At 45.3% G+C, this 227409-nt stretch overlaps 26 protein-coding genes and 1 long non-coding RNA gene across 36 annotated transcripts; 8 read left to right on the plus strand and 19 right to left on the minus strand.

The window, feature by feature from the left end:
• Window positions 1-9442: 9442 nt before the first annotated feature.
• LOC127770308 (ras-related protein Rab-2-B-like) lies at window positions 9443-11903 on the plus strand. The gene is made up of 6 exons (XM_052295969.1): window positions 9443-9717; window positions 9822-9961; window positions 10382-10464; window positions 10609-10813; window positions 10895-10963; window positions 11556-11903. The coding sequence occupies exons 1-6, from the start codon at window positions 9672-9674 to the stop codon at window positions 11646-11648; spliced, it is 636 nt and encodes a 211-aa protein (XP_052151929.1). The 5' UTR covers window positions 9443-9671; the 3' UTR covers window positions 11649-11903.
• A 505-nt stretch (window positions 11904-12408) lies between these two features.
• On the minus strand, window positions 12409-15983 carry LOC127770309 (small nuclear ribonucleoprotein SmD1a). Of its 3 annotated transcripts, XR_008016928.1 has the most exons (6): window positions 15832-15983; window positions 15615-15691; window positions 14272-14463; window positions 14080-14183; window positions 13927-13987; window positions 12409-13720 (listed from the first exon to the last, which is right to left on the minus strand). XR_008016928.1 is itself a non-coding variant. In XM_052295971.1 (5 exons), the coding sequence occupies exons 1-4, from the start codon at window positions 15843-15845 to the stop codon at window positions 14122-14124; spliced, it is 345 nt and encodes a 114-aa protein (XP_052151931.1). In that variant the 5' UTR covers window positions 15846-15983; the 3' UTR covers window positions 12409-13987; window positions 14080-14121. The 3 variants fall into 3 exon arrangements, 2 of the variants coding, with proteins under 2 accessions (XP_052151931.1, XP_052151930.1); XM_052295971.1 differs by having other exon boundaries at window positions 12409-13987; XM_052295970.1 differs by having other exon boundaries at window positions 12409-14183.
• Window positions 15984-16605: 622 nt separating this feature from the next.
• Window positions 16606-19227, minus strand: LOC127770307 (protein FATTY ACID EXPORT 1, chloroplastic-like). Its single transcript, XM_052295968.1, has 6 exons — window positions 19020-19227; window positions 18080-18284; window positions 17381-17548; window positions 17201-17247; window positions 17083-17123; window positions 16606-16992 (listed from the first exon to the last, which is right to left on the minus strand). Exons 1-6 carry the CDS (start codon window positions 19137-19139, stop codon window positions 16902-16904), a joined length of 672 nt encoding a protein of 223 aa, XP_052151928.1. The 5' UTR covers window positions 19140-19227; the 3' UTR covers window positions 16606-16901.
• Window positions 19228-23371: 4144 nt separating this feature from the next.
• Window positions 23372-27076, plus strand: LOC127769521 (probable disease resistance protein At4g14610). The gene is made up of 2 exons (XM_052295109.1): window positions 23372-26496; window positions 26972-27076. The coding sequence occupies exon 1, from the start codon at window positions 23515-23517 to the stop codon at window positions 26320-26322; it is 2808 nt and encodes a 935-aa protein (XP_052151069.1). The 5' UTR covers window positions 23372-23514; the 3' UTR covers window positions 26323-26496; window positions 26972-27076.
• A 161-nt stretch (window positions 27077-27237) lies between these two features.
• On the minus strand, window positions 27238-28701 carry LOC127769522 (transcription factor MYB80). Its single transcript, XM_052295110.1, has 3 exons — window positions 28514-28701; window positions 28293-28422; window positions 27238-28193 (listed from the first exon to the last, which is right to left on the minus strand). Exons 1-3 carry the CDS (start codon window positions 28644-28646, stop codon window positions 27338-27340), a joined length of 1119 nt encoding a protein of 372 aa, XP_052151070.1. The 5' UTR covers window positions 28647-28701; the 3' UTR covers window positions 27238-27337.
• Window positions 28702-29546: 845 nt separating this feature from the next.
• Window positions 29547-39811, minus strand: LOC127772283 (probable amino acid permease 7). Of its 2 annotated transcripts, none has more exons than XM_052298307.1 (7): window positions 39448-39811; window positions 39100-39336; window positions 36629-36722; window positions 31045-31259; window positions 30708-30841; window positions 30376-30603; window positions 29547-30251 (listed from the first exon to the last, which is right to left on the minus strand). In XM_052298307.1, the coding sequence occupies exons 1-7, from the start codon at window positions 39536-39538 to the stop codon at window positions 29850-29852; spliced, it is 1401 nt and encodes a 466-aa protein (XP_052154267.1). In that variant the 5' UTR covers window positions 39539-39811; the 3' UTR covers window positions 29547-29849. The 2 variants fall into 2 exon arrangements, with proteins under 2 accessions (XP_052154267.1, XP_052154268.1); XM_052298308.1 differs by lacking the exons at window positions 36629-36722; window positions 39100-39336; window positions 39448-39811 and adding exons at window positions 31405-31498; window positions 31649-31882; window positions 31999-32232.
• Window positions 39812-52054: 12243 nt separating this feature from the next.
• LOC127770870 (uncharacterized) lies at window positions 52055-53466 on the minus strand. Its single transcript, XM_052296646.1, has 5 exons — window positions 53358-53466; window positions 52928-53244; window positions 52746-52818; window positions 52346-52651; window positions 52055-52254 (listed from the first exon to the last, which is right to left on the minus strand). The coding sequence occupies exons 1-5, from the start codon at window positions 53464-53466 to the stop codon at window positions 52055-52057; spliced, it is 1005 nt and encodes a 334-aa protein (XP_052152606.1).
• Window positions 53467-64226: 10760 nt separating this feature from the next.
• On the minus strand, window positions 64227-67225 carry LOC127769556 (uncharacterized). Of its 2 annotated transcripts, XM_052295152.1 has the most exons (3): window positions 67053-67225; window positions 65893-66147; window positions 64227-65242 (listed from the first exon to the last, which is right to left on the minus strand). In XM_052295152.1, the coding sequence occupies exons 2-3, from the start codon at window positions 66113-66115 to the stop codon at window positions 64560-64562; spliced, it is 906 nt and encodes a 301-aa protein (XP_052151112.1). In that variant the 5' UTR covers window positions 66116-66147; window positions 67053-67225; the 3' UTR covers window positions 64227-64559. The 2 variants fall into 2 exon arrangements, with proteins under 2 accessions (XP_052151112.1, XP_052151111.1); XM_052295151.1 differs by lacking the exon at window positions 67053-67225 and having other exon boundaries at window positions 65893-67003.
• Window positions 67226-73746: 6521 nt separating this feature from the next.
• LOC127770082 (uncharacterized) lies at window positions 73747-80631 on the minus strand. 3 transcript variants are annotated; one of them, XM_052295757.1, is made up of 5 exons: window positions 80514-80631; window positions 80104-80379; window positions 78850-79183; window positions 77164-78298; window positions 73747-76516 (listed from the first exon to the last, which is right to left on the minus strand). In XM_052295757.1, the coding sequence occupies exons 3-5, from the start codon at window positions 78990-78992 to the stop codon at window positions 74075-74077; spliced, it is 3720 nt and encodes a 1239-aa protein (XP_052151717.1). In that variant the 5' UTR covers window positions 78993-79183; window positions 80104-80379; window positions 80514-80631; the 3' UTR covers window positions 73747-74074. The 3 variants fall into 3 exon arrangements, with proteins under 3 accessions (XP_052151717.1, XP_052151718.1, XP_052151716.1); XM_052295758.1 differs by lacking the exon at window positions 80104-80379 and having other exon boundaries at window positions 80514-80533; XM_052295756.1 differs by lacking the exon at window positions 80514-80631 and having other exon boundaries at window positions 80104-80480.
• An 18944-nt stretch (window positions 80632-99575) lies between these two features.
• On the minus strand, window positions 99576-104872 carry LOC127772067 (probable WRKY transcription factor 20). The gene is made up of 6 exons (XM_052298048.1): window positions 104438-104872; window positions 102760-103221; window positions 102014-102175; window positions 100902-101767; window positions 100646-100807; window positions 99576-100560 (listed from the first exon to the last, which is right to left on the minus strand). The coding sequence occupies exons 2-6, from the start codon at window positions 103213-103215 to the stop codon at window positions 99888-99890; spliced, it is 2319 nt and encodes a 772-aa protein (XP_052154008.1). The 5' UTR covers window positions 103216-103221; window positions 104438-104872; the 3' UTR covers window positions 99576-99887.
• A 9481-nt stretch (window positions 104873-114353) lies between these two features.
• On the minus strand, window positions 114354-115879 carry LOC127771919 (fasciclin-like arabinogalactan protein 7). Its single transcript, XM_052297864.1, has 2 exons — window positions 115514-115879; window positions 114354-115173 (listed from the first exon to the last, which is right to left on the minus strand). Exons 1-2 carry the CDS (start codon window positions 115820-115822, stop codon window positions 114652-114654), a joined length of 831 nt encoding a protein of 276 aa, XP_052153824.1. The 5' UTR covers window positions 115823-115879; the 3' UTR covers window positions 114354-114651.
• A 219-nt stretch (window positions 115880-116098) lies between these two features.
• On the minus strand, window positions 116099-117254 carry LOC127771856 (fasciclin-like arabinogalactan protein 7). The gene has a single exon (XM_052297795.1). It carries the CDS (start codon window positions 117190-117192, stop codon window positions 116410-116412), a length of 783 nt encoding a protein of 260 aa, XP_052153755.1. The 5' UTR covers window positions 117193-117254; the 3' UTR covers window positions 116099-116409.
• A 5894-nt stretch (window positions 117255-123148) lies between these two features.
• On the plus strand, window positions 123149-127666 carry LOC127771496 (glycerophosphodiester phosphodiesterase GDPDL3-like). The gene is made up of 9 exons (XM_052297416.1): window positions 123149-123594; window positions 124172-124465; window positions 124609-124724; window positions 124817-125315; window positions 125417-125455; window positions 125534-125821; window positions 125919-126058; window positions 126332-126815; window positions 127080-127666. Exons 1-9 carry the CDS (start codon window positions 123495-123497, stop codon window positions 127340-127342), a joined length of 2223 nt encoding a protein of 740 aa, XP_052153376.1. The 5' UTR covers window positions 123149-123494; the 3' UTR covers window positions 127343-127666.
• A 1447-nt stretch (window positions 127667-129113) lies between these two features.
• On the minus strand, window positions 129114-130085 carry LOC127771583 (uncharacterized). The gene has a single exon (XM_052297510.1). The coding sequence runs from the start codon at window positions 129795-129797 to the stop codon at window positions 129468-129470; it is 330 nt and encodes a 109-aa protein (XP_052153470.1). The 5' UTR covers window positions 129798-130085; the 3' UTR covers window positions 129114-129467.
• Window positions 130086-132806: 2721 nt separating this feature from the next.
• LOC127771145 (uncharacterized) lies at window positions 132807-140402 on the plus strand. Its single transcript, XM_052296979.1, has 9 exons — window positions 132807-133226; window positions 134018-134118; window positions 134207-134576; window positions 136859-137701; window positions 138421-138472; window positions 138712-138779; window positions 138866-138969; window positions 139066-139153; window positions 139790-140402. Exons 1-9 carry the CDS (start codon window positions 133098-133100, stop codon window positions 140105-140107), a joined length of 2073 nt encoding a protein of 690 aa, XP_052152939.1. The 5' UTR covers window positions 132807-133097; the 3' UTR covers window positions 140108-140402.
• A 2848-nt stretch (window positions 140403-143250) lies between these two features.
• LOC127770254 (probably inactive leucine-rich repeat receptor-like protein kinase At5g06940) lies at window positions 143251-146499 on the plus strand. The gene is made up of 2 exons (XM_052295919.1): window positions 143251-145505; window positions 145936-146499. Exons 1-2 carry the CDS (start codon window positions 143255-143257, stop codon window positions 146304-146306), a joined length of 2622 nt encoding a protein of 873 aa, XP_052151879.1. The 5' UTR covers window positions 143251-143254; the 3' UTR covers window positions 146307-146499.
• An 82-nt stretch (window positions 146500-146581) lies between these two features.
• Window positions 146582-148496, minus strand: LOC127770255 (uncharacterized). Its single transcript, XM_052295920.1, has one exon. The coding sequence runs from the start codon at window positions 148475-148477 to the stop codon at window positions 146891-146893; it is 1587 nt and encodes a 528-aa protein (XP_052151880.1). The 5' UTR covers window positions 148478-148496; the 3' UTR covers window positions 146582-146890.
• A 167-nt stretch (window positions 148497-148663) lies between these two features.
• Window positions 148664-151604, plus strand: LOC127770256 (protein POLYCHOME-like). 2 transcript variants are annotated; one of them, XM_052295922.1, is made up of 5 exons: window positions 148664-148938; window positions 149040-149080; window positions 149177-149230; window positions 149343-149620; window positions 150711-151604. In XM_052295922.1, exons 4-5 carry the CDS (start codon window positions 149354-149356, stop codon window positions 151092-151094), a joined length of 651 nt encoding a protein of 216 aa, XP_052151882.1. In that variant the 5' UTR covers window positions 148664-148938; window positions 149040-149080; window positions 149177-149230; window positions 149343-149353; the 3' UTR covers window positions 151095-151604. The 2 variants fall into 2 exon arrangements, with proteins under 2 accessions (XP_052151882.1, XP_052151881.1); XM_052295921.1 differs by having other exon boundaries at window positions 148671-148938; window positions 149177-149257.
• Window positions 151605-153199: 1595 nt separating this feature from the next.
• Window positions 153200-156731, plus strand: LOC127771274 (FT-interacting protein 1-like). Its single transcript, XM_052297148.1, has one exon. It carries the CDS (start codon window positions 153660-153662, stop codon window positions 156228-156230), a length of 2571 nt encoding a protein of 856 aa, XP_052153108.1. The 5' UTR covers window positions 153200-153659; the 3' UTR covers window positions 156231-156731.
• A 133-nt stretch (window positions 156732-156864) lies between these two features.
• Window positions 156865-159041, minus strand: LOC127771275 (60S ribosomal protein L6-3-like). The gene is made up of 4 exons (XM_052297149.1): window positions 158752-159041; window positions 158548-158654; window positions 157319-157500; window positions 156865-157227 (listed from the first exon to the last, which is right to left on the minus strand). Exons 1-4 carry the CDS (start codon window positions 158973-158975, stop codon window positions 157072-157074), a joined length of 669 nt encoding a protein of 222 aa, XP_052153109.1. The 5' UTR covers window positions 158976-159041; the 3' UTR covers window positions 156865-157071.
• A 13420-nt stretch (window positions 159042-172461) lies between these two features.
• On the minus strand, window positions 172462-173350 carry LOC127772206 (uncharacterized). The gene is made up of 3 exons (XM_052298211.1): window positions 173168-173350; window positions 173017-173102; window positions 172462-172921 (listed from the first exon to the last, which is right to left on the minus strand). Exons 1-3 carry the CDS (start codon window positions 173295-173297, stop codon window positions 172793-172795), a joined length of 345 nt encoding a protein of 114 aa, XP_052154171.1. The 5' UTR covers window positions 173298-173350; the 3' UTR covers window positions 172462-172792.
• Window positions 173351-174073: 723 nt separating this feature from the next.
• LOC127771840 (uncharacterized) lies at window positions 174074-184338 on the minus strand. The gene is made up of 9 exons (XM_052297784.1): window positions 183968-184338; window positions 183812-183866; window positions 182527-182760; window positions 182247-182449; window positions 181693-182134; window positions 181248-181607; window positions 180989-181167; window positions 177622-180891; window positions 174074-176905 (listed from the first exon to the last, which is right to left on the minus strand). Exons 3-9 carry the CDS (start codon window positions 182726-182728, stop codon window positions 174317-174319), a joined length of 7245 nt encoding a protein of 2414 aa, XP_052153744.1. The 5' UTR covers window positions 182729-182760; window positions 183812-183866; window positions 183968-184338; the 3' UTR covers window positions 174074-174316.
• Window positions 184339-191042: 6704 nt separating this feature from the next.
• On the minus strand, window positions 191043-197305 carry LOC127771197 (putative beta-glucosidase 9). The gene is given in 13 exon segments (XM_052297043.1): window positions 191043-191396; window positions 191482-191590; window positions 191834-191936; window positions 192036-192067; window positions 192225-192442; window positions 192512-192627; window positions 193424-193748; window positions 194178-194265; window positions 194400-194477; window positions 194641-194716; window positions 194942-195000; window positions 195078-195147; window positions 197090-197305. Coding segments are annotated over 13 exon segments (1668 nt in total). The 5' UTR covers window positions 197303-197305; the 3' UTR covers window positions 191043-191215.
• Window positions 197306-200275: 2970 nt separating this feature from the next.
• Window positions 200276-207098, plus strand: LOC127771203 (uncharacterized). Of its 3 annotated transcripts, XR_008017109.1 has the most exons (5): window positions 200276-200620; window positions 203820-204067; window positions 204193-204368; window positions 204787-206015; window positions 206187-207098. It is a non-coding gene; the product is annotated as an uncharacterized LOC127771203 (long non-coding RNA). The 3 variants fall into 3 exon arrangements; XR_008017107.1 differs by lacking the exons at window positions 204787-206015; window positions 206187-207098 and having other exon boundaries at window positions 204193-204506; XR_008017108.1 differs by lacking the exons at window positions 204787-206015; window positions 206187-207098 and having other exon boundaries at window positions 203902-204067; window positions 204193-204506.
• On the minus strand, window positions 200835-205796 carry LOC127771201 (beta-glucosidase 10). The gene is made up of 12 exons (XM_052297048.1): window positions 205721-205796; window positions 205588-205646; window positions 205020-205095; window positions 204697-204774; window positions 204500-204587; window positions 203869-204136; window positions 202661-202764; window positions 202374-202591; window positions 201884-201915; window positions 201689-201791; window positions 201354-201462; window positions 200835-201265 (listed from the first exon to the last, which is right to left on the minus strand). Exons 1-12 carry the CDS (start codon window positions 205794-205796, stop codon window positions 201097-201099), a joined length of 1380 nt encoding a protein of 459 aa, XP_052153008.1. The 3' UTR covers window positions 200835-201096.
• Window positions 207099-208042: 944 nt separating the features above from the next.
• On the minus strand, window positions 208043-214297 carry LOC127771198 (beta-glucosidase 11-like). The gene is given in 13 exon segments (XM_052297045.1): window positions 208043-208492; window positions 208578-208686; window positions 208901-209003; window positions 209098-209129; window positions 209237-209454; window positions 209524-209639; window positions 211090-211414; window positions 212286-212373; window positions 212508-212585; window positions 212767-212842; window positions 213043-213101; window positions 213178-213247; window positions 214097-214297. Coding segments are annotated over 13 exon segments (1662 nt in total). The 5' UTR covers window positions 214259-214297; the 3' UTR covers window positions 208043-208266.
• Window positions 214298-218521: 4224 nt separating this feature from the next.
• LOC127771200 (beta-glucosidase 12) lies at window positions 218522-223480 on the minus strand. Its single transcript, XM_052297047.1, has 13 exons — window positions 223257-223480; window positions 222891-222960; window positions 222117-222175; window positions 221790-221865; window positions 221518-221595; window positions 221309-221396; window positions 220645-220900; window positions 219912-220027; window positions 219614-219831; window positions 219371-219402; window positions 219178-219280; window positions 218906-219014; window positions 218522-218813 (listed from the first exon to the last, which is right to left on the minus strand). Exons 1-13 carry the CDS (start codon window positions 223413-223415, stop codon window positions 218645-218647), a joined length of 1533 nt encoding a protein of 510 aa, XP_052153007.1. The 5' UTR covers window positions 223416-223480; the 3' UTR covers window positions 218522-218644.
• Between the last annotated feature and the right edge of the window lie 3929 nt (window positions 223481-227409).

Below are 227409 nucleotides of genomic sequence, written 5' to 3' on the forward strand. Positions count from 1 at the left end.
GAATCCAAGACAATATGATCAATCCATTCTCCAACTCTTCATTATTCGTCATCACATCCCATGCCTTTAATTAATCTCGGTACGTCAGAAGCTACTGGGGGTTGCTCCTGCCTGCTAGAGAGACATACTCCCTCCGTCCCATAAAAAACTAATCTAATACTGGATGTGATACATTCTAACTGCCCAGATTCATTGTATTAGAACGTGTCACATCCACTTCTAGATTCACTTTTTTTAAGGACGGAGAGATTATTACACTATTTGTTTTTAATAATTGATATCATGAACTTTTGAATACCTGTTGGTTATTCATCTTACTTAAATACTTTGTGCATATGAATAAGATTTAAATCTTGCTTAAAGTATGATAAAACAACTCATAACATAATAATAATTACGAATAATATAACGAATGTTCAAATGTTTGATCAAAAGTCAACGATATCATCTACTCCCTCATTCCAAAAGTCTAAGACCTATTCTATTCTTTGGTTTTTCCAAAAGTCTAAGTCTTATTTTTAAGTCACTATGTGCTATATAATTTTTTTTATCAAAACCCAAGAAACCATTTTAGTACTTATTGGTTGCATGCTCATTGGTTTTGTCACATGCATGATGAATATATTAATTACTCTTTGGCGTTGATGAAAAAGAAATAACTTAGACTTTTGGAGAGAGTATTAGGCCATTCCCAACCCAATAACTAGAATGATATACATAGCAGTAAATAAGCTGCCACATAGGATAAAAGATGATATGGCAAGTGAATAAATGAGGAAAGAGAAGAAAACCATGTCTTACATGAGACATGGTTTCTACACAACATCCAAGATAGGCATCATGCGAGATAAGTAGCATTAAATTTAAATATGGAATAGTGATATTTGCATTGAAATAATAGTGTCTAGTACTAGTTTCTTGATGATATTGAGTTTATAGAAACTATGTGTATGCGTAGTGCCTTGGGTTGGAACTGGCTTTAAGAGACAGAAGCAATGCTGCTACATGCACAAAAGTACACGGTACAGTACATACGTACACACTACAACTACTACAAGCTAGTGGTACACAGTACTACTCGTACGAACGCTAGCTGCTGATGACCACTCTACCTAGCTCGATCGATCAAAAGCGTTAAGCGTAGCAAGACCAAGCGCTACCACGGCAGTACATGGCGCTGCTTCCCGTACCACGCACGGATCAGCAATCAGACTAGCTAGCAACAGTAGTACTCGCAGCGTATGCATGCAATCAAGCATGCGCGGGAGAGAGATAGAGATACGCCATTGCATTGCTCGCACGATCGTGCGCGAATCATGAATGCGTGCGTCGTGATCGATCGATGCTACTACTACTTCCTATAGAACTGTAGCAGACAATGGCTATACAGACATGGGCATGCACGCACGCATGCATGGATGTGAACAGGTGGGGCGCCCACTGCCCGGCGCGGCCAGTGCCCACACACACCTGCCTCTTCGCTGCATGCATGTAGTACTACAAGCTTTGCTTTGCTAGAGTGGTCTCTGGAGGCTAGCTAGCTTTGCAATAGGCTGGTAAACCTACGAACCGAACCACCGTACGAACTGTGCGAGACCACCACGGCCCGGCTACTCCTGCAGCAACCTTGTTTTGTAGTGCTATCTAATTTTGAAGTACACCCTCCTTTAAATATACTCCCTCCGTTTTCAAAATGTTTAACATCATTAACTTTTTAGTACGTGTTTGACCATTCGTCTTATTTAAAAAAATTAAGTAATTATTTATTCTTTTTATATCATTTGATTCATTGTTAAATATACTTTCATGTACACATCTAGTTTTACATATTTCATAATTTTTTTAATAAGACAAACGGTTAAACATGTGCTAAAATCAAGAGTGTCAAACATTTTGAAATGGAGGGAGTACAAGGGAGTTTCTAGTTTATTTAGAAAAAGCTTCCTCCGTTTTAAAATATAACGATTTCTAGAGTTTAAATTTTGCATCAAAATACAATTTTTTTCTACGCTAATTCCCATAGATCCCGTCATTTTAATGATTTCACAGTCAATTAGATACTAAAAAAGACAATCTAAGCAATTTAAAATTTAAATGCTGACAAGTGAAGTGCTAAAAAGCAATCTTGTGACCTAATCTTAGTACTCTCTAAACAAACTAAAAGTCCTTATATTTCAGAACGGAGGAAGTACTGATTAGATGGTCAAATTTTGAATTTTGATTTGCTTAAATTCTCTTCCCAATTTCAAGCACTCGATGGCTGAAAAATATATGGATTTCCATGCAGATGCTTATATTGTGCTACAAATTTTGAATCCTAAAAATTCTTAGTGTATCTTAAAAATTCTTAATAAAGGGACTTGTATGTACTCTGTTTGAGTGATGGACACGACGTTTGATCACTTTTGTTATTTAAAAAAAAATATAAGTCCTTATCAAATCATAAAAAATAAATAACACTTGGTTTTTTAATTAGATGAATGGTTAAATGTTACATTTAAAAGTTAACAACATAATATGTTTAGAAATGAAGGTATATAGTCCAACTGTACTACCGAACATACGTGCGTACGGCTATAGATATATTTACTCGCCGTGCATGCATGTGGACGTGCAACCAGGGCACCGCGTAACAAATGTTTTCCAGAGGGCTTGTCCCATTAACGTCGAAGCCATTGTCTAAAATCATACTCCGGCTTATGTTAGCAGTGACGCGAGCTGAGCGCTCGCTCGCTCACGTAGGAAGAGAAGAGACGATGCATAACGCACCAAAATGTGACAGAAGACGTGCTGGGAAAACAACCAGCAGCAGGAATCACAACACGCTGATCGATCGATCTCTCTTATCCACACATGATTGATCCATCACGTACCGGTCCAACGATGTGACAAATTTTACAAGTAGCGCGGATCAAAGATCAAGTGGACAGAGTACATACATTAATTAATCCATATACACTCCCCATGTGTGAGATTGTTTATCTTGAGGCTAAATGCGTTTGCCACCAATAATGCGAGCTCGAGCGGCACAAAGCTAGGCGTATCCAGGTAGCCGACGTACGTTGAGACAAACTGAACGATCTTGCCGGCCGCCATCCATAATCACACGGGGAAAATATATATATACGGAGTATATATATGCATCGATCCAGAACTCGCCATTGGAATCTATCGTTGGTTTCGTTAATTTGCACGATATCGTGTCGATCGTTGGCTAGCTAGTTAGCTAGCATGATGATGTAGATGTACTATACTATACTAATGAAAGCAAACACATTAGGATTACGTCCGTCCAGCTAGCTAGATTAGATGACAAAAGAGTGTATCTAATTTGGTGGATCTCCTAACAACAATTAGCTTTCAAATAGAGCAATCTAAACTATACCGACACTACCGTAGAGATGATGTACGGACTTCTATTCTAGAAGGCCGTACGCGCGCGGTCTCGTGCGTACGACTCTACGAAGCGCTTCGTCCTGTCGTGCACGCATACACCTAGTATAGGAGTAGCTAGCTAAGCTAAGCTAGTGAAAATCCTGCATCGGTCGTATGATCTCATAATGAGGACAAATAAGAAGCTAGCCAGGCATTCATTATTAGGTATACGTATCCACATCATCACCACATGGGGGCGGATCCAGCACGAGGGCGGCGGGGTTTCGAGCCCCCACTACTACCGTGAAGAAGATGAGAGCCCCCACGAAAACCCCACTAAAATTTTTTACCATATGTAGATGGTAAGGGGACTATAACTCTGTTTAGTTTGCTCCGACTCGACTGCTATGCCAACTCGCTGCATTGATCGATCCTGCCGGGCTAAGCTAGCTATACAGTTTTATATGTATACCACGCGTACGTACGTACGTGCACAGTACTCCCTCCGTACACGTACTACATGCACCGTACTACCGTAGCTAGCTATACAGATAGTATTACTTTTCGACTTTTCGTACACTAGCTAGGTTATGGACCATATATACGCATATGCGTTACTCCTTTCATTTAAAAAAAATATATATATTCCATGTATACATACCAATACAATATAAAAAAAATAAAAAATATCCTTACATACCAATACAATGTAATTATTTTTCACTTTATCTACTTTCAGTTAATTTATTTCCTACTTTTTACAAACTCCGATACAATAATTACTTAAAAATAAATTTATTTTAGGATAAATAGGGAAAGGAAAAAATTGAACATATCATGAGAGAAAAAGAGTAGATTGGTGGGAGTACATAAATACTTTCCTGGTCTAAAAAATCAGCCTTTTATTTTAAATCTAGACACAAATATGTACTCCCTCTGTTTCAGGTTATAAGATGTTTTGACTTTGGTTAAAGTCAAAATGTTTAAAATTTGACTAAGTTTATAGACAAATATAATAATATCTATAATACTAAATTAGTTTCATCAAATCAATAATTGAATATATTTTCATAATAAATTTATCTTGGGTTGAAAATGTTAATACTTTTTTTAGAAACTTGGTCAAACTTAAAGCAGGTTGACTTTGATCAAAGTCAAACTTCTTATAACCTGAAACAGATGGAGTAATAAATACTGACATTTTAACTTTTTCTTATGATTTTTGAGATGCTATTTGACCATAATTTGTTAGTCATGCTAATTTTATAAAAAATCTAATAAGCTTATGAGATCATGAAAGTAGTTTTTTTTAAAACATAAATGTATATGTTCCTTTTTATATTTTGCAACTAAGTATATTTTTTATAGTCTAAGTTTAAACTTGGTCCGAACAACGTCAAACGTTTTGGATTGAGAAGAGTAAGAGAAAAGGTTATTTAATTATAGACACTTCCAATTATTCTCAATACTTTCGACGAGACGATGGCCAAGGCCGATTCTATCTTGCTATATATATATGACGTGAACATATTGTACTTATAGGTCAATTAAGTGGGTAATTAGGGTTCGTACCAAGCAGACCATTTGCATCCCTACTCTCGATCGTCTGCTCGCATCGCTACCACACGTACGTGCTATCGTTATATATACGTGAAAACTTTAGCTAGATATAACTCTTTCTTCTAGATATATAGGTCTTTTTATCCAAAGGAGCTGGTCTTTTACTCTCAGGCTGCAAACTAAAGAAGGTCAAGGACCACAGGCCAGATCAAACAATCGCATATATATAGATCAACTAAAGATGCCATCTTATATCACTCGATAATGGAATATATATATGTAGTACTCCGTCCTTTGCAACTATGCCGTCCTTTCAAACGTCCCAAAAGGAACTGCCAATATTTTGACAAAAAGCTAGCAAATCATGTGTGCATGACTGCATCTACGTCTTAGCTCGTTCAGCTGGTCCATCAGATTTCAGAGCGAGCGAGCTAGCAACAAACACACCCACCTGTAGTTTTACCCTTTTGCCACACAAAAACATGTACTGTCACAAAGCAACTAGCTAGAGCCAATCATGTCATGTGGACAGCGAGCATATACACACAAATCTACTTAATTTGCTTCTTAGGTAATGATGATGGATAATGTATCTCGCTTTCGTTGTTTTGATGCGGCAAGTCGATCGATCGGTCAGTCGACAGAGACCATTCAATTAATCTTTTCCCTGCTGATCGACAGTCAATAATTGACCCTGGTTGCACGTGCGACATGGTGTGGCCCTAACCGCCGGCTAGAAAGCGAGCTTAATTGATTAATCAATTGCTAAAATGGTTGGCTCTAGATTTGTGTTGTTCGTTATTACATGCTGTCATTATTTTTTCGGGGGTTTTTTAGTAGGCATGCATGCATGTGGGAAACATATTCCTTTGGATCCTGGTTGTACTACTCATGATTGATTGAGATGTTTTATCAGGAAATATGTTTACTTAAGCTAATTCTCTAGCTTGTGTGGTGCTTTCTCCTCATCAATGATCATCGATTGATCATGCGTTTGTATAGCTTGCTGCATGGTAGGTGATAGCCGAACAAGAACAATATTAATTTCAGGTGAGCCTCCACACTTTTCTTATAAAATGTCATACACTAGCACTGTGCTCTTACCCTATGAATTCCACAATATTGGTTGAGGAGGGTCCTAAGTGTTACCCTCTGAATTGACTGAATTTTTGTTGTCTTAGCTAATAATGATAAGCTAAGTGATATAAAGAATGAGTATATATATATGCTACCAATAGAGAATAGAGACCATCGTATTAATTAGGGATGTTCTTAATTATTATTTAGTACTCCCTCCATACTAAAATATAAGGGATTTTGGAGGGATGTGATATATCTTAGTACTATGAATATGAATCTGATAGGCTCTTTTTTCAGATTTATAGTACTAGAATATGTCACATCCCTATAAAATTTCTTATATTATGGTACCATGGGAGTAGTATTTCTTGGGCATATATTTTATCTATAGAGATTACTAGGGCTTAAAAGCATTAGACATAGCTCTATGATCAGATTAAAATGTAACATAATTATTGTCAAAATTATAGAGATGATGATAAGACAATAATTAAGTTCTAAATATATATGGTGATTTACACTAATAGTAGTTCGGTTCTATCCCAACAAATATACCTGTTAATAACTGCCACACTGCACTAGTACTATAGAGGATCATGTCGATCTATACTCTGTCCGTCTCGATTTGTTTCGTCAATATCACTACTCCAGCATTATTCAACACGTGGAATATATATACCCCGAACGACAACAAAAGGACTCTCTCTGGGAATGCAGGACCAAATTGAAGTCCTCCACTGAACAATATATGTTCTAGGCTCTCTATAGTGTTGGCCAAGATCCATAGGCCGGGGGGTGCCATCTGGTCCGTGGTCAGAAGCTTTGTGTGTGCAGGAGCATGACAAAAAGTCACTACTACTCGTGTTGCAATTAGGAAGAAGCTGCTGGTAGCTAGCTAGTCCGTGTTGATTAATCACCCGACAAGTGTCCCCCTGCAGGTCTCTCTGATCAATTACATTAGCCTCTCCGATGATCTGATCCAGTATGCATGTGGCCGGCTCGTCGCCCTGTTTAATTTGCACTGTCAGTGTACTGCACGGGGCCAGTGCCATGTTGGTGCATGCCATAGATTTTCTTTTGTTCACAGTTGATGTCTCTGGATCAAGTCGTCGATCGGCCAATAATCAATCGAGTCAAAGTAAACTATCGCCACCGTACGTCTCTATCTACCCATGCATATGCAGATCTGCAGTAGTAGCATAATGTGTCGTACTGGCTGGTGTCGGATTCGCGACGAGGTCGTACAAGACCTGCCTAAAGGAGGAGGAGGAAGATCATGCGTGCACGTACACTGTATGTAGGCCCCGCATGCAACCTGCCTCTAGCTGCTGCGGCCGCATGAGCAAGGCCGATGAATTAGATATATGTGTATCTCTCTCCTGCTGCTAGCTTTCGGTCTCACGCATTGACTAATCAGTAAAGGTCACGGGAAAGCTTTTGATCACGATCTATCGTGATATATGGTTGAGGTTGATCATTAGCGTTTTCCTAATGATGGTCACTAAATGCCTAGATGGTTTTGTTTTTTGTTAAGACGATGACCTACCTAGCTAATTAAGCTAGTGCCCCATAGAGCGGCGCCGTGAGGTAGCTTGATCGATGCGATCGTTCATGCGTGCATGGTGGCCATGTAGCAGCAGCTAGCAAACTTTGTGGCGCGGCCGTCGTCGCAGCACCAACTTTTGACCATGGCCGGCGGACACTACATTATAGTAGTGGTGTAGTACTCATCGATCATGCATCGCGCGCGCGGCATCATCGATCGTGTGGTGGTCGAACGAACCCCCACCCGCCGCGCGCGCAGTCGCGCGCGTATACCAACCTCTCCTCTCGAGCCGCGCGCGCGTGCGACGCGTACGTATAGTAGGTCTCGCCGCGCGGCTCGGCTTTACCCCCCTCCCCGTTGGGCTCGTGGTGGTCTCGCCACTGCGCTGCCGCCGCTGAGTAGGCGATCCGAGATCGAGGAGACTCGCGTGCACGCGCGGCTACGTCTATAGCAGGAGAGCTAGCTAGCAAGCACGGGCCGCGCGCCCGCGCGGCGTTGATGCGTGCTACTGTACGTTGCAGCGATGCGTCGCTGTGCGCACGGTACGCCGTACGCTGCGTTCTCTCTCTCTCTCTCTCTCCGGCAGGGGAGAGCACTGTTTTAATTTTCTGTAGGAGGCTAGCTAGGCTTGGCGGTAAGCGCGCATGCACGTACGATGTACTGTAATACGTCTGTACGGAGTACTACTGTAAGTAGTGCGGAGTGCAGAGCCACTGCCTCGATCAGCAAACGTTCACGTGTGCTAGCCAGGTAGGGTTGGTGCGGCTATACAACGTTCACTCACACGTTCGATTTGTTTGGAGTGTTTTTGCCTTCGCGCGTGTTCTGGGATTCCGGCTCAAGTAGTCTCTATGTATACGGAGAATAAAGTCTATTTTACCTCCATCGTCTCTCGCACCTGGTCGAATTGTCTCCCTCAATCACAAGCAGGTAAAACGTCTCCTCCCCCTTCACAAATCGGTGCAGATAGACTTCCCGGGTGGTTTTTTGGATGAAAAATTTTGTAGATGGTTTTGTCCTACGTGGTACTTAGGTAGTATTCTAGACTTAAAAAAGAAGAAGAATGCAACGGGTTCCATATGTCGACAAAGCATTCATCCCTCCCTCTCCTTCCACTCCGCCAAGCCAGCAACTTCGTCGAGCTCACGTCACCACGGTCACGCAGTAGTTGCCACCAGGAGCAATCAAATCGTGGTTGAGAGACGCGATTTATAATGAGGAGCAAGACTTGAGAGATGTAAAATAGACTTACTCCGTAAATGGGCGAGACAAGCACTGTGCTGGGCCATTTCCTTGGGTATTTGCTAGTACGTTCCACAAGTGAGAATTCAGCCATAATCGGCCTCTGGTGATGGGTACGGACTACGGAACGAAAGGGTGAGGATTTCGATTTCTTTTCTTGCTAAGGCAGCCCGCCTTAGAAGGAATAAGTTCACTTTGACTCCCTCATCTACATACAGCACCAATCTTATTCGTATTTCTCAACCTCAATTCCCATTATCTTGCCACCTTAAACTATTAAAATTGATGTAGTTTAATTCACTGTACAATACTGATGATATTTTTCGCTGATGTGGCTCGTTGATCCTATCCAACCGACTAAATCAACATGTGTAGCTCGTATGTGCCTTCCACCTTCCTCCCCCTCACGCTTCCAGCACTCGGGAGGGCGGCGGACGGCGGCGAGCCGGAGCCGAGGAGGAAACCGGCACCTCCTCCCACTCTATTGTAGTACATGCTTCTAATCCAGACATCCAGTTCGGCATCTGCGTCCGTGCGTGCGTGGCCGATCTCCCTCGTCTTCGGGCCGCGTCGCGCCGTGCCTGGGTGAGGGTCACGGCCGCTACCGTCGGATCGCGAGAAGAGAAAAAGAAAAAACAGCTCGAATGCACGATGTAATCCGCACGCGACCGCGACCGTGACCGTGACGACGATAAACACAAACCGCCCCCAAAATTAGCCAAACAAATCGTCCACGTAACCCTCCTCTCCTCTCCTCGCCTCGCCTCCTTCCCGACGAAGGAAATCCCACCCTCTCCCCGCCCCGCGAATCCGCCGCGGTAAACCACCCCCCGCGCCGCCGCCGCCGGTGCGGGCCGAGGCGGCGAAGATGTCGTACGCCTACCTCTTCAAATACATCATCATCGGCGACACAGGTCCGGCCCCCCTCCTCCTCCGACGAGAAATCTCGTTTCCCTCTATATGACTGTGTTGTTGTTGTGTCTGATGATCGATGGTGGCGGCGGGGGCGCGCGAGCAGGGGTGGGCAAGTCGTGCCTGCTGCTGCAGTTCACGGACAAGCGGTTCCAGCCCGTCCACGACCTCACCATCGGCGTCGAGTTCGGCGCCCGGATGATCACCGTCGACAGCAGGCCCGTCAAGCTCCAGATTTGGGACACGGTTGGTTATACCCCCCGCCTCGAACTCTCTCTGCTGCTGCTACTCGTGTAGATCGATTGGATGATGTTTCTAGCGTAGCCATCTGTTACCAAGCTGTTCAATTGAGGCGGAGAGTGCTTGGATTGGTTAGGTAAACTTGGATTACTTGTGGCTTTTGGTTTGAGATTGAAAATGCCATTCTAGTTTATGGCTTTATGCGGGCTTCGCCGTTGGTAATGTACTACCGATAACCTGAAATTCAGTTTTTAATCACATCACTTTCTGTACAGATTAGCTCTGGATGAGAGAGCCAAAACGTGAGGCTTGAAGTTACATTGTCTATCTGTTATTTTGAGTTTTCCTTGATACCTATAAGATGGCATGTTCAATTGTCAAGTTAAACATTCATCTTATGCTTTTGTGGCTCTGACAACATTTCAGGCAGGCCAGGAGTCATTCAGATCGATAACTAGATCGTACTACAGAGGGGCTGCCGGTGCTCTTTTGGTTTATGACATTACAAGGTTTTTACCCAATCTGTCAAAGTTGCTTGGTTTATTTCTCAAAAAGGAAAAAAAAAGGGGCTTTGGTTTGATTTAAGTGCATGATTTCCCTTTAAACTTTGCTAACCTGAGTGATCACATATGTTTACGTTATACTGACTTCAGGAGGGAGACATTCAATCATCTTGCGAGCTGGCTGGAAGATGCAAGGCAACATGCGAATGCTAACATGACAATAATGCTTGTTGGAAATAAATCTGATCTATCTCATAGGCGTGCTGTGAGCTATGAGGAAGGCGAGCAGTTTGCAAAAGAGCACGGTCTGATATTTATGGAGGCGTCTGCAAAAACCGCGCAGAATGTTGAGGAGGTAAATGGTTTTTTCTTATCGGTGCATATGTGCAAGTAAGAGCTTTCTCCAGATGTTTTTCTTATCCCAACTGTTACACAGGCTTTTGTCAAGACTGCTGGAGCAATATACAAGAAAATTCAAGATGGTGTCTTTGATTTATCTAATGAGGTAAAGTTTTTTAGGAATGTATGTAATGTATTGAGGTAAATTTACAAACACAAATTATATTGTTCTTCTGAGCATGTCTGATGTGAACTAGATCATTATTTATACAACATAAGTGTATTCTTAATTAACATATGCCCTGCAAAACTTTCCTGAGAGGAATAACTGAATAAGTAGTAGAAACAGAGTCTGTAATTAACTTATGCACTGCAAAAACTTTAACATGGCCCTAGAAGCACACACAAAAAAAAACTGTGTATACATTTTCAGGTCAATGTTTCCTGTAATTGAATGGAATAACTGAACTTGAAACTGAGTCTGTAATTAAACCGAAAATGATCGAGGGACCAAAAATGGTCATTTTGCCTCTTTTAATGGCAAAAAAGGAGATGTATTACAAAATGCCTATCCTCCCAAAGAAAAAAAAAAAAGAAGAAAAGGAGGTGTTTTAGATTTCTATATTGGTATAGGAATCAAATGAGTGCAAGAGCACTGCTACATTCTTCTCCTCAAGAGAGCACTTGTGATTGCTTTTGGCTACTGTATTGACATATTGACCTGAGCATGAGTTTTGTGTCCTTTTAAAAATTTGCAGGCTAATGGAATCAAACTTGGTTACACGGTCCCGGGCCAATCCGGAGGTGCTGGTTCCTCGTCTTCTCAAGGGGGTGGCTGCTGCAGTAGCTAATGGAACGATATACTCGGGTGTCTATCGTGTGTCACACTGCCACTTACCCTTGGAATCATCTTCTTGATGCTGACTGAAACGTAGTTGCTCCAGTGTTAACATGCCAAAAGACTCGGTTCATTTATGTCTGCTGTGCATAAACAGTAGTCTCTAGATTTTTTTTTACAGCTTCATGCCACTTGGCATCTAGGAATTCTTATTGTCTGCATGTGTAATTACAATAGCAATGCATGGTTTGAATATTTGGTACTTTGATCCTGTTGTTTCAATCATTTGCTTTTGTTTATTATCAGGCCACCGTCTATCATTGAAGTCATTTACGAGCTTATTCGGTTCTAAAAGGCCCGTTTGTATGCTTTATGTGCGAAAGTAGAAGCTTTTGGTTACGGCGGAACTGGAGGGAGTGCAAGTGTAATTGAGTTTATCCAACTACTTTTTTGTGAGGAATATATACATTTTTTTGTTGTTTAATACTCAGGTATGCTGGTGACCCTTCTTTTCTTCTCAGTGGACATATATCTTAACCAAGGCATGGAACATGGAGATGCATATATATAATCAAAAAGGTTACTAAATAGTAACCTTGTAGCAGTGTAATATGGGCAAGAGCATCATAATTCTGATCATATCATATCATATCATGCTCAAAATTACTTTAATATTGGTCTGTGAATTTAACTGTTTCTCCTATGAGTACTGACTGAATGATCGACGCAGTACAACCACAACAGAAACAACTGAACAAATGAGGCAGTACAAGTGTACAACACGAGAGAAACAGCAGTTCTATTGCTTTTGGCAAGAATGAAACCAAGGACAAAACCAAACAACAACGACTACCAAGGACAAAACCAAAACAACAACGACTACTACCCCCAAAAAACCACGAATTTATTAATTTAGACGCTACTCCGCACCAGAGCAATAGCTACTTGGAAACCTGAGCAGCTGATCGAGAAAGCGTCAGCCGGTGTTGCAGTCGTAGCAGGTGTGGTTGCGGCCGAGGTCCTTGAAGCGCTCGTAGCCGTGGCGGAAGACGCCGAGGCCGAAGAGGACGCCGATGAGGAGGGCCACCACCAGGATCACCAGGAGGTAGCACCCCACCCTCTCCCTGTTGAACTTGAGCTTGCACATGCCTCTCCACTGCACTGCTGCACCCCTCTCTCGCCGGACAGCCCAAGCCGCACGCCCTTTTTATCGGAGAGAAGCCGCTGCATGCACAAGTGTCGTCCTTGTGCCTCTCCTGGATGGCATGGTATCTGCAGTGTCGCTTCAGGGAGAAGTTAGCTACTATAGCTAAAGCTTGGTGACTGTTTGGACTCTTTGGAGTGTTACTACCTTTTTGCCATGCCCGGAATCTTCGGTTGCAGATAGCCGGACGACTGTATGGACTGGACTAATCGCGGACACATGGACATGGCTCTGCCCATAAAGACCAGGATGATGGTTATCAAGTACTAGTAGTATTTGCAGTGTATCGTGGGTGAAAGGAGTTAATTCTGGGAGAGCAACATGTGTCGCCTTGCCATTTCTAAATGGGGCGATCAGATCATTAGGACATGATAATGCCGTTTGCCGAGCAGTGACCACGGGATGAATTGGCTGACCAGGTTGCAGAAGTGAATGCGATCGCGACAGCGTAATTGCTTCGATGGGAAAGCAAAGCAATCGGCCGGCCAATCAGGCAATCACCGGCGCTTGTCGCAACTCCTGGTGGATAGGCAAAGCAGCACGGCGCCCGCAGAATCAAAGGCACAAAAGAGGGGAAAAAAGGAAAGGGATTCGAGGGGGTCCAGAGACTGCGTGCGAACCGAGCATGAGTTGAAGAGTACCACCAGCAACTTCAATCTTACATACTCTCTGTTTCACAATGTAAGTCATTCTAGCATTTCCCATATTCATATAGATGTTAATGAATTTAGACATCTATATATATTTAGATTCATTAACACTTATATGAATGTGGGAAATGTTAGAATGACTTACATTGTGAAATGGAGGGAGTATCATTTACACGGTTTTAACTTAGGAATTTAGCTACTGCTGACAGCCCAGCAAATCACATGAACAACCTACCAAATGGGGGAAGAATGATTATGATTTATGAAGAAAACAAACTACTAGTAGTATTCCTTTTGTCTTTTGAGATAAGAAAACAGCACCAAAGGCCAAGGTTGAAAGTTCATACCAGACATGCTTAATAGATCAAGACATTTCAAGCACTTACTCAGTATTAAGGCAGAAGAATTATATTAAAATAACCAAACTAACAACATACCACTTAAAATCTCGAAGGTCTGAGAAAAGGCATCGCCCATGTTCATTATGAATGATGTAACCTGATAGACATGAACATTAGGTCAAATGCCAGGATGATTCCACAGCAAGAACTACTGAGATTGGCATCTCTGTTCTAATAGAATTGAAATACTTTTGCACTGCAAGAGCTTCACAAAACAGGGAATAACAAAGCTCAGCGCCCCCGGCCCCGACCACGGCCACGACCGCGTCCGCGCCCACGCCCCAAAGGTTTCCCTGGTTACAAACGAAGATTGGTAGGTCAATTGATAGTTCTTGTATCGATCAAACTCAAAACTAGATGGGTAGGGGAACTTTTTCATACCTGCAGTTGGCTTCTTAGCCTTGACTCTCGGGGTATCCTCTACTAGTAAAGTTTCCAGATTTAAGCTATCAGGGAGGATGTAATAGCGAATGTTGTTTCCTCTCACACTGAGGTGGTCAAGGGTTACAGGATTTTTCCCTTTCAATGTGAGCTTAACAGTCTTCAAGTGGGTGTTCATGCTTATATCCACACCTGCAAAAGGTTGATGAATCAGAATTGAAACATTCCAGGACATAACAGCCTTGTCCACCTAAAAACACCTCAACCAACATGAAGAAAGCTAGAAACATGAAAAATATCCAAACATCTCCGTTTCCTATTGTCTATAAAATCAATCTTGACACACAGCCACACCACATAGGTAAAGGAGACTTATTATGGGGCCAACAAAAGTTAGGTGAGGCTAGCTTAGAAAAATCGTAATTTTAGAGCCCGGTCCATTAGAACATCCCGTTGCATACTTTCAATTCTCAACACCAACTTATCTATGTGATTACACTTTCAGGCTGTTTTTTTTTTTAATTGATAGACCTAGGGAGAACTCAAATAATTCCATCCCCAAACTGTGATACTCAGCACTCAGCAGTGACCCTCACAAAAAGATAGATTGATGAACGTCCACAAACCCCATGTAATTCGCATTAATCAAACCATCTATGAACCAAAAGAACATTATTTCAGCAATACAATGTAGTATTTATTTAATCCTTCCATCTCATATTGTAAGGTGTTTAGTTTTGTCATAAGTCAAACTTCTCAAACTTTGACCAGGTTTACAGAAAAATGCATCAACATCTACAACATCAAATTAGTTTTGTTAAATCCTCCACAAAATGTCTTGATAATGCATTTATTTGGTATTACGTATGTAAATGTAATTTTATATGAAATCATTCTTGACATACTGCTACACCACACAGGTAAAAATACTCATTATAGGGTCAACATAAGTTAGAAATATCCCAATTTGGCAGCCAAGTCCATTAGAATATCCCATCACATATTATGAATTCTCAACACCAACTTATCCATGCCACCACACTTTCAGGTTGAACATTCCACTATTATTCATATTTATCAAACCATCTATGAAACTGAAGAACATTGTTTTAGAAGTATAATGTAGTAATTCCTACTGTTTTAACTGCAAAAGCATCAGAAAACCGTGCCACACAAACAAACAAAATGCAGCACAAACACATCCAACTGTTCTCCCATATGGCCATATGTCGAATCGGAACATATAATAAATCCTAGGAACACAAGCACCAGGGAGAGCCCCTAAATTTTTCAAAAATTCCCTACTTGCGACCTGTGGCCTGTGGGCGAGGTGAAAAGCTTACCGGTGATGGTTCCGTGGACGACGGTGCCGTTCTTGAGCTCGATGGTGACCGTCTCGTTGTTCAGCTTCATCAGAAACCTGCAGCGAAACCCCCCACGCCCCAAATCCGCACCAAAAAAATTCGCGGGGGAAAATTTGCACCATACGGATCAGCAAAGGGAAGACACACAGGGAAACGAAACGGGACAGAACGAAGTGGAGAAGAACCGGAGCCTCACCTGACGAGCTTCATCTTGGCGGCGGGAGGGAGGAGCGGAGGCGGAGGCGGCGACGAGCCACGGGTGGGAATCGGCGGAGCTCGAGCTGCTCGCTTTCTCGGAGCGGGAGGAGCAAAACCCTAGTTTGATCTGGCCAAGACGCCAAAGCTGGTCTTGTTGGCTAACTTGGGCCGTTATTGGGCTTCATTTTCTGTGGCTGATAAGAGGCTTAGATTTAACCAAGTATTTCACAAATCCACTACAAAGGCTTCATTTGCTTTCGAAAAGATGAATTTATAACAAGAGTTGCCGACTAGTTAGTATAAAATGTAGCCAAATTTCTATTCAACTCCAAACGTGTTTCCCTCTAACACACGCTAAAAAAGATGGAGACTAGCAATAAATCTCTCGGTCTTACTAATTTTTTATTGAAAATCCACTTACTTGAGTATAATACTCGTGACATTAGGATTTAAATCGTGATGGGTAGAGTCAGAACCCCGATCAGCTAGCTAGAATTTTTAGGCCATTCACAGTGAAAGGTGTTATTTTTTTTGTCCCAAAAGTGTCATAAGCAACAAGACATTTAATTGATGATCAAAATAGCTCGTACAATTGTATGGTTTCATTATTTGTTGTTTCATAGGTAGTACATACAAGAGACAAACTATATTGAAAGATGAAACTCATTTCATCTCTCACTTTATTAATTTCATGCCACATCATAAAATTACTGACATGGCACCCAATTTAATGGGGATGAAACTCCCGTTGGGAGTGGCCTAATACTAACTCCAATGACAAAAGAAACCACTGAGCACGTTAAATAAACACATATCCTTTATTTATGCTCTTGGAGGGAAAAAAAAAGAGCAAAATGTTCAGTAAGGATGGATTGCCATCCTGCAGAATTATTTGTTCAAAAAGCTTCACGCTACAACAACCAAAATCCACAGAGAATGTAAGATTAGGGAATATACAAATGGGATGATAACTCAAAATTCTGTTATACTTGCAGACAAAGCATTAAAAGGCACAAAGGCCAAATCATCCTGTCGCGTTAATCACTAAGAAAATGCCTGGATCCTGCTCTATGATGATGGAGTTGCTGCCATCTTCTTCTTAGGTGGTGGATTTCCTCCGGAGAGCAGCACATAAGCGTAGAAACAAGCCATGGCAGTGCTGCACCATTTTGGAGACAGAGTAGCAATATATCATATCCTCTTCTACCCAAAAAGAAGGGCTTCAGATGAACAATAGAGAGCGCAATACCTCAGAGATGCATAGAAGGCCCAGGGGAGGATTCTATTTGTCTGCACAAACAAAATAAAGATCAGTGCAACTAAGATGTTACGCTACATAAGAACGGGAAGGTAATAACGGTGGTTACCAAGATGTAGGCATGGGAATACTTCCATGCTAGAACAGCAGAAATTGCTGCAAAATCACAAAGAACTGGTCAATTAGTGATGTGTATGAGTGTATGATCATGGTTACATTAATTCAGTACAGATATTAGTAACAGCAGGCTTAGTATAGTGATACTTGACCCAAGGAGGCAAGGACCCACCTGCTTGGCCCAAGATAAATATGAAACTGGATTTTCCACTCCTCCAGAATTTAAGACTGAGGGTACCAAGAAAGAGCGTGGCGAGCCCTGGTGCAACACCTAAAACAAGGCTTATGGTACTTCTTGAAAAAATGTATCCTAGAAGCCCCATACAGAATAGAAGACCACCTGCACTATCATATGAATCATTGTTACTCCCCTCGTAAAAGAATGTGTTTTTGTTATTTGTTATGCAGATACAATCAAGATAACAAAATTGATATTTTCACCATTATATCCACATAATTTACAGGCCAAAAGTTAAAGATGAACCTGCTGAGAAAAAAATAACTGCATGCCTGGAAATACTCAAGGAATAAGGAACATTTAAGTGTGAAAACGAAACAGAGCAGTAATGGCAGTATTATTTCCACTGATTCAAGACTATTTATCTGATGCCTCGTATCAATGTAATAGAAACTTCAAGAGCTTTGCTGCATAATAAAAACTGAGGTGTTTCTGAAACTTGTGGTACCAAACATGTGACAGCATTTCCAGGCAATTATGCAATTAAAAGCTCATCTTTGCTTGCAATTAGTTGTTTGTACACTTCTTTATCAAACAAGGAGGAAAAGAACAACACATCACAATATATGAGTTCTGCTAGTGCAAATCAATGTGGTGACATCAGGGTTCTACAATCATGAAATTCAAACTTACCAAAAGGGATCCCAAGGCAAAAATCATGGATTTTTGCACTCCTCTTCTGGGTAACAGTATCTGCATCTCCTTCTACTAATTCCTCAGTTTGATTTGATCTGAAGTTTAACTCATCAACCTGAGTGGTCCCATTTGTACATTTTATTGAAACTTTAGCACCAACACCAAACGGATTCATACCCATTCCACCGGTGGAGATGGAAAGCTGAAGCAACATAATAGGTAAACAGTTAACTGTTTTGCTTTCAATTGTTTTGATAAAAAAAATAATTCTAGTAGTTATACAATTACACTCCATGCAAAATTTATTAGCAAGGAATGCTCCTACATAGATATACAGGTTAAATCAAAACTTTATCATGTGCATTTTCCAGAAGGGGGGAAATTGGAGTATAGATGCCAAAGTGCATTCCTCGCGATACATGCAACAAAACCCATTTATTTACATAGGTGATCCATGCCAAAGTGCATCCCTCGCAATACATCCAAGAAAATCCATTTATTTACACGGGTAATCCTTGAAATATAGAGTATTCCTCCGATAACAGAACATTCAAAAGAAATTAAAAATAGTTTCTTTCTTTCTTCTTGAGTTCCTTTCAACTAGAACATGGATACATAATGTCACAGATGGAGTACTTGATACCTTAGCATGTTCGGAGGACATCAGAAGACAAGAGCTCAAGAAACAAAACTCCGTACAAGAAAATTTACCCTTCATCAAACAACAGTAGCATGTTTATTTCGTCAAATTTACATCAGCAGCTTAACCAATTGAACATAACCAAAGAACCATTTTGTTCACCTATTCGGGATCTAATGCTTTTCATCCAACAACAGCGAACACGACACCTTGAATGATCGAACATGCAGCGAACGAGAACACCAGATCACTCACTGCACTGACAGATAGGGTTTACCGCTTGGATCGGGGCTTTACCTTCGGGAGAGCGGCGAGAGGAGTCCGCGGCCACCGGCATGACGAAGGAACTCCGTAGAGTGGAAGTCTCCGGTACGCGGCCGCCGCCGCCGATCCGTAGAGCTGCGCCGCCAGCGCCATGGGCACCTCGAAACGGAAACGGGATCCTTGGAAAATTCCCCCAACCAAACGAGCCGCGAGAGAAAGGGTGAAGGGTTGGGAGGGTGTCGAAGAACGCAGGGCGTTGGGTCGACGGTTTGTAGACTGTGGCCGTCGGATTTCTATATTGACGGTCCAGATCAAGGACTAGTGCAAAGGATCTGGCGCTTTGCTAGCAGCGAAGGGGTCTTTGCTAGCAGCGAAGGGGTCTGAACAAAGAATTTTGATCAACGGTCTACAAGCGATCAAAGTTGTCCATAGGTTTCATAACGGGTTTCTTGGTGGCATTGTGCAGGGCCCCGTTAGATTCCATATGCTAATTATTAACCCCCACTTGTTAGTTCTAAATTAGCCTCCAAGATTCAAACATATGGGCTAATTTGGAACTAAAGTGAATTAACCCTCTTAAAACATAGCCCCTTCAAAAGATGCTAAGGCCATCCCCAACCCAGCAGTTTCTATACTTGCCATGTCATATATTTCCTCCGTTTCACAATATAAGTCATTTTAGAATTTACCACATTAATATTGATGTTAATGAATCTAGACATATAACTATATATTCAATGGATGTCTTCAAATTAAATTCCCATCTAATCACCTCTCTTCTCTCTCCTTTTATCCACATATCCCCTTAATTTTATTCGTTCTTGTGTAGAAATGGTTTCTTCATCTTTTTACCTCTCTCATCATTAACTCTCTTGCCACATAGGATTTTTGCTTATGTGTCAATGTATTTAATGCTATGGAAACTAGATGACCTAAGGGCATCACCAATGCGGTGCTTCGGCCCGTCCCCCTAGCGTTGTCTGTTAGGCTTTCCGTCCGCGTCGTCCCCCGGGATGGAACGCACGCCCCTGCTAGGGGACGCGTCGCTCAATCGCTTGGGGGACGGGGCGAAGCAACCCATTGCGTACGTAGGTTCTTGAGGCGACGCACCACAGAGCTTCGATTTCCTCTTCCACCCATCTCCCTTCTGTCACCGGCCCACGCGTCAAGGGCGAGGCAGAGGCGCTGCTCGCCGCCGAAGAGAAGAAGGGAGGGCAAGGAGGGAGGTGGCGTCGACGAGCGCTGTGTAGAAGGCGACGGCGCCAACGTCGATGCGGCCACCGCCGGCATCGCCACCGTCTCCTCAATGCGGCCGCTCGTCGTCGGAGAGAAGAAGGGAGGGCGAGGAGGGAGGCAGCGTCGGCGAGCACGGTGAAGAATGACGGCGCCATCGTCGATGTGGCCACCGTCGGCGCCGCTACCGTCTCGATGCGGCGTGGCCGGCGCCGCTCCATCTGCCGGGGGGCCAGATCCGGCCACGGCGGCGCCAGATCTGCCGCCTCCGGGGTCGCCGCCACCACCTTCCATGGGAGAGAGAGAGAGGGACGACGACTGCCGCCTCCGCCCCGTGCGCCGCTCGCCGTTGGTCGCCTCCATCCCGGATCTGCCGCTCCGGCCACCAAACGACGACGACTGCCCGCCGCCGCCCCCGGATCTCTCTTCCCTCTCTCTTTTTCTCCCTCCGCACGACCGCATGCGCGTTCCTCTCTCCCTCCGCCCTGTGCGCTCAATTCGGGGGTGGTAGCGGGAGAGAGAGGGAGAGGGAGAGGGAGAGGGAGAGGGAGGCGAGCGAAGGCGGCAGGCGGCAGGCGGCGGCGAGAGAGAGGGAAGAAGGCGGCGAGTGGAACGACGGGCGGAGGGAGAGAGGAACGCGCGTGCGGTCGTGTGGAGGGAGAAAGAGAGAGAGGGAAGAGAGGGGTAGAATAGGAAAGAGAGGAAGAGGAGAGAAAGGGGCTTTTTTGGGTTGGGACACTCATTGGGCTACCCAGACGTGGTCTGCATTGTAGAGGTGAGTACCCCTAGAGTACCCTCAGTAAGTGAGGGCACTCTAAAAGTGTCTTACATTGTAGATGCCTTAATGGGGTTAATTTTCCATGGGACCATCAAAAAGCAATTATATCTCCCTCTCTCTCTCTACTCCCTTTCTACCTTTTAGCTCTGAATTAGCCCATGGCTTCAAACATGTCATCATAGGCTAATGTCCTACCAATTCAAGAATAAACATTAGCTCTTAAAATTAGCTATGTGGGCTAATCTTTCAAATAGGACCCAATTCATGCTTAAAATTCTGAATTTTTACATGAAACTATGAAGAAATTTACAGAATTAACTTCTATCGAATTCCCACCTAGTAAATCCTTTCTCGTTTGGAGTCGTGATTATAGTGTTTTTCACGATTTGACAGATGTTGATTTTAAAATTTATAGTTTCTCACTTTTAAAATATTATTTAAATATAAACAATTATATACAAAGGTATAAACTAAAGATAGATTGCTTTATAGATAGTGAAATCTTATTTTCTCGTAATTCCTGATTAGTATATATAGAGCTATATAAATAAAATATAGATAGATAGATTGAAGGGGATCTCATCTATAAAAAATATCACCTTTTCTGTCGTAAATATTTTACACATAGGACAATATTCAATCAAACTTTAATTTTTAAAAAATCGTTTTATTATTAGAAAGTCTATAAAATATGATAAATTTATGATATGATGATTACTTTTTAGGAAAATCTACTTATATCCTTTTTTTAACTAATCATTTGAGAAATTAATGATGGTTGAAATTTCAAATGTTTGATTAAATATTATCCCTATAACATCTTGAAGTCTGTGCTACAGCTTGCTGCGAAACTGTAGTCCACTTCTCTTCTCCACATATGCTTATAACCGACTTATAGTCTGCTGTTGTACTCGCTCTTAATGTTCTATATGTATTATTTTAGCACGATATGTAAAATCAACGGATATGCGGTTGCTTTTTTTTTATGTTGGGTTCATTTTAGGAAATAGGAGTAAATGACAGATTCAAACATATAATTGGGTTTTTTTTTACACAGAGGGAGTACATATTAGTAGTAATATTAAAATATTAAATATTAAATTTAGCAGGAGTAGGTGATAGTTTCAATATTAAATTTCTGACTTGTACCCAAGTTGCTTGTTACGTTTTCAATTGTGATCGTTGCTTCTACTGCCAATGGTATTTTCTTACTCATATGCAAGTTGCATCCTTTCTTTATATGGAGTCAAGAGTACAAGTAGTTCTTTTTTTTTTTCTTTTTAAAACACAACAGGCACTTCAAGAGACTAGTATACGAGTAGTTAGACTCTGTTTGGTATATAGGACTAATCTATCAGTCTCTAAAAATTCAAACTGAGGTACTAAGAGCATCATCAACAATCAATCTATTTCATTCCCAAAACTCAGTAATATTAGTGAGAAAATTGGATCCAACAGAACCCCAATAGCGCCTTGCACTAGTTTTAGAGTTCCATCCCCATATATTTCGCTTTGTGGATTTGAGGGTGAGAGAGCGACTCTCAATCTCCTGTTCGCGTGTTTCTCTCTAATTCCCCACCCTTCTCCTCTCCTTCCCGCGCGAGCGCTAGTTTAACAGAAGGGTCCACTTTTAAATTTTAGAGATTGAATTTAGGCTATCTCTTGGAGCGAGAAGTTTTTTCATTTTCTATTTTTAGTTTAGGAATCCCAAAAATCAAATTTTGGGAATAGATTACTGCTAATAAGTTGCTGATGCTCTAAAAGAGACTAAAAAGTACATATCGAGACTAAAATCCATTAGTCTCTCTTAGAGGTACTTAAGTGACATCCTCTCTTTTCTCTCTCCCTCGATCCACGTGCTTTTAGTCCCTAGATCCAAACGGTAGGGGACTAAGGTGGGGTTTGAATCCATGTTTGCACACTAATTTGAAATATTAAATATAGACTAATAATAAAAACTAATTTTATAAGTGAGAGCTAATTCGAAAGACGAATTTTTTAAGCCTAATTAATCTATAATTAGCCAATGATTACTATAGCATCACATAGGTTAATCGTGGATTAATTAGTCATAATAGATTCATCTCGTGAATTAGTCCAAGGTTATGAAATGAGTTTTGTAATTAGTCTATGTTTAATGCTCTAAATTAGCATCTAAACATCCGATGTGACGGGGACTTAAAAATTTTTAGCCCCATCCAAACAACCCCTAAAATTTTTAATCCAGAGACTAATTTCAGTACAGAACTACATGATCCAAACAGACCTTAACATTGTCACAGCAGGCACTTCACTAGTTTTACCATCTCATGCCCATGCCAAATATATGCATGTAGAAATAGCACAAGGCTAAACGAGCGTTGACTAAGTCAGAAAGCCCTAATCTTCTCCCCCACTCCGGCAGTGCCACTCCGCCGGATCGATCTGGTTTAGGAGATCTGTTTGAGTTCTAACCTCTCGTTTTTTTAGATTCGACATCCTGTTCTTGCCACTCCAGTACTATCGCTGAATTGCAGAATGGAATTCGCGATTGACAACATCTTCCGGCCTCTGCGGAACTTGTTCACGCGGACGGTGGGCTACATCTTGTTCTGCGAATCCTACATCCGGGCGCTCGAGTCCGAGGCTAGATGGCTGAAGAGCCAGCGCGACGATGTGATGAAAGAGGTGAGGTTAGCGGAGAGGCAGGGCATGGAAGCGACCAACCAGGTGAGCCACTGGCTCGAAGCCGTTGCCTCGCTCTTGGTTCGTGCCATCGGGATCGTCGCGGAGTTCCCTAGAGGAGGGGCGGCGGCGGGGGGGCTTGGCCTGCGTGCAGCCTACCGGCTGAGCAAGCACGCCGACGAGGCGCGCGCCGAAGCCGTGTCACTTGTAGAGCAAAGATCCACCTTCCAGAAGGTGGCGGACGCGCCCGTGTTCGCCTGCACGGAGGTGCTCCCGACGGCGGCCCCGTCGATCGGCCTGGACGCGCTCCTGGCGCGGGTCGCGAATGCGTTCCAGGAGGGCGGCACCAGCGTGATCGGCATCTATGGCGCGCCGGGCGTCGGGAAGACCACCCTGTTGCACCACTTCAACAACACCTTCCTCTCGGCGTCCGCGGCGTCCATGGACATACATCTCGTCATCTACGTGGAGGTCACGGAGCGCTACAGCGCGGGCGCCGTCCAGAAGGCCATCGGCGGCCGACTAGGCCTCCGGTGGGAGGACGGGAAGAGCACCAAGGAGAAGGCGCTCGCCCTGTGCACGTATCTCCACCGGTGGAACTTCGTGCTCCTCCTGGACGACGTGTGGGAGCCCCTCAACCTCGCGGAGCTCGGAGTCCCCGTGCCCGGCCGGCACGGCAAGAGCAAGGTGCTGCTGACGACGCGGCTCGAGCACGTGTGCGACCAGATGGACGTGACGAGGAAGATCAAGGTGGAGTGTTTGTCCGCGGCCGATTCGTGGGAGCTGTTCAAGAACAAGGTGGGCAACGCGTTCGTCACCAGCAGGGAGATCCAGCCGCTTGCCCAGGCGATGGCGTCGCGGTGCGGCGGCCTGCCCCTCGGTCTCATCACGGTTGCACGGGCCATGGCTTGCAAAAGGGTAACGCGGGAGTGGGAACATAGCATGGCCGTGCTCAATCTGGCGCCATGGCAGCTCGACGGCGTCGAGGCCAACCTCCTCGTCAGCCTGAAGCGGAGCTATGACAGCTTACGGGACGACAGCCTCAGGATCTGCCTCCTGTATTGCTCTTTGTTCTCGGGAGAGACGTCCAAGGAATTACTTGTCGAGAGCTTCATCGGAGAAGGATTTGTGAGCGATGTGTCTGCTGATGACATGGATGATCTCTACAACAAAGGCCACTACATGCTTGGTATCCTAGTGACCTCCTCTCTGCTGGAAGCAGCCGGTGACTACCATGTCACCATGCATCCCATGGTGCGAGCCATGGCCTTGTGGGTGGTTGCAGATTGCGGCAGGATTGACAACAAGTGGCTAGTCCGAGCAGGTCTTGTGACAAGCGCCGCGCCACGGGCGGATAAATGGACAGGCGCTGAGAGGGTGTCACTGATGCGGACTGGCATCAACGAGCTGAATGATGCACCGACGTGCTCTGTTCTGAAAACGTTGCTGCTCCAGAGCAACCGGCTGCTGGGGAGGATATGCCACGACTTCTTCAGCTTCATGCCTTGTCTCAGGTTGCTGGACCTATCGGACACGCTGATCACCGCATTGCCCTCCGAGATCAACCTGCTTGTCACCCTGCAGTACCTTCGTCTCAACAACACGACTATCCGGTCCTTGCCCGCTGGAATAGGAGCCCTGGTGAACTTGCGATTCTTGTTGCTGTCCAATGTGCCCGTCCAAACCATTGCCGCCGGCGTGCTAAACCCGCTCACGGCGCTGCAGGTCCTGTGCATGGACCACTGCTGGAGCAGTTGGATGGACGTCGGAAGCTGTGAGCCTGAGTCCGGTGACTCAAGAAAACGAAGGCGGCACGACCTCCGGCAACGCGTCAACCTGCGCGAACTCGAGAGCCTGAAAAGCTTGCAGATGCTTGACATATCCGTGCAAACGCTCCACTCTCTGGAGAAGCTCTCGCAGTCTCCTCATCTCGCAGAGCACTTGCGGAATTTGCATGTCCAGGACTGCAGCGACTTGCCGAGCATCCAGTTTTCGCCTTCCAGCCTCTGGAGGCACATGAGCAGATTGAAGGGCATCATCATCAGTGGCTGCTGCAACCTGGAGAATGTCATTATTACCGGAGGTGAATACAAGGGCGAGCAACCATGGTCACTTGATCGGACTGTCAGCATGATGCGTTACAGGGTGCCCGATAAGCCTTTGGACGTTGACAGCGTGTATCGTCCACAGACTAGCCAGTCATTGGACATGGATTGCCGCAAGCTGGTACCCCTGCTGCCTTCTCTCCAAAGTATCATCCTTCGCAAGCTCCCAAAGGCCAAGATTGTTTGGCAGGGTGGCAGCCTGGAGTATTTATCCTCCTTGAGCATTTCATCCTGCAGTGTTCTTGAGCATCTTATATCCTACGACACAGAAGGATTGAGCCATGGATCGCCTGCGGAGACGGTCTTTCCAAGCCTCAAGGAGTTAGAGTTGCACGACTTGCCAAACATGAGAAGCATAGGCCCTGAATCCATAGCAGTGAATTTCCCAAGCTTGGCGAGCCTCAAAGTAGTCAGATGCAGCAGGCTCAAGAAGCTTAATCTTGTGGCAGGATGCCTGAAAGAACTCCAGTGTACACAGACATGGTGGAACAAGCTAGTATGGGAGGATGAGAATCTGAAAACGGTTTTCTTGTCTTCCGTGAAACCATTAGCCTAACCTCCTTGATGACAATCCCTCACTTTAATTTGACGCCGCTTGTATTGGTGTTCCACGGCTACTGATTGGTGGTTCAGTCTGGACTGAACGGAACAGTTTGTTTTCATGCCAATTTATAGGTGGGAAATGTGGCATCAGTAATACTGTAATACCAGCTACCGCGAGGTTGATAAGGTAGATGGCATTTATTTTAGCACTGGGAATTGCTAACATGGTAATACTGAGTATTCAGCCTGTTAGATCAAATAGATCCTATATGGACATCAATAGTTGCATTCATGATTTTTATACCACTGCTACTTTTGCTGTATCAAACAACAAATTTCTTTACTGATGCAAACACATAACACCATTTGATGTAACTTCGTGTTCTCGTGGAGTCTTAACTGAGAATATTGATCTACAGTTCTATAATCTATCAAAGTGTCAGATCCACAGGTTTTATTTCTGGGTTCTAGCCTTCTTTGGTACAGTTGTGCAACTCATGGTTAAAATTCAGAAATTTCACATGATTTTCTGAAGTTTAGACAGCACACAATCTTTTTGGGTGCAGCGTTGTTATAGATTTTTTTTTCTCTGAATTTTCATGACCATTTATATAACATGCTAGAGTTGCATATTGACGTTTTCCCATCAACCTCATCATCAGACAATATGATCCATGGAAGAAGTAAACAATCTGTCTGAACTGAATTGAATTATCCATTGCTCATGGAGTGCGACTGAAGCAGAGGACTGGAAAAATACCTTGGCCTCCGGCTCAATCACTCAATCAATCAGTGCTTCTCGGTAAAACTATTCACATCTCACTTTTTTTTTCTCTTTTCCAAGCAAAAAGAATCCCCATTTTTCTTGCCAGCTACATACTATAGTTTTTCACTTTTTCTGTCACTCTTTCAGCAATATTATTGGTAGCAATTTTTCGCTCTATCCAATTCTCACCACCTGCAACTGCAAGTGATGTGGATCATGGCGTGCTTCGCCGTGCTAAGTTTTCCCGCGTTTTATAGCTTAGCTACACCATGTGATTCGTGAGCTCGTCGGGCAAGTCCCAGAGCACGCAGTCGGAGGCGAACAGACCCGACATGTCGGAGGCTGCCCCCTTCCCGCTGTCCTTGCCGTCGTCCGCGGCGTCGTCGTCGCCGCCGCTGCTGCCGACGCTGTCGTTGCCCTTCTCCGGCAACGCCCGCCTGGCCTCCTCGGTGCCGGAGCTCCCGCTGTACAGGCTCTGGTGGCTCCACATCGACGTGCCCTGGTCGCTGTCGCCGCCGAGGACGTAGCCCTGCGCCGCGGAGGCCCCGTCGTACCGGAACTCGGCCTGGGCCTGCGCGTGCGCGTGCGCCGCCGGGTTGTACGTGGCGTACATCCCGGCGAGCCCCTCGGACATGTCGCCGGGCGGCCACGGCTTGTCCTCCGCGGGGGCGGAGGGCGCGGCGGCGGCGGCGGCGGCGGAGGCGGTGGAGGGATCGCTCATGATGGCGCGGGACAGGCCGAGCTTGATGCGCTCGATGGTGTCGTCGGCCTGCGGGTGGTGCGGCGGCGCGGCGGGGAAGCAGGGCGCGGCGAGCGCGGACGCGCTGGCGCCGGCGCCGGCGCCGTCGTGCACGGCGGGCGAGGGGAAGTCGGAGGGGCGCTTCTTGGTGAGGAGGTGGAGCATCTCGTCCTTGAAGCACCCCAGCGCGGCCTCGGCGAGGTGCGCCACCTGCGGTGGCGCCAGCGTGGTGGCGATCTCGGCCATGAGGTGCGAGAAGGACTTGTGCGTGACGGGGTCGATGCCCATCCCGGACAGCTTCTTCTTCAGCTTCGTGTTCCAGTGGTTCTTCACGTCGTTGTCCGTCCGCCCCGGAAGCTGCGCCGCGATCACCGACCACCTTGCCACACACAGCCCCATCCCGCATTGCTCAATACATTCCTCCAAAAATGACCCAAGATCACAAGACGGTGTAGCGAGACCACTCGTTGATGCCTACCTGTTGCCGACGACGGAGTGGAGCTTGATGATGGTCTGCTCCTCGGCGTCGGTGAACTCGCCGTGCTTGAGGTCGGGCCGGAGGTAGTTGGTCCACCGCAGCCGGCAGCTCTTCCCGCACCGCTGCAACCCTGCCAACGTTCCAGCAACAAACACCCCGGTCAGAGCGCCGCCGCTGCTGCAACCACGCGTTCGCCGGTAGCGGCGCGCGCGCCAACGTACCGGCGTTCTTGGGGATGAGGCGCCAGTTGCGGGTGCCGTACTGGGTGATGTAGGAGAGCAGCTTGTTGTCCTCCTCGGGCGTCCACTGCCCGCGCTTCACATTGTCCTTCTCGCAGCACGGCACCCGCCCCATGATGTCGCCGCCGTCGAGATTCCGCTGCTGCTGCGTGCGTGCGGCGCTCACACGGCCGCGCCGCGTGTTATAAATAGGCTCGCGGCCTCGCGACCGCCCGCGCGCGCGCGCGCGCGCTGCCGCGCCGGCGAGTGGGCGCGCGCGCGCGCGGACGGGGGGCGAAGGCGGCATGGGCGGCATAAAGAATTCAACGCCCGCGCAACGCGTGAGCCTCCCCCCGGGGGGGCGGGACAGGTTGCCCACCCGCGCAGCGCCGGGTCAACCCCCCTCACGGCCACGGTCCAAGCCCCGCGCGCTCCCGGCGCCGCTCGCGTTCTCGCCTCGCCATCTCGCTCACTGACGCCCTGCACCACACTGCCACTGCAACTATTCACTAATGCTGCTTGATGAAACACCACTATTCAGTAATATAAAACCTTGTGAACATAGCAGGCTATGAGTAATGATCCTTTGTCCGAACAAATTTACAGCCTTAGGTTCAGGAGGATAGACTCAAAAAGAAAAAAAAAACTGTCAAAGATAAACGATTCATTTCTGCACACAGTTTTATCCTAGTAGGATCTTTACAAGCAAGGGGAATGCATATTTCTATGGGCTGCAGCACTATGATTAGTTGATTACACTCTTGATATGAGGATGCTATTTTATTCCCCTATCCTTATCATCAAGAACACAAAGGCCAGCGGCTGCCAGTTCCAAGAACACCCTGAATCATGTTCTTTTCCCACCATTTCAGTAAAATCAACCACGCAGATACATGGCTTACGCATGCTCAATGCCAACGCGACCTGAAACCAATTAATCGATGCATACCGAGCTCTACGAAGCTGATAGATAAACACAGTACTGAGCAGTCTTTTTTTCTCTCTCTGATTTATACATCATTCAAGAGCAGGTTCCTTTCACCGTTCCAAGTATCATGGCAATAATATGACGACATTCTGTACATATATAGGAGCAGTTTCTCTGCAGCACAGGAGGAAAGGCACTGAAAAACAGAGTGCCACCACCCTCTGACCCCTGCAGACACAATGTACCACCACCACTATGCTATTGTTCATGAGTTCATCGCGCCATTCACCAGGGACAAAGCTCCGCTCCCCAGTTGTTACAAACAACACACGACCACCAAATGCATTCTCATCCCATTACGGTTACACAAAGAAAAAGCAAATCCGAAATTCAGGATGCTAGGCTAAATCTTTAGCCTAGCTTCTGGCTGATGAGGCCCTGGATGGAGCCGACGAGCGCGAAGGCGCTGACGAGGAGGCAGAGGACGCTGAACGACTGCAGCACGACCCACCGGGGCGACCACCGCGGGACATGGCGCTGGATGAAGTACATCTCCACGGGGAAGTAGATGGCGAGCGGCCAGAAGTTGAGGGCGCCGAGCAGCGCGAGCACCTCGTTGAAGTAGGGGAAGGCGAGCGCCACCGCCGTGGTGCTCGCCACGTACACCGTCCGGAAGCACACCCGCAGGAGGTTCACCCGACACGGCGGCAGCAGCGGCAGCTTCACCGTGTGGAAGTCGTTCACGAACCGGCTCGCCGGGTACCTCTCCGCGAAGAACCTGTCCGCGAACTGGTATATCGGCTGGCTGTACACCTGATCAAAACAAGTTTTTTTTCAGTCATCATCATCCGGCAATGTCGATCAGTGACTGATTGTGTTTCAGGATTATTTTCAGTTCTATCAGTGCACACTGAAATGGTTTCTTGGTGCTGTGTACCTGGTAGCCGCCGAGCAGGTGGAGGATGATGCAGGCGTTGGCGAAGTCGATGAGCCAGTAGGGCTCGTAGAAGCCGAAGCCGGTGAGGAGGTTGCCAGGGGCGTCGCTCCCGAAGGCGGCGTAGCCGAAGCAGCCGCAGCAGAGGTAGAAGAAGGTGGTGACGACGATCGAGATGATGGACGCCTTCTTCATCGTCTTGTTCTCGGCCGGTGGAGCCTTCAGTGTGTCCTGCACAAACACAGACCGTAACGGAAGAAATTCGTCAGCGACTGTACTGTTGTACTTCAGGCTTCAGACTTTCAGATCGATGAGATGTACTCCTATGTGTGCACCTGAATTTCCAAGAGGATTAATGAGTACGGGTACGCGAATGCGATGTCGCCGATGGCCTGCGAGACGTGCCAGACCTTCTGCACAGGGGTTCTCGTTGGAGCACCTGTTATGCTTCCTTTGATCGTTCCATTAGCTGAAGAACAGCAACAGGTTTGTCAACTTTACATAATCTCAATGTTCACAAACTACATGTTTAGTTGCAGTGCGCATCGTTCAGAACCAATTTATCAGACCATCTAGTCTCACAGAACATGTAAATGCACTAGTACTACGACTGAGCAGCTCAAAGCCTCAAAGGATGAACAGATTGGATTCTGAAACCAAAGCAGAGAGTACCAATTGTGTTGGCGAGGCCGAGGCCGAGGCCGATGAACGAGTAGGAGAACGACATGACCGCGGCGAGGACCGACAGCCACGCCATGTCGTGGAAGTCCGGTATGAAGGAGAGGAACAGCTGCGCCGCGCCGAACATGAGCATGTAGTAGCTACCCCCGTATTTGCAGGGCGCGTCGTGGCCGTGCGTGTGGTAGCAGTTGGACCTCAGGATCGCCCTGCAAAAAACACACCAAAACCCGAAGAAAAAAAAATCAACGGAAGAAACAGAAACAGAAACAGAAACACCACGCTGCAAAACTCATAATGCATCATCCATCACGTTTCTCCCTGCACATCGATTCTTGGGCTAGCTGCTACTACCTCATGCTAGTGGCGGTGGTGATGGTATACGCGACGCCGCAGCCGTACAGGCTCGCGTACTGGAGCAAGCCGCAGGCCCAGGTGTGCTTCTTGCCTGAGCACGTTAATTCGCCGCGCCATGTGCACACACAGAGACAGAGTATACAGAATTTAGCCACGAATTCGCTAACGCGAAGTTCGGTTTGGTTTGCGTCGTCGTAAATCGCTAGCTAGCTTTTGATTTTGTGTGTTGTGTGTTGGTTACCGAGGAAGGCGCGGACGGCGTCCATGTAGGATCGGCTCCGGGGGCCCTTGTCGTCGTCGCCGCGGCGGTAGCAGTCGGAGAGCAGCGCGGCGGAGACGTAGGTGACGAGCGCGAAGCAGGCCATGCAGGCCGGTCCCCCCACCCACCCTAGCTTCGCCACGCTCCACGCCAGCGACAGCACCCCGGACCCGATCACCGCCGTGATGATGTGCGCCACGCACGTCCACACCGTCCCTGCACGCACGCCCGCCACACCATTCGCCCCGCGCGCGCATGGATGGATTCAGATCAGTGCGCTGGGTTCAGGGAACAACGACGTACGACGTACAACGAGCGTGTGTGTACCGTACCGGTGCGTGCCGGGTGGCCGTCGTCGTCGTAGCATCGGCCGCCGCCGCCGTCGCCTCCTGCGGCGGCCACCTCGAGGGAGTGGTGCACCGCCATTGCGCCTGGTTCGCCGCGCGACGGGAGAAGAGGCTAGCTAGCTGCAGGATCAGTGGGTGGGGTTGGGGTTGGAGACGGACGGCGAGACGTGGAGGTATAAGGCGATCGATCGAGCGATCCGCTGCTGATGAGACCACCGCGCCGATGGCTACGACTACTACGACTACTTAGCTTTGGATCACTAGGCCGTTGCTGTCACGGCTTTGTCTGATTCTCTTGGACTCGGATCGAATCCGCGACCCCCCTTTTTTCGGGGCGAAAAGCGCGGCTGCCTCGACACCCTACACATATTATTAGTAGTATATATCGCTGTTTTACTAAGGTTTGGAATGGATTAATAACCAGGATATCCGCGTTGAGGTACACAGGTCTTCCGGACTTGGCAGATGAATCATGAATGGCATTTGCATGTGGATTATACCAGTATTATGGAGCAAAAGCTTTATCCCAGTTCTCGTTTTGGCAGAATTTGATAGTAGCATTTGGATTCGAAGATAAAACGGCTCATAAAGAGTGGAAAGGTAGCCCAAGATTAAGGAACAGGAAGCTGTAACTGTGTCCCGAGTCGAAAAGGCATATGGGCCGACATGCCGACGGGCCCCCGTCCACGAGTGCACGGAGTGCACGATTCAGCATTCATTTGTCACGAGATTTGCTCTGCCTCCTGCACGAAACTGCATGCGCAAGCCTAATTGCCAATTTGGCACCAATTTGGTGGCTGCCCAACACCAATCATCCTCGTGTTCCCATCGTACGTACCGGCTTTATCATTGCTCAGGACACATATCGTTCTCGAAAAAAAAAAAGGACACATATCTATTGTGTTGAAAACCGAGTTCCACCGAAAAGATCTTTAAAAAGGAAAAAAGATTGGTTCGTGGACGTGATTGGATCGGTGGCCGTGATGTGAAGGTAGTCCCACGCTAGGGAATTGTGGCAATAAGCGTGATTACTTGATGTTGGCTCGATGAGGTAACCAGGTACCAGGACACAAAGTCACAGATGATAAGAATTTGAAGGAGGAAACGGTAGAGAAATGAAGGGATTGTCATCTCCAGAGTTGGTAGCATATGACTGATAGTAAGTATGATGTACGAAATTAACCTGTACAGATATGTAACTTTTCAAAAGTATTTTGCGTCCCCGTCCAAGCAACGATGCATATATATCTCCTCTTTTGACATTGTTTGTAGAAAGAATCCTTTATTGACTTTGCATTTTGCAATCGGCATTGTACAGTAGCTGTCATGGTCCTCGACTAGTCGACTCCCCGTGGAGGCTTTTGCCACCCTCTGGGAAAATTTTGGACCGTCCAGGATTCCATTTCTTGTCAAAAAAAAGCAGCATAGAGCCAATAACCCGACTTGGTCATTCGGAACTAATTTGATGCTATCCACTCCATTTTGGATGCATTATTAGAACGTGAGTATTAGGGAATGATCTAATATCAAATAAATAAAATGGGTGAGGCTCCGAACTTAGGCCGGTTAGCCCACTACCCTGTGGAGCTAACCCAAAAAATCCCTGGGCGTTTCTCTCTTGGATGCATTATTAATGGATTTATCAGCAAAGTTCAGGTTCACACTCGAAATCAGCTTGCCGCCAATTCAACAAGCTTAGGAGCACCACCAGACAGTTTATAGTGGGCGGTGGCGGAGTGGTGTTAGCGGGCTGGAGCTGAAATGAAATAGAGGAGGATGACATTCGCTTGATCTATTCTGTTTTAGATTTGGGTTTCGACTGATGTAGGTGTCTGATTTTAAAATAAGAAATGGTGCAAAAATGATAAAAAATGTAGAAATTTTAGGGTTCAATTTTTCTTAGCTGCTGAGCCATGGAAAAGAGAACGAAGCAAAATGCTGGCTATACTTTTATACCTATATTATTTGTAATTTAAAAATAAATGCTAAAAAATAAAATACAATAGAAAACCTCAAAACTAAGTATAAATTTTAATTTTTTAGATGTGGTTGATAATTTGCCCATTTGATGTAGAGGACTCTTTTTTCTCTTTAGTGTTTGACCTTTTTAAAGAAACAAAGAATATGAAGAAACACCGGCTGATCAGAAACGCTCGTTGTTATAGCTGCTGCGGCTGCGGCTACGGCCATTTTTAGCTGCTGCCCTCTGCAGCCGTTTTGGGCTGTGGTAGCCCGGCGGCTGCAGCCGCAAGCATTGCCGAACACACTATAATCCACTGTGGGATCGAATCACAGTATATGTCTGAGCTTGTGCTGGTACATGTGTGTCTTCCATGTAACCGGGAAGAAAAAACAAGAAGAAAATTATTTCTTTTTAGCTGTTTCGTTGACTTGGGGTGAGTTTCTGCAAGGCTCGAGAAAACTACCCTGCGGGGCAGATTTCTCCGTGGCATTCTCTGGCTCGCTAGGCATCAAACAGACGATGCCAAAACCGAAGGCAACCGCCGTCGAGTTGGGCTCAGCTTTTCCCTTGAACTTGGCAACGAGACACGGGGGAAAACGACCAGGATCCGGATCTAGGCAGAAAGCTACTACTACTCCACTATTCTGGTTTGGCTTTGGCGGTGGTGAGGTCATCATGTGGTCTTCCCGGGGCCTCGATCGACGATCGGGGCCGTATTGAGGTGAACTCAGGAAGGAACACTAGTCGGGCCTTGTTCCTGTTGGGCCATGCATCCGCGACACTAGTCGGGCCTTGAAGCGTTGGACCGTTGGTGTGCCGATCCATCTAGCCACGGAATAAGTTCATCCTAGGTCCCTCAATTTGTCGCTCAGTCTGATTTTTGTCCCTAGTCCGGAAAACCGGATACAACACGTCCTCCAACTTTTAAAACCGTGCAATCGAGGTCCCTCGACAGTATTTGACCCTGGTTTTGGCCGATGTGGCGCCTACGTGTATCGTTTGACTAGGTCTTCGTCCGACGTGGCACTTGCGTGGCGCTTACGTGGTAATTTGATCCAAATATAATAATAAACCCCATGGGGCCCACATGTCAGTTTCACACATAAAATAATAAAAAAGGTGGGCCCATGTGGCCACACATGTCATCTCTATCCTCTTTGTTTCTCCCTTCTTCAGCATTGTAGGGCGGGTGGTGGTCGGAGCAGGCCGGTGGCAAGAAGGCCCCCTCTCCCTCCTTGCCCGGCGACGACGACTACGAGCACCGTGCGCCGCCGTCCCACCGGGAGATGACGAGTTGGAGATGAGATAGCGGAGAGGGAGGACGCGGGGAGGCCGACGAGGGTGGCGAAGAGGCCTCCTAGCGGAAGTGGATGGCCGGCGAGCGCACGCGAAGAGAGAGAAGAACGGCGACCGGCGGCCGATGGGAACGATGGCCATCGGGGAGAAGGGCGATGACCGGCGGGAAGGAGCTAGGCGGCGACGGTTGTGGATCCGTCCGCCGCCCTTCACCCCTCTCCCTCCTGGCATCCTTCCTCCCTCCCCGAGCTCCCTGGCTTGCCAGGAAGCACGCGCGAGAAAGAGAAGAACGGTGGCCCGCGGCCATCAGGGAGAAGGGCGGCGGACGGCGAGCGTGCGCAAGAGAGAGATGGCCGGCGGCCACCAAGTCCACCAAGGCACCCGTCGAGGCTCGCCGCCGCCTCGCCTCCTTCCCTCATCGCTGAAGCGCCTGCCACCATCCCCACCAAGCCCGACGCCCCCCGTGCCGGTGCCGGCCAAGAAGAAGAAGAAGAACTCCAAGGCCCTTGCCCCTGCCCCCATCGTCGCCGAGTCCCTCATCCCCCCCTCATGGTGCACGCCGAGCCGCCGCCACCGGAGCTCGGACAGCCTGCCTCACTCGCCTGCCCTGCCACCCACCCGCCCGTCCACTGCCCGAGAAGAAGAGAGAGGGGGAGAGGGGAGAGGGAAGAAGAGAGGAGTGAAGATGAAGAAGAGAGAGAAGGGAAGAGTGAGGCTGACATGTGAGGCCCACATGGGCCCCACCATTTTAAAATTATATTTTTGTGTGGAGCTGACATGTGGGGCTACGATTTTTATTATTTTTCCGAAATATAATTGCCACGTAAGCGCCACGTCAATGCCATGTGGGACGGAGACCTAGTCAAACCAGCCACATAGGCGCCACGTCAGCCAAAACCGCCTTCCAAACTGCCAAGGGACCTCGTCTGCACGGTTTTGGTAAGTTGGGGGAAGCGTTGTATCCGGTTTTGTGGATTGAGGACGAAAATCAGACTGAGCGACAAATGAAGGGACCTAAAGTGAACTTATTCCTCTGGCCACAGCCCGCGGCGTCAGGGCCCAGGCAACCGAGGCGGAACAGCGGCCCGCATGCGAAAGGGAGACGTGAAACGGGAAGGAAACTGGAATCGGTGGCTCCGCGCCGCGAGCCGATGGAGGCCACCGCGAAAGGGGGACGTGAAATCGTGTGACTAACGGAGTAGTGTGCGCTCGATGCTGCTCGAGGTAATTAAGCGATGAAAATATCAAACATCATCGGCAATTCGGCATACTTGCTTGCTTGCTTCCGCGCACAAAAAGAAGTGGAAAATGCGTAGTGCGGCAAATGTAGAGGGGCGCGTAGGTGGGGTGGCGTACCTGCAGCTGATGGAGGCGGTGATGGTGTAGGCGATGCCGTAGCCGAACAAGGCCGTTTGCTGCAGCAACAAGCAGACCCACGCGCTCGAGCTACCTGTTGAAAACCATTCCGTGTTGCACTGTGATCGTCAGCCATGGGCGACGGAGCGAAAACCAACGTACCAAATTTTCTAAACAATTTTTTTAACGACCCACACAAGATAGTGCAGATGTTCATGTTGATAGGGATTTGTCCTACCAATATGCCATCCCAAACATGATATATCTTTATGCCCCCATAAGAACATCATCAATAGATACCAATTATGGGTTCCAATCTTAGAATTTTAGGCTTAACTTCAACAGTTCTCCTAATTAGCTTCCTAGAATTCCCTTTCCCATCCTTTTCACTCTCCACTGGAGAGGGAGCGTGCAGGCGCCCGGCCTTGAGGTGGGGGTTGAGCTGTACCACCGCACTGGTCCTCGAAGTCAAGGGGCCCAACCCCATATATGTATGTTATGAATATAGGAGCCCATAGGTCATAGGAACTTATATTTAGTAAGCACAGAAGAGGAAGATATACAACTTATTTGATAAGAATGTTTTTTTATGCATTACATTTGTTAAAAACATCATTATATTATCAGAGTTGTATTAAAGGACCCATCTTTCTAGCTTCGCTCCGGGCCACTAAATTGACAGGACCGGGCCTGGGAGCTTGCCAGCTCCCAATGCACATGCGCAAAAGGACGAGAGAACGACTCGCCCAAACCATTTCTTAGGGCACGTACAAAGGCATTAACTAGCCGGATCTCTTCAGTGGCACATAGGCAAATCAAATGACGTGGAAGAGAGAGGATAGCTAAGAGAGAAACAACAATGCTATCTATGACATTGCTGAAGCATTGGCTCCTCTCGTGCAAAAAACAAGCAGACTCGAGGAGAGGCCCCCATTGTAGAATTGGTTTTCAGCAGAGCTAGGCCTCCAGATCCCATGTAAAAATTGCACGCAGAAGAAATTTGGCAGATACAATGTAGTAGTTGTTGTATAGAGAAGAGATACAAGTATATGTGAGTCTGAAATTATCATTTGATTATAGGCAATGAATTTATTAGCCATTTTATTACCCTATATTAATGGAGAGTCAGCTAAAGAGATAGTCGTTTGTAGGTAGGAGTTTCTTTGCTGATGTCTAGTACGAAGAAAATCCATACCGAGCTCTAGCTTTGAACATACCCTTATTGTTTAGAGTTTGTTTTCCAATAGCTCTTGTAAAGGGGAAGCAGTTCAGAACTTAAAATCTGATTAGGTATGAAAACAGAATTTTGGTATCTATTGGTTGCTTTAACAATGACAACCGAAACACTTACAATTTTGGTATATTTGCAACACAATAACATCATTTTTAAATAAGATTTTCTTTGTAGACTGGTTCAACTTAAGAAAAGAGAATGTACCTACGTATCATAGTTAAAGTCGGTATAAACATTTTTAAACAAAACTTTCTAAAAAATAAATATGCTACCTCCCCTATGGCGTGGCATGAGACCTCTGCCAGCATGGCAATAAAACATTGGCATGTAAAGCTCACCCCTTTTTTTCCCCTTCCGTGCGCGAGCATCGCGTGAACAAGTTGTTTATTCTGAACAATCATTGGATGATTCATTCTTAAAAAAAATTGTCATATCGACCCCACTAACATCAGGCCGAATCGGCGGACACCGGTACCGAATCAGCAGCGATCACGTATTCACCTGTCCTCTTCAGTACGCCGCCTTCCAATGTGTTACACGCGCTACCTTCTCCCACGCGGCCGTTCCAGCCCAAACCCAAACACCAACTCCCCCACGAACTCGCTGGGGCGTTCGACTCGCGAACTCGCATGCCGCCCCGCGCGCGCGCGCGAGCGACGGGGGAGCGTCGCTACGTCCCCCCGAGAGGCGCGTGCGTGCCGTGAGGCCGGCGTGAGCTGCGCGCAGCGGACGGACGGCGACCCTGGGCGTGCGGGCCGCGGATTTCACGAGCCTTCTCCCATCCTCGAGTGGTGCCCGTGACCGTGGCCGTGTGCGCGCGCCTCACTTTTTTCTTTCTTCTTTTTTTATGTTACGCTTTACCCCCACGATTCACCAATCTTGCTTGACAGGGACATTTACGTGGTAGGACAGCGCTAATCAGCACATAGTCTCGTTGCGCCTCGCAGGTTAATTAATAGAGGAAAGGATGATATCTCAAATATATCATCCCGTTCGAATGGCATTTTCATAATTAATAACCCCGTGTGTGTGTGGTGACCAGTTAAGCGAGAAAGACTTTCTCAAGAACAGATGAAATAACGTAACGAGAGAAGAAATTGGCAAGAAACTATTTCTTTTTTTCCCCAAGTCAAATGCTAATGTCTCAATCCACCAATCAAACGGATACCGTGCGATGCTTGTGAATGTAGGAGAGAAAGAGAGAGAGAGGGAGATGAAATCACGAGTGGGGGCGTACCTAGGTTGCGCTCGACGGCGTTGGCGTAGGTGCGGTTGCGGTGCGGGCCGACCTCCGGGTCCGGCGAGCGGTAGCAGTCGGCGAACAGCGCCGACTGCAGCGCCGTCACGGCCGCGAACACGAGCATCATCCCCGGCCCCGCCAGCCACCCCAGCTGCGCCACGCTCCACGCCAGCGACAGCACCCCGGACCCGATCACCGCCGTGATCACGTGCGCCGCCGCCGTCCACTCCGTCCCTGCTCGAACATTCAGACACATCGACCAAGATTCCAGGAAGAATAAGAAGAAGAGGGGATTCAAGAAAAGAATCGGAACAGAACGAATTGAGGGAGCTCGTGCACGCTCACCGCTTCTGACGATGGCGGCATGCTTGGGGCGATCCGAGATGAGAGGAACGGCGGCGGCGGCCGCGCCGTCGTCCCCGTCGCCGAGCGCCATCGCCGCCGGGCCCCGTGCTCTGTCCTGGCAACCAGAGGACGAGGAACACGCGGCGCGTGGAGGGGACTAATTTTATTTTTTTTAAGAGACAGGCTCGCTGTCGCTCAACTGCCTCTACTGGAGGCGATCGATTTATGATGGTGGTTCCCCCCCTTCTCTCTGAAAGGGACGCTTGAAACCATGTCGTGATTGGCTCCTTCGCCAATTGCCATGTGTGTGTGTGACAATGGAGGCATGTGCGAATTGGCGAGCTTGGCTAAAGACATGGCGCCACCTGATTGAACCGTCGCCAATTCGTCCCCGAGGTAGAACACTATAATTTCAGCGAACATTTGCCATGCAAATTTGCCACTACAAAGCAGTGTGGCTGTGTGGGTGGCCGAACATCCTGGATCTCTCCCGAGGAGCGCGGAGACCGGGCATTTACAGGAGAGGGAAGAAGGTGAAAACGGATGGTTTTGATGTGGTTCGTTCTCCTCTTTTCGTGGAGAATTCTCTCTGGACAGGGGCCTATTTCAGTGTCTCCTCATTATTAGTCGCCTTGGATTGATGGTGTCTTCTGTCTTTGCCTAGGCTTGTCCAGGTCCATCTAGACTGCACCCTGTACGGTGCCACTCTTATCTGAACAGGACAAAAATAGTAGCAGTAGTACGGAGTACTAGAGATGCCACTGTGCCAGTGGCCAGTGACTCGTACTACGAGTAACTTGGCAAACCCAGATTTTGTAAAGAATAAGTTTATTTTGCATCCCTCACCTTTACGCCGGGTTTAATCGTATCCTAAACAGCAATACCGAAAATCTTAACCTCAAAATTTACTAAACCGGGTTAAATCAGGTCCCACGACAATATGGGTGACCGGTTTCGCTGACGTGGCATACTAGTTAAAAATAAATAAAACTTATAGGATCCATATGTAAATAGTTACCTCACCTTCTTCCTTCTTCCTGTGCTTCCCCTCCTGTCCTCCATGCCTGGGAGCTTCTCCTGCCTGTGGTGAGCTCCTTGCCTCCAGTGACATGCACTACCAGTAATTGGCAAACCCAGTGTTTGTAAAAGACCACACTAGCCCAAGAGGCCCACATCTCCAGGTCCAAATCAGTTTATCCAACGTTGTTTTGAATAGTCCTTTCTCCCTTTTTTTTCCGCATGCACACATACATAACACGTCTTGTGCTATCAAGCCAGAGAAAGAGTTTTAAGATTTTAAGGACACATGCCTTTGTTATAAATTATGAAAACAAAAATAGCGAACATATAGATTATGCCACGTATCTACCAATAAACATGTAAGGTAAAGAATATTAGAAGAGGAGACTGTCTTGAACAGCCAAATAAAAATGACGGATGAGTTAGGGTTTGGGCGGCGTCCCGGCGACGGGGCGGCCGCTCTTGCATCTCTACCTCAGAGATGGCTGGGGATGGAGTTCTACTCCGATCCGATCTGGAAGTCTGCAGGGGTCTCACCTGCCAAGTGGAGTCTGGATGAAGGAGGTGTTCTGATCATCTCCGCGCAGTTTGGCCCAGTTTGGATGAGTTACGATTTTGGAGGGGAGACTTTACACGGGATTGATTTAGGTAATTCCTTGTTGTTCGTCCGTAAGGGGATTGGTGATCGATGGTTAGTTAGGATATGGCAGGGAAGATCTGCCCCTGGCATTTCCATCTGTTGTTTGTTCGTGTGGGATCCGGATTGGGAGGTGCACAGGTATATATTGGAGCCTGGTTGATCAATTGGAGATACGACGGGAACACACCTTTTGTCCTCTGGCTCTTAGGTTTCTGCTTTCAAGTTTCCAAGGATCAACTCATGGCGGCCATGGGAGGTGGGGGTGAAAAAAGGATCGTCAGTGGGACGATTACCCACCCGAAGCCTCCTGGGGATGTTGGCGTTGTTTCTTCGGCAGCGATCCTTAGGAAGTCAGATGCGTTGGTGGTCTCAGAAAATGTGGCAGAGGGGTCGACGAAGCATGATTTTCTTCGGGAGATGATGAACTCGCAAGCGGCAACGGGTTTTAATACAGACATGGCTGGTACTAAATCCCAGGGTCCGGCTCTGTTCACAGAGGACGTTGAAGGCGATGAGGAGGAGGAGGCGATAGAGGTTAACCTGGAGGAGGATGAGGTGGAAAAGGCTGGACAATGGACTATCCTGTCACGTTTCTATTCGCTTAGAATTCCAAACGCAACAGCTTTATTTGAGGACATGAGTAGGGCTTGGAGGTAGAGAGCTGACATGAACTACAAGGCGTTGAGAGATAATATGTTCATAATCACCTTTGGTTCTGAGGGAGATTACAATTTTGTTCTTCAGGGAGGTCCATGGCTGCGTCCCAACACACGGCTTGTCGGGGCAATCCCACTCAAACCACAGCCATCGGAGTTGCAACGCTCTAACAAACTTGTCAAGGTCTAAAATATCGAGGCCTCCCAGATTGATTGGGGAACATACCCTCTTTCAATTTACTTTGCATTTCCCATCGCTCATCTCTTGGTCACTGGCCCAAAGAAACTTCCTTATAATCTTATTCATTTCTGTTAAGAATTGCTTTGGTGGCTTCAAGGCAGTGAGGGAGTAGATTGGTATGGAACTTAGCACATATGAGACTAGTGTCTTTCGCCGTGCTTACTGGATTAGTTTCCCTCAAGCCTTGATTGCAACTTGTCCATGACTAGTTGCAGGTGAATTCTCTTAATGTGGCTTGTGGTGAGCAGCAACCCTAAGTATGTTATGGGGAAGCTGTCTCTTTTCCCATTGAAGTTCTCCGGTATTTCATCCCTCTTAGTAAAGTACTTACTCCGTTCCACAATACTTGTCTTTCTAGGTTGTTTAGCACAAATTAAGATTTGAGAAGTAAAGACTATATTGCCCCTTATTTGAATGGAAGTAAGAGAATGGTGAGGGTAGAATGGGTAGAAATTTGAATTGGAGGTGACTGATGTGGCAAGTAGTACTCTCAAGTGACAAGTATTGTGGGACAAAACTTGAACCCTAAAAAGATAACTATTTCGGGACCGAGGAAGTAGTAGGATGCTGAACACATCCAATTAGCATGTACTGAAATTAATTGGCCATCACAGAGTAATGGGTGCATGCTCATCCAGATATGCACGTCTCACATGTGTAGCAGCGAGGCGCCTGTGGTGACTTCGTCAATCTCAAGAATTTGCCGGCCCAGTTTTCGTAGATGCTCATAGGGGTAGGGTTTACGTGCGTGCGTTCATAAGGGTGAGTGCGCGTGCGTTGTGAGTGTCTGCATTGTACTGTGTAATTTAAAAAAAGAGTCACTAGTGGTGTACTCCTTAGCAACTGCTACTTGGGGGCCAGGGCGTATATATGTGTGTACTACTAAAAAGCAACACTACTTTTTTCCTTTCAGAACTAACACTACCTCAATTAATGTGTACACAGAAACAACTTGCTAAGTAGAAGAAACATATTTGGAAGCATTTACATACGACGTTAATCTTGTAGCTGGTGATGACATATTATGGTCCTAGAGCAAGTGTAATAGTATAGTCAACTACTAGTTCCAAATCATTTATAGTAATTTTAATAGCTAATTCATATAATAATTACCCATCAATATATAGTGCACTATTAATATCTGGTCCTACCTGTCATACACATATTGTACCTTGGAGCTCATGTTGCAGTTGGCTACAAATTAATTTGTAGCACGCTACTCATCTCTCTCTTCTTTCATCTTCTTGATATGTGTTAATAGCCAGCTTATATATAGTCTGCTATTGTACATGCTCTTATGCATCGAACACCGTATAAAAAACTAACACACCATCTTACATTTTTTTCCAAGGAAGTGAATAATTAATCGTAGCACAGGAGTGAATTGTTACAGATAGGGATAAAACTACCGAAATGTGTGAGAGAGAGAATGGGTAACAAATTAAATCCTCTTAACCTAAGATCGCTAATCCTCAACAAACAAGCAAACAAAAGGGAGAAGACTAGAGATCGGACGTCTGATCCTAGTCAAAACTCCGGACGGTGTTTCACTATGTATAAAACAATGTTTCATACCTTACTAAAAAAATGTTTCAACAAAAAATGTTTTAGATGTTTCATTACTTGGTAAAAATGTTTCTTCGCTTGGTGAAAAATGTTTCAATTAGACGCAAATAGATCGAGACATCAAGATACTACTACGTGCAACATTGAAGAAACATGGTGTGTCATGTGCAACATTCGAAAATAAGAGAATGAAACATTCGAATACAATAAAATACAATAAAGATACAACATCAAAGAAATATGGTGTGCATCATGTGCAACATTCGAACACAAGAGAATGAAACACTCGAATACAATAAAATGCAACAAAGATACAAAATAGACTGCAACAAACCTGTAGCCTGGATCCATCTGCCTTGTCGTCACTGACGATGGCTACGCCACCTCTTCTCGCCGCCGCCACCATGGCTGCTAGTGGCCAGGTCCGGTGCCTCCTTCCTCTCCGCGTCGCCTTGTCACCGCCGCTGCCGCCGTGGCCGCCGACGACGATGGTTATGCCACCTCTTCTCGCCGCCGCCGCCGCCATGGCTGCTAGTGGCCAGGTCCGGCGCTTCCTTTCTCTCCGTGCCGCCTTGCCGTCACCATGGCCGCTGGCGACGATGGCTCCTTCCTCTTCTTGCCACTGCCACCATGGCTGCCGGTGCCCAGGTCCGACGCCTCCTTCCTTTCCACGTCGCCCTAGTGCCGTTGTGCTGTGGTCGCCGGCGACGACGCCATCTATTCTCGTTGCCGCTGCTACCAGCGTTTACCGTGAGAAGATAAATGAGAGGATAAGGATTAGGAAGAGACATGGGTTGAAAAAAATTGACAGTGGGTCCCACCATGAGCGCTGTCCGACGTTTCGTCTCATGTCGAACGCCCGGTTACAAGCATTTTCCAAACAAAAGAGGCTACTAGTACTAACGGATTGCTCCTCTCATCTACCCCCAACGCAAGCAGCAATTTTTTTTAACGATAGCCAAAGCTTGCCTACTCATTAAATATAATGGGTAAATTTACAAGTAAGGAAAAAAATAATATTACAGCACAACGGTCTGGATCTACGGTAACATCTTTGCCAGGCGTTTGGCTCCCGCCATAATCCAAAATTCACCCTCTTCCTTTATCTTCGCGATTAGGGCTAACGTGGGTTAGCTCCTTGTTTTGGAAGACTCGCTGGTTTCGCTCCTTCCAAGCTTCTCAAAGAGATTAGAAAGATTAGGGATCGACTCCTGTGCTTGGGTGCGTCTTGCCGTCTTGACATGTTGCAAGCGATTCCCACCAGTGGTGGACTATGGTCGCTCGCGTCCAGTTTGTCGGTCCTATGGGTTCATAAGCTAATACTCAGGTAGCAATGGTATCCCAGATTTTCCTTGTATATCTGAAATCCACTTCTGATCTGTGCAGCAGTTGAGGGAGAGGGAGAGCACGCGCGAGCGTAGTCCGGAGTTTGCACGGCGGCCCATCCGCGAATATCTCAGTACCGACCTGTACTACCTGTACTCACCCGGTCACCCCCCCCCCCCCCCCCCCACTCCCACGGCGTGGTGGCAGCGTACACCCCCTCTTCCTCTCCCCTTCACTACAAGTAGTCCCCACTGAGATCGAGAGCGTAGGTAGCCTCGCCTTCTCTCTCTCTCTCTCTCTCTCTCTCTCTCTCTCTCTCTCTCCGGGTTTCTTTTTCCTTTCTTGTCGCTGCTGATATCTTTGAGGCGGTTACACCTCCGAGCTGGACACCCACCCCCCAGCTCTGCTCAGCCGCCCGCGCGCCTCCCCGACGACGACCGGCCGCCGTGTGTGGCTCCTCGTCCTGTGAGGTAGGTGAGATTGGTACGCGCGTGTCGTCTCCCCTCCCCTCCACCTCCGCTAGCTTCTTCTTCGTCTCTCTCCCGGCCGTCCGGCATGTGGTTGATCTATCTCTGCTCGTGCGTGCTCGCGTGGGGTTCTTGGTATCTCTCCGGTAGGGTTTATGAGGGGAGGTGGGTTGCTGCGGTTTCGGAGCTGGGAAATCCGCTGCGTGCTGCTCCTGCTTGCTTGCTTGCAACCGCGGGGTTTGGGGAGGGATTGGAGAGGGAGAGCTCGATCGTGCGGCGCCGTGTTGGATAGATCGTCTCTTCTTTTCAGCTTCCTGTAGTGTAGGTCCTGTATATGTTCTTGCTGTGATATTCTGCTTGACCACCCGCTGTTTCTTTCTGGTTCTTCTTGGGTTTCTTGCCGCAGAGAGTTAGTTAGTATACGCTCGATCTCGTTGATATCGATCTGAGCTGCATTTCTTTTTCCTTCTTCTCCCTGTTGATTCTGCTTCTGCTGGTGCTGGGTCTTTCTTGGGATCTGTGGGAGCGGATTGGATTGGTTCCTCTCCCTGGGCTGGTCTTACTTTTATCGTTTCCGATCTTGCCGGCCGTTTCTCCTGCAGGCACACCGACGTGACGTGATGAATCCTCCTCTTCTCCTCTCCTCTCCTCTCCTCTCCACCGTCCGGGTTTGAGTGCAAGATTTAATTCAGTGCCTTTTCCTTGGTCAGCTTTTCTTGATCTTGAATCTCTCTCTCTCTCCTGTTTAATGTGGTTGCAGTTGTTCACTTCTTGCCGTTTTATTCTTGCCACTGCTTCAGTGTGGATCGGTTCTTCTGGGGTGGGGGGTGTGTTGCTGGATTTTTCGTTATTTGATTCCCTTCTTAACCTGAGGTGGATTTGCAGCTGGTTACCTTTGGGTTACCATCTAATACTGCCAGTTTCCATTTATTCCTTTCCACTAGAGGTCCATGCAAAGAAATCGATACAGGTCCAGGCCTTTCCATCCTCTTTTGCCAAAAACAATCCCGATCTAGTTTTAATTAGTGTATACATTCCATTTAATTCGCCTGGTCGATCAGTGGTCACAGGGGGGGGGGGGGGGTCATGCACGCCTTGGCTCAGCTCCTGTAGCTTAGCTAAGCTAGAAATCGTTAGCTTTTCATTCAGTGTGCTTGACTGCTACTACTAGTAGTAGTGCACTTCTCAGGTTGGTACTGATCTCTAGGCTTCCAGTACGCTTTTGTCAGAGAAAAGGCTGCAGGAGATCACCTGTCACTTGGGTACATGCAGCATGGAGTGAGAGCTTTCACTCTCATCCTACTTGTGTGCTCTCTCTCCATGCATGTTCTCGTTACTTTACTGGAAGTAGATGATTTTTTTCGCATTCAGCAGCTTTGCTGCTTTTTACTACTACTGGAATATACATATGTGTGACTTATTACATTACACCCTGAGAATGTATTAAAAACATCCATGGTTCACTTCAGCTGGTTCAGCTACTCAGTTTGAGATGTAATTGGATCTCTTTTGTGGTGTGCTTTTATTTGCTGATGAAGTTGCCATTATTTCATGCTTTTTGAAGTTTTTCCTCTTTGTCTATAAATTGGTGCTTCTATCTAAGAATATCTTGATAGTTACTAAATAATGTTCATATCTGATTGGTCACCTTCCTTGTTTTTTTTTTGCAGGATAATAACAATAAGAAGAAGAAAGGGGATTTGTCCAAGTGAGGCTTTTAAGATTCTCTCTGGCGTCTCGTGTTCGTTTCAGTTTCTTGGCTGTGTGGCATAATTAAAGGAGCATATTGAGGTTTAACTCGCTTGGCTAAGCTGCCCGGAAACGGATACAACCACCATCAGAGAAGCATACACACCACCATTAACCACCTCTCTGATCAATTCAGTAACCTCGATCTCAGCTCATCACCTCTTCTCATGGACTCTCGAGGTCAAGCCTGCTACCACAGGGCGGCGGCAGCGGCGGCGGCGGTGGCCGCCGGTGATGCTACTGACGGTGAGGAGCCAGCTGCTGCTGAGCTCGCTCCGAAGGCTGTGAGATCGAAGAAGAAGCTGGCGGTGGAGGCGCAAGGCGGCGCCGCCGTGCGCGATGATCTGACGTGCCCAGAGTGTGGCAAGGTGTTCATGTCGGACAAGGCGATGTACGGACACCTGCGATCTCACCCACTGAGGAAGCACAAGGGGGCGGCGCGCCTGGCGGCGGTGGCGGCGGCGGCGGCCGACGATGCTTCCGTGGCCGCTGGGGTCAAGCCGAGGCCGTGGAAGGTGCCACGGACGAAGGAGGAGGCTGAGCTCGGCGACGACCGCCACCCGGGGAGGTCGCCGGTGACGGGGAAGCGCGGGCGGCCGGCGTCCTCGGCCAGTAGCAGTGGCAGCGCGCCCGCGCCCGCGCCGCCCGCGTCGTCCAGGCTGCAGCTGGTGATCACGGAGGAGGAGGAGGCGGCCATGACTCTCCTGGACATTGCCTCGGGGTGCTCGCTTGATCACCAGCCTACGCAACCGGCGCATGTCGCCGACGCCGCCCTCCTGGCGCCGGCTTCGGACCAGATGCCAAGCGTCGACGTCGAGCAAGGCGTCCTCGCCGTCGCGGAGCACAGGACGTGGGAAGCTGAGAAGCCTGCGCTGGTCGAACATGTCTTTGGGATCGTCAAGGAGCATGTCGCCGCGGTCGCCGCCGACGCCGAGCCGCAGTCGCCGGAGGCGAAGACGCCAGTGAAGCTGGGGCCTGTGACCGATCAGGCTGTCCCTGTTCTCGGCGACAAGAACGACGACGGCCACGCCGACATGCCCGTGTCCCCCGGAGGCGGCACCACCAAGAAGCCTTTGAAGCGAAGACTCCAGGACGTCGAGACGAAGCATCCCACAGCACCGCCACCGCCGCCGGTGAAGCGCATCCCGTCGCCGGCGTCGAAAAGGAAGTACGAGTGTTCGGAGTGCCACAAGACGTTCTCCACTCACCAAGCCCTAGGCGGTCACGTAGCGGCCCACAAGAGGCAGAAGAAGAGCTGCGCCGAGCAGCAGCAAGAGGCGGTGGCGGCGGCGGCGCAAGTCGCGCGGCACAACTTCCTGGCTCACCAGCGCCCGGCCGGCGTCGTCGTCGCCGTCGACGCCACCGTCGTCGCTGCTGCCGGCGGCGGTATCGCCATCGGGCCTCTCGGCGAGGAGGGCTTGGTCGGCCCACCGCCGCCGCCCGCACCCGCGCCTGCGCCCGCGCCCGCGCCGCAGCAACACCAGTGCTTACGGTGCCCCATGGTCTTCCCCACCGGGCAGGCTCTCGGCGGCCACATGCGGAAGCATTTTCTCGAGGCCAAGGAGCAGGAGCAGCTGCTCGCCATCGCCATCGCCAACGCCAACGCCAACGCCAACGCCGCGCCAGAGCCGCCGCCGATGATGGCCAACGCCGCGCCAGTGCCGCCGCCGTCGATGGCCAACGGCGCCGGGCCCGTGCCGCCGCCGATCGCCGTCGCCCCTCCTCCCGCGCCGCCGATCGCCGGAGCCGCTCCTCCTCCGCCCATGGCCAACGGCGCCGCGGCGGCTGCGCCACCGGGGGGCAACCCGGCGCCACCAGCTGGGCCGCAGCCGGGCGTGAACATGTTTGACCTCAACGAGTTGCCCAACGAGGATGCAGGGGAGAACCAGCAACCCTAGATAGCTTAGCCTTGGAACGTTGGTCTGCGTCGAGGTTCGTGCTACTACAGGAAAGCATCCTATCATTGCATTATTATTCTACTAGTCGTCCTAGCTTAGTGACTTTGTGTGAAATATCAATTCTTTTTTAGGGGGTTTACGATGTTTGATTTACTTGTCAGTGCCTTCGAATATACACAAAGCTCCAAGTCCTGTCTGAATTCTTATGTGGCAGCTCAGTGCGAATGTAAAATCTGCAGGTTAATTTTGTTTTGGATAATTTGGGGTATCAACTTGGCTACTTGATATGGTGTTGACAATAATGCTCAGATCAGGATAACTGATCTTGCATACTGTTTTCGTTGTGGTTGCTTCGGAGAAAAAAAGTTTTGATTTTTTTCTTTCAGAGATTTCATATAGCTGTGGCTGTCTGTAACAGTTTTGACTATTACCAAATCAGGGCTATTTCTCATAACAAATGGTCCATTCCAATCAAATACCCCCACAATCCAAAGATAGCAACCGATCAAAACAAAAATCTATTCTTTAAGCAGTTCAACTCCTGTGAAAAAACATGTTTTCTTACTTTTTTTTAAACGAATCGACGAGCCGCCAATTTCATAAAAAAAATATTTTCTTCTTTTTGATCATCAGAGAAGAATAGCATCACCTTAATTATCGTGGTGCTGTTTCAGAGTTTGTACCTGCCACTGTTATTACTGTCTAAGTGTTCCATTGCGCCTGCCTACGCAGCAGTGCACAGCCAAAAAATCAGAAGTTGGACTCTCTCTAAACATCAGTCAGCCAAACACAGAACCTGTGCTATGAGACCATCTAAGGCCTTGTTCGGTTACATCTAGATTCAATCCGGACCGGAAATAAAAAGTATAGTAACAAATTTATGATAGATGTAATAAGAGACCAGTATTTATTCCGGACTGGTAACCAATTTAGGCCTCGTTTGGCTGCCCGTGTATATTATACATGTGTGAATAGTTCCACCCGTGTATTGAGTGAATCCACACCACCCACCCAATACACAGCATGATTCAATATACAAGGGGGGGCTGGTGGTTCGACCGGTGATGCCTAGGTTTGACTCCACAGCAAGTACGTAGTGCTAGCTAAGCTAGTGGTATGCATGAAGAGTTGGGTAGAGCTAGGTTTATCTTTTAGGTCTCGTTTGTTAAGTAAAAAATTAATATAAAAAATACAGAAAAACCTAAGAAATAAAATACCAGAATAGAAAATCCAACATGTATATCCATCTGTAATTCTAAAAATCTTGCTTTAAAATTTTTTTTAAAAAAACACAAGAGTAGAATTTCACATAGAAAATAGAGAAATTAACATGCATGCGCATGGATGAACATGTTACTGATCCATGAAATATTTATAGGTGAACTAGAATAATTGATTCAACACAAATCTTCCAGGTAGAAACAGCACACACCAGACATACACATCCAAGCATATATGACAGTAATAAATAACTTTGATAGCTAAGTCCACCACAGAGATTTAATTTGAAGTCTACTAGGTGTTCCATCTACGAATAATTTCTTTGACATGAAACATCCAAGCAAAAGATAGACAACTCCAACAGCAGCATATCTCCGTACTTTCCATTGCATCTTTTTTCCATGCATCACCTGAAACAAAGTACAAGGCAAAAGATTAATGAGTAAATTTCACAAAACTACAAGTATTTCAACCAAATTATCACAAAACTACAGATTTAAGGAGTTGTATCACAAAACTACATATTTAGCACAAAATTTATCACAAAACTACATATTTTAGATTAAGTATCATAAAAATGCATATTCAATATTGAACTTATCACAAAACTACAACTTTAGAGTTTAAATCCCTAGCACCATTGTTATGGTGGAGCTATAAACATCATTACTTTGTGATTAAATTGATTCTAAACCTGTAGTTTTGTGATAATTTAGTTACTAAATATGTAGTTTTGTGACACTTCATCTTAAATGTGTAGTTTTGTGATAAATTTGGTGTTAAATGTGTAGTTTTGTGATACATCGAGTTAAATCTGTAGTTTTGTGATAATTTAATCATAGTATATGTAGTTTTGTGGAATTTACTCAAGATTAATTGGCTCCATATCTGCCGTGGCAAACTGACTGCTAGCAACAGAGGGAAACTAGAGAAAAGAGCTAATAAGGAAGCTTGCAAATTCCTAGGACAAGAGCACTAAGGGTGTGTTTGAGGAGAAGGAGATTGGGAAGATATGCAAAACGAGGTGAGCCATTAGCGCATGATTAACTGAGTATTAACTATTTTAAATTTCAAAAATGAATTAATATGACTTTTTAAAGCAACTTTCCTATAGAATTTTTTTTTGCAAAAAACACACTGTTTAGTAGTTTGGGAAGCGTGCGCGCGGAAAACGAGGTGCTTTCTCACCCTATATCACACAAACGAACGGAGCCTAAGGGACTAAGAAAAGTTGGAGCAAGATGAAATTAATTGTGCATTTACAAGCTATATCTTGATAAATAAGTAGAAATGCTTATATTTTGGAACGGATGTAGTACATTTAAACAAATTCACTCTGTGCATCTTCAAATTTGAATAGATAAACTCACTCCAAGTATCAGCGTTATCATTCATTCAGCAAATTCAAATCATGCTTTCAGAGCCCAGTACTGCTCACCCGGAGAGAGCAACAATAATATATTAGAATATACGTATATAAAAGTATACACTCCCCAAAAAACAAAAGAGCATGAATAATATGTGAGGCATAATGAGCATCATTTTTAGCATAAATAATACACCTGCATCTCAGGTGATGCTGCAATGTGAAAACTACAAATGTATCATCTGCCAATCTGCTCAACATTTACCCCCAAAAAATAGTTTTGCTGAGCATCACTGAATTGAAGTTTTAGGTGATACAACAAACAAAATCAAACTGTTTAATATGACTAAAGTGTAGTACTAATTAATATATTCATCAGTTTCATAGAGGCAATAACAAGACGGAAGGAGCAGTACCAGATTTACGCAGTTGTAATCTTCCTCCTTAACCACTTGAGTCATGTAGAGTCTTTTGCAGTCATGAAAATGGCCCTGTTTTGTGGATCTTTGAAGACATCATAAGCCAGGACCTTCTCATCATCCGACATATCTTCCATGCTGTCCACAACAGCAATGCATACTGGGATCGGGAACTCATCCTCATGCACATTACTTCTTGCCCTTTCCTGCTGCATAATTTCAGTCTCGGCTTGCTTCTCTTTAAATTCCAGAAATTTTTCCCATCATCTCAACAACTTTCCCATCCTGGCGACGCCTTTGTGTTGCCTTTTCTGTTTTGTCACTTGTACCAGCATGCTTGTTTGTTGCACTTGCAACTCTTTTTCCCATTCTTGACCTTGTAGCGGCATCACTTGTAATTGGCTGTTCCACTATTCTCAGGTCATCATCACTTTCAGCATTGTGTACATGAGAGTCAAAAGGGAAATTCTCATCTTCTCCCATAAAATGTTGTGTGACAGTAGCTTGAGAAGTTTGAGAAGGCTGTGTGAGAGGAATATGAGAAGGTTGTGTGACAGGAACTTGAAAAGGCTGTGTGATAGGAACTTGGGAAGGGGCAATGGAGGTGAAGTTCATGGTTCCCTCGGCAGTATGTCCTACAACAGAAAGTGAAGTCAAGTAATGTTTAGGAGAACTGAATAGAACATGCTTGGCTGGTAGGAAAATAAAGATTCAACAATGGTGACATACCATCATATAGCTCTCCTAAAGCCTCAAACAATGGGAAAGATTTATTCCGGAATTTTTTGGCCTTAGGATGAGACTGTTTATTGAATACCAGAAAGAAAAGTAATTAGCAAATGAAATTAAAGCAAGAACTATATTTAAGAATTTAACAAGAGTTAACAGCAACGAGAGACAAGAAATCTCACAATAATGATGTTATTCCAAACAGCTTCATCTCCTTCAATCCTGCACAGCTTATCATCCCAGGACACACCACTTTGTTTTCTCGCTTCTTTTAGAACTCTATATTCCCTCTTCAACTCTCTCTCTTTGTCTTGAATTTGAACCTTTGTAAAATTGACATAGGGGAACTTCTCATGGAAGGATTTGACTATTCGGTTCCATGCTTCTGTGGACCACCCATTCTGACTCCTATAGCAGTCATTGTTGTGATCATGTAGTAGGTCAACCAAAGCTTTTTCAAGTCCTGCATTCCAACTAGCTCTTGAACGATCAAGTACAGCTGGAATAGAGAACCACACATAAGCTACACATAATTACATGTTTTTAATCTATCAACCTACTGAACTTGAGAAGCCCATATGTGCATTTAACATGACAAGAAAAAGCCCATACCTTTTGGCGATGCCTTTTTCTTTTGATGTCTTGAAATCTTTGGAGATGGCTTTCTTTGGACAGCTGCAGCTTGGATTAAATTGAACTTTGGGGACCCTCTTCCAAACATTGTTGCTGCAAATACAAAAAAAAAAAACCGTTATCAAATTTAAGCATGCAAAAACATCATGATGCAAATACAAAAGAAAAATATTTCATGAGACCAGTTAAGACTCACATTTATTAAGACGAGTTATGACTGTAGTCATTCCACATATTTAGGGCTATCATATCTCTAACCGCGTTTCCATCATCTACTTGACTGTTAAGGGACATCACATCATTACTATATTCGTCGTTACCTTCAGGGACATCAATAAACTGTTCTGGAGATATGTTGCTTCCTTGGTGATTCAACCAACCCTCATCCCCATTAAGCATCCGTATAAGATTGTGGAACACCACTGTGGCAACTGGAATCTTCACTTGGTTTTCAATAGAATGATGCGTTCCAACTTTTAAAATAGGGAACCGTTTCTTAAGAACACCAATTGCTCTCTCTATGTGATTCCGCAATATGGCATGCCTATGATTGAACAACTCCTTACAATTTCTTGGTCGTTGCTGTCCACGCCCAAATTCCTTCAGATGGTATCGAGCACCACGGTACGGTGCAAGGAAGGATGGCGTGTTAGCATATCCACCATCAACGAGATAATATTTGCCTTGAGGCACATTGAATCCTTTAAGCATGGCTGACATAAGAACCCTAGCATCAGTTGCAGATCCCTCCTATCCAGATGATATAAACGAAAAATTTAGATCAAAATCACAAACCAACATCACATTTTGACTTAGGGTACCCTTTCTATTCCTATATGGGGCCTGAAGGTCTTAAGAAATGGTGATAGGAACATGTGTTCCATCGATAGCCCCCAAGCAATTTTGGAAGTAAGGAAAGAACTGTTGATCTGTGCTAATCTTCCAGTGAGTTTCAACTCCAGTAGGTTGCTTGATAAATCTATAGGTCAAAGTGGGATTACATTGAAAACCGCCATAATATGCCGGTGAATCGTTTCTCCACTATGATGGAATTCATATTGTAGATCTTCATAGCTCGCATTGTGAGATATCATGTAAAGAAAATCCAAGTTTCTCCTCTACCGTAATACCTCTCGTGTCACGTAGGAGATGTTCTGTTCGAAGATATGTCGCTATTGCTCTAAATATGTTAGGCTCCATGCGGAATGCAACAAGGCAATTCTTTTCATGTCCCTCTAAAATATTTCTGAGTTGTTCTTCACCGTACTGACTTGAAGTATGCCTTACTCTTTTCTCTATCCCTCCATTACTAGTTAAAAGATATAGGGCAGGCAACCAGAACATAATAATCTCCTCATCCTCCTCATCTCTTCTCTTCCTAATTAGCGAATTCATACCTTCTAACTAGAAGGAATACTGAATATTTAAGATGACCGCAGCTAGCAAAAGAAAAAAAAAGTTTCAGCACTCTAGTTTTTAGTTTCAACACTATATATGTTCATAAATAATTAAAGCTAATTATGCATGTGTATGAACTGAACACTCACTTTGTTTAATAGAAGTGCTATACTACTATGCTAGTATGCTCTTTTGTGCATTCAATGGTGTTAGTGTAAAATACTATAATGTGTGCTGCTTGCTATACATTTGTATATCATGCAGTGGTGGTGGTACAGTCTCAGCAGTGTGTAGAGGAGAACTACTAGTTGTAGTTTATTTCTACTCAAAATCTCTTTGCACTGACACAAGATCGAAGCTAGTTTGTCACGCCCATAAATTCCCGAATAGAATTCCAAGCAGAATGTGCATTAAAATCCCCGTCCAGGACCGGCCGGGGTACACAAACGACAATGTTGACATTCAGATCCACGTCTTACAAACATCATAAAAGTCTTACATAAATGCAGCGGAAAAACGAAAGACAACAGGAGCTAAGCCTTGACTAGAACTGCAGCGGGAACACCACTCCACAGGCATCCTCGACAGAACGGACGAAGCCTACTCCTCGGAGAAACCTCCATCTGACACATACTCGTACTCTGGGGTTGGGAAAAATAGAGCAAGACTGAGTACTACCCACTGTACTCGGCAAGTCATACCGGAATAGGGGTATGATGCAGGGAATTATCAAAGGAGAGCTAGAGTGGTTCATTTGCATAAAGCGAGCATTTATAAACAGAAGTTTAAAGAAGAAAACAGTCGTAATAATTAATCAATATTAATCATCCACTGTCCAACGCTATACCACGTTGCGACGGGCCCAACCATCCACCTATACTATCCAATTTCACTAGACTAAACTAGGGTGAGACTAATCACGGTGAATCTGGTTGACCGCCCATAACCGCGGGCACGGCTATTCGAATAGTTTTACTCTGATCAGAGGTGTACAACTGTACCCACAAGACACAGCCCCACGACACGTTTCCGTGCGCCGACATGCCACCACGACATACCGGAAAGAGGCCGTGACAGGACCCTTCGCATAACCCCCTCTAACCAAGCACACCACACCTCAGGTTTCACCCCCACTCCTTGCAAGGCAACGGGCAGTCCCCTCTCGTGCCTAGGTGAATCCGGAAGCGACAGAGGCCGTCGCAGGGCCCGCCCCGCTCCATCACGCCCACCCTTGCCTGGATGCATCAGCTAGAGGAAAGCTACACTACAAGCCCAGCCGTTGCCCACGCTGGCTTGTGGTAAGTACGATAAGTTCTTCCAGGGCATCCCGCGAACCGGTCCTTAACTGCCATGGGTGCGACCAGCAAAACCATGCACCCACAGCCCACCATGTGATTTATTTTAATTAACCAACACCAAAGCGGTGGCACTAATCCAACAATACCATTAGAACCAACAGTCTAAACATTAATAGGATTTTCCCCATTGTGTACTAGTTGAACTAAGCATGGCTAAGCAACTCCTAGTCCAACGTCTATTCATGTTATAACCCAAGCTAACAAAGGAGCAAGGTACCAAAATAGCATGACTGTAACAATAGGTAAACATCCCATAATAACATTATAAAACGATGCAGTATTTGAAGAAAAACAATAGAGCATTTGCAATATAGGATCAACATGTTCAAGTGACAAGCATGACTTGCCTTGCTCTGCTGCTGGAGGAACCTCGGCGACTATTTCGAAGTACACCGGAGCGTCGGAAGAACCGGAATCTAAGCGACATACAAAGCAAACAATGCAAACAGGCTATAAGACTACTGAAACAGAGAACAAAACCATTTTTAATGGATTCTACACATTTTTCTTGATTTACTGAGACTTGAATGGGCTTAAACGGAGCTCGGATGAATTAGTTATGTATTTTAGAAGATTCACTGTGTTTATTACTATAACAAAAAGTCCTTAAATAATTTATTGCGTAATAATTCCCAGGGCTGACGTCATCAAGGGGGGGTGGCGCCGACAGGCGGGGCCCACTGGTCAGCGGCTCAAAGGGGGGAGAGGGGCACCGGCAAGTGGGGCCCCCGGGTTAGCGGCCCAAGGCTGTCGGTCCACCGTGGACCGGGACCACGCGGGTGATCCACCGCCGGTCCACGGGACCGATGGCCCAGATCGGCCCCGAGCCGATTGGGCGGTGGCGATAGAGGTGGCCGCCTGGCTCAGCTCGGCATCAAAGCCGGCCGGCCGGCCAGGGCTAGCGGCGACGACACGCGGCCGACGGCGACGGCGACCGGCGGCACGGGAGGCGGCGGCGGCGGCCGAAGGCGACGGCGCATGACTTGAAGCGGCGGCGCAGCACTAGGAGGGAGAGGGAGGGGAGTAAAGGGGAGAGGACGCCTCACCGAGGGTGGCCGGCGCGGAGGAAGACGACGGCGAACGGCGATGGCGAGCCACGGGAGGACGACGGCAACCGGCGGACGGGCTTCGGGGTGCCCTAAGGAAGGAGGAGGGAGAGATTAGAGAGAGAGGGAGATGAACCACGGCGGCCGGCATCCATGGCCGAAGGCGGCGGTAGAGGTAGAACTCACCGGAGCGCGAGGGGATGCGAATTCCGGCGACGAATCCCGACGGGGAAGGGGCGGATGAGGTGGAGTTTGGCCTCGCGAACCCGACGGCGGCGACGGCGCGGTGCGGCGGCGACCATAGCGGCGGCTAGCGGCGACCGGAGTAACGGAAGCGGCGGCGGCGGGTGGTTGCACGGCACGGGAGCGATGGGGAGCACGAGGGAGTTCGGCGAAATGGGGAAAAAGAGAGAGGGGGCGACGGCGGAGCTTAAATAGGGGAGGGGAATCCCGGACGTGGCCGGTAGGGGCGGGATTCCGCCGGCCAACGCGGAGAGTGGGGGAGGAGAGAGAGGCGGGATTCGAAAATCGAATCCCGGCCATCTCGGGCGCGGGCGCGGGTGGGAGAGAGAGGGGAGTGGGCGCGGGAGGTGCGGCGCATGCGCGGGCGTGGCCGACGTGGCCCGGAGGAGGCGAAGGCGTGGGCGCGGCGGCGGTTGCGGGCGCAGCGGCGCGGCGCGAGGTGGGAGACGGGTCCGACAGGTGGGCCCCACCTGTCGGCGAACCGGGTGAGAGGAGACGGGCGGCCGGCCCAGCGGGAGGAGGGGGAGAAAAAGGAGGAATGGGCCGGCGGCCCACTCAAAGGAAAAAGAGAAAAGAAAAGAAAGAAAAAGGAAAAAGAAGGAAAAAGGATTTTTCCTGGGATTAAAATTGCATGTGCTCAATTTTAATTGGTTAAAATTATTTCGAGAGCTCTGAAAATTCCACTAAAAATCTTGTTAGCGTATTTCGACATGTAGAACTCAAGAAAAATTCCACATGCCAATTCCGATTATTATTTGCATTAATTTATTAAGGTTTTCTCTTGATTTGCACCGGCATTTTCTTAGGGTGATTTATAAATTCAATTTTAGGCTTAGGAGGAGAACTTCAGGGTGTGACATAGTTTCCCTACTGTGTTTTGTTCCCTTCAGGATGGCTGTACTTTGCATATCTCCAAGCATTGACATACCTCGTCTCCAATATTTCTCTTGCAGATCGTCAAACCCTAGCAGGATGGCTGTACTTTCCGGATCTTGAAGGTCCTAGCAGCAAAACAAGTGGATGAAAGAAGATGGGCAAAGAAAATGAGATGAGATGAAGGAGGAGAAGGAGGAGAGGACTTTGAACCTTGATCAAGCGAGTAGGCTGCCGGGGCGACGCCGGCGATGAGGCGACAGACGACGGCGGCCGACGAGGAGGCGGTGGACGGCTCGGAGAAGGCAACGGCGCCGGCGGCATAGGAGGATGGCAAGGACGTGGTGGACAGCTCGGAGAAGGCGGCGGCGGCGGCGGCGCTGCAGGACGGCGAGGAGGCGGTGGACGGCTTGGAGAAAGTGGCGGCGGTGCAGGAGGAGTCGCGAGCTGCGGCATGCACGCGAGAGAGTTCCAGGCCTCGGGTGAGGATTATTCTCTCACCCGTGGGTCGGCATGGATCGAGCCTCAATACACAGCAATACACGAACAACCAAATGCACATTTGGGCCAGATGTGGGAATTGATCCAGGCGTGGGTTGCATTCCACGGAAGGGCGGGTTTGGGGCCTGTTCCACATCGAAACACAAACAGCCAAACGAGGCCTTACTCATGATAGGGACAACAAAACATCCGGATTAGTTCCACACCTCTTGACTAGTGGATTGATTCCTAGTCTCTTATTGTCCATATCATGAGTAAATTAGTTTCTTGTCTGGAATAAATCCCAATCTCTCATTGTATCTATATAACTTTCTTACTATACTTGTCATTCCCGGTCCGGATTGAATCCGGGCGTAACCGAAATAGGCCTAAATGAAATGTAAACCTCTTTGAACCTGGGCCGTGGCAAATGGAAGACCTGGGAGGCTGGGATCCATCGGCCCCGGTAGCCTGGCAACCAGCACGCGCCAGCTGCCAAGTACTAAGCTGACTAGCGCCGCGGCCCCCGGCCCGTGGAAAGGCTGCCTTCAAATGGACCGTGAAACGGCCCAAGCATGAAAAGGGGTTGCGGTGTACTCTTCCAATAAGTTCACTTTAAGTCCCTCGTTGTCACTTGAGTCTGAAATTCGTCCCGGAACAGCGAAAACCGGATACAAAGCATCCCCAACTTACAAAACCTGTGCAAACGAGGTCTCTCAGCGGTATTGTCCCCAGTTTTGGCTGATGTTGCACCTACATGGCTTCTTTGACTAGGTCTTCGCCCCACGTGATATTGGCGTGGCGGTTACGTGGCATTTTGATCTAGGATAAAGTAGTTGGTTCCATGTGGGGCCCAAAAAATAATATGAAAATAGTGGGACCCATGTGGAGCCCACTTGTCAATGAGATAAAAAAATAAAAGGAATGGGAAAACAAAATGGGCCCACTCGTCATCCCCTATCCATTTCTCTCTATCCCCTTCCCTATCTCCGACGGTGGTGGCGGGCGGTGAGCTTGCTAGCTCGTCCACAGGGAGGCAGTGGTTGGCGAGGAGGGGGTAGCAATGGTAGAGGTGGCCGAAAGAGGAGCTTGAGCGGCCCACATGGAGTCATCCGTAGTTCACGACAGCAGCTGTGGTGGGTGCGACAGCGGTTGACGACCATGAGGTCATGTCACGCCCCGAACTAATCCCGAGCGGAACTAGCCCGTGACGCTCCAAATTAACCTGTTAATCGATACCAGTCCCAGGAAACAGTGCTGGTATCACAGGAAGACAGAATATCACAGCAACAGAGGTCTCTTTATTATAGAGTAGGAGTACAGTCATGTTGGGCTGCGGACAGATCCCGAGCTCACAACTGCATTACAAAAGGGAAGCGGAAGCCAAGACTTGGACCAAACATCACAGGCGCGACTTGGGAACTAGGCCGAAACCCTAAAACTCATCGTATCCGGCTTGCTCCTGGAAGAACTCCTCGTCAGCGGGATCCGCTTCATCTTCTTCAGCAACTGGGGGGGATTATTTATATAGAGCAAGGGTGAGTACGGGAGTACTCAGCAAGCCATGGGAAATAAGTGTTTAATGCAGGCTTCAAGGAGAGGCTGTTGTTTTTTTTTTGCAATTGATTTTATTTGAACTCTTTTCTGAAACAACTAAGTGAGTGCTTCTCAAACGACACGGATGAGACAGTGCGTCTCGTCCGGTCGGAGTATGTGCAATGTATCAGTCTTTTGAATTGATCAAGATTGGCACCCGGCCAACAGCTTTCAAACGGCCACCCGGGCCTGGCTGATCCCATCAGCCGCAGATTTTCCAAACATCAAACCCATTCCACAACAGCAAATTTCACAAGGCAGTAGTCAAACGAAACTACGCTAGGAATCACCTCACATCCGCCCATGACCGTGGGCACGGCTGTTCGAACAGTTTAATAACCTCTGCAGAGGGGGTACACTTTACCCACACGACATTATTAACCCGGATCATCCAGCCCGTGCAGAACGGCCACGACTAGAGACCTTAAGGCTTTCATGACAAGGCATTTCGAAAGCCGACATAGGTTCACCATATGCCAACGAGAGGGGTCCCAGACCAACACCAGATTAGGTCCCAGACCATACTGTGCCAGGAAGCCCAGGGGTCCTCCCCGACACCACCCCGGCGAATCCACATGTCTCTTAGCATCAAGGCTCCCCTGATTAGCTAATTACTCAGCCACGGGTGTCCCATTCCACCCATGTGGTCGTACTTGTCTTATGTTCGGATGAAATTCCAAGGAAACGGTCCTTAAGTGCAAGAGCGGGAAACCGTACTCCCGGTACGTTCCCCGGTCCGCGATTTTGGAAATTCATTTAGTTCGCAAACACCGACCCAGGTGTCGGGTTTTTCAAGTCTTTTGTAAAACCCAAGTTTTACCCATCATTGGATATTTTAAATTTGAGGGGAGGTGTTCCGATGCCCGTGCCCGAAGGCCCATGCATCGAAGCACAACAGTCGACAAAGGAGGTTTAAGTGTTCAATAAATCAAGGAGGGTAATTGCAGCAATTAGGGTTGGGGGCCGGCAGGCTATCTCGCGAGCCGCGGCCGAATTACTTGTGTAAATCCTATTCATGCAAAATTTGCGGAAAGAAATACTTAGATTTAAATTATAGGTGCAAGATGATCAAAGGTGACTTGCCTTGCTCGAGATCTTGAGCTTGATCCTCGAAATCCTCGCACTGCGGGTCTTCGGGCTCCGAAACTACACGCGAAACGGGACAACTCAACAAACGGCGAAAATAAAGCCCTATTATTGACCTCTAAGCGTGCCATTAGATAGATCTCGAGATTTGAGGAATTTTGGAAGTTGAACGGAGTCAAACGGACTTATGGTTGGGAAGATATTGAATTTCTAAGATTATTGGATTTTTGATCTAAAGGAAAAGGATTTATTTAAACCCTTTTTTGAAAAAGAAAAGAAAAGAAAAGAAAAGAAGGAGGGGGGGAATTAGACTTTCCTCGGGCGGCTAGGGCGCGGCCCGAGAGAAAGGGGCGGCTCGGCCAAGCTTAATGGGCCGGCCGGCCCAAGAAGGCGGCCCATGGCGCGCGCGGGCGGGGAAGGGAGAGAGAGAGCCGGTGGGCCGGGTCCATTCCACGTGGTCCCGAGTGGGACCCGCTTGTCAGCGACTCGGCTCACCGTGAGCGAGGTGCACGCGGCGCGTGCTAGGGTTCGGGGAGAGAGACGCGGTGCACGCGCGCGGTTCGCGGAGGACGCGGATGCGGCGGGCCCACGCGCAGCCTCACGGCTCACGGTGGACCGCGCGCGCGAGCGGGGCCGGAGGGAGCGGCTGACCGGGGTTGGCTCGACTCGGTCTTGGCCGAGCTGGCGCCGACGTGGCGACTACGTGGCTGCCACGTGGGCCGGCGGGAGGTAGACGACGACGTCGGCCGAAACGGATGGCGGACGACGGCGGCGAGCGGCGGAGCGAACCACGGCGATACAGGCGAAAGCGAGCACTCCGGGAGGTTGCACGGGACGAGAGGAGACAAGCCAACGGCTCGGATTCGCCGGGGGATGCTCGACGGCGGCGGATTGTGGCGGCGGCAACCGGCGGCGAGGGAAGGGGGAAACGGCGACGAGGTCACGAGGGGTCGATTCCCGGCGGTTAGAGCATCTACGCGGCTACGGGAATCCGTTGCTAGCGTCGGATTGGGCGGAGCTACGCCGAGCGAGGCCGGCGACGAGCGGGTGCTACGGAGCACGGGCGGCGACGGCGGCGAGCGCACAGCGGGCGGCGGCAACGGTCGGGGCGGCGCCAGCTAGCTACGGGGAGGCTACTCGTGCTACTATCCGAGTCTAAGAGGAGGAGATGGAACGAGAAGGGAGAACGGAGGGAGACACTACCGTGCGGGGAAGGGGGCGCAGTGACGAGAACCGACGGCGCGAGAGCGATATCTCCAGCCTCGGGCCGGGGAAGAGGAAGAAGACGAGCGCCCGGAGTCCCCTTCCGCGTCCTAGCACGCACCGGCTCCTCCAGCACACGCGACGGCGGCGGTCGGCGAGACAGATGGAGGGACGGCAATGGCGCGGGCGAAAACGGGGAAGATTTGGGAGAGGAAAAAGGAAGGGAGGGCGCCTGGGTTTATAGGGCGGCGATGTCGGTTTGGAAACCGACCTTGGGCGGTCAAGGCGCGAGCTGGCGCTCGGCGCTCGCGGCCAAAACGGCGACAGAGGAGGATGACGCCGGCGGTGAAGAGAAAAGGGGAAAAAGGAGGAGGGAAAAGGGGGCTTGCCTCCTTGCCGCTTCGGGAAAAGGAGGGAGAGAAGGCGACGCGGCAGAGGGGGGCGGAGGGCTCTGCCTCCGTCCCTTGGAGGCACGCGCGGGGAGTGGCGGGGCCGAGTCGATGACGACGGCGATGACAGCGGGGCGGCTTGGAGCGGAGCGGCGACACGGGTGGCAGGCGCGGGCAGACGCGGCAGAGGCTGACGGCGGCGGCGACCGGGCGGTCGGCCACCACGGCGCGCGCGCGCGGGAAGCAACGGCGCGCGGCGACGATTTGGCGGCGTCGGCGGGAACGGCAGCGGGATGCGGGAGGGAGGGCTCGGCGCGGCTCATAGCAGAGCGGGGAGAGAGAGAGAGAGAGAGCCGGGAGGGAGGGGGAAGATGGGCCGAGAGGGATTCGGCCCATCGAACCCTAGGGAGGCGAATTAGACTTTTGCGGAGGGATTTGATTTGGGAAGGATTTTGGATTCGGGATTGAACTGGCGATAGATCGGGGATTTGAGATCTGAGATGGCACGGACACTAGACAACAAGCAAGGAAACGGATTTCGCAATTAGGATTTTTAAGAGCTAGTTTTCCCGCTAGGCGCCACGACGGAACGGGCGCTACAGGTCATCCGCCACCTCTTCTCCTCCAACCCCCTCTCCACTTTCCCTACCACCTATGGCTCTTTGCCTAGTCGAGCCGCTACTGTTGGTTGCGCCCCCTCCTCCTTCCCTCCTCTGTGCTCAACCTCTGTTCCGGAGCCCCCCCCCCCCCCCCCCCCCAAGCGCCCTCTTCGACTCCAACAACGACTCCTTCGTTTCTGCAAGAGTAATACTGTTTTAGCGGATTTGCTATAAAATTTGTGGCATTTTTTTTCCTTAGCTTTTGAATTTTCAGTCATATGATACTACATCAAGTTTCATGCTATACTAGTTACATTGTAGTTACACTCTAACTACATTATAACATCTATATAATTTAGGTATAAAAAGTTGTATCTATTTTTTAATGCTTATATCAAAGTTATATTGTAGTTAGATAGTATAGTTATGGTAAAATTATATTATAACTATACTACAATTACATTTGAGAAAGTTTTCACTTAAAAAATTTGCAGTATTTTTTTGATAGTCCTTTTTACAAACAGTACAGAATTCGTGTTGTCTATAATTTCTTTCGGTGTAATACTGCAACCACCACTAAAATAATTAAACTGGTAAATATAATTTATTTCCGACCGACCAAGAGTCATTTTTCGAATAGACATGCTACAGTTTCGACCGTTTTCATCGTCAGCCAAGGAAATTTTTTACTGCTGTTCTCGTGCTCGGCCTATAATGGACAGGACTGATGGCTAGTTTATGCACAAACTGACATTTTTTTTACAAGAGTTTTCGTAATTCAGCTGTACATCACAACCTGCAATCAGCTAGTCAACCGTATCGAAATTAGACCTAACAAACACACATAATTAGTGACCATATTTACAAGCTAGGAGAACGCAATCATCAGGCCTTTGAAATACCAAATCGATCACGTCGGCACAACGTCATCGAAGGGGTCGGAGACCTGGGCGAAGAACGCCTTGAGGGAGAGGAAGAGCAGGACGAGCTGGAGGAGGCCGAAGAGGCATATCTTGAGCGTCCGGCTCTGCATCCTCAGCACCTGCGTCGTCCCGAACAGCTCCCTCTCGTGGACCTCCAGCTTCTCCACCTGCTCCTTCAGCTTGACGATCTTGCTCTCCGTCTCCCGCAGCTTCACCATCATCATCATCCTCGCGTTGTCGCTGTCGCAATCGCCATCGCCATTGTCGCCACCGGAGGACAGCTTGTGCTCCTTGAGGGCGAGCTGGTCCTCGGTCCGGACCTGCCAGCTCTGCCTCGCTTTCAGCATGACGAGGGATTGGATCTCGGCTTCGATCTTCTCCTGGAGCTGGCGGTCGAGGTCCGTCTCCAGCTGATCGATGTCGAAGGCCCTCTCCGCCGGTGTTGCTATGTGCATGCCGTCGATGAGTTCTTGAAGCTGTGATAATACCGAGTTCTTCTCTCTGATAGTGTTTGACGCCTCTTCCAGTTTCTGTTCTAGATGGCTCATCTTTTGATTCGTTTCAAGAACATCGTCCTCATCAGGCGAAACGAATGCGTTGTTTGCTCTGTTATCACTGCTGAAGTTGTCAGCCCCTAACTCCTTGCTAAGATCTGACAGTTTTTGCATCTCTGAAAAAGAACAGAAGCAGAGCATAGCCCTTAAAACAGATAGTTTAACACAAGCATAAACAGCAGCAAGCTGAAAAGGTAGTACAATGTACAAAGGTAGGAACAGGGACAAGACAACATTGCAGGGCCACTCAAGTAAATTCATAAACCCAATTATGTTGTTATGAAAAGCTTTTTCAAATAACACGAGAAAAGTAAGCCATTAACTTTTGTGTTTTTATTCAAGCAACAACAACAACAACAAAAAGGAGTGTTGCCATAAATGCAGTACTCCAAACGACACACATATTATAAGCATGGGGGCTGTAACTATCACCAAATATACCTAAACAAAACTACTTATCATCCTTAAATTAGCAGGACCTGTGCAAATAGTCAGTAGTCACCTGCCCAGTAAAAATTATACAACTTTTTAATAGAATCCTTGATATAGTGAAGTGATGTTATCTGAGGTCAATTAGCGGTTTTCAGTGAAGCACCCCAACACAAACTAAAGCTTTTAAGAACTGAATAAAGCATTAAGTCGACAAGCTAGCACAGTTAGCCTCATAAGGTTCAGAAGCACAAAGGGAAAAGGCTATCTACCGATTTCTACAAAACTACATGAAAAACTGAGTGCATATGAAATGCCCGTGAAAACAAGAATTTACCATTCTCAAGAGCTTCTTGTGTCGTCTGAAGCGAAGACATTGATTCAGCTAGAGGATCACCATCTTGAGGAATCCAACTCCACTCATTTTCTTCATTTTGCTCTTCAGACCTATCCAAATTAAAATACCCCCTTAACACACCCCCACCGTGACTTTTATATGCTGATTGAACCTCTTCGCTTTGCCGGTCCTCGCTTTGATCCCCGTCATAGCTCATCGACATTATTTGATGCCTGTTGTTGCTAACAGCACCACCTGCACCAGATGTTACAAAGTAAGACTCAAAAATGCAAGCCTCCTCCTTGTCCCTCAGACCCCTCGGGTGCGATTTGCGCGTGATTCGCCCCACACCCCCGAAATCCTTCATCCTAATCCTTTTCCTATTTATACAAACTCCAGATATCCCCGATCCTATCCCTAGCGAGTATCCCGTGGCTAGCACCAGAAAATTGACATCCAAATCCAATGGGTTGTCTCTTAGATCCCTCCTCACCCTTCTCCACCTCCTCAGCCTACACCCTTTTCTTGGTGATGTATGCAAAACATACTTTTCTTGCATTGCTACACATGGTAGAGATAACTTGCGTACAGCAGGCTCCTCATCGAAGGGTAACTTCGGAAGGTACCCAATTAGATTCTCCTTCTCAGAAGCACAACTATCCAAGCTCGAAATTTTAATCTCCCTCAATTGCAGTTTGGAACAATTCTCCCCTCTAGCCACGCCATCAAACCGAGCTGCTTCACCACAATTCGCCTCAGCGGGAGAAGAAGATTGCAGCAGCAACCTTGCAGGCGACGGGGCGGAATCCCTAGGCCTAGCTGCGTAATCCAACAGAGCCATCCTAACAACCCGAATCCACAACACAGAAAGAACTTAATTTCAGCCTCAGGGAATCAGGTATTCAGGTCCAGGGTTTGGCTACTGCTATCGCCTACCGATAAACACGCCCAAATTTATAAACCTGACGAACAATCACAAATCCACGACCAATTGACTGCACGCCGCCACGAACATTTCCAAGCAGGCCATCAAAACAAAAAAATTCCAAGAAACTACCCTAGAAGCCGCCATCATCGTCGAGAAACCCGCACTTTCTTGGCTCGAACGGGGGCGGAATTTCGTAGGAAATCGGAGGCGAGGGGGAGGAGAAATTACGCACCTGGGAGCAGCGAAGGTTCGTCGGGATTCGGGGGCAACCGGTTGGCGGATGAGTGGGAGCAGCGACGACCCGCGCCGCGGGCGCGGCCCCCGTATAAATATTTTCGCGGGGAATTTTCCGTGAAGTGGCGGGCAGAAAGGAACCGAAGCGAAGGGGTGGGGAGAGGAGGGGAAAGCACGAAACCAACAGGCAAAATCGAGAGAGAATTTGGCTGCGAATTTTGCAGGGAGGTACCTTGATAATCGCGAATATTCGGTTCAGCTGTTTATCACCTAGGGAAAGATGTTGTTGGGCCATGGTCCTTTTAGGACTTTTTAGGGAGAATCCCATTTTGCCTCAACCAACCATGAACCGAGTCTGATTCGCATTTCTCGACCATAAAACCGGATATATAACCTTCCTCGAGTATTAAAACCGAATCAAATTGCCTCCTTTGACGACTTATAACCCCGTTTATTCTACGTGGTGTATTAACCGGTTAGATTTGTTAACGTGGCATCCACGTAAAATGCCAACATGGACATAATTAAAAGAAGAAATCAATAGGCTCACAGGTCATACTCTTTCACCACATCCTCTCTCCCTACTTCCATCTCCCCCTCCCCTAGTGGCGGATCCAGAAAATTGGTTCGTTAGTGTCATAATGTATCTATCGGTGTCATAGTATGCTAATTATACTTAGATCGTGATGCTATAATATATGGATGAGCAGTTTTGCTGTAGGTTTTGCCGAAAGTCGTCGATGTCGCCTGACACCGATGCTTATATTGTAGCTCCGCCCCTACCCTCTCCTCTCCGGTATCCACCAATAGCTGCCTTAATGCTCTACCACGAATCACCAGCACTAACGGCCGCCTTAGCATCGGTGAAGGAATTGAAGTCCTCGCTCTAGGCACTTACTCCCTCATGTGTTCATCAACATACCAACAAGTGCGAACTCAAGTATTCCACCACCCAACCATCTTCACCGAAATCGACCCCGTCCATATCTATATCGCTTCCCGGGCCTCCACGTGGCTACTTTTCGCCAGTCGAGCCATTGCCGCCTCCGCCTCCTCTTCCACTGGGCAGGGCCTCTGGTCTCTTCGGTCGCCGCCCTTGGAGACCACTGGGAAAGAGAGGGGAGAGGTGGAGAGCGATGAGGGAGATATGCGAGAATAGAGGAAAGAGGAAGAATAAGTGGTTACTGGCATGTGGGTCTTACAATACTTTTTTAGTTATTTGTTGATTGTAATACTAGATCAGGTCAATGCGCTGCGTGGGATAAAACATCTTCTAAGGTGTGGAATAAATCCTCTCCAATCCCTCCCTCACATGGATTAACCGAACAAGGCCTAAACGGGGAGCTAAACTGAACTGGTTTGGATAAATAAGGGTGTCAATATATCCGGTTTTAAGGGTTAGGGAGTCCAATCAGACTCAGCCAGCTGAGGGAGCCAAAATGGACTTCCTTGGTTATATTAGTTTCCAGTTTTCCACCGTGGTCTTTTTAGGGCTTTGTTTGGTCACGTTACTTGCCTTGGTGGATTTGTTGGGCCACATCTTTATGCAAAGTCATATTATAATCCGTTCACTGTGTTCATAGCATCACTTTTAGTAATTTGCTAAAGTATCTTCAGAATTTTTTAAAAGAAGTAATTTAAAATATTACCTGAAAGAAAAAGGATAATCGTGTAACACACTTCATCTCTTATACTCTGCAAGTGGACAAGATAACAAGATCAATTACAACACAACCATATTACTCCATCTAAGCCGTGTACTCTTTTTCTTCGCTGCAAAGGTCACCGCATGACAACCCCACAGACAGAAGCCTTCCTCAAATTTTATGAAATTCCGTGTAATTTTTTTTATCAAGCCTTTGGTGTCCCTAATTTCCAGCAAATTTTGCATCCATTCACAAGAAAGGTTCCAGCTACAGGGGATGGCTTGAATGTTTGTGTGCAGTAGCGTGCCATTCGAGTTAAGGTCTTTTTCCAGGACATTGTGTGCCACCATCAAGATACTTGCCACACCTTTAGGACGCAAAGCACGTCAATGCTTTTTATACAAACGGCAGAGTTTGCTAGTACTAGTCTCCGTAAACACGATCGAGAAGCACGTATATATATATACGCTTGTGTACGGGCGCCAAACAGGTCTCTGAATTACTCTAGGTGGGACACTATGATGCTTTAACTGTATCTCAAAATGATGATGATGATGATGCTTTAGCTGATCGTTTTCAGTTGTATAAGAACAGTAATGTTTTTTGTTTGTTACAACCTTCTCATGGTCCTTCTGAAGCCAATCTCTTGTGACAGAAAAATCGGGACAAATGATCATTTCCATATTGGTAGTACAGAGCCGTTTTGGTTTGAAATCAAAACTTGCCTCACCAAAGTATAGCATTTTGAAAGGTATTTTATCCTATTGTAGGGAAGGAGGAGGGTTAACCGTGCTTATCGTCATGGTACTCTATATATATATATATATATATATATATATATATATATATATATATATATATATATGGGGTATTGTTTCCCAAATTTAAATGATAAATTTTGTATTGTTTCTCAATGTTTCCCACAGTTACCGCAGGGGAAACCTACGGAAGACGTGCATGCTCATCACGCACACATAACACACTTAACCCACGAGTACGGAATGCCTCTTAACCCATGCTCAAACAGATAAAGACCAACAGTATACCCCCCCAATTCCTAATAAATTATTATTGGGTCGGCGCCCATGGTTTTTTTCCCGTAAGGGTTTTCCACATAAAATTCGTATCTCCGTTGTGCATCTATTTTTCATAATAATTTTAAATAGTATTCTGGCACTGTTTAGTTTGCTACCAAACCCTACCAACAACACATACATTGCTAAAATGTTATCAATGCCAAATACTGATAGCAAACCAAACTAAGAGTATCTTTAACATAATAGCTATCCCACTCTCCAAGCTAAAATTTAGCAACTATGGACCAAAAACAAGCTCCAACAACCTTGCCAATTGAATGGCTTGGCCATCTCGATGACCAAACTGGCTACCTCAATGACCGAACTTGGCCAGTCAAAATTGCCTCGCCAACCATAGGCCCTACGCGGGATGCTCTCTCCCTCCTCTCTTCGTTCTCACTATCCGCTCCGGGCACCGCCGCCATTGGCTTTGGGTACCGCCACCGACGTTGGTGTGCCACCGCGACGACTCGCTCCGACCACCGCCGCCACCTACTCCGAGTGCCCCCATCCGCAAAACCTCAAGCGATGACGACGACAAGGTCAAGCCGGTAGCGCCATCCCTCGTCAAGGCCGATGTCTAGCCGCCATCCGCTGCAGTTGCTGCCGTCGTTATCTGGCGCTGGCCTTCACCTGTTGTTGGAGCCAAGCTGACGTCGTCGTGGATTTGTCCCACAAAACTGCATCGCCGTTGGCGGCTTCCCATCCACTTGCCCCCTCACCTCGAGCAACAGCCACTGCCTCCTCTACCCCACCGGATTCGGTTGACGTGGCATGGATTCGGGGAAGGGGGGCGGGGGTGACTTCCGTCCCCACGCGGATTCGGCCGGTGTCTAGTCGAGGTCGTCGTCGCCAGCCGCCCCTGCCATCATCTGCACTGTTGCCAGCTGCCGCCACCGTCGTCTACACCACCGTCGTTGAAGGGTCGGGAGAAGAGGAAGAGAGGGGGGAAAGAGTAGGAAGAAGAAGAGGGAAGTAGAGGACTAGAGGATGACATATGAGTCCTAATGTCATAGGCTTAGAATGAAGAGTACACATGGAGAGACCGTTGGAGTAAACAATAAGTTTGATTTACCAAATCAATTGGATAGCAGGTTATAGTTTAATTTGGATAGTTCGTTTGAGCGACTGAGATCCTCTACCATCACTGCACCGTGCTTTTATCACTGACATGTGGACCCGATTATCAGTGACAAAGACGCGGTCCAATCAACTGCAGAGGATCATGATCCTGTTGAAGATGCTCTAACCCATAGCACTGATCTCTACCTCAATGAAATAATTTTGATCTAGGAGGCTACTCCCTCTCCCTCCCTCCCTCTAAATCCCCATCCGGCACAGGCCACTGACAGAGATCCATCTAGAGTGCAAAACCATTCATTATTCATCCATTCATCGGAGCCACCAAAAAAACAAAAACCAAAAAAGAGAGAGACACAAAACCGTACGGCGCAACAGCAACGGCGCCATGTGAGGACGGGTGGTGGTGGTGGGCAGTGGACACGCCCCCGAACGAATCATTGCGCCACTGTTATCTTACGGGCCTCGCTCGCCGCTGTTTACGTGCACGGCACCGTCCGTCTCCGCCGTCGCGTTCGGCGTTCGCGTTCGCGTCGCCGAGGGAGAGGAGACGAGAGGAGATGCTACCACACGATCGACCAGCATCTCTCCCTGTCTGGGATCCTGTTTTCTCGGCGAGGTGGTGGTGGTGGCCGTTGCTGTCCGGGACCAGAGCCCCTGACAGTGAACGGATAGGGGGGGACGCTATAATCAGATTCAGCGGCAGTGTGAGACGGGGTCTACTGGAGTAGTAGTACTCACTATTTATTGGGCACGAAATTGTAGTTGGAGACGTGGTTAATGGGGGTTGCCCACTTTGGTTTTCGTCTTACGGAGTATGGATTATTAGAGCAAATTTAATAGTATATCTAACTATTAGCTCTAATTTATCTATAACCAATTCATACAATAGTTGCTTACTATACTATTAATATATAGTTTCACATATCATACACACACTGCGTCTCGGAGTCCGTGTTGCAGCTGGCTACAGAACTGTAGCCCGTTGCTCTTCTCTCTCATATTTTATCTCATTAAAATATGTTTATAGCTGGCTAATAGTTTGTTATTGTACCTGCTCTTACGGGCACGATTCAATCATGGATTTACCGTGAACACGTTTCTTAAACTGTTGAACGGTTTGATTTATCCGAAATGTTTTTAACTTTATGGTATTCGATTCATGCTCTCGTATAATTGTTATAAACTCGGTTTCTTCCATCGGATTTTAGGGGATTTTTTTTCTTCTTTTTTCCAGAATTATTATACTGTTTCCACACCCAAAATTCGGCAAACAAAACTGGTTTTAGCCGGGATCATGGCCGTGTCCTGTGTGAAATAAAGGTGGAGAGGACTAAAACAGCGTGATTGTGTTATGTGTGAAATAAAAAAGGTGGAGAGGATTAAAACAGTGTGATTCTGATGGTGCCATTGATTGGTGTTAGTTGAGCTACTGTGAGGCAAGGCAAGGGTGTTGCTGTGCAGGGGCGAAAGCTGCAAGGTGAGCAGGGGCAGTGGCAGTGCCTTTCCTTTGCCCTTTTCTGGTGGCGACCACACACTGAAAAAAAAAAAACTCTGTTATCTTTACCACCAGCTACTCCGGCTTACTGTAGTCTATTACTACTGTTTCACTTGGAGATCCAGAAATTATGACACCTGTGGAGCTCCAAGTTTTGATCGGATTTCAAACAAACGAGAGAGAGAAACTGGAAGATGATTTTTTCAGTTTTGGAGATTCTGAAGAAACAGAATAAAAGTGTCCAGACAGAGCCTCTGGAATTCCGTCAGTTCTGAGACCGAACTAGAGGCCACACCCTAACAAGGTTTAGTTTGCCTAATCTTGTAATGAATTCCTCAGAATATTAACCCCCCTGAAATGACGCGACGGAAACCTGGAATTTCAAACGAGATTGTTTGTCCGTGCAGGTTTCTAAGATCAGATAATACTCCTGCGAGCAAATATCGTTCCATTCCTATGCACAAAGGAGCCTAGACACGCAGAGGTTTATTTGCAGAAGCGAAAAAAGTGACAAGATGACTCAGAATAATCACAGAAAAAAGAAGCTCTAGGTTTGTTTGCAGTAGTGCTAATATGTCATCAAGCACTGTCCTAAATTACCATGCAAACAATAAGGAATAGAGAAAAATCACCGGCAATAAGATTGGCCTTTCATTTTGGTAATGCAAAACACTAGGGATACATCACTCAATTTCAATTTACCACAGTAAATGAAGTAGATATCTATTCAAGGACTTATATGACATCAATACAAGACACATAAACTTTATTTATTTATTTTGCAAAGTATTAGTAATTTTGAGAACCATATGTTGCACAGAAATCTAAGCCGGCCGTTTCGTGGGGGGTACTTTGTCTACTTAATTTGAGGAAATGTTGTTAGTATCACATGTGATTACTTGTTCTTCATGTGACCTAAACCAACTGTTACAAGTGCTAAAATTCTATTGGGAATTCCAGCATATGCAGCCAACTGATATTGATAAAGCAAGATTAACCTGAACTTTCTTTCACAACTCTAAAATACAAACTAAACAAATCAAAAGATCATCCATATGTGCCTTTTTAGTCAAATATTGAAAGCTTGAACACAGGTCTACCAAATATTGTTCTGAAACCCAAAAATCTCAAGGCTATTACCATGCCATTTTTTTTTCTTTTCCTATTTGATTTCCCCCACAGTTTGACATCCAGAAACTAGCTACTTAATTTGGTTTGTCAGCCAAGCAACAGTACACATGTCAGTTCATCTGCGACTATGCAAATCACAGTGCGATGCATTGCATATGCAAAGTTCACTACTTTATATCTTGGCAACATCTTTACTGCTGTTGCATCAACTATCACAAACTGACGAGAAACAATCCAAAGAGCAGAGGGGGAAACAGTAGGGAAAAGGAAAAAATTTTGCTGCAATGTAAGCTATTAGTTTCTTCGATAAATAGTGAGGTATATCCTTGAGCACTATTGGACAATGCCATACTATAACTTACTGGAACTTTGCAGGATGTAATTGAAGTACTTTGAAGGCAAACAAGTTTACCTGAAACGAAAAACTAAAGAGGCAACCTATGTGAAAAAACCTCATGAAAAAGTCAGGCATCTTATGAAGGTTCACTACTCTCAGAATTTTAGACTCATCACAAAGCTCTCATTATTCCCACGTTGGCATTGATGACCAATTGCAGTTCTCTTCTTCATTTGAGTTACTGAGGAATCATCACCGTAAATTCTGCGAATAGTAGACCGATGGGTTTATGTAACCAGCCGGAGATTGCACATAGAATGGATTTGACATGTAAGGATGTGCTACTTCTGCGTTGTTTCCTTGACTTGATGAGCTAACACCAACAATTGGGTTAATGTTTGTGAATACAGGCAGGGGTCCAACAGCACTCTCCCTTGGTAAAAGCTGGTTTTGGGATGGAAGGCAGTAAAATGGCCTTGATGCCACAGTGTTCGGGACCGAGATTGTAGCTGGAGAAGGTGCAGAAGGAAGAAGCATACTGATTTGTGGATCGCTTCTGTGCTCAGGAGAGTCATCAATCATGATTACTTCTTTCATCATGTAGGATGGATGATGCATGACTGGAAGGAGGTTCCTGTATGGCTTTTGTGGAGAATGATAATCAGATTGCACCATGGAACCATTATGCAACGTAGGAGCAGAAAAGTTGCCAGCTTGTACACTTGACAGAGGAATTTGATGATTGGCTGTTGACGGTGTTGTGTTCATAAATGCAGGATCACCAATATGTTGGTAGTTTTGAGGCATAAAACAACCAGGTGCCATGTAATTTCCTCTCATGATGTAATCTGAACTGGGTGCCTGAGGATGTCCACTCTCCTCACTGTTCATCACCATCAAGTTCTTGCCCATCAATCTCAAAATAGGATTTGATGGTGAAGGAAGCTGAGTTTGTATTGATGGGCTCATACAATCTGTCGTATAAGATGGGTGGGTCATGGTAGGCTCAGCTGAAACCTTACCAGCTAATGTCTGATCATGTGAATCTAAGCAAGGATTTGCCTTTGTGCTGGTTCTTTGATATGTGCTGAACGATGAAGACGCACGCAAACCTATGTTCAACTGTGGAACCGGCCTTCCAGTAAAAGCTGGCACTGGTCTAGCCATCGCACTTTGATCGTGCACCTGAGAATCCCTGGAAATGCTCTCCCGACAATTGCAACAACAGGACTTTTCAGGCAACTGTTCACCTTCTCTGGCAAGAGGTGTCGACTTGGTTTCTTGATTCGAGCTCCCAGAAACCCGTTCCTCAACAGTTGGAAGACTAACAGTGGATGGACCTGGCTCAGACCTGTTAGTCCTTGAGTCCCTCAAAGAAGTTGAAGGAGACAGTGTGGAGGCAGTTGAAACAGGAGAGCCGGATGAGCCACGATCAAAAACCAAACCGTGATCAAGGTTAGAATCTTCTCTGTTTGATGTAATCGATGAGTTATCCTGAGGAGCTCCAAGACCCATGTCCCTATTATTGGTCAAGCAGGCACTAGATTCCTTAGTTGAAGACGGATCAATTTGCCATTCTTCCACCTCATTATTGGCAACGTCGTTGGGTATATGAGCATGATATGCAGATTTCTCATTAGAGCATGGATCCACAATTGCTACACTATAGCCTTCCACCAAAACATCATCTGCCGTCTCATTATTTTCTGGACTCAAAGAATCGCTGCTCATATCATTGCTGCAGTCTACAGGATCACTTCTGGAGGGTGATGCACATTGCATTTCAGTTTCAGGCTCTTCACCTTCATAATACATCTGTGAAATTCCTGCTTGTTGAGCCGCATCGTATTGATCATCCCCTTGTCCTAATGCTGGTACATCACTTTCATAAGAGAAGTCATTATCTGCAGTATCTTCTTGAGTGTGCTTAAGCTTCTTGGAGGTTTCCTTGTTACTAACCCTGAACCTCTTGTTTGTATGATTGGGATTAGATCCATGGTCTTGACCAAAACCATGAACTAGCCCACTGTTAGAAGGTGAGAATTCACGCCTGCCAGTCCTCAACAGAGATCGGTTCTTCCGGAACTTCTTGGTAGATGCAACCCTATTTGAGCCATCACTCAGCCCAGCAACAGAGGAGGAAGGACCCCGACGTACAGAGTTTCTGATCGAGGTGGAATTCCTCACTGTATCATAGTTATCAGACCTATAGGACTCTCTCCTTCCGATCTCCTTTATTTTCCTTTTGGCTAGAGCAGCAGCAGACCTAGGTACTTTTGGTATGACATTGCTGGATGGAGTAGTTTTTGAAGACCATCTAGGAATCGATCTGAGCAATCTCGAAGTACCATTCCTCTCCTCATCATCATTAGCTTCTGAAGTGGTCGTCATCTCTTCCGGCGGTTGCGAAGAAAATGCCTCAGGAGGACTATCTGATATTTGAGAATCATCAAAACCACGAATGCTGCTCCTAGCCAACTTCTTGGTTCCAGGCGTTATACTCTTGGATGCTTTATCAGTAACCTCTCGGGCACAATTCTTAGAGAGACCTGAGCGTTTGGAGCCCACCCATTGCCTTATAGTTTCGGAGCCACCATAACTTGTGCTTTCAGTAGGTTTCTGCATATGCATAGTGGACTCCTCTTCGTCCTCAGAGGTGTGCTCATGCATATCTCCATCTGTATGTGTTCGAACCTGTATGTATAAAATCACATGCAAGAATAAAAACCATTAGCACAACATAAATTTGCAATTATATGAAAATGGTTGGATAACAAACTATTATCATATGCAATAGACGAACAAAATGGACCTTAAAATTCAGTAACATTTTAACATCTACCAAATAACATGCCATATTGAAAATTGTCATTAAGCATAATAATGTAATATTAACTTGAGGACAGATTCATATGACTCAGATTCTAACATGTATTGAATCTTCATATAGCATTGCCTTGAGGACCTAGATGAGTACCACAAGCAGCTGTTACTGCAATCAAGCTTTTCTATCAACAATTTGAACACACTGTATTCTTGTATGCAGCAAGTAAACATCATGGTCTACAATTAAGCCAGCCAGTAGCATAACCTCACACCCACATTTGTGACCAAACAGCATCACATTAAGATAAACCTTTGTCTTAATATGTTTCTTATACATATTTTACAATAACATGGGGACTTTTAAAATGTGACAGAGAAGTAGAAAGCTCAGTTAAAACAACAGCCACATCAACCCATGGAATAATGCTCAGTGGACCAGGCCATGTCAGGCAATAAACAGAGTGCTAAACTTTCAGTGAACAACCAGTAAAAATAAGCTTAACGACACTGCATACCTGGGTATTCAATCGGTTAGTTTTGCTGTGCTTCTTCCCTGGAAACTTGAGCCTCTTATTCTTGCATATTTTGGATTTCAAGCACGTCTTGCTCATCAACATACTTTTTCCAGTCTCGTTCTTGGCAACTTTCCTTGAATTATGTTCATCCCTCAACACCAAAGACGCATCACTAGACTTGGACAAAATCCGAATTTTTATCCCATTAGAATCAACATAGACATCGCCTTCTCTTTTGTCGTCTCTTGGGTCAAACGGCACCACTTCTGGGCTACGGTTCTCAGTGCAAACCTCCTTGTTCGTGGTGGGTGTAGCCAATTCGATAGCCCAGTTAGTGCCATTCCTCTGATCAAGATCCTCAAGAGTGAACAGACGGGCAGTCTTGTAAATGTCCACCATCAGTCGCTTCTTCCTTGGCTTAACTTTCGGTTTCAAGATAACTTTTTCCACTGGCTCAGTATTAGATTCAACAGAAAGGCACTGGTCCATATGGGCATTCAAGGTTGTGTTTGAAGTAGAAGCAAACACTTTGCAAACAGGACAGGTTTTTGAGGCCATCGGGTCTGAAACCGTGCTAGAATTAGATGCCACCTCTTCTGTCCGCGTCAAGGATCCTACTTTGACTACCAATTTACACTTCTTTTCTGATGGCTCTCGTGATGAGTCAAGATTTTTCGATCGCCAAGAGAGTACAGCAACCTCAGTTTGCCGAATTGCTTTGGTGCAACTATTGACTTGCAGATCTACTGGCATAACCTCATCAGTATGGTCCAATCCATTTGTATTCTCCCCTTGGTCAACAGCAGATTTCCCATCCTCTGGTGAGGTGTACTGTGAAGGACCAAGTGACTCAGCTACTGGTTGGCATGACTGGAAGTTGATATTGCTTGCATTCACAATAGACGAACCATCATCTCTAGTCTTCACCAGACCAACCGGAGCATTGGCTTCTGAACTTGCAGCAGATTGCTCAACGTTTATGGTAGTACTCAAAGACCGGGATCGAATCAAATCAGGTGGTTCAAATGGAGGTAGCAGATCCTTCACACCACGCTTCAGGCAAAGCTGCAGCGACCGTGGATGGAAAGGCCAGCTTCTCTTGATGCCTTTGCTCCTTGAAGCAAAAACATAATCTCTGGAGAAAAGACATGGATCTCCATTAGCACATGCTCATAGATATGTAGTAGATAGCTGAAGAAAACCATTAATTTGCATAGTACGCAAGACTGCATTAAACTGAGAACCCCTCCATAATGTTGTTGAAAAGAAAATAGATAAAAACATCTTCATGGACCTACTGAAGATGCTGTCATATCAAAACTGAAAACCTCTAAACCGTCTGTTAATTACAGAAGACCACTAAGTATGGAAATAAGAAAACCATTAACACACAGTGGACAAAGATTCATCAGACGAAGGCACGAGAGACACCCTTTTATTTTCAGATTCTTGAGGTGAAAAGGGACACCTTTTCATTAATCAACAAAAAAAAACTAAACTAATTAATCTCCCCCAAAATAACACGGATTAACCTCTGAAAGCAACAAGTCACACACACACCCAATCCGATCCCTCAAAGCCGCATCCAATAATTAATCCACAATCAAGAACTTAAGCACCCGAGGCTAATCCTTATCCCCCAAGCGACTAAATCATATCAATCAACTTAAGGTTCCTCTTTCTCACCTTATGGAGAATTTGGCGCACGGTTGCACCAGATCTGTGGGATCCTGGCTCGCCGGCGACTCGCCGGGGGACGTCGCCGGAACAGCGCTCACACCCTGGATAGAAGAGCAAGAGGGGCCTGAAGGCTCCTCACTGGATAACATCTGATGAACGCCTTCGCTGACCCCTCCAGATCTACTGCTTCTGCTGCTGCTACAGTCCGCACCAAGAACCCAAGAGCTCTGAAGCAATTGGGCCTGCTCTTATCCTTGCCCTCCAGCATAACAAGATGGTTGAGTACGCCTCGTGAAAGCAAGAAAGCTTTTGCTTCCTAGCTCAGCAGCTCATCCACCACCTGCAGACACAAACCAAGACCCATATTATTTCATGTCACGGCCACGAACCCCATCGGGCGAGCTCCCCCCGAGAGGATCGCGTGGTGTCATTTCATGTAGAACAGAAGCTGCGCAAGAGAGATTGGAAGGAAGAGGAAGAGGGATAGGAGGAGCAAGAGCTAGCGGTTGCTGTCAGGTTAGTCCAAAGCACATGAAATATCATGACCACGACAGGCAAAGGCGACGAGGGACCGAATCGAGAGGAGGATTATTAGTGGGAGCTTATGCAGATCACGCTGCTATGGCGACGATTTGCGCAAAAAAAAAAGAAAAAAAAAAGAAACAGCAAGCAAGAAAGAACTAGGCAGGCATGAACAGTTGCTAAGCACCTAGTAGCTTGTATGGTAGTGCTTTCTTGATGGGGAAATAAATAGCAAAAGAAGGAAGAACGTAAAGACGGGGGGCTTAATCACCCAGAAACACGATGGGGAAACCAAGAAAAAGAGATGATTTTTTCTCCTGCTTAATCTGGTCTAATGGAGGGGGATTTCTTTGGCCCTGGACCTGGAAGAAGCAGCAGCAGCAGCAGCCATGGGTGAGGCACCCAAGAGTGGATGACAGGGCAGCATAACCTGCACCAAATCTGAACAAAAGCATATGGCACGAAATCAAAGCCTCTTTTTTTTTGTGCGTGTAGCCAAGGCCAACATACCCCCCTCTACTCATCAAGAGGAAGAAGAAGAAGAAAAAAAAACAGCCAAGATCCATCCATCCAGCACAACCAGCACGAGAAGATCTACGCCATGGCCGTTCTCCCCACAAGAAATCCCCCAACCCGAAGCAGAGAGAAGGAGAATCCCAGCAAGAACCACCAAGAAATCACAGCAAGAAAGAAACGCACCAAGAACACCAGAAAAAGGAAAAAAAAAGAAGTCCTCACCTTTCGCTCCCCGACCCGCGCCGCCGCGGCGCAAGAGCCCCCATCTCCCTCCCCGCCGGCAGATCCACGCGGTGAGAGGGCCCGGAATCCGACGACCTCCGCGGCGAAGAGCAGCTTGATTTGGTGGGGAGGAGAGGACTGAGGAGAGCGGTTGCTGGAGAGGAGAAAGAAGAAGAATAGAGAGAGAGGGGAGAAAAAAAATGGGGGAGAGGCTACTGCCGATTTTGTTGGCTTCCCTCTCTTCCTCTCTATCTATCCATCCCAGCTTTCTCTCTCCTACTCCCACACAGCAATAAGAGAGATAGGAGCAAAGGAAAAAAATTAGCAAGAAATTAGTTGATTATATAAAAAAAGAGAGAAGAGAGAGAGAGAGGGGGGAAGAGGAGAAGGGGAGAGAAGGAAACACCAACCACTCACACATCAAAGGCATCTGGTTCTCCACCAAGGCAAAGGCAAGGAGGCCCTGTACCATTTAACAGCAACTCAAGAGAGAGAGACCTGGGAGAGAGAGTGAGCAGTGTGTTTTGCTTTTAGAGAGAGAGAGGGGAGAGGAGAGGAAGGGTAGAAATAAAAGAGAAAATGAGGGGGTTTTTTTTTTCTTTCTGGGACCTGTCGTATCCCACACCAACTCTGTTTCTTTTTCTCTGATCTCTCTCTTGCATCTTTCTTTGTTGTCTTGTTGAAGGGAGAGAGAGATATATTTATAGAGCTTTGCCCCTGTTGGTACGGGTATATTTCAGAAATGCCACTACAGTTTATTGCCTGTAGACCTCTCGGGGTTTTTTTTTTCCTTTCTTTACCGACGTACACAAAAACAAAACAAGGCTGTAGGTTCCACGCCCCTTGCAAGGATTGCAGTTATACCCTTGCTAGGTCACAAATTGCTTCTAGGTCCTATTTACTTTCAGTCAAGTCTTTTTTTTTCTATGAGCACGGTTGTTTTGGAATTGATTTGTATCCTTGTTGAATGTATATCCTGGTAGTCACTCATCAATTTATATCTATTTTATTTTTATTCACGTTAAATGTGTATCCTAGTGTGTCACTCAATAGCTGGCATCCCTATCTGTATCCTCGTTGAATATGTATCCTATTGTATCACTCAATAGCTGGCGTGCCTTTTTCATCTGTATCCTCCTTGAATGTGTATCTTAATGCGTCACTCCATAGCTGGAGTCCATTCCATCTGTATCTCCAGCCGAATACATATCCTAATGCGACACTCAATGGACGGCATCCCTTCCATCTGTATCTCCAGCCGAATACATATCTTAATGCGTCACTCAATGGATGGCGTCCCTTCCATTTGTATCTCACGCCAAACGTGTTGTCCTAGCGCGTCACTTAGTAGTTGGTGTGCTTTCTATCTGTATCCTCGTCAAATGTGTATCTTAGTACGTCACTCAAAAGTTAATGTCCCTTCCATCTGTTTCTCCCGTTGAATGTGTATTCTAGTGCGTTACTCAATAGCTGGCATCCTTACCTGTATCCTCGTTGAATGTGAATCCTAATATGGCAATCAATAGCTGGCATCTCTTCCATCTGTAACCTCGTTGAATGTGTATCCTAATACGTCACTTAATAGTTGGTATCTCTTCCATCTATATCCTCATTGAATGTGTATCCTAATACACCACTCAATAGTTGGCGTCCCTTCCATCTATATCTCCCGCCGAACGCGTATCCTAATGCATCACTCAATAGCTGGCATCCATTCCATCTATATCCCCCGCGGAGTGTGTATCCTAGTTAATCACTCGATAGCTGGTGTACCTTCCATCTGTATCCTCGTAGAATGTGTATCCTAGTGCGTCACTCGATAGCTACCGTTCCTTCCATCGGTATCTCCTGTTGAATGTATCCTAGTGCATCATTCGATAGCTAGCGTCCTATCTTCCATATGTATCCTTGTTGAATGTGTATCCTAGTGCATCACTCAATAACTAGCGTCCCTTCCGTTTCTATCCTCATTGAATGTGTATCATAGTGCGTCACTTAATAGCTAGCATCCCTACCAACTACATAGCCGTCAGATGTGTATCCTAGTGTGTTACTCAATAGTTGGTGTTCCTTCCATCTGTATCTCCCATTGAATTTGTATGACAGTGCTTCACTCAATAGCTGGCGCGTCTTCCACCTGTATTCTCATCAATTATATACCCTAGTGTATCACTCAGTTAATTTTCATCTATATCTTTGTAGAATGTGTATCCCAGTATGCAACTCAACAGTTGGCGTCCTTTCTATCTGTATCCTTGTCCGTCACTCAATGACCAACATCATTTCTATCTATGTCTTCGTTCAATGTGTATCCTAGTGCATCACTTAGTGGTTGGAATTGTTTCCATATGTTTTTGTGTCAAATGTATATCTTACTCGATGACTTGCATCACTTATGTCTGCATCCTCGCTAACCGTGTAACATTACAGTGTTACTCAACTATTTGTATGAAGTCATGTAATGTTGTTTGCATGCTTACACGGTTACACATATTAGTTTTCATATCAACCATGTCTTCCACTTCAACAATGCGTCACTCAACAACTAGAACCATTGTAACACCCCCTAACACCCATGGTTAGATTTTTTTTTTCCAAAAGAAAGCTATCCTCTATTACAAACCTTTTGAGTCATCATTTCCATATGTATCCTTGTCTGATGTGCATCTTTGTGCGTCACTCAACTACCAACATCCTTCCCATCTATATCTCATTGAATGTTTATCATATTGCGTCACTCGATGGTTGGCATCATCTCCATATGCATCCTCGTCAAATGTATATCTTAGTGCATGACTCGATGACTTGCATCACTTCTATCTACATCATTGCAGACCGTGCAACATATCACACTACTCAACTATTGTCATGAAGACGTGCAATGTTGGTCTCCTGCTTCCACATATCAGTTTCTTTATCAACCATGTCTTCCAGTGTAACAACAAATCAAGTTATCGTCTGTTGCAGTTTGCAAACCTTATAGATCATTTGACATGTGCTATCATACAACATTTCCTTATGGGTCATTTGGCATGTCCTATCATACAACATTTAGGCACAAAAGCTATGCATATAGGCTCTTGTGATGTTGAAGACCATTTTATTTTTCTCCTAAAGGACCAAATGCTTGTATATGTCATACATGATTTCACCCTACGTGATAACCTTCTCGGTTTTGAGAATCCCTTAGTTTTTGTTGATATCCACTTGGTTTTTTGCAGTAATAACATGGTTACTATGGTAATTGCATAGGTAACCCCTCCCTTAAATGGCAAGGGAAAACCTGATCTCATGGTCGTGACCATGCTTTGATTTCCTCTAACCCAAGGACTCATTAGAATCCTAATGCGATAGGTGAACTTAAGTCCTAACTGTATAGGTTGAAGAAAACAAGGAAACATAAGAAACGAAGGACAATCTTACCAGAGCATGAACAACGAGTTGAGTGTAAGGTAGAAATCCGACCGACTTAAAGCTAATAATGTAAAGTAAATCCTATTTGAAACATTTCAACATCCATTGATTTTGATTGCGAGGTAATTATATAATTGATGAAGAATTTGTTTTAGGCAAATTCTCCATGCATGTTGAGGACATTGATGACACATTCATTTTCATTTTAGAAGAGCATATATATTTTACTCTATATTTTTTACTGTTAATGTCTTTAATCATTGATTAGACCACATTCAAATTAAATATATCAATTGATATATGTACTTCCCCAACAATCATTGTACGTGCACATAAGAGGAACTGCTAATGTTGTCAAGTCGACAAGTACTATATACAATCGTTAACTAAGAATCGATGCGTTTGATAAAAGAATTCGTATCTGCTTCGTTCCGAACAATCTATAAATTGAACAAGAAACTACACCACATAGGCTCCATTCGTTTCCACTTAAAAAAGTGGATTAAGTTTTGGATATTCGTGGCATGCTTTTCAAATTGCTAAACGGTGTGTTTCGTGCGAAAAATTTCTATATGAAAGTTGTTCTAAAATATCAGATTAATCCATTTTTCAAGTTTGCAATAATTAAAACTCAATTAATCACACATTATTACCACGTTGTTTTGCGTGAAACACTTAATCTTTATCTTCATCTTCAGGAGATTCAAATACCACCATACTTTGTCCAAATCCACACCCAGGTTTATATGGATTGAGACTTATGTTGTGTTTTATACTACTATAATAAAACTGTAATAACCTATTTAGGCAAGGGCTTCTTTGCAAAAACTACACAAAAGCACAAGAGACAGTACATGCATGAATCTCAGGCCCAAAACACTTGCAGTATGTTTAATCTTAAACCTGTTGAATTAAGCTGTCCCAAACTCCCAATGGCTGGCCCCCCTTGCTTGGAAAATCGTAGCATCGAGAATGGCTGAGGACAAACACCCAGGTACCCGTAGCACTAGCACCCTCTTCCTCACACACACCAATGGCCTATCTCGAATTAAGAAAAGCTGCTACACAGTCCCCACAGGGATTACTACTCGGTAAACACACAAGATTTCCCCCAAGAATAAAACCGAGTTCTTTTGGGATGGGAGGATCTGCTTGTTTTTATCCCTTTGATTATTATAGGGCCCTAATTTTTCAAATTAATGCCGAATAATACTCCTATTTTCAAGATGTTTTTATATATATTGTACTGGAGTCATGGACACCTCCTAAATAATTCATACAGTGAGGAATAGAGGGGGTGGGGTCCCCTACCCTGAGCAGCACTGGCGAGAAGATGATGGGGAATCAACCTCTCCGTGGTCCCCTTGAATGTTACCAAAGCCTTTTTTTTTCCTTTTTCTCTCTCTCTCTTTTTTTTTCTCGTTTGTGGTGGTTAATCAATTCCAGTTTGACAAACCTCAGAGGAATAGTGTATTAGTTCTGTTTTGTCCCCCAACATTATTTGATGAACAAAATACTAGCAGTACTGTACTTTTGGGTGTATGTATATCATATATGTATTACACGGTTTGTTTGGGTAGAAATAAATTATAGTCATAGGTGGGCACCATAATTAAATTATGATGATCCTTGTAGTCGTGTTAGCTGGTCAAAGCATGAGATTAACAACGAAGAAATTTGCATGCAGAGCGTACTTTTTTTAAGTAGCTAATTATAAGTTTCACATTTTGAAAATTGAATTCCCTGAAATAAGCATACTACGTACTACTATATAGCTAGATCACTAGCTTATCACTATGACAAAAAAAAAAGCACTTTTTTGAGGACTTTGTTCAAACATTCCCAACAATTCTAAGAGAAAACAAAAAAAAAATGTATCACAAATTACAAATATAGTACTAAATTTATCGTTAAACTATAGATTTAGATTTAATATATTGTATTACAAAACTACAGATTTAGTAATAAAATTACATATTTTAGAATTAATATCCATAGCACTACTCTTTTCTTTAAAGTTAAAAGACTTTGTGAAATGTTGAATAAGTGGCGCTATATGTGTAGTTTTGTGATAGACGTCGTTAAATCTATAGTTTTGATAGATTAATTAATCAAAATATCCTTAGTTTTATACTTCCTCCGTTTCACATTGTAAGTCATTCTAGCATTTTCCACATTCATATCGATGTTAATGAATCCAGACATATATATCTATCTAGATTTGTTAACATCAATATGAATGCAGGAAATGCTAGAATGACTTACATTATGAAACGGAGGGAGTAAAATTTACTCATAAAATTATGTTGAGACATGACTACATGAATCAGCTTTCACAGACCGATCCGAGCCCGGCCTATTTTTTTCCCCCAATGAGCTTGAAGTTAAAAAAAAATGCCAAGTAATAATCAAGTGTACCAAAGTATGGCTAAAATATCTTTTTTTAGAATAATAATAATGTTTTTGTTAAAAACAAGCTTAGACGCAAAATGTGACATCCTGACCCAATTAGAATGTAGCATGCGTGGTACATGACTACCGTGTTAGTACCGATTATTAGTTAAGCAAAGCAAAACTAACTTATGAAACATTATCCCTCCAACTATATCACTTTCGGGTTAATCCTTATACACGAAACAAGAATACAATTGTAAGTGAGATGTCACATGGACCTACCCATTGGATGGGTTGGGTTAATTATGCGGTTATAGAGAACAGGCTGCTAAAAAGAAGAGAGTTCTTTTCAAACCCTGGGCCGAGCCAGGGTAGGGCTTGACCAAGGACAGTCTTTTCTAGCCCGGCCCAGCCTGACCCGGCCTCTGAACATAGTCACTCGATCAACTCATCCTCAGCTTCCATCCGGTTCACCTCACCCGCCGATTGGCCGGAGTCGCCGGCATACACATGTGGCAGGCATATGCAGCGCTGGAAAACGATCGATCACGACCGAATCGCTCCATAATTTCACCGACGACGACGACGACGACCGACTCCGGGCTCACGTCGGCGCAGGCCGACGGCGGCCGGCCGGCGACTCTCGGGTGAGCGAGAAACGCGTCGATCTCACGTTTGTTTCTTCAGTTCTTGGCACTACATGGAACTGGAGAAATTAATCAGAGATTCAGAGATCGATCGATGATATGACCACCACACCGTACGTTTGCTGCATGCATTCATGCCTGCCTGCCCCCTCGAGCATGCAATCAAATTACGCCAGTTATAAATTAGGGTGTGTTTAGTTCACACCAAATTTAAAAGTTTAGTTGAAATTGAAACGATGTGATGGAAAAGTTTGAAAGTTTATGTGCGTAGGAAAGTTTTGATGTGATGAAAAAGTTAAAAGTTTAAAGAAAAAGTTTGTAACTAAACAAGACCTTATAATAACACGCTGTATATATATACTCATATATCGCAGTGTCCTGCATTCAATTTAATTCCTTCCTCTACTTCTGTACACTACTAGTCCTCTCCTTTTCGATCATTTCATCCTAGTATAAGAGATTTTGATATTTTACTTGCATTGTTTGATCATTTGTCTTATTTAAAAAATTAAAATTATTTTTTTACTTACTTCATTATTCAAAGTATTTTAAGCACAACTTTTCGTTTTTTATATTTGCACAAATTTTTTAAATAAGATGAGTGGTTAAACCGTACAAATAAAATATCAAAATCTCTTATATCATCCCATGATATAAGAAAACTTGGCCGCTTGTGCAGGGTCGGAGGGGACCAAATCCTGTGTACGAGATGACCACTGAGGCACCCAGTACTGAGTGTCACACTGTCACTACGGTTGTTCGTTCATCCCAGACATGAAACGGGAGAAGAATTGAAGAAAAGAGAACCACGCACACCATTCGCCCGACCGGGCTGGGCTCCTCACAAGTCACAATTCACAACACTCAATATATATGGCCAACTCATTTCCTAGCTGTGATGATGCGAATTCAGAAATCAGAAGTTTTTATTGGCCGGGTAATTAAACAATAATGAAATTAATTAAGGGCGCACTTGCAGGTGTGTGAGCGTAGTGTGCGTGTACCGTAGCGCGTGCGCGCGTCTTCCGTGTGATGAAAAAAAAAACTAAAAGTTAAAGAAGAAAAATGACTATTTCGATTGACCATATTTGAGCTTGCACATGTACCTGTGTTTACGTCCGGCCGGTACGCGTTTGCATCGACGTGACTTTGTTGGCACGTACCACTCCGTCTCAAAATATAACAACTTTTTAATCTTTAGTATTTGTCCTAAAATATAACAATTTCTCCACCAACATTCTCTTTTCAGCCAATCACAATCATCCACCATTCGCTTTTTCCATCTATCTCCACTACTCATCCAATTACAACACTCCACCACTTACTTCTACCTACTTTTTTTAATAACCGTGTTTAATATTAAAACTATTTATATTCTGGGACGGAAGAAGTATGTAAGTATATATGGAGGTATGTGTACGTACGTATACGTGCACACGTGTAGTAGTGTGTGCGACTTTCTTGCTGATGAGAAGAGATATATATTGTCTAGATGCAGAAGCGAGACTCCACATGCATGTATTTGATTGGATCGGAAGGAGAATATATAGTGGGCATACGTACGATCAAGATCCCTGACGTACGTCACATTGATTTGTTAGTCGGAACTAATTATAACCTATATCGATTTTAAGTTGCAGTTTATATATATACTCCCTGATCTGTTCCGCTTTACTTAATCGTGTTAACCAGTTTAATTATATATTAGTTCTCAAAAAAATTAATTTTATATTTGACTAGTAAAAGCTTTTAAATTGCAATGTTATATATAAGTGTAGTTTTAGTAATTCACTTGATCTTTTTATACTATTTTGTTTTTCTTCTCGTTTTAGCCATTGAATGAATAACATTTTCTCCTTGTTTCTCTCCGTATTATTGAAGGGTATAGTACATAGTGTTTTTTAAGTAAATTTTATAAAACTTACACAAAGCTGCACAAAACCACATGTATGGATTTTGGCATGTGGCACATAGCCCTAGGAATAATTATGGTTCTGAATTTTTTAAGAAAAGCCACACTATTAATTATTTTAACTTCGATCTATCACACTTTTGAGTTTTACAATCGCATCTTAAATTTACGATAATTTTATCTATCATATAAATGTTACATCCGTTTTTCCAAATTTTGATATAGAAGCATGTCAAAATGGTTAACATTGTGGTTTTGTGAAACTTTAGGACCATATAATACTTAGATTATGTGCCACGTGCCAAAATTCCTGTGATTTTGTGTAACTTGTATCATAACAGGCGAGCTTGTATATATTTACTTGTTTTAAGATAATGGATTAAATAACCCATTCTCTACATTTAAGAGCACCCGCAATGGTAAAGTAAGGTGCTCTCTATGAAACATGTACATCTCAGCAATAGACTAGATTAATAGTAAACCACCTCAATAGTATGTCTATATGGGTATCTATAGCTCTCTCATCCATTGCCTCGTTTTTCTCTATAGACTATCTCTAAGTTAGTAGATAGATTTACTCTCTCTCTCTTCATTTAATCTCTTCCAAGTAGGAAAATATGCTGACATGGATCTCTTGTAGAGAGCCTATAGATAACCATTGCGGGTGCCTAAAAGGATGTACCCAGTAACATAGTACATGGTCTTTTAACCTCTTGCTTAATACTCCTATGTCAGTATGTCTTCAAACTAGTTAAGATTGTACTCTTTCAGTGATGGAGGGAGAGTAGGTTTTGCGACTGATTTAAAACTTTTAAACTTAGTTTAAAAACTAATTTAGGAATTTTCCATTCATCGTGTAATCTTAACCCTTTAGGTATAGCTACAAATATAATTATGAAAGTTTCACTTTAAGTTATTTTTCTTTAATTCATTTACGTGCTTTTGGGATTATAAAGAGCAGCAGTAAAAGTGCCTTCTTTGAACATTCATAATTCATATTTACATCGATCTGAGTCGAAGAATTCTTGTTTCTCTTTGTTTTTACTTTTCTCTATGGGCCGATGGGACAAATTAATTAGTTACTAGTGCCTCCTTTTGTTAATGAATAACACCGTTAATTTTTGACATGTCGATTGATCATTGTTTTACAGAAAAGTTATGTAAAATATAAATCATGCTTAAAACTCGTTCCTTCAAAGATAAAATTAATCAAAGAAAAATAAATAATATTTGAATAAGATTGATAGTTAAATATCATGTTAAAAGTTAACGGTGTTACGTCAGATTACATAATTTTATTGGACGGGTGAGAGAGCGCATAGAAGTAACGCACACCAGAAATGATCAAGGCGAAGTAAAGTAGGATCGTACAATATCGCGATATTAGATTAGATTAATTAGAGTATGACTCGAGACTTGCATCGTCGACTAATTAACTTTTTTTTCTCTCTCTTCGATTCTGCCTAGCTAGCGATGCTGGATGCATCCCCCACACGGCCGGTCTGCATATCATAATGCAGGAGTAATACATTTAGTCATGTCATGGTGTAGGGTCATAGATAAAATGGATGTATTATAGTTTAATCACGCAGAAGCATCACGCCAACCCACTAACTCCGATTGGTTAATTAAATCCTGGCTTAGCTAGGGAGCTCGACGAAAGCGAAAGATGGATCGGGCACGATTAAAAACTTGATGGATCGTGCACCTTCCCTAGAGAAACTAGCTAGACAGGGTACAGCCCTAATTAATACTCTCTCCATTCTAAATTAATCTACATATTTCATAGATACATCAAAATCAAGAAAAACTAATAACTATCTCATACTATATTTACTATAGCCAAGAGCGGATCCAGGAACAAAAATTTGGAGAGACTCAATTACACAGTTTCTTCTACATCTAGCCATCTAGGGACATTTAGTTTATCATTCATGGTGAAAAAATTGAAAGGGGTGCTCCGGGGGTATCCATGGGTCTTGTGGGTGAAGGGGGGACTTGAGTCCCCCCTGCACCCACGTTGGATCCGCCCCTGACTCTAGCAACAAACTCGATGCATGCACCATCCCCACTATTTCCTAGCCAATAGCAAATCAAGATATTGCATGTGGGTTATAAATACTTATGTGCATAGATGCATGCATCAATGTCCATTTACTCCAATGTACAAATAACGAATAGACTTAATGAATAAACACAAATATGTAGATCATTTAGGAATAACCTAAAAAAAACTATATGGGATCAATTTGGAATGGAGGGAGTACTACTAGCAATTACTCCTAATTGCTTGATGTGTGTATAAGGTAGACGGGTTAATTTGTTAGTTTAACTACTATAATTAAATTATATTATTCTTTCAATAAAAACTACGCTAATATATATCCTTTTCTCTCAAAATACAGTACAAATACAAACACTCGTGTATATACACACACGTACACTCACCCTGTAAACACGCATACCCATACACTCTACCGCGCGCTCACATTAAGTCGTTATAAATCTAAGCACCCGTGCTCTACCCTTATGAGCACATATGAAGTCATCAGTCAGTCATAAATATAAGTTGAGACATGAACTTGGATGGGCCATAAATGCAAACACAAATATTAAATGGTATGAGACTTGAACTCAAATCAACAAGTCCATCACAGGAGACCTTATCAGCTGAGTTAATCCCAGTTCGCAATTAACCATATATTTTTTAAGACTGTTCTTTAGCTGCACTCGATAACTGCAACAAAGAACTTCACAAGCTAGAGCTGGAGGTGGTTTGCTTGCAGATTTATGCCATATATGACGCTGTTACTTGATGACTACTCGTTTTATTAAAAAAAGTTAAGTAAATATCATTTCTTTTGTTGTGGTTTGATTTATCACTAAATAAAATTTAAACATTACTTATATTTTTAAGATTTACATAAAATTTTTAAATAAAACGAATGGTCAAAGGTTCTAACAAAAGTCAATGACATCATATACTTCCTCCATACTCGTAAAGTAAGTCGTTTAGGACAATGTTTAAGTCAAACCTTGGAAATATAAATCATGAATAACTCTCAAGTTGTTGAGTTTAAAAATATAAAAATTATATGAATAGATTTGTCTTGAAAAATACTTTCATAAAAATATACATATATCACTTTTCAATAAATATTTTTATAGAAATAAGAAGTTAAAGTTGTGTTTTGAAGACCGTGTCGCTGTCTTAAACGACTTTCTTTACGAGTACGGAGGGAGTATTAAAAACAGAAGTAGTATATATATCAGTGGGTTATAGTCCATATCTTTCAAGGAAGAAAAAAAGAATTCCTCTGGTGAAGTATTTTTGTATTTCAACCCATGGAGTGCAATGGATTAATTGTCGTCGATTTCAACCCTGCATCAAATGATATATGTGGACACAAGTGCGCGCTAGCCGATTATATCATTTTACAATAACGCTAATCATCAACTCGGTCCTCACTGCACGAGATAATATTGTTATTGATAGTATAAATTTTAATTTAATGATATTAAATACATCGTTCTAAGTTTATATAACAGATTATATTAAATGTAGAGTCCATATCAATACAAATCCCAAAATATTAACACAATTAAATTAATTCAATATAGCTACTTATAGCGTTTAAATTTTGTCTTGAAATATATAAAATCCTTTACCTACATTTTTTATCTTTGATAAAAAAAACAATCATTTTTTATTTAATTTCTTCTCACCCGCTTTCATCTCAATCAGTCATAATCATCCATCATTTAATTTTGTTTCTCTTCTTAGTTAAAAAAGAAACTTTATGAGTGCTTATATTTTTTAACTGGGAGTACATTAATAGACTGTTTGCTTGGAAGGCATCTTGTGCCACATCGTCCATAGTACGAATTGAGTAAATGTTACTACGGAGCGTAGTATTGGGTAATATCGCATCCTAATACTAGGTAGCTACATTTTAGGACGGAAGAAGTAGCAGATTGTAATCTCCACGGATAAATACTAGCACAGTACATTTTCTAGGGAGAAGAAAAAAGAATCTCATAACATTTGTAGCAAGATCTAGTAAAAAAAAAACATTTGTAGCAAGAGGAATAATGCATTACACAAGCATAATAGTAGCATTTGTACTAAACGGACCATTGCGTTTGTACTGAAATTATTGATCTGTGGAATTAACTACTCGACTGTTCGATCGTTGTCATATCCCTGAACACATCACATGTCTTTCCATATGCTGAAAAAAATATCATGTCCTTGCTTACTGTACAAATAGGCCTGACAAAGTTGCTCTGAAGAAACGCACGGCAAATCATATATCTCATGGATTGTCTCAAGCTCTGCTGCTGTGCTACCAAACCAATACACTTCACAAGTACTCCATCCGTTCCATAAAAAACCAATCTAATATTGAATGTAACATATTCTTGTATAATAAATTTAGATATATATTTGTTGTACTGTAATACATCATATCCAGTCCTAGATTTTTTTTTTTATAGAGGGAGTACGGATGTATGGACAATACAGCAGCGCCAGTGCAGGCTACTGCTCCCCTCGTTGAAAAATGCAATAGATTGTTGACAAATACACTCCCAATAATTAGTAAGATGTGCATATAGAATAATTAGTAAGTATTTTTCCGTACTATGTCCCTATTTGTTTTGTCTCTCTTGTACAATGCATTTGCTTGTTAATAAACACCGCACAATAAATTCCTTCATTCAAATTCAACTGAACTATTCTAGTAGAACACTTAAAGAATAGAACTACTCCATTCATTCAATAATATAAGAGATTATTGAGGCATATGACACGTTCTACAACTATGAATCTGGATAGACTCCCTGACCAGATTCGTAGTACTAGAATATATCACATCCCTCTAGAATCTTTTATATTATAGGACGGAAGGGAGTACTAGCTATCTCTCTCTCAAAATCAAAAGCAGTTGATTTATAGCATAATTTATATATATAACTGTTGTTTTTTTTATACTCTTACCTATCTTTGGCACATAAATCAAAGAAGTATTGAATGAGTTTTATCTCTTTAAGATGTACCCTTACCTATCCGGACATGGATCCTCTGCAGTCCTGTCAGCGGCTGCTACTCCAGCTGCAGTACTGCAGAGGATCCACACTGTACCTTCCCACTGGACGATACCCCCTCCATTTCAATCTACTTATGAGTACCCCTCCGTCCCAAAAAAGTTCAATTCATAGCTAGAGTTTGTCTTTTTTTAAGACCTAGTGGTATTGTTTTAGCAAGTCTCTCACTAAATTAGAACGTGTGACAAATTATATCGCTACTTTCATTGATTACATCATAATTGTTTTTTTTTTCAAAGCGTGTATTAAAATTACTTGCAAGGAGTGCATTGATAAAGGGTATAAATGGAAAATATCTATAAAAATGCTTTGGAATGTTAGAATGAGAAGTATTTTAATAAATAAATACTTCCATTCCATTTTAAAATATAAGGAATTTTGCTCATATGGATGGCAAATAAATTGAAATGGAGGGAGTACTAATTCTCCCCCCTCACTATTTCTCAAAGATTTAAATTCACTAGGCTAATGCGGCCAAAACATTTCATAAGCGCCCCACATGTTAGGATTTTTTTTTAAAGAAAAAAGCTGGCACTAGAAAATAGGCCGTGGGGTATTGGGGTGTACACAGAAAAAAAATAAAAGACTTCTAAATGTGAGGGAATGGTCCAGCTGCAATGAATTGCAACTCTGAAAGGTCGTCCTCGCCCAACCCAAATCTTGCCTCCTCTTTCATGGCTTGCATAGCAATAGAGGAGGGCCACCTTTTCTTCTCTTTCTTTCCTTGATTTTCTTCCCAAAAATCCATTGCTTCTTCTTCTTCTTTGGTGCCCATTCATGGCGATTCTGGCCTAGGAATAAATCCCCCATCCGGGTATTAAGTCCAAATCCCATTGCGGCCATGGATGTGGATGTGTAACCACATCCACCACCCCGGCCTCTCCTCCCATATTTTTCTTCTACTACTACTATAGGAAGCATGGGCTCAAACATCGTCTCCCTCCCCCTACTGCTACCCAAGCTAATCAAATGGCTCCAAAGCTTGTGCCTTGTCTCATCAACTGTACACTGCTAGCTGGTCCATGGCCAAGGCCAACTCGAGATGATATGCTTGTAGCAATGCCTTATTATTATTTTTTTAATAATGAATGACTAATTAGTTTTTCTATATAATGAATGCATGATTAATTAAGATGTACCACTCCATCCACAAATATAACTTGTCCATGTTTTATAATCAAAATTGTTGTTTTACTGATATATCTAATGGTATAAGCAAAATTCTATTTTATAATTTAATGGTTTGTATCTTTTATACTACCACTTCGATCAACTAGTATCAAAATAGTTTTTTTTTTACCGATAGTACAACCCAAAATCAATGGTTGAGATTTCACACTTTTACCGGTGATAATACAAGCAATACTTAGTAGAGATCACTGTAAATGTATTCGAGTCAAAAGGTCCAGATTCATAATAAAGAAAATCTTTATATTTATAGATGGAGGTAGTATATAAGTAAAGTTTAACCTTTGAAATTGTTGCTGAATTGTTATCGCCATTCCAAAATGGTCATGTATCATATTCGTGTTACATCTCGCTGTTGATACTTGATCTTTTTTTGTTGTTGAGAGCAATTATCTAAGCCACTTCGATCCTCAGATTCTGAATTGAACTGCCACTTCGACACTCTTTGAGGATTAATTCTGGATGCATATGGTGAGCTAGCTCCATTGGTGACATCCACTAGGGGTTTGGGGATCTTTTATCTGCCACAACTTCTCTCAGAATTAGAAGCTTCCCCAAACAGTACAACTTTTGATCTAGATTCTAAAAAGTTATAGCTATAGAATCTAGAAAATGAACTAGAAGTCAAAAGCTGAAAAATCCAGCTTTTCCAGATTCTTAGAAACTAGCTACCAACTCACAGCTTGTCGGAATCTTAAGCTCTCTAAAACAGGCCTTAGGACGTACTGAAAAGTCTGCCTGAAGTGTTCATAAATAAAGGGTGTGTTTAGTTCACGCCAAAATTGTAAGTTTGGTTGAAATTAGAACAATGTGACGAAAAAGTTAGAAGTTTGTGTACGTAGGAAAGTTTTCATATGATGGAAAAGTTGAAAGTTTGAAGAAAAAATTTAGAACTAAACTCGGCCAAAGTGTTTTTTTTTCTCAATAGGAAGCCCGGTCTGGTCCTCTACAGTGAGCCCGGCAGGTTCAGAGAATTCAGACTTCAGGGATGCATGGAGAGGCATGGAGCTGTTCACAGTACATGCACCGATGGCCGATCTCAGAGTATCAATCAGACCATGCACGCATCAACGTTGCAAAAGTGTAGTAGCGCCGACTAATTAATCGTACAGAAACCCTACGGAAATGTCATGAGAAGGTCGCTGATCAAAGTGCACAAATAATTCATTCTTTTCTGAATTTCCTGCTGGCCTTATTGGGGAAAATTTTTGGATTTAGTTATCACATCGGATATACGGATACATATTTAAAGTATTAAACATAGTGTAATAACAAAACAAATTACAGATTCAACCAGAAAACCGCGAGACAAATTTATTAAGCCTAATTAATATATCATTAGCAAATGTTTACTGTAACATCACATTTATCAAATCATGATGCAATTAGGTTTAAAAGATTCGTCTCACGATTTACACGCAGATTTTGTAATTGGTTTTTTTTTATATTTAATACTTCATGTATGTGTACAAGCATTTGATGTGATGGGTAAAAAGTTTTTTTTAAAACTAAACAAGGCCTTAAGTGCTTTGACGAAACCTACTTGTTTAGGTTTAGGTGGCAAACATAATAGTCGCCATCCCTACGTCATAGGGGTTTGAAAAGAGAGACTCTCCGCTCGACAAAAGCCACGTATAAGTCATAAAGCTTATTAGTGATAAACATATTTTATGAATAAAAAAATCATATACGTGTTTTTAAATGACTAGAAACTAATTTAAAAAAGAAACCACGATAAAAAAAATTGAAATCGATATCAAAATTAAGTTTTAAATTTAAATTTTGTTTGCGAGTTGTGACTATTAAGAGCCTTGTCTTTTCGCTTATGCTTATGTTTATCAGCCAAAATTTAAAATTTCAACATTAAATTTGGAGCTGATTCTGAGATTTTTTTCATCAAAGTTAATTTTTCAGCCTTTGCTTTTGGATTGCTAAAAACACGTACATAAAGGTTTTATTCACAAATTACTTTTTATTTATAAATATGCCAGTTGGCTCATTCCACGCCGTGAATAGCGAACGGATCCACCTTTCTCTGCTGCGAGCAATGTATATGCGTGTGTATCCAAATAGCTTTTTTTTTTGTTGCCTCCTTTTCTGAAAGGCGAAGGGAACGAAACGGACACGCGAGGACAGGGACGCACGGACAGACACACCCGGGCCGGCCAGGCCGAGGCGAGGCGCCCCACAGCTTCGGCTAGCACACAGCACTTGTGGCGCTTGACAACACACGGCCCACACCCCCCACCTCCTCGACTGTTTCTGCTTCTGTTTACTCCGACGAATCGCAACATCGATCTCGTCTCGCGTAGCGTCAGCTGAGTTGCTCGTGTAGTAATTTCGAGTCGGATCCGTGGAAACGAATGATGAATTTTTTTTTTCGTGGTACGATATGCGATGCGACCAGATCGGTCCACTGCTGTCGCTTCCTCCCTGTTCCTACGCACCAGAGGAGCGAGACCCCGCATCACCCGTCTGTTTACTGGTGTGTAAGATGTAAGAACCCCCATTGGTTGGCCTGATAAATCAGAGAAAAAAAACTATAGTTTAAATTTTCGAATTTGATTTTAAGATATATTTAATGTAAATTTTTTAGCGTTGGCTTTTAAGTGGCTACAAATAAATAGCTATAAATAAATATGTAAAAGTTCTAAGTATAAACTAATTTTAATTCGTTAATAAGCCGTTTTGATTTATTAGGAAATATGAACAACCGATAAGACTTTAAGTTGTAATTTAAATTTTAATTCCATAGTTAGTTTTGTTTTCCTCGTACTCCCTCCATCCCATAATATAAGGCGTGCACAAATTTCAAGATTCAACATTTAAAACATTTGACTAACACTTAGTATAATATGAAATGAATTTTATTTGTTAAAAATTATATCATTAGATTGATATTTAAATTTACTTTCATATGGTTATAATTTTTTTGCTGCAAATCTTATAGGATATGAGAAATTATAAGTAAAAGATTATTCTTAGAAACCGTAACAATTTTGACCGTGCTTTATATTATAGGATAGAGGGAGTAGTATATTATTTTTTTATATTACCTTTCGAGACACTGATAACACAACCATTAAAGTTTACTCCACCTGTCCTAAAAACACTCAACCGAAGTGGATGTGACTTCTCCTGTAACAGCGAATCTGGACTAACCTTTGTAGGTTGAGTTTATTTTTACAGAGGGAGTAGGTTATAAATTATATTTTCTTAGTTTTTTTACTGTTTATCTGTTGAGAGCTTAACATAATTTATATGTAAAACTTTGTTTTTAGCGTTTAAAAGGGCTAAAACCAAGAATACACTGGGGAAGCAACTCTAAAATTAATTAAAATTAAGTTTTAAAATTAAAATTTAAGTTATGACCGGTAAGCCATCAAATAGACGGCGAGAAGCACAGTATTCTGGCGCGCGCGTGCCCGTGTGTCACGGTATTACTAGTGAGAAACGCTGAATGTTTTTCTTCTTTTTTCAGCGGGTGAAATTATTCAAACATCGTGAAAAAATCTGAACGCTTTTCAGGGTGACCTACTAGTTAGAAATCAGGTGACGTTGGTAAAAGAATTCTGAACTTTAACCCGAGTTTCAAGGTCGTCCGTTTGCGCAAGAATTTTTCTTTCTTTTTTTTTTTTTGCCGACTTGTGCGGCCGCGAGACATTGCCGGACGACGAGGCAGCCGGTGGTGGCCGTCCACAGTCGCCGCCCGCGCGACGTGTGGCATGTACTCACCACGACGAGACGAGCGGCAGGGGCGCACGAGATTTGGCCGTGCGTTGCTCTGCTTTGTTTGACTGTTCCGATGTCGGAGCCGATGAGATATTTTTCTTCCCAGTACGGCTATACGAACGATTTAGGAGGCGTTTGCAAGATGAGGACAAGGATAAACATTAAGTTTTACGTAAAATAAGATGGTAATAACGTGTGATTAATTAAGTTTTAATTATTACAGACTTGAAAAATCGATTAATCTGGTATTTTAGAACAACTTTCATATAGAAAGTTTCCGCACAAAACACACCGTTTAGCAGCTTGAAAAGTGTGCCATGAGTATCTAAAATTTTATCTAACTTTTGTTAGAGAAAAGAACATGGGCCTTAGTTGAATAATTCATATCATCGTTGATCAGATTCGTAAGTGAGTTCGGATAATTGGGATGTATTGTATAATTTTTTTCCTTTTTATTTTCCCTCTCCCTATTCGTTGTGACATGTGAGGTGAGGTGAATGGAATTGCTGGGCGTGCAGTTCGGATGGCTGTTCAACGGTCCAGCCCAAATGTGGCAGCGGGCGTTGGCCCAAGGTTAGGAAGCCCAATAGGAGAGAGAGTTTGGTGAACTAACTGGGCTGGGATCTCGTTTTGCCTATGCCGGCCCGGGGTACTCTAGATTGCAGATGAACATTTGAGTTTTTCTTTTTTTTCCAATTACAAGAAAACACACGCACACCACGGGTACGCAAAGGTAAAAAGATCTGTTTGGGTAGTTTAATTGGGTCTGTTCCACAGGCTGGCTGCGGCTGTGTGTGGCACTGTTGGTGCCGGCTGTGCCGCAGATCAGGCAGCCCAACACGCGCATTGCAGGTTGCAACGGTAGCTGCGCTGCGGCAACAAAACCAGCACGAATTGTGCCGTGTGCTCGCTGAAGTGCAACCACAACGCTGCTGTAGCCCGGTTTATTTGTTCTTTTCTATCACATAGTTTGTATAATCATATCACCTAACTTTAATAGTGTAGATTGCTAATTTATCATATTATTATGGCTTTACCAAATTTTAGTAGGAAGAAAAACAAACCAAAAAGGAGTGGCGTCAATGGGCACGAAAAAAAATATCACAGTCTAACCAAAGCTAGCTGACTAGTAGTATTGCATAAACTCAAGTGCTCATCTGAAAAGCACCAGGCGATCAGATGCAGTTGTTGAAGAAAGAAAGTAAAAAAAGAAAAAAAAAGAGAAAAGGCTGAAGCTAATTTAAGCATAGTCTAAGAGCAGCACTAATTGCAAAAATCTAACACTAAGAACAAGAACTGATCGTTATACTTATCATGATAACATTAATTAATTAACCTAAGCATATGAATATAAAAGCTCCTAAAACTGCTCTTCTTTTTTTATTATTTATCTACAGTTGATTCCCCAGCGACACCCTGCTCATCGCCTGCTGATACACCGCCGCGCCGCGCCCCGCGCCGGCGGCGGCGGCGGCGGGCGGCATCGCCTCCTGCTTCACCTCCGCCTTGGGGACCACCACCGCCTCCATGCCGCCGCCCTGGCGGTGCCTCAGCAGCGAGTGCACCGACGGCGGCGCCAGCATCGGGTACTTGAGCCCCTCCACCACGCCGCCGAGCCCCGCCACCGCCAGCGCCGACGCCGACGGCGGCGGGGGCGGGGGCGGCGGCAGGCCCCGCAGCGCCGGCGACGGCGCGTGGCCGAGCGAGTAGGGGAAGTTGCTCATCGGCGCGAGCGGGTCCCTCGGCGGCGGCGGCGGCGGGTGCAGGCCGAAGTGGGGCGGGAACGGCGCCGCGCCGCAGCCGCCGCCGAGCCTCATCAGGCTCTCCTGCACCGACGGCACCTCCGGCCTGCGCCCGCCGACGCCGACGCCGTGGGGCTGCGACGACGACCCCGCGCCGCCGCCGGGCGAAGCCGAGCCCGCCGGGTGGCCGCTGTTCCTCGCCGCGGGGACCTCGTGGTTGTGCTTCCCCTCGTACGTGGTGATCACCGACTTGAGGTCGTGCGACGCGCGCTCCACGTGCTTCCGCACCAGGCACCCCGGGTGCGTGCACTTGTAGTAGCTCCTGATCACGACGACGACGACGAGAGATCGATCAGCATCCATGGAGGAGGAGCTCTGAGAAAATGGAGGAGAGGCTCGAGACGAACCTTGGGTTGGGGTTCCCCTTGACGACCTTCTGCCCGTACTTGCGCCAGCGGTAGCCGTCGTCGAGGATGTCCACCTCGCTCGTCGTCTGGATCACCACCCGCGGCTCGCGCACCGCCCTCGACGCCGTGCTCATGTCCATGGTGGCGCAGGAGTCCAGCTTCCTGAAGCATTCATTCATTTCACACGATTCAGACGCTTTCGCGTGCAATGCCATGGAAGGAACAGAGAGGACAGTGATACTGATGGGTGGGGGACCTTCTCTTTCGCTCCAGCTCGTCGCTCTCGCCGTCGGCGGCGGCGGCGGCGGCGGCCAGGGGCAACACGTGCGTCGCCTTGTCATCCCTGTCCACCTCGTCGGACACCGCAGACGTGACGTCGACGCCCTCGGGGGATTCCCCCAGCTGCGCCGCCGCCGCGCCGTCGTGGACCTGCATCGACGCCGTCGACTCGCAGAGCTCGCCGGGGACGGAGGGGGACGACGTCGCGTCCACCAGCCCCTCGCCGCCAACCACGCCGCCGTTGTGCCACTCCGCGCCCGCCTGTCCGGCGCCAGCCGGGGTACTGCCGCCGCCGCCGTCGGGCGCGTGGTCGGCCTGCTCGTCGCCTGGCGGCAGCGGCGTCGTCGTCGTCGTCGTCGTCGCCGGCGGCGGCGGCGGAGGATGGACGGGGGGGCGGCGGCTCGCCGCCGGCTTGGGGTGGTTGTGGGTGCCCTTGTAGATGATCTCCGTGACGTGGCCCTCGTGCGAGCGCTCCACCTTCTTCTTCACCGCGCAGCTGGCGTGCGTGCACTTGTAGTAGCTCCTCGGGTACTCGCTGTGCTTCACCTGCTTCTGCCCGTACTTCCTCCAGCTGTACCCGTCCTCCGCCACCGCCGCCGCGGCGGCGGCGACGACGGCGACCGCGGCCGCGCCGGAGGAGGAGTCAGCCTTCGCGTCGCCCTCCGCCGGCTGGCCCTCGCCGTCGCCGCCGTTGTCAGGTGCAGCGCGGCTCAGCTTGCCGCCGTTGAACTGCGGCTGCATCAGTTGGTTGGCTGCTGCTTCATCTTGTGCGGTTTGAATGCTAGTAGCTTCAGTCTTGACAGAAATCGGTAGCGACTGATGCTGGTTGTTGGGTAGAGATTTCTGCAGCCAAAACCAAAAAAAAAATGGCATTACATGCTCACAAAATCTCTTCAGATACTACTACGTTAAGAACAAAAAATTTCAGGAAAGAAATTGCTGGTTCAGTCAGAATTCAGAAGTAACTTGGCCAATCAAGTCATTTTGAAACCTGAAAAACAGTTCAGTGACTAGGAGCTACCAGAATCAGTAGTAACAGGAAGAACAGGTACGAAGAGTATGAACAATTTTTCAGTTAACTCTGCTCACCGTCTTTTCTGCAGCTGCGTAGTGTGAGGATGCGAGATTCAGAGGCTTGAAAGAAAATGCACCAGATCCTTCTTCGATCGGAGGGGATTCAAATCTGATTGGATTGCTGTCGTTGGCACCACCAAGCATGTGCAGCTTCCCAGTGGTCGGCGAGGCCTGGCCCTGCAAAATCCCATACACAGAAAGCATTTTGTCCGGTCAGGTTAGTCCAAAGCTTCAGGGTTTGCATACTTTTGTGAACTTAATTTTAAAAGTATCACCAACGCATAACGTTGGGAAATGAGTTCAGTTGACCACCCTAAGACACTGCATTCTTAGAGTTCATTGATATATATGAATAAGAACACGATTAACGCCTAATTTTAATTTAGGCTTAGGTACATATACATTGGGACAGTGTTTAGCGCATAATGCTGGATTATTATGCATATGCATAATGCATCCACAGTGCAACTGTAGCGGTTCATTTGTCTGAAAGAAAAAAAAATAAGTATCTTTAAAAACAAAGCAGCAAGTATGATGGAGGAAGTCTGAGCAGCAAGTACGAACTCCCGGAGAAGTCAAAAGTTCAGTAGAGTAAAGCAAACATTCTTGCCTGCCAGCTTAACATTACATGGACACAAAAAGCAATCGAATCTAACACTAAAACTTACTAACATTATATGCACACACAAACACAAGGTTCGGTGTGCTTATCAAGCTAGAAATCGTAACCACAGACCAAGTGATGAATTGATGATGGATACCATGGCATTGGAGAAGAAGACCGGCGATTCCAGCAGAGTCGTCGGGCTCAGGCCGGGCGGGATCGTCACGTACGGCGACGGCGCCCCCGCCGACGACACGTCCGCCGCCGGCTGGTTGTACGGCACGCTGATCCTGGCGACGTTGCTGAACCCGCCTCTCGCCCTCCTGTCGGCGAGGCTGCCGCCGCCGCCGCCGCCGCCGCCGGAGCCGAACTTCTGGCCGAACTGCGGCGTCAGTGGCAGCGGCGAGCACCCGTCCTCCGGAGGCGGCGGCGTCGGCGGCGGCGAGCCAACGGCCACCGACAGGCCGTGCTTCTCGAACCCGCCTTCTCCCTCCAAGAGCTCCGGTGGCGGGAACGCGTCGGCGAGGAAGTTCTGCATCGGCATCGTCATCAGGTAATCCGCGCCTCGATGGTTGGAATCCTTCCACTCCTCCATCGCTATGTCTCCCTCCATCTCACCCTGTAAATAAATTAGTAGAAGTACAATGCAGGCTAAACAACACTGAGAAAATGACAATAAAAAAACAGAGAAGAAATTACTAGTGCTCCAATGCAGGCTTAACAACACTGAGAAAATGACAGTAAAAAAGAAGAATTCAGTTTCAGAGCTGATCCTTGTTCTTCACGAGGATTTCACAACAAAAGTGTTGTTTTTTTAAAAAAAAATAAAACAGAGCCACCTTTTTCAAACAGAAGAAGGCCACAGGTTCCAGAAAAAAAAAGAAAGAAAAGAACTCCAAATTTCAATTTTGTTCGCCTCTGAACTCGATTCCAAAAACCTGAAACCGTGTCCACGAAGGTAAACGACAACACGCCAACATTCGAAAGGTTTAAGCCGGCACAGCCCTCCACAAAAGGGACACAGAAAACCGAAAGAGAGCCAAAGAAAAAACAAAAAACAAAAGTTGTACTCCACCACTCCGTTCGTTCGATCCTACAACTACTCGTTCGTTCCAAGAACAGGAAAAGAGAAGGTGGCCAGTGGATGGACCCCTACAGGCTCGGAGCTCAAGGCTCGCAAGAACAACAAGAGACAACAACTTTCGTCAGAAACATTGTGATTTCGCGTCCGGGATTAAGGGGGATGGAAGAGCCCCTCACACGGAGAAGCAAAATTACGAATTTACGGTTTAGAGATTTCAATTTCAATCCGTTTCTTTTTGAGGTGGAAGCGATACGTGAACGGAAAATCCGAAGGGCGAAGATATCGAATCAACGACAGAGGAAGGGAAATGCCGGCACCTGAGAGGCATTCTGATTCGTTTTGACACGACGATCAGAGCAAAATTTCCTTCCTTTCTTGACAAAGAATTGTTTTCTTTTTTCCTTTTGAGGAATCTCTGAACAAATAGAATGACGGGGACGAGAAGGCGGTCTTGGTTCAGAGACAATGCATGCCATTGCCCGGATCAAAGAGATTCAAGAACAACCGTACATCGCAGAAATGAAAACAAAAAAAAAAAAATCCAACGACGCTACATTCTGAAACAGGGATGGGAGAGACCAATCTCCATAGCCCAAGAAATCCAGATCAAGAATAACCCACCAGATGGCAAACGGAACATAAACGATCAAGATTCAAGAACGCCATAGACCAACATGGGGGAGAAAGCCTGCATGTTCATGGAAATGGCAGTTGCATATGCAGAAACATTGGACAGAAATGCAGCACTGACCTCTCAAGAAACGGCAGTGGCGGCGACGAATCAAGATCGTCAGGCCAATGGCGATGGAATGAGATTCGCGAGGAGCCCAACAATGGCGGCGAGTCTCTCTCTCTCTCTCTCTCCCGATGGCTCAGTCCAACCCACCAAATGGGCAATGGCCAAAGAGACCAAAGCCGCAGCCGGAAAAGAGCACAAGGATTCTTCAGAGACAAATGATGAGCTGCAGCCGCAGGGAGTCAGGAAAAGAAGGTTCCCCCTGCCATTATTACTCCTCTCTCTCCCTCTCCTCCCATTCTCTCTCCTCCCTTGGGTGCAATTCTTTTATGCTAGAGAGAGAAGATGATGGAGAAGAAACAGAAAGAGAGGAGAGAGAGAGAGGAAGGGGGGCGGTTTGACCGATATGGATGGGGGAATGTGCTGCAGGATTCGTTGGAGCTCTTGTGGGTTACGAGAGGAAGATGGCATGTTGTGCTACCTGCGCGTTCCATCTGCATGGCCTTGCTTTTGCCTTGCCTTGCCTTGCCTTGCCTCTCTCGTTTAATTTTCTTTTGTTTTTGTTTTTGTTTGTTTTTGGTTTTGGGGGGTTTTTTTTTTGGTTTCTTGAGTTTTGGTTTTGCTTGGTTGTCATGGAGCGGTTGGTGTTTTTCGAAATTAGGGGTTTTAATTGAGGTACGGGCTGTACTCTCAATCTTACGATGGAGGACGTGGGGGAAAAGGTTTTCTATGCCGGTTTTAATGACTGAATTCTCCTGTGAATGTGGTCTGTTTGTTTGTCGCGGTATATACATGGACTGTGGAGTGTATATACTACTCCCTCCATCCCAAAATATTTGACGTCGTTGACTTTTTTAAACTTGTTTAACCGCTCGTCTTATTTAAAAACTTTTATGAATATTATTCAAAAACTTGAGTAGTATATTTAACAATGAATTAAATGATAGGAAAATATTTAATAATTACTTAAATGTTTTGAATAAGATGAATGGTTAAATATGTTTAAAAATATCAACAGCGTCAGATATTCAGGGACGAAGGGAGTATTTTTTTTACTACTACTGACATATGGCTCTGCTTTGCAACGTGTTATGCTCATATAACTAAGGGTTGGTTAAGTAGATGGGATCTACGGTGGTTACACTCACGAAAGGAGCGGATGGCCTTCTGCATATGGTGGAAAGGGGATGCGAGGATAATAGCTGTGCTTCTAAAAGAGAATTAAATCCTGCACATGAATTTGAACAATCACATGTTTAGATTTATAGTTACAAAAAAAAATTCTGTTACAGGGAAATACAATTTTACATGGAGAGCCGATCGATGATGTTCTGTGAAAAAAAAGATATACATGAAACACGGTAACGGTATTGTGCTGTGCGGGACGTTCTGTAAAATTTCTGCATGAAACAGTATTGGGTGAGACTTCGTTCTGTAGCTACTAGGCATACGTAGAAGCTGCCAGATAGCAGGAGTAACGAACTCAAATTCGGTTAGGTTACAAAACAGAATTGTGGGTAACTAACTTTCAGTTTCTTTTGTATAATTAGAGCAAGTGTTTCCCCTTTCCCTAAAAACACGTTTTTACTCATAGTTTTGTTTTTTTTTTACCAAAACTCAAGTTTTATTTTTGAAAATCGCAATATTTCAGGTGATTGACCTTCAGCCTTGAGTAGGAGATGCAACGAGAGATCGAAGAAAGAGGGTTGAGGTGAGAGCTGGGGCTTACCGTCTAGCAGCGATGACCACAAGCTTCTCGATGATCCATTCATCTTCCCTATAACAGCGACACCCAAACTCCGATAGAGAACAAGAGGTTAGGTTTTCGGGGTTGTGAGGTGGTAAAGAGGGGGGGAGGTAGGAGGATGTGAGGGCGGGTTTAGTGTGACAGCCGAGGATACGGAAGTTCAGCACTGGACTGGGTTGGCAACGGGGGCAACATCAATGAAAGTAGTTAGGAGGCAGCAGCGGATACCACCAAATACGAGGAAGGACCGGTAGGGGGGAGGGCTTTATGCCATAGAAGTTAAAGGAGATGTACTGAAATGAGGGAGGAAGGAGCACTACTAGAAAAAAGGTATTTGTTGGCGGGCCAAATCCATCTTTCCAGGCGGACGGGCGTTCCACCTGCAAGCAAGGGCCTACGAAAATAGATGATTTTCGTAGGCGGACAATATCTTCGAAGGCATTAGATTCACCCGCCTGCAAAAAACATTTCAGCAAATAAAGAAAAAGATGCAACGCCACCGCTGGCCGCCCCCTCCGGCCGATGACGGCTCTCCTCCTCCGTCCGCCGCCGCCTCGACAGGCGTCGGCGCCATCGTCGTGGCAGTCTTCATCGCCATCGGGAGAGGAGACGCCGTGTCTCCTCCTTCGTCCGTCATCGCCCCCACATCGTCGTCGCGGTAGTCGTCGTCGTTGCGGCAGTCATCGTCGTTGTCAGGAGAGGAGCTGTTGCCTCTCCTCCTCGTCGCCGCCTCCCCTCCCCTCCCCTCCCCGGCGAGGAGAGGAGCCGGCGGTGGATCTGCGCGCCCTAGAGGAGCCAACGAGGAGAGGAGGCGGCAGCAGATCTAGCGTCACGATCGTTGTCGAGGAGGGAGCCGGCAACGAGGAGGTTAGGCGGCGGCGGATCCAGCGTCGTGGTCGTTATCGTCATCGAGGAGGGAGCCGGCAGAGTATTTCTGCTGGAGAGAGACAGAGAGAGGAGGGGGAGGGAAATGAGTGGTGGAGAGGATAAACATGGTGGAGGAGATGCTAAGATGAAACTTAGATATTTTTTGGTGGTATGATTTTTGCTGGCGAACCACATAAGGTTTCGTCTACAAAAATCATATTTTTTTCAGGTGGGCCACTTAAGAGGTCCGCCTGTGAAAATAAAAGTATTTTTTAAACAGACCTCTTAACTGGTCCGCCAGAAAAAATTGATTATCGCAGGAGGACAACGAGATTCATCCCGGTTTATATTTTTGTAGACGACTATTTGGCTTCGAGAGTCATGTCCGCGTATGGCCGCCTAGGAAAACAAAAACCCCACGTCTGTAAAAATGCTTTTTCTAGTAGTGGAATCACATTCCTACAAAAAAGTTGCAGAATTTGTAATTTGTGGGTACCACTTTTTTTTTTCAAAGTACTCACTTTGTTCATAATTAATCATCATACTAGAGTGGTAGGGATGAAAACGGAGGAGATAGTTTCCGTTCGCTCCGGACAAAAATGGATACGGATAATTCTCGGATAGTTCGGATATGGATACGAATACGGATATGGTATTAAGGTTTCCGTCGGATATGGATAATAATTCGAATATCCGGTGAACAATGCTATTCGGATATCCGCAGAAGCCATGAGACATATCCTATTTCTTTCTAACTCTATAACCTTCAATATAACTTTATAAATTTTAATAGTAGTTTATCTCTTAACACTAGTCCATACTATTAATATTATTTAATTTTTTAAAAAAAATATAAATTATACTTCATTTTATATAAAATGAGCTAATTATATATGTTGATATTTGTTTCTATTAGAAGTTGAGTTGGTTTTCGTGTTCCAGGAAAAATTTGTTTCCGTATTCGTGTCCAATCATATTTGATTCTTATTCATATTCGAGATAATCCGTATTTGTTTCCGTATTCGTTTTCGTATCCGGTAAAAAAAATGAAAACGAATATGGTATGAGCATTATCCGTCCGTATCCGCTCCGTTTTCATCCCTACTAGATGGGTACCCCACGTGTTGCTGCGGGAAGATTATATGTATGTATATATCCACTAATTTCCATTTACTTTTATACCTAGATAACGAATAAACTTAAAGAATGAATATTAATATGATTATCAAATAAGAAAACCTTCAAAAAGTTATATGGCGATCGAAATTTGAATGGATGGAGTAATTATGTAAGCCCAAAAACTACTAAAATAGAAACCCTTCTTTCAAAATCCTCTAAAAGCAGTTTTTATAAGCCTTGGCGTCGTGCAATATGTTACTACCTCGGTTGATTTTTGTGTGCCGTAATTTTAAATATCCTAAAAAGTTCAAATCGACCAAGACCAATTTTTTTATCGCAAAATGCATTCATGATAGCTAAAAGATCAGCAAAATGTGAAAATAACTATTAAAAAGATATGAACTTTGTTTGTTATTTGTTTTATACAATATAAATAAATGCATTTTTACGAAGTTCCCTTAAAACAACTGACGAACGAGAACGATCGATGTGCCCGGACGGCTCTTGGCTCGTTGAGACTTAGAGACTACTAGCCGTTTTTCTGGACTCATAAATTCTGGTTGATTTTCTAAAGGCAAAATAAGTGCAGTTTTATACTATTTATCTCCAACGTTTGACCGTTCATCTTATTTAAAATTTTTTTTATGTTTACTATTTTTATTGTTATTAGATCATAAAACATGAATAGTATTTTATGTGTTACTAATTTTTTTTAAAATTTTTATAAATTTTTTAAATTAGACGAGCGGTCAAATGTTAGACACGGATTTCTACAGCTGCACTTATTTTGGGATGGAGGTAGTACCGCTGCTACATGCTGGCATATGTTCAGAGAGACACGTACGACTAGTTGCAGACTGCAAAACCTGGCACATTCTGACTCTAGCAGCGCAGCAGCATCGCAAGATTTGGAATCAACGGTTCAGAGCAGCCGTACGTCGTACTCCATTCCTCACCGAGCTCACAAAAAACGGGACACGGCGTGTCGGGCGGGCTAACCGATTTGGGTGTCGGTCGCTGCAGTAAAAATCACATTCATTTGGCGTATAAATTCACGGACTCCGTAGTCCCGTACACGTATACTCCTAGTCCTAGAGTCCCAGAGTACATCTTTAGTTACATGCATGGTAAAAGACGGGAGAGAGGGTAAAAGATGCTGAAGTTTTTGACGATCGATTTGACCCAGGGACATGAATTGATATAATTGTCGCCGATGAGTAATTAAAAGCGATATTACAATCCAATGCAGTGCGCTCAACAACGTGGCTATCACGAACATCTCATAAATCCAAGCCTCACGTACGTGTTGCTTCCATTTATGTGCAACGTGCAGTCATCGTCACCAAAGGGTTGAGGTCCTTGGCTTAAATTTGCGTGCACTGTCTTAAGAAACATTTGATATCATCATCTTATTAAGAAATATAATATATACATATACTCTCTCCGTTCCAAAAAAATAAATTTAGTACTGTATATGACATATTCATATTATAGTAAATAAATTTGAACAAACGTATATCTAGATTCATAGTACTAGGATATGCCATATCCAGTACTAGATTGTTTTATTATGCGACGAATGGAGTATATAATACTACGAATCTGAATATATGCATAGTTATTCGTGATGCAAAGAAGAGGTTAATAGTTCTATTCCGTCCTATACGGCTACATTGTATATAATGACATATTGAGATGCACTTGACCACATATTTATTCTTCGGCCTTATTATATTTAAGTTTTCAAGTGGAAATTGTATATTTACAATATATATGTCTGTGTAGTGGCTAGTGCTCTTATATATACATATTCCGTATACTAATTGAGAAATGAATTTACAGAATATAATATTTACCTTAAAAAAGGATACTACTACAGTAGCTCTCTTATCCATGAAAGAATCGTTGCGTACTTTGCTGCACTTCTGCAGCGCTAGCTAGCTGCTGAACAGATAGTACTATCACACACACGTTCGTGGGAAGCAATAACGGCTGCAATTCAATGGCGCCATTGGATTCGAGATCCCCACACACGCTCCCGAAGCGAGAGTACGCGACCGGTATTAAAACCGCGCCCCAAGTACACCGGCAATCACTCTTCCCAGCTACTCTACTCGTACGTACTCTACTCTGTCCGTATACATTGCGCCACATCATATCATCACCAGTTTTTCTTCTCTTTCAAAAAAGAAGAAAAAAATATATCGCCCCTTCATTCAAAAGATCAATCCATAGGTAGGAGTATATACTGATCATCGTGCAAGCTAGTTTGCAACAAGCCCGTCAAGCATGAGCAGTAAATTCAATACAAGTTCAAGTAAATAATGCACAGTGATATACTCCTCCATTCGAGTAGCAAAGCAATGTACCTCCAGCGTACCAGCCGCGTGGTAGCAGTACCATATACGGTACACGGCCTGTCAGGCTGTCACAGTATAGAGCAATGGAACCACGCAGCAAAACTCTGCCACGAACAGTTACTGCCGGTAAAAAGGGGGAAAAAAAAAGGAAAGGAAAACTTGCCGGCTTGCTGCTTGCTTGCCATGCAGCTCCTGTTCTCGTAGTTGGACTGGATGATTCGGCCCCGTTCGAATCTGATTATAGGATGAAGATTAAATGTGCACGTAAAACGAGATAAGTCATTAGCATATGGTTAATAAAGTTTTAATTATTAAAAAATTGAAAATGGATTTATTTGTTTTTTATAGCAACTTCTATATAGAAAGTTTCCGCATAAAATACGCCGTTTATTAGTTTGAAAAACGTGTTAACGGAACTGAGGAAAAATCTAGTTGTTGTTGGAGTTCAGAAGTGAATGCGTGTGGTGATAGATTCAGGGCTTGCTGTACGCCTGTACAGTCTACTACTACAAATCTATACGTGTACGGATGTACCCCAATGTCTACGCCGATCTCTCTGAAACTGTACGTAGAGCAAGAGCAGATTCCCTGTTTGCTGCAGGCGACTACGGTCTCGGTCATCTCAGAATCTCACGTGCCGATGCGAGGAGGAACCAAAAAAACCAAACCATTCGATCTGCTACTGCTGCAGCTGCAGCTGCTGCCGCCCCTCTGAATTTAACGTGCCTGGGTACTGGACCATCGCCGTCGCTCCTGTCGGATGGCCGGTTAATTTCATGGTGATCAGTAGCCAGCCAGCCTCTCTGCACGCGATCTTTGCTGGTCCCGCGGCGAATCGCGCTGCACCAGCGGCCGTAGCAAAACGGCCGGTCTCAGGATGCTCTTTGTTGTACTCCTCCTTTGTTCACGCATGCCACGCTCTAGCGTTTTGGTATCCATCCTTCCTGGATCCAAATCGACCGAACAGTACTCTGAAATCCGGCTACAGTAGCAGTACTCCCTCCATCCACTAATATAAGGGATTTTGACATTTTACTTATGATGTTTGATCATTCATCTTGTTAACAAAAATTGAAATTATTATTTATTTTTTTATTTACTTTATTATTCAAAGTACTTTAAACATGATTTTTCGTTTTTTTATTTGTATAATTTTTTTAATAAAATAAATGATCAAACAGTGTAAGTAAAAAGTTAAAATCTTTTATATTACAGAACAAATGGAGTACACGATTCCTCTCGTCAAGGAAAGGGTTTTGCGGTGAGGCGAGGACATATGGTTTTATTATTAGCAGTGAGAATTCTGAAACTGCTGGCTGGTTTTATTTTATCCGTGAGAACTCCGGCTCCGGCTTTGCTTCCGGGGTCCAAGGACTTGGGATTAAACAATGACGCAGTGTCGGGTAAAGGCAAACCAGGTTTTGCTTTGTGAATCGGGAAAGACAGCATTTGGACATCTTTTTTTTCTTGCCTTCTTTGGTTGTTTGGAAGATTTTTTTTTTTAAATTACACAGTACAACACAGGCACTCACAACACACGTGCACTTACCCCTATAAATACACGCACGCAAACCCTATCCCTATGAACATCTTTGAAGACTAGTCTGGTAAATTCTTGAGATTGACGAAGTCAACACGGGCGTCTCGTTGTCGACGGGTACGTTGCCTACCACTTGAATCACAACGTTGTTAAATCCTGTAAAATTCGCTCCTATGGAGAGTCGAACCCAAGACCTCAGGTGCTACTTAGACTCTTGTAACCACTAGACTAGCTATTCTTGCATTGCAATGATTAAAGTACATGCTTCGAAATGTGGTTAGTTCGGTCATTTGGCCAGACGATGGTTCACTGCCATTGGATTAAGGGCAAGTTTTATGATAGTGGTAGTGGTCACATCTAATTTTGTTTAAATCATCTACACATTAATCTAGAGGTAATACATACAATAGGTTGTATCTACTTACACTACACCCAATACATTTACTACCAATCAATTTCTCTCTTTCTCTCTCATTTCTTGAAATTGGTGTGGAGGTTGCCTCTTACATGAGGGGTGGCTGCTCCCCTTTCTCTTCTCTTCTCTTCTCCACGTCATCATATGAGTCTACATGGCATCTTGAAATTAGTGATAAGAGGCTCATAGTACTTGTCCTAAGGTAGTGTTTGGATGGGATAGTCCCGCTCACAAAAACACCCATCCCAGATAGCCCCTTAAGTCCATGTAGTAGAAGTGAATCACTGTATTACCGGACTATTCCTCCCATAACCCGATCGATGATGGTATGCGTTGTGTGACTTGTACGAAGACCATGATTTTTTTTAGATAATGACGAAGACCATGATTAGATGCTCACCTAATTAAACTACTCAAGTAGTCTTATCAAATTATCGGCGAGCTGGTTTTGCGGAAACCCATCACAAGATGCCGGCTACGTGCTCACAGTCGTTCTTGCGAATTATTCTCTTGTTATTACATCGATGTCTTCGTACGCCCGGATTAATATACGTCTCAAAAACGCACTACTATGAAGAAGAGTAATAAGATAAGAAAGCCACGGCCCACGGATGACGCGCGCTCGGCTCTGCCGTGCGCGAAGCCGCCAACTGCGAAGCGGCGGAAGGGTTACCGGCTGCGCGGTGAGCGTACTACGGCCCGCCGCGACGAGGAGCAGACGAGAGGAACGAGACACGGAGAGACGACGTGCACGTAGAGTGATGGGCCTCGGCCGGACGGCCGCGTCCCGTGATCCATACAGCCCGATGCTGGGGCCTCGGGGCGACGCGCGACGGCACGACCGCTACGGCCTATGCCACGGAAGAGGCCTGTGCCATAGACGCCAACGCAATGGGCCGTCTGCTGCGTCGCCGCGAAAGAGGCCCGTGCCATGATGCCATCAGGTATTCCGGTGCTCTTGTACGAGTAGGAAAAAGTTTATATTGTCTCCCTCAAATATAGGTCTAATCTAATTTTATATCCCTCAATTACAATATCATATATCTTAATCTTATCTCTCTCATTTAAAAATATGTATGGTTTTCGCTCCTTCGACTATTGTGAGGATGGTTTTCGCTGACGTGACATTTATGTGGCATTACAATTAGCGAAAAAATAAAAATATATATACATGAGATCCATATGTCACTGACCATTTCTTTTCCTCTACCCTCCACTCTCTCTTCCTCGTCTATCTCAATCTCTCCCCTTTTTTTTTCACAATTCTCTCGGTTGGTGCTTCGAGCGATGGTGTGGAAACCAGCGGGACCAACGACGGTGGCCAATTGAAGAGGAGCCAGAGGCAGCCTGAAAATATGGTGAAGGAGCTGTCGTGCATAGCGCGGAGGACAACCGAGCGGCTGCTACAGCAACTAGGAGATGAGACAGCAGAATGCCGAAGGAGTTGGTGGAGTGGGCAGTAGACCTAAGGGAGGCGCTCAAGTTGGCATGTAGGCCACCTACAGCTCCTCAAGGCCGATGGCCATGTATCTTCCACGACGGCTGCTCTCCTTGATGTCGGCTGCCAGACTCGCTCGTTGTCTCCCTTATGCCACGATAGCCACGCTTGCCGTCTTCCTCCACGCCGCAGTGGCTGCTCTACTAGCCGTGCGACATGCTCGTCTAGCTCAGCGACGTGCCATGCCACCTTGGAGGAGAGACGACGCAGCCCTTGAGCTCCTTCGTCGTCACCGCCAACCTTCCACTGCCCTATCACCGTCGTGCAAGGGGTTATTGCTGACAGGTAGATCCTCATGTTAACTCAACCGGTTGGATTTGGTCAACGATCCACGTTAGTAAAAATACCTTCTTCAATATTATTGAGGAATTTAAATTACACCAATTTTAATAGTTGAGGCTTCAATATGCTAGCTACTGCGATAGAGGGATACGAATCATATTAGCCTATATTTGAAGGGACTGAAAGTGGACTTATTCCTACGAGAGTATTTTATCACACAGACACCGTACGCTACTATGCTTCCATGCCGATCTCGTGAACTTTGACACGTAGAAACATCACACATACAAATACTACATACTCCGTACTAAGGTATAAAGGTAACAACATATACTCCGATCACTAACAAGTATTGACGTACGTCTGGTTAGTTGCCCCGTACGCGCAGCCAAGCCACAGCCTCACAAACACGACACCAGCAAGGTCATCGCGGCAGCGGCGCCGTAGCTCGCGGCCTTGTGAGCCACCACCGCCGGTCCGGACGCCGACCTCTCGGCGCCGCCCTTCCCCGCCGCCGGGTCCGGCGGCGGCGCCGGGACGTAGTCGTCGATGTCGCCGTCGTCGTCGGGCGGCGGGTGATCGGCGTGGGGCGGCGGCGACGGCAGCGCCGGCACGGGCGGGGTGGCCGCGACGGGTGGGTGGGCGTGGAACAGCGCGTCCGGGAGCAGCACCGTGTCCAGCTCGTACACCGCCATGGCCGCCGACTCGTACACGCTCCCGACCACCCTGGCGCTGGACCACCTCGACATCACGTGGACCACGCCGCCGTCGTACGTCACGTTCACCGCGTACCTCCCGCCGGCGAGCGTCTTCACCGGGTTGCTCTGGCTCAGCCCGTCGAACTCCGCCAGCGTGTAGTGCTTCGCCAGCGAGTGGTACATCAGCAGGTGCTTCAGCTGATTCCTCGATAGCCCCGCCAACACCTGCCAATTATTCATCACCACAATGTCAACATTACCAATCAATCCCCGTAAGTGATCGTGTTCTCGGTGTTATACTCCTTCCGTGTTTTAGATTACAAGTTGTTTTGATTTTGGTTAAAGTCAAACTGCTTTAAGTTTTACATTTTGTAGAAAAAAGTAATAATATTTTTAACTTAAGATACATTTATTATGAAAATATATTCAATTGTTGATTTGATGAAACTAATTTAGTATTATAAATGTTATTATATTTATCTATAAATTTAATTAAATTTAAAACAGCTTGACTTTAATAAAATCAAAACATCTTGTAACCTAAAACAGACGGAGGGAGTATTACCGATGGCTCGATGGCGGCGAAGGCCATGTCGACGGGGACGAAGATGGTGATGCCCTGGTGGGTCCGGTAGGCCTGGTGCTCGAACACCGCCACGAGGTTGGTCTGCCGGAGGTACATGAGGAAGGTGCTGAAGGGGCCGGCGACGTTGAGCACGTCGGTGAGGTTGCCGCCCTTGTCCTGCGGAGCCGGCGCCGTGCCGCCGCCGGCATCCGTCCTCACCGGCGCCGGGGGCGGCCGGGCAAGCGCGCCGGCGAGCAGGAGGAAGAGGGACAATGCGGTGGCGAGGAACGTCGCGACGGCGAGCCTCATTGTGACAGATCGACTGATAGTGCAGCTGCCGCGCTATCAGCTGTGAACTTGGCTTCAAGTTCAACTGCGTGTGTGCTATTTTTAACCCCGCTGGAGAAATAAATGGACGACTTTGCGCGCCGTTTTTTCTGCAAAGTGCAGCCAGATCTTTGGCTGCCTATTTTTTCAGTGGTTCAGAGGATTTAGGACGGTGTCAAACGACGATCTTTTGAGCCGTGACATTAAACTCTCTGTTCCATATTGAAAGAGGAAAAAACAAATAGAAACCAACTCATTTTGTAGAATCTTATTTCGTTTAAACTGCCAGAAAATGTTATTTGCAGATATGTTCATGCAAAATGAATGTTTACATACAGAGATGCGACAAACGAATTGACAAAAAAACATAAACATTACTCCCTCCGTTTCACAATGTAAGACTTTCTACCATTGCCCACATATATATAGATGTTAATGAATCAAAATAAATACATATGTCTAGATTCATTAACATTTAAATAAATATGGGTAATGGTAGAAAGTTTTATATTACGAAACGAAGAAAGTACTGTATATATGTACCCACGCCCAAAAAAAAAATCACACCACTATATCATCAGAAAACTGGATACCATTACAGCCAAGATGGCGAGAAGGCGCCCGGCGCCAACCCGGCACGACGAACTCTTGACGTCCGAGGCGCCATGCTCGCCTGCGCCCGGTGCGCCGTCGTTCGCCTTGTCCCCGTGCACCGGCGCCGGGGCCGGGGCCGGCACGGGTGCGACCTTAGGGGCGGTCGGGAAGATCTGCTCCGGCAGCAGCACCCTGTTCAGCGCGTACACCGCCACGGGCGACGTCGAGTACACGCTGCTGACGAGCTTCGCGGTGGCCCAGCCGGACTGGATGCGGACCGTCCCGGCGGCGTCGGTGACGTTCACGGCGTACTGCTGCCCGCCGGCGAACGTGGGCGCCGGGCCCGACGCGGCCAGCGCCGAGAACGACGAGAGCGGGTGGTACCGGGGCACCCCATGGCACAGCATGAGCGTGCGGAGCTGGTCGGCGGTGAGGTTGGACAGCGCGGCGCCGCCGCCGACGGCCGCGAACGCCGAGTCCTCGGGGGCGAACACGGTGACGCCGGGGGCGCCGGCGGCGGTGTCGTTGGCCTGGCTCTGGAACGTCGTGATCACGCCCGTCTTGGTGAGGTAGCCCAGGAACGTGCCGTACGGCCCGGCGAGGGAGAGCAGCTCGGCGAGGTCGACGTGGCGCGGCGCCGGCGCCGGCGCGGGGGCGTCCGCTGTAGCTAGCCTCTGTGACAGCGCGACGCGCGGGAGCAGGAGCGCGAGCGCGAGGCACAGCGCCGCGACGGCGAGCACGGCGGATTTCAGCTCCATCGTCGCTGCAGAAATCTCGCCTACGTATTACGTAGTCGTGTGCAACGCCAGCAACTGCACCACCTGAGTGAGGCCGCGACGAAGCCATGTGCCGCAGAAGAATTTATAGTGGCTGAGTAGCTGATCGATCGAGTAAAAAAATGGTGAAAGTATAACCCAGCTTCGGGTAGGTTGTCGCTGTCGAGCGGTCAACCTTCAGACCCCGAACAGGATAGTACAATTCGGGAATGTTTTACTAGTAGCTCCGACAGTTTGAGATTTGTTTATAGTACTGTAGTAGAGAAGATGGAGAAGAATGTCCTGAAACTAATTGGCACCGACGGTCAGCACGGAACAGACGTGGGAGCTGACACTAATTAAACAGATGGCAAGTCGATCCGCGATCCAATTATGTATCCGGCTCCACTCTGATTGTCAACTTGTTTAAGTACCACATCCACACGTGGGTGACGGGGGCATCGTGCAACCGACGATACTCGTTTCTAATGCTCTGACGCTGATACATTCGCCGGAGCAAGCAGCTCCAGGTAGGATCACACCACCATTTTGGCCGTTCGTCCATACGTCCACAAAAAGCTTCACATGCCCGATCTTTCGACGGATAGATGGCGACGTGCGTGCCCGCAAGCGTTTCGCGGTTGTTCTGGGCGTATATACGTTACTGGTCCGCCACTTTTCCGTGTCTCGCCGACGTACAGACAGTGGATGACTAGAACGATCTTTGTTTAGCGAATGACTCGAATGATTGGAAATAATTTGCAGGTGTCGGCACATGAGTTTCCCTTTTTTTTAATTGAGTAGCGTTGTCAGTCAACATGAACTACTCTCCTACTAGTAGGCCCTAGCTTTTGCATCCCTGTACTCAAATATGAGCCCACCCAACCCAATCCAGCCAGAGCAAACTGGGCCGGTTAGCAGACCGGCCCATTGCCCGGCCACATTATCAGACGGCCCAGCCGCGAAAAACGAGGTCCCAATTCCCAGAGAGCGAACAGAAGGATCTGTACAAAACAAAGGGCCTGTTCACTTGATACCATTTTTAACCTTACCAAATTTTAGTAAAGTTGCTAAAAAAATAGCTATATTTAGTTTGCTGCCAAAATTTAATAACTATATAAGAAATTATGCCAAAAATTTGACAAGTTATCAAAATTTTAGCAACTATACTAAAATTTTGACATAACAGGTCCAAAGAAGGCGGAGCCGCGTCCACTCGGCCATGAATTCCTGCATGCCCGGCGTGGGCGCCATGTGACGTGTGAGGATCGGAACATCTCCTGCATCGCCGAGCTGCCACACAACCCAAGTGCCAAATATGCCACGATGAGCTGCCAATATGACATGATGAGCATTGAGCTGACACAACTTCTTCCACGAGTACTTGTACACACCCCATTCCATCCCCTCCCACTGTCAAATTAATCTAAGATTTTCTACCGAAAGTTTCTCTCTCTGCCACAAAACGGGGCAGAAAATGAGACGATTCAGTGCCTCCATTTCGTTTTTCTGCACTAGTGTCCATGCAACGTGTGAAGGGCATCAACACTTGACACACATCAGAGTATGCATCGGAAAGGAGGAACCGCATGATGGCGAGACCGCAAAAAAGAGAGGAGCCGGAAAAGGGGACGATATCACAAGAAACATCGACGGCGAAAAAGGCATCTCGATCGAGTTGTCTACCCATCCATCTCCATGATCAATTTGGTCCTGAGATCCATGTGCTTGGGATTTCTGTAGCTTGGGTTTGGGGGGGTGGCAAATGTCTGAAGCCTCGATCAACCTGTCGATCTCCTCCTTTTGCCGATGAGAAGATTCCAAGATTATAAAATGGCCGAGCTTTTCTGGCACCAAGATCTTCGAGGGGCGAACTGGGCGGCTGCGGTCCACATCCACACAGCTAGCTGCACATGCCGCCGAATCTTTCTTCTCCCCAGCAAAGCTGGATAATGTTAGGTTCAGGTTACTTTCTTCTCCTCGACATTGCATCGGCCAGTTTTGGGATCATAGTAGTGCAGAAAATATCGGTGCTCCTAGTACGTATTCTCTTGAACGCTAGAAATGACGGCTTTTTTTTAGGATGGACGGGTACTTCTATCATTCTAATCCATGCGAAGTCCGTTTATTAATTCGTGGCCAGTTATTACAACTTGGGTTTGCTCCTGGGATCTGTAGAGATTGCTCGAGAAATAGTATCAGGGAGGGAGACAGCTCCCAACATGTCATGTGGCATCCACTTGAATGGAAAAGGACGCCGTTCCTTTGATCATCAAAACAAATCAAGCCCAGCTAATCTCCCGCCATCCTCGCTCGCGAGACACCGCAAACCCAATGATTTCGTTTCGTTAGCGCGTTCGTTCTTTTTTTTTTTTTTCTGTATCATGCAAGTCGATGCACAAAAACAGCTGTCTCTTCTGCAGCCTGTTCGATGATTGGACAATGGACACTGCGTACGTGTCGGTACAGTCTCAAATAAAGTCTGAACTCGCATCACACATCTGTAGTACAATTCATCCGTAGAGAGCTTCATGTAAAAAAACCGTGTGGGGTTACTGAACAAAATGGGGGTGATAATTCGCCGTAATGATCTTAACGCGAGCGCCATCACCGACTGCCATTGAAGAAGAAAACGCTTTGGCAAAGCTGGCTTCATGAGCTGTGCGTCCTTACGGCGAGGATTATTGATGAGTGGTAATTGTTTGCCGGTACAGGCAGCCCACTTCTTCTCGCCGCGCGTGTAGCTTTTTGCCCATGGAGGGCTCGGTTTATAAAAGTTGCTAGGATGTAAGAAAACATAATACTCGTGCAGCGTACTGTGTGGTCATCGCTTTATCGCCCACTGGCTGGTTGGTATTAACTGGTGCAATTAACGCGGTAGTTAAGTCAAACGATGCGCGGCCGCTGATCGGCCGGTTTTCGTTTTTACTGTGCCAGATTCTACCGCTAAGAGCAAGGCTAATAATACATCTAATCTGTTGGCTATAAGGGCAAGTACTATGGGCATCCAAACACAATCTCCTAGATACCACGTAAGCTAAAATAGTGAGGTAGAGGAGAGAAGAGATGAGAGAGATAAGCAGCCACCTCTCATGCAAGAGCCAACCACTATACAAAATTCAAGACAAAAGGAGAGATGAGAAGACTAGATTGGGCAAACAAACATTGGGGCTAGTGTATTAGAATTAGTATAGATGTGATATATCGTACATGTTACTTCTACATTTATTAGTTGATGATGTGGTCAAGATTAGATGCAACATCCATGTCTTTTATAAAACTTGCCCTAAGGTTCTTTATAGTTTTCTCCTAGCCCACCTATATAATAGTTAGCTCTTTAAAATTAATATAGGGCTCACTTGTCTCTCTCACAGAGTTTTTTGGTTCTTGTGTCCAAGTCGGCTATAAGTTTACAGTCCGCTTCTCCTCTCTCTCTTCTCTTCTCTCATCCACGTCAGCATTTAGCCGGCTTATATCCTACTATTATACTTGCTCTAAGAGTAGGTAATAATAGCAAACTATAAGCAGGCTATAAACACATATTAAAGAGATAAACGAGGAGAGATAAGAGCAACGGGCTATAAATTTGTAGCCAGCTACAACACAAACTACAAGATGCAATGTGTGTATGACAGGTGGGACCAGATATTACCAGTGTAATATATGTTTATAGGTACTCCCTCCGTACTTGTAAAGAAAGTCGTTTTGGACAGCGACACGGTCTTCAAAATACAACTTTGACATATTATTTCTATAGAAATATTTATTAAAAATTGATATATGTATACTTTTATGAAATTATTTTTCAAGACAAATCTATTCATATAATTTTTACATTTTCAAACTCAAGAGCTTAAGAGCTATTCATGATTTATATTCCCAAGGTTTGATTTAAACATTGTCCTAAACGACTTTCTTTACGAGTATAGAGGGAGTGACTATTATATAAATTATCTATTTAATTGACTATAAATGATTTAAAGATTGTACTAGATGGCTATTCTATTAAACTTGCTCTAATCGGCCTGTCAAAGGCGATAGTGAAGATAGTAAAAGAAAAGAAACGAAGGCACAAACACAAACCCAAACACAGAGGCTGTGTTTAGTTCAGCGCAAAGTTTAAATTTTGGTTGAAATTGAAGATGATGTGACTGAAAAGTTATGTGTGTATGACAGGTTAATATGATGGAAAAAGACTGAAGTTTGGATCCAAACTTTGAATATAAACACAGGCAGAGGCTGAATCTAATGCGCGGCTCCTGAATATTGACATGCCTGGGACTCCGTGCTGCCTGCTGTACATCATGGCCACCTGCGTCGGACGCACTGGTTTGCCCAAAATTATTGTCGTCCCGTCGTCCGAGTCGTGTGCCTCGTAGTAAACGTTAACGTGGCGGCGACGAATCCCGCGACGGATCCCGTCGTCCTCCACGCCACGCGCGAGGAGAGGCTATCCCCGGCTCTCCGCTCCACGCCTCTCTACCTACCCATCTCGCGCGCGGGGACAGGCGATTTTACGGCGGAAAACGCCGTGGAGACCGACAGCCGCACGCCCGCACGCCGGGATCCGAGGATCCGAGGACGTGCGCGCCAGTCCTCCAGCCAGCCAAGCCACAGCCCCCTCGAACGCCCGATGACCCACCCCCACCGGGTGATCGTGATCGACCCGGTGCGTCGGCGTGCCAGTGGTGACTACCCGCGCATCCGGATCGTGGCGCACCGCGCGTCGCCATTATTATTCCGCCGGGACCCCGTCCGTCAGGGGTTGTCAGCGGCGCGCAGGCCCTGGCGCCCCGCTCCCCTTCACTCCGGGACGCCACGCGACATCTCACTTCCAGTTCCAGATCGCCTCGTCGGCATGACGTTATCCGTCCCGAAATAATCTAATATCGATGAGATGTGATATTTATCTACTGTAGTAGAATGCTTTCTCCGTCCTAAAACATAAGTATTTTTAGACCCTGATTTGGTCTTTGAGATGCTATTTTAACCAACAATATCCATAAAAGTAATATGCTTTAAACAAAAAGAGTTGTATATTATGATAGTTTGTTTATGATAAATCCAGTAACATCAATATTACATGATTGATTTTTTATTTTTTTATTAATGGTTAAAGTTAAAAAAATATTGACTTGTCACTATGCTAAAAATACTTATATTTTGGAATTGAGGGAGTAATAAATATAAACAAATGATTATCAGGTTTATTGTATTAGAAAATATCACATCATATCCTAAGTTGGTTTATTTTGCGACGAAGGGAATAGTAGAGTGTTTTTTTCATCTTAAAATATAAAACAATGAAACATACTACTCCATCCCAAAAGAATCCAATCCTAGCAACGAATCTGAAGGGTAGAAAAAAATCCCATTCGATATTAGATTTTTATGTTTTGGGACATAAATATTAGTATAGTACCCCTCCATCCCAAAATATAAGCATTTTTAGCATAGTGTGAAGTCAAACATTTTTAACTTTAACTATTGATAGAAAAATTAAAAAAGATTAATCATGTTAAATTGATATTATTAGATTTATCATTAAACAATTTATAATAATATACACATCATTTTCCTTTAAAATATTTTGTTTTTATAGATGTTGTTGATCAACGCAGTATATCGAATACCATGTTAAAGTGAGACACTATTTCTCTTTTCAGTCTGGGGGTTTAAACTATTTGCCACTTTTAGATTTGATAAATAACTATTTGCCACCTCTATCTCAATGACATGTGGGTCCATATGTGTCTATGATATGTGGGTTCAGTGGTAAAAAGTTAATTACCACATTTAAATGTGGCAAACGGTTAAATATCTCTTTCAGTCTCACAGTGAAAATTGTCGCAATTACCGGGCCTCGTAGGACCTTACTTGGCGCCAATAAATGACAAGGAAAAGAGATTAAAGAACAAACAGTCCTGGGAAGCATCAATGGGGGCTGGACTCCGGTGTCCTGAGGCAGATACATCTCATTATTTGACCACCACCACCACCACCACTACTACTGCCAACGCCCACCACCTTCCCCCTCCTGCTCGCCTGTGTCTCCTCCTCCCATCTCCCCGCACAGCTCAGTGCCACCCCGGCAAAAGCCTCTCCATCTTGTCATCGTCTTCTCCAGCTCTCGATCGAGCTCTCGACCGAGGCAATACAAAATCCAGGACAGGCCATTGCGCCGGCCTGCTGCTCCCCGAGGATTTTTGTTTGATTCTTTGCTGCCTCCAGTGGGTTGGGTGTTCTTGGGGGGCTCTGTTTCCCGGGGTGGTGCTTGTTGGTGAGCGTGGTGTTCTCCGGCGGCAATGAGGGGCAGCCATGTCTGCTCCGTGGTTTCCTCCCTCGTTTTCCTGTGGCTGGGGGTTGCTGCTGCGCAGAAGGCCTCTTCTTGGAAGACGCTGAGCGGTACTACATTCCTTCGGGTTCTGGTTTACTTTCTTTCTGGTTCATTTCTGTGGTGTGCCGCGATGTGAATGAGCCGAACTGTAGCACTTCCGTTGGTCGATAGAGCAACATTTTCCTTGCATTTTTGGGCATCAAGTTTGGGGATGATCTGTAGTACATGTTCTATGTTCTGCTTAAAATTTTCTTCTTCTTCTTCTTTTTCATCATTGGCACCACATTGATTTCGTTCTTGCACGGTAACATAGTTCATTTCACCCCCGTTTAGCATTGTTCCAACAGCTTATTTAGCTAAGTACATTATTTTCTTAGATGTTGGGTTGAAAAGATTGGGACCAAACGACCAAAAACTGGCCCTTTAATTATTTCTTCTCCTGGGTAGCATAGGCTTTCTTTACCTTATCAGGGTAGTTTTGTGGAGATTAATCATAGTACATGCAATTTCTGTGAAAAAGCCTCTTTTTATTTTGGGAAGGATAAAAAAATGGCACCGCAGCATTCAGAAGTTAGGACCTAACCATTGCAGTTAGGAGTTATGCTATGCACGTCTACAAGGCTAACGGTCAGCTCACCATTTCAGGCAATGCTCCGGCAATCATAGCCAAGGGAGGATTTTCAGGCATATTCCCCGATTCAAGCGAATTTGCATACCAGTTTGCGCTCATTGCTAGTTCGCCAGATACAATCCTATACTGTGATGTTCGGTTGACCAAGGATGGTCTTGGTATCTGCCTGCCGGACATAAAGATGGACAACTGTACCAATATTCCAGATTTCTATCAACAGGGTAGGAAGAGCTACCTTGTCAATGGCGTGTCGACGGCGGGATGGTTCTCCGTTGATTACAATGGCACCGAGCTTGGCCAAGTGTCTTGTAAGTGCTATCATACCGATCTAAGCTCCCAGATATTGGAGCTTTGGTGCATTTACTAATGCCAATATTGGATTAGGAAAGAGGAATACCTATTGTATTAGTTTACATGTCTAACTCATCGTTGTTGTATGTATTTTGTGCAGTGAAGCAATCAATCTTTTCTCGCTCGCCGAGGTTTGATCCAAGCTTCTTTCCAATTCTTGCTGTCGAAGACATAGCATCCAAATTTAAGCCTCCTGGAATGTGGCTCAATGTCCAGGTACTGTTACAAATCTTGACGTGGCACAGTAGGTTATGTTGCATGTATTTCTGTTGTAACTTGTCACTAAAAGCAATTTTTGCCATTTGCAGCATGACAGTTTCTACAGTCAGTTCAATTTAAGCATGTCAAACTACATCCTTTCTGTGTCAAAACGTGTTATTGTTGACTATATCTCATCACCTGAAGTGAGCTTCCTTACTAAAGTATCTGGAAAGCTTAGCAACAACACGAGGCTTGTGTTCCGTTTTCTTGATGAGAGCACAATCGAACCATCTACCAAACAGACATATGGATCCATGTTGAAAAATCTTACATTTGTCAAGACATTCGCATCTGGTATAATTGTCCCAAAAAAATATATCTGGCCTGTTTCACCAGATAATTATCTGGAACCACACACTTCAGTCGTCGATGATGCTCATAAAGCAGGGTTGGAAATTTATGCTGCCGACTTTGCCAATGACTTTATGTTCAGTTACAACCATAGCTATGATCCATTAGCAGAATATCTCTCGTTCATTGACAATGGTGCTTTCTCTGTTGATGGAGTATTGACTGATTTCCCTGTTACACCTTCAGAAGCCATAGGCAAGTCCTTTTTGTCTATATCATTGCGGAAAGGCATTTTTGTTCTTAAAATTTTGAAACACTCCTGATGATGTTGTTTCGTCCTTTATTTTGCTGTGCAGGCTGCTTTACTAATCTGAAGAAAAGAAAAACAGATCATGGTATGTTCAATTTCACTCTCTTGTCTATGTTCCACGTTTTTTTTGTTACTGACCACCATTTTCACATCTGGTTTGCAGGAAAGCCTCTAATTATTTCCCACAATGGTGCTAGTGGGGATTACCCAGCCTGCACTGATCTAGCTTATCAAAAAGCAGTTGATGATGGTGCCGATGTCATTGATTGCCCTGTCCAATTGACCAAAGATGGCATACCAATATGCATGAGTTCCATTAACTTGATGGATGATACTACAGTTGCAAAATCACAGTTCGCCTCTCAGACAGCAGTAATCAAAGATATTGAGAGTGTGCTAGGAGTCTTTACCTTCAACCTTACTTGGGATGACATCATAAAGAATCTGAGACGTAAGTTAAATTGAAACATTTCTACCTATTTATGTGTTATGAATAAAATGGATGTGTTATCCTAGGGAAATAAGACTATTCATTTTCATTCTTACAGCCAAAATCTCTACCCCGTTTAGCTCCTTCAAACTGGACAGAAATCCAAGATATAGGAATGCGGGGAATTTCATGAGATTATCAGACTTTCTGGACTTCACAAAGGATAAGGATTTATCAGGAATTATGATCAGCGTGGAGGTGAAAATTTTAATGCTTGTTTCAGTTTATGAACATACCTACATTTATTTGTTTATTTCATTACTTTATCGCAATGTTATTGCTGTCCTTTTACTTCTGTTGAATCACTAGTCTGTTCTGTCAATCATTGTTTTCCCCCCTTCACATTTCAGTGTTTAAGCCTACCAACAAAAACCCGTGAACCACCATCTGAAAATGTGTTTTTTTCTTTTTTTTGCTGAATTTCAGAAATAGTTACTACTCTCAATTAACTACCTACCCATATGTTTGCAGCATGCTGCTTTTGTGGCGGAGGAACTTGGGTTTGACATGGTAGATTCAGTTATCAAGACCCTCGACGCTGCTGGTTACAGCAACCAAACTGCCCAGAAAGTTATGATTCAGTCAAGCAACAGCTCGGTTTTGGTGAAGTTCAAGCAGCAAACGAAGTACGACCTTGTGTACATGATCAACGAGGAGGTCAAGGACGCCGCGCCTTCTTCCCTCGCTGCCATCAAGAAGTTTGCCGATGCCGTTTCCGTCGAAGGCAACTCTATATTCCCCGAGAACCGCCATTTCACTACCTACCAGACCAACCTCGTCGAGTCCCTGCAGAATGCCGGTCTCCCGGTCTATGTTTACACTCTCATGAACGAGTTCGCTTCTCAGCCATACGACTTCTTCTCGGACGCGACCGCGCAGATCAATGCGTATGTTCAGGGTGCTGGAGTGAATGGCGTGATCACAGATTTCCCGGCAACAGCACGGAGATACAAATGTATGTCTGGTTAACTAAGCTTGTCTGCATCCTAGATACTACCTCCGTTTCAGGTTATAAGACTTTCTAGCATTGTCTATATTCATATAGATGTTAATGAATCTAGGCATACATATATGTTTAAATTCATTAACATATATATGAATGTGTGCAATACTAGAAAGTTTTATAATATAAAACGGAGGAAGTAGCTCCCAATATCCCTGCACTTCTAAAATTTCTGTTCTTCTGAGTGCTGACACCATCCGTTCCGTGTTTTTGCAGTGAACACCTGTATGCACATGGGGAACAACACGCCGAGCTTCATGGCCCCGGCTCGCCCGGGTGACCTGCTGCAGATCATCAGTAAGCCGGCGCAGCCGCCGGCGATGTCGCCGATGCCCCTCCTGACGGGCTCGGACGTGGCGGAGCCGCCGCTGCCGCCTGCAAGAACAGCTCAGGCGCCGTCGCTCGCGAGCAGGATGCAGGCTCATGCCGCGATCGTCGTCACATTGGCGATGCTTCTCGCTTGCCATCCCCTGGTATGACCGGACAACGCAGCAGGTTCACAAGCCAAAATACTAATCCAGTCTGTTTGTTCTGTTCTTTCTTTTTTTTTTCTTTTTTTTTCTCATGTAGCGATTCGTTTCATCCTCATGTATTTTTTTTTTTGCATTGATGGATCGTCCCCGATTTGCCTATTACTGTCCTCAGTGGTCTCAGTATATATGTGTGGTATGAATCTAAATACATACATATGTCTAGATTCATTAATATCTAAACAAATGTAGACAATGCTAGAAAGTCTTACATTGTAAAACGGAGGAAGTAGTAAGTAGTATCTGAAATTCGGATGCTCTATTTCTCTCTCACGATCTAATGCCTCGTTGTCAATTTTGTCACTTTGGTCAGAAGTATGAACTGACCGTTCTGATACAAATTTGCCTTGTTCTAAGGCATGGAGAAGAGTGTAAAGTGTAAATAGCTCGCTCTGTGCTGCTGTGCTGTGCATAATTGATCTGGTTCGTGAATGGCCAAAAATGGTACTACTACAGGAATATAGTAGTAGTACTACCTAAGCTACTTACCAGTATGAACTGCAGAAGACAGCAAGCAAGACACTATCACAAGTGCTCCATTAACGGTCACTCCGATCAGAGCCTAGCAGCAAAGAAGACCTGACTCATCATGCATTGCCTCAACAGCTACCTAAATCGATCGAGATCGAATCCACCACGCGGATCATATTTCGTTCCCTTTCCTCAACGACCCTGAATGCTCTGAACCTGGTCAGTCAGTCCGAATGTTTCTCAGATTACCAACCTCTGCTCTGCTCCCTCCACCCATCAAACCCCCTTTTGTCCACCGTAAAGCCGAGTCACTTGGCCACTCCCGCCACTGGCCCACTGTGCATGGCTTATCTTATCCTGCCTTACCCGGCCTTCTGCTGCTACCGCTGGATCCCCTCCTATTCCCCTCGAGGCCAGGGTTTATCAATTCGTTTTGGGTGGGGTTATCGTCACCTCACGGTTTAACGATTGTCGCAGTAACCATGCAGTTATCATGAAAACCATACGGTTATTGTGAAATATATCATGATTTTAAAAACTGAAAATGTTACCGCACATAATAACCATGAAAACCGTGTCGTTTCGTAAACCCTGCTCGAGGCACATACGCACAGCGCAACACCAGCGTCTCCTCATCGGTCAAGATCCGTAGGCTGAACCCACACTATGCACTATACACGATGCTCGCCAAGGATCATCGCAGCCATAAAAGTAATTTGTGCTTTGTCACGGTCGCACGGGAGAGTGGCGCTTTTTTTCTGGTAAAACCTAGGAAGGGATCCACCGTTCCAACATGCGTTACATGGCTACATCTGGTGAGTCACATATCGTGGCATCCGAAGAGAATCGAAGCACGTCGAGTGGCTGCGCTTTGTTTCTACTTTTGCATAGGATCCTGAGTGTAACACGCGAGTCTTTGCGTGAAGAGATCAGGGTGTGATATACGGTTAATATGCATATCTTTTTCGGTTTTGCTCTTTCACTTGCGACGGATTTTTGTGTTTCTATCTTTTGAATTTTCATCCATATGATTTTGCACCAAGATTCGTATTCGTATCAATCTAGCTTACAGTTACACTCGATTACATAGCAATTACACTCATTCACGTGCATTAGAATTATATTTCTATAACTGTGTTTGTCTCCAAATTTACCATTTTTGGCATGTTTATCCTTTTTTTCGTTATTTCATTCAGAACATGTTGTAACATTCGGTCGGAAATTCTGCAAGATTTAAAACTCCAATCCATCAAAAGATCAACAGATAGTCTCTATATTTTCCCCCCTTTGAAACGGATGGCAAGAAGGAGAAGTTTGTGAGGAAGTACCAATCAGGATTCAGAAGAGTAGCAACAACATCCTAGGCATGTACAGATTACTACCCCACTCTATACACTTCAGCAACTCTCTCTCCATAGTATACATGGTAGGTAAGTACCAACACCAACCATGTCGAATTGTCGATCAAACCACACATCACAAGTTCACAAAAACCGTAAACAATGGGTAACACCGCACACCCACCATGGCCTGTATTTGCACGTACCACGCGAATCGTTGCACGCGCGTACGCGGCGTACGTGCGTACGTACGCACGCAGCGCCTACCCGTAGATGGCGTAGCGCATGCTCTCTCGCACCACGAGGTGGCGCCCGGCCTCGTCGGCGCGCGGCGGCCGCCACCCGCTCGTCGCCCACGCCTCCTCCACACCTCCTCCTCCTCCCACGTCCTCGCCGTCGAGGCGCCGCACCACGCACGACATGGCGAGCAGCGCCCTCGCCATCAGAGCGCCTGCCCCGCCCGCCGCCGCCACGCCGCGCCCGCGCGCGTCGTCGTCGTCGCCCGCGCCGGCGTGCCCCCCGACTAGCGCGCTCTCGTCCACCACCCGCGCCGTCCGCCTTCGCCGCCGGAACAGAGACAGCACGCCCCACATACCTTAGCTACCTTCTCACTCGCTCTCTCTTTGCCTCGAATAGCTAAGCTTTGGCTTCTTGCCGAGCTCGAGATACATCGATCGCAAGCTTGGTGGTTTATATACACGCACGCGCGCGCGCACGGGCGGACGGAGAGACAGAAGAGAGCAGAACACGATTGATTGATCGATCTTTACTTGCAAGCTGCAACACAGAGCGCACGCTAAGGAACACAGGGAAACCGGACGGGGTCACTCATGGAAAGGCGAAACCGCGAAAGGCTTAGATGGATGAGTGGTGGTGGGGGAGAGAGAGGAGCACTCGCGCAAAGCTAGCTGAAAAGGGGTATCCATCCATCGATCGATGGACGAACGATGGCTACACCCTACACGAGCCGAAAACAGCAGCAGCCTAAGCTAGTTAATTAAGCTCGACATTCCCAATACTCCAAGCTGATGATCTCCATCTCCCTACTACGCTTGCACGCATCTCGTCTCCAATCTTCCAGCCATGATCCGGGGTTTGTACTTGCATCATATCATAAAAAGAAAATAATCCCGGTGTTCTTTAAACACGGTCGTTTTTGCCGTGCCGTGGATAAAAAAAGGCCATGATTTGAGATGGGCGGATGGGCGCTTATCACTTTTGCAAAGCTACTACCCTTGCCCGGAGTGCTTATCGGCATATTATGCTACAGTGTGCTCACAGTTCAGAGATAGATGCAGTACGTACTGATCGATCGATCGATCCATCCATCGCAAGTTGCGTGCGTATCCAGAAAGGTTGCAAATTGCAAAGGTGAGGAGGCCTTTTTTTGGGGCGTACGAGCCGTGAAGACGGCGCACCAAACCCAGCCGCTGCTGACTGCTTAGAAAGTATAGATGCCGGGTGATCTGGACGTTCGCTGCACAGGCTGATAATTAAGCAGCATGTACTCTACTCCTACTGCGTAAATACTGTCACGTTGGATTGTTCCATGACCATGATGAGTGAGACGATGAGCGTGGACGTGTATGGTGTGTGGTCGTGTCACGGTGCGTGACTGTCCTCCAGTTTTGTGTTGGGCCAAACGGGAATCGTGGGCTAAAATCTAGGACGGGTCAAGCCCGAATCCGTGCCTGTCACGTCTGCTGCACCAGTGCATGTGTCGTCGTCGTCATCAAGGACGGAAACTCAAATAAGGCCGAGCTTGTCTCCCGACACGAAAAATCAAGCCAGAGATTAATGTATAATTAAGAGAGAATCTATTTTATGCCATTTAGTTTATCACCGTTCAACGATTTGCCACTAATATTATCTCTTTCTATAATATACCGACGACTTTATCAATTGTTCTACATTATACCATTAGGATGAACCTCTTTCTAAAAATACTCAAAATACCCTCAGAGACATACATGGTTATCAAATAATTTATCTCACTAGAAAGTTTTAAAAAATATGAATTTTTTATATGGCCTCCTTACACAACTGAGAAGTATGTACATAAGTTTCAATTTGTTTTTGGTATTTTTTTAGAAATTTTTTTTGTGTGATATATCGTAGATAAATAGCTTACACAGAAGATAATAGAAAAAAAATCTTATGTTGCCCATGAAAGATAATTTACATTAAAAATAACAACACGAAAAATATTTTATATAGCATATAACAAATAATTTTTTTAAAAAATATAAATGAAAAAAAGTTGAAACTTATATACAAACTTTTATACTGTGTAAGGAGGCCTCATAAAAGTTTTCATTTTTTTTTGAAATTTCTAACTATATAAATCAACTGTTAACCTTATATGTCCATAAGAATGTTTTAGGTATAATTGAAAAATAAGCCCAACTCAATGGCGTATTGTAGAACAATTGATAAAGTCGCCGGTATATTGTAGAAAGAGACAAAGTTAGGGGTAAATTGTTGAACTATGACAAACTCAATGGTATAGAATAGATTTTCTCTATAACTAATTATTAGCTAAAAACTTTAGAAATAAATTGAAATATTTTTTATAGATTTTTTTAAACGTATATTTTATGGGATCACCTATACATTTGTCGATAACTTTTCTCCTATAAATTTAACAGATGTAATTATAGTACAATTATGATGTAATTATATTATAACTTACATGTAAATTGTATATAACTTTCAAAAATCTCTCTGTAACATGCTATTACGGTGAAACGAAGGTCGTGGGAACAAATACTCTCGCATATGTGCGCTTAGTGACTTTTTTCCGTCTTCACTTGCACAAATCTAAATATAATTTAATGGTTTAAAATTATGTGGAAGTTACATGCAAGTTATATTGCAGTTACATGTAAGTTATAGTGTAACTACATGCAAGCGAGTTACAGTATGACTACATGCAAATTACCGTGTAATTACACTTATCACATCTGTTAAATTTTTAGAAGAAAATTTATCAATAAATATATATCAAAATTGATATTTTATTATTAGAGTTAGTTTAGAAGGTGCGTGCGTGGAAAAGGATTGAAGTCGGGAAAGTTGAGAGCCTAACCCGAGCACGAAACGTAACGGATTTGCTAAATTTCTGGCACCATAAAATTTCATTGATTGCAGTCGGTTTGCATGCCTATGCACTATGCCACACAACCACACAGGCCTGAGGCCTCCCAACTGTGCTTCCGTGTGGTTGAAGATTATTTCCACACATAAATCACAATGAGTGATGATTATATATTAATTACATATATGCAATTTCGAGACTTACATGTAATTTTGAGACTTATATTATAAATACACTAAAATTATATATGTAATTTGTAAACTTATGATATAAATATACACCGACTATTTTTTATTAAAAAATATGGCGCATAAATGCCAAACATAATACGCGCCGGTTCCAACTGACCCCGTCACATCGCGCGCACCGCACCGGTCGCGCACGTACGCGACGCGACGCGAGCCGCCGTTTGCCGCAGCAGCGCAAGAGAAAAGAAAACCCCGTATAAAAATAAAGAGAGAAAAAAAAACCCAGCAGAAAACACCGCCTCTCTCTCTCTCTCTCTCTCTCTCTGCCTCCCTCCTCCCCCTCGGCCCGGCGCCGCGCCGCTCGGCCGCGACGAACCCTCGCCTCCCCTCCTCCACCCCGCCGCCCGCCGCGGCGGCGCTCGCGGTACGCGGGATTGGGAGGCTGCGGCGGCGGCGGCGGCGGACACGGCGGCTGGAGTGAGTGGTGGAGCGGGCGGCGGCGGCTGGGAGAGGGGCGCGGGTGGGGAGAGGGGCGGGGGCGGCGGAATCTAGGGTTGAAGGGGACGGGAGGGTTGGGTGCCGCGGCGGGGGCGCCATCATCCATCGGTATGGACGATGATGGCGGGGAGAGGACGTTCAAGGCGAACTTCACCGGGGAAGGGGTGAGGCTGCTGCGGGCGCGCGTCAAGGAGAAGCTCAGGGAGCTCATGGGCGACTACTCCGACGACACCCTCGCGGTGAGCACCCCTCCACAAACCCTACCCCACCCACTCGATCGTCTCGTCTGCAGCGCGATCTACGATCCGTTTGCTAAAACCCTGGCTGGCGGTGGCGTGTGTGGGATTAGATTCCCGTCGTGGCTGGCTGGGGGCACACGCCGTGTCGGTGTATGTGGATTTCTGGGGCTCGCGTGAGATTTTGGAATTGGTTTCGTTTTAGATTCGTTTGCGCCGCCGTCCTACCTGCATTTGTCTTTATTTTGGTTCCTCTGCTTTAAGGATTGAAGTTTTTTTAGATAATGGATTAAACTGGCCTCTACACCCAAAGGATGTACACAGCCTAGCTTTAAGGATTGGAGTAAGAAGCTTTCTTTTTTACCCATGTATGGACACTAGAGTGGATAATAAATAACTGGCGCTCAGCACCTGAGCAGCACATGGGATCGTGTTATGCATTTTTAATGAAGCATGGAACATTAGTTTAGCCAAAAATTATTGCCCGTTACGGCAGTTTCTTGTTAAATCAGTATTGCCTTGGTGAAATATCAGTCAGTTTGATGCTTTTATCGCTTAACTGGACTAGCAATTCTGTGTGCTCCCATTGTCAGAATATCTGCTTTGATGCCTAATGTATTTTCAATTTTGGGATGTTTTTCATGAGGTCTATGGAGGTTACATGGTCAGCAGATGTCGTGAAACTTTGTTGCTACACTATGAACAATCCACAGGAGTTTGTGTTTCCTTTTTGCAGTGTAGAAACCTATGATCCATCAATATTGATGATCTAACGATTTCATTTTGTTGATCAGGAGTATGTTGTGGTATTGCTCAGAAATGGAAGACGGAAGGATGAGGCTGCAAAAGAGCTGGAGGTTTTTTTGAGTGACAACAACGACGCATTTGTATCCTGGTTATTTTCTTGCCATCCAATTTTTTCTAAACTTTTTTTAACCATGCGTATTTTGTTCTAAGAGCTCTGAGAAACTATGGCCACGCAGGTTATGGGACCACCTCTCCTCAAATTTGCACCTTTATGTGCAACCCAAAGCTATCTCTTCAAATAATGAAGTTAATAGTACTCGGAGTAATGCTAGAGGAATGCCTGCACAAAATATGACTAGCAGCACACAAGCTATTCGTGAACCTGTAGCTGGCACTCAGAAGACAACGGGAATTCATCAGAGAAGGGAGTGGGGAGGAATTGTTCGAGACCAATCAGAAACAGTTCCCCTTCGAAGTGTTGTAACTACTGTTTTGCATGCAGAGGAAAAGGATGTTAATAAATCACATGCCAGAAGACGAACCCACTCACCTGACATGCATCACCAAAGAAAGAGAAGCAGAGAAGATGATGAACGGCAAATCAAGGTCTCTAAGCTCCTCTCAGTCTGAATTTATCTTACAAACATGTCCAGTAGTGCATATATGAATTATTAAGTTGTGTCATGAAACACATAATTTCCTATTGATAACTTAATGTTTTGAACGTACGCTTTTCTCTAGCCTTGGTATTAAGCCCACTGAACCAACCTACCCATAGCTTTTATTTGTGTAATATTAATGCTCAGATGATTAAATTGTGCACTTCTCAAGTTAACACACCTATATTATGACAAGTTCTTTTTATTTTGGAATACTGTTGTTGTTGTTGTTGTTGTTTTGTCTCTGGGGGAAAAAATAGAGTAATGGTGCAAACCTAACAGAGTAACAGCTATAGAATTTACGTCCCATTTATTTTGGTTACTGATATACATGTCCTGTTTTCTCCTTGCCATCACTGGTTAATTTATGTTAACTTATTTGAAGTTTAAACATCCTTGTTTTCGAAATGGATTGTGATTTGGAAAACCTGCTTGTGTTGGTCTGCACTGCTACTTGTAATTAATCATCATTATGCGTTTCACTGTTTCTTTCCTTTTCCTCTTTTTCTAACTTGTAAACCCAGTTCTGTTTATCAAACCCCATTATAGGATTTGTAGGAGTATTAATCTTCTACTTTTTTTTTTGTTGCTTAGTGGAATAGCCCTCTTATATACAATCTCTAATTCCATTTTATTATGCTTATTTTGGATCCCCTTTCACGTATAATTTTGGCCTCAACTTGAAACCTGATATTCAAAGCCCTGAACTTCCACAGTTGGATCAACTTCAACCATGACAGTAGGATCTGCTGTGCCCTTTTCACATAACCTGGTTTGTGCTATTGTGGCACTATAGTCAGCAGCACATGTGTGGGCTTAGCCAATAAACAAAATAACATTTGACTGCCTCATACATATCAAGAGGCAAAAAACCATGAATAACTATGGCGGTATGGTATACACTCAGGGTGTTGTTTGCACCAGATCTTGAAGTTTGGGGGTTCTTGATTCTTAGATGAAATCCTTATTCATAGTTGTGGGTGAAAAATGGACTCTCTGATAGTTAGGGGTGAATTTCCCATCCTTGTCAGTCTCAATGACTAATAAAAATATAAGTTTGAGATATCCGTTGAAGAGAAAACCTATAATGCCCAATTAGGGGTGGGCGTGCTTCGGGCCAACCCACTGGCCTCGTTGGCCCGTCCCACAAATCTGGCTTTAATGGGTAGGTGCACTGGCTCTAGACTTAAAAGGCCGGCTCCGATGGGTGGGTGGATCGGCTTCACGAGGTACCACGTCATACTCCATCCAAGGCATCGATCCCCAATTCTCCATCGTGCTCGCACCATCACACATGGTGGCAGCGCCCTCCTCCCTTCCTAGCGTCCACTCACCACCACACCGGTGCCACGCCGGCGCCCTCTCCCTTCTCCTGACCTCTACATCAGTGAGACGGCGATGCTTCCTCCCTCCCTCCTCCCGCCTCCACGCTAGTAGCGCTGCCTGCATCTTCCTCTACCTAATGCCGGCTTCTGCCACGTTGGTTGCGCACTCGCGCTACCCCTTACACCAGCGCTGCCGGCGGCGGCGACTTGGCTATCATCCCACACAGCCTGCTGTGCACCCTGCTTCCCGACGTGGCCACACCGTCGGCCGTCCCTGACCTTGCTGGCATGAGCCAAGCTGCTGTATCTCTTGTTTGCCTGTGATATCAAAGCTGATGAGCTGATCTCTTGTTTGCCATCAAAACTTGCTTGTTCATTGATTCGTTTTTGTGAATTTTGAAGCTTTTGTCATGTACTAGCACTGATGTATCGGGTAGCAAAAAAAAAGATAGTTTCAATGTGTTTCTATTAAAGCCAGTAATAATTAATTAAGCATCTCCAATAGAAAAATCAACAGATTATATTCTACTACATTCTTTCACTTGATTTGGCATGTTTAGTGTCTTCTAGCAAGAATCTGATTTTTTTTGCATGGGTCGACTCATGGTACCCAGTGGATCCCAGTGGGTCAACCCATTGGCATTGTTGCATCCTAGGTGAGTTTCATGGGGCGAGTCTGATCAGGCCGCCCCGGACCATGCCCAATCATGTAAGTTCTTTGGAGCATCCTAGATACAAAATTAGTGAATTGAGCTATCGTGTTTTTATTTGTGTTGCCACTGTTTATTTATATCATATCATTACCATATATGATCTGTGACTACTGATATCATTCAATGCATAGGAGATTCTGTATTCCTCATCCTCGTTCTTATTGGTATCTCATATTTTTATATCTTTTCAGAGAACATCACACCAAGATATTGATGCACCACGCCGGCTTCTTCAGTTTGCTGTTCGGGATGCTGTTAGACCTGTACAGCCCATAACCCCTAGGTCAGAATCAGCATCCAAACGACTTCGTTCTGTGGTGTCTACCATGCCATCAGATTCACCACTTGATGTCAGACTGCAGAGAACAAATTCAGATGTAAGAGTACCTGGTGTCACCGCAGCAGCATTAAGAGCTGCAGCTGAGGCTGCTGAAGATGTTCTGAAGGAGAAATACTCTGGAAGTGTGTTTAGGAGATTGGGTAGAAAGGGCATGGTGAATTCTGCTGAGGAATCCTTTGGTTTCAGTGAACAAGGTCGAGAAAGAGAATATGGTGATATAGATAATGTCCAAGCAGAAAATCAACTAGATGTTCATGGAAGAAATCATTATGCAGGTGATGCTTATATGTATGACCGGGAGGCAGCCAAAGGCACTGATTCTGCATCAGATATCGATCGGCATGATGATACTGGTGCAGCTAGGTATAATGATTTGGTATCTTGCCGAAGTACATTGCCTTCTAGTATAGGCAAAGAATCAGTAGTAGTGGGGTTCAATACTGTTGAAGGAACTACAACCATTAGAAGCAGAAGGTCTATAATGCAGGACCCACATGCTAGTTCAGGGCGAGGACCATCTGAAAGGATTAACATGGTTAACAATATTACACATAAGCCTGCCAACCAGGCAACAAGAAGGAATGCTGTGAAGATAGAGCCTCAAGTGCCCACAGAGATGAAACATACTGACTCAAGAAAGTCAACTGCGACACTTGCACATGTTAACAATACTCCAATGACTGACAAGTCCAAAGTAAGTTTCTGTACTTTCCAAGGGATAGCCGTTTCACTCATTTTGAAACTTTAAACTGGCTTGGCTCATGAACATCTACAGCATATGACAAATCTTTTCACATAGAATAAGCTTGATTTGTTGCACCAAATGTTTTAGTTCAGTCCTCACGTGCTCAGTATACTTGGAATTGTAATCTTAAGTTAAGGCATCCAGGCTTTAGCTTGGTTGGTATATCCTTCAACAAACTTTGACTTGCTAATTGATTTTAAAAAAATAACACTGTAGAGGGAGGACTGGAACTCCAAATTCATATTGTTAACCTGAGATTATTTTCTCTAAAACATGTGTTGGAAAACACGTCCCATGGGTTCGTAAGAACATACAGCACACACCATTTTTTATTCTTCTATCTATCTATACTACGCCACAAGCTTGACATCTGGGGCCATGAGGTCCCCACGCGTCAATGCTTTTGCTTTGATATGTCATCAACTAACTATGCTATAAACTTGCAATATTTTGCTTTTGCCTTTATCTCTTATAATATTCGTTGCAACGAACGGGCCTTTAGCTAGTGCGCAAATAATAAAGCGTGTCTGGGTTGTTGGCGTCTCCATTTGCATCTCTATTTAAGTACTCTTTATCTGTGTCTTCTGTCTAATCCTCTTACTTGAGTTTCTTCTGTGCTGTGACTTGTATGACGAATTTGTAATTAATTTTTTTCTTAAATTTTACAGGATTCAATGTGTTCAAGCTCTATGGTGGAGGAACAGAAGCTTCCATCACTTGGTATGTAGCACTTGAGTGTTGATTATCACAGCTACACGATGCATTGAGCTTTTATATCAGCACGCAACACCATGTTTGATTATGAGACACCTTTATTTAATTGAAAGTCATCATCTAAAACATCTCTACTGTGTAGACTTTTTAAACCCCTAACCTTACTTATTTTACATGTTGATTCTGTGGCTTTTTTTCAACACCCTCAGTGACTCAGAAATTTTCCTCCTCTTGCCCCCTTCCAGCTGTTGGATCATGCAGTACAGGTCAGCCAGAAGGTGGCACTGATTCTAGAACAGTTTTTCTTTCCAATGTAAGTGTCTCGTACTACCATTTCATTTGTGAAGCTGAGAAGCTGCCTTTATTACTATTTACTAACGATTGTTCTCGTGTTTATAGGTACATTTTGCTGCTACAAAAGATGCTCTTTCCCGTCATTTCAATAAGTTTGGAGCTGTGCTTAAAACTCTTATTGTGACTGATATTGCTGGTCAGCCAACAGGGTATGAATTCCAAGTCTTCTCTTCATTCTGAAGCCTGAACAGCAGAGTTATTTTAGACATTATCCTCATTTTTTTTTCTTTGTGTTGTCCATTCAGCTCAGCGTACATTGAATTCTTGCACAAAGAGTCAGCAGAACAAGCCCTAACTCTTGACAACACATCTTTTATGTCGCGCATGCTCAAGGTAAAACCCCATGTTGACCTTTCTATTGTGCACTAAAACTCTACAACTCTATTAAATATTGTGGATCGCTATGCAAGATCCAGCTGCTCTAGTAAGCTCGCTATAGTTTTATTTGTATGGGAGAATATATTAGTTGAGCTGCTTCACTGCACACAAATTGCCAGCTGAATTGTGTATTTATCGTTAGATCACTAGCTAAATACCCGCGCTTCGCTACGGATACAAATGAATTATGCATGTGCTAACATATTTTGGAACAAGTTTGTAAGGTTTTTGGAACAATATCATCCCTAATTCCCTGTGGATGTCTTTGCATGGTAAACTTAAATTCTAGAGATGAAATAAGATATTAACAATATGTAGAAGTACTGTTTTATAAAATTAAAGTACATAAAAGCATAGGTGGTAAAAAATACAACAGAGTTGGTGGGTGGCAGATTCACTGCCACCACCATTTTCTTCTTTTATAGATACCTGTTGGTAAACTGTAAAATAAAAAAAAATCATTGCCATTGCAGTCAAAACCTTTTCAGTGTTGTAATTCCTGGCAGAAAGATCCTTTTCAGTAGTTCCTCTTCATGGCTTGCCAAGTTGCCATGCATTCATGATCTCAGCAATTAACTGTGTATACTGCAGGTTGTTAGAAAGAACTCTCTCGAAGTGTCTCAACAGTCTGGCTGGCCCCGTGGTTCTCGGGGATCAACATTCCCTTCAAGACTCACTAGAACTGCATACCCAAGGCCAGCATTTCCTGGTGCTATGCGTGGGCGTCTACCACTCAGAGGTGGTGCTCGGAGCTTACAATGGAAGCGTGATAATGCTGATACTGTCGATGCGGCAAAACCTGGTCACAGCACACCTATACCTACCGGTAATCAGTTGATAAGCCCAGTTGTGCGGAGCTTCACCTACACACGTGCTGAGCAAAAACAGGACGTTGGTGCGACCATTTGACTGCTCCTGATGAAACTCGCAGAAAGACCTCAGAATTAGTGTTATCTCATAGTTCCTCCTCCTCTCGTAAATACTATTTATTTAGTTGCAGAGCTTAGTAACAGGCTGGTTTTTGGAACTGAATTTGAGCCATGTTCTGTGACCAGTTTTGTGTGCTTTTTTCCGGCCATCGCTCATGCTGTGCTGGCTACGCGAAGTTTGTGGATTGAAAAATCAGGGAAAAAAGAAAGGAAAGTAAAGGTTGTAGAATATGATGGGAACACCGCAACATTTAATATTATCGGTAGGTTATTCACCCGGCGCATTTTATTTATTGATTGATGTGATCATCTGAAAAAATTGTAGTACTAGTAATGCTATCCTGCTGCATCTTTTGGCTCCATGATTGCCTTCAAATCAGGCAATTTTGTACTGTACAGGCTACAAATTCTGGCTATTTCACCTGTGCTATTATGAATTGTAAACAGTACTAGTAGTACTCTGAAAGAATAGCCCAATTTTTGCTTGGAATCAACGAAAACTCACGGGTAGCTCAAATCTAAAAGGATTTTTCACGTTGACTCAACTCATGGAAGGCAGATGATTTGAGGACAAAGGACAAGAATCTGTCTTAGCCCTCGTCTCATTGTCCCCCTCCTGCTGTTATCTGCCAATCTCATAATTTATTATACGGAGTACTCGTACTTCTTTTGTTTGGACTTGTTGCTGGAACAATTTTAGTGTTGTTAACCAGTAAGGTTTCAAATATCAGTGTAGTATTCTCTCCGTTCTAAAATTTACCATTTTGTCTCAAAATAAGTTAATCTAATACGAGATAGGATATATTCAAGTACTAGATTCATAATACTAAAATATATCACATCATGTACTAGGTTAACTTATTTTGAGACAGAGAAAGCAAGTACTTTGGAGTTTTTTTATGATAATTAAAAAGTGAAACCGAATGAGTAATGAGTGTGATTGGTTGAAATGAGAGAGTTGGTGAAAAAGTTATAGAACTGCTTTGGAACACATTAATGCAAAACACACGGAAACAGAAGAACTCGGGAATAGAATGTTGTGTTTGTTGAAAATCCTATAGAAATTAAAAACACATGAAAGTTTTAAAACTATTGTTTGGATGACACCTAAATCATAGGAACTTGTCATTGGAAGTGAAAAACATGAGGTATTCAAAAGATGCGCAAATCTTTCGCGTATTCTTGAAAAAAAATATATGAGGTAGAACCGTAGAGCCTCCCACTAAAATTCGTATGAAACAACTCATTCCCTAGGAATTTCAAAGAAATTTAGGAGAGCTATTCATTTGTTCCGAGCAACCACATACTAGGAAATTAGGAATCAAATCCTTCAAAATTTCTGTTTACCTTTGTTCTAAAGGAGTTAAGGAGTCCATATTGTAAAACTAATTTCAAACACTAAAAATCTATATATTTGAAGACGGATGGAGCATTGTTTTACTAATTTCAATAAATCCTGTCAGGTTTGCCCAATGATTGAAGGTAACTTTTTCCCACAGGCACTGATTGCAGCTCATATGATTTGTTTGACAATGCATTGGAGCAAAGTAAACCAATGATTGAAGGGGAGTACATGATTTTCATAAGGGTTGGTTCATTTCCTTTAATAAATTCCCCGTAAAATTCATCTATTTGCATTGCGGATAAAATAACTGGGCGCCTGGGCGTACATGGTACAGCACAATCAAGTGCCTAGTACTGTAGTACAAAACTACAAACCATCCAAGGAAGTGACGCCATCACGTCTTTTGCGCGAACGAACGATCTCTCGCTCCCTCCCTGGTGGTGAACTGCACTGCACTGCACATCGTGTCGTCGTCCCCCGATGCGCAGGACAAGGGCGCCACTCCAACCTCCAAAAGCGCCTCCTGCTCCACCCCAAAAGTCCAAGCGGAGCACAGTGCAAAATGTCAGTGCATCCGACACCACAGCAGCCTGCCACATTGTACAACCCCCTGCACACGCCGCAGCTGACAATTCAATATTTTTAGGCTTTGTTTATCTGAAAGGTTGGATACCTTCCTCTGTAGTAAAACGTACGGTATGATTAATTAAGTACAGTAAAGGCTATGAAAACTAAAATATAAATTAATATGATTTTTAAAACAATTATATATATATATATATTAAAAATATTGTTTAATAGTTTAGAAAATATGATTGTGAAAAACGGGAAAGTAGAAGTTGGAAAAGAAAAAAAATAACACACGCCCTTAGGCCATTCGATTTTATTTTGTGGTTTTCAAAAGTGCCACGTAATCTAAAGACGTTTGGATTGATGAATGAAACAAATGTCTCCAATGCACAATTTTATTTCTTGGTTTCATAGCACTCAATTATTGAATAGTTATATGAAACTATTTGGTCACAGTGGGGTTTCATTTTCGTTTCCAAGGTAGAGGATGAAATGTTCAGTCACAGTGGGGTTTCATCCTGTTTCCAAGGCATAGGTAAACCATGTTTCATCTAGATGAAATTTCATGATATATCATCAATTTGCTTTACTTGGCATCTTATTAATGAGATTAAAACTCTTTATGAAACGTGCACTGGGAATAGCATTAGAGCAAGTTCCCTTGATAGTATAGCCAACTGTTATAGCTCTAAAAAATCTACAACTAATCTAATAACCTATTCATACGATAGTTTAATATAAATATATACTACACCATTAATACTTAGCTCATATCTCGTACGTACATAAAATCTTGGACCCCTCCTCTGAATAGGTATGTCCACATTTGTTAGAGAGGTCAATTCTCTTTTTTTTTTTTTAGCGGAGAGAGTAGGGCACAGTTGGCTAGGAATTCGTATCCCATTTTCTCTCCTCTCTTCTCTCATGTTCATGAATAATGCTTACTAGCATGATAGTACTACATTGGAGTACTTGCTCTTTTATTTTTCTCCATTGTCAGCATGGTCGGTCTACTCATCCGGACGCCCCGGAGAGTCGACAACCGTTGATCTGTCCATCGACGGCGCGGGATCCGCGCCCCGGACAGTGGTCAAGCCCTGCAGCGACTTGTCATTCATTGCGCTTCGGAGTCAACACTCTCAGCAGCAGCCGCAGCACGGGCTAGGCTACGACACTCCTGACGCCTTCTTGCCTTGCACTTCCGCTCCGTCCATGGCGACCACCGCCGCCGCCGCCAACCTCCTCCTCTTCTCAGCCGTGTTGCTCCTCGCCACGCCGTCGAACGCCGCCTCGGCGGCAGCGCCGGCGGTGGCGGCGATGCCGGTGCAGCCGCAGGAGCTGCTGCTCAGCTTCAGGGCCTCCCTGAACGACCCGTCCGGTGCCCTGTCGACGTGGTCGCGCTCCACGCCGTACTGCAACTGGTCGCACGTCACCTGCACCGCCGCCGCCGGCGGCGGCGGCGTCGCGGTCGGCCTGTCGCTGCAGGGCCTCGGACTCTCCGGGGACATCGCCGCCGAGCCGCTGTGCCGGGTGCCGGGGCTGGCGGCGCTCAGCCTCGCGTCGAACACCTTCAACCAGACCGTCCCGCTGCAGCTGTCGCGGTGCGCGTTGCTCGTGTCGCTCAACCTCAGCTCCGCGGGGCTCTGGGGTCCGCTCCCCGACCAGCTCGCCATGCTCGCCTCCCTCGCGTCGCTCGACCTCAGCGGCAACGACATCGAGGGTCAGGTGCCGCCCGGCCTCGCCGCGCTGCGGGGGCTCCAGGTGCTCGACCTCGGCGGAAACCGCCTCTCCGGCGTGCTCCACCCGGCGCTGTTCCGCAACCTCACGAAGCTGCACTTCCTCGACCTGTCCAAGAACCAGTTCCTGGAGTCCGAGCTGCCGCCGGAGCTCGGCGAGATGGCCGGACTCAGGTGGCTCTTCTTGCAGGGGTCAGGGTTCGGCGGCGCGATCCCCGAGACACTTCTCCAGCTGGAGCAGCTTGAGGTTCTTGACCTCTCCATGAACAGCCTCACCGGAGCTCTGCCACCGGCGTTCGGCCACAACTTCCGGAAGCTGCTGTCCCTCGACCTCTCGCAGAATGGCTTCTCCGGGCCGTTCCCCAAGGAGATCGGCAAGTGCGTGATGCTGCAGAGGTTCCAGGTGCAGGGCAACGGGTTCACCGGCGAGCTCCCCGCCGGCCTCTGGTCGCTGCCGGACTTGCGGGTGGTCCGCGCCGAGAGCAACCGCTTCTCCGGCCGGCTCCCCGAGCTGTCCGCGGCGGCGTCCCGGCTCGAGCAGGTGCAGGTCGACAACAACAGCATCTCCGGCGAGATACCCCGGAGCATCGGCATGGTCCGCACCATGTACCGGTTCACCGCCTCCGCGAACCGGCTCGCCGGCGGCCTGCCGGACACCCTCTGCGACTCCCCGGCGATGAGCATCATCAACGTCTCCGGCAACGCGCTCTCCGGCGCGATCCCGGAGCTCACGAGGTGCAGGAGGCTGGTGTCGCTGTCGCTGTCGGGCAACGCGCTCACCGGCCCGATACCGGCGTCCCTCGGCGGCCTGCCGGTGCTGACGTACATTGACGTGTCCAGCAACGGCCTCACCGGCGCCATCCCGGCCGAGCTCCAGGGCCTCAAGCTCGCGCTGCTCAACGTCTCCTACAACCACCTCACCGGCCGCGTCCCGCCGTCGCTGGTCTCCGGCGCCCTCCCCGCCGTGTTCCTCCAGGGCAACCCCGGCCTGTGCGGCCTGCCGGCGGACGGCGGCTGCGACGCGCCGGCCGCGCCGCCGTCGAGAAACCGCCTCGCGCTGGCCGCAACCGTGGCGTCCTTCGTCACCGGCGTGCTGCTGCTGCTGGCTCTCGGAGCGTTCGCCGTCTGCAGGAGGCTGCACGCCGCCGCCAAGCTGGTGCTCTTCTACCCGATCAAGATCACCGCCGACGAGCTGCTCGCCGCACTCCGCGACAAGAACGCCATTGGCAGGGGAGCATTCGGCAAGGTCTACCTGATCGAGCTGCAAGACGGGCAAAACATCGCGGTCAAGAAATTCATATGCTCAAGCAACCAAACATTCGGAGCAGTGAAGAATCACATGAAAACTTTCGCAAAAATCCGGCACAAGAACATTGCCAGATTGCTGGGCTTCTGCTACGACTCCCATGGCGGCGGCGGCGAGGTGAGCGTCATCTACGAGCACCTGAGGATGGGGAGCTTGCAGGATCTGATACGCGCGCCGAAGTTCGCGGTGGGGTGGAACGACAGGTTGAGGATCGCGATCGGAGTAGCAGAAGGGTTGGTGTACCTTCACCGTGATTACACTCCTCGCTTGCTGCATCGCAATCTCAAGTCGAGCAATGTGTTGCTGGGTGATGATTTTGAGCCCAGAGTTACCGGATTTGGGATCGATCGTGTCGTTGGCGAGAAGGCGTATCGATCTTCGTTGGCTTCTGATCTGAATTACAGCTGCTACATCGCTCCAGGTAAGCGTATCATTCATACAGTTCAGTCCATGCAACCAGTTCAGGACAGTGTGGATATAATGCAGTTATGATCTTCAGAAGTACGTCATCCGTTTCAGATTATAAGTCAAAGTCAAACTCTTCAAATTTAATCTAAGTTTTATATAAAAAGTAGTAACAAACTTCAAGCAGTTTGATTTTGGCCAAAGTTGAAACGACGACTTATAATCTTAAATAGAGGGAGTGTATTTTTTTGAACGAATTCTTCAGAAGTATTTTTGGTACTTAGGCATCATCAACTCGTTTGTGTTTTCAGTTATACATTTCGCCCAGAAGCAGAATTTCATTAGGATAGCTATTTCCACAGCAGAATTGCACTCAAGATTTCATAAAACTCTGGCTCTCTGCGCACTTATCCCACTGAAGTTGTTTGCTCTTTTGCTGCAACCAGAGGTAAACTGCACCAAGAAACCAACGCACCTCATGGACGTGTACAGCTTCGGCGTCATCCTCCTGGAGCTGATCACCGGGAAGCCGGCGGGGCAGCCGGCGTCGGACGACTCGGTGGACATCGTCCGGTGGGTGCGGCGGCGGGTCAACGTGGCCGGCGGCGCGGCGCAGATACTCGACCCCGCCGCCGCCGTCTCCCACGCGGCGCAGCAGGGGATGCAGGCGGCGCTGGAGCTCGCCCTGCGCTGCACCTCGGTGATGCCTGACCAGAGACCGGCCATGGATGAGGTCGTCCGGTCGCTGCAGCTGCTGCATTCGCCGCAGACTCTGCCGCCGCTGCCGCCGTTCACCGGAGTTGCTGTGGAACCTTGAGTGGAACAGCTCGTCGAGCCAGGTTGCAGATTACTTCTGCCTCAGGACTTCAGGTTGTGCTTGAGCAGAAACTAGGATGGGAATTGAGATGTTCAGAGTTTCAGACTTGCATTGTTGTACATAGTTTGGGATTCTGATTGACATTGGAGAAGGAATCCACTTAGTATAATAATGAGAATTAAATGTGGGTTTATTCTGCAACCGGAGCTTGGAGTACAGAAGGAACCTCAGAGAAACTAATGGTGCCACAATTCAGAACGTCTACAGCAACAATATATTTCAGAATCCATTTTCTTATTCCATCATAATATGATGAATACAAGCTCAACAAGATGACAGCGATTGTTCCATTACACAAATATATAAGGGTGATACGAGTTACATAAGCACAACTAGACAGAGAAAATTGATTTGGAAAACAAACCAATCGCAATAAACTATCGGCTACACGGGCAGTTTTGAAACACCAGCTCTGCCACAACTTATGCACGTTCAGATCACACTTTTGCTATGGTACATAAGCTCAAACTTCTATCATCGTGATCGGTGAAACCCACTATGTCACCAAGCAATCTGGCGACGCATTACTCTTCCATATCCTGTGCACGTTCCGCACGGGACCTTGATCGTGTCTGATAAACCCTCCTTCCTCCACTATTGTTGCTGGCGTTCACTATATCACTCAAGAAGAACCAGCAGATCGTGCTTTGCAAAGGCCCTGGCATGCCACCAACCAAAGGATAGCAAGGCGTAGACCTCCCGGTTTCCATGTCGAACACCATGCCCTGATCCCTACCACGCCCACCAATCCAGTACACACAGTTGCCCTTGAGACCATGCACACCCTCAGCATACATCGACACGGCATTGTTCCGCCCAACAAACACTGAGTAGCCCCCCAAGTCTGTCACAGCATCCCAGCACGGCTGGCGACGGGGGTAGTACCTTAGAACCAAGATTTCATTCTCCGATACACGACGGTGACCGCCTCCGGGCAGCTGCAAAGTCACAGTGCAGCTTGCATTCCTCCAGATTTGGTACAAGTTGCCCTCACACAGCACAATGTTCTTGGCATTGGTAAAAGCAGACACGGTGTTGTATGGCGGAGCGAAACTGGTGGCAGGATCAAACGGGAGGTTCCCCTCTGGCAACAATGGCTCGACCGTCGCCGGCGCATTTAGGTCCGGTTCGAGAGGTCCGATCGCGAACCTCCTATAATTGAAAGGGATGAGTGTCTCTGAACAGACAGTGAGCTTCATCGGCATCATCTGATCCCTTGGTCCAAGATGGTCATAGCAGACCATGCGAAAGTTGTGGTGGAGTTGGGTTCGCCTAGCTCGAATTGCAACTGCGCATTCAGGAAGCGGCACCACTGGTGCCTCTGGTGGTTGTTCTGATGGCCCTGGCTCATCGGCGGGTTTCCGGCGACGGCGCTCGGGGAGGCGGAGCAGGTGCACGTCTCCGCACCTCGTGAGGCAGTAGACCTTACCTTTGTCGTGGTAGACGACGTCGGTGAGCTGGTCGCCGGTGACGAGGCGGACGGGGTCGAGGACGGCCCACCTCCTGGCGCCCGCGGTGACGTAGGCGATCCTGTCGATGTCGCAGATGGCGGCGGCGGCGTAGTCGTCCTTGGCGGGGCTGGGCGCGAACACGACCTTGGAGACCCACCTGCTCTCGTAGATCAGGGGCGGGAGGACGATCTCCGTGGTGGTGATGGGGTTGAAAAGCACGAACGCGCTCTGCCCGCCGTAGAGCGCGATGGACAGGACAAGCCACCCGTTGCTGGACCCGACGCATCTGCCCCCCGTCAGTATCGCCGCGAGGTCGAAGCACCGCCGCGTCGGGAGGGACGCCGCCGAGGGGCACATCCTGGCGTCGGACAGCACGAGGAGCGCCGGCGACGCCGGCGACAGCGCCGACCGCCACGCCGTGCACGCCCCGCGCGCGCTGGCGTAGCACTTGAGGTCCAGCCTGTCGCCGACGCGGCACAGCAGGTCCGGCGGCAGGTCCGCCCAGCGCCTGAACGGCGCCATGGCGGCCGCGCCCGCGTCGGCTGCGTCGGCGATGGGCGGCGCCGGCGGCTGATCCGGGGCGGCTACCCCGCTAGGGTTCGAAGGCTCCAGGCGATTGCCAGGTTGGGGAATTTTATGCTCCTCCTCCTCCTCCTCCATGCTCGAATCCGGTGGCCATCTTGCGGATTACCCCCTTCACTCCCCCCGAATTACCCAAATTTGGCGTCGCGTGGCCGGCTTCACGCCACGCGCGGGCCGAAGGCCCACTCGGCTAAATGGGCCGTCCATGGCGCGCTCGGGATAGACCGCGTCCACGCACCGGGCTCATCTCAGCCGTCCACGTCGTACAAACGGACGTCTGGATGGGGGGGTCTTGGCCCATGGGTGAGCCGTGGACCGGTGATTTTGGCTCTCCGCCACGTTTTTCGCCGAATCGAAAATTTGAGTTTTTCGAGAGGAGCCCGCCCATCGCCGCCGCAAAAATTTTCCCCAATTTCTCCCTCTTCTCCACTTCGCCTATTTGAGCAATCCGCTTCAGAGATTTTGCGGCAGGTTGGATGTCATAGCGCCATCGTGGAGGGGTTCGAAGCGGCAGGATTAGAGGAAGAGGCGAGCAAATGGTGAGTGGTTTTTTGAGATTTGGGGGTCCGTTGTTTTGTCCATTTTTTGATGAACTGTTTGCTGGGTGTTCTGATGCGTCTGTTTGCCTCTGTCGTTGCAGATCTGGTGAGGTTTTTGAATCTGAGCAGGAGGCTGAGGAGGGTAAGTGAGAAGTATGGCAGATTCTTGGGGGGTTTGGGGTAGCGTCATCGCTTGGTTTTGCTGCATCGATGGTTACTTTGGATTTTGCTATTGCAGATTTCCGGGGGATAGGAGGAGAAGGAACTCTAGCTAGGATTCATACGAGTAGAAGTAAGGATCAGAGAGAAGACCAAGGATGTGAGGCTAATATGTGCCCATTTCCCTGATCTTTTGATGCGTTTGGCGTGTTCTTACACATCGGTGCCTCTTCTGCTACTTGCAGATTACAGCAATATGCCTGAGATGAGGGATAGCAAGAGGACGGCCCTTGGCGAGCTCTCCGGCGGTGGCGGGTTCTTCATCAGGAGGGTGGCCTCGCCGGGTGCTCTTGCGGCGAGGGGCCCCGGGAAGCCGTTGGCTCGGCGGTTCATACGGCCATCGAACAACAAGGAGAACGTGCCCCCGGTTTGGGCTGTGAAGGCCACAGCCACAAAGAGGAGAAGCCCACTTCCTGATTGGTACCCGAGGACGCCATTGCGTGACATCACGGCGATTGCAAAGGTGATTGAAAGCTTCTTTCAGATTATGATATGGATCATGCAGTATAAATGATGTGACATTGTGAATGTGTGATTTAATCACCTCGCGGAAAAGGTATGTTCAATTCAGTGGGTATGGTGTCTGTTAAGGACTTGATCGTAGTTGCAATATGGAAAAAATGCGATAAATGTGTGATACGCTGTTTATTTTTTGTCTACATTGATTCTGGAATTGTTTGTTTTGTGCTATTTAAGATTTTAGTACCGCGTCGTTATATATGGTGATTTTTGTCTTAACCAATGGCCATGTGAAGCAATTTGTTATAGTAACCTACTCATAACAAGATATTTTAGTTAAAAAGTGCTAGTTGGAATTTTAAGGCAACTTCTGGTGCCGTTTACCCGCATTGATCGTCTGAGAACATTGCGTTGGTTTGTTTCATGTTTAACAATTAACATAGTATTCTGTAATGCATTTTCCTGTTTCCTGGTGCCTATTAAGTGTCCATGATACTTCACTTTGCGTATGTGCATGTAGTAGCTTAGTTTGTGATCTTGAATTATTTTTCTAGTTTCTTGATCTTGTAGTATTATGAGGCCTTGTTCTCTCTTCAAATGAATTCTAAGGCATCCGTTATACCCTCCTTTGGGCAATTGTTGTGTCGAGCGCCTGTGGTCTTGCACTCATGCTTTAGGTCGATAATTTCTTAATGTGTACTGTTGTACATATGTTGATACTGCCATTTTGAGTCAAAACGGCTTCATCTTACTATACCACAATGTTATTACCTGTATGGAAAACATTGAAGTGTTTCTATAGCATTGCTCAAGTCAAGTGATGTATTTTCTAGTCGATCCGATTTCCATATATATATTCTGAATTACTATTTGCTGGGCATGATGTTGGCCTTTCTTAGTTAAGCTCAAAGCACATGTCCACCATCTAATCACTGCAAAATTTAAATTAACATTTGTATAGACTTTCAGTGAATCTGAATTTATATGACATGAGTACTGATATTTTTCAGCTGTACTTGCGTTAGTCACATGGATGTTATAGTCTACTTTGCTTTTTCCTTGCTGGTGCAGCTAATCTGACTTAAGACTTTCAGGCTATTCAGAGAAGCCGCTTAAGGATTGCTGCTGCTCAGCAGCGAAGCCAGACACCTGAGCAGAATACTCCCCATTGCACTGAAGTTCGGGACTCCCTTGATGTTGAACCTGGCATCAACTCAACTCAAATTGTTGCGACCCCTGCATCTAGCTTGGCCAAGGACAGTCTGAAGATTTTCTCCTCGCCATCTGAAACATCACTTATTACCCCGTCCAAGCCGATGGATCCAGTCCTTCTGGATGATATGGAGAAGAAACTGTCCAGCTCAATAGAGCAGATAGAGAAGATGGTGAGGAGAAACCTGAAGAGAACTCCGAAGGCGGCGGCTGCTCAGCCTTCCAAGAGGGCCATCCAGAGGCGCACGCTCATGTCGATGCGTTAAGGTGTATGCTCTGCTTCGTAGTTGGGAAGGGGAGAAAGTCCATCTCAGACTTCTTCTTCCCTCTTGCCTGCTGCTTCCATATCTGATAACTTAAACTGCTCAATGTGCTGCTGCTATTCTCCTTCTAGGCTTACCATTGCATGGTGCTCTGCTCGAGGACCTAGTTCTAGGATTAACAGCTGGAAGTGCCAGGTGTGCTGTCAATGGCAATGGCTCATTCTTCTGCAGTAGAACAACTGAACTGTAGCTCGTGCCACCGTGTCAGCTGTGCTGTCACTGGCAGTGGTTTATGCTATTGTAGAACCATGTGTTCTACTACTAGTTGCAGTGGACCAAGGAACAACTGAACTCTGTAGAAATACTTGTTTTTGCTGCAATATTGCACGAACCACTACTGTATGCATGTTTTTAGACCTTTGTGTAATTCATGCGTTTCATTGTTATACAAGCTGATGTACTCTATAAAGGTACCGCTTTGTCTTGAATACAAAGATGATGTGTTCTAGGCAATTCAGACACTGTCGTCATATGTGTTTCTGTACTCTTGATGTATGGCGTTCCTTGCAGAATATTTTGAAGTATAGCAAGAATGCACAATACCTGCTGCCAATAGTGAAGCACCAAAACTGCCATGAGGAAGACTGGGGTGTCCCCGAAAAAGAGAGGAAAACTGGAGTGGCTGTGGCTGACAAAGCTTGATCAAACTTGCAAGGCATTTCACCCTAGTTTTTGCTGCCATTCACTTGACTAAATGAAGATTGGTACTACCTGTCACTCATCTGCACATGTGTAGTTGGCTATAGTTGCTTACCGAGCAAAACCTGCCCGACTTCCTGGCTGCATCTATCGTTCAGTTGTTTTTATGACTTCAGAAAACATATGGCGAAAGATAATAACTGTACTGGTATAAAAAAACAATCCATTTGATATCTCATGTAGTAACCACAGAACAACTTGAAAGTAAGACGAGAACAGAATAAAAGCAGCAAAACTCGGTAAACAAAGCTGTTCAGATCAATCTTACCTAATCTTTGTAAAATCTGAAGACTGAAGTTATTAGATTTTGTTCAGATTCACATGGTAGACCCTATCTGCTGGCCATTTGGCACTAAAGTGATAATAGTGCTGCCTTATGATGTGCTCCATAAGTCAATGTAGTGCATTGGCTATTTCTCTACTACTGGGAACATGACCTTTGATAAAGCATGTATACTTAAACCAAAGCAATGAGTGAAAGGAAAAACAAAAACAAAAACAAAACATCGGGTGAAATATCGAGGAGGATAAACAAATCAGTAGGCAAAAAATATATCTTGATTTCATAATAGTACAAAGTAAAATTTAGTTCTTGAAGAGCTATAGTAGACCCTACATTGATCTTTGTATTTGCCCAATGAAAATTAAAAATAATTAAATGGTATAATGCTATATTAGACTTCTATAGCCATTGGTCAATATAGTTAAATGGTAACTGGGGAGAATAAAGATGAAACGAGATAAAAAAAAAAGGAGCTTCTTTGGTTAAAGCAAAAACCAGGTCCAGGCGCCAAAAGCCTCTGAATCACTTTCGCTTTTTCGAAACAAGTACGCAATGTGCACCTTCGTCTTACTTTATCATATAATTATCACAGCTGATAGAAACATTTCTGGCTTCAGAGAAGAGTTTTTGCTTACGTTTGTCTACGATATTTGGAGAGCAAGATTGACATGAGACTACCGTCAGCTACCAACAGTTGTACATTGCTGAATACTGCAGGGCACAAAAACTGTAAGATCGTTCTTTTTTAAAACGAAACGCACAAGGAAAGTGAGGCCTAAGTGCCTAATTCAGTAAAAATGATGGCCATATATTTTCTGGGTTTATATGTTAAAACTTCAGAACACAAAATTACAGCTTTAATCAAGCGGCAAACACTTTCAGTGCCAGGCTTAAACAGCGGCGAACCGCGAGCACCATTTTCAGAGTTACCAAATATTTGTTCTGAATGATCCTGCAATTTCCAGCCAAGTTGTTATCATGATATGCTGTTGGCAGAATATCACCTCAACTCGGTACAATGGGTACACTCCACTACTTATTCAGAAGGGGGAGAGACAAGTAACAAATCCATTTATCACAAAAAAAAATGTGATACTACAGATAAACCTTCCTTTTAGTTCTGAAACATGAAAGAAAAAGAAATGAATCCAAATGCAGATCACCCTGAAAACTAAATAACTCGACAGGTTACAGGAGAGCAGCACAAACACATGCAGTTTCGTGAGAAAAATCCCAGGAATCTTCACCAAGACTCCTGTTCTTATTCAAACCCAAAAACACACACAAAAAAAAAGTAACCCCACCATCTCATCTTTATTCCCCCATAATTCCGAATCCATCGAAACTGGCGCGATCACTCGATCTCACTCACCAACCTTTTCCATTTTACACTTGACCTTAGTAAGCCGTACTCTTGTGCGCTCACTGATAGCTTCAAGCTTCTGCAAAGATTTTGCTTAGAAACAGCAAAGACAAAAAACCATTGCGTGGTGGCTCGTCGTACTAGCTGATGGCGCCACATTTGCATGGCTTCCCTTGCCGGTGACGGGAAAAGCCGACCGGTGAGCCGCCCTGACGGCGAGCCGGAGACGACGGTGAGCCGGGTCATGGCGTGTCCGTACGTGTTCCGTGCACAGGCGCCGCCGGCGATGGCCAAGGAGGCAATGGCGACACCGACACGGCCGCAGGTCAGGGAGACGTGGCCGGCGGGTGGCGGCGGCGGCGGCGGCGGTGGTTGGATGGGCGTTGGCTCCGGCGAGAGGGTGGCGAGCGCGTACGACCTCGTGGAGCAGATGCACTACCTGTACGTGCGCGTCGTCAGGGCGCGCGGGCTCACGGCGGCGGCGAGCACGGTCGCCGGCGGCGGCGGGTGCAACCCGTACGTGGAGGTGCGGCTCGGGAACTACCGGGGCACGACGCGGCACCACGAGCGGAAGGCGGCGCCGGAGTGGAACCAGGTGTTCGCCTTCTCGCGGGAGCGCGTCCAGGCCTCGGTGCTCGAGGTGTTCGTCAGGGACAAGGACGCCGTGGCGGCGGTGGCGCGAGACGGCTACGTTGGAAGGGTCGCGTTCGACGTCGGCGAGGCGCCCGTGCGCGTGCCGCCGGACAGCCCGCTCGCGCCGCAGTGGTACCGCCTCGAGGACGTCGGCGGCGGCGGCGGCAGGGCGGTGCAGGGAGAGGTCATGCTCGCGGTGTGGGTCGGCACGCAGGCCGACGAGGCGTTCGCGGACGCGTGGCACGCCGGCGCGGCGTCGGTGCGCGGAGGCGGCGACGGCGTGGCGGCCGTGCAGAGCACGCGGTCCAAGGTGTACGTGACGCCGAAGCTGTGGTACCTCCGGATAAGCGTGCTCGAGGCGCAGGACGTCGTCCCGGGCGCCGTCGCCGGCGCAGGCGGCGACAAGGGACGGCACGGCGAGGCCTTCGTCGTCGTCAAGGTGCAAGTCGGCGGCGTGACGCTCCGGACCAAGCCGTGCTGCCGCCCGACGAGCCCATCGTGGAACGAGGAGCTGGTGTTCGTCGTGGCGGAGCCGTTCGACGAGCCGGCGGTGCTCGTCGTCGAGGCCCGGGCGGCGCACCCGGGCAAGGACGAGATCGTCGGCCGCGCCGTGCTGCCGCTCACCCTCTTCGAGAGGCGCCTCGACCGGCGCGGCGCGGCCGCGGCCACGCACACGCAGTCGCAGTGGTTCAGCCTGGAGCCGTTCGTGCACCGGCCGCGACACTCGCCGGAGGAGCCCGCCTTCGCCGGCCGCGTGCACCTCCGGGCGTGCCTCGACGGCGCCTACCACGTCATGAACGAGCCCGCCATGTACGCCAGCGACACGCGCCCCACGGCGAGGCAGCTGTGGCGCCCGCCCATCGGCGTGCTCGAGGTCGGCGTCCTCGGCGCGCAGGGCCTCCCCCCGATGAAGACCGCCGCCGACGGCGGCCGGGGCACCACCGACGCGTACTGCGTCGCCAAGTACGGCCACAAGTGGGTGCGCACCCGCACCGTCGTCGACTCCTCCACCCCGCGGTGGAACGAGCAGTACACCTGGGAGGTCTACGACCCGTGCACGGTGCTCACGCTCGCCGTGTTCGACAACTGCAACCTCGGCAATGGCGGCGGCGGCGGCAAGGACCAGAGGATCGGCAAGGTGAGGATACGCCTCTCGACGCTGGAGATGGACAGGGTGTACACCAACGCGCACCGGCTCGTGGTGCTGCACCCGTCGGGGTTGCGCAAGAACGGCGACGTCTGCCTCGCCGTGCGCCTCACCTGCCTGTCCCTCGCCAGCGTCGTGCGCCTCTACGGCGAGCCGCTCCTCCCCGGGGCGCACTACGTCCACCCCTTCGCCGTCGCGCAGCTCGACAGCCTCAGGCGGCAGGCGGTGGGCGTCGTGGCGGCGCGGCTGGGCCGCGCCGAGCCGCCGCTGCGGCGGGAGGTCGTGGAGTACATGCTCGACGCCGGCTCCCACCTGTGGAGCATCCGGCGGAGCAGGGCCAACTTCCTCCGCGCCACGGCGCTGCTCTCCGGCGCCGCCGGCGCGGCGCGGTGGCTCGCCGACGTGTGCCAGTGGAGGAGCCCTGCGACGACGATCTTCGCGCACCTCCTGCTCGTCACCTTCGCCTGCTTCCCGGAGCTCATCCTGCCGACCGCGTTCCTCTACGCGTCCGTGGCCGGCGCCTGGAGCTACCGGCGGCGGCCGCGCCGCCCGCCGCAGGCGGACGCGGGGCTGTCGTGCGCCGAGGCGGCCGGCGCCGACGAGCTCGACGAGGAGGCGGACACGTTCCCGACGTCGAGGCCCGACGGCGTGGTGCGCGCGCGGTACGACCGGCTGCGGACGGTGGCCGGGAGGATCCAGGCGGTGGTCGGCGACGTGGCGACGCAGGGGGAGCGGGTGCGGTCGCTGCTGGCGTGGAGGGACCCGAGGGCGACGGCGGTGTTCACGGCGGCCTGCCTCGCCGCCGACGTCGTGGCGTACGCCACGCCGCCCCGGGTGCTGGCGCTCGTCGCCGGGCTGTACCTGCTCCGCCACCCGCGGTTCCGGAGCCGGATGCCGTCGGCCGCCGGCAACTTCTTCAAGAGGCTGCCGTCCCGCGCCGATACCATGCTATAGTATATGATGTGTCGTTTCTTGTGTCTTATGATGTTATAAAACTTTTTTTTTCTTGTAATTCATCGCCAATGATGCTTGCACATTCATATACCCAGATAAAAGTCTTCAAAATCGCAAACAATACAATTTAGGAGTCAGAAAATGATTTAGCAACAAATTTTACAGTTAGGTAAAAAAAAACACAAATGACATAAATAAGATCTGAGAACAAACAATACAATTTAGGAGTCAGAAAATGATTTAGCAACAAATTTTACAGTTAGGTAAAAAAAAACACAAATGACATAAATAAGATCTGAGAACAAACAATACAATTTAGGAGTCAGAACATGATTTAGCAACAAATTTTACAGTTAGGTAAAAAAAACACAAATGACATAAATAAGATCTGAGAACTTATCAAAAAATTATTCCAGATTGAACAACACCTCAAGTCCCAAAATTATTCCAGATTGCAAGTGAGCAACACCTCTCACCTCAAGTCCCAAAATTATTCCAGATTGCAAGTGAGCAACACCTCAAGTCCCAGTATTTTGGAAGTGCAAGTGAGCAACACCTTAAGTCCCAATATTTTGGAGACACGTTAAATTGGATGCCTTGATAGAATGCAGAAACACAAAGCAGAAGACTTCAGTGGCAAAATGGCTTATGTGTATAGTATGAATGTATGATGCAGAACATCACTAAATTGAACCCAGCAAAGTGTATAAGACTTCAGGTAAGATTTGACAGACAGATACTAATGGAAACGAATGGTTCACCAGTCAGATACAAAATTCAAGAGCGCACTGAGGTTGAACAGGCAAAGTGGCTTCAGAACTAGAGCCTAGCGCCAACTAATCTAGAAAACCATCTCGTGGGGCTTGTCGCCGTCCCTGAGAGAAAACCGCGCACCAAGGTAAGTTTTCAGATCCGGGACAGCTTCAATAGCTTTGATCAACTCGGCATCCACAACTTTCTGGTCCTCCTTTTTGAACTCCGGCAGGTTCTTGGTTGCCTAAAAGAATAGATGAATCGCATAATAAGAACAGACCACAATATCAAAATATACAATGATCAGAAGTTTTCAGATTATATAAAACATTTACCTCCTTCTCAGTCTCAAAAAGTTCACCCTCGGTCTTCTTCGCCTTCTGCTTCTTGTCCCTAGAGAAGTACTTGTCATCAAACTTCTCCACATTAACACCAGAGATATCAACCTTTGTGGACGTAGCAATGACGTAGGGCTGGTTCACACGGCGGATCGGAACTCCATTGATCTTAAAAGGTCCTGAAAGGGATGGATTGTAAGTCTCAACGTTATTGTGATCATGAGTGTCTGAATGCAATATAGAACTCAAAAAGATATAAATCATTGACAATACAAATTCACATCAAGCCAGTTGCGTTTTGCACAACTTGGTTCTATACAAAGAAACATTGGGCAAACTTATTGCATATACAACAGAATGAAGGGGTAGAGCAGATAAAAACTACCAAGCTGAATTAACATATGAAAATTGAACTGTATAATACACATGCATGCTAAATTTATGCAAAACGTCACCATATCTCAGAGGTAACTTCAACATCATTGCAATTCTATTGCAGATGAACACTGTGTGCACGAAAACGCCACATGCTGTCCATGGGAAGTAAAGGAATCCAGCACAAAGGACATTTCTATGAAAGCTATGATGAAATAGCACTATTACGATGCTAGCAACCGTTTGCATGGCATTCTTAACCCTACAATGAAAGTATTAGAGTGTTCTAAAATAACTTTCATTAAGGTTGTTGGTAAAAAGACAATTACCAGTCCATCTTAAATGTTTTCTAAGAAATTGAACCATATGATTATTATAACTACAATAAAAGGTCAACAGACCAAAAAATCTGCCTTGGATAAATTATACGGTCTGGTCTGTTACAGAGAAACTCATTATTTCAACCAAACATTTCAAACCATTTCTGCTAATATGTGTGACACTTGCCTAAACCTAACTTCACCTAGTAGTGCTATACCAATGACCATAGCCCCACATTTTTTACTTATAACCATCTCCAAACCTTCAGCAAACATTTATCCCAAAAATTACCGTGCTAATCGAAGGCACAATCTACACTGCTACTGTAAATGACTGCCAAGAGATTAATACCGAAGCTAATCAAGGAGACCAGTTATTTTCATCACAAATATATCAATGTTACACGATAACAACTAGTCAAATGACCATTCATCACAGATTCAGTGCGTACGAAACTATACTGTGGTATACCAATCTAACAGATTTTGATTCTTAAACTATATTGTGTCACACTATCAACGTTGGCTTACCGGTGACGAGAAGCAGGCCGGATTTGAGCTGCTTGAGGAACACGACGCGCTTCCCCATGAACCTCCCGGCGAGCAGGATCAGCACTGTCCCAGGCGTGATGGACGACCTGCATCCGCAAAGCGGTCAGCAAGCAATCGAACCACCTCATCAGCAAAATGAACCGGAACAGAGAGAACTCGGGCAAGTTGCTGCTGCTCGGAGACCTGAGCTTGGTAGGGTTGGGCTTGCGGGTGCTGGGCTGGCGGGGCTTGACGTCGTCGGCGGGGTAGAACTTGGGCGCGGCGGCGGCGGCTGCGGCGGCGGGCTTCTCGGCCTTGGGGAAGGCGCCGCCGTGCTTGGCCTTGATGGCCCACAGCCCGCGGCGGTGGTACGTGTGCGACCGCGACGCCTTCTTGATGCCCTGCGACAGCTTCGACGTCGGCGCCATTGGATCAGCTCGCGGCGGCGGCGGCGGGGAGCTGGTGCGGAGAGGGCGAGAGCAGCGGGCGGCGGCGGGTCAGGGTTCGCCTTTATACCTCGTGGCGGCGGGGAGGATTTGGGAGGTCGTAAACCCTAGCTTTCGTGCTATCCGTAATGGGCTTCTTTTTTGGCCTCTTGGCCCATTTGGCTCATAAGGTGTAGTATGCTAGTGGAGTAAGTCCATAATGGCTCCCTTAAATGTGCCTCCAGCCTGATTGATACCCCTCAATCGGAATACCATATATGTTCATCCTCAAGCTATTAAAACCGGTGCAGTTCGTCGCCGACGGTTTTGAGAGTGATTTTCGCTGATATAGTTTGTTGACTTAGTCCATGCAGCTGAGTCAGCGAGTAAGGCCTATGGCAATGTTTGGCTAATGGAAATGGAAATGATTTCCCACCCACAAAAAGACATCTTTAAATCCTAACTATTCATTCTCCTTCTTTCATTTAATCCTAACCCTTCATTCATTTCCTAATCCTAATCCCACCCCCCATTTCCCATTATCCAAACACACCCTGTATGTCATTGCCTCCTCTCTTCTTTCTTTCGTCCCTCTCTCTACGCTCTTTTTTGCGGCTTTGCACATTCTCGCTTGCTCTGCCGCACGCCCCAGCTAGTCTACGCACGGAGCAGCGGGTGCACGGAGAGGGAGGCGACGAGGCGGGTGGGATCCCCGATATCTTGCAGCTAGAGCGCCACGACAGGGGACCGCAGCAGCGACGTTGACCAACACGCGCACCGTGTTTGGCTGACCAGCTGATGACTCAGTTGCTTAGACCAAGTCAATAAGCCACGTCAGCGAAAAACACTCTCAAAACCGCTAAGGAAATTGTCAGGGTTACGGGTTAGGCATACCCTCTACCCTTCGATATACGTCGCATATCGGTATGGCATACCCACGCGCATACAGATACTCTCTGCATACATTAAGGAAATCCTTCACGGAGTTTACGGATAGAAAGAGTCCTACTCAGACAAGACTGGGTCGTCAATGTATCGTGTAAGGTCTGATGTCTCTGAGTTCTACTGGGAAACCGCCTGACCTGCGATATAAAAGGGACCCCCCGGGGAGGACCTAAGGCATCGAATCTCAGAGCCAACACAACCCCCACAGCCTACGAAGTCGGAGCCTGCAGGAGCCAAATCGTCGGGGATCTAGTCGAACCAACTCGACTACGATCTCGCCGGATCCATCGAGTTCCATTGTTCCCTTTGTAACCTGTGTTTTCCATCATATAATCCTGCATCAACTGGATTAGGACTATTACCTATCAAGGGGCCTGAACCAGTATAATCTTCGTCTTTTGTCTGCTTGATGTCGTATTACGTAGACCCTTGTACCAGTGTACCCCAATACTCTATATCCGGTCTACGGGTATCACCCGTCGACAGTGGCGCGCCAGGTAGGGGGACTTGGTGCTCAAGGTTCTACTACTATATCATCCAGCTTCGTCGACAACAGCGTCAACACCAACCTCAACCAAGTATTCCCTGCTTCAACAATGCTGGTGTGTACTCAAGTCGGCGAAATCGTCTTCCCGGTTTACACCATGATGCCGATCTCAGCCGGTCCATCAATGACCGGAAACGAGAACGCAGTGGCTACAAACCAAGACGACCCCATGTCGAAAGATCCTCCCGCCGAGACGGAGAACGGAACATCGACGACATACAAGCTCGAGAAGGATTCTAATGCGGCCAAACCTTGTCATTCCGACAAGAACGACGAGCCGACGAGGATGACTTCCGAAGCGACAAGGTCCTAGTGTCCTATCCACAAAACCAGGAAACACACTTTGCAAGCCTGCTGGGTTTTTCTCAACGTCCGCGCTGAAATTCGAGCCTGCAAAGAGCGTGGAATTCAACGTATTTCTCCAACCCGTGATGTCTATTGTCCTATTCACAAGACAAAGAATCACGACCTCTCAAGCTGCAAGGTCTTTCTCAGCGCTATGAAAGCGCCATCTCCTAAGGTCCAACAGTCACACATCCCCATCAGGGATAAAGACAAGGAACGAGGAGCGACGCCAACTTCAGATCGATTTGTTGGGGTAATCGACGTCGATCCCCACGAATCATCAGTCTTGCACCTCCTCGAAGACTATGGATCATCGACAACGAGCGCGCCGCGGGAGGTATTGGCTATCGATGATGTCGGCACGTCAGCGCGCACCAATGCAGAAGCTGAGAATCAAGTGGCCACTCCGGCCCAACACATCAGAGCCGTCAACGCTATACTGAGGGAAACCCCCTACGATCCCGTTCTGAATGACGATCTCGCGCGTTGGACAGAACGACTACGGGAATCAGTGACCAACCTCAGCAACGCGTTCGAAGAGGCCGCTACCGCAGCGCACCCAGAGCAGCCACCAACTGGCGATGCCAATGGTGAAAACCCTGAACGGAGGGAATCACCTCATCGAGCCACCCCTCCACCTCGCGGCACCGACGATCTCCGCGATCACCTCAACGGCCGCCGAGAGGCACGACGCACACGGGACAACGAGAACCGTTCCCGGCGTCATGTCTCTTCACGGCGTCATGATAACGAAGATCGAGGAGACCGTTCAAACGAAGACCGAGACCGTGATAACCGCCACAACCGCCACGATCACAACGATCGCGAACGGCGGATGCCAGGCGATACTGGTCGAGGACGTCGCCATAATGACGACGATGATGGAGACCGGCGTTGAGACAACAGCGGGAGACAACGACAGGATTCTCGAGAGCCAGGCCGACATCCTCATAATCATAAGCCGGAACCAAGCGACCCATCGTCATCGTCATCATCCTCGTCTTTCTCATCATCAGACAGACATCCACGAAGGACACACGATCGCTGACAACCCACCGCCCCCAGCGCTGGGTGTAGAGCTTTCAGTCGTTCCCTGCGTGATGTCCGATGGACTGAGAGATTCCGACCCGGAGCAATAGAAAAGTACGATGGGAGCACCAACCCAGAAGAGTTCCTTCAAGTCTACTCCACAGTACTCTACGCTGCCGGAGCAGACGACAACGCATTGGCGAATTATTTGCCAACTGCGTTAAAAGGCTCTGCACGTTCATGGCTGATGCATCTCCCGCCCTACTCAATCTCTTCGTGGGCAGACCTGTGGCAGCAGTTCGTCGCCAACTTCCAAGGAACCTACAAGCGTCACGCGATCGAAGACGACCTACACGCGTTGACACAGAACTCGGGTGAATCCTTGAGGGAATATGTTCGGCGCTTCAACGAGTGCAGACATACAATCCCCGAAATCACCGACGCTTATGTAATTCGCGCCTTCAAGTCCGGTGTCAGAGATTGCTATACTACCCAGGAGTTGGCAACAAGACGCATCACAACTACTTGGAGATTGTTCGAGATTGTTGAGCGATGCGCCCACGCAGATGATGTGCTAAGACGCAAAAACGATAAGCCGAAGACCAGGGGAGAGAAGAAACCAGCCACGGACGCACCTGAGTCAAGCAAGAAGAAAAATAGCAAAAATGGGAAAAGGAAAGCTCAAGCGGAAGTCCTCGCAGCAGAATACGCGAACCCTCCCAAGCGCCCAGACCCACAAGGTAGCGACACAAAGAAAGCATGGTGCCCCATACACAAGACGGACAGACATTCTTTGGAAGATTGCCTTGTTTTCAAAAGGTCGCTCGAGAAGCACATTGCATTTGAAAAAGGCAAGCGAGTACGCGTGGTCGAAAAGGATGCGAAGGCGGCTCCCTAGGAATCAGACTCAGCATATCCAGACTCTGACCTCCACGTTTCACACATCTTCGGAGGTTCCACAACATACTCCTCAAAGCGAGAATACAAGAAAGTGGAACGTGAAGTCTGTTCGACATGGCAGGGGGCTGCACCCAAGATGAAGTGGTCTGAACAGAAGATAGAATTTTCGGAAGAAGACCACCCCAAGACTGCCGTCATCCCAGGACGATATCCGATCATGGTTGAACCCACTATTCGGAACATCAAGGTCGCGCGGGTTCTCATCGATGGTGGCAGCTCAATCAACCTTCTTTTCGCCAGCACTTTGGACGCGATGGGAATTCCGCAAAGCGAGTTGACACCAACCGATCAACCCTTTCATGGAATTACTCTCTAGTCCTCGTCCAGACCATTGGGCAAGATTACGTTGCCTGTGACTTTCGGCCAAGCTAACAACTTCCGAACGGAGCAGATCACCTTTGATGTCGCTGAATTCAATACAGCTTACAACGCCATCATCGGGAGAACTGCACTTGCGAAGTTTATGGCCGCATCTCACTACGCGTATCAAGTGCTCAAGATGCCGGGACCGAAGGGAACAATCACTATTCAAGGGAACGCAAAGCTGGCGGTGCAATGCGACAAACGGAGCCTTGACATGGTCGAGCAAACGCCCAGCCCACCCGCCATGACTGAGCCACCCAAGAAAGTGAGCAAGACAAACAAGACGCCGAAACCGGACGGCGCAATCAAGATCATTCCACTCTCCAGTGCTAACCCCGACAAGACCGTCAAGATCGGGGCGACACTAAGCGAGAAATAGGAACTCGCGCTCATCACCTTCCTCCGCGACAATACTAACGTGTTCGTTTGGCAGCCGTCCGACATGCCGGGGGTCCCCAGGGAGGTGATTGAGCACAAACTCATGGTGCGACCTGATGCCAAGCCAGTAAAGCAAAGACTGCGGAGATTTGCACAAGACTGAAAACAAGCCATACGAGAAGAGCTCGACAAACTTCTCAAAGCTGGCTTCATCAGAGAAGTACTTCATCCAGAGTGGCTAGCCAATCCAGTCATGGTGCGGAAGGCCAACGGGAAATGGAGAATGTGTGTCGACTTCACCGACCTCAACAAGGCGTGTCCCAAGGATCACTTCCCTCTTCCTCGAATAGATCAACTGGTGGACTCAACAGCCGGTTGTGAGCTGTTGAGCTTTCTCGACGCTTACTCTGGCTACCACCAAATCAGCATGGCAAAAGAGGACGAAGAGAAGACAGCATTCATCACGCCGTTCGGGGTATTTTGCTATGTTAAGATGCCGTTCGGACTGATAACCGCAGGGAATACTTTCCAGCGCATGGTCCAGGGCGCACTTAGCGACCAGCTCGGCAACAATGTTGAGGCATACATCGACGGCATCGTTGTCAAGACCAAGACAAGCGACTCATTGATTGACGATCTGCGGGAAACGTTTGACAACCTCCGACGATATTGCCTCATGCTCAATCCAGAGAAGTGCACTTTCGGAGTACCGTCGACCAAGCTGCTCGGATTCCTTGTCTCTGGCAGAGGAATAGAAGCAAATCCCAAGAAGATCAAGGCAATCGAGAACATGAAGTCGCCCACAAGACTCAAGGAAGTACAAAAGCTAACCGGATGCATGGCAGCACTGAGCAGGTTCGTCGCTAGGATGGGAGAACGAGGGCAACCTTTTTTCGCTCTGCTGAAGAAACAAGACAAATTTGTATGGACACAGGAAATCGAAGAGGCATTCATTGCACTCAAGCGCTACCTATCAAACCTCCCTGTACTTGTTGCTCCCCAACCTAATGAAGAATTATTCCTCTATATTGCCGCCACGCCATATTCCGTTAGCACCGTCATTGTTGTCGAGAGAGAGAAAGTACAACGACTAGTCTATTACGTCAGCGAAGCTCTCCACGACGCAAAGACAAGATATCCACAGATCCAAAAGCTGCTTTATGCGGTCATCATGACATCAAGGAAGCTACGCCACTACTTTCAAGCCCACAAAGTCATAGTAGTCTCCTCCTTTCCTCTTGGTGAAGTTGTGAGAAACAAAGACGTTGTCGGCCGCATCGCGAAATGGGTAGTCGAGCTCAGCCAGTTTGATGTCCACTTTGTGCCACGAACAGCCATCAAGTCCCAGGCACTCGCAAACTTCGTAGCCGATTGGACTATGCCCAATAACAAATCAGACAACCAAATCGACAACGAAACGTGGACAATGGCGTTCGATGGTGCACTCAACAGCCAAGGAGCAGGGGCAAGATTTATCTTGACGTCTCCTTCCGGAGATCAATTCAAGCACGCAATCCACCTCAACTTCAGGGCGACCAATAACACAGCCGAATACGAGGGACTACTCGCCGGGATAAGAGCTGCAGGCGCACTTGGGGTCAAGCGACTAATCGTGAAAGGGGACTCCGAGCTAGTCGCGAACCAGGTGCACAAAGATTATAAATGCTCTAAACCCGAGTTATCCAAGTATCTCGCAGAAGTCAGGAAGCTAGAGAAAAGGTTCGATGGGATCGAGGTCCGACACATCTACCGCAAGGACAACATCGAGCCAGATAACCTAGCACGACGTGCGTCCAGACGAGAACCGCTCGAGCCTGGCACTTTTCTGGACATCCTGACGAAGCCATCAGTAAAAGAGGTTAGCGGCGAAGTTAGCCCGGCCGCCCCCGACATTAGCTCGGAGGCCACAAAGGCAGAACGCGCCGTTGCCGATATCGAGACCACAGATAACTGGCGCATCCCAGTAATCAAATTCATCAACAGCAAGGAGTTGCCCGAGGACGATACAGAGGCCGAGAAAATAACCCGTAAAGCAAAAATCTACTGTATGGTCGGCAACGATCTATACAAGAAAGTGCCAAACGGGGTACTTCTCAAATGCGTCTCGTCCGACGATGGCAAACACCTCCTCCTTGATATACATGAAGGCATCTGTGGGTCACACGCCGCTGGTCGGACATTGGTCAGGAAAGCTTTTCGACAAGGGTTTTTTTGGCCAACCGCCCTCAAAGATGCATGCGACATGGTCCAGCGATGTGAAGCCTGTCAATTCCACAGTAAGCACACAAAGCTACCCGCGCAAGCGCTCCAGACTATCCCTCTTACTTGGCCGTTCTCGTGCTGGGGGCTAGATATACTCGGGCCATTCCCACGAGGACAGGGCGGCTACAAGTTCCTATTCGTGGCGATAGACAAATTCACTAAGTGGATCGAAGCAGTACCCACGGGGGAAATCAAGGCCGACAACGCCATCAAATTCATCAAGGGGATATTCTGCAGATACGGACTACCGCACCGCATCATAACCGACAACGGCTCCCAGTTCATCAGCGCCGATTTCCAGGATTACTGCATCGGGCTGGGAGTCAAGATATGCTTCGCCTCGGTCTCTCATCCTCAAAGCAACGGACAAGTCGAAAGGGCAAACGGCATAGTACTATAAGGGATCAAAACCCGCGTCTACGACAGGCTCATGTCACATGACAAAAAATGGGTCGAAGAACTCCCATCAGTACTATGGGCCGTATGCACCACACCGACAACGTCTAACAAGGAAACGCCCTTCTTTCTCGTGTACGGCTCTGAGGCCATGCTCCCCAACGAGCTACGACATCAGAGTACACGAGTACAGAAGTATTCCGACGAGGATCAAGAGGAGCAATGAAACGTCGATGTGAATCTACTCGAGAAACATCACGAACGAGTTGCCGTCCGAGCAGCCAATTACCAACAGGCCCTCCGCCGTTACCACGAGAAGCGCATCCGAGCACGCATACTTTCGATCGGCGACTACGTCCTCCGACGGGTTCAAAGCCAAGCAGGGCGAAACAAGCTCTCACCCAAATGGGAAGGACCTTACACGATCACACAAGTCTTGCGGCCAGGCGTATTCAAAATTGCAGATGGTGATGGTCGCGAGATGGCAAATTCTTGGAACATTGACCAACTACGTAAATTCTATGTATGAGTCAATATCATCCATACATGTAAGACACCTTACAACATCAATAAAGCCTATTCCTAGGTCCATATTACAATCAAAGTGTTCTTGCCCGATGATCCCTTACCCAGATGACACCTAGCGTTGAAACCTATCCTCATGTCCCTTTACGCCGTCTTGACAAGGCCTCCGAGGAACCTAAGGGATCTTCGGCTGGAGACGCCCAGAGCCGATAAGGCCTTGTCAGATCTTGTAGAGACGAAAGACCATGTAAGACCTGGTCGTGTAAGAGTTCTCGCCATGCGTATTAACCAAGCCGTGTAATCGGAAACTAACTCTCCAACTTCACGGCTGGGGGCTAGGATCAGTGCTTATTCAACCAAGGCAGGCCAAAGGTCCAAGAGCCTTATCCTCCGAGAAAATTTCTCCGACGACAAGGCTGGGGGCTAGGGAGAGTGTGCGACTCAAATGACCGACTAAAGTCGTGAACTGAGAACACACTCTGACACACGATATCCGGAGTAAGAAAGATCTGTTAAGATAGATTTCTTTTCCATTTCACAAAATACTCCTTACAATTTTTACAAGTCTAAGGCTATATTACACTTTTCCGTAAGATGACAATCACAGGATACAAAGACTACCAAGAAGGCCAACGCCAGTCCATAGATTAGAAGACCTTCTCCGCCAACGGCGCCATCGACTTCGCCAAGTGGTCTATCTCCGCCGGAGTCCTCCAAGAACGAGCAAAACCTTCACGGAGAAAATCGAGGTCCAGTCGCGGGCGATGGTCTCGTATGCAGGCCAACATGTGCCCTCCGGCATATCGGCTCGATCGACGACACTACTGCGTCAAGGCTTCGTCGATGCGCTTGCCGACGCCTTCAAGCTGAGCATAGGCCCCGTTCAGCCATGAGATATATCCGGCCGCCGACTCTTCGGGATCCCCACGGGGTACTCGGAGCTCTCTACAGACCTTGGCCATGGATGTGCAGCAACTCTTCAAGTACGAGTTGAACCACACCTCACGACCTCGGAGCGTTTCCACAGCTTGCTCCTTCTTTACTGCCAGCATTGTCCTCTCGAGTTCCGCTACTTCAAACTTCGTCTTCCAATATTGGATACGACAATCTTGCCCAGCAAGAGCACCCTCGAGATATGTTCAATGTGGGAATAACTTAGTCAAGCTTCACTTCTCTTTCGAGAACACGGCCGATCTAGTCGGAGGAGCAAAAAAGGGACGAGGGGACCACTAACCTAAAGAAGTCATTGCCGTCTCCGTCCTCGTAGCTAGGATCTGGTCTATATTGTCTGGCGACGCATGTGGTTCAAACGTGAGAGCCGGAATGATCGCCGGTGACTCAGGCTGCCCGCGTTGCTGGACATCCTCGTCATCAACATCTCTACAAGGGACAAAGAGTACTCAAGATCAAAATGCAAGAGAAAGCTAGGATAATGACTGCACGCACAAAGGCGGTTGAAATCCATTAAAGTTTTACACAGCATGTCTAAGGGATACAAGAGATCCTACTCTTCAAAAAGGGGGAGAACAGATTCCCCCAGATCGCCGACTTCTTCCATCACCTCCTTACGCGTGTCGCTAGCCGCCCCCTGATCCAAGATCTCGCGCAGATCGAGTTCAGGATGCGCCAGCCTCACACACGCAAGGACGTGGCACGCACCGGTGTAGATCCCGTTGGACGTCTCCTCTCCGATCATGGCCGCATGCTTGGAGGGAATCTCCTCCATCGCCGCCGCCAGCTCCGCTAGAGAAGATGTCAGCGAGAACTCATCGGGATTTGCCGGGATGGTAGACTTAATGCCGCACTCCCCGGCGAGCTGGTGCAGACCAGTGTAGGTGACCCGCAACGAGTCACGGATTTCCGACAAATTGTTCCCGAGCTCCGACATGCGGTGCTCGAGCCCCTGCCGTTGTCGCTCGTTGCCGGCCACCAATTCCCTCATCTTCTTGAGGTCTTTACGACCTTCCGCCAGCTTGTGTGCCAGCCGGTCAGCACGCTCGTTTGCCGACGCCGCCGCCGACCTCACCTCCGCAATCTCGCGACCAATGCCGCGAGCACCAGCTTTGAGGAGACGCCCCATCTCGACCTGGAGCTCCTCCCAGGTGAGGACGGCAGCCGGTGGACCACGACCAGCCGCGGGATCGCTGGCTGGGCCGCTTGGTGTCACCTCGCGGCTCCCAGGCACAAGCACAACATCTGTCGAGGCTACAACGGGAGACGCGCCGGAAGTCCCTCCGGACTCGTCCTGCACCGCTTCGCCCGCGCCGCCCTATGAGACAGCCATGGCTCAGACAACGCTCGAACAAAATCGCGAAAACTTAAATTCATCCACTTACTTCTCGCCAAGTGTCACAAGTCGTTGTCGTCGTGGAGGCGAGGGAGACGCGTCCGAGGCCTGGAGAACGGTTGATGCAAAGTAAGGCGAAATTGTTCTGGCTGTATGATCAGACAACAGGATAGCTTACCGAGGGGGTAGATGCCTTGCGACGATGTCCGCTTACAGAGGAGAACTTCCTCCCCTTTGTCGGAACATTGCCACCACTTGTGGTAGCAGCAGCAGCAGCATCGGATGCCTCCTTCGCGACTTTCTCTTTCAGTGACGCCGCCACCTGATGGTCCACGAGCGGCCCGATGATGTCAGTCAGAGGAAGAGCCTACGCTTCATAAAGTCACAAAGCGATCTCGGAAGAAAAACGCAGAATGACTACTGAGTACACTTACATTGATGGCGGCATCACGTTCGGCCACCCCCTTCTCGCAAAGGGGAACGGGGACATCACTCGCCGTCGTCGGGCCACTGATCATCACCTGGCCGACACGACGTCCCACAGCTTCGCTGCTCAGACCTGTGAATCGAGAACCAAGTTTCGATGAGCCAGGAGGAACACGCACACAAGCATATCGGGATAAATGCGAGAAAGATACCCTGAGGAGAAACCCGGGTCGCGTCCTCCGGTCTAGAATAGTCAAAGGTTGGGTGGGCCCGAGCCTGGAGCAGCTGGATCCGTCTACCAATGAAGTCAGTAGCGACTTCATACCCCGACAAACCTCGCACTCGGAGATCGTCGACGACATCGATGAACGACTGAAGAGAAGGGGTCAAAGGGGGTTTTGCGGTCCAAGACGAAATCTTGTCTGATTGTTCCTCAGGAACAACGAAGACAGGGTCCGAATCTTCTATCTGAAGATAGAACCACCTCGTCCGCCATTTGCTGCGAGAGGAGGGACACTGTAAGGGGATATAACGCGACTTCAGGCCATCCCAAAGTCGGAATCCAACGCATCCTGATACCCTGTTGGATTCCATCCAACGCAACTCGTAGTAGAAGCAGAAGAGATCGAGAAAGGGCTCTACCCCAATGTAGACCTCACAAAGATGTGAAAAAATACTAAGGAAGGCTATAGAATTGGGGTTCAGATGGAGCAAAGAAAGACCATAGAAGTTCAAAACCAAAAGAAGAAATTCAGAAGGTGAAGGGAGAAAACCGCAGAGAACGTAGTCCTCGATCGCAACCATGCGACCTAAGACGGGCTGGGGTTCAGTACCTCCTGCTTCCCTTTCCATGGTTCCATGACCGGGAAGGGCGCCGTCCTCCTGAAGCTTCTTCAGCGACGCGCTGGTGGAGGATGATTTGCCGAGATCCATCGCCGATCGGAGATCGCCGGAGAAAGGGTGGAGGTTGACGAGCTAGGGTTTCTTGTGGGAGCGGAGAAGACGAAGAACGCTTGTAGGCGGGATGTTCTCTTCACAATAGGCGGACTTCAAAATGGATCCCCAAAATTCCTTTAAATAGATGCACTACCGACGGTGCGAATTCCAAGGAAAGGAGAGAGATGGCCGCCGGAAATTTCTAGGTCCGTTACGCGCGGCAGTTTTTTGGACTTCAGTTTAAATTCACTCGTGACCGTTGGGCTTCACATGGTGTTCTCGACTACGTCCTGTCTCTACGGTCCTCACGCCGGGAACGACAACAGCCTTGACACGAGAAGTCGCGAATGGTTACACGAGTTCATTTTAGCAGAAGTCGGGGGCTACTGTTAGGGTTACGGGTTAGGTATACCCTCTACCCTTCGATATACGTCGCATATCGGTATGGCATACCCACGCGCATACGGATACTCTCTGCATACATTAAGGAAATCCTTCACGGAGTTTACGGATAGAAAGAGTCCTACTCGGACAAGACTGGGTCGTCAATGTATCGTGTAAGGTCTGATGTCTCCGAGTTCTACTGGGAAACCGGCTGACCTGCGATATAAAAGGGACCCCCCGTGGAGGACCTAAGGCATCGAATCTCAGAGCCAACACAACCCCCACAGCCTACGAAGTCGGAGCCTGCAGGAGCCAAATCGCCGGGGATCTAGTCGAACCAACTCGACTACGATCTCGCCGGATCCATCGAGTTCCATTGTTCCCTTTGTAACCTGTGTTTTCCATCATATAATCCCACATCAACTGGATTAGGGCTATTACCTATCAAGGGGCCTGAACCAGTATAATCTTCGTCTTTTGTCTGCTTGATGTCATATTACGTAGACCCTTGTACCAGCGTACCCCAATACTCTCTATATCCGGTCTACTGGTATCACTCGTCGACAGAAATTAAATTGCATCGTTTTAATGGTTAGGGGGTTAAGATATCTGGTATTGTGGTTAAGAGATACGAATCAGATAGGACCTACATTTAAAGGAGTCAAACTGTACCTATTTCTGTACTAGTAGGAGTACTTGGTCGTTGTATGCTTTATTTATTTCCCCCATTTTTGGCTAAAAATACTTGAATTCTGCTCTGATCATTAAACATTTCTACTGCGTGTTTGTTTCCAACATGCTCTCTCAGTGATTTGTGTAAGCTGTACACCGTCAGCAAACGGTGAACTGCAATACGTCAACTACAATCATTTCAAGTAAATCACAAGAATGCGAGCTTTTGGATCCATTGCTGGAAATCAAACCAGGTAGTCGACATGAATTGCAATGTCATGGAACAGAAGGTAATTCATACTGTCATTGTGTCAACTAAATATAACGTTCTACATCAACTTCAGATGCTCTCTACCTTGATCATTGCAATATTGCAAATCGCAGTACACCAAAAGCTACGGATTACATAGTTTATAGATAAGTTGTTCTGAAAATCTTAGTTTTGAAGGGAACCTGAAAATGGTTCTAACCACATACATAGATCAAACAACATAAGAAACGTACCCTCACACCTCACTGATACTCTCAGTTCACTCATAGCTAACACAAAATGCCCATTTTCTGAATTATATAAACACACAACCATATTCTCTTGTGCAGTGGAGTTGCATTATACGATTATGAAAGGTTGAACATGATAGTATTGTATGACTTGTTGCACCAAATTAAAAAGTGGAGTACAACAAGAAAGTCATTACAACAGGCAAGCATGCTTGCTACTCCAGCAAGTAGCAGCAACCAGGTAGAATTTCGAATCAAGTCTTGTGCACTTCTGAGCCGAGATATATGCACATTGGACCAAGCTGCTGCTCCAGGCCTCAAAAAGGGCCAGCACATATCAGAAGACTAGACATGAACTCTTTTCATTGCACACAACAGAACAAAGCTGCAGTTTTCATCCTTCCATGAACAGAAAAAGGAACAAAAAGTTTTGCTGCTTCTTTCCTCAACTTGAACAATCAATCATGCATCAACATACAGAATACTTGAACAGGAACAAGCTCCCTGTTCAAAACTCAAATCCATCACAATACAAGAAGAGAGAGTAAAGAGGAACTATCCGGAAGCATGCAAAGATTCCATAGGAAGAAGAACTTAGGGAGAACTTATGAATCGTATTTTTTTTCCTTAGTTTGGTATGCAAAAAACAAAGATAATGGTGGTAAGCTAGCTGCCTAGTTCTTCAGACATACTACTGTGTTCCCTACAGCAAGAAATGAATCTGAATAAAATCCCCAAGTGCATCACAGATTCAGCAAAACGAATTGAAGAGCACAATCTTTCTTTCATAGACCATCGCGTCTCATGGGATTCTGGGTTCACGCCCGATTCGTTAACCCGGCGACGGCGACGGGGGATTCGCACTCACGGTGACTGCCGCCTGGGCCCCCGGCCGTGGTGGTGGATCGGGTCCGGCCCGGTGGGCACCTCCCTCTCCGACTCCGCGCCGAACCCCGTCGTCGTCGTGGTGGTGGTCACGTCCTCCTCCGCGCCCTGCAACCCCCCAAATCAACTACACCACCATGAGATCGATCGAACAGGGCAAGAAAGCCATGAAAAGAGCTACCTTTTTTTGAGCTCAGACCGACCTTGGTCACGTCCTGCTTCTCCCGCAACTCCTTCGCGGTGTACATGGTCGCCGTCGTCTCGGCCCGTTGCAATGCCGCCGCCGCCGCTACAAAAAGCCGCGTCGTCAAGAACTCACGTTACAAGAAAAGACCCCGCACTTTTTGAACCTACCTGGTTGTGACGACGATGCGGCGGCGGCGGGCGGCGACATGGCCAGGAAGACGGCGACGGTGAGCACGGCGGCGACGAGGAGGCAGCAGCAGCAGCAGCACGGCTTGACGGCACAATGAGGATGAGCCATCCAGAGTCTAGCCGCGCGCCCGCGCCTCAATCGTGTACGCGCAGCAACGGGAAGACGCACAGGAAAAAAGGGTGAAGAAGACTAGTAGAAGAGGCTTTTCTTTCCTTTTCTGCTCCTTCCAACCTTCGCAGCGGGGGCGAGGTGCAGTACTGCAGTGCAGCGCAGGTGCCTCACGCCGTACGGTCTCGCGTACTCGAGTGTCGCGAAAGGGACACGTTGCCTCTGTGTGGCGAGCGCTGATGCGGTGGGGCCCCGGTGCAGAGGGAGAGAGATGAGGGGGTGGGGCCCACGTGCAGTGGTTGTGGCTTGCTGGGCCTGGGATTCCATCCTTTGGCGGCGGCGCTGCCGGTTGCTGACGTCAGGGCCAGCTGGTGTAGGGGAAGGCTGGGTGTTGTTGAGGCTGTCAGAGTCGTTGCACGATACCGCTCCGTATTTACAGGTTTGCCATTGCCTGCCTCCTTTTTTTTCTCTCTTTGCTTTGGACGGTAGCAGGAGATCGGTTTAAAATTCATAATAGTATCCTCAACCTTTTCGCCAACAGTGTGGAAAGCTTTGTTTGGTTTGGAAACGATCACCAACATGGTCATGGACTCGAAACGATCCCCATATATCCCTTTTTCCGTATGGCAGACAAAGCCATCACAAAATTTTGAAGTTTAAACAGGGAAAAAGACCATCACCGAGACAGCGACGCAGGTGCCGATCTTGCTTATATGCTGCTGCTGCTGCTAATGCTGTTCAGATATATATGCTGACCACGATGGTGGTCGATTTATTTGTTTCATTATATTCCGTATAATTCCATCTAACCCGTTACAAATATGCAGGCAAATTATACCGATCATTTATTTCTTCTTCCAACGGTCACTTATTGATCATAGGAGTACTACCATATTATGATCACCAAGATCCTAATTCGCGTACGTATATAAAACAAGTTCAAAGAAGTGAAAAAGAAGAGTAAAAGCAGCACAGCAACTGATCATGCATGCATGCATGCCTCCTCGTCATCGTCCTGCTTACATGCTGTGCTTCACCGTCTCCCCCTTCATGGCCAGCCCGAGCGCGGCGAGGCAGCCGCCGTCGTCCACCGTGACGCTGGGCATGGCCACGGCGCGGCTGCCGACGAACCCGTCCTCCCCGACGGACACGGCGCCGAACTTCACCTTCCCGGCCTCGCCCTCGTACACGTGGCCGAACAGCAGCGCGTCCCGCCCGACGGCGGCGCCGCGCTCCAGGCGCACCATCTCCGGGTTCAGCAGCGCGCCCATGGAGTCCACGTACACGCCGTCGCCGGGGGACACGGAGGCGCCCATCACCCGCATCCACGCCGCGAACGGCGCCGACCCGGGCGTCAGCTCGGCGAAGTACTCCGCCGTGGCGGCGCGCACGGCCTGCCAGACCGTGTCCAGGAACACGGCCGGCGACCAGATGTGCGCCGTGTCGCCGTCGACCCTGCTGCCGACCAGCGCCCACTTCGCCGCCGCGCACGTGGCCATGGCGGCGACGCCCGACGCGGCCCAGAACGCCGGGAGGAGCCAGTAGAGCGGGAAGCGGGTGGCCGCGGCGACGGCGAGGAGGCCCCTGAGCGGGAGGAAGATGACGAGGCCCAGGACAGAGTACGGCACCAGCGTTTGCAGCAGCGGCTGGCACAGCGTGGCCCAGAGCGCCTGGTACCACGTCCTGGCCAGCGTCACCTTCGTGGCGTCGCCGGCGTTAGACCTTGTGGGTGTCGCGGCGGCAGCGACCGGGCATCCTGACAGGTCGATCTTGGTGTCCGACTGCTCCAGGAAAGCCCGCCACGACGCGGGCAGCGGCTCGCCGTTCCGCAGGCGCTGGCATATCTCGTAGACCAGCGAGCGGCCGTGGTCGATGGACGCGCTCTGCGCGCACGACGTCGCCGGGATGACGTCCACCTCGGGGCACCGGAGGAACGGGTTGAACTCGAGCTTCTCCGTCTCCTCCGTCGGGAGGTTGCGGCCGATGCTGACCTCGCCGACGTCGATGTAAGGGAACTCGGCCTCGTCCCACGGCCGGGTGCAGTCGAGGGCGACGTCGCGGGCGGCGGCGTCGGTGGGCACCTCCCTGAGCTGCAGCTGGAAGACGTAGCGCACCCCGTCCGGTGAGCCCACTCTCCGGCGGAAGTCGTCGGCGAGGAAGAGCAGAGGGCGCGTGTCATCCTCGTCCCTGGGGATCGCGCCGGTCTCCGGCGGCAGGATGCCCCTCGGCACCACCTTGCCGGAGTCCTCGGGGACGTCTGGGTCAGCAGGACGGAGCTTGAACTTGGCGTACATCTCCCTGCCGTCGTCGAACCGCAGCAGCCGGCATATGTTGGAGTAGTAGTGGAGCACGGTGTACGAGTCGGTGCTCCGGAGAGAGCCCCAGACGGCGTCGCGGATGTGCGGCGAGCGCTTGACCTGCTCCTCCCTCGCCGGCAGGCCGCAGACCAGCCAGGTGGCGAAGTCGGCGATGGTGCGCGCGTAGAACGCCTTGCCGCTCTTGAGTGTGAGGTCGAGGAGAGGCGCCTCGCCGTCGTTGTCCGAGAGGATCCGCACCGCGGCGCCGCGGGCGTCGAGCCTCGCGTCGTCGTCGGCGCTCAGGCTGTTGCTGTGGCGGACGATCACCGGGAAGGACTTGCCGGAGGCGAAGATCTTGTGCCGGGGAAACGACGGTATCTCCTCGTACATCCTCAGGACGCCGCGGCCGCTCACGCCGATGCGGTGGAAGTACCTCGACTTGACGTTCATGGTGGTGATGGCCAAGTTCGCCGCGAGGTTGCCAACAATCTTCTTGTATGCCTGATCCATCTCTTCGATCCGTTCATCCTCGTCAAGCAAGGTGTTCTTCACCATGGCCGGAGACTGTGACCCGACGTAAACGCCGCCACGCCGGAGAACAGCGTTCTCCGGCGCGACGGAGAGCGCGCCGAGGATGACATTCTCCTGGAGGACACAGCCAGGGAGGAGCAAGCTGGCACTGCCAACCACGGTGTTCTCCTGGACCTTAATCTCTGCACTGGTGAATCCCCCCTTGGAGTAGAACCCTGGAATAATATTGCAGAAGTCACCTAGATGGACGCCATCACCGACGCTGATCAGCTCAGGATTCGCCACCGGATTGATGGCTCGGATAGAGCAATGCCTGCCAATCTTTGCTCCGAGAAGCCTCAGGTACACGCAGAAGGCTTCTGTTCCAGATAGCATCTTGGCAAACCTGACATGAGCAGAGATGGTTATGCACCGGTGGATCAAACTCGCAATGCCATTCTGCTTGGTTCCAGGCTTTGCAGCAAGGGCTCTGCTGGTTATACTGGTGAGAATACTGAGGATGACACCATAGCTCAGGTAGGCGAAGGCAGTGAAGAGAGCAAATGACAGTGCACTTGTGGGTGTCTCCTGGACAATAACAGCATAGGCAGTGATGGCAGCTGGTAACCAGTGGAACGCACCAGCAATGCATGCAAAGGAGAAATGCAGAGGCGAAGCCGCTTTGCCGGACAAGTGAGTGTATAGTGTGTAGACGATTGCACCGGACAGAGCACCCAGGATGCCAACTGCGTAGATGCTAACGAGGTGTTCAAGTATCATGTTTGCTTTGGCTGCTTCTTTCTGCAAAGAAAAAAATACTCGGTTTGTATTCGAATAACATTATATAAATATGGCCATGAACAAACATGTTCTGCAGAAGCAATCGAGAACTTTGAAGGCAGTTAGATATATACCCCACTGTCGAATGAAAATGCACACACGCAGACACTATGCACCATGCAGAAAAGAGTTTGGGCTAGTTTGATTTGAAGCCATTTTTTTGTCTTACCAAAATACTGGAAGTGCCAAAACATTGGTAAATTTCGGCACTACCAAATTTGTTAAGAGTAGAATTTGCACTAGTGTGGGAAAAATTTGGTATCGGACCAAATATCTATACAATACTATTGAAGTTGCCAAAAGATTGACTTCAATCCAAACAAACCCTTCATCTTGTTTAATTTATATGATTTTTCTGCTTGACCACTTGTACATAAATGATTTGCTTATGGTTCCCTGATAAAATATATGTCCCTTCCTGAATCTCAAAAAATATTTTCACTAAATGTAAAAAGGTAGGGAAGTTCTTTGGTGGCAGCTTCATCCATGTTAAAGACCACAAGGAAATTCAAATGGCCTATGGTGTAATTATAAGTCTGTAGCTTACTATATTCAATGTCTAGAAATAATCAACTATACGTTTCTGGTCAGGAAGGAACAAACTATCGTTGTATACCATAACAAATCATAGTTTTATTACACCGAAGTAGATTATGAAGTCTACATACTTTAGTTACCTTTATGCTTACAGAAGTTCTGCTAGTCCGACGTGTTGATTTCCCAGCCCCAGTCTTCTGCAATGGTGGAACAACAGCTCCATCTTCCACAACAGTTCCCTTCTGAAGCACCGCATAAGGACCAATCGAAGCCTCACAGCCAATCCAGATAGGCCTAAAACTCAGCACTTCATTACAGACTTCATGGCCCTGAACAAGAGCGCCTTCTGCAAGAACTGCACCATCTGCAACCGTCAACAGGGATGGATCGGTTATGTCTACTGTGTCGATGACAACAGATGAACCAATCCGAGCTCCTTGCATCTTGAACCAATAATTTAAGAAAATTGTGCCCTTTAGATGCACAGCTAGCATCTTTGCAGCTAATGCTTGTGCTTTGTTTAGTGCCCACCATTTCACAAAGTCAACTGACCATATTGAAACATCAGGGATCAGAACATAATTTGGCTGTAGGAAGGACTTCCCCAAGATAGACAGTGATAAAGAAGTGAGCGAGATATAAAAGATCCACACAATAGGTGCCATAACCAAAGAACTAAGATAGCTCAGCAATGGTGATCTGACCAGACTGACTGTAGAGAAAATGTTCATGTATGTCGAACTAGCAAGATATGCTGGGAGTAGCAGCACAAAACAGACATAAGTAAGAGCCAGCAGCTGCAGGATGCCCGTACCCAAAACACTGAATTCTGGACTAATGGCATCCATGGGATCCACTTGAGTCTCATCCTCAATATAGCAAGATGCACCAGGTGCCAACTGTGACTGTGACTTATGCGCCAAATTCTCCAAGAAGGTAGCTAGCTCAGAAATGCAACCAGCTGTAAATATGTCAATGGCTCCAACAGGTACACCGAGAAAATCAGAGAGTTTCTGTGCTGCTTGGACCACCGCAATTGAATCAAAACCATATGAAGGTAGGCTATCCGTCGGAGAAATTTTATCCTTTGGAATCCCTGTTTGATCTGATACAATCTTTGTCAGAAACTCGATAATCTCCTTGGAGTTTTTCACTTTGCTTTTGGGCCAAGGTGCCAACTGTGGTTGTGACTTATGCACCAAATTCTCCAAGAAGCTTGCAAGCTCCGAAATGCAGCTTGCTGTAAAGATGTCAATGGCCCCAACAGGAACACCAAGAAAATCTGAGAGCTTCTGGGCTGCTCGTACCACTGCAATAGAATCAAAACCATACGAAGGTAGACTGTCAGTTAGAGAAATTTTATCCTTTGAAATGCCAGTGTGCTCTGACACTATTTGTGTCAGAAACTCAGTTATTTCATTGGAGTTTTTAACTTGGCTTTTGGGCCAATGGCTAATGGTGAGGTCAACAGTTTGCCTCAAGAGGGACCTCTTTGACTCCATGCTAGTTCCTGTTGTCAGAGACCGAAAAAGACCCTTTTTCTTAGATACATGGTTGCCCTTAGCCAAACTAAGAGTATTGTCAACAAACTGCCTCATGCATTCAAATCTTCGTATCTTCCCAGATGTTGTCTTGCATATGGTTCTAGGCTTGATAAGCTTCACAGATGCAACAGCTACACCATGCTCCTCCACCACACGTGCTTTGATGTTGTTAACAACCTCTTCAGAGACTGCCTTACCCTCTCTAACCTCTGCAATCACAACAAGTCCAACCTGATCAGAAGAATCTGGAATTGAGATGCCTTTCTGAGCCAGAACTTCCTCTGGGATACCGACCACAGCACAACAGCCTGGTCGGAGGACCTCAGAAGAACTTTCCACAGTCTTCTCTACATCCGCAGAATAAATATTTCTACCAGCAACAATGATGAGATCTTTGATCCTTCCTGTAATAAAAAGGTTACCATCGATGGTCCGTCCCAAATCACCGGTTCTTGTGAACTTCTTGTTGGGGTGGTTCTTAAGCTGATTGAAAAAAGTTCTCTGGCTCATTTCCGAATTGCCCCAATAACCTACTCCAGAACTAGGACTGCTAATCCATATCTCACCTTCAACACCATCTTCTTGGTGCTCAGTTAGAGAGTCAGGATCAACAATTCTGATGAGAGTGTCTGTATCATCTTGCTCAACATACCCACAACATACTCTTCCTTGCCAGTCTATGAAAACTGGCTTGCATTCACCGAAGGCACAGGTAACATAGACACAGTTCTCAGCCAGACCATATCCAGGTGCGAGGACACCTTCAGAAAGGCCAAAAGGTTGAGTTAACTCTATGAACCTTCTGACAGTTTTTTGCCTTACTGGCTCTGCCGCAATCATGAGGAAGACCATTGATGAGAGGTCATATACTTTGTTCTTCTCAGCCTCAAGCCTTCTTATCACGAGTTCAAATGCAAAATTTGGACCTGCACTATGGGTTCCATGGTAGTCATTGATCGTTTGCAACCACAGAAGGGGGTTTCTGATAAATGTCATTGGTGAAAATAGAACAGAAGTTCCTCCACTTACAAGAGCAGTGAAAAGACCTCCTATAAGACCCATGTCATGATACTGTGGAAGCCAACTGACAAGGACAGTTTTTGAAGTACTTCTATAACGCTTTTTCATAGTCTTCACGTTGTGGATAAGTCCTTCATGAGTTATCATCACCCCCTTGGCATCACCAGTGGAACCTGAAGTGAACTGTAGAAAGCACAAGTCACTTGGCTGGGGTTTGGTAAATAAAACAGTGTCTGAGTTGAAGCTGTCTGAGCTTCGCCGGTAGTTCTTTATCCATGAGTCGGTATGAATCCATGGGATGTCAGGCCACTGTGCTGAGCATTTCTGAACTCTCTTTGCTAAAGTGACAATGTTCTTGATATAACCTGCTCGTACAGCAGCATGGTACGAAGAGGTGGATAGAATAGCCACAGCATTGCACATCTTAGAGATGTTCTCGACTTTAAGAAGAGCTTGTCCACCACTTTGCATTGGATCAGGGGGCAATACAGGGACTGGTATAACTCCTGCTCTAATACACCCAAAGAATGCATCAATAAACTCCAAACCAGGGAGGTGAATAAGCAGAACTCTATCACCAGGCTTGATAACAGGTTTTGTGCTTGTTAAAAGTTTTTGTGCAATGTAGGATGCATTCCCATGAAGCTCCTGGTAGGTTCTTCGATTCATGAGCTTTCCTTCTTCATTGATCCAAGTATAGATAACATTCTTCTCAGTGACTTTATGAGTTCCCCAGTATTGCAAATATCCATCAAGGGAGGGAAGGTCAGGAAATTCAACACCTTCAAGCTCACCAAGATCTCTAGGAGGTGATGGATTTCTATTATGGGACAAAGGGAATAATCTCTGCAAGTATGGAAAAATATATGCACAATTTCTCTAAGAAATTTGATGAAGGTGGAATTAATAATTGAGATATATTACGCCATTATTTCTTGCTCACCTTGACATAAGGAGTCAGTTCTCCCTCACCATCAATGGCAAAGTGCTTACAAACAGCCATGATGGAGTATGAAGCGTTTCTTTCGGTAAGCTCAAATGCTAGCAAACCTCCAACATAGTAAGTGTTCTGAAAACCTTGTAACTGGGACTCCAACCTCTCATAGAATCCATCTTTCATGTCTGCAATGCAGGAAATTACCAATGTTATCACGAGAAAAAAGAAGACCTTGCAACAGGAGAAATATTATTAACATATATACCTTTACTGCTGACATGAGGGAAATACTTGAACCGCCGTTGCAAAATTACTTTCTGAACATTGCCTCCCATAGAACTCACGACATCAGTCACACATTTAGCCACAAATGAACCCTTGATGTCTGCTGAATTTCCATAAGACCAAAACAAGAAAATGTTTGTGTCAGCAAAGAATCTTTGCATTGCCACAGGGTGTCCTATTGTTGTTGGATCCTCCATGAATTCTCCAAAGTAGTAAAATCCCTTTGGTATGTGCTCGAATCCATTGATCTTAACAACAGTAGTATAGTAGTCGATAGTCTGTACTTTACTGAATAGTTCTCTTTCAAGATTGTTTAGTTCCACCACTTCACTTTCTCCATCTGAACAAAAGATCATACATACTAATAAGGCAGCTGAAATACTATAGCTTCAATGCCAGCCAAACTGAATTTAAAATATGCTCACCAGTAAGACTAGAGGATCGATATGTTTTGCTGTTCTTGAAAGCAACAGCACCTGATAGTATAATTTTGTCGAACTCCAAAACTTGTTTTTCACCATTGTTGTTCTTGATGGTTACATTTGCACCACAACTGTTGCGCTTGACATTCAGAACTTCCGTGTCACAAAAAACTTCAAATGGTAATGATTTACTTAATCTCTCCCACATGCTCATGTAACCATGCTTGAAACGCCGGATTTTACCAGCCATAGAGGTTCTAGTAAACTCCTGAATGAAAGCATAGGGCATGTCTTGAACAAAACCATAGCCCGAAGCGGTGTAACCATATGCTACAGATTTTGGCATTGAATTTATTCCATTTTGCTTCAAAAATTCATGGGTCGGGTCGGATGCCAATCCACTAAGAGCATGAAGTCCAGCTCGGCCTGACTTATTTGCTTCATCCTGTAAGAATTATTGAATAACACGCATGCAAGAAATAGAGAGAATATTATAAATAATTAGATGCTTATTATCCAGTTACCTCAAATTTAAATTTTATTCTAGAACAACTCACCTGTAATTTTAGCGTCAGAGATACCATGGATACATAGTCCTCAGCTACTTCAAGATCTCGAATATTTCCTGTTTGGCTGTCAATCAGGGAGAGTTTGTGTGTATCCATCTCTTCAAAATCAGACCCTAGTTCCTTTGCAAGGTGAGTTATAACTGGGGCACTGTTTGCTGCTATAACTTGTCCTCCCAAATCATATATTCGTCCTACATACGAATGTTGCTGATAACTAAAACTGTGCACAAAATGATGACTGTATAATTTTGCTGAGTAGTTTCCTCACCTTCAATGTCAATGGACTCGCACATCCCTGAAACAGTATGGCATTTCTCAAACAAAGTTACATTGCGGTAACCTAGCTTAGCTAGTGCATAGGCTGCTGATAAGCCACTTGGTCCTGCTCCCACTATGCCAATTCTAGTATCAACTGGTAAACTTGGATGCAACTTAGAAAATTGATCATCTATTGATCTCTTTGGGTCCATTTCTGACGAATTGTTGTCCTTGATAAATCAACCTGTGAAATTTATATAGAAAGCTGTCATTAGTACTTCTGCAACAGAAGTTACACTACTCATTAAAAGTAAATGGGCTAGGCATGCATGTTGACTTGCATTCCTCTTAATAAATTAGAACTTGGTAATCGAACACTATAACCTCAGGATGTCAGCCCCATTATTGTAGTTAACGCAGCAACTAGCCCATAGAAAATTACAGAATTTCTTCCTCACTTGAATTGTGACAAATGTCTATAATATGACAAGTAGGATGAACATTCATATTTGAAATAATAGCTTATTAACCAACAAGGAATGACCAGGTAACTATCATGGAGTGGTCGCAAGTTGCAATTTCATTATATGGACACCAATAACCAACCCATACCATCAAAACAAAATCAAGGTCTATAATGTACTAGCTCATCAAAAGGAAGCAATTACGCAGGCATGTATAAACAGTCTAGTCACTATAAAAGAAGCTGGGAAAATATTTTTCCCCAAATAATAGCTATCTGAAAAGAAGTTTGATGGGCAGGTTAATTGGATATGCACGGAAAGCAAATATTAAGGTGCAAAAATTTGTACTAGTTCAACATGACAAAACAACCACGCTATGTTGGGTGCCATTCATGGTAAGCCGAAAAAGTAGCAGAATTTCCGCTTATTTGACATGTGCCAGTACCGAACGAACCGAAGCATAAACATGATAATGTTCTGATTGATAAACCTAAGCGATAATCTCGCGATTTCAGCAAATTATAAGAGAAGAAGAAGTTCAATACTAGCGCAAATGGACCCCGGGTACTATCAGCAGATAATAAGTAGTACATTGATCAAATCATCCAAGATAGATAGACAACCAAGAAAGAGCTCGAGCAAGCAGAGGAGCATTACATCCCACCATCACATTACTATGGCATGCATACTGACATTGCAGTTGCACTGCACCAACCAAGAACGCTCCGCGACCCATAGAAGCAGAATGATAAAAAGGGGACAAAAAAGAGAGCTCATATTCACTGAATAGAACAAACAGAGTTAGCCAAAAAAAAAAAAAATGGCGCTCACCTCAGATCATCATCACATCTCTACTTCAGTTAAACGACACGCCACAAACTCCCAGCTAACAGAGAAGCGGCACAATGCCGAAGCAAATCAGGCATATCATCAAGTACTACGGTTCATCGGTTCATCACGCAGCGAGTGGGGGAGGGGAATCCATACCTCCGACTCGATCCGAGCGTGGGCAGCGGCGCGCTGGCGCCAAGTGGCAGCTTCCCACCTCCACCTCCACCTCCACCTCTCCAGTCTCCACTCCCGGTTGAGGCCGTGGCGTTGGAGCGGTGACCTCAGCGGGCTACGCTATATATATACGAGGCCGCCCCCAGATTCCCCCCCGCGGCGGCCAAGGGCGTCGCGACAAAAGCTGTGCCGCGACGGCGACGTCGCGCGCCGCTCCTCCATTGTTACCGCCTAGGCGATGGGCGCGCATATTCTTCGTAAGCCACGGGATTTACCGGGCGGTCGAGGGGTTGTGCCGTTGTGGTCTCCGCCGGCCGGCCTCCGCGCCCGTGGGTTTTGGCCTTTTGGGTCGACTTGGGGAAAGGTCGCGGTAGTTTTTGGAAAATATACTGCTCCCTCCGTTACAAATTACTCCAAAAAGGAGTATATTTTTGGGTCGATCTTATACTGCTCCCTCCGTGAGTATAACATATATATTTTTTTAGCCCTCACTTTTATTTTCAATATTGATTTTATCCTTACTTTTTAGGTTTTTCTTTTTTTCCTATTTTTTTAACTAAAAGAGGAGTTTACCTCTGATTTGGATGGAAGTTAGTGGGACGGGTTTATGGCAGTAAAAAAAATAGAGAAATAAAGGAAAAAAAATCGAATTTGTGTTTTGCCTCTTTACCACTAGGAAATATCTAACACTTCCCTTTTTCTTTTCTCGCACACAAATCAACTTTTCCAGGCGGCGGCGACGGCGGCAGCGAGCGGGCTAGGGCGCAGCTCTTTCCGCCGGCGAGCAGAACAGGGGTAGGTGGCGGCGAGCGGCGGCCAAGCTGTGATACATCAATAGCAAACAAGAAGAAAACCAAAAAAAAGGGGAGCAGCGTCTGTCGCGCCGAAGAAGTTGCATCAAGTTTGCCGGCCCGCTGCCCGCCTGCCATGCCCACACAAGGCCGTGTCGCCGTTCCACGGCAACACTCTGCTTCCACACGGCCGTGCCGACACCGTCCCGATGAGCCCCGTCGCCCACAAATGGCAGACGAAGACATCAGGGAAGGAGGAGGAAAAGAAGAAAAGAGAACAAGGGGAGGGGCGGCGAGCAGCACCGATGGCCGGGCCGCTTGTCATATGCCGCCGTCTGTCCACAGTGGCCCCGCGCCTCGGCGCCTGCATCACGATAACCTGGACGCTGTAGCCACCGTTGCACCGCCGTACGGCCTGCCGATGGCAGGTAGCACTGTTTGGTGACACTACTATGCAAATGATTTTCCTGAACAGGGACCCTTTTGAATTGCGTGCGGACGGTAACTCGGTCCGCACGGAAAAATCGGCTCATTTTCCCATGCGGTCCATTTAAGAGGACCGCACGGAAAAATCGCGGTCCTCTTAAGTGAACCGCACGTAAAAATGAGTTTATTTCCGCAGGCGAACGTCTTAACTAAAACACACATAAAAATGCTATTCCCTCCCATACACTTCAAAATTTTCACCTACTCTCTCTACCTTTCTCCTTTTAATATTCACTCCTCTCTCTCTCTCAGCGAAACACTTCTCTCTCTCTCTGCCTTTCAACTCTCCTCTCCTCTGCTTTCTCTAAGCGCCCAGGCGGGAGGCGCCCGCTCGCTGCCGCCGCTGCCGATGAGGCGGCGGTCGGGCTGCTGGCGGCCGAGGCGCAAGAGGCTGGTGCGGCTGCTGCCGGAGGCATTGCGGTGGCCGCCGTCGACGACGATGCCAATGAGGAGACGGCTGCCGGGAGCGGCGCCGTCACCGTGCGCCGACGAGGAGGCGCCCGTCGCAGCTGCTGGCGGAGGTAGCGCGGCGGCCACCACCGACATCGAGGAGGAGGAGGTAGCAGCCGTGAGCGGCACCGCCGCCGCCGACGACGACGAGGAGGCGGCCGGGAACAGCGCCACCCTCCCCACATCATGCAGCCGCCGCCGACGTCGGCGGCGGCGGCCGGGAGCGGCGCCGCCCTCCCCACACCAGGATCCGGCAGTGGCGGCTGCCCTTCGCCCGGATCTGGCGGAGGCGACAGTCCCCCGCCTGGATCCGGTGGCGGGGAGCGGCGGATCTAGGGTTATGGTTTGGGTAATTTGTGAATTTTATTTTTTTCGGATTTTTATTTTTCCGTGCGGGCGATATAAGCATAGAAAAGAAAATCCAATTTTCACGTGCGGGGGCGTCACCTGCATGCAAAAATCATTCATCTGCACGCGAAATTTTTTTTGACCACACGGAAAAACCCTTTTCCGTAGCAGGAAAGAAGAAGAAAGGAAAGAGATGGTAGAGGGTAAAAATGTCCTTTTACGTAGTAGTTAACACCGTTAACTTCTCCATCTAAAACATGGGCAAAAAGTTTGTTTGGTTAAAAAAAGTGAGGGCAAAAACGAAAACTCTAAAAAGTAGGGGTGAAATCAATATTGGAGATGAAAGTGAGAGTAGAAACGATCTTCAATAATATACTTTAATCATTAATTTATTATATGCTATATTCCCAACAAATATAAAATTAGCATCACATAAAAGTATTTTAAAATATGAATCTAGTGATATAATATATATAATATTTAGCATATATATGATTAGTAAAATTATTAGTTAAAAGTTACTGAGTTTGATTTTACTTAAAAAGATGACGCCCTATAATTTAGGATGGACGGAGTACTATTTTTTTTATACTTTTGGAAGATCTTAGGCTTGGTTGCCCAATGAGAGAAGAAAAACCATTTGCTGACCACTCGCATGCAAGCAAGATTGCATCTGATTAGTTTTTTTTCTTCTTCCTTTCTCCTTACTTTAAATTTTTTTCTCCTGTAATTAAACATTTACAACAAGATAACACATGTTTATATCATGCTGAAAGAAAAAAACATGTGTTTTGAAATCATTAAAACTCAATGTTTTAATGCGTGTCTTTACTGTGTTTCACAAAATTCATACAATTACCTGCTTCTATCATCTCTTCGCTTCATCCATGCATGCATTTAGACATCTTCGAAATGATATTTCTCATAAATTATTTATCTGATCTACAATCTGATCATACCGTTGTGTTAATTGTAACTAAATCTTTATAATAGGATATCACATGATTATATTCTGATAAGACAAAACATATGTTTCCATCCGATAACACTCAATGTTTTATATGCGATAGCATTATGTTTCAACATGTATCTTTGTTGTGTTTCACATAATTTTTAAATGTTTCATTGGCTGATTTTTTTCACCATGTATAATTTAATGTTTCACCGGTGATCAACTGAAACATTTTCCATCTGATTTTTTTTTACAAAATCGAGCGTCCGATTTGAAGTTTCCTCCGTAGTTTTTCATCTTCTTCTACATCCTGTTCTTTCTTAGGTGGTGTTATTTTCTAATTAAAGATATATATTTTTTCTCGATTTCCGTTAGCACGTTTTTCAAACAATTAAACGGTATATTTCGTGCAAAAACTTTTTATATAGAAGTTGCTTTAGAACATCAGATAAACTCACTTTCAAGTCTATAATAATTAAAAATCAATTAATCAAACTTTTTTTATTTTATGTGACATAACTTTATCTTCATCTCCATCAACCTCACCACCTAATTAATTGTAGGATGGTGATAAAAAATAAAAAAAAATGAAGAAGATTGGAGTGGATATCCAACAGTCTAAACAAAGGTATAATTTGGCAAGTTTGATGGAACTCTAATCAAACAAAGCCCAAGTTTTTCAAATATGAGCAACGATCAATAATTCAAAGCATGTCTTATGTTATTATATTATGGCACCGCTTGCAAACTAGTTATGTTAGTTCTCAGCTAGAAAACTGAGAACTTATTGTCGCAGCAGTAACTGATGTATGGTTTCATTTGCAAGGTTGTTCTCGCAGTTCATTTTCCCTTACCTTATGTAAGGATGGTCCTTTGCTATAAGATCTTCTACCCGGACGATGCACTGCACTGAAATTATTTCCCATGAACTCTATCCTTAATAAATATTAATAACTTGAGTCTTAAAAAAAACTCTATGTTGCTTAAGATTAAAAAAGAGAGCTACAGTTGCTTATTAATTTCCAGTATTAAACAAAGGAAATTAAACAAGATGGGTACTTTGCTTTAGGCATCTTATTATTGGCCAAAGACAGATAAAAATAGAAAATAAGTAAAAATAATATGAAACGTCACCTACGAAGAATGCATAATGAGTCGGTAAAGTAAGGTAGTAAATTAAAGTGACATCGTAGCATCAGAAGTACAGCCGAAGCAGTTAATTAACCAATTAGTAACCATCGTGACGATTATATTATTCTAGTGTTAGATCGACGACGTAGTCGTAGTCTCGTATATGTACGTACGTCCTACCACACACTACTGAATGTGGACGTAGCGACAAAATGATGATGCATGGCCTGAACAAAGAACAAAAGACAGGATCTTTGCTCGCGTACTAGACCTCTCTAGCTACAAAGACACAAACATAAAAAATAAAATAAATTAATTTAGTTGATAGTCTCGATGTACATGTGCATCTTCTTTTTTTTGAACGGAGCATCATGCATCTTCTTACTTCTATACTCCTACCATGTTATATGAACATGCCCGTAACGCACCATGTAATCATTCTCCATTAATATATTTCCCATTCTTGCTTTGACAGACATGTGTACACACACACAAAAAAAAAAAAAAACACTATCTTGCTTCCTCCCCATGAACAATTGTCCTACGTACCATTAGCTGACACCGATCGAGAGATAAGATAACCTTTGCAAAGCAAACAGACGAGCCAAAAAAAAAAAGATAGAACCGTCACCGTGCTCGATCGATTGGCAGTGTCCAAACCGAAGAATCCATTTCTACCCCCAAAACTATCACTAATCACGGCATATTACGAGCATCGGGCTCGCATCTTAGACCGGGCAAATTAAAACCGGCGTCTTAGGTGGTGTTTGGTTGGAGGGACTAAAGTGGGGCTAAACTTTAGTCCCTCTCACAAAAATATAAGTTCCTACCATAGAGACTTATACTTTTGTGAGAGGGACTAAATTTAGTCCCTAGTTCCCAAACACCCTCTTAGGGTATCACGAACCGCTTCAATCTGCGCGCGTGTGAGTGAGACACGATCAGGATGATATCGATGGTACGTGCGTGCTCGATCTGCTTGGAAGCGAGGCAGGGGACGCGGCGGAGTGGGACGTAGCCGTCGGACGGCGAGGAGAGATATGCCGCCGGGATGCGGATCGGATGCTCGGGGTTTTGGCACGTAACCCACCCGCGTATCCTACTAGGGATTAGCCGGATTATTACTCTAATGTTGCACGGTGTTGTTGGTAGTGTCGGGCAGGATCGTGACACATATTCGGTCGGTTTATCCTAGGCAATGTTTGGTTCGGAATATATCAGAATTATGCTGCCGTGTCATGGTTTATCCGATGTCTTCTTACTCCTGGGCTAGCTTAGTTCAAGTCACTTGATTTATCGACGAAAATCTCTCTCTCTCTCTCTCTCTCTCTCTCTCTCTCTCTCTCTCTGATTTTTCTTTTCAACGAATGCGGAGCCTTGTGATTGACTCCCATTATATCATCAAGAAATCAAACTCCTGTTGTTTTTTGAATCTGGAAGATTTCATTAATCACTTCGATCCAGGTAAAATATCTTATATAGAGGCCAGGTTAGTTAGAAAGTTCGGCGCATCGCATCAGCCAATTCAGTTTAGTCATCCGATATACCATTGTGAAAAGGCACGTAGCCTAACGGTTGCAGTGATTTGAGTAGCATCCCAAGGTCCCGAGTTAAAATCTCCATAGAAGTCAATTTCAGATTGAGCTATTTGAGGGCTAAGTTTCATATTTGATAGGCTAAGTTCCTAATTTTAAAAGGCTCATATATCTGGTTGGATGAAGGCTACATATATCTAGTTGGATGTAGAGACCGGGTAAAAGATATTTTTCTCTAAAAAAACAATAATATAACGAGATGTTCTTTACTATTCCAAATGCAATCATCTGTAAAAAAATAATAATATAACGAGATGTTCTTTACTATTCCAAATGCAATCATCTGATCAAGTAATAATAATAATAATAATATAACGGGCCAACGTCTCGCAGTTGCCTCCACCTCCTGGGGCACCGGTGGATCCGAGAGGAGGGCAATAGGCTTACCGGTGGCGCGACGATGGCCTCGTCCGCGCTTCCTCGTCCCCGACGGTGGCCCGGCATGGAGCAGAAGGGGGATGAGGGGGTGGCATTGATCCGATGGGTGGGTGGGGAGGGGGGAGGAAAGGAAGAGAAGTCACTTTATGGGTGGGTTTCACATGATGACTTAGTAGGTTGGACCAAGTCAAAGCACCACGTTAGCGAAATCGTCCTCCAAAACCGCTTTATGGAGTCAAATTACACCACTTTTAAAAGTTTTTTTTGAGGGGTGGTCATCATATCCGGTATTGCGGATAAGGGTATGAATCAAATTTGAGCTATAGTTAAGGGACTCAAAGTGAACTTATTCCACACCCCTTGTTGGGCTTACAAAAGCTTTTGAGGTGGGCCGGTTTTTAGGATCGAAGATTCGTCCGATTGAGCCCATTACACCAGACGAGGAAAAGGCCAGCTCTCTCGAGCCTCCGCCCTCCAGTCCTCCACGATCCAGCCGACGTCGCCGCCGCGCGCCATGGCTAGCGCCGCCCTCTCGCCATCCTCTCCGTCCCCACGCTCCGGCCACAGATGGCTACTACATTCCACCCGACCAAACTTCGGTCTGCTCGGGCGGGCAGCGTGGATCCGCTTGATCGGTCAGCTCTGCATCCTTACAAGTTACAACCCCCAATCGGAGGAAGGCGGCAGCACCAGCTCCAGCAGCGATGGCCCAATGGGAGACGATTGAAATGACGAGGCAGCGCGAGCTTCCAAGCCTTTGCTAGTCCCTACTCTCGTCGTCCCCTTCATCAGCCACAACACAGTCAACTCAATCCCCCCTCTCCTCGTTCCAGGTGAGGTGAGCCTCCATCCAGTACCCCGTGTGCATTTCTGGCGTAATTCCCTTTTTCTTTTTCTTAGAGAAAATGTGAATCACTTGTCATCTGTTGCTTCTAATAATTTGTGTGGTTTTATTGTAACTTGGACAACAAAATGTGTAGTTTTGTGAAGTTTACTCTTGTATAGCCTAAACAAAGAAGCACATCTCAAACTCATTTCATCTGTGACACTCAATTTCGATGTTCAATGAAAAAAAAGAAGGCAATGCGTGCGACTCTTTTCATCCCTGTTTCATTTCTCGGAGGAACTTCTTGAACCAATGGGCTGAATTCTTGGGGTGTCTCTTCATCCCATCATCGTAATCCACAAAGTTTAGCCCAAACCGGAGTGTGTAGCCATCCGCCCACTCAAAGTTGTCAAGCAGAGACCATGCAAAGTACCCCTTCACGTTTGCTCCATCCCTGTGGAGGCATATGGAATAATGCAGTGTTAGTACCATCTTTAAGTTGTCTACTGATAGCTGAGTGTCTGAATTGATGTTCTGACCTCATAGCATTTCGCAGGGCGAGAAGGTGCTTGTGATAATATTCTATCCTCGTATTATCATTCAGGGCCTCCTTGAGTGGCATGGTCTTGTTATTGACTTCATCAACACCTTGAGATGTACGAGTACAAAGAATCAGTAAGATTCATACACTTTTAGTTAGAAGCTAGAGGAGAACTCTCTCTCTCTCTCACATAGATAGGAGAAGAAAAAATATTCAAGTCCTATGTGCACTTACTGGCTAGATTGGGGAGAAAATAGGAAAATAGAAAGAAGAATCAGAAGGTGTTATAGTAGTGTTGGTTTGAACAAATGCGGAGAAATTGTATGACCTATATGTTTGTGGGAACTTACCATTTTCAGTAATAAAGATGGTAGGATTGCCGTAGTTTTCCTTGATATAAAGCAACAATTCACGGAGCCCTTGAGGGTATATACGAAGCCAAGATGAAGCAGCCTACACACATATTGTTTATAGAGTTCAATCATGTCACCTGATCATTGTTTTGCACTTTTACTAATAATTTGTTTTGTGGGTAACAAAGCTGTAGGTCACCTGAGGACCAATGAGAGTACCGTTTCGACTACCTAGCATAATTGGGCAAGGTTAGCACCTAGTAGCAAAAAAAAAAAAAAAAGCTACAAAATGCATGTATCCAAAATTCCAAAAAAATTGCCATATGTTTATATTTCATGGTTCAAACGCACAAAAGAAGTTGACTGATCCCAGAATATGTTGACTCACCGGTAATCCTACCGTGGAAATCAGTATTGTAGCTGTTCTTAAGACCATACGATGGAAGAACATTCTCGGCATAGCTTGAAGAGTAGTAATTAAGTCCAATGAAATCAAATGCACCCTTGACCATTTCAGATTGCTCTTTGGTGAACTTTGGCAAGCGATTTCCAACCAATTCTCTCATGTTTAGGGGGTAGTCCCCTCTAATGAGAGGATCCATAAGCCTAGAAAGGATTTCATAGTTAGAATTTTCAGTCTCCTAATGAAGAAATTATGTGTGACAAAGAATTTACCATCCAAGCACGAAATCTAGAACACGTCTTGCTGCATCCTTGTTGGTTTTGGATTGGGAGAAGGGAACATACCACTGTGAGTTCACAATTATTCCAATCTTCCCCTTTTGTAAGGCCTGCATTTGTCAAGCATTTTGTTGTTCCTTTTGATTTGAAAAACAGAATTGATTCTACTAAGCATTCAATCTGCATGCATGGTCAAAGGTTTTGTGTTCCCTAAAAATAATATTAACAACAAATGTATAACAATCATGTTCAAATTATAAGGCCTTGAACGTATTATCATGTAGCAGTAAATTGCAGAAGCTTTGAATATATCACTGGACTAGAATATGCATGTCTCCATTTCATAATATGCAGGATATAAATTAGCGCTGCAGTTAATAAAGTAATTAGCTAGTCAAGTTACCCGCAGAAATTGTGAGCTAGCTATCAGAAACATTTGTGATGTTGGATACTGATATGTGTTCGAATTTGAAGATAACTTAATGGGAGATGTTTTGCTTTTTATGAATTTATTGCTTTTCTTATCAACTCTAAAGTCTTTCATTGAATTTAGCATGAAAATAATAAAATAATAGGAGTATATCTTTAACCTAACCAACAGATCCAGACCTTTGTATTAGGAGGACCGAGATTAAGGCATGATGTTTTGTTTTTATGTGAGAAGGTCTTGTATAATACATAAATATTTTCTCTGACCTATTTTGACCTCTCTAACTAGGGCACATAACACATTGGGATTAAGTGCCAATTTTTATTGTTTTTTTTGTGAATTCTAGAATTTCTTTCCTTTTTTTCCTTATCAACTACTACTAGTAAAGGTTAATGTCTGTACTGGCAAACTCTACCACCAGGACCTGGCTGAAAGTGAATGCCAAGCAATAAGTAATTTTGGATTATGAAACTTAACTTTGCGGATCTTCGATGTAAATCATTATCATGGATGAACTGCGACTGCCTGACAACTTCTTCAGTGAACTGATATTTCTCTCTGTACAACCGAACAGTTTCTGCGTGGGCAAGTAGTTGGTGATGGCATGCAGTGTAAGGCTCACTTCCTGAATCTCCAATGCTGCATTTTCCCATCTCCCAGGGTGAACACCGGCCCGGGGCATAGGTGCCAGATGCATAGGCCTTAGAGCAGAAGATTCAAGGCTCATTGAAGGTGATCCAATGTTTCACACGGTCACCAAACTCTTTGAAGCAGATTTCAGCATAGTCCTTATAGTCATTTCTGCAATAGTTCTTCACAGTCAGTAACTTTAGCACTTTTTTCATGGCAAATAACACTAGGATGTTTTAGCTGAAAATACTATATGAAGGGAACACTAATGTGGATGGTGTCGACGCAACAAGGGTTAAATCTTGTCCTTCAACAAATCACAGTAAACAATATTCACAAGAAAATGGGGAAGGGAACTCCAAAGGCTTTTGGCATTGAAATATTGGGTATTTTAATTGATATGCATGATGACGTGGACAATATTTTTCTGAAGTATATAACATGGTCCCTAGTATTTATGGAAAACATTATTCAGCTGTAGACACTCTCCTATCTTACTGGGTTGTGTTTACTAACCAGGTCAGACCCCAATTTAACTTTTCCAGATTTAACTTGTAATATATTTAAGTAGCAAATGGTACTGAAGAATTGTTGACTTACATGATATTAGGGCTAAGAAATCCTTTGTATTTATCTTCCAGTGCCTGAGGTGTGTCATAATGGAAAAGGGTAACAAATGATTGGACCCCTGCAAATGTATTAAGATTATTTTGCATTTTGGAAAAGGAAATCTGGCATACCAAGGGATGGAGCTAATGGTTTCCACAAGTTTCATCTAGCCACTGAACTTGAAACTAAACAGTGAAGATTAGACACGCATGCCTTTCAATAATAGCTCATTGATCAAATTGTTGTAGTAGTTGATGCCTTCTATGTTGACTCCACCATTCAGACTTCCATCTGCCATGACAGTGAGATTTTAATTCCTTGTGGGATCACCTTGGAGATTGAAAAAGATATGCAAAATATTGTACTTCGAAGAAAAATGAGAACATCTTCAGATAAGCTATATATTTGTTATGCGTGACAGTGCATTATAGTATATATTAGGTGTATCACGCACTTGGAAGAATTCTTGACCATGAGATGGAAAACCTGTATGCATCCATTCCCATCTCCTTCATCATGTGCACATCTTCCTGCAATTTTTCAGGATGTGAGTACTGAACTAGTCCTTCCAATGAAACTTAGAATTGATCTCTGAAGCGATCGCGCCATAGGCAGACTGACATGTGGTATATCTTTTATCTGATAGAAACAAAGAAACTAACAGAAACATGGAGTGCATATTTATTGAAAGTCCTTACAAAATGCCTGTTAAAAAATGCCCAGGACGGCTACTTAAAAATGGTAATTGCTAATACCTTGTAGAGATGGTAGGTGTTGTCAGCCACATCCCCGTTGCTTTTGTCAGCGATTTTATCTGCCATATTAGATAATGGTCAATTCAAAATAATGCCTTATTGCTTTTTCATTCTTGTCATTTACAGTTAAACATGCCTGGATGCTGATATGTGAAGGTGTCCCAGATGCTTGGTCCTCTGCCCCCCTCTGCTGCTCCACCCTCGCACTGCATGTGTGAAGCAACGGCCGATTCTTCAGGTTTCAGACCCGAAACAGTTAATTGAACACTGAATGCTTATTGGATGTTTAGATTTTTTTTTGCTGGAATGACCGAAGGAGGTCATTCAATGTAATTAAGATAAGAAGAAAATGTTACAAGAAAAGTTTTACATCGACAGCTGGCTGTCGAGGAAGGATGTGCACCAGAGTACACGCCCTGAACCATGTGCCAACCGCCCAAACACACGCTACAGAGAGGGAAGCCAAGCACCGAATCGGCCATCGCTATGTGAGACCGATCGCCACTGGACCAACAACACCACGACGACACGAATACTCTAAAACGAAAACCTCACGAGGGTCACGACGCCGAAAGACGCCGTCATCATCCGTCCAAAGAACTAGACAATGTTTTCACCCAGAGCTCCTTAGGAGGGATACCTCAACAATGCCCTCAGGAGGGTTACCACGCCCGAAGACGTAGTCACTGTTGGCCTAAAGAATTGGGCTAAGCTTTCGCTCGGAAACCCCCTACCGCTGTGGTCCGTTGCCCAATCCGAATCCACCATCTAAACATCGGTGGCACATGGCTTCCGCCAACGAACCACCATCCCTGAGAGCTGGCCTAGGACCCCTCTGTTCCACCACCCGCCAGCCTCCTTGCTAGATCTGGCCGAAGGAGAACCCGGGACTGGGTGGCATAGTTTCGGCAACCTGAGCTTCCCCCGCTGACAAGCTGCCGCCTCAATCCAACCTAGAAACTCCCCGCAAAGAAGGGGAGGAGCTCCAGAAAGGGCGAGGGTGCCGACCGGTAACGAGGAAGACGATCCACCACTGCCAGCTCCCTTTGCACTGCCTTCTAGGCCTACGCCGACGCCGGTGAAGCTACTACCCCTCCGGCTCCGGCGCCCCCGTTGCCCGGGCGCCGCGCCCCACCTGGCCACGCCACGCCGCCCACCCGGCCGCAGGGCATCGCGGCGGCACCCCGGCAGCCGAGGACTGGCCGCGCCATGGGGCTGCTCGCGGCCGCACAGCCGAGCCGCGGCACGCCGCCGCCGCGCCCGGGCAGCCGCACCAGTGCCACGCTGCCGCCCGCTCCCAGCCCGTAGCTCCGGGCCGGCCACGCCGCCGCCGTTCCTAGCCGCCGAGCCGCCGCCGCTCGCACCGTCTCCGCGCCCGGGCAGGCTACGCCGCCGCCGTTCCCAACTGCCGAGCTACTGCCGCTCGCATCGTCCCGCGCCTGGGCAAGCCACGCCGCCGCCGAGCCGCCGCCGCAGCTCGCGCCGTATTCACGCCCAGGTAGGCCGCACGCCGCCAACACGCCCAGGCCGGCCAGCCGCCTCGCGCCGCCGCGCCGGAGCAGCTGCTCCGGCCAGATCCAGGCGTCGGAGGGCCAAATCCGGCCTCAAAGAAGCCGGATCCACCGCCTCTCCAAGCAGCCCCACCGTCTCTGCCTCTGGCCGCGGCGGAGAGCTTCGTCGTTCCCCTGTCCTCGTCGCGCCGAGGTGGAGGCCGTCGAGTTGATGTGCCTCGCCGCCGCCTTCCTTGCTCGCTGGCAGCTTTCCCGCCGGCGAGCTCCGGCGGCGGCGAGGTGGAGGAGGCGGAGTGGCGGCGCGGGCGGCTAGGGTTTTCGCCCCCGAGCCGCCCGCGCGAGAGCGACGCGGAGGTTTTTTTAGATGTTTAGATTTCGCCTTGAATTCCTAGCCACATGCAAATTCGAGAACCATTTTCGGAGTAATTTGAGCATTATTTGCACAGTTCATCTTAAGCTGCTCCTTTTTTTTCATGTGTTACTTGTGTATAGTCTGTTCCAGCTTTTTTTCTTTCTTCCTTTTGAAAAGAACAGTCTGTTCCAACCGATGTTCTTGCAAGAATTCAGTTAAGGCGGCAGTCTTATCAAATTGTTCTTGATCTCTTGTAGGAAGAATGATGCGGAAGGGAAGCCTAACCTGATAGGACGCGGAGGACGTCCCGAAGATGAATCCCTTGGGGAAGCTTCTCCGGCTAATCGGCGGCAGCTCGCCGGCTTCGACGCAGGCGGCAGCTAGGAGGAGAATACCGCCGGACATCGCCACTGCCCCGGCAACCGCCATCTGAACGAAGCTTGACCTGCAATTCTGCAAAAGAAAGAGTGATGGATTGCTGAGCACAAGCGACAGCATATAGCGTCACCATGTATAAGAAGTTAGGAACTTGCGTTATCTACTACTCCCTCCGTCCTATAAAATAAAGGATTTTGAGTTTTTATTTGCACTCTTTATCACTCGTCTTATTCAACAAACTTTAGAATTATTATTTATTTTTTTGTGACTTGCTTTATTATCCAAAGTATTTTAAGTATAAATTTTCGTTTTTTTATATTTGCACAAATTTTTTAAATAAGGCGAGTGGTCAAACAGTGCAAGCAAAAACTCAAAATCCCTTATATTATGGGACGGAGGGAGTAGAAAGTAGAAACCCATCATTTTTGGACTTGCGTGGACGGGGGCAATTATGTCACTGCAGAGTGGTGAGACTAGACTTGTGAGGATCCTCTATCATAATGTGACTGCTATTATATTCAATGGTATATTGAATGTCACAATTCCCTCTGATTTTTTTTAGAAAATTGGTTAATTTAATTTTTGCTTAAGGGTATACACCTTCCATATAGGCTATAATTCTGGATATAGTTTTTTCTAGATTCATGGCAAACGCTTTGGTTTTTTTTGAACCGAGGGAGTAGGTAGTATGCAGAATTGATGATAGCGATGGATGATCTTGTACTTCTGTTAGTAGATGCTCGTGTTAAACGGGCACGAAAAATATCATTTTTGCTGCGTTATCTGGCAGGTTGCGTGTGCTCCTTCCCTTCTGAGTAAAGGCAAACCCTATGTTTCCGTGCCAACGTGCCAACGTTTGACTGTCCATATTATATGAAATTTTTTTGTAATTAGTATTTTCATTGTTGTTAGATGATAAAACATGATTAATACTTTATGCGTGACTTATCTTTTTAATTTTTTTTTATAATTTTTTCAAATAAGACGAACGGTCAAACGTTGGATACGGAAACTAGGGTTTGTCTTTTTTTTTTGACGGAGGGAGTAGTTAGCAATCCCTTTCACATACTCCTACATATTCCTAACTCCCTCTCTCTCTCCCATAAAAAATCAATCTAGTATTGGATGGGACATTTTCTAGTGCAACGAATCTGTATACTAGAAAACGTATTTTAGATTGTCTTTTTAGGACGGAGAGATTACACGGCACTACCTGTACATGCCCACTGCAATATTGCTCTTGCATGCAGAGAGAAAAAGAAAGGCCGAGTTTATCCACAGGCAACTTGTTCAGGTTCTGGTACAGCCGCAAAGCTAGCGTGAAATTCTCTCTCTGTTTGTATTTTGAACTTGAGCTAGCTTGAAGTTCTGAATCCCCACAAGATGCACGGAACTCCGGCATGTTATGCAATTTTCACCCATTAAATCGAATGTTTGGACATATGTATGTAGTATTAAATATAGAAAAAAAATAATCAATTACACGGTTTACGTGTGAATTGTGAGACGGATCTTTTAAGCCTAATTGTGCCATGATTTAACAATATGGTGCTACAGTAAACATTTGCTAGTGACGGATTAATTAGGCTTAATAAATCCGTCTCGTAGTTTTCAAGTGAAATCTATAATTTGTTTTGTTATTAGACTACGTTTAATACTTCAAATGTGTGCCCATATATCCGATGTGATAACCAAATCCAAATTTTTTTGCCAACTAAACAAGGCCTTATCTGATCTCTCTTTGTTTCTAATGGTAGCTTTCTCAAAGCCGGGATTGTCCAAGTGTACATGCTAGTGTAACCCTTTTGTTTCTGCGTGTAGAGGTAGCTAATGTAAAAAATACATGTAAATATCATTTGTTTTTAACTTGTTTATCATAGTAAGTAATTTAAGCATGAACTATATTATTAAATATTTATATTAAAATTTAATTTGAATGAGATGAATGATCGAACACCATGACCAAAAGTCAACAACACCATATATTTAAGTAGAAAATAGTAGTTTATTGTGGTATTGGTCAATACAGACTTGCCAGCTAATTAGCCATGATATAGAGTTTATTGCAACCATTGATAGCCAAATTTAACACTATATCAAATTTAGGTGAAGTTTAGAAAAGATTAGAGCCTTCACATTGAGGCTGATATGACCACTAATTTTTGAGCGGTTGGACTGGACAATAAACTGTGGCTCGAGAGAGGTGTACCGGAGGTCAGCGGTTAGACCGTTAGTGTTTGGCCTGTCAGACCTTTGGTCGCGAAAATTTTAGATATTTCTCGTGTTTTCTTGCTTGAGGCTGGGATTTCTTGTGCTCTAGTTGATCTGTGAGTCTAATAGGACATAGAAAATGGCAAACAGATGCAAAACCACCTCTTTTATAGATGTTGGGGGTCAAAGGCTAATTGAAACAACTTCTCAAATTTAATTTACTTCCCTTGCCTATTTCTTCTACATCTTACTCCTTTCTTCATGTATTCCACATCTATTCACCCTTGAATCTCCTAATTGCTTATCATCTCTAAATTCTAATCTCTATGACATCAGAGAACATTCTAACTGACCTACCAAGTCTAAGATAAATCAGCATGCCTTCACTTTAATAGGGTCTTACCCTAATGATTATTTGGAAACGTATGTTCCCCTGCAACGGCATGTCTCTGGTTGTTGCTATGGGGTACTCACAGGGTGCTAAGTGTGCCTAGGCAGACTAGAACCCATTTTCACATGAACACATCCGTTTTGATGTACACATAACATCAGGCCTATCATCATCAAGAAAAAAAAATTATCATGGTCGTCTTCATTCCATTCAAGCAAAAAAAAAAAAAAAAAACAACAGCCAAGTGAGCACACATAAAAGACAACACATTCATCGTGTGATCACAGAAACTTCATACTTTGTTGAGTTAGAACTTTTGTCCTAAATAAGGATTGAGATTATATAAATTTTTATACAGAGTACATATTTTAACAAATTTTATTGAAAATTTTCAAACTTGAGTAAACTGATTCATATTAGTTTTAATCACCTTATTTGTAGCATTATTTTCTTTTAACCCCCCCCCCCCCCCCCCCCCCAACAAAAAAAAAACATCAAAAACCACCTATACGGCGATACGTGTTCGATTCTGGATGGCTTCATAGCCGTGATCTGGTGGTCGCCGGCTCGCCGATCTCTGCTTCCGCGGCGGCGCCATTGCTAGCGCCCCGTCGGCCGGCGCCCTCCTCTCCGCCTCCGCCCCCACGCTCCGAATCCATGGATGGCTACCACCGCACACTCCGCCCCCCGCACTCCAGCCGCCCTCCGCGCTCTTGCCCTTCCCCCCACCGGAGAAGGCGGCAACACTGCAAGCTAGGTAGCAGCGACGACCTTGCTACCGGCTCGCCTCATCAGCCACAGCGGCAGCCTCCCGATCCCCCCAGGGTGAGCATCCGGTAAGTACCCCGTCTGCATGTGCCGATTTCTTTCTGATCGCTCAAACTTGCAGATAGATCTGAACTACCAGTATACCACTGCTTGATTAATGCCGTATAAAAAGCCAATTCCGAGTGCGTTGTAGGCATTATGGAACGCACATTTCTCCTTTTACCACAAGGAGTACATTTTTTTTTCATATACGTTGTGTAATAATCCTTAAGTGCGAAGAACTACTTCTCATGTCCATCTTTCATTAGAGCATCCCTCTTGGATACAAACATACATGCCCATACGGTATTTATCCTTTGCTTAGCTATGTACATATAGTTAAGAGATAGTAGATGCAAACATGCAAGAAGAGGAGAGTGAGATTTATTTACGAACTAATTTCATTTATGGCACTTAACTCATAAAGCTTATATACTATTTTGATGTTCAATGAGAAAAAGGGAGTGTGCGCAACTCTTTTCAACCTTTTGTTTCCATCTCTGTTTCATTTCCGGAGGAACTTCTTGAACCAACGGGCTGAGTTCTTGGGGTATCTCTTCATTCCGTTATCGTAATCCACAAAGTTTATCCCAAACCGAACTGTGTAGCCCTCTGACCACTCAAAGTTGTCAAGCAGAGACCATGCGAAGTACCCCTTCACGTTTGCTCCATCCCTGTGAAGGCATATGGAATAACGCACTGTTACCGAGTAGCATCTTAAGTTGTTTACTGATAGCTGAGTGTCTGAATTGATGTTCTGACCTCATAGCACTTAGCAGGGCGAGAAGGTGCTTGTGATAGTATTCAATCCTGATATCATCCTTCAGGGCCTCCTTGAGTCGCATGGTCTTATTATTGATTTCATCAACACCTTGAGATGTATGTAGAAAGAATCAGTAATGTTAAATCACTTCTAAAAGAGGATAATACCCTTTTTTTTACATAGCTAGGAGAAGAATATTAAGTCCTAACTCCTATGTGCACTATTGTCTAGATTGAAAAAAAAAATCAAATCAGAAGGTGTTATAGTAGTATTGGTTTGCACACATGCTGAGAAAGTGAGAAATTGTATGATCCATATGTTAGTTGGAACTTACCATTTTCAGTGATGTAGATGGTAGGATTGCCATAGTTTTCCTTAATATGAAGCAACAATTCACGCAACCCTTCAGGGTAGATGTAAAACCAAAACGAAGCAGCCTAAACACATGTTGTTTATAGAGTTCAATCATGTCACCTGATCAATTGATTTACTAGTAATTTGTTCTGTGGATAACAAAGTAGTAGGTCACCTGAGGCCCTATGGGAATCCCGTTTCGACTACCTAGCATAGTTGCGAAATGTTAGCACAGTGGCAAAAACAAGCTACACATCCAAAACAATTATCAAATATTCATGATGAGATAATGTTGAGCACCCCGGGGTGCCACCCCCATGTTTGAAAATGTATAGTGTTTTTTTTTATTTTGTCTTCACACACATTAAAGAGATATCATTACCAGACTAATCATAGCCATTATACTGTATTGAAGCATTCCACATTCATTTCATGCATGAAAGGAAAGCTGGGATGCTCATGTAACATGCCCTTTTCAAATAAAGTCGGCATGTTTTTCGAGGGAAAATAAAGTGTGCAATTGACAATGCCTCAAAGGCTATGATGTGAGCTGACCAAATTCTATTTGTTTTTTTAATATGTTGTGTCGAGCAGTTGCCATATGTTTGTATTTCATGGTTCATATGCACAAAACAAGTAGACCGGTCCATGATAATGTTGCTCACCAGTAATCTTAGCATGGGAATCAGTATTATAGCTGTTGTTATGGCCATATGATGGAGGATCATTATCAGCATAGCTTGAAGCGTAGTAGTTGAGTCCAATAAAATCGAATGCACCCTTGACCATTTCAGATTGCTCTTTGCTGAACTCTGGCAAGCGATTTCCAACCAATTCTCTCATGCTTAGTGGGTAGTCTCCTCTAATGAGAGGATCCATAAACCTAGAAGGGATTTCATAGTTAGAATATTCACTCTCATAATGATGAAATTATGTGTGAGACAAAGAATACCATCCAAGCATGAAGTCTAGAACACGTCTTGCAGCATCATTGCTGGATTTGGATTGGGACAAAGGAACAAACCACTCTGAGTTCAAAATTATTCCAATCCTCCCCTTTTGTAAAGCCTGCATTTGATATGCATCTTGTTATTCATTGTGTGGTGTGAGTGCTGAAGCTGAAACCAAGTCCATTGATTTGTAAACAAAATAAGCACTCAATATGCATGCATGGTTAGGGTTTTCGTTGTTCCTTAAAACGATATCGACTACTAATGCATATCTGTTACATCCATGTTTAAATTATAAGGCCTAGAACATATTGTTGTGTAGAAAATTGCAGAAGTTTTGAATATAACTCTATGCACATTTCTGTGTATATGATAGGAATCTGTTTCATGATATGTAGGATATAAAATAGTCCTGCAGTTAACAAAGTAACTAGCTAGCCTTTCATCCAAGTTACCAGCACAAATTTTGCAGCTAGCTATCATAAACTTTAATGCTTACCTGCAAATTTTACATGTTTGTTGGATCCAACTTCCTCGTACAACTGTTTTGTTGGATATTGATATATGTTTGTATTTGAAAATAACTTAACTGGTGATGTGAAATTAACTTAATCGATGATGTTTTGCCGAGATAAGCGGTGGATGCTTTTGCTTTTTAATATTGTTTTCTTTTTTTTTTCCATATCAACTCTAAAGGCCTTTGATTGTATTTTAGTATATACATAATAAAATAACATATCTGATATCTTTGACCTAATCAACAGATCCAGACCTTTGTATCAGGGTGCATCGAGATTAAGACATGATTTTCTGTTTTCATGTGAGAGTCTATAGGATTTCTGTTTTTTTCTCGAGGCTAGAGGGTCTTGCATAATAAACAGATAAATATCTCTCTTACCTATTTTGACCTCTGTACTTAACATAGTGATTAATGGCCAAATGTTTTTCTTTTCTTGTTAGAATTCTAGGATTCCTCTTTTATCCGTATTGACTATGGGGTTCGTTTTCCGAGTATTACTATATTATAGATAATTATAAGAAATAACAATGGAAGATCCGCTAATGTCTGTACTGAAAAAACTCTACCACCACCACCAGGCCCCAGCTGAAATTGAATGCCAAGCAATAAATAATTTTGGATTATGGAACTTAACTTTGCAGATCTTCGATTTAAATTATTATCACGGATGAACAGCGACTGCCTGATAGCTTCTTCAGTGAACTGATATTTCTCTTTATAAAGCCGAACAGTTTCTGCATGAGCAAGTAGTTGGTGATGGCATGCAGTGTAAGGCTCCCTTCCTGAATCTCCAACTCTGCATTTTCCCTTCTCCCAGGATGAACACCGGCCTGGTGCCATGGTGCCAGATGCATAGCCCATAGAGCAGAAGTTCCAAGGCTCATTGAAGGTGATCCAATGTTTCACCCGGTCACCAAACTCTTTGAAGCATATTTCAGCATAGTCCTTATAGTCATTTCTGCAACAGTTCTTTACAGTCAATAACGTTAGCACTTTTTTCATTGCAAGTAACAGTAGCTGAAAAGACTATCACAAGGGAGCACTATTGAGGCTGGTGTCAGTGGAAACAGGGGTTAAATCCTGTCCAAAGCAAAACCCGTCCTGACTCCCTTTCCAAAAATAGCAGTAAACAATATTCGCGACAAAAATCGGAAAGAGAACTCCAAAAGCTGTTGGCATTGAAATTTCGGGTATTCTAATTGATATGCATGATGACGTTGACAATATTTTTAACTGAAGTAGGTAGCACGGTCCCTAGTATTTTGAAGTTAGTGTTTATTTAACATGGTCAGCAAAAGGTACTGAAGAATTGTTGACTTACATGATATTAGGGCTAAGAAATCCTTTATATTTATCTTCCAGTGCCTGAGGTGTATCAAAATGGAATAGGGTAGCAAATGGTTGGACCTCTGCAAATGTATAAGATTATTTTGCATCTTGAATAAAGAAATCTGGTTGTCACAAGTTGCATCTAGTGACTGAACTTGAAACTAAATAGTGAAGACTAGACATGCATACCTTTTGATAATAGTTCATTGATCAAATTGTTGTAGTAGTTGATGCCTTCTCTGTTGACTCCACTGCTGAGACTTCCATCTGCCATGACAGGGAGATTTTAACCCTGGTGGGATCACCTTGGAGATTGAAAAAGAAATGCAGAATATTGTGCTTGAGAACAAAAGAGAAAATGTCTTTAAATAAGCTGTCTGTTAGTAAATCTATGACAGTGCATTGTATCTACTACCTCCATCCCAAAATATTTGGGATTTATATGGGCAAAATCCCTTATATTTTGGGACGGATGTAGTATCATTTTATTTCTAAAAGATATAGTCATGTACTTGGAAGAATTCTTGACCACGAGATGGAAAACCTGTATGCATCCATTCCCATCTCCTTCATAATGCGCACATCTTCCTGCAATTTTTTTTGGTGATCAGGCCCTCAGGCCTCAGGATGAGTACTAAATTAGTCATTTTAAAGAAGAGAATTAAAGTTTTAAGAGATTGTGGCAGAGGAAGACTGGCAAACATGGAGTGTATATTTAATTAAAACCCTTACTCCCTCCATTCCTAAATGATCTTCGCATTACCGAAAGTAAAAAGTTTCAATTTGATCTTCGTATTTCATTAGGAAGCAGCAGAAATCATGGGTAGACGATAATGGCGCTTCGTATTAAGCAGCACTACATGCATGCATTGGCTCTGTGAGAGTTAAGTTGGGAGCTGCTGCATGCGTGGAATTAATGCATTATAACTGATTGGCTGGTGCATGCGGCATGCAAAATTGATGAAGCGACATGCACGGATAGATGGGATAGTAACTGCTCCTTGGTCTTGCTGCTTAGGTGAAATATGAAGATCATTTAGGAATGGAGGGAGTACTAAAGTCAATGCTAGTTGCCAATACCTTGTAGAGATGGTAGCTATTGCAAGCACCATCCCCGTTGCTCTTGTCGGTGATTTTGTCTGCCAAATTAGAGAATTGTCAATCCAAAATAATGTAATGACCTTTTATTTCTGGCCATTTATAGTCAGCATGCCTGGATACTGATGTGTGAAGGTGTCCCAGATGCTTGGTCCTCTGCCACCCTTCGCCGCGGCACCCTCAAACTGCATCATGTGTGAAACAGCAGTCAATTTGTCAGGTTTCAGATCTGAAACAGAGCACATCGTGATGAGATGAGAAGGAATCAGGAAACAGTTAAATTGACTACTGAATACAGTATTGGATCATGGAATTTCTCTCTACATGCAAATATGAGCATTATTCTTATTCTTTAGAGAAATTTCAGCATTTTTCAGTGCCATCATTTTCTGGTTACCTACATCAATGAGGTACTCTAGTTGCACAATTTATCTTAACCTGTTCCTTTTTCATGTGTTTCATTTGTACATTCTGTTCGTACTTTTGTTTCCCCTTCGAAAAGAACAGTCTGTTCCGACTGTTGTCCTTGCAGAATTTACTTTCGGTGGCAGTTTTATGAAATTGTTCTCGATTTCTTGTAGGAAGGATGAGGTTGGATGCCTGACCTGATATGACGACGAGGACGTCCCAAAGATGAACCCCTTGGGGAAGCTTCTCCGGCTGATCGGCGGCAGCTCGCCGGCGTCATTGTAGGCGGCGCAGGTGAAAGCCAAGAGGAGAAGGAGCACGCCACCTGACATCACCATTGCACCTGCAACCGCCATGACCTACATAGACAGAAAAGAGTGATGGGCTGATGAACACAAACGGTGCCCAACATATAGCCTCTCGTACATAGGGACTTGCTTAATACCATATCAGGATATGTGTTTGGACTTGTGGACAAGATGGGGATAATGGTTTTTCAGAGTGGTGACCACCCTGACAAAACACTATCAACACACCCATCAGTAGTAAGTGGGAGTACACTGTTTCCATCCCATAATAAGTTTATTTTTTATTTCTCTCATTTATCTCAAAATAAATTTATTTTGAGTAATTATTGTAACAGAGTTTGTGAAAGGAGGAAATAATTGCATTAGGAGTAATAAAGTAGGAAATAATTGTATTAAGATTAGATAAAATAGGGGTATTCTAGTTTCTTTTGTTTGTATTGGTATGAGTAGTTTGGGTGAAAAATGGACCTATTTTGGAACGGAGAGAGTCCTAGAGCCTCATCGGTTGCCCATATTCACTAATATGACTTGTTAGGAAATAAAAAATAATTTATAGGTAAAACTTTTATATATTTGTTCGTAACGACTTAAAAACCAACGCTAAAAAGAAATTATGTTAAAATATCTTAAAATCAAGTTCAAAAATTTAAATTTTAGCTTTTGCTTTGGCTCGATACAGCGGTCGATTCTACTTTAGATGCTCGTGATAACTGATAACGTGCACGAAGCACATTCGTGGTTCTGCTCTTGCCGCTAGCAACTTCTTCAGGTTCAGGCCGTATGGCTAGCTTCTCAAGAAGTCAAGATGCATGGAACACCATCAAGTTAGGTACCTGTATCTTTTTCACTGCTTCTAGTTCGTGGCATCTGTGACTTGCTACCAAACTGATAGCACTATTAATTATGGAGTTATTGCAATCTTGCTTGGCACAAATCACACCCATACGGCCATACCTATCTCAAAAGAGATATCGAAGCTCCTACCGCCCGAACTCGCGAGCATAAACCTGTCGCATTCCTAATTTTTTTTAAGAGAGAATCACATTCCTAATACTCCATCCGTCCCTAAATATTTGACGCCGTTGATTTTTTTAAACATGTTTGACCGTTCATCTTATTCAAAAACTTGAGCTCGGCTTAGTTAGAGAAACAAGCTAAAACTTAAGCTCGGCTCGGCTCGTTTTTTTGGCTCGAGCTAGCTTGCAAGCCTTCATGTTAAAACACCTCTTCATATATATTTTGTAATTATTAAAAAATCAAATCAGGAACATGTAAAATTTAAATAAGTTTATATATTCAATTCTTTAAAATCTTAATGATAAATTTTTAATTGACAAATAATAACTCTATGAAAAATAAAATAATCGATATAAACACATGATGGTCTAGGCTTGCGAGCCAAAACAAACGACTCGCGAGCCAGCTCGGGCTTGGCTCATTTCAACAACGAGCTAAATAGGAGGCTTGGGCTTAACTTGTTTGGCTTACGAGCCAAGCCAAGCCAACCAAGCTCCTGAGCTTTTTTTTTTTCCACCCCTACAGCCAGCAATCGCACGTCAAAAACTAGCTTAACCTGGCGTGTGGGCAGATAGAACTTTTGGGCTTTGTTGGGCTAAATCCACGCATGGATGAGATCATGAGATGAGGAGTTCAACATACAGTAATCCCACATCCTCTCAGCAAGACAAAAAAAAAAAAACAACATCGCTTTGGGGCAAAGTAATGGCATTCTAAGGTTATGGACACACCATTCTAAAAAGAAAAATCAATCAATAAAAGTATAAAGTTATAGTTTCGACTTTTGAGAAATATGTTGATAGAAGGTGTGTAACATGCAAGAGAGAGATGCAAACATGCAAGAAGAGGAGAGTGAGATTTATTAATTTAGTCGAACCAATTTCATCTATTTTACTTAACTCATAAAACTTATATACTATTTCGATGTTCAATTAGAAAAGGCATTGTATGCAACTCTTTTCAACCTTTTGTTTCCATCTCTGTTTCATTTCTGGAGGAACTTCTTGAACCAACGGGCCGAGTTCTTGGGGTATCTCTTCATTCCGTCATCGTAATCCACAAAGTTTAGCCCAAACCGGAGTGTGTAGCCATCCGCCCACTCAAAGTTGTCAAGCAGAGACCATGCAAAGTACCCCTTCACGTTTGCTCCATCCCTGTGGAGGCATATGGAATAATGCAGTGTTAGTACCATCTTTAAGTTGTCTACTGATAGCTGAGTGTCTGAATTGATGTTCTGACCTCATAGCACTTAGCAGGGCGAGAAGGTGCTTGTGATAGTATTCGATCCTGGTATCATCCTTCAGGGCTTCCTCGAGCGGCATGGTCTTATTATTGACTTCATCAACACCTTGGGATGTATTTAGAAAGAATCAATCATGTTAATTCACTTCTAGAAGAGGATAATGCCCTTTTTTTTACATAGCTAGGAGAAGACTATTAAGTCCTATGTGCACTATTGTCTAGATTGAAAAAAAAACTAACAATCAGAAGGTGTTATACAGTAGTATTGGTTTGCACACATGCTGAGAAACTGTATGACCTATATGTTTGTTGGAACTTACCATTTTCAGTGATGTAGATGGTAGGATTGCCATAGTTCTCCTTAACATAAAGCAACATTTCCCAGATCCCTTCAGGGTAGATGTGAAACCAAAACGAAGCAGCCTACACACATGTTGTTTGTTGAGTTTTCAATCATGTCCTTTGATCAATTGATTTACTAGGAATTTGTTCTGTGGATAACAAAGTAGTAGGTCACCTGAGGCCCTATGGGAATCCCGTTTCGACTACCTAGCATAATTGGACAAGGTTAGCACATAGTAGCAAAAACAAGCTACACAATACATGTATCCAAACCAATATTTATCACATATTCATGATGAGATAATGTTGCTCACCAGTAATCTTAGCATGTGAATCAGTATTATAGCTGTTGTTATGGCCATGCGATGGAGGATCATTATCAGCATAGCTTGAAGTGTAGTAGTTGAGTCCAATGAAATCGAATGCACCCTTGACCATTCCAGATTGCTCTTTGCTGAACTCTGGCAAGCGATTTCCAACCAATTCTCTCATGCTTAGTGGGTAGTCTCCTCTAACGAGAGGATCCATAAACCTAGAAGGGATTTCATAGTTAGAATCTTCACTCTCATAATAATGAAATTATGTGTGAGACAAAGAATACCATCCAAGCATGAAGTCTAGAGCACGTCTTGCAGCATCACTGCTGGATTTGGATTGGGACAATGGAACAAACCAGTCTGCATTTAAAATTATTCCAATCTTCCCCTTTTGTAAAGCCTGCATTTGATAAGCATTTGGTCATTGTGAGGTGTGTGGAGTGTGATGTTGCGAGTGCTGAAGCTAAAGCCTTGATCTACTAGCAAACAGACTCAGCTTCAGCACTCAAACTATCATACACCACAACAATCGCTTATACAATACTAACTACTAATGCATATCTACATTCATGTTCAAATTATAAGGCCTAGAACATATTATGTGTAGTAAAGTGCAGAAGTTTTGAATATAACGGTAGGCTAGAGTATGCGCATGCCTATGTATCTGATAGGAATCTGTTTCATGATAATGCATGATATAAAATAGCGCTGCAGTTAAAAAAGTAACTTGCTAGCCATTTAGCCAAGTTACCTGCACAAATTGTGCAGCTAGCTATCATATACATTAATGCTTATTTGCAAATTGTATTTTACATGTTTGTTGGTTTCAACTTCCTCGTATAACTGTGTTGTTGGCTACTGATATATGTTTGTATTTTGAAAATAACTCAACTGGCGATCTTTTGCCAAGATTAATGGTGAATGTTTTGCTTTTATTTTTTTTCTTTTTTCATATCGACTCTAAAGGCCTTTCATTGTTTTTAGTATATAAATATATCTCCAACCTAACTAATAGATCCAGACCTCTGTATTAGGGCATCGAGATTAAGACATGATGTTTTGTTTTTGTGTGAGAATTTATAGGATTATGTTTTCCCCTTGAGTCTGGAGGGCCTTGCATAATAAACAAATAAATATCTCTCTTACCTATTTTGACCTCTATACCTGACCTTGTGATTAAGGGCCAAATGTTTTATTTTTCTTCTTAGGATTCTAGGATTTCTCTTATCCATATTGACTATTTGGTATTGTGGTGTGTGTTTCATCGAGTTTTACCATATTACAGTTCATAATAAGAAGAGTAAATTTCACACTACATATATTTTGATCAAACTATCACAAAATTATATATTTAAGACGGTGTATCACAAAATTATATATTTAACTATTTCAAAAAAACAAAATTATATATTTAGAGCTAAATTTATTAAGATGAAGTATCACAAATTTACAGATTTGGTAACAAAATTATGACAAAATTACAAGTTTAGCACCAATTTAATCGTAAAACTACAACTTTTATAGCTCAAACATAATAGTAGTGCTTGGGATTTAAACTCTAAAATATGTAATTTTGTGATAATATTAAAGCTGTAGTTTTGTAATGCTTGGCTTTAAATATGTAGTTTTGTGATAACTTTGCTAAATTTGTAGCTTTGTGATACAACATGTTAAATATATAGTTTTATGATAGTTTGTATGAAGTACTTGTATTTTTGTGAAATTTACTACAATGAAAAATAACAATGTAAGATCCGCTAATGTCTCTACTGATAAACTCTACTACCACCACCAGGCCCCAGCTGAAATTGAATACCAAGCAATAAATAATTTTGGATTATGAAACTTAACTTTGCTGATCTTCGATTTAAATTATTATCACGGATGAACTGCAACTGCCTGACATTTCCTTCAGTGAACTGATATTTCTCTTTGTACAACCGAACGGTTTCTGCGTGAGCAAGTAGTTGGTGATGGCATGCAGTGTAAGGCTCCCTTCCTGAATCTCCAACTCTGCATTTTCCCACCTCCCAGGATGAACACCGGCCTGGTGCCATGATGCCAGATGCATAGCCCATAGAGCAGAAGGTCCAAGGCTCATTGAAGGTGATCCAATGTTTCACCCGGTCACCAAACTCTTTGAAGCATGTTTCAGCGTATTCCTTATAGTCATTTCTGCAACAGTTCTTCACAGTCAGTAACTTTAGCACTTCTTTGATTGCAAGTAACAGTAGATGTTTTAGCTGAAAAGACTATCACAATGGAGCACTATTAGGGCTGGTGTCAGTGCAAACAGCGGTTAAATGATAAATCCTGTTCAAAGCAAAACACCTCCCGACTTCCCTTTCCACAAATCACAGTAAACAATACTTCCTCCATTCCAAATTGATCATCATATATATTTATGTACCAAGACTAATGATAATTTAAATTGCATCAATCAAGACACTATGCACACGTTCTTCCATAATGCATGTGTCGATTAAAACATCATGTCAATTACACCCTAGCATGCACACATTCTCCCATGCTGAATTAATTGTATTATGATAAAATCCGTGTCCATGCGGTTATATGTTGATCAATTTGAGAAATTTTAGATTCCATTGTATGATAATCAATTTGGGAAGGAGTGAGTATTTGCGACAAAAATGGGAAGAGAACTCCACAAGCTGTTGACATTGAATTTTCGGGTAATAGCGATGAACTACGGAACCCTTCAACAACTACGTATTTACATCAATGCCATGTATTTTTTTTTTCTAAAATACCCTTCTACTACACTACTACTCAATCTAATAGGTGCAGTAGAAACAAATATGATCTGTTGGATCTACTACAATAAACGGCTTGCATTCACTCAGTGGTACTCTAAAAAAATCCAATTGATGTGCATGATGAGGTTGACAATATTTATAACTGAAGTAGGTAACACTGCCCCAAATATTTTTTTTAAGTTAGTGTTTATTTAACCTGGTCAGCAAAAGGTACCGAAGAATTCGGTTTCAAAAGAAAAAAAAAAGGTACTGAAGAATTGTTGACTTACATGATATTAGGGCTAAGAAATCCTTTATATTTATCTTCCAACGCCTGAGGTGAGTCCCAGTGGAAAAGGGTAACAAATGGTTGCACCCCTGCAAATGTATAAGATTATTTTTGCATCTTGAATAAAGAAATCTGGCATACCAACGAATGGAGCTAATGGTTGTCACAAGCTGCATCTAGATTCTGAACTTGAAAGTAAATGGTGAAGACGAGACTTGCATACCTTTCGATAATAGCTCATTGATCAAATTGTTGTAGTAGTTGATGCCTTCTCTGTTGACTCCACCGCTCAGACTTCCATCTGCCATGTCAGTGAGATTTTAACCCTGGTTGGATCACCTTGGAGATTGAAAAAGAAATGCAAAATATTGTGCTTGAGAACAAAAGAGAAAACATATTTAGATAACCTCTATCTGTTGGTAAGTCTATGACAGTTCATTGTATCTATCATTATTTTTTTCCTAAAAGATATGGTCACGCACTTGGAAGAATTCTTGACCATGAGATGGAGAATCTGTATGCATCCATCCCCATCTCCTTCATACTGCGCACATCTTCCTGCATTTTTTGGTGGCCAGGCCCTCAGGATGAGTACTAAATTAGTCCTTTTAAAGAAGCTTATAATTAAAGTTTGAAGAGATCGTGGCAGAGGCAGACTGGCAAACATGTTGTGTATATTTGACTAAAACCTTTACAAAAGATCAATTAGAAATGGCCATGACAGCAACTTGAAAAATGCTATGAGTAATTGCTAATACCTTGTAGAGATGGTAGCTGTCGCAAGCCACATCGCCATTGCTTCTGTCAGTGATTTTGTCTGCCAAATTGGGGGATGTTCAATTCAAAATAATGTCTCATTGCCTTTCCTTTCTTGCCATTTACAGTTAACATGCCTGGAGACTGATGTGTGAAGGTGTCCCAGATGCTTGGTCCTCTGCCACCCAACGCTGCGCCACCCTCGAACTGCATCATGTGTAAAACAACAGTCAATTCGTCAGGTTTATTTCAGACCTGAAACAGAGCACATCGTTATGAGTTGAGAAGGAATCACGAAACAGTTGAATTGACTACTGAATACGTATTGGATCAGGGCTTGAATTCCTCTCTACCAGCAAATATGAGCATTATTCTTACTCTTATAGGGCAGCTTGAGCATTTTTCAGTGCCATCATTTGCTGGTCACCGATATCTATGAGGTACCCTAGTTGCACAATTTATCTTCATCTGCTCCTTTTTCATGTGTTTCATTCATGATCGATGCTCCGGTGCTATTTGCTAGTGAATTATACTACCAGTAAAAATAATCTAAACTAGTATTTGTTATCAAGCATAAATTAGTAGTTTACTAATACCATTATTAGGGGTAACTTTATTATTTATGTTTGTTTTCCTTTTTAGATTAATACGACGTCATCCATTGTGTTGACATTGCTCATATTCCATCGAAAAAGCTAAAGAAAGAAAAAAAAGTTTTAGTCACTGCTAAATGATGATTATACCCCTCCACACTTATTTCTTTTTGACAATAATATCCCTCTATATTTCTACTACTATTAACTGGGATAGTAGTACAAATAAATCCGAACTCTTCGATCAATTGAAATTAACGGTTCATATTAACTTTCTACTACTAATAGAAAGCATCATGGTGGGGCTATTCATTTATACTGTCTTGAAATTAACCCTTTTTTTTCCAATTTGAAAAGAACACATTCTGTTCCAACTGATGTTCTTGCGATAATTTAGTTTCAGCGGCAGTTTTTATGAAATTATTCCCAAATTCTTGTAGGAAGAATGAGGCGAAAGCCTAACCTGATATGACGACGAGGACGTCCCAAAAATGAACCCCTTGGGGAAGCTCCTCCGGCTGATCGGTGGCAGCTCGCTGCCACCATTGCAGGCGACGCAGGTAAAAGCTAAGAGGTGGAGAAGGAGAAGAGCACCTGACATCACCATTGCCCCTGCAACCGCCATGACCTACATAGACAGAAGAGAGTGATGGGCTGATGAACACAGACAGCTCAACTTAAATAGGGACTTGCATATCTGTTTGGACTTGTCGGCGGTGATGGGGTAGGACGTGGCCACGTGGGAGTACTAGTAATCAGGAAAAAAAACTGTTGTAGATGCTCCTGCTAAGGCCATTTTTAACCCAAGACACTAAACATAGTTTTAATAAACTTTATATCATTAAGAAACTAGTTCTAGGCACTACTCTTCTAATGCAAACACCACTATTCCATATTTAAATTTAATGCCACTTATCTCACATGATATTTTGGATGTTGTGTAGAAACCATATCTCATGCAAGACATGGTTTCATTCACTTTCCTCATTTATTCACTTTGCCACATCATCTTTCATCCTAAATAGCAGCTTATTTAATACTATAGACACTATCCTACTCATTGGGTTGGAAATGACCTAAGCGTGCAGGAAGAGAGATAGGAAAATGATTTTTGGTGGTTCTTGGTTGTACTCTTGCCGCTGACAACTTGTTCGGGTTCAGGCCATATAGCTATCTTGCAGTTCTGAATCCCCACAAGATGCATATGATGCATGGAACACCGTCAAGTTATGTACTCTCTCTTCTAAAATAAGTTAATCTACTACGTAAAATGATATATTTTAGTTCTATAAATTAATCCGTGAGATATATTACGTATTATATTAACTTATTTTGAAATGAAGAGATCACTCGTATCTTTTTCAATGCCTTCAATAATTCGCAGCATCTCAAAGCGAGTACAGTGGATGTTTCCCAGTTTCTGTGTTTAGATGTAACCAGAGCAACTAACTGGATTTCTCGTGCAAAATCTGAATTTCTTGCGCAATTCTGCGGATGTGACAACAATCCAATATGACTTGCTACCAAACTAGCTAGTCCTATATGGAGTTACAGTATATTGCAACCTTATTTGGCACAAATCACACCCGTACCTTAAGAAAAATATCGAAGCTAACACCGCCGGAACGCGCGAGCACAAACATATCGCATTCCTATTCTTTTTTTTCTTTTTAGAGAATCGCATTCCTATTTTTTTTAAAGAGAGAATCGCACTCCTAATTTTTTTTTTGAGAGAATCACATTCGTGATCTTTTTTTTTTTGGAGAATCTTCTTTTCCTATATATTTCACCACCGATTTGTGCATTATGAGAGATGTACGCGAGGGCACCTCGAACAAGCTAGTTCTCCCTCGCACGTGCCTGCATGTTTGGGACAGTTTAGGGCCAATAGGAAGTTCATACAGTATTTCTTTTAACTTATTTTTTGAATTCTATCTTTGGTTGTGTCTAGATTTTAACTTTTTTCTTCAAACTTTTAACTTTTCTGTCATATTAAATGTTTGGACACATGTATGAAGCATTAAATGTGGACAAAAAGAAAAACTAATTGCACAATCCAACTGTAAATCGCGAGACGAATCTTTTGAGCCTAATTACTTCATGATTAACCGTAAGTACTACAGTAATTGCATAGTGCTACAGTGCTACAGTGATTAGCCATAACTTTTCCGTCATATTAAATATTTGGACACATGTATAAAACATCAAATGTGGGCCAAAAGAAAAACTAATTGCACAGTCCGACTGTAAAATCGCGAGACGAATCTTTTGAGCCAAATTACGTCATGATTAGTCATAAGTGCTACAGTAACCCACATGTGCTAATGACGGATTAATTAGGCTCAAAAGATTTGGCTCGCAGTTTACAGTCGGAATCTATAATTTGTTTCGTTAATTAGTCTACGTTTAATACTTCAAATATGTGTCCATATATGTAAAACAAAATTGGCATGGAACTAAACACGGCCTTTGTAAAGTTTCTACGTTTCTACATGGAAGCTTCTACAAAAGAAAATTTTCATCTCAAAAGTTGGGTAGAATCAAGTGAGATATTGTTCGTTCGTGGCAAGCGCTCTGGAATGCTAGAAAATCAGAAAGAAACGTGTTAATTAATATTTTGAAAATTTTAGATTATTCTCTTCATCTTAAAATATAGAAAAAAATTACAAAAGCAACCCTATAAGTCACTTAAAGTTCGATGTTCCATCACATAAGTTATTTTGTTATAAATGCTCACCCATCTACTCAATTTTATAGTAAAAAACACCTTAATGCGCAAGTGCTTAATCAAATTAACCCATTATCACTGATGTAGAACTACCACATGCTAAGCTAGCTGAGTTAGTCTTGTGCAAGTGCTTGCATTAGACTTTTCATATTCCATTCAACATTTTGGTGCATATAGAGAAACTCAGTGCAACAACGTTTCAACTCTCGTCAGCAATTCTATTTGTGGAATCTTTCAAAAAAGGTCAAAAGTACTCTAGAATTATTTAATTTTAGTAAAGATCATATTGACATTTCACAATTTATGAAAACATGTTTATTCGGTTAAGCACAGATTAAACACAAGTTAAAGACATGTTTAAAGGTAGAGCTTATCATAGACTCTTAATCCATAGACAACAGAAAAATATATAACATTTACTGCATCCAAATAATTTTTATTATCTTTCTTTCCTTTTCTCTGTCCTAATGCAAAGTTTCCTTTTACAAATGTTGGGAGTCAATATTAAGCCATTGTTATTATGCATAACAATTACTCCTAACTACTATCCTTCTCTTTCTTCTATGTTAAGTTACCTTTTTAATAACTCTAAAAGCCTGCTATTAATTATCATTGTACGTGCTCTAATGTTGCAAATCTAAACAAACAGACCATGTAATATATAAAATAATATATTAGATTATTCATGAATGCTAGGGGACGGAATACTGTACCCCAATGAGATAACCAACTAGCATCATCAGCGACTAGCAAGAGTCTACGAGAGGAAGCATCGATGGAAGCCGGCGCCAGGCGTGACCCCGTTCTTCTCTCCGCCATCCACGCGGACCACGCCACCTCCGTCGGGCCCATCTTCATCGTCGACTCCTCCTCGTCAAGGTCCACTTCTACGGCCTCCACGACCAACTCATCGCCGCCCTCTCCCCTCTACTCCTCGTCGGTTTCTCCGCCTCTCTCGTCTCCACGCTCTCCTCGCCCTCCGAGCCCTTTCCCACCACCAGTCAGAGGTGGATGGAGAGAGGAGGGGCAGAGGTGGTGGCAGCCGGATTCGGGGGGTGGAAGGGACGCCAGTGGTGGGAGCCAGATTTGGGGGAGAGAGCGGCGGCGGGAGCAGCGGCGGTGGCCGGAGCTAGGGAGGGAGGGGCGCTGGGGCGGCAGTGGTCGTCGTCGGCGTTGGGTATGTATCGCATGATATTGATAGGTATCACCTGATACCTCGCAAGTATTACCTTCTATGTGGTAAGAATCGCATGATGATACCTCGCAAGTATCACCTTTTATATGGTAAGAATTGCATGATACCTGATAGGTATCACCTGATACCTCGCAAGTATCACCTAAAACGTGGTAGATCGTCTGATACCTGACAGGTATCACCCGATATCAGACCTAATACTTAACAAGTATCATCCCGTTCAAAAGCGAAATTCCGCTATATAGCAGCCTTCTAGATTATTATGTTCCAATGTTGTCGTGATACGTTGTATGTAATCAAAGTCAACTTTTAAATCTCGAAGGGGCAAAGCCGCAGTTCCCTGGATTTTGGCCCATAAGACCCCCATCTCTCAAATTTCGCAGCCCACAAGTCCATAAAGGCCCAATACCAATCTCCACACGCTCCAATTCCCTCGTCCGCGCCGTCGCTGCCGCGGCTCCCTTCAGTCCACCGCCCGTCGCCGGCGACGAGGGGGCCCACGGCGCTGCCTACCAACCGCGGCTAGAGCCTCGCGGCGGCGGGGACGGACCTTTCCCCGTTCAGCCCTCTGGCCGCCCCAGTCCCAGCGGCCAACCGACAACCGCCGCCCCGTCGCGGAAGCTCTTGCAGGGTAAGTAGTTAGATTTTGTCTCATTGAGTTGCTTTTTCAACTTTTGTGCTTTGTTGGCCAAATCCATGCATGGATGACGGATCAGATCATGAGATGAGGAGTTCGACATACCGTAATCGCACATTCTCTCAGAAAGAAAAAAAAAAACATCGCCGTGTTGGGGAAAAGTAATGGCATTCCAAGGTTCTGGACACACCATTCTAAAAAATGATCAATCAATTAATAAAAGTATAGAGTTGTAGTGTTGACTTTTGAGAAATGTGTTGATAGAAGGTGTGTAACTATATACCTTTTGCTAAACTATGTGCAGGAAGTTAAGATATAGATGCAGACATGCAGTAAGAGAGGGATTTATTATTTAACTGGATTACTTCCATCTCTTGTACCAAATTCACGCAAAACATATACTCTTTTATTATTCAATGAGAAAAGCAATGAGTGCAATGGTGCTTTTTTATCATTTCAGGAGGAACTTCTTGAACCAATGGGCAGAGTTCTTGGGGTATCTCTTCCTTCCGTCATTGTAATCTACGAAGTTTATCCCAAATCGAACTGTGTAGCCGTTCGACCACTCGAAGTTATCAAGCAGCGACCATGCAAAGTATCCCTTCACGTTTGCTCCATCCCTGTGAAGGCATATGGAGTAATGCATTGTCAACTAGCATCTGAAGAACCCTACTCAGAAATGGGTCTATGATCAATAGTTCAGAGTTCAGACCTTATAGCACTTAGCAGGGAAAGGAGGTGCTTGTGGTAGTATTCTATCCTAGCGTCATCCTTCAAGGCTTCTTGGAGTGGTAAGGTCTTATTGTTGAATTCATCAACGCCTTAAGATGCAGCAATTAAAAATCAGTTAGATTCATTAACTTTTAGAGAATATATATTTTATTTCTTCAAGAAGCTAGGAGAAGAAAAATATTTATGCCATAGGAATTCATTGCTGACTTAATTTAAAAATTAGAATGTGTTACCGTAGTATCGGAGACTTACCATTTTCAGTGATGTAGATGGTAGGATTGCCATAGTTCTCCTTAACATAAAGTAGCAAGTCACGGAAGCCTTGAGGGTAGACGTAAAGCCAAGGTGAAGCAGCCTACATACATGCCATTTTACAAAATTCAATATCTCACCTTAACTATTTACTATTAATTTATTTTGTGTGGAGGACAAAGTATGGAGTTACCTGCGGTCCTATGGGGATGCCATTTCGTACACCTGGCACAATCAGGATAGGTTAGCATATATTGACCCGTCTGAAACAGATAGGTATTGTGCAACAGAGGCTATGACATAAGCTGACCAAAATGCTTATCAGAAATGCTACAGTCTAATGGATATTATATGCTAGAAGCTTGCCATATCTTTGTATTTCAATGTTGCAAACACTATGAATTTAAAATAGAAATATAAACTCATATTGACTCACCGGTAAGATTAGCTCGAGAATCGGTGGTATAGCTGTTGTTAAGGCCATTTGATGGAGGAAGGTTATCAGCATAGTTCGCAGTGTAGTAGTTAAGTCCAATAAAGTCAAATGCACCCTTGACCAACTTAGACTGTTCTTTAGTGAACTGTGGCAAGCGATTCCCAACCAATCCTCTCATGCTTAGGGGGTAGTCGCCTCTAATGAGGGGATCCATAAACCTAGAAGGGAAATTCATTGTTGAAGACTTCTTTCATGTTTTAACAGCTTCAATGATGAAATAATGTGTGACAGAATTTACCATCCAAACATGAAGTCTATAGCACGCTTTGCAGCATCATCGTTGGATTTGGAGCGGGAGAAGGGAACAAACCAGTGCGAGACCAGAGTTATTCCAATCTTCCCTTTTTGTAAGGCCTGCATTTATGAAGGATTTCATTGTTCAAGTGAGTGGTTGTGTAAATGCTGAACTCCAATCCTTTGATTTGGCAATGTATTCTAGTTGTTCTGCTTTCTTTCTCTTGCAGCCAGAGCTTTTCTCGTTCCATAGGACTATAATTAACAAGTAATACATATCTACAAGAGAAATTTTTACGGTCCTGAGGTACTACATTTTCTGGTATAAATTTTGGTACCTCTTACATTATAAAATGTGGTACCACCTGGCATCACTCAAGGACCGTAAAATCACTCTTTCTACAAACATCATCTTCAGATTCAGGTATTTAATTGATAAGGTTTAAATGTATTAGTATTCGATCCGTAAGGACAGTAAAATCATTCTTTTTGAAAGTAACTAGTATATGCACATGTCTGTTGATATGATAGGAATCCAATCCATGATATGTGATATTTTAAACAGATAGCTGAAGTTACTAAAGTAATTTGCTAATGGATGTACTAACAAATTCTACCACCAGGACCGAACTGGAACTAAATGCTAAGCATGGATTATCAAAACCAAATTTGCAGATCTTTGATTTAACTCATTGTCATGGATGAATTGCAAGTGCTCAAAGGGATTCTTCAGTGACCTGATATTTCGCTTTGTACAACCGAACAGTTTCCGCGTGGGCAAGTAGTTGATGATGGCATGCAGTGTAAGGCTCCCTTCCTGAATCTCCAACACTGCAATTTCCCTTCTCCCAGGGCGAACAACGGCCTGGTGCAAACAGGCCAGTTGCATAGCCATTAGAGCAGAAAGTCCAAGGCTCATTGAAGGTGATCCAATTTTTCACTCTGTCACCAAACTCCTTGAAGCAGATTTCAGCATAGTCCTTAAAGTCATTTCTGCAACAGTTTTTCACAAACAGTAAACATAAGAAAATTTTCACTGTAGGCAACTCTTGACATTTTAGCTGAAAATAGTATAGGAAGAGAGTACTACTGTGGGTGGCGTAAGTGCCAATAAAGGGGTTTAATGCTGTCAAAAGAAAAACACATCCCAACTTACCTTCAATTAGTGTTATTCACAAGGAAATTGAGGAGAAAGCTCCAAAAGCCAATGAAATTGAAATAGGAGTCTTCGGCAGTTTAATGGGTATGCACAGTGATGGTCAGGTTAATTGATGTTGTCACATTTAGTTTAAATTTCACTCTCCTATCTTACTGAGTCTGTTTATTAACCTGACCAGTTTCCATTTCAACCTATCAAGGTATAACTAGTGATGTATTGAAGCAGAAGAATTGTTGACATACATGATATTAGGGCTAAGAAATCCGTTATATTTATCTTCCAACGCCTGAGGTGAGTCCCAGTGGAAAAGGGTAATAAACGGTTGCACCCCTGCAAATGTATAAGGTTATTTGCATCTTGAATAAAAGAATATCTGGACTTCTGGAGTGGAACTAATTTGCATCTAGCCACTGAACTTGAAACTAAACACTGTAGACTGGAAAATGCGTACCTTTCGATAATAGCTCATTGATCAAATTATTGTAGTACTTTATGCCTTCTTTGTTGACTCCACCCCTCAGACTTCCATCTGCCATGACAGTGAATTTTCAATGTTTGGTGCCATCAACTTGGAGTATGACCAATGTGCAAATTATTGTACTACTTCAGAACAAAAAGGCTGATCAGCTTCAGATAAGCCAGAGCTGTCTGCTGATAGTTCTGTGATAGTGCATTGTATCAGGTTTGAAATAAGTAGAAGGTCGGGAAGATATGGCCACTCACTTGGAAGGATTCTTGTCCATGAGATGGAGAACCTGTATGCATCCATTCCCATATCCTTCATGAGGCGCACATCTTCCTGCATTATTTTTCACAAGTACCTCTGGATAAGTACTAAATTGTTTTTTTTAAAAGAAGTTTAGAATAGAATTTGAAGAGATTGTGATAGGCAATATCTCCTAGCTGTAGTAGAACAATCTAACACGACTCAGAGTATACTTTTTTTTTTTTGACTAAAGACTCAGAGTATACTTTTAGTTACAATCATTACGAAAAATCAATTAGAAATGCATGTTTGCTACTTGAAAAATGTACTAACTGCTAATATACCTTGTAGAGATGGTAGGAATCCGAAGCCACATCCCCGTTGCTTCTGTCGGCGATTTTCTCTGCCAAATCAGATAATCGTCAATCCAAAAATGTTGTGTCCTTGTCCATTGATTTCTTATCATTTCACATCAATCATGTGCTTAAGTTACCCCTGATTTCTACATTTCCCTTTAGACTATTCAGTGCATTACATCCCAGGTAGGACAAGAATATCAACGGCCTCTTTTGAAAACCACGCGCAGGAAATAATATGTGGACGAAAAGCAATTCGAGAAGATGGTGACTGTTTAGACCAATCGTCTGAATTGTGATGATGATTTTTTGAAAAGCGACGTGATTGGATTACTAGGTCAAGATTGAAGATACTCGCTGAGCTATCGTAGGAAGAGCAAAAATCTTGCTCACAGCAAAATATTGGACCATTCGCAAAGATAGGATGGTCTAGTTGTATAGATAATCCACCAAACAGGAAAAAATATACTCAGAACATAATCGCGCGTAATTTGTTTTTCAGATACTGCTATGGTACCATATGTGTAGTGTATGCATGCAACTTCTACTGGCTGGGATTGCTAAATAGGGTCAGATTTCATTCTTGTTGAGATATATATATAGAGTGCACGTAATTAAAGTTGATTAACACAAGTCTGCACTTGTTATCTTTTAGGGAATGTAATTTTTTTTAATTAGGGAATGTGCACTTGTTATCCTAAAAAAAGAAGAAAATAAATCTGTACGTAGCACAGCTTGCAGGCAGAGATGCAATTAACATGCCTGGGTGCTGATGTGTGAAGGTGTCCCAGATGCTTGGTCCTCTGCCGCCCTCCGCTGCGCCACCCTCATACTGCATCTCAAGAACAGCCAATTCCTCAGATTTCAGACCAATACAAAAACATGTCTCAGTGTGACAGTTAAAATTTTAGCAACCGATTCATTCCTTGGTGCCAATTGGAGCATTACTCAGTAGCATTGCCTTTCTGTGTGAATCTGTGTATTTTCGGTGGAGAAGTTTCACAATCTGTTCTTAGTTTTGCTCCTCTTTTTATGAGAAAACTGAATTTCTTCTGCATACAGTTACATTCATGGAACTGGAAACTTTCTTTGCTGTAGGAATGGAAGGGAAGTGGAAGCTTAATTAACCTGATACGACGACGAGGCTGTCCCGAAGATGAACCCCTTGGGGAAGCTTCTCCGGCTGACCGGCGGCTCGCCGGCGCCATTGTAGGCGCCGGAAGCGACGACAGCTAGGAGGAGGAACGTGAGGAGAAGGCCACCGGGCATTGGCCCTGCTGCCGCCATGGCAGTGTGATCTTGATACGAACAGAAGAAAAAAAAAAAGATGAGATGGCTGTGCAAAGTAGCTCAATTTAGCTCCCATATATAGCCTCACGCGTGGTAAAACGACGACTCCCTTGGGTAATAAATACTTCCTTCGTTTTTTAATATATTATGCCGCTGATTTTTTTTAACAAATATTTAATCATTTTTCTTACTCAAAAAATTTGTGCAAATATAAAAATATTTAAGTCATGCTTAAAAGAACATTTGATTATAATCAAGTCACAATAAAATAAATGATAATTAAATATTTTTTAATATAATAAATGATTAAACGTATATTTAAAAAATCAACGGCATCATACATTGAAAAACTGAGAGAGTATTTAATATTTAGGACAAGATTTTATCAAAGTTTTAAAACTGATGATAAGATTGTATGGAATTTTTAGAACTTGAATCATTAATAATTTGTCAATTATCGGTGCGACCATAATATCCTAATCCTACCAGATCTTATAAACTTATCATAATATAAAATTGGTGGTTCATGACTGCTGGGAGTACTATTTTCCATATATTGTTTACGGGATTACAGCGATGGTTATGTTGACAACGGCAACAACTGGACACAGCGGCCATCTCGATTTCAAGGATGAAAATGAATTTTCAACTACCTCTAGGGTTGTACTTTTTTCCCTATTTAATGAAATATTCCGTTTTAAAAAAATAAAATTTCAACGGCTACGAATTTTCAGCAGCGTAAAGAATACTACTACTGAAAATTGCACTTGGCAAACAATGACAATGAAGAAGTGGCCGGTAATAGAAGAAAGCAAAGGGTTTGTTTTGCGACAGTAGCGGAGGACGAAAAAAAATAGAGGTATGGCCTATGAACTAGGCAAGTGATGAGGGGTTGAACCTAACTCCATAGAACTCGGTGCTAAAACAACAACATATCCCAATAGAGCTATAAACAGCAACACGCGAACAAGAAGTTTTTGTAAAAAAAAAATTCCAAACAAGAACACACGACGTGAGCGAACATAATCATCTCTAATTAAGTTTAACTATGAATCACGAAGCATGCCTTCATCCACTAGTGCGATACGGGGATGCTGCGTCACTGCTAGTTTCTGCTGTGTGCAATTACCTATGGCTCGCCATGTGCTGCTGCGTGTGTGCGGCCTGCCGGCCTACCGCCTGCGCCTCCACTGGCCATGGCACCGCGCCGCGCGCCCACAGCCGCCGCCACATGCTCGCCCAATTAGTGCCTCAGTTGGAGTGTTGGACAATCGATATCAGAAGTTGGGTGCAGGGAGCTATGGTTCACCATTCACCAGGTTCTCAGGTCCAGAACTAAAAGACTAATGGGCCAAGCTAGGGGCCGATGTGCAGGCGCGCAACAGCTCCAGTGCTCTCTGCGCTCGGCAACGGCGCTGCAAGTTGCGATAGAGCCACCATGCGACTGCACCGGGGGAGGTACTCGCGTCAGGAGCAAGGTATGCCGTGCGCCAACCCTTGTCCTACCGAGTCCTCCGCCACTGTTTTGCGACGAGATCCTCTATAGTATTGTTTTGCATGTGCAATATTGCTCATTAACGGTTGTTTCTGGATTCTTTGGAGCTGAGCCTGTAACGCAGTGTTTTTTTTGTTTTTTTTTTCACATTATGTAACGCAGGGTTCTGGTACCAGGCAAACAAAACAGGTGTCGTTCTCAGAACGTTGATATACTGTATTTTGTACCGTCTGATCTTCTCTTATCTTAATGAATTTGGCATTTCGGCTGGTGTACTTGGCCATCACGGGGAAAAAATGCCAAGGATTGTGCGTGGATATTTGGATGGCACTGCAGACACACAGTGACAGTCTGACAGAGACCCAGTAGAAAAACACGCAGAAGACTTGGTATTTTGTTATAGATGCTCGTGCTGCACGCGGACGAAGCTAGCATTTACAAGGGTATATATCAACCTTACTTGATTTGTAGGCTACGTGTGAACTTATTGGTTAATTAAGTACTCCCTCCGTCCTAAAATGTAGCAACGTTATACTGGATGGAACATATTCTATTATAATGAATCTAGACATGGGTATGTCCAGATTCGTTGTATATGTGTCCCATCCAGTACAAGTTGCTATATTTTGAAACATAGGAGTAGTAGCATACTCCATGGATTAGATGCACACATACCCATTGATTTAGTCGTTGGTTTTGTCTCCCAAAAAAAGGAGAGAAGGAATAGATCAGGGATTTTTTTTTTGGGGATGCATATGATTGCAGTTTTGTGTCGGTGTTGATTGTCGCCTCTGTCGCTGCGGCTGGTAACTTTCAGGTTCAGCTACATAATGATTGCAGTTTTGTGTTCACTGTTAGGAAATGATGACATTCAGATATTTACACGGAAAACATGCATATATTGATGCAAATTATGTTTTAAATCGTCCACAAGATGACACGATGCATTCAGAGCAAGTACTTGCTCTATTTGTCTGTTGTTCCTGATGCGTTGCATGCAGAGCCATCAGATTAATACAGACATACAGTAGTGGAACCATGCTGCAAGTTGGTAGCCAAGAAGCTTATCTAGTTTTTGTTTCGTGAGAAACATAGTACAAACGTACGTGTTTTCAACGAGTATGTACTCATCCTCATAAACATATATATGTATACTCTATCCCTATAAATATATCTGAAAGACAAGATTAATATCTTAAGATTGACGAAGTTATCATAAACATTTCGCTATCGATAGATACATTGTCTACTACATAAAAAAATAATTAATCGTCAGTAACTCAGCATTCAGAAAAGCAGAAGTATGTATAGCAATTTTGGAAGGCAAAATATAGCGGACCGACCGCACCGCTGGGAATCACCCATGCGCCGCCGTCTCTGAAATATGAACAAATATACTTCACCCGAATCAACGTGCTAATGTTCAGAGAGACGACAAATGCTTACAGGGTTCCGTGTTCGTAATTTCTTTCTTAGTTATTCCATACAAGTTAATTTTTTTACTCTCTTCGTACTATTCTAAGTACAGTTATGGTTTTCCACGTCTAACTTTAACTATCCGTCTTATTTAAAATTTATTTTAAAAAAATTAAAAACATAAGTCACGAGTAAAGTACTATTTATGTTTTATCATCTCATAATAATAAAAATATTAATTATAAAAAAATTTTCAAATAAGACGAACGATCAAAATTAGGCGCGAAAATTTACGGTTGCTTTTAGACAGAGGAACCGAGGGGTGTGGATGCGTTTGGCTCGTGTGATCTGATCTGCCACTGCCAGAGCACACTGTTTCTATGGGTCTTATATTATTTGGCTATTTGGGACGCTTCTAGCCACCACAGTTTTCTTCTGTAAACTTCATCTTTTATCAAACAGTTCAGATTCTAACTTAAATTTTAACAATTTGTAGCTCTGCAATTTAAAAAATGATTTAGAAACCAGAAGTTAGAAAATCCATTACGAAGACCCATATATAATTACCTCTTAAAATCTTAAACTTTCCAACCGAAATCATAATCTAGCTAGATAATAACTATTGCCAAGACCCCATACGCCCACCTGCACGGATGCACGCACGAAGTGGAGGAGTGGGCGCGTGCATCATGCATATGCGTCACCCTAACTTACTGTAGCCGATCGATCGATCAGTATTTTGTCTGTAGCCGATCGATCGATCAGTATTTTGTCATCGATGTATGTAGCAAATTATCGTTTGGTGGCGGTTTGAACAACGAGCTTTCTTGTACTCCCCTGTCTCATTTTGAGTAATTGTCCGTCTTATTTAAAATTTTTTTATAATTAATATTTCTGTTATTATGAAATGATAAAACATAAATAATAATTTACTTGTGACTTATATTTTTAATTTTTTTAAAAGTAATTTTAAATAAGACAGACGATTAAAGTTTACATAAAAAACCATAACTGTGTTTAAAACGGATGGGGTGAGTACAGTACATATCCACTTCGGTGATCCACCGACGGGCCCGGGTA

Source organism: Oryza glaberrima, chromosome 4, assembly GCF_000147395.1.
Source record: "Oryza glaberrima chromosome 4, OglaRS2, whole genome shotgun sequence".
In the NCBI taxonomy this organism is placed as follows: Eukaryota; Viridiplantae; Streptophyta; class Magnoliopsida; order Poales; family Poaceae; genus Oryza; species Oryza glaberrima.

What these genes read in the sequence shown, in the direction of transcription:
- LOC127770308 (XM_052295969.1), top strand. Translation starts at nt 9,672, where the DNA reads ATGTCGTACGCCTACCTCTTCAAATACATCATCATCGGCGACACAG. An exon ending in CATCATCATCGGCGACACAG is followed by an intron (nt 9,718 to 9,821) that starts GTCCGGCCCCCC and finishes GCGCGCGAGCAG; the next exon opens with GGGTGGGCAAGTCGTGCCTG. An exon ending in CCGCGCAGAATGTTGAGGAG is followed by an intron (nt 10,814 to 10,894) that starts GTAAATGGTTTT and finishes ACTGTTACACAG; the next exon opens with GCTTTTGTCAAGACTGCTGG.
- LOC127770309 (XM_052295971.1), bottom strand. An exon ending in CGTCCACGGAACCATCACCG is followed by an intron (nt 14,464 to 15,614) that starts GTAAGCTTTTCA and finishes AACCTTTTGCAG; the next exon opens with GTGTGGATATAAGCATGAAC. An exon ending in GGCTAAGAAGCCAACTGCAG is followed by an intron (nt 14,184 to 14,271) that starts GTATGAAAAAGT and finishes GTTTGTAACCAG; the next exon opens with GGAAACCTTTGGGGCGTGGG.
- LOC127770307 (XM_052295968.1), bottom strand. Translation starts at nt 19,139, where the DNA reads ATGGCGCTGGCGGCGCAGCTCTACGGATCGGCGGCGGCGGCCGCGTAC. An exon ending in TTGCCTTGGGATCCCTTTTG is followed by an intron (nt 17,549 to 18,079) that starts GTAAGTTTGAAT and finishes ATGATAGTGCAG; the next exon opens with GTGGTCTTCTATTCTGTATG. An exon ending in GCCTTCTATGCATCTCTGAG is followed by an intron (nt 16,993 to 17,082) that starts GTATTGCGCTCT and finishes AAAATGGTGCAG; the next exon opens with CACTGCCATGGCTTGTTTCT.
- LOC127769521 (XM_052295109.1), top strand. Translation starts at nt 23,515, where the DNA reads ATGGAATTCGCGATTGACAACATCTTCCGGCCTCTGCGGAACTTGTTC.
- LOC127769522 (XM_052295110.1), bottom strand. Translation starts at nt 28,646, where the DNA reads ATGGGGCGGGTGCCGTGCTGCGAGAAGGACAATGTGAAGCGCGGGCAG. An exon ending in CCTCATCCCCAAGAACGCCG is followed by an intron (nt 28,423 to 28,513) that starts GTACGTTGGCGC and finishes GAACGTTGGCAG; the next exon opens with GGTTGCAGCGGTGCGGGAAG. An exon ending in CACTCCGTCGTCGGCAACAG is followed by an intron (nt 28,194 to 28,292) that starts GTAGGCATCAAC and finishes GTGTGTGGCAAG; the next exon opens with GTGGTCGGTGATCGCGGCGC.
- LOC127772283 (XM_052298307.1), bottom strand. Translation starts at nt 39,538, where the DNA reads ATGGCGCTCGGCGACGGGGACGACGGCGCGGCCGCCGCCGCCGTTCCT. An exon ending in CGCCGTCGAGCGCAACCTAG is followed by an intron (nt 36,723 to 39,099) that starts GTACGCCCCCAC and finishes GGTTTTCAACAG; the next exon opens with GTAGCTCGAGCGCGTGGGTC. An exon ending in TAATCCTCTTGGAAATTCAG is followed by an intron (nt 30,604 to 30,707) that starts GTGCACACATAG and finishes GTGTTTGTGCAG; the next exon opens with GACACACTGAAGGCTCCACC.
- LOC127770870 (XM_052296646.1), bottom strand. Translation starts at nt 53,466, where the DNA reads ATGTTTGGAAGAGGGTCCCCAAAGTTCAATTTAATCCAAGCTGCAGCT. An exon ending in TTTGGAATAACATCATTATT is followed by an intron (nt 52,819 to 52,927) that starts GTGAGATTTCTT and finishes TTCAATAAACAG; the next exon opens with TCTCATCCTAAGGCCAAAAA. An exon ending in TTTAGGAGAGCTATATGATG is followed by an intron (nt 52,652 to 52,745) that starts GTATGTCACCAT and finishes TTTCTGTTGTAG; the next exon opens with GACATACTGCCGAGGGAACC.
- LOC127769556 (XM_052295151.1), bottom strand. Translation starts at nt 66,733, where the DNA reads ATGGCTCTGTTGGATTACGCAGCTAGGCCTAGGGATTCCGCCCCGTCG. An exon ending in ACAAGAAGCTCTTGAGAATG is followed by an intron (nt 65,243 to 65,892) that starts GTAAATTCTTGT and finishes GTTCTTTTTCAG; the next exon opens with AGATGCAAAAACTGTCAGAT.
- LOC127770082 (XM_052295757.1), bottom strand. Translation starts at nt 78,992, where the DNA reads ATGTTATCCAGTGAGGAGCCTTCAGGCCCCTCTTGCTCTTCTATCCAG. An exon ending in TGCGCCAAATTCTCCATAAG is followed by an intron (nt 78,299 to 78,849) that starts GTGAGAAAGAGG and finishes TCTTTTCTCCAG; the next exon opens with AGATTATGTTTTTGCTTCAA. An exon ending in CTAACCGATTGAATACCCAG is followed by an intron (nt 76,517 to 77,163) that starts GTATGCAGTGTC and finishes TTATACATACAG; the next exon opens with GTTCGAACACATACAGATGG.
- LOC127772067 (XM_052298048.1), bottom strand. Translation starts at nt 103,215, where the DNA reads ATGGAGGGAGACATAGCGATGGAGGAGTGGAAGGATTCCAACCATCGA. An exon ending in TCTTCTTCTCCAATGCCATG is followed by an intron (nt 102,176 to 102,759) that starts GTATCCATCATC and finishes GGGATTTTGCAG; the next exon opens with GGCCAGGCCTCGCCGACCAC. An exon ending in ACGCAGCTGCAGAAAAGACG is followed by an intron (nt 101,768 to 102,013) that starts GTGAGCAGAGTT and finishes TTTTGGCTGCAG; the next exon opens with AAATCTCTACCCAACAACCA.
- LOC127771919 (XM_052297864.1), bottom strand. Translation starts at nt 115,822, where the DNA reads ATGAGGCTCGCCGTCGCGACGTTCCTCGCCACCGCATTGTCCCTCTTC. An exon ending in TCGCCGCCATCGAGCCATCG is followed by an intron (nt 115,174 to 115,513) that starts GTAATACTCCCT and finishes AATAATTGGCAG; the next exon opens with GTGTTGGCGGGGCTATCGAG.
- LOC127771856 (XM_052297795.1), bottom strand. Translation starts at nt 117,192, where the DNA reads ATGGAGCTGAAATCCGCCGTGCTCGCCGTCGCGGCGCTGTGCCTCGCG.
- LOC127771496 (XM_052297416.1), top strand. Translation starts at nt 123,495, where the DNA reads ATGAGGGGCAGCCATGTCTGCTCCGTGGTTTCCTCCCTCGTTTTCCTG. An exon ending in CGAGCTTGGCCAAGTGTCTT is followed by an intron (nt 124,466 to 124,608) that starts GTAAGTGCTATC and finishes TATTTTGTGCAG; the next exon opens with TGAAGCAATCAATCTTTTCT. An exon ending in CATCATAAAGAATCTGAGAC is followed by an intron (nt 125,822 to 125,918) that starts GTAAGTTAAATT and finishes TCATTCTTACAG; the next exon opens with CCAAAATCTCTACCCCGTTT.
- LOC127771583 (XM_052297510.1), bottom strand. Translation starts at nt 129,797, where the DNA reads ATGTGGGGCGTGCTGTCTCTGTTCCGGCGGCGAAGGCGGACGGCGCGG.
- LOC127771145 (XM_052296979.1), top strand. Translation starts at nt 133,098, where the DNA reads ATGGACGATGATGGCGGGGAGAGGACGTTCAAGGCGAACTTCACCGGG. An exon ending in CAATGACTGACAAGTCCAAA is followed by an intron (nt 137,702 to 138,420) that starts GTAAGTTTCTGT and finishes TAAATTTTACAG; the next exon opens with GATTCAATGTGTTCAAGCTC. An exon ending in ACAGAAGCTTCCATCACTTG is followed by an intron (nt 138,473 to 138,711) that starts GTATGTAGCACT and finishes GCCCCCTTCCAG; the next exon opens with CTGTTGGATCATGCAGTACA.
- LOC127770254 (XM_052295919.1), top strand. Translation starts at nt 143,255, where the DNA reads ATGGCGACCACCGCCGCCGCCGCCAACCTCCTCCTCTTCTCAGCCGTG. An exon ending in CAGCTGCTACATCGCTCCAG is followed by an intron (nt 145,506 to 145,935) that starts GTAAGCGTATCA and finishes TGCTGCAACCAG; the next exon opens with AGGTAAACTGCACCAAGAAA.
- LOC127770255 (XM_052295920.1), bottom strand. Translation starts at nt 148,477, where the DNA reads ATGGAGGAGGAGGAGGAGGAGCATAAAATTCCCCAACCTGGCAATCGC.
- LOC127770256 (XM_052295922.1), top strand. Translation starts at nt 149,354, where the DNA reads ATGCCTGAGATGAGGGATAGCAAGAGGACGGCCCTTGGCGAGCTCTCC. An exon ending in ACATCACGGCGATTGCAAAG is followed by an intron (nt 149,621 to 150,710) that starts GTGATTGAAAGC and finishes TAAGACTTTCAG; the next exon opens with GCTATTCAGAGAAGCCGCTT.
- LOC127771274 (XM_052297148.1), top strand. Translation starts at nt 153,660, where the DNA reads ATGGCTTCCCTTGCCGGTGACGGGAAAAGCCGACCGGTGAGCCGCCCT.
- LOC127771275 (XM_052297149.1), bottom strand. Translation starts at nt 158,975, where the DNA reads ATGGCGCCGACGTCGAAGCTGTCGCAGGGCATCAAGAAGGCGTCGCGG. An exon ending in CCCAACCCTACCAAGCTCAG is followed by an intron (nt 158,655 to 158,751) that starts GTCTCCGAGCAG and finishes TTGCGGATGCAG; the next exon opens with GTCGTCCATCACGCCTGGGA. An exon ending in CGGCCTGCTTCTCGTCACCG is followed by an intron (nt 157,501 to 158,547) that starts GTAAGCCAACGT and finishes CATCCCTTTCAG; the next exon opens with GACCTTTTAAGATCAATGGA.
- LOC127772206 (XM_052298211.1), bottom strand. Translation starts at nt 173,297, where the DNA reads ATGGCTCATCCTCATTGTGCCGTCAAGCCGTGCTGCTGCTGCTGCTGC. An exon ending in CGCATCGTCGTCACAACCAG is followed by an intron (nt 173,103 to 173,167) that starts GTAGGTTCAAAA and finishes GGCTTTTTGTAG; the next exon opens with CGGCGGCGGCGGCATTGCAA. An exon ending in AGAAGCAGGACGTGACCAAG is followed by an intron (nt 172,922 to 173,016) that starts GTCGGTCTGAGC and finishes GGGGGGTTGCAG; the next exon opens with GGCGCGGAGGAGGACGTGAC.
- LOC127771840 (XM_052297784.1), bottom strand. Translation starts at nt 182,728, where the DNA reads ATGGACCCAAAGAGATCAATAGATGATCAATTTTCTAAGTTGCATCCA. An exon ending in CGAGTCCATTGACATTGAAG is followed by an intron (nt 182,450 to 182,526) that starts GTGAGGAAACTA and finishes ATTCGTATGTAG; the next exon opens with GACGAATATATGATTTGGGA. An exon ending in AACTGACTCCTTATGTCAAG is followed by an intron (nt 180,892 to 180,988) that starts GTGAGCAAGAAA and finishes CCATACTTGCAG; the next exon opens with AGATTATTCCCTTTGTCCCA.
- LOC127771201 (XM_052297048.1), bottom strand. Translation starts at nt 205,796, where the DNA reads ATGCAGTTTGAGGGTGCCGCGGCGAAGGGTGGCAGAGGACCAAGCATC. An exon ending in CAATGAACTATTATCAAAAG is followed by an intron (nt 204,588 to 204,696) that starts GTATGCATGTCT and finishes ATACATTTGCAG; the next exon opens with AGGTCCAACCATTTGCTACC. An exon ending in GGATTCCCATAGGGCCTCAG is followed by an intron (nt 201,792 to 201,883) that starts GTGACCTACTAC and finishes ACATGTGTTTAG; the next exon opens with GCTGCTTCGTTTTGGTTTTA.
- LOC127771200 (XM_052297047.1), bottom strand. Translation starts at nt 223,415, where the DNA reads ATGGCGGCAGCAGGGCCAATGCCCGGTGGCCTTCTCCTCACGTTCCTC. An exon ending in CAATGAGCTATTATCGAAAG is followed by an intron (nt 221,397 to 221,517) that starts GTACGCATTTTC and finishes ATACATTTGCAG; the next exon opens with GGGTGCAACCGTTTATTACC. An exon ending in TGTACAAAGCGAAATATCAG is followed by an intron (nt 220,028 to 220,644) that starts GTCACTGAAGAA and finishes TCATAAATGCAG; the next exon opens with GCCTTACAAAAAGGGAAGAT.